Source organism: Sus scrofa, chromosome 8 (genome assembly GCF_000003025.6).
Source record: "Sus scrofa isolate TJ Tabasco breed Duroc chromosome 8, Sscrofa11.1, whole genome shotgun sequence".
In the NCBI taxonomy this organism is placed as follows: domain Eukaryota; kingdom Metazoa; phylum Chordata; class Mammalia; order Artiodactyla; family Suidae; genus Sus; species Sus scrofa.
Window position 1 is genome coordinate 87457317 of NC_010450.4, and position 262758 is coordinate 87720074.

Below are 262758 nucleotides of genomic sequence, written 5' to 3' on the forward strand. Positions count from 1 at the left end.
GCCCCAATTGTTTTTAATAAGACCTTTTTGCACCACCTGCAGCAAAACTGTCTGTAATGTCTAGGATACGAATGGCTCCCTTTCAGAGTTAAAAGCACAGGCCCTAAAACCAAACAATTTGGATTCAAACTCTAGCTCTGCCTCTTCCAGCAACTGCTAAACTTTTCTAGGGACCGAGTTTATAAAATGGGGATAGTATACTAACAATCAAGCGTGTTATGGGGATTAAATGAAATGAAATGATGTACATACAGCACTTAGTATGATGTTCATCCAATAATACGGTTTGTGCAAACAGGACAGGAACCCACATAATACCAGCATGCATTGTGTAAGTTAAAAATAGGATTTATGGGGGGGGATTTTCAAGCCTAGAAATAACAATTGTTCCTGAGGCTCTGGGTCCCCCAATGTCCCAGAGGTGAGGAGACAGCACAGGACACAGACACAGACACAGCATGGAAAGACCCCAGGAGAGGGGCTCTGTGCCCTCTGTGCTCTACACACATTTAGGAAAAGCAGCACAGGAAAGTCTCTATAAGTCTGTAGTCATGGAGCTTCCTAAGCCGTGAAACAGCCAGCCTGTTACAAAAGGGAGGCTCCCGGGCCCAGCCTCCAGCATCAGCCTCGTCCTCCTTAGCTAACTCTGACCAGCTGAGCTGGCTTCCTGCTACGAAAGGGGAGGAAATGAGCTGCCAGAGCCATGTGATTTTCTCTCCTCTGAGAGTGTCACACAAGAAAACATGTGAGGAAACAAGCATTTGCTGCCCACGGCAAGGGTTGAACTCAGCTTTTCCAGTTTCTAAGGCCAGGGATCTTTCCATTCAGCCATGTGGCTTCTGCTAACAAGTCAGCCAAGAAATCATTCGACCAGTTTAATTGAAACTAATTCCAAATCTCTTAGAGTCGTAAATTGAAAAGAACATGAGAGATAATGTAATTCAATCTGACATTTGCAGACAAAAGTGAGACTCGAAATGGGTAGTTGATTGAGTTACCAGTATGAAGTGGCAGAACCAGGCTTGAACCTTCATCTTCCAAATCCCATTTCTTCTTACACTGCAATGAAGTGCAATTTAACCTTGTTTAGCACACAAGTCACAGAGATCCTGTTAAAAAAGGGGCTTTATGGCTTTAATCTGCAAGGGTCTAAGGAAAAGCCAGCAGCTTTCAGAATATATAGAGAAAGCAAGGAGACGCAAATTGATTCATTTTGTTCAAATCCTTGGAATTTCTGTAAATAAGAAGGAAAAGATAGATAATTTAGCAAATAATGACCAAGAGAACACAGCTATGAGATGTAGTCAGAGGAAAAGTCACCATCTTAAAATCCTTTTAGCTTAAGAACAGATGTGAAGGAAGTGACTATTCAAGAAGATTTTTAAAAAGAATAATTGTTTTTGTTTTGTTTTTTTGTCTTTTGAGGGCCATACCTGCAGCGTATGGAGGTTCCCAGGCTAGGGGTCTAATCGGAGCTGTAGCCGCTGGCCTACGCCACAGCCATAGCAATGCGGACTCCAAGCCATGTCTGCGACCTACACCACAGCTCACGGCAACACCAGATCCTTAATCCCCTGAGTGAGGCCAGGGATCGAACCCACAACCTCATGGTTCCTAGTTGGATTTGTTTCCACTGGGCCACCATGGGAACGCCACGAATAATTTTTTAAATCTAAGGAAAATAGAATTTAAAAGGAAAGCAGAATGTATAAGGAAATTGAAACCAAAATCCATTTGGGGGAATTCTGGGGAGACAGTACGTTCTGGGTCTCTTGTGTCTCCGTGCATTTCAAGAGCACACGGACTGGCTTTGGCTCTAGACTATGTTTTCAAGGGGGTCTGAGTACGAAACGGCTTGAAAGCTAGAGCAAGGGCCTCTATCCAGAGCCAAGGGCAAGCATTCTTACTGGCCACTATAAAAGATTCAAGTTTGCTAAGCTTAGGATTCAGATTCCTCTCCTCCAACCCACCACGTGAGCAGGCATCACGCAGCCTCCATGGTGTGAACCTGTGGGAAGTGGCAGGACCTGGCAGGCTTGTGTGTCCTACCAGCAGACTAGCTAACGTGTTAGCTTGCATGTAGAATAAACTCCGAGACCTTCCACAAATCTTCATATTGATAAAGAAATCCAGAGCTGGTTCATTACCCCCCCCCAAAAAAGAAAACAGCTATAATAATAAATAATCCACTAAGTTAGCCTAAACAAGGAAAAAGAAGAAAAAGTACAAATCAAGTTAGGAATTAGAAAATGGATTAACACACATGTATGGGAAATTATAATTCTTTTTTTAGCTTTCTTTATTGAGATGTATTTGACATGTAACATCATATTGGTTTCAGGTATGCAACATATTGATTTGATATTTATATATAGGAAATTTAAATCTTATAAAATAATCGTTTGTACAAATATGTGTTCCTGTTTCCAAGGTTTGAGCGAAATGGATACTTTTTGAGGAAAACGTAAAATTTCAAAATTCATTCAAAAAGAAGCAGAAAACCTAAGCAGGCCCATCTCATACCAGAAATTGAGAGGCCAACGCCAAGGTCTTGGTCTACCCAGCAGATCAGCCACGTTCTGCTGGGGCCTGTCCTCTTGCTCTTCCTTGGCTCTCAATCAAAGGTGGATGCCTCAGCCAACAGGGCTGGTGTCTGGCTCTGCCTGGACTTAAAAGGGGAGGTGAAATCTGCCAGTCATGACTCCAAACATTATGATGCAATAAAATGACCTAATAAATGACATTTTTTCACTGGAGAAAGAGGAGAGAGAGGAGGAAAAAGAATTGTATTAAATAGTACACACACATACTTCTTATCAGCCCTGTTCTTTGTCTTATGCCATTTTCTTTATTTTTTATAAACTTTTATAAATTTTTATCAATATATATATATATTTTTCATGTATTTTAAATAACACCTTTGCCCTGGAAATGCCAACTCAGAAGTGACAGGGTTTTTTGTTTATTTGTTTTTTGTTTATTTGTATTTTTTTGTTTTTTGTCATTTTTAGGGCTGCACCCTTGGCATATGGAGGGTCCCAGGCTAGGGGTCTAATCAGAGCTGTAGCCGCTGGCCTGTGCCAGAGCCATAGCAACTCGGGATCCAAGCCGCGTTTGCAACCTACACCACAGCTCACAGCAATGCCGGACCCTTAACTCACTGAGCGAGGCCAGGGATCGAACCAGCACCTCATGGTTCCTAGTCGGATTCGTTTCCACTGCGCCACGATGGGAATTCCCCAGAAGTGACAGATTTTGATTGGACAAGGATAGTAAGATCACCTGAAAGTCATTTAGTGCATGTTTGTGCCTTTCCAGGGCTCAGTCTGCTGCCTTCTCCACCCCACCCATTACAACAAAGCAGTAGTTCTCCAGTCAGAGCATCAGCATTACCTGAGGAGAACATGTTAGAAATGCACTTTCTTGAGCCCCACCCTGGATCTCCTGATTCCAACACTCTGGAAAGGAGATGGGGCCTGGCAGGCAGATTTCCACGAGCCCCTCTGGGTGATTCTGATGCACAGTCAGGTTTGAGGAGTGCTGTAATAGACCTTATTCACGTCAGCAAATTTAGCATCTCTCCGAGCCCACTTCCTGTTGGTTGCATCAAAACTATGAAGAAGGAAAAAAAATTCCATTCCTTTGCAGCCCCCCTCTCGCTATAAATAGTGAACACTTGCTCACCAGCAGCTGGAGTTCCGGCCCATCCTTGTCAGAGAGCTCCATCTCCATCAGACAGCTGCTGCAGAATACCAATAGCTGGAGGAACGACGGAGTCAGCCCTGCTGGGGGAAAATTCAACCATCTTTTAGGTCTTGCCCAATAAAGTCACGAAGCATTTTTGCAGTAGAAAGTTAGGAAAGCAAGGGTTACCCCACTTTTTTTTTCTTTAATGAGGAAAGTTAAGACGCAACTAATAAACAGCTACCAACCCTAATCCTAACTAAATGTGGGATTTAAAGAGGCAGCAAGATCTAATGTTGAGGCAGCAAAACTGGAAGAGCCAGAAACCTGAATCCTTTCCCTGTCTTGGTTACTAATTCACCACATGACCTTGGGAACGTTACTTAAGCCTTTAAGTCTTTACTATTCCTGTGTGTGAAATACGAGATAATAATCCCTCCTTCCCTCATCACAGACCGGTGGGTAGATTCATTACAAGATCTGGAAAAGTGCTTTGGTTTTTTTGGTGGTGGTGTTTTTTTTTTTTTTTTTAAAGAGCCCTTAGGGCAGAGCTGGCCCTAAGGTAGCAAGGCCCCATGTTGCCCAAACTTAGCTCCCTGCACCTCTGACCCAGCAACCACACCCACGCTGAGGCAGGTTGGGCCACTTCTGCCCTTGGCTTGTCCCTCTGATGGGACAGGGGTGGGGAGAGGTGGAAGCGATTGTTCATGATTCTCTCATACCCCACAGCAGCCCTGATCAAATGTTTTGAGCCCAAAATAGGGGTTACCAGCCTAACAAACGAAGGGGCCCTATGGAGAAATGAGGTGGGATTTTCTCAATCAAAAGGGAAAGATTACATCCCCTGTCACCTCCTGAACAACCTCTCCCCCAGCAAAGCCCCTCCAAGAGGTCTGTGCTCCGCCCCCACCTCCTTCCAGTGGGAGCTCCCAGAGAACCATCTTTTCTTCTAGGCTCCTGAATGAATTCTGAGCACGCGCTACACGTGTATTGCCAGGGAGCTAAAAGAAGAGTAGATGGCTTAATTCTTCACCTTGGAGAGAGGGCTCGACACACATTTTATCCTACTTTCACCTGCTTGTTACTGCTTACAGCGTGCCCTGCATTATCCCTACCTTGGAATGCCTGGACCCATTGCCTCTGGAGATGTAGGATTTTATCACATAAGGAGCCTCCATTTCTGGTCAGATGACCTTCTTTTAACATAGTAAACCAAGGCTCAGAGAGAAGAAATGACCTAGATAGCTATTTTGTTGAGAAACTTAGTTGTTAATATATTGAGTGACTGAGTGATAGTCACTCTATCAAAGGGCTTAGAAAACTTCAGAAGCCAAGAATGGATCTGGGCTATAATTAACACCTGGGCATTGTCTTCAAGACATGAAGAGCAGACTCACACAGAATTCAGAATGACATGACTTTACTCCTTTTTATGGCTGAAGAGTATGCCATGGTATATATGCATCACATCTTCTTTATCCATTCATCCCGCAATGGACATTTAGGGTGCTTCCATGTCTTGGCTATTGTAAATAATGCTGCTATGAACATTGGGCTGCCTGTAACTTTTCAAACTATAGTTTTCTCCAGATATATGCCCAGGAGAGCTGGACAAGGTAGCTCTATTTTTTAATTTTTGGAGAAACCTCCACACTGTTCTCCATAGTGGCTACACCAATCGACATTCCCACCCACAGTGTAGGAGGGTTCCTTCAAGGTTCTCTTAACATATCCCTCAGGGAATATAATCAAGAATTTTTTTTTTTTCTTTTTAGGGCTGTACCCAAGGCATGTGGAAGTTCCCAGGCTAGGGGTCCAATCAGAGCTACAGCTGCCAGCCTACCCCACAGCCACAGCAACCAGATCCAAGCTGCATCTTCAACCTACACCACAGCTCACGGCAACGCCAGATCCTTAACTCACTGAGTGAGGCCGGGGATCGAATCCGTGTCCTCATGGATACTAGCAGTGTTGGTTACCACTGAGTCACAATAGGAACTCCGACAATCAAGACTTTTATAGCTGTTCTGCTCTTTATTTACTTGTCCTAATCAGTTTTACAAGGGAGGCCTTGGGCTTTGTCCGTCATAGCTGTGGTAAAGCTGGGGTTTGTGAGGGGACGCATCCTGCCCAGGTGAACCCGTCATAATTAGGTAAGCTGTTCAAAGCTTAAAATGAAGTCCATCCAGCAACGTGGGCCAGCATGGAATTTAGGATGCAAAAGGCTGTCCCTTCTTTGCCATCTTCCCTTCCTCTGCTCTTCCTGTCTTGCTTTCTTTGTAGACGTTGTCTCCTCAACCTCACACCTGCCCAGCACCCCAGTGTCTGGGGCTTACCCTCTCTGGCCTGGCCCCACATCCTCTCCAAGTGCCAAGTACACTTTTCTGCTCAAGGCCTCCGCCTTGACCTCCCCTCTCAAACATAACTTGCTCCTCCCACATGGACTCATTTTTGCAAAGGAAAAGATGGCTAGAGGCAGTGCCTCCTACCCATAATAGCAAAGTGGGGCCACATTCAAGTCAAACCTCCCACCAAAAAAGGAGTTCCCATTGTGGCAATGAACCTGACCAGTATCCATAAGGACACGGGTTTGATCCCTGGCCTCGTTCAGTGAGTTAAGGATCTAGTGCTGCCATGAGCTGTGGTGTAGGTGGCTCAGATCTGGTGTTGCTGTGGCCTTGCCATAGACCAGCAGCTGCAGCTCCAATTGGACCCCTAGCCTGGGAAACTCCATATGCCGTGGGTGCATGCCTAAAAAGCAAAAAAAAAAAAAAAAAAAAAAAAAAAAAAATCATACCATGTACTCTGCTAAAGCTGGATGCAGGCTGTTCTCCCTTGGAAGGGTGTATGCAGAAGGCCTAGAGTAAATGACAGAAAGAGGTTCCCACGAGTCCCCAAACATAACTCTTCCATAATAGCACTGCCACTTATACACTACCAGGTATCAGACACTCCAAGTCTCAACCCCACCCTCTGAGATGCCACAACCCCCATATTCCGGATGAGAAAATTGAGGCTCAGAGACATTAGCACGCGTCTCACTGGTGAGAGCTTGAATCTGAACCCAGATCTGCTTGACTTCAACACCAGGCTCCTAATTTCTACGTTCTTCCACATTCAGCTTAACTCTGAGGCAGCTGACTCATTCCAAGCTGCACTGAGAGCCAGATCATGCTCCTAGTCCTCCTCCCCTGCCTCCCAAACCCTCCCCTCTACAGGAAGTTGATTTCCTGCCGGTCTTTTTTCTCTCCGCCCTGCCCCCACTCCCTTCAACCTCTCTACCTTTCATGGATGCTTTCTGATGAAAGGTGTAAACAGCTCTTTATAACTCTCCTTTTTGTTCTCCATCTTAAAAAAAAAAAAAAAAAAAAGTTTATATTTTAAAACGTGGATGCATGGTTCAGCCAGCACAACCCATTGCAAAGGTATTTTCCCTGTTGAAGAAATCACATCTCCAACACCTGCTGCGCCCTTGAAAGGCTCTCTGGAGCAAATGGTGGTGAGGGAGTCTTTGTGCTTACCTTGCAAACATCACCAGGATGAAAGCCCTGGCACCACTGCAGGAGAAAGCTGGCGTATGAAACCGACCCTTAACTAGGAGTCGGTCAACTACTCAATCACTGACAACTCCGAGTCAGTCAACTACTTAACATGGAGCAAGCATGAGTGGTCAGTCACCTTCTCTGGGCCTCAGATTCCCCTGTGCAGTGATTTCCAAATGCTGGTGCCAGGTTGACCGTAACCAAATCATCCGCAGAGCTTTTTTAAGGCCCAGCTCTCCCCTGCCACCCTGATTGAATATCGCTCAGATGAAGCCTAGGGATGCTTACGTTTTGAACGTTCCCTGGGTGATCCCTACCCAAGGCTAGATTTGGGAATCACTGAACAAGATGATATCTAGATTCCTTCCAACTCTAAGAAATATGATAGTTTCCCCTTACTGCACTAAGGGAACTTGAGAGCACCCCTGTGTTCCTGGTATAGCCAAGTATATCCCAAATGTCACATAAAAAGGGACACTGGTCTCTATTGCAGACCAGACACTGTGTGGATGGATTTGAATGACCATTTGAAACCAAGACTCAGGCAGGGGCTTGGCTGCCACTCAAGAGAGAACGGGGTTTGGCTCTGGCCTGTCTGGCTGGAAGGCAGTGGATAGGGCACAGAGTACATGGCAGAATCCTGCTGGAGAGGATGTCTCCCTCTGTAAACAAAGCAAATCCCTTGCTTTCAAGTTTATTGACAAACAGAACAAACTTCAGAGTTTATGTTTTTATAACTAAAAATTCTTTTTTTTGTTTTCCTTTTAGGGCAGCACCCGTGGCATGAGGAAGCTTCTAGACTAGGGGTTGAATTGGAGCTGTAGCTGCCGGCCTATGCCACAGCCACAGCAATTCAGGGTCCAAGCCGTGTCTGCAAACTATCCCACAGCTTGCTGCAATGCCAGATCCTGAACCCACTGAGCAAGGCCGGGGATTGAACTCATGTCTTCATGGATACTACTCAGGTTCTTAACCCACTGAGCCACAATGGGAACTCCCTATATCTAAACACTCTTGATGAGCAAAATCTCAGGGACAGAAGAATCTGGTGAGGAAGAGATTTTAGACAGCAAAATATGAGACACTAGTTCTTATTCTGGAGAATTTTTTTTTAAACTTCTATTACTGTTATGAGTCGAATTGAGTCACCCCCCTCAAAAAAAAAAAAGATATGTTGCAGTCTGAATTCCAGGACCTCAGAAGGCAACATGTGAAATCTAGTTAAAATGAGGTCATGAAGTTCCCATTGTGGCTCAGCGGTTAACAAATCTGATTGGCATCCATGAGGACTAGGATTTGATCCCTGGCCTTGCTCAGTGGGTTAAGGATCCGGTGTTGTCATAAGCTGTGGTGTAGGTCACAGACAAGGCTTGCATCCTGCATTGCTGTGGCTGTGGCTGTGGCCGGCAGCTACAGCTCCCATTCGACTCCTAGCCTGGGAACTTCCATACGTCGCAGGTGCATCCCTACAAAGACGAAAGACAAAAGATAAAAAAAAAAAAAAAAAAAAAAAAAAAAAAAAAAGAGATCATGAGCATGGGCCCTAATTCAGTATAACTGGGTCCCTATGAAAGGAGGAGATTTATATACAGACAGACATGCACTGGGGGAAGATCATGTGAAGACACACATGGAGAAAATGCCATGTGCCTGAGTGATGCATCTACAAGCCAAAGATTCTTGGCAGACACCAGAAGCTAGGACAAGACAAAGAAGAATTCCCCTTCATGTTTCAGAGGGAGCATGGGCCATGCTGACTTCTCGATTTAAGACTTCTGGCCTCCACTGCTCTGAGACAATACATTTGTACTGTTTCAAGCTACTCAGTTTATGGTACTTTGTTACAGTGAACCAAGGAAAAGAATACAACTGCCAACCTAGATTTTAAAATAATTGTAACAACAATAGTTGTCACCCTCTGTTGCGTGATCTCATTTAATCCCCTCAAGAACCAGAGATCTCTTGTGGCACAACAAGTTAAGGCTCCAGCATCATCACTGCAGTGGCTTGGGTTGCTGCTGTGGCTCAGGTTCAATCCCTGGTCCAGGAACCTCCTCATGCCACGAAAGTGGCCAAAAAAAAAAAAGAACCAGTGAAGTGGGTTTATCATCTTCCCTTTTATTGTCATCCCCATTTAAGAAAAGAGGCAAGCATGACTAAGTCATATTAAGAAATTCACTGAAGGTCAGATGGCTCTAAAAGGAATAGGACTGAACTTGATCTCGGGCTATCTAACCCCCACATTACACCACTGACCTTAGAGTATCCCCTGTGGAAGAATTAAACCAAGAGAAGAAAACCTAAGCAATTCCTCAACTGTTGATGCCAACATTTATAGCCTAGTCTCATTATTTTGTTTAAAGGAAAATTGAGGGCCAGATACCTACAATTAAGTAAATACCAAAACACATGAAGTAAAATGTCAAATGCTTTTAAATTAGAGGTCTGAAATTTAAATCAAATAAGTAGGGATAAGACCCTGCTTCTATTATAAATTAATCAATGACTGAGTCTATATATTTCTAATAAGGGTCTTTTCCAAATGGATCACTCTCTTATGCAAAATAACACACAAAATTTTGGAACGCCCATCAAAACTCCCCCAGGAGTTCCCGCTGTGACACAGTGGGTTAGGAATCCAACTGCCCTGGCTCAGGTCTCTGCGGTATAGTTCTATCCCTGGCCAGCACAGCGCAGGCTGCAGGTATGGTTCAAATTCAATTCCTGGCCCCATGCCATGGGTTGCAGCCATTTAAAAAAAAAAAAAAAAGCTGCCTCTGCTTTTTGAAGACCTAACTTCCTAACTTTTAGGCAATAAAATCTTTGGCCTCAAAGTGGCAGCACAAAGATTAGATACAAGGAAGAGAGGCCTGAAATTACCCTGTAATTTTACTGATGATTTTCAACGACGAAAAATCAAACCTATTCTTTCTTACACTGTATTATCATGTCTATATTTAGATAACTCAAGCAGAAATTTCCTGAGAAATTCATGGGCCACCAGTGCTACATACTTGGACCTTGGCGTTATGGAAGAATTCTCACATGTTGGTTCTAGCCTCTAGAATTCAGCGGGTGGAAGAGCCAGTGACAGCAGGCCTGCCCTCTGTTGGCATGCAGATTGGCAGGAACGCTCCCTCAGACAGGCTCAGACCCGCCCGTGCCCATCAGAAGCTGGAGGGAGGCGTGACCACGACAGCTGGGCTTCCCCCCTGCTCTCTGATGCCACCCCATCCCTGGCCCTCTGCCCCATCCTCCTTTGTCAGAAGCTGCTTTTCCTCAAGCACCAGTATTCAAGAGAAACATTTAATTTGTATTTCTTATTCATTTTCCCTGTCTTGTTTCCTAGATTTTTAACTTTGTTATTTTTTTCCTACTGAGCATGGTAGGTGAAATAGGCTTTTGTGGACTAGCCTGGGAACATTGTTTCCAGGGCAAAATGCATTCTGTGTTGGAAACAAACAACATACACAAAGAAACTCAGGAACACGACCTCTTTGTGGAGTGGGGACTGTCTGTCCAGCCTCCTGTATCAGAGTAAAGCCTACAAGCCTTCTCTTTTCATATCTGGACAGCCCTTTTTCTTTTATAATGTTTCAAGCTAGGCTGGAAAGCTATGAATCTGGCCACATGTGGGAAAGCCTAAGAAATAAACCGTTTTGATGTTTGTATGATCCTTTTTCTCACGGGAGAAGGTTTAGAAAGAAAGTGTTATAACGGCTTCTTCCTCTTCAGGAAAGCACCAGTCCTCTGAGAAGAAGGTGGTGGGAGGTGATTAAACTGTTCATTCACTTGACAAAGATGATCTATTTAATTACATCATCCAACAACTATATACTGAGTGTTTACAACGTGCTGGACCCTGTTTTAGGTGTTCGAGTGGAAATTCTAACAAAACAAACAAGGTCTATTTGAGACTGGCCCTGAGTAAGGGAATAAGACAAATAAACAAGAGCATGTAGTGGCAAATGCTATGATGAAAAAGAAACAGAGGAAGAATTCTACAGGAGAGGAGTGTCCGGACAGTTCCTGTTGGTTGGATGGCCAGGAAGGCCTCCCTGAGGAGGGCCTTTTATGCTAAGACCAAAACCCGGCTATGAGACTCTACAGGGAGAAGAACTGCAGGTAAAAGGAAATGTGAATGCAAAGGCCCTGAGGTAGGAGAGAGCTTGATTTTAGCCCAGGAACAAAAGGGTCAGTGTGGCTGGAGTATAGCCACTGAGAAAGGGGAATATGAGAGTGACTTACAGAGCTGGGAAGGGACCAGATCCTGCAGGACCTGGGTAAGAGTCACGCCTAAGTACGCAGACAACACAGAAAGGCTTTAAGCAGGGCAATGACTTAGGTGAACTGATTTGAAAGGCCACCTTCCTACTCCATGAGAAGGCAAGCGTAGAGGCCGAAGTTTTAATTCATATTTTGACAGTCATATGTTGTGGCCGGCAGGTACTCTGTACTGGCCACGTGCCTGGGATTCTTTAAACAGCTTTACTTGCATTACTTTGATGAATCTTCACAACCATTCTATGGAGTAGAAGTCTTAGAATTTCCATATGACACAAAGAAAATAAAGCCTAGAAAAGTAAAGAAGCTTGCCTCCAGCTGGTAGACTTAAAAACAAAAAACAAAACAAAACAAAACACCACTTCTTTTATAATTGTATAAGTCCATTATTAAAGTCATTATAAGAAAACTTTTTTTTGGTTTTGTTTTTTAGGGCTGCACCAGTGGCATATGGAGGTTCCCAGGCTAGGTGCTGAATCAGAGCTGTAGCTGAGGGCCTACACCACAGCTACAGCAACACGGGATCTAAGCCACGTCTGCCACCTACAGAACACCTCACGGCAACACCAGATCCTTAACCCACTGAGCGAGGCCAGGGACCGAACTCATGTCTTCCTGGATGCTAGTCAGGTTCGTTAACCACTGGGCCACGATGGGAACTCCAAGAAAACTATTTTAAATGAGCAAAAAAAACCCCAAAGCACTTGTGATCACATCACCCTAAGATAACTACCGTTAGCTTTTTAGTTTAGGCTTTCCAGTTGTTGTGCTATGCAAATATATTGACTACTATTCTCAAAATTATAGGACTGCTTACTCCTATATATGACATAATTCCTAGATTTTTTTACATTTTCATTATTACTTTTAAGAATGCTGTCCAACAATCCATTTTGAATGGCAATATTAAAAAAGGTTAAATTGTAATACATAGAATGGAGTCTACTATTGGATAACTAATTAATATGGATATGGTGTAGGCCAGGGGCTATAGCTCCGATTTGACCCCTAACCTAGGAATGTCCATACGCCACCGGAGCAGCCCTAAAAGACAAAAAAAAAAAAAAAAAAAAAGACTGAATTGTTTTCAATTTAATGAAGTTCTCAAAGAAAAAAAAATTCTGTCCTCTTCCATGTCCTCAGCTCAAAAGTCATTTGTCAGATGTAAATTGCTCCCAAGATGGGCTGCTCTTGGGGGTTTGTGTGGATTGGTCCCTCAATAGCAGAGAACGCCTTCTTGCTACAAGCCTGCACGCATCTCCTAGACACTTCTGTGTCCAGACACTGCTAGGCACCACGAAGCCTAGGGCAAAAGCAGCAGCAGATATAATTCCTGCCATCCACCTCAGCCACCATCACCAGAAAAACAAACAGAGCCACTTGGACCCAAGGAGAATGTCATCTCAAATAAGTTAAGGCCATCAAAAGAAGGGATACCTGGAACACTTTCATAAAAGTATACCTCGAAAGTGGTCAAAATTACAAACTTCCATTTATACAGGAAATAAGTACTGAGGATGTAAAGTACACTGTGATGACTCAAGTAAGACTGCTGTAGGATATACAGGAACACGACTGAGAGTAAATCCTAAGAGTTCCCATCACAGGAAAAAAAATGTTTTGCTTTTTCTTTTTATTGTGTCTATATGAGATGAGGGAGGCTAACTAACCACATTGTGGTAATCATTTCACAGTATATGTAAGTCAAACTGATAGGGATGGAGCAGGATAGTTACACAGATAGTTGTAGAAGTCCCAATAAGGGACCATAGATAGAGAGGGAAACCTAGGGGACTGTAAGTTAGTAATTGCTCAAGAAAGCCACCAGAGCAAGGCAGGCTTGCTTGGCTAGAGGAGGCACGAGATATGCCTTAGGTCACTGGGCAAGGGATGGGGTGAGGCCCGCATTCAGGTTCGGACCAAGAGCTGGACCACCCTTCCACTGATTTGAAAAAGCACTCTGACAGTCCTAATTTGACCTTATAGGGTCAAATACTCTCTTACCAGATACAAAGGAGGAGTTGCTACCCGAGGAAAGAGGAAGAGGCAGTTTTTTCCCATTCCCACTCCCCTTGGATGATAAAACTGTAACCCACCCAATCCTCAGGGCAGAGCCTCCTTGCCTGCCCACTTGTATCTCTCACAAGTGCCTTACCTTCATAAATCTATTTCTTGCCTATCACTTTGTCTCTTGCTGAATTCCTTCTGTGCTGAGGCACAAAGAACCTGAAGCTCAGTAAGTCCAGACACTGGGTGAGTGCTTCTAACTTAAAAACCATGGGTTCAGGTCCCCACTTGGGTTCTGGGTAGGTTCCAGCCATAAATGCTGTCAGTTTCAAAACCCTACACTGTACACGTTAAACTTATACAGTGATGTATGGCAATTATAGCTCAATAAAATGGGAGGGAGCATACTTTCAGCAATAAAGGCAAAGCTATCTTCTGCCATGTATATATGCTCTGGTAGTTTCATCCACCGTAATTCCATCTTGCATGACACCATAGCAATTGAGGTAGGGCGTCCTCAAGAAGGGTTCTTTTTTTTTCTTTCTTTCTTTTTTTCTTTTTTCTTTCTTTTTTTTGTCTTTTTGCCTTTTCTAGGGCCACTCCTGCGACATATGGAGGTTCCCAGGCTAGGGGTCTAATTGGAGATGTAGCTGCTGACCTATGCCAGAGCCACAGCAACTTGGGATCCGAGCCGTGTCTGCGACCTACACCACAGCTCACGGCAATGCCAGATCCTTAACCCACTGAGCAAGGGCAGGAATCAAACCCGCAACCCCATGGTTTCTAGTCGGATTCGTTAACCACTGAGCCACAACAGGAACTCCCCAAGAATGGTTCTTTTAATCAGGCAGCTTCTAGAATTGTTTCTCCACCACTGTCTTGTCATTTCTCTTTCCTCTGTATGTGGTTGCTCATGGTTTGGACAGCTATGGCTCCAATCCCAATACCACCACTGATGTGACTTCAGGCAAGTTATTTAAACTTGGAGTGTGAGGTTTCCTCATCTATAAATGGAGATAATATTCCATAAAGTCATTTTCAGGATTAAGTGGGATCGCATGGACCAAGATTCTGGGATACAGTAGACTGTCTCTAAGGGCCATTCTCTTCTCACTTGTCTCCTGCCCTCTTTGCCCACTCTCTAAAAGAACTCATCATTCTGCATGAGATGTGTGGTATGGCTGCAGGCCCAGGGGCCCTTGATTTGAGCCCCATTCAGTCATGTTTTTGTTGTGGGATTCTGGCCAAGTCTCTTTAAACCATCCTGGGCTTTGAGGATTACTTTGAGATACTAATGAGATCATAGATACCAAATTGCTTTCTAGTCAAGACAGAGCTCTCCAAATACTAGAAGAGTATAGCAGCAAGAGAAATAGGTCTTTGGAGAAAAATGAATCTAAAAATGAGATACACCCACTGTATAATCCAAATTTTTTGATAACTATTTTCAGAGGGACTATTTTTTGAAATAGGAAATATAATTGCAAAACACAAAAATTTTACACAGGATTGGTGGGAAGGAAAAGAAAATTGACTTGCCCCTCTCTCTTCTCTCCCTTACAACTAAGAATGAACCTAGCCTGCTTCAAATCACAATCTTTTGTCACACCTGAATGGACAGAGAATCAAAAGGGGAGCCAGTCCAGAGAGGTGGCAAAATGGAGGAGGTACAGGGCCTCTCCTGTTGAGCAATAACTAGGCTTCCCACTTGATGCAGAATCTCAATTCAGGCTTGGGGCACTGCCCAGATGCCAGGTTGGAAGAAAAATGCTCAAGACTTATTGAAGACCTGCCCCCATAACAGGGCTGCTCAATTAGCATCATTCTCCAAGGAGACAGGGCAGGGCCTGCTTCTTTGTGTTCCTCTATTTGAGGACAAGAGCATTTCAGCTGGGCTCTTTATTATTTTTTTTATTGTTATTATTTATTTATTTATTTTTTGTCTTTTTGCCTTTTCTAGGGCAGCTCCTGCGGCATATGGAGGTTCCCAGGCTAGGGATCGAATCGGAGCTGTAGCCACTGGCCTAGGAGCCACAGCAATGTGGGATCCGAACTGCATCTGCAACCTATATCACAGCCCACGGCAATGCCAGATGCTTAACCCACTGAGCGAGGCCAGGGATCGAACCCGCTGCCTCATGGTTCCTAGTCGAATTCGTCAACCACTGAGCCACGACGGGAACTCTCCGCTGGGCTCTTTAAATTAGGCTGAAAGATATTCCAAAAGTTGGCCACAGTGTCTTTTCCTGGGTATTGATCTATAGACTCAGCAAGGAGGATCAACAGGACCCTAAATGACCGGAAAGACACTCTAGGTTCAAAAAGACTTCAAGGCAGGTCCCTGCAAAGTCCTTCCCCAGGAAGGAATGGCTTAACAGCACGTCCGTGTGGGAGAGGGTTGCCTATAGGTCAAAGGTCTCATTTCAATGACAGGGGTTCCAGAAACATGCTGTCAACCTGTCCTTGTTTTGTAACTTGAGTCAACAAGGCCGTAAGTATTTTCATTTCTGGATATTGCGTTCAAAATCAGTCAGTTTTGTTCTCCATCTATGTTAGACTAGATGCATCTGCACCCTCAACGTGAAATTTCACAGCCTAAGTCACATAGCAGAAGGCCAGCCTCTCTACTCTCACAGAGAAGAGGACAAGAGAACTGGGTGCCCAGGAAAAGATATACAGCTCTATTACATAACAGGACCTCTGACCTTAATAAGGCTGATCTCCTTACCCAAAGTTCATGAGAGCCTAAGGAAGATTAGGTCACTGTTGGTACCCCATGAAGCAGAAAAAACTTGGAAACCAGGTCATCCTCAGAAAGTGAGACTAGCAAAATCTGCCCATACAATGGATTTGATTAGAATTCAGGGTAGTAAATGAAGACAATGGCTGAATAATTTGGAAATACCCCAAATTCTCATCAAAGTAACTTTACTATCAGGAAGGTAGACATGGAATGTGATGATGACTGTAAAAGTGTAAATCTGCCTACTTGGCGATATAGACGCTGTGTGGAGAAACTGGCTTGAAGAGACTAGAGCATACAGGAAGGAAGCCCACACTCCCAGAAGCTGGCGGGACCATCCAAGGAAGGATAGGTGAGGGGAGTGGGCCGCCTCATTCTTTCAGAGCCTTGTGGCAGGTGTATGGCTCTTGGGGGTCACACAACTAATTTCACTTATTCTAACTCGTCTGGGTGGAATTTGTCTTCTCAAGTACACTATCTACAAAGAGAGACTATGCTGTCATGACAACATGAATATTCTGGTCCCTTGGCCATAATTCAGGTATGTACATCAGTCTCCTAAGTCTGGTTAATGTGAGTTTATTTGAGGAAGGCCAGGATCTGGACCTTGATGAATGTTGTGACATTTGTGATGAAAAGGTCAGCTGGAGATGCCCTTCCCTTGCCTCTGTGTACAGTAACACTCACAGTCGCACAAGGCACACATTCCCCACAGTGTTAGCATTTGTACATGACTGATTCCAGGACCCAATGAACTTGATTATAGCCCACTAAAATAATTTTTAAAGCAATCAAATATAACGATGCTTAATAAAACACATTGGTTTTCTTGGTAGTTTTATTTCTCAAATTCCTGCATCCCACTGATTTTTCTGAAGTACTTTCTAAAGCAGTCACTCCTTTGTTATCGTTTCCAAGTCTTTCTTTCTTTTTTTTTTTTTTTTTTTTCAAATTATGTTACTCAGCAACTTCACCAGGCCCAAGCCTGACAACTGTTTTCTTATCCCAGAATGCCAAGACCAAAAGGACCAGGCACACTTTGGAAGAAGAAGGTTTGCCCTGAGTGGACCCAAACAGGTAGACCTGAGCTGCATCTTCACTCCCTCCCTGACCCAAAAGGTCTAAATTTAGTTTACCGGATATACTGCAATGACATTAACATGTTGCAAGAACAAGAATCAAGCCAAAGAGAGAAAATGTAGCTGAATATGATGTGAGATATGTAAATGCCATGGCAACTGGGATGTCTTCTCTATTATTTAATTCACTTCCTCAGGTCAGGTTATCCTGCCCTCTCCCTGCACTTCCTGTTGCTGTAATCAAATCAGGTCACCCTCAATCCCTGTGACCTCCTCACGACTGCAGTCGTGTCTATTTCCAGCAGAATGAATTTCCTCCACCTCTTCTTTTGCTCCCAGACCTTTATTTGGTGCCCTTGATGTTCCTTGTTGCTCTTCGGCGCTCCACATGCTGTAAATGCTTCTCTTTCATCCCATCTCCTCCCCCACACCCTTCTCCTCCCTGCAGCTCTCCCGCCCCTCCCTCCAGCTTCCGCAGTTGTCACTAACACAGTTAGCCACTTGACTAGCAACTCAGTGATTCAGGATCCAAGCATGTTGGTACTCCTGAAAGGCCCATGCTTCCTTTTCTAGGGTAAGACACAGTCTTCCCCCCTCCCCTGCCACCCCCACCAGATCTCAGTGCTGTTAAGTTGAGCTGACTAGGGGGCTTGAATATTCCGTTTGCCAGGGTTGCCCCTGTTTCTTCCCCTTTTTCTGTGTGCATCCCTGGAGCTCTTCATGCTCTATTTAGCTTTTCCCCAGGAAAGGTGGATGGAGAAGGTTTGAGCTTAGCATTTTAGTAGCCCAACCTCCTCATTTACAGATAGGAAAACTAAGGTCCAGAGAGTTTAATTGACCAGTTGCATGGCTAGTCCTTGGGGGAATCAAAACAGATCAGGTGAAAACTCAATCAAATTGGCAGATTATGGTGAGGGAAAAAAAAAATCTCATTAAGGGGTGAGCAATGCCAAAGTGAGACTTGATTATTTAAGAGTTCTTTCATTTGCTTTCGTCTCCCTGCCAATGGTGTAAGCAAAAGATCAAAGCAGAGCTGGCACACCAGCCACAGACCCACCCACCCGGACACCTGGCAAGGCTCTGCCTAGCAGTAGCATGGAGACCCCAAAGGCGCCTGGACCCCTCCAGCCCCTACCAACAGGACAGGAGGAGGGCTCAGTGACAGCCAGACTAATGAATTCCACACGAGTTCCACATCCATGAGGTTTTTGCTGTTTGCCAGTATGTATCGTGGTGAACTGACAGATTTTTTTCCCTTCAATGTAGGAAGATGCCCAGGAAAGTATATTTATTGCAATAGTTATATCGGTTTTGCAAGTAAGCACCAGCCTTCACTGAGGAAAGACATGGGTGGTAAAATGAATAAAATAACTCAGTATTTTGACTGCTTGCTGCAGTGGAAGAGGGACTTAAGTTTCCCAAGCTGAGTGGGAAGAGATTTAACCTTGGATGTGAAGGAAGCAAGGCAGCTTAGAAAAGTCACTCCTTGGTGTGAGCAAGTCCCACCCCATGGCCTGGCTGTTGGATGTCCCGGGTGGGCCGTCCCTTTCCTCGCTGGTGGGGCTTGTTCTGGTGCATCAGGATCTGCTGAGTTAGGAGCTCAGCCATCGCCACCGCCACCCCACAGTATGATTAAGAGCTCGATTGATTTTCTAGCCCATGACCACATCGGTGGGGACAGAGTTCGACAGAGGAGACTGGCGGGAAGCCAAGTGGAAAGAAGGCTTTATGAAATGAGCTCTCAATGAAGAAAACTGTGGGAAAGAATGCGATGGAAGCAGATTTGGGGCCAGTAGATGTGGGAAAGTAGAACTCAAAAAACGCTCTTCAGTCTCGAATGAAAACAAAGCATTTTGCAAACACAGGAAGAGGATCCAGTGTGTGAGAGACTCAGCACTGTTTATATAAAACAGAATATTCCTCTCTACACCATTATCACTGACAAGGTTTAACCTTCCTTTTGCACCATGCACTGTGCTGGGTTCTGGGGCTCTTGAGAAAGATCAGTCAGTCCATCTAGAGAAAGGGATTGAAAACACACACAAAGTGATTTGTAAAAAATGCAAATGGATCTTACGGAAGTCATCAAAACATTTTGCCTAAACTTTGGACCCAGAGCCAGCAGCATGAGTGGTGGGGGAGGGGATTGGGACTGTGCCCTGCTGCTGCCTGTCTCATGTGCAAAACTGAAGAAGGTTCTGGCAGGAAGGCCCTGGTTGCTTTCCACTCCACCCCTTACTAGTCCAGAGGAGGCCTGATGCAGAGATGGGGGCTGTGTGCAGGGTTCCACGTGTTCTCTAGCAGCAAGTGGAAAGTGAGCACATGACAGTTTGGGTGGGCAGGAAAAACTTCATAGCACCAAGCTGGACATCCTCCTCTAAACTTAAAGTTAGGGTAGGACACCCCTGATGAGATCCCTCCCTCCTTCCCTCCACCCACATACCCAACCCACTGTGAACTTGCTGCGACTCTGTGACCCCACCTGTGTATTTCGAGGGGTGATTTCTTCCAAACTACCCTCCCTCTGCTTCAGCCCCTTTTGAGTAAATACATAAATAATGTGTGCTGCCTTTAGCTTTCAGTATCTTTTAAAAAGATAAACTGGAAACTGGAGAAGAAGATGATATCTGGTGTGCTGTGTGCACCAGTATAATATGAAAGAGAGGCGATGATATGCTTAAAAAGGGAAAATAAGAAAAAATGTCATGTAACTCAAAACCAGTGAGTGAGTAAGCTTGGTACATGGTGGGGGGAAAAGAAAGAAAGAAAGAAAGAAAAAGAAAGAAAGAAAGAAAATTCTGTTTCTATGGTTCATGTTTACAAATGATGTAAAATGAAGTGGTTCTTTCATCTTCCACTGCAGAAACCCCTTCTCTGTGTAGCTTTGGAGCCAAGTATCTGCACTGGAAACCTTTAATAAGAAGGTTAAATCTAAGCCAGAAGACTTTTGAAAGGTATTGACTAAGCTGGGGAACCTCTGAGCAGTCTAGCCTAAGCTGGGGGACCTCAGAGTGTTCTAGTCTAGACTGGAGGGTCCTTCTTCCAGTGTCGCAGCACCTCTTAGCTCCTAAGGGAGGAACTCAGGCCAGAAGAGGTGGCCTCCCAGGGTCCCTCTGCAGGTGAGCAATACCAAGACCCAAGTTTCCTAACTCCTGGCACAGGACCCTTCCCTCTCTTTCTGAAACAAAGGGGGTTGAAATTCCTGGCAGAGTATAGGACAAATGTTCCTAACATGATTCTCTTTTTCACAGAGGAAAACAAAACAAAACAAAACCAAAACCAAAACCAAAACAAAAACAAAAACTGAACTTAAGGAGAAACTCACAACACTGGATAAGAATACCTGGCATTTAAGCCCAAAGCCAAAACCAAGGCGTGGTCTCCCGGTACTGGAAGTACTTTGAAATCCCCCAAGTCTCTTTTGCTGTTCAGAAAACAAAATAAACAACTTTCTCTTGCTCCCTTCTATCCCCCCGCCCTCTCCGTGCAGTAGCTGTTCTTGGCGGATGCCCAGAGCGGCACCCGGTAATTCCACGGTACATTGTGTACATTTGCATCCATTTAGCCAGCTATTTACAGCCGCCCTTTATCGCCACCTGTAAGAGGCAACGCCATAATGACACTAAGTGGCGCGGCCGGGAAGCGGGCGCCCTGTGATGTTCTCCACTTCGAGAGCCCGAATCTGTGAAGGGGTTGGCACTCGGAGGAACAGGGAGACGGCTGGGGACATCCCACGTACAGGGCGAGAGGCGCGAGAAGGAGGCGCGCCAGACAGAGGGTCCTTCCCCGGTAGCTCCACTCGGTGGTTCCTTTTCCGTTACCACAACCGCGAGGAGGGACCTGCCGGGCCTTCCGCGCGGCTTGTTTCCTGCCTGGTAAAGAGACCGCTGCCATTTGGATCTGGTGAATTTCTGAATCACCCAGGACGCCTGACGGTCCCGAGGAGGGTGAGGACGCAGCGCACTAGGGTTGGAACCTCATCTGGGCTGGATGTCACCCCCACCCCGTGTCTGGGAAACCTGCTCGCGGATGTGATGCGGCAACGCGGGGGACACCTGCGCTCCCGTGCGTGCCGCACTCGTGCAGCTCCGGGTGGCAAACGAGGGTGAAGTGAGGGCGAGAGCAGAAGGAAGTTAAGGCGCTGGAGCGTCAGGAACGCTGCCTTAGCTTCCCTTGCCCTTTGGAGGCTGTCCAAGGGGCGGGGGATGGGAGTGGGGGTGGTGAGCACTGCCCGCGGACTTCCAAGTGGTCCCCCGCACAGGTGGAGGTCGGGAGTTCTGAGCCCCTGGAGGGCGGGTACCTGGAGGTCCCGAGCGCTCGCGAGGAGCCCACCGAGCCCAGGCCCGGCGTGGCGCGGTCGGAACGCACCAGGCAGCTCAGAAGCAAAAGATAAACCCTTCTGGGCCCGGGGGCTGATGGGCTGGGGCACGGAGTCAGCGCGGACTCGGAGCGCCTTTCGTTTTAAGAAGCCTTACTTCTGGGAAGGGACAGGGAACTGTCAATCAACGAGGGAGGGAGCGCACCGGCGCTGGGTGATGTCAGCGGATCAGCTGCTCGATAACAAAGAGGGGGTATTACAGGAGAAAGTTGCAGCGGCGGCGGCGGCCACGGCGGCACCCCGAGCCTCGGAGGCAAGGGGCAAGTGGGCGAAGGGAGGAGGGACGGCTGCTGCCGGAGCAGCTTAAGGCCAAGGAATTGAAAGGGCTGTAGGGGGAGGCAGTGCGAGCCAGCCCCGACTGCTCCTCCTCTTCCTCCTCCTCTAAACTCGCAGGGTTCAGCCCCAGCGCTCGCTCAGCCGCCGGGAGCACCCGGAGGGACGGGAGGCAGCGGCGCGGCCCCGAGCTGGGCAGGGTCCCCAGCCGCCATGGATAGCGACGACGAGATGGTGGAGGAGGCGGTGGAAGGTACAAGCGTTTCTCTGGGGCCGGGGGAGGAGGCGCCGAGGGCACGGAACGCGGAAGGAGTGGCGGGCTGCGACCCGCGCGGCGCAGGGCCCCGAGGCCGCCACTGTCCCCTCCGCGGGTGGCCCGCTGCCCGGCTCGAGCAGGGGCCGGACAGCCACGGCCACGCGGGCCGGAGCGCGCACTGCGCGGAGGGGCACAGGCCGGGAACGGGGCTCGGCTGGGCCGGGGTCCCCCGGCGGGCAGGGCTGTTCCATCCCGCCCGGCCACCGCCTGCATCCGCCCTCGGAGTTGCGAAACGTGCCCCGCGCTCCGGCCCTTCCCCCTTTGGGGGATGAAAGGTGGGGGTGCGTAGAAGGACAGCCCCCCTGCGGCCGGCGGTCTCCAGGGAGCAATCCCCCTGCCCGGTTTTGGCAAGCTCGAGCCCCTCTCCGGTCGCCAGCCCTCTCCTTTCGCTTGCCTCTGGGACCCGCGGTGACCGCGGCCGCGTCCGGGTCGGTTCCGCGACGCAGTGCACGGGGCCGAACGGGGCACGTGGCAGCCTCGGGCCCGGCGGTCGCTCCTCTGAAACAGTGAAATCATTGCAGGGCCGTAGGCGACGCTCCGGACCCGGGGCTTGAACGCACGCCGACCGGGAGGCGGTTGGCCCTGGCCTCTGCTGCCCCCGAGCGAACTCAGTCAAACCGCCCCTCCCCCTCCCTGCTTCCCAGGCGGGTGCCGCCGCCGCCACGCTGTGCAGGCGCGCCGCAAGCCCGGACCGAAATTGCTGGGTGACACTTAACTTTCTGAATTCCATGCAGTTGGCTGTGGGTGATATCACCGCCTGGGTGTCGTGTTTCTCCGCCCCTTCGCTTCTAGCGCCCCTCCCCCGACTTTTCTCGCCACTTTGTTTTGCTGACTTTCTCCACCTCTTTTTTTTTTCTTTCTGTCTTTCTTTCTTTCTTTCTTTCTTTTCGCTAGTTCCAAAAAACGAGGTGGGGACGTTATACAATCTAGTTGTTTGTGTCATGAGATGTTATGATTTTGTAACAGTGAATACTGGAAAATACTCTTTAGCGTATTTATTTGCTTCTACTCGACAGTACGTCGTGATGTTTTGCGATGTTGCGTGGTATTATTCCAAAATATTTTAACCAAGCATCTAAGTAAATATTTTTTAGCTTTTGTTTGAATCTGGTTTCTATCTGATTTGTATGAACAAGTTCACATAAATGGTAAAGAAAAAGTGGAAACCTTACAGAGGCGGATGCATAGTTATTGCTGCTTGGAGAAAAAAAATCAGTTTTTATGTCAACATAATTGACTCCGTTTGCAGTGCTCCGAGGTCTTAGAGAGAGATTAAGTAGAATCATATTTCTGAATTCTTTAAAAATGTAACTGTCCTAATGTAACGATTGAAACTTCTTGTTTCTTTATCCAGCTTCACGGAGTGGTGGTGGTGGTGTTTTAATTTCCCAATGTCCTGAACTCACAGAACTATTTATCTCTAATAAGTAAAGCCATGTTGGGACTTAGCAAGGCCCAGAGACATTGATTGGAAGCCTTCTTTAAATTTAATTTATTGACTGCTTGTGCCTTCATATTATGAAAGATAATTGAACAATGTTTTTCTCATATAGTTAGGGCTTGCTTTCATTCATCAAAGTTTACTTTTACTTGTAAACGTTTAATGCAAACCTTTGCTCACAGGCAGTGCTCACTAGCTTAAATCAATCACTCTCCCCTTTGAAGCTGTTTGGAGACATAAGGCCCAGTTATCTGTGGCCCTGGGCTCCTTGCAGAATGTGAACAAGCACTTCTGGGACTCTATGGATGTTGTTTTTGAGATTGCCCAATGGATGGAAGCAGAGACGTTCTTTAAATAAGAAAAGTTTTGCTATCTAGGGTGACCGCATACATTATTGTCCAAAATCAAAATATACTTGAGAATGAAAAGGGTGGCTATTTAATACCTATGCTGGGACAGCTGGCTTAACCTTGAATGTCTGAAACAATCTGGGACACATGGTTACTCAGTTGTACCTAACACTAAACAACCAGAGTAACACAGAACCTTTAAAAGTCCTTAGATGCATCCAAAGCTGAAACTCACAGTGTCTAGAGCATGCATGTGTAAAAGTGGGCTTTTCTCCAGCCATTCTTGGCCTTTTAAGTGCTGTCTATCATAGTGTTTACTTAACATCTAACCCATGGATGGGGCACTGGGAAAAGGCTAGTCTGAATTTCTTGGTGTTAAAGCACCAATTAACCTACCTCTCTTCATAAACAGAGCCTGTATTCTCAGTAATTTCATTATCTTACCTACAGTTAACATTGCTGTGGTTGTTCAGCTCTTAGAGTGTGCAGGCTCTGTGCTGTTCACACATACATTATCCATTCAGTTTTATGAGGTGCCTATTCATTTCATCTTCATTTTACAGAGGCAGGAATGGAGGCTTAGAGAAGTTAAGAACTAATGCAAGGACACTCAGTCAGGTAGGAGACAGGCTTGGCCCTCCAGAATCCCACTCTACTGTACCAAACTGTCTCCCTACATTTTTCTTATTTTTTTATTTTTAGTGAGTCAGTCAAATACATGAAATACTTGGTGACCGAGCCTGGAAGCTACAGCTGAAGGTTGTGTCTGTCTTTATGAGAGTCACTCTTCAGAGGCTGGCTCTGAGAGAGCTCACTGACTTTCAGACAAATGTATTTGGGCAAAGAGAATTTAACTTACAGCCTCTGCAAGAGATATCCTTTTTCTTCTTATTCTTCCTCCTTAGAAATTTACTCTGGGGAAGAAATGGGTGTCTTCAGGACTTGAGTTTTCATATCATTTGTCACATGATATTCATTTTGCTGCTCTGTTGGGGTGGAACTGTAGCTGGGGTCAAGTTCTAAGCTTGGGGTGGATGAGTCCCAAAGGGCAGGTGGGTAGTGGAGGGAGCGTCTGGTGTGGCGGTGGCTGTGCTCCCTTAGGAAGATAGCCCTGGGTCTCAGTGGGCCTGTGAATGTTACCCAAGCTCCTGCTGTGGTTTTTTTTAAAAAAAACTCTTTGAGGCTCATTGCTTCAGCAGGGAGTGATGTGTAACTTTGGGAATAGAAATCTTTATTACTATGTCTCTTTCTTTGCCTCCCCATAGACACAAAGATGGATACAATGTGGTCCCTCATCAAATTTCAAATAAATATATCATATCTAAACAGATGAGCGACGGTGGTTGAGAGGCAATAAAAATTGCTCCCAGCTTGGGAGAGCAGATGGGGAAGGACTTCCTGGAAGAGGTGACATGGACTTGAGTCCAGTTGAGAGGGGAACTTTGGGAAGAGGGAGAGGTGTGGAATATTACACAGGCATATTCAGAGGCGAGTCGCTCTGTTCTGCTGTTAGAGGGCCGACAAGGAGAAAAGTGGGGATGAGACAGAGGGAGGCTCGCAGAACCAGAGAACATGGACTGCATTTGGAGGCATGGGGCTCTTGAGAGCCGGGCATGGGAGGGTTCAGGCTCTCCTCTGAGGGATGAACAGGCAGTCCCAGTGGGCAGGGTGAGCCCCTAGAAGGTTCTGCAATAGCGGGTATGAAGGCAGGAAAAAAACAAAAACAAAAACAAAAACCCAGAAAGGCCTGCAAGCATAAAGGAGATAGCGAGTAGGAATAATCAAAGGAGGAAATAGAATCTCCAGAACTAAGGAGCCAGAATGAAAACATTTCTGTGTTTCATGGCCCCAACCTCCTCAAAATATTAAAGAATATTTTTAAAGGTCCCCCTAATATCTTATCCTGCCTGGCTCTAATAAGACTGCTCCTGCCCCAAACTTAGGGAAAATGCTGTGTTCCTATAGCACCCTCTATATGGGGGCCTCCTGTTAAAACTGTGACCCTCACAACTAATAATTGAACTCTTGCAAAGGATGACTCTCAAAAATCAAATTGTGGGGTTTTTTTTTTGAGGGGATTATAGCAGCTTTATGTGGGATCCCAGACCAAGGATTTGAATCCAGGCCACAGTAGTGAAAGTGCCAAATCCTGACCACTAGACCACCAGGGAACTCCCTCAAATTGTGTTTTTAACCACCAACATAAGTGCATCATCATAAAGGCACATTCTTTGCGCTAAATGGAATACATTTGCCTTTTTTTTTTTTTTTTTTTTTTTTTTGCCACACCAATGGCAATGAGGAAATTCCCATGCTAGGGATTGAACCCTCACCACAGCAGCGACCATAGCCAATGCAGTGACAATGCCAGATCTTTAACCTGCTGTGCCACAAGGGAACTACACATTTGCCTTGTATTATTATTACTTTTTTTAAAAGTAGTTCTTTTCTACAAAACCAACAATGCATGTAAGGGTCACACACACCACACACACTCACACACTCAGATCTCCTGTGAGTAAGCCTGAGGCAGTAAGCAGCTGGGTATCTAATCCAAAGGGAATTTCCTCTGCTGGGAAGTTGCATCCCTGCACAGAATACAGGCCTGGCTTTCATCAGGTTGAGGAAAAAGCTCTGAGGAGGAAAATAGAACTTTCTGCCTGTTCAGTAGATAATGATTTTGGAACAAAGTGGGAGAGTAGACATGTGAGATGGGTACATTTTTCCCCTTTCTCTAACTTCTGTAAATATTTAAAATTGTGCTGCAGACAGATGTAAGCCACCCGAGCTGGGACAGCCTTCTGAACATAGAGCAAGCCATTCAAGTGGCTTTTCCTTGTCATCTGGGCCTGGTGTTCAACCTCTGCTGAGTGGAAACTGGCCTGGAAGGCTCTGGGCTGACTTGGTGCATTTGACAGACGGACCTCTATCAGAGCAGAGGAGGCCTAGTGTTTCTCTTTGAGTTGGGTCACACTTGGAAAGGACAGCCCTTTGTGGCCAGGCGATGCCATTGAAAATCCTGATGGTTCTGTGAAAACTGTCTTACCTACAAAAGTGTCTCACCTCTCCTAGGTATGCCTGGAACCTGAGCATACCTACCTCCTTGGAGGGCACTTCTTCTACCATTACAGGGAAGAAAGGATGTTCTGTTTGTCCTTCCTTAGCTGGGGAGAAAAGGGATTGAAAGATTAGGGGAAGGGCCCTTCAGCATCCTTTAGCAGCTTGAGTAGGGGTTAGTGTGTTTCCAGGTAGCTTCCTGGTCTATAAGATTGGACTTGGGGGGATTGCTTTGAGGTATAATGTAGATGACAGGAACACACACACCCTGGGGCCAGGTGCATACACAGGTACACAGGCTTCTTTCTTCTCTGTATATCAGTCTTCCTCTCCATTAAATTGACTGTTACTGCCAAGGCAAATATTGCATGATCCTATTGTCCACATGGCATTTGAACAAGTGTTGTACCAGAAGCTGCTGCAGCGCTGATGTTGGTCGCAGAGGTGAGGTCACAGCAACCCTGTCTCTTCTCCTCCCACAGCTCTTTCTTTGGGAAGTCTCTAAGTTGTCCTTGTTGGGCTGTGGCTGTTGTTTTAGATGTAAAGCTCTGCTGCAAGGATCGCCGCTCCAGGCTAGTGAACATTCAGGGTGGAAGTCATGAATGATCGCAACCTTTAGCTTTTAGCTCCTTTTCATTGATCGTGAGAATTGATCATATCATCCTCCTTTTGGAAGGAGGAGAAGAAAACAGAACAAAGCAGCCAACCAGAGGATTCTGCGGTGATCTGACTGAGAAAAGACTGCAGCGCCTCCCCACAGCAAGGAAACTACCTTTAGAAAGGCAGGGAAGGAGTTCCCGACGTGGCTCAGCAGTTAGCGAACCCAACTAGCATCCATTGAGGACAAGGGTTTGATCCGGCGTTGCTGTAAGCTGTGGTGTAAGTCGCAGACACAGCTTGGATCCCAAGTTGCTGTGGTGTAGGCCAGTGGCAATGGCTCCGATTGGACCCCAGCCTGGAAACCTCCATATGCAAGTGCGGCCCTAAAAAGACAGGAAAAAAAAAAAAAAAAAAAGGCAGGAAAGTGTCATGCCTTCTTTCTAAACGCATCATGTCGGAGTTCCCGTCGTGGCTCAGTGGTTAACGAATCCAACTGGGAACCATGAGGTTGTGGGTTCGATCCCTGGCCTTGCTCAGTGGGTTAAGGATCCAGTGTTGCTGTGAGCTGTGGTGTAGGTTGCAGATGCGGCTAGGATCCTGAGTTGCTGTGGCTGTGGCGTAGGCCAGCGGCTACAGCTCCGATTGGACCCCTAGCCTAGGAACCTCCATATGCCTTGGGAGCGGCCCCCAAAATGGCAAAAAGACACAATGAATAAATAAATAAATAAACGCATCATGTCACCAGAGAAACGGCCATCATTCAGCAGCTCTTCTGTTCCCCTCTGTCCCTAAGAAGGCCATGGGACTCCTCTTCACTGGCCTTCACTGGAGGGCTGATGTTTTTGCTTTTATCTCCATTGGGTTCGGGACTGTCCCTCAGGTGCTTTTTGTGTGTTTTATGATGCTTCCAATTTTTGATATTATCTGACTTCCAGTGCTGAGGGTGCCCCTGCAATGTTTGATCCAGAAAGAGAAGAGAACTATTGCAACTGAGGAAAAGTGGAAATGAATTTACATTGGATCTTTTCCCCCTTAATGTTCCTCTTTATCATAATATTTCTCTTGATCTAAAGTAGAATAATTTTGATCAAACAGTAACTTTTTAAAGGCTAAATATGTGAATTGTTTTCTATGGGGGAAGCATTTTCCACAAAATAGTAAATACTTCAGTACAAAGCTGAAATGAATCTGATACTTATACCTAAAACAAAGGTGGCATGCTAAATTCGTGGGAATGCTAATAGCTGAATTTAATTTACTCTAAGCAACATTTCAGAAAAGAAAGCTTTTAGTGATACATGGAGTGTTTTCTTTTATGAAAAGAGAAAAAGCAGATTTAATTTCTTTCAATGAGAGAAATGTCATCAGTAGATATTTAGAAAATAATTGTCCAAATTATTTTCCATGACTCAAGTGTCATTAAATTATGTCAGTTTGGGGATTTTGAGCAAGAAGAAAGCAGTTGTGGCTTAGTTCTCTCCTAACCACTGATTTCCTGGCCTCTGGTAGAAAAAAATTTGTGTTAAGAGGAAAGGAACCTGGAGTTCCTGTTGTGGTTCATCAGTAAGGAACCCGACTATTATCTGTGAGGATGCAGGCTCGATCCCTGGCCTTACTCAGTGGGTTAAGGATCCAGCATAGGCCGTGATGTGGCTCAGATCTGGTGTTGCTGTGGCTGTGGTGTGGGCCAGCCGGCAGCTGCAGCTCTGATTTGGCCCCTAACCTGGGAACTTCCATATGCCACAGGCGCAGACTTAAAAAAAAAAGCAAAAAAAAAAAAAAAAAAAAAAAGAGAAAGAAACCTTATTAATTGTGATTTAAGTAGCCATGTTTTATTGTAATATATTCTAGGTAACTCATTCTATTCAGAGTCAGATGTAGCAATAAAACAGTGTATTTATTCATTGTTATTTTATGTTGAGGTAATCAATAATACAAATAAAGAGCTTTTTTGTTCCTTATACGCGTGCTTACTTACGATTCCCTTCTAAGGGATGATATTCTTTATCATTTTAGAAGAAATTATTTTAGGAGACTGAAGCATTCATTGTGGCGGTATGGTTGGTGTTTTCTTTTATGTCTGTGAGCCATCTGGAAGCCATATTTAAGTGTTTAATGTCCCTGCATTGCACACAGTATTTAATGCTTTTATACCTTTTTCATCCATGACTCAGGTCGTTAACCCAGGAAAAAGCCTGGAGATTAACTGCTGCCTTCATTTTTACCCACCTCTGCAAAATTAGCTCACCAGAATGGGGAGACACCAGTGAGGTGACTCCTGGGTTTTGTGAAATATGTGAATAGTAATTAAAAACCTAAATATTGACTGTAAACACCAGTATTAGAATATACCAATTGGTGACCCAAGAAGAACCAGCCATTTAAAGATCACAGTGTAGTAACTGCTGCTGATGTTTAAAATCTCTGCTTAAATAGCAGTGTGGATTCTTCTGGCTACATTTAAAGCACAAGCCCTCTCAGGAGTTCCTTTCGTGGCACAGTGGTTAATGAATCTGACTGGGAACCATGAGGTTGCGGGTTCAATCCCTGGCCTCACTCAGTGGGTTAAGGATCCAGTGTTGCCGTGAGCTGTGGTGTAGGTTGCAAATGAGGCTCGGATCCCGCGTTGCTGTGGCTCTGGCATAGGTTGGTGGCTACAGCTCAGATTCGACCCCTGGCCTGGGAACCTCCGTATGCCTCGGGAGTGGCCCTAGAAAAGGCAAAAAGACAAAAAAATAAAAAATAAATAAAGTACATCTCAACACAGTGGGTAGAGGGTATATGACAAGGTGATTACTGAAAATTCCAAGCTGAAAGATTTTGTAAAGGAAAGCTGTAAGTTTAAGGCTAAGCTTAAGTTTAAGCTTAGAAGGACTCTGAGTTCGTGTGTTAGATCAATGAGGTAGAGAAATATTAGGGCATTTTGAAAGGCATGGCTCTATCTCTTGTTGTTTGAGAGGGATTTTCAGAAGGCGCCTGGCTAGCAGAGCTACACATCCTACCACATAAGGATCTCAAAAGTCGTACTGTCTACCTAGTTCTAGAACCTGATAACTTACTGCCAATACAGTGTGCCATCTCAACCACATTTCGGTTAAGCATGAGTTTGGGGGCACTGATTCCAAGCTTGAATACCATGTGGGGAAGTCCTGGGTAAATTGAAGTGCATACTGCAGAGATCATTGCTGAGAAGAACTCTCAATCCCCAGTAAGATGCAGGCGTGTTTTCGGTTCACATTCTCACATGTGTCTAATGCCCTCAGTGGTGGCCCAGGGTGTACCTGGCAGGTGGTGCTGATGCAGGCAGAGAAACCTTGGCATTTGCTCTCTCCTCTGGTGGGGAGGGGCCCTGGGCTGTGCAGGGCACTCACGAGTAGCACCTGATCTTGTGCGATGGTCGGAGAGCTGGAGGATGTGAACGTTTGCCTGTGGTTCCCTTTCTCCAGGGCACCTGGATGACGACGGATTGCCACATGGCTTCTGCACGGTCACCTACTCCTCCACGGACAGATTTGAAGGCAACTTCGTTCATGGAGAAAAGAACGGCCGGGGCAAGTTCTTCTTCTTTGATGGCAGGTAGCACCCACTGTTTGGTTTTATTTGGGGTTTGGGGGAAGGCGGGGGTTGGGTAGGTACCAAATTACTTTATTTGGAGGAATAATATAAAGGAGAGGATTTAAGTGGATATTTTAGGACAATGTATAGAAAAGTCAAAGTAACCCCAATACACATGTACTGCTTTGGGGACCTGGGACATCACCCCCTGTTAGCAAACCTAACTTGGGTCCACTGGCTTATGTACAGTAAAGCCAATCTGCTGACACCGGGTTGTGGTGAAGGAAAGGGCAGCGTTTCTTGTAGGTGCCGAGCAAGGAGTTCAGGGCAGCTAGTGCTCAAAATCCCTGAGCTCCCAGCTGGGTTTCAGGAAAGTATTTTTAAAGGCCAGGTGAGGGAGGGGTGTCGAAGGTATGTGATCAGCTTGTGCACAATTCTGATGGTGAGGTAGCAGGGTGGTGTGACAGGGGTTAACATTATCCATCCTTAGGCACCAGTAGGTCTGGGGGCTCCCTGCTCATGGTCATCCAGTAAAGTCTTCCATCTGGTGGTGGTTTAGCATCTCTAAAACAACTCAGGAAATATGCATCAGGTGCCGTTATCTAGGTACTTCAGAGAGAAGCTAAAGCAGAAGACATGGTGGAGGGATCTATCCTGGGAAGGCCCCATAGGGTCCTGCTCGGTTACACTCCTCATGGCCATGGCCTAGGACTCAGCTCGGCCATCCCTGCCCCTGAGGTGTGCTCATCAAGAGGTCCTCTGCCAGGCCAGATTCAGGGCGCAGATCTTGCACAAGGTGGTTAGGTGGCAACGCAAGTCTTTGACGGATTTCACCTCCTCGTTCGGATAATGAGTCTTGTAAAATCATGTTTGTCAGGGCCCAGTGTGTGCACCCCAGTACTGGCTGAGTCATGCTCTTTTCCAAGCATAACTCGGGTTTGGATATTGTGTTGGCTACAGGATTGCTTCACAGACCTGTGACACAGTGAACTGGCGTGCCAAGAATGGGCCCCAGGCTGGCCAAGTGGGGCCTGAGGCTCCTAAGCGCCTCCCTCCCTGTGTCAAGCTAGTCCTATCTGGCTCTGGCCACTTTCATCCCATTGGCCTGGTGTGCCTTACACGTGCAATGAGTGCAAGGGGGTCATGACCAGGGAAAGCTAGGGCTCTAGGTGAGGCCAATAGCCATCTATAGACTAGAAAGAAACTCATTGCCTTTTTTTTTTCTTTTGGAGGCACTAATTCATTCATTTTTCACCTACCACTGAAATATCTGTAGAGACTTAGGTCGGATAGTAGACTCCAAGAGTGATGTTATTAGCAAGGACCTGAAGAGCTTGCCCTGCAGACAGATAGGGGCTAAGACCTCAAGGGGAGAAGGTTGTCAGAATCATTGCTTTTATAACATGGGATGAAGCAGTGGGGTGACAGGTTCTCAAAAGATCATCATCACCTTCTTTTTAAGCCCAATAATGATCATGGTATAAGACACCTGCTCAAAGGATTTGTGGAAAAGTTAATGAGTGAATCTTATGACTGAAATAAAGGCTGTGGAATCTATTAGGTCTTCCTAAGTGGGGTCAGGATGTGGTCACGGAGAAGTCAGTTGTTCTGACATGAAGCAGTACCTTAATTTACATTGTTCTACTAATTTTTCTCCATTACTGCTCCCAGCGTTTAGGATCTGATGTATCGGGTAAAGTAAAATGGGCACTCAGTGCTTTTACAGCCAGTCGGGAGGATTTAGTCTGGAAAAATGCCTCCAAAAAGGCTGAAGTCAAGAAACTAAGAAAGTTTCTCTTAGAGTTTTTAAAAGTTGTTCAGGAGTTCCCCGGTAGCCTAGCAGCCAAGGAGCTGGCATTGTCCCTGCTATGGCATGGATTTGATCCTTGGGAACTTCTGCAAAACAAAGGTGCGGCCTGAGGTTTTCACTGTGGCACAATGAGTTAAGAATCCAGCTGCAGGAATTCCCGTCGTGGCTCAGTGATTAACAAATCTGTCTAGGCGCCATGAGGTTGCGGGTTCAGTCCCTGGCCTCGCACAGTGGGTTGAAGATTCGATATTGCTGTGAGCTGTGGTGTAGGTCACAGATGTGGCTTGGATCCTGCATTGCTGTGGCTGTGGTGTAGGCCAGCAGCTACAGCTCCGATTAGACCCCTAGCCTGGGAACCTCCATGTGCCATGGGTGTGGCCCTAAAAGAACCAAAAAAAAAAAAAAAAAGTCCTGCTGCAGAGGCACATGTTGTATCCCTGGCCCAGCACAGTCCGTTAAAGGAGCCGGCATTGCTGCAGCTGTGGTGTAGGTCTAGTCTGTGGCTCAGATTCAGCCCGTGGCCTGGGAACCCCTATATGGTGCAAGCGCAGTCTTTAAAGAAAAAAAAAAAAGAAAGCAGCCTCCCCCCCTAATTTTTTTTAAAGAAGTTGTTCAATCCTGTAGTACTAGCTTATGTCCCCATCAGAGGGTTTGTTTGCAGGCACAGGAGCCTGTGTTTGCAAAATCCCAGTGTATGACAGAAGATTTGGCATGATGCCTTCTAATCTTATATAAAACCTGAACCTGGATGTGTGATTTTTTTTAACATACTTTATCGAGGTATGATTCACATACAAAAAAGCTGTACATATTTAACATATACAACTTCATGAATTTGGAGTTCAATATATGTTCCTGAAACTATTACCACAATCTATGCCATAGACTAGGTGTGTGTGGGGGGGGCTTTTTTGTGGGTTTTTTGTTTTTGTTTTTGTTTTTTGTCTTTTAGGGCCGCACCGTCAGCATATGGCGGCTCCCAGGCTAGGGGTCCAATTGGAACTGTAGCCATCGGCCTATGCTACAGTCGGGCAGGATCCGAACTGCTTCTGCGACCTACACTTCAGCTCACTGCAACACCGAATCCTTAAACCACTGAGCGAGGCCAGGGATCGAATCTGTGTCCTCATGGATCCTAGTCGGGTTCGTTAGCCACAGTGGGAACTCCATGGGTGTGTGTTTTGTGAGAAGCTTTCAAACAAATATAAATTTATATCAGGAAAATTCTGAAATCCATTTTTCCCTTTACACTGAATATTATAAATGAATAAGAATTTTAAATATTCAAATTTGAAATATTCAGATGTGGATCAGATTCAGAATTGTAAATATTCAGGAAAAGTGACCTGGAAAGATAGAAACAGAATATTTTAAGTTACATATATAGCAAATAATTGGTAGAAAAAAAGAACTTCAAGAAATACAGAAATGGGAGTTCCCATCGTGGCTCAGCAGAAACAAATCTGACTAACATCCATGAGGACGCAGGTTCAATCCCTGATCTCGTTCAGTGGGTTAAGGATCCAGCATTGCCATGAGCTGTGGTGTAGGTTTCAGAAACCAACAGTTGACTAATCTTAAGTTACAACCAGCTTGTTAAATTGGAAACCCAAAGTCAGGCCACTCGCCCTTCACCAGGTATTTTATCTTACAAATGAGGAATGAATGAGAAAATTGATTTTGTGTGTGTGTGTGTGTGTGTGTGTGTGTGTGTGTGTGTGTGTGTGTGTGTCTTTTTAGGGCCACACCTGCGGCATACAGAAGTTCCCAGGCTAGGGGTCAAATCAGAGCTGCACTTGCTGGCCTACACCACAGCTCACAGCAATGCCAGATCCTTAACCCACTGAGAAGGTCAGGGATCGAACCTGCGTCCTCATGGATACTAGTCGGGTTCGTTACTGCTGAGCCATGTCAGGAACTCCTGACCTGATTTTTAAAATTCTTTTCAAGCAGTTACGGTTTTCCATCTCCCCACCCCCATTCCTTTTTAAAGGAAAGAAGATTGTCCTAAGATTAGGTAATTAGAACTTCCTAAATCTGCTCTGGTCCTGAGATAAAACCCCTTTACATGGCGAAGAGAAAGGAAGCTGGAAGATTTGTTGGTGTGGTTCTGATGACCTCTGGCATCAGTGATTTGCTGGAGTATTTTGTGGTATTATAAAATTTTTAGCATGCAAAATACTTTGATATACACATCTCTAATTTTTATACTAGTCCCAGATTCATGGATGTTCATGTTAATGTATTTTTTCCTGAATTGTTCTCATTTCAACCAAGATCTGTGGATATAAAAACAATTGAGCAGGATTTCCCAACATCTTGAATGGTAACAAGAAAGCGCTATTTCAGTGCAGATCGACTTTGGATATTAGGACATCATGTGGTTTTAGCCTGATTATGAGAAAGAGATAAGTTACTTCATTCACTCCTTTTTTTAAAGTATTATTGATGCTTCCCTTTAACATGCCAGTTAGATTTCAAATATTATTTGCCTCTCCATGACTTCATCCTCTCTGTCCAAGTCATTTTCGGATGTTGATTTGCTTTGCTAATGAATCCAGCTAAGAGGACTCCTTGTCACTCATCAGATAACCTAAGAGAGGCTGTCCATCTGAGGAGCCACAGAGGAGGCTGCTATTTTCTTTTTTTTTTTTTTGTCTTTTTTGTCTTTTGTCTTTTGTTGTTGTTGTTGTTGTTGCTATTTCTTGGGCCGCTCCCTCGGCATATGGAGGCTAGGGGTTGAATCGGAGCTGTAGCCACCGGCCTACGCCAGAGCCACAGCAACACGGGATCCGAGCCGCGTCTGCAACCTACACCACAGCTCACGGCAACGCCGGATCGTTAACCCACTGAGCGAGGGCAGGGACCGAACCCGCAACCTCATGGTTCCTAGTTGGATTCGTTAACCACTGCGCCACAACGGGAACTCCCAGTGGCTGCTATTTTCCAGGTGACAGGTCCACGCAGGTGTTCTTGTGTTTGGTTTTTAGAACGTGCTTGATCACATTTCAGAGAAATTGGAGTTGGAACAGACTTCTGAAGTCCTGTATGCCAACCTCCCACATAAGGCAAAAGTCCCTTCTAGATTGCTTTTGTTGGAACCAGCCTCAACAAATAGATTCATCTGCAATCTAAGAAACAGTTCTGGTTGAGGCACAGGTTTTTGTGACGTATAAGAAGAAGAAAGGGAGTGGGAAAGAGATGGATAATTCTGAATGCCTGCCATTCGCTCAACACTGGACATGTAGCCTTCATAGCAATCCATGAAGTACATTTTATAATCCTTTTTTATTTATGAAGGAACTAAGGCACAGAGGGTTATCACTTGCCCCAGGTGACCTCCGTGGTAAGGGCTGGAGCCGAGATTCAAGCCAAGGTGAGTTCACTTCCAGAGCCACCCCACTTTGGGCTGCATCTGCCACCTTCCTCCAACAGGAAGCAAGGAAATAGCTCTGATCCTGATGGCCTTTCTTCTGTGCTTTCATTTTGCTTGAGGCCATTCATGAGCTACCCTTGTGCAGAGTTCAGAGGTGGCCTGGGGTGAATTCACTTCATTTTCTGTAGGAGCTTGACGTCTTGGTGGGAGCTTGGCAGATTGCTGGGAGCTTTTCCCGAGGAATCAAGCAGAAGAGCCCTGATCTAGTGAGCTGGTCTACCCGAATTTGTTTCCTCATTTGAAAAATGGGGATAATTATATCTACCTCTCCAAGTTGCGAAGATTGAATGAAAAAACTCGTAAGGACTTTACAGAGTGCAGGGTACTTAGTCGGCATTTGTGGGAAGGCCCCCTTTTTTTTGCTATTACTCTATGAAGGAAAAGCCAAAACTGGTTAGTCTTCTAAGAACACTTTTGTGTATTCAGATATTATTAAAAATGAAAATATTTGAGGAGAATGAAGATGTATTTAGGTAAATAATTAAAATTTTTTCATTTCGGGAGTTCCCGTTGTGGCTCAATGGTAACAAATCTGACTGTTGTCCATGAGGACGAAGGTTTGATCCCTGGCCTTGCTCAGTGGGTTAAGGATCTGGCATTGCCATGAGCTGTGGTGAGGGTCGCAGGTGTGACTCGAATCTGGCGTTGCTGTGGCTGTGGTGTAGGTCAGTGGCTGCAGCTCTAATGCCACCCCTAGCCTGGGAACCTCCATATGCTACAGGTGCAGCCCTAAAGGGACAAAAAAAAAAAAGATATGACCTGTCCTGTACTAGACTCCGGTGACTGTGGTTGCAGAGGTCAGGGTAGGCTCTGTGGGAGGTAGGGCTCCATGTGGGGGATGGGCAGGCTTTGGGGAGACCAGTGATGAGCATACTTCTTCCAAAACCCAACCCCAAATCCAATTTCAGCAAGAAAGATTAGAAAGCTGTTTCTACATAGCTACTCCTCATACATGACCAGATTATTAGCAACTGAGTGGCTACAAAAGTGTCGTTTTTTCAGTTGATTTCTTTTTTGAATAGAAAAAGTTCAGAGGTGGAAGAATGTTCATTATTTTCCCAAAGTTATTTTTGTTTGGGACGGGGAAAAAAAAAGTGTGACCCATACCTTTTTTTCCTGAAAGTGCCCTGAGGAATTTTAAAGTCTGGTTACATATGTTTTAGGGGAAGAATCAGGGGAAATGTAGTATGAAAAGCAAAGATACACAGGGGTGTACCTGGGGCCAGTGAATAAACTAATATGAGCAGGGAATTCTGGAGCAAAAAGTTAGCAAACTTTTTCTGCAGAGGGTGAGAGAGTAAATATTTTAGGCTTCCGGGGCCACATGCGGCCTCTGTTCTAACTATTCAGCTCTGCTGTTGTCATATGAAAGCAGCCACAGAGGATACGGAAAGGAATGTCCGTGGCTGTGTTCCAGCAAAACTGTATTTACAAAAACAGGCAGCAGGCCATGGTTTGCCAGCCTCCTCTGGAGGAAAAAGTTAGAAAGGTAACATCTTTAAACACCAGGCTAAGAAGCTTTTACTTTATTTCCTCAGTGACAGAGGATTTCAAAGCTGCATCGTGTTTATTGCCCTGGAGACCCCAGTTCATGTGAGAACATGGCCCTTTTTTGGTATGAGATTCCATCCAAGCTACCAAAAAAATTTACCAAAGGAGCGAAGCTGTTTGCTCAGGCAGGTGCTGGGAAATAGTGCAGTCAGCTGTGCTCTCCAGTGCCTTAAGAATTTGCGTTTGTGAATCTTGGGTCTGTTGAGCTACGGCAAATAGCAGTTTGTTCTCAGTACTGTGATACTAATAAGGATGGGCAGTGCTGCTGTGAGCAAGAGCGGAATAAGCCACTGGACATGGTTTAGAGGAAATAGGTGCAAATGCACATTATCCTCTGATTCGCAAGACCCATGCCTTGTAGGTTTGATCGTAAACCTGAGAAATATTGACAGACTAATCTGTCAGGGGATAATTCTGCCCAAACACACGCAGTAACATTTTCAACACTGCTGAGAATTCAAAGTCGATAGGGTCACAAGGTTTCGCAAATAAAAATCTAGGGCAAAATGCTTTCAGATAAGCAACAAAAAATGTTTTAGTATAACTACGGCTTCTTCAATGCTTGGGACATACTTATGCTAAAAAAAAGTTGTTTTTATCTGAAAATCAAACTGACCTGAGCATCCTATATTTGATCTGGAAATCCCCTCAATGGAGGTAGACTAGATTAAATAGCTTTTTGCACTGTTTATTGCATCATTATGTCGGTTGATTGGTTGTCCTTCACCAAGGTTGTTCTTTTTTTTTTCATTGCAGGAAGTCTAATGACAGTTGGATCTCATTAATTCTGACCTCACTGATTTAGAATTTTGATTATTGATGCAAGGGCTATGCTAAAGTGCATTTCTTTCTCTTCATGAATTTACTAGGCCTATTTATCACTAATAGTACAAACAAAGCTGAAAGAGAGCTATTTATCTCCTTGGGCGACTACAAAGAGTGTAATTACAATGTAATCAGAAACTATCACTATTTAGACTCTGCTTTTCATTTCATTATTATAGATCATCTTGCCATTCATTGCAGCAAGGCAAGGTTTTTCCAGGCTGAGGCAGGTGCAGCCACCTCAGCCCTCAAGTCCCCCTTGGGTCCCACCTGTCCCCAGTACCTGTCTTCTGTTTTTGTGTTTGTTTCATCCATCATGCTTTCTATATCCTCTCACAATGCTCCCACTTAAAGGCATCCTACAAATGTTAGTTGAGTTAATGAATGAGCGCTATCTGCACATGTTAAAATGATCAAACTTTTTTTGTTGCTAAGCATCTTAACATTTTAAACGTAAAAACGAACTTGAGCTGGTCCTTCTCTGTATTCCAAATTTCCGTTCATGATAAGAATTTTTTTGATAAAGTTAGTTTCATTGCATATGGCCTTTGCGAGGCTGACACTGAAAATGTTATTAAAATTCCAGAAGAGGGTTCCCGTTGTGGCACAGTGGGTTAAGAATCTGACTGCAAAGCCTCAGGTCACTATGAAGGTGTGGGCTCAATCCCTGGCTTGGTACAGTGGGTTAAGGATCCAGTGTTGCCACAGCTGAGGCATAGTTTGCAAGTGCAGCTCAGAGTCAGTCCCTGGCCCAGGAACTTCCATGTGCCAAGGGTGAGGCCATAAATTTTAAAAATTGAAAAAAAAAGGGAGTTCCCATCGTGGCGCAGCGGAAACGAATCTGACTAGGAACCATGAGGTTGCAGGTTCATTCCCTGGCCTCACTCAATGGGTTAAGGATCCTGTGTTGCCATGAGCTGTGGTGTAGGTCACAGACACGGCTTGGATCTGGCATTGTTGGGGCTGTGGTGTAGGCCGGCGGCAACAGCTGTGATTAGACCCCTAGCCTGGGAACCTCCATATACTTCGGGTGTGGCCCTTAAAAAAAAAAAAAGCAAATGAATAAATAAAATTCCAGAAATGCTTTATGAGGAGAGAAGAAATTTCTTGTAAAATCCTCATGAGCACCCCAGTGGGCTTTCTTCTGTTCTAGGACTATAGGTCTACAAATTTGATCAGGCTGCTAAGGATATTAGCAAGGTTTTAGCCTGCCATCTTCTTTACTTGCCGCCAAATCCCATGATCTCACACACACATATGTAGAAGATCCCCATGTATCGTCCAAAGAGATGGAAGGGGCTACTTTTGCTTGGATACCAATTATGGTTGTCACTGATAATGATGCATTAATGGCTTAAACCCAATATGTAGACATCTACACATTCTAAGCCACATTTGTAAAGATCTCTATATACAAGCCATCTGAAGGACCCTTGAGAACTCCCAAGGAATTCTGGACCATCCTTGAGGGACTTCAAGCATGAATAGTTTATATGTGGAAAGGGCAACACCATCAATTGCCTGGCATTGTTCCGCATCTAGCCTGAGAACATATCTAGATGAGGTTCCTTCTGTTTCCACCTGTGGGTTTTTTCTTCTCCATTTCCACCAGCTGAGAAACTAGATTACTAGGAACCAGGAGATTAGGAATTAAGTCTCCCTCTCTGTTTCTAATCCTACCCATATGTGGGACTATTTTTTCCTAGCAATCTCAGCTAACGCAAGAGGACGCAGCGCTTTCGGGTCAGCCCTGGGCCGGAGCTGGGCGTGCGACCCGTCGGACGCGATCCTTTCTCTTCCGAGGGTTGAGTCACAGTCTGACTATCCTCTTTTGTCCTCCCTTCTCTCACAGCACCTTGGAGGGATATTATGTGGACGATGCCCTGCAGGGCCAGGGAGTTTACACGTATGAGGACGGGGGCGTTCTCCAGGGCATGTATGTAGACGGCGAGCTGAATGGACCAGCCCAGGAGTACGACACGGATGGGAGACTGATCTTCAAAGGGCAGTACAAAGATAACATTCGGCATGGAGTGTGCTGGATATACTACCCAGTAAGCCTCGTGACTGTTTGCTGAGCTGAAAAGTAGCATGGTTTAAGACAATGCTTTGAGTCTTGGCAATAACGAGTAAGATGTATTCTCTGCGTTAGAAAATGTGAGGCTCTGCAACTTGAGAGTCAGTAGCTGAAGCCACCAGCTTGGGAGGGAGACTGTCTCACTGTTGCCGTAGACTGTTGTCCCTCCGTCTAGTAGGAATTCCTTCAGAGTGGCTTTGGAAAGGAAGTGATTAGTCATGATGAAAACAAACTGGGACAAATTGGTTTTACTGTACCAAGAAAATAAAGACAAAAATATATTGCTTTTTAAAAATACTCCTTTGGTATAGAGAAAGAGATGGTGAAATGTTTCATTGTTGCAATTAATTTTATTCTTTCTCATATGTAGGAATGAATCCAGACATTTCCCATCTTTGTGGACTTACTACACTATTGTTACTTGATTTTACAATCCTACTCCCTACTTTATAAGCTGCTTTATGGTTTATGTTGCTTAAATTAAGGTGATTCAAATGAACTTGCCTTTGAGCATTTGATAACATTTTATGATCTTTCTGGAGCTGACTAGAGCAAAAAGGTGTGGCAAAGCCATGATTGGGAATTAAGGCTGTCATTTTTGTTGGCATTTCAAATACCCCATCTGTTCTTTAGTGAATTCCAGAAAATATTTCAGAAAATAGACCTGGGAAAATATTTTATCTAACATTTTATTTTGTCCAGAGCTTAAGTCAAAATACGTTTTTTCCCCTTACTCTTAACCCTATTTTCTTATGATTTGAAAGTATTAATAAAAACAAAGCATCTAGGAGTTACCTTGTGGCTCAGCGGGTTAAGGATCTAGCATTGTCACTGCTGTGGCTCAGGTCGCTGGCCTGGGAACTTCCTCATGCCAAAGGTGCAGCCAAAATAACAAAGCTCCCGAAGTATCTACTCCATGTATAACAAGAAAAGTTGTCCCAGCTAAATCCACTTATACATTATTGTTCTTTAAAAAATAAATTATACTGTAGGCATAAAAGAATATTGTAAAACATTTTTTAAAATAATTACTAGGAAGTTCCCATTGTGGCTCAGTGGTAATGAACCCAACTAGTATCCATGAGGATACAGGTTCAATTCCTGACCTTGCTCAGTGGCTTAAGGATCCAGTGTAGCTGTGAGCTGTAGTGTAGGTTGCAGTCACAGCTCAGATCCAGCGTTGCTGTGGCTGTGGTATAGGCCAGCAGCTGCAGCTATGATTCGATCCCTAGCCTGGGAACTTCCATATGCTGTACGTGCAGCCCATAAACACACACAACACACACACACACAAACATAAAGCATTTACACATTCTTTTGGTGAAGTCTGCAGTAGCCCAGAAGTCCTTTCAGTTAGAGAGGGAGGAGAGGTGGAGGTACTTAGCAGTTTAGGAAGCCTTGAACTTTTGTTCCTGTGTGAGTAGGCAGGATAAGCATCTTGCTGCCCAGCGCTGGGGAGCTGCTTATATGACAGTGAATCTTGAAGTCAGGGAAGGTGGAACTCCTCATGAGGGTGGGTCTAGGAAAGACCCAGATTCTCCTACCACCTGTCATTTTACTTGGCACCGAGATCCATTTAAATCCCTAGAGGAGATTGAAAGATGCACTAAGGTAAATGGATCCGATTCACTCAGTGGGGTTGCATTTTGAAACTGAAAGTATGTGGCTACATTTTAGCCTTTAGCTTTAATTATTGTTTATTTAAACGCTAAGAGAAGACTCTGCCTTAGGAAGGGAGAAATGCTGGGGAGTCATAAGCTTTCAAAATTAACTTGGTGGATAACTTTTTATATAGTATCTGTTGGCCTTGGGGGGTGGGGGTGTCATCACCCACCTCTGATCTCCTCCCTGGAGTGGGAATTAATTAAGAAATGGAGGCGTCAAGGATTAAGATGTTGATTGCATTGTGGCAGTGTTGGATTGGAGATGTGGTTTGGGCTTTCTGCTCTTGCCCCTCTGAACTAAACGGATGGACCAGCTGCCCACAGAGCAGCCAGAAAGCTGCAGTTTCCCCTGGGGGAGTAGGGCTGCCTGAGGGAGCTTCCCCAAGGAGAGGACAGGAATGAAAAGGGGAGCAGGTGTGGCCTTCAGGTACCGCCACTTCCCAGGACAGGTGAGCGAAAATGCAGAACATATGAGAGCAGCAGGCGCTGTCTTGTTAACCCCACTGACGGTGTCAGTGGGTGTAGGACCCTGCCTTCTCACTAATCAGGTGAGCGATTCCTCCTCCCACAAGGGGGAGCCACTGAGCAGAGGCAGGAAAGGAGCAGCCTCTTCCCCAGCTCCCCCGACACAGCCCACAAGGAAGTGTGTGTGACCGTGAGGTCAAAGCAGGAACAAGGGGAAGCAAAAATAATGATCCTCCCTACAGGATTTGTAAGTTTATTTCTTCCAAAATTCTACCTTGGAACAGTGATGGAAAGTTTTTACATAAAAACTCAGAGTTCCCTGGTGGCTCAGTGGGTTAAGGAACCTGTGTGGTCACTGATGTGGCACAGGTTCAATCCCTGGCCCAGGAACTTCGTCATGCCTTGAGCACAGGAAAAAAAAAAAAAAAAAAAAAAAATTAAAAGCTCATAACTCCTTTTGGAAATAAAAGAAGAATCTTTGCTTTATCATTCTAGACAAATATATTCATTTGCCCCCAAAACTGGAAATTTTAAGGAGGAAAAAATGTGAGACCCTAGAAAGACAGAATCCTGTTATGCATAAATAGTAATGGTGGCGGCTTATATTAGTCACAGTGTCTAAGAAGCACAAATGCTCTCACACTATTCATCTCAGTAATCATCATGGGAAGCCTGAAGGCAGACTTCACAGAAAGTATCATCCCCATTCAGGCTGGGTCATGAAGAATTAACTAGAGGAGAAAGAGCAAAATACATCCCTAATGCACTTTCTATCCAGGAAAAATGCTTCCACGTATTTTTCTCTCCATGGAAGTGCTCCGATTCATTTTTTAATTTGTAGCCTTTTTCTCCAAAGAGCAATTAGACTATAGCAGAGCTCTTTTACCTGGTGGTATGTCTTCTGCTGTCTGTCACTAAACAGCATTTGGAATCCCTCTGAAGTCATCCCATGTCACCGATTTGAGTAGCCGCTTCTAGAACCTTTGAGTTGGGGAAATAACTAAGGAGAGGTCATGGCATTTCCCTGCTTGTCAAGCTCAGGGAGGTCTTAGATTTTCAGTTATACCATAAGGATTTTATGGATGGATTAAAAAAAGGAAACATCTCTTGGACCCTAGGTTAGATTTTAAAAATTATTTATTAGTCTCTTTTCTAGTATCCCAATTCAACTTTAAAAGTATTCATACCACCTACTGTGTCCCTAACACTGGTACCAGGATACAGAATTCTGTGACAGCCTCTGCCCTAAAGCACTTAGTGACCCCCAGGAATGAGGCGAACGACAGTAAAACAGGAAGCGCAGCTGGCCCGTCTCCTGGAAGGAGGCAGAGGGAGCAGTAAACGAAGAAGAGTGGGAAGAACGAAATGATGGGAAAGGGAGTAGAATTTAATTGATCTTTTTTCACTTTTCCTTCTAATTCCAAAAAGATTGATGGTATAGGATTTCTCAGAAAGACCGTGTGCAGAAGCCCTTTTGCTTATCCTGTAGAAAATGCGGAGAGCTCTGTTTACTCATGTACACTGATTAGTTGATAGGCACCTTTGAACTAAAGATTTTCTGAATAGACCAGAAATCTAGAATTCAGCATTTGAAAAGTGAGATCATAGGAAGGGTGAGTAAGACTCTCACTGTAGATCCTCAACCCATTTGATATTGGCCCAAAGTAACACTTAGTTATGTTTCCTTTAAATGTTCGTAACTAATATTACAAATATGTTTCTTAGATAACGAATGCAAGATAGAGTCTGAGTAACTTGTCCAGGATTATAAAGTACAGCTCCCTTTCTGATTCCTTTCTTTTTTTTTTTTTGGCCACCCCAAGGCATATGGAGTTCCCAGGCCAGGGATCAGATCCCAGCCACAGCCTCAAACCAAGCCAAGGCTGTGACAACACTGGATCCTTAGCCCACTCTGCCAGCCAGGGGCTCGAACCCAAGTCCCAGCAGTCCCAAGACACTGCCAATCCTGGTATGCCACAGCAGGAGCTTCCCATCTCTGGTTCTAAATAAGGTTTATATGCCCCCGTGCATGTAACTTCCAGTAGTTTATTTGTGTGGAGCTGGATGGAGAAGAGAAAATGCATCAGGTTGTTCGTGTTTGTGTAAAAGCTTTGAGTTCTTAAACTCTTATGACTCCTATTAGTGGTACTAACCTTGGGGGAGCACTAGAGAAATGTCTTGAACTCGTGCCATATAGATAAATACTATATATAATATTTTCTGGCTTTGGGTTTTTCCCATCAGGATGGAGGTAGCCTTGTAGGAGAAGTAAATGAAGATGGGGAGATGACAGGAGAGAAGATAGCCTATGTGTACCCGGATGAGAGGACTGCCCTGTATGGAAAGTTCATTGATGGAGAGATGATAGAAGGGAAACTGGCTACTCTCATGTCCATGGAAGAAGGAAAGCCTCACTTTGAACTGATGCCTGGAAGTAAGTTAAATCTGATTCATGCGGGTTGTGCTAATTCCAAAGCAGGCTGGAAAGCCTTCTTTGGAAGAAGTTAGCTTCTTTGTCTAGTCCATGTTCATGGTTTATTAGTCAGGGTTGCTGTGTAACAGACCCCTCAGCATCTCTGTTTTACAGTAGCAAACACAGATATGCTAAGTAGCTGTATTCAGCTGGTCCAGGCTGGGCATGGCCAGGCCAGATTGGACTTGAGGCTTCTAGTTAGGTTGGAATCTGCCCTGTGTCTTAATTCTGAGGCCCTGTCTGAAGGGACACTTGTGACCTGGTCAGGATTTTTCAGATGGTCCCAGGAAACCAGAGCCTGAGCAGACACCTGTGATACCTCTTAAAGCCTCAACATGGAATTGACACAATGTCCTTTCACCCACTTTTCATTGGCCAAAGCAAATCACATGACCAAGCTGAACATCCATGAGACAGGGAAATACACACCATGCCCTTTAGTGGCAGATGCTGAAAGGTCACCTGACAAGGGCATAGCCATGTAATTCTAATGCAGGAAAGGAGTGAAGAAATGACAGCTGTCATTCAGTCAATTTTAAATATTATATCTTAGGGGAAAAAAACTATAGTTTAATGATTTTAAAGAAGCAAATCAGGTAGATCTCCAAGTTGGTACAGACTGTAAAGCTGATTCAGCCTGAGCTGTGATGGCAAAGATAAATGCACACTGTCACCCCAGCCCTCTTCACAGCCTAGCATCTTCTTGGAGTACATGTCCCATCCGTGAGTGAGCCTATCAGAATCCACATCGTAAAAAAAATCCTCGGAGTTCCCATCGTGGCTCAGTGGTTAGCAAACCCGATTAGCATCCTTGAGGATGCAGGTTCAATCCCTGGCCTCGCTCAGTGGGCTAAGGATCTACAGCATTGCCGTGAGCTGTGGTGTAGGTCGCAGACATGGCTCGGATCCCAGGTTGCTGTGACTGTGGAGTAGGCCGATTCAGCTCCTAGCCTGGGAACCTCCATATACTGTGTGTGTGGCCCTAAAAAGACCAAAAAAAAAAAAAAAAAAAAAATTCTCTTTCCTTGTAGTGGTACAGGATGGCACACTAAACTTTTTTTCTGATTAAAAAATTATGTATTGTGGAAAATACACAAAGAAAAAAATGAAAGCTTTCTATAAAACTTTAAGAAAGAAATTAAGAAATTATAAGAAAGTTGTTTGAATTGGTCTTCTTCCTTGAAAACAATATAAACATGTATGTATTTCCAAGCCAAATTAAGGTATAAGGAGAAGAAAGTAGAAAAGAGAATATGTCCAGGCATTGCTAGGTCTATTTGGACTGAAAGGAGAGTCTCCAAAGGGATTGTTCAAAACCAGGAAACCTAGCACTTTACCTTTAGGTCCAGCTTGGGTTGTTTAAATGGCTCAGCTTTTGTGTGTTTTTTTTAAGTGAAAAATTGAGGTATTTTAAATGCCATGTGGGATTCTGGATTGGATCCTGGAACATAAAAGGGACATTTGTGGAAAAACTGGTGAAGTCTGAATAAAGTCTGGAGTTCCGTCAATAGTAACGCAGCTATGTTGGTTTCTTAATTTGGACAAGCGTACCATCTAACATAAGAAATTACCATTAGGAGAAACAGTGAGGGCTATTGGGAACTCTCTGTACTATCTTTGCAATGTTTCTGTAAACTTAAAATCATTCCAAAATGAAAAGGTGGTTGGTTTGTTTTTTTAAGTGAAACAGTCATCTTTGAACTTCAGATTCTAATTCTGAGCCTTTCACACATGTTCTCAAAGGAGACAGGGTCCTTATGTTCGCAAGGAGGAGACTCCAGCCAAGAGGAGATCCCACCTGGTGATGCAGGTTTGAAGACTTCAGAAGTGGCAGCATTTTTAATGGCAAGATCTTGAACTTAAGAGTCACCTCAGCTCCAACATTTACTGTATTATGATCTTGGGCAGGTTATTTATCCTTTCAGAACCTGTTTCTTCCTAGTAAAATACAGATCGTGGCACCAATGGTAAAACACTGTCTGGAAAGCTCCTGTGGTTATCACATTCTTCTTGGTATAAGTATGAAACACATTTCAGGGTGTGAGAGGGATCATTCTCAGGGGAATGATTCTTTTTCTTAGAATTCCTGCTTGCAAATAGCAAACACCCTCTTCATACTGACTTAAAGCCAAAAAAAAAAGAGGGGGTGGATTTATTGGCAAGATCCCAGCAGGCCTCAGTTACTTCAAGGAAAGGTTGGATGATTCGGGTGTCAGAGGGGTCAAGAATGCGGGGTGCTTTGGGGACCATGCACAGTCCTTACTCTGAGTCCTGCCCCTTTTGTTTCTTTCCCCTTCCTCTTCCAGTTACAGTTAGTGACTTGCTGACTAGCCGGCTTTCAGGGTCATGTGGCCTCTGGCCCAGGGGTCGGCGGCAGGAGGAGGAAGCAGAATGAAGTACCTCACCTGAAGTCCTCCTCGGGACCCTCTCCCTCCCACAACCTTTCTCTCTGGGCCTTTGGAACCGCAAACTGCTTCTCTCTCCTCATTTACTTCGTGCTGAGTTTCTCCTTGTGCCTCTGTCTGGAATGTCTTCTCTCCTCATCTCTTCGCCTCTCCACATAGGAATTCCATTCCCCGGCTAATGACTATCCCATCATTACAGCTTGGCTCCCCTCTTAAAATAAATGCTCGTCAAGTGAATGAGTAACAGTGTCAACTATAGCGGAGGAGTTTCCATTGTGGCTCAGTGGGTTAAGGACTTGACATAGTCTCTGGAGGATACAGGGTTGGTCCCTGACCTTGCTCAGTGGGTTAAGGATCCAGCATTGCATAGGTCACAGATGCCACTTGGATCCAGCGTTGCTGTGGCTGTGGCGTAGGCCTCACCTGCAGCTCCAATTTGACCTCTAGCCTTAGAACTTCCATATGCTGCAGGTGCAGCTATAAAAATAAATAAACTATAGGAGGAGTTCCCGTCGTGGCTCAGTGGTTAATGAATCTGACTAGGAACCATGAGGTTGCGGGTTTGATCCCTGGCCTTACTCAGTGGGTTAAGGATCTGGCATTGCCGTGAGCTGTGGTGTAGGTTGCAGACATGGCTCAGATCCTGCGTTGCTCTGGCTCTGGCATAGGCCGGCAGCTATATCTTCAATTGGACCCCTAGCCTGGGAACCTCCATATGCCACAGGAGCGGCCCTAGAAAAGGCAACAAAAAGACAAAAAGTAATAATAATAAAATTTTTTAAAATAATAAACTATAGGAGAAAGGAGGAAAAGTAAAAGGATGCCTTCAGTTTGCTGGAGGCATAGGCCTGTCTCCGGGTGTAGAGGGAGGGACAGTGTGTGTTGGAGAAGATGCATCAATCACCTCCTTGGGGGCAGAAAGAGACATGACTCCTGTTCGCATCTGCATAGCCCCTAACACCTTGCTTTATATCTGTCATGGGCATGTAGTACGTTTGTGAGCAGTTTTCATCTAAGGAAAGGAGATGGAAGTTCATAGGAGAAGTTCTGCACAATAGGACATGTTTTCCACAGAAATGTTTGGTTTAAAAGTATATTTTTTTTCCTTTTCTGAACTAAGTTCCTTTGATGGGTTGTGTGCTGGTCCTGATGCTTTCCTCAGCCTTTCCCTGCCCTGCTTTTACTGCAGGACTCCTGCTCCTTGTGGGCTACATTTTCCAGGCTCTCTTGCACCTGGCTTCTGTCTTGGTTTGCCACAGGGAGGCACTGGCGAGGGACACAGAGAGAGACAGGAGCAGGAAGAAGCTGTGTCCAGATGTGTCCATTTCCCAGCAGGATGGTCCCCACAGGTCCAGCTTCCCTGGGCTCCCCCAGTGTAGAGCTTCAGGAACAGCTCTGCCTCTGCTCCCGCCTCCATGGCTCGGGGTTTTGGCTTCGTGCTCTTGGCAGTTTCTGGGCTCCTCATTGCCCTGTTTGGTTTCTCGGCTCTTCCATCCTCTGTGTCACCAAGTCCCTGAATTAAATTCTCTGTCTTAAAATACTCAAATGGTCTGTTTCCTGGTTAGACACTGACTGATCTAGATTGTTCTGTGACTTTTAGTTTGAGACATTAATTTGGGTTTTGCTTGTACAAAAAAACAGAAAGAGGACCTGGTAACCATTGGTAACCGCTAAGGAATTGCTTAATGGAATAATTGGTGATGCCTTAGTGCCTAAAATAATTGACTTTGCAGGAGTAAGCCCTCCAGTTAGTTCCAAAAGTTGTCCCTTTACTGATTAGCCTTTGGAGCACTGCATGCTTCCTTGTGCCCTGGGAGGATTCTCCGAGGCAAATTCTTTGCAGAGAACTAATGTTAATTCTAGGACAGTTGTGTACCTTCATTTATGGAATAAATTACTAATTGGCTTCTGAACCACTTTAATAGAAATAAGATGACTTTGTTAATGCTTTTTCAAAAGCAGTCTGTTCTCGTTAATTCTGGAGAGGCTGAATGTTTATTTTTAGTGAAGGAGACAATTGCCAAGGGTGGGTGGTTGGATTCTACAGACTGTGTCTCGTATGAAGAAAACCACAAGAAAAATATAAAACTATTATCCCATCTGATCTGACTAGAGAGAGCTCAAATTTTCATGACAAAGCATTTTCTCGATTAAAAATTTTAATTACACAAGCAGCTTTTAAACCATTTGAATAAAGAAACTTCAAAAGCAAAAAAGGATTTTAAGAGATACTTCCGATGGCTAGTTATTAAGACCTGAAAATAAAACTTGGGAGCAAATCTAAAAACTATCCATTTACATTTTGCATAGCAATCTGTAATTACTTGTGTAAATCTGCCTATAGGAGGCATTTTATCTAGCCAGTCAGCAACTGCTCCATTCAATCATGTTTTTTATTTTTTTTTTTATTATTATTATTATTTTGTTTTTTTAGGTCCACACCTGTAGCACATGGAGGTTCCCAGGTTAGGGGTTGAATTGGAGCTGTAGCCACTGGCCTACACCACAGCCACAGCAATGCCAGATCGGAGCCGTGTCTGTGACCTACACCACAGCTCACGGCAACGCCGGATCCTTAACCCACCGAGCAAGGCCAGGGATGGAACCTGCATCCTCATGGATCCTAGTCAGATTCCTTTCTGCTGAGCCACGATGGGAACTTCTCAATCATGTTATAATTAGAGCGGGTAGTACCACCCAGTACAACCCCCTTCCCATCTACTAAGCACCCAATTGCTGTATTCAAAAATAACCTAAAAATATCTTTAAGCAACTCAACATTGCAAAGTTCAACAAAACAGCAGATTTTAATCCCCTCGTAAGACTATTTGATGTTATGGCAGTATTTGTTACATTTATGATTTTCAAATCATAAATGGTCTTAAAGGTATTAACATTAGTGCTACCAAATGGTGTGGACGATGCTTAGATTAGACCACTCATGGAATTCCAGACGCTTCTAGAATGAAAGAGCAAAAGTAAATTATGCTTTATAACATGGCATCCATCTTCATGTCTGTATTCTTGAATATAGTGAAAGCATTTCCAAAGTAATATAAAAATTTCCTTAGATTAACTTTTTTTCCTAAGTGTCTGTATTTTTTCCACTCAAGGAAAAGAAATAAAACCCATATGCATGTCTTTTACTAAGTAACAAAAATGAAGAGTTGAGGTGTGTGTATTCATAATCGTAAATTCTCCTAAAAATAGACCTGCATGTTATCGTAATCACTGAAAGATTCATGATGAATATGATGGAGGATGAAGTTAAGCATTTTATTCTGTTTGCACATTTCTCAGCCTAAGTAAACTTTATCATGAAAAGTTATTATTGTAAAAAAAAACAAAAGCACATCCATTTATATTGAAGAATTTCATTCTAGTTGGTATAACTTTAATGTTTTTCGTTATTTAGCTCTCTCTGGTCCCATGGATAGAGGGAAATGTTGGGAATGCTCTTCCCTAAGTCTGGGCCTGGACTGAGTTTTGTTTGCTTTTCAGGTGCAGTGTACCACTTTGATAAGTCCACTTCATCCTGCATTTCTACCAGTGCTCTCCTTCCTGATCCATATGAATCAGAGAGGTAATTTTTTTTCCTTGTGGTTTTAATAGCACTGTTTATGTGAGATTAAATCACCCTCATCGTGGGACTTATTGCTCCTTGGTGGCTCTCTGCTCTGGCTGAGTTCCTGAGCAGGAAGAAATATGCATATATTCTGAGGAAGAGTATTTTTATTCTCCTATAGAATCTGTCCCTGTGAGAAAGTTTCTCTGTCCATAGAGCATGGAACAGCCCGTCTGTCAGTCCCAGAGTGAAGCTTCTATGAAGAGCCAACTGCCAACTGCTGGCCAGGCAGCCAGCTATACCCTGCCCCCCATGTCCCTTTTCTTGGGGCTCTGCTGCCACCATTTGTGCCTCAGCCCCTGCTGTCCCCTAGGGACTATTCCACATTCCTGAAAGCTCTAGGTGAGCCACCAGATGCCTCTTCTTCTTAGGCCGGCTGAGGGGTCTGGAACGCAAGATAATTTCTTTATTCACTAAAGGAAGACAGGCGTGAAACTAACAAACAAAGCATAAGGAGCATAAAAATATTTCAGCTTATAAATTACAAGTTTCTGATTCTATAAGCTCCCTGGAAGAGTGTCAAGCCTTGTTCCATTTCAGGTCTTAGATGAACTCTAGCCCTTGCTTCCCAGTAGGGCTTTCTCCACTCCCTTCAGGGGAGTCTTCATCCCCAGTGACGGGTCTGTCTGTGAGTAGGAGCGCTATCTGAGGTGGCTTTCTCTTTGCCTCACTCTTCTTCTTTTTTTTTTTTTTTTGTCTTTTTGCCTTTTCCAGGGCCGCACCCGAGGCATATGGAGGTTCCCAGGCTAAGGGTCTAATCGGAGCTACAGCTGCTGGCCTACACCACAGCCACGGCATCCAAGCCGTGTCTGTGACCTACAGCACAGCTCACAGTAACGCCGGATCCTTAACCCACTGAGTGAGGCCAGGGATTGAACCTGCAACCTCATGGTCTCTCGTGGGACTCTTTTCTGCTGTGCCACAACAGGAACTCCCTTGCCTCACTCTTCTTAAGCGTGGCTTCCATTCAGTTTCTGTTCTGTCCCCATCTGAGGAGAGGCCTCTCCCCTGGTTTAACCGACAGGGCTGACACCACAGCGTCATAGCGAATGAATAGCCTCTTTCTTGACACAAGGCTCTGGCCCCTTTGCAGAGAAAAGGGTTTGGTCTCTGGTTAGCCCCCAGAACACAACAGGACTGTAACTGTGTCTTATCAGTCTTCTTCGTTACTGTTATTGCGATGATGATGTGTAGCAATACCCTCAGACTATCAGTGATTTATGAAAGCAAATTTTCTTTTTTGCTTTTTAGGGCCACACCTGCAGCAGATGGAAGTTCCCAGGCTAGGGGTTGAATCGGAGCTACAGCTGTGACCTACACCATAGCCACAGCAACGTGGGATCCAAGCTGTGTCTGTGACCTACACCACAGCTCACAGCAAGACTGGATCCTTAGCCCACTGAATGAGGCCAGGGATCGAACCCTCATCCTCATGGGTACTAGTCTGGTTCGTTTCTGAGGAGCCCCAGCGGGAACACCTGAGAGCAAACATTTCCCTTTATGCTTGTGGTTCTGTCAGTTGGCTAAGGTTCAGCCACCTTTGACTGGGCTCCACTCGGTCAGCTGGACTAGGCTGTACTCCAGGTTTCAAGTTGGGTTCCGGTCCGTCTCACATGCCTTCATTCCAAGACTCAGGCGAAGGGAGCAACAGCTCCCCCAGGGTACCTTCTTGTGGAGATTGAATGGAAACTCAAGGAAGCTGGCAGAAACTTGTCATGCTTCTTAATACCCGAGACCTGGCTGTGCTATCGCTTCTGCCCACATTCTAGAAAGAAAGCAGATCACGGGGCCAAGACCAAAGTCATGGTTGAGCTGAAGGGAGTGCCTGAAGGGCAGTTACACGGCCAAGGCGCAGGATGTATAATTCTGTCCTTGGAAGAGAGTCAAAAGGTAGAAGCACTAATTCAGGCTTCCAGTCAGTAAAATAAGCAGAAGATCTGTGTAACAAAAACCACAGATGACCAGTTCCACCAGAGTCATTACATGCCAGTGGCTGGAAAACCTGAAATAGTGTGAATGGGGCATGTCCTCTCTTACTAAATCCAGTTCCATAATCATGAGCGCTGTTTTCTTATAAAAGCAGCAGTTTGCAAACTTATTCTGTAAAAAGAGCCACATGGTCAATATTTTAGGCTTTGTGGGTCTGTATTGTAACTAACGACTCAAGTCTGTCTTTTTTTGGTTTTGTGTTTGTTTTATTTTTTTATTATAGTTGATTTACCATGTTCTGTCAATTTCTGCTTACAGCAAAGTGACCCAGTCATACATATATATATATATATATATATATATACACACATTCTTTTTCTCACATTATCTTGCATCACAGTCTATCAAGTGATTGGATATAGTTCCCTGTGCTGTACAGCAGGACCTCATTGTTTATTCACTCCAAATGCAATAGTTTGCATCTACTAACCCCAATCTCCCAGTCCATCCCACTCCTTCCCCTTCCCGCTTGGCAACCACAAGTCTGTTCTCTATGTCCATGAGTTTGTTTCTGTTCTGCAGATAGGTTTATTTGTGCCATGTTTTAGATTCCACATATAAGTGATTATCATATAGTGCACATACTATTTGTCTTCCTCTTTTTGTTCTCAAGTCTACCTTGGTAGCACTAAAGCCACCATAGAAAATATTAAACAAATAGGTGTGGCTGTGCCCCAATAAAACCTTAAACAAAAATGGACAACAGCCAGATTTGATCCTTGGGCCATAGTTAGCTGATCTGTTATAAACTCCTTTGTTGGGAAGTGCTTATTAGATATATTTAAATATTTGTCACTCTTTCATGTAAAAGACTCATCTTGGGGTTTCATTAAAATAGTCCTTCTCTGGAGTTCCCACTGTGGCACAGTGGGTTAAGAATCAGAATGCCGGAGTTCCCGTTGCGGCTCAGCAGGTTAGCAAACCCGACTAGCACCAATGAGGATGCAGGTTCGATTCCTGGCCTCTCTCAGTGGGTTAAGAATCCAGCCTTGTCTTGAGTTGTGGTGTAGGTCGCAGATGTGGCCCGGTTTCTACCCCTAGCCTGGGAACTTCCATATGCTGCAGACATGGCCCTAAAACGCAAAAAAAAAAAAAAAAAAAAAAAAAAAAAAAAAGAATCAGAATGCAGCAGCTCCGGTCACTGCAGAGGTGAGGATTCGGTCATGGACTGGATGCAGTGGGTTAAAGGATCTGGCATTGCCACAGGTGTGGTGTAGGTCATATCTGCAGCTTGGATTCAGTCCTGGCCCGGGAACATCCATATGCCATGAGTGCAGCCATTAAAATACAAACAAACAAACAAAACCCAGTCTTTCCCTCCTATTTGAACACTGACACATTTGCCTATTTGACACTGACAATTTTGAGTATAACTTTAATTAGCTTTGGGAAATGTTGGTGTTGCCCAGGAAGACAGTGGAAATTGTCATTAACTAAAAACAGACATTAAAAAAATCTTACATCAAGCACTGAGTTACTTTGTGAATGTATACTAACAATCCCCTTCCTGGAGAGCAGTGAAAGACCAGGTACCAGTTCTCCAAATCCCAATGCCAATACATGGTTTACCTTTTTCTTACTTTCTTGTTGGATTATTATGAGCTGACATTTTGGATTCTGTAGCTATAATGATATTTTGGTGGTTGCTGTAAGCAATGACATATCAAACTAAAAAAAAAAATCATTATTTTCCTGTTTTTCTTTTAGGGTTTATGTTGCTGAATCCCTCATTTCCAGTGCTGGAGAAGGACTGTTTTCCAAGGTAGCAGTGGGACCCAATACTGTTATGTCTTTTTATAATGGAGTCCGAATTACACACCAAGAGGTGAGTGGGTAGAAGTGGGAAATCAGTTTGATTGAAGAGCTTTGTTTCAAACACCCTAAATTTTCTCAAGCATCCCTTTGCTTTCGTATTCACTAGAAATATATAGGAACAGAAAACTTGGCTTTTTTGTAAAAATTGCTTGGAGATTGTCCTAAAGCAGGCTTAGGGCTGCTGTAGCAAAAACACTGTTGACTGGAATTTAGACAGAAAATGCTTTCTCATAGTTCTGGAGGCCAGGAGGTCCAAGATCAAGGTGGCAGCAAGCAGATTCTGTGTCTGGCACAAGCCTGCTTTCTGGTTCATAAACGTCTCTCTTTTTGCTCTAACTTCACACGACAGGAGGGATGAAGGTGCTCTCTGGGGTCTATTTTATAAGGACACTGTTCTCATTCATAGGGCTGTGCCTGCCCTCTTCTGACCTAAACCCCCCCTCAGAGACCCTACCTCCTAATACCATGATGTTAGGGATGAGATTGCAACATACGAATTTGGCGGTGGGGGGGACACACATTCTGTCTATACAGATATTTTCTCTTTATTTTGAGACTTAGTATGATTTTTTAAAGTTCCACACCTATTGGAGTTCCCGTCCTGGCTCAGCGGAAACAAATCTGACTAGTATCCATAAGGATGCAGGTTCGATCCCTGGCCTCGTTCAGTGGGTTAAGGATCCGGTGTTGCCGTGAGCTGCCGTGTAGGTCACAGATGTGGCTCGGATCTGGCATTGCTGTGGCTGTGGCATAGGCTGATGGCTATAGCTCAGATTTGACCCCAAGCCTGGGTACCTTCACATGCCGTGAGTGTAGCCCTAAAAAGCCAAAAAAAAAAAAAAAAAGAAAAGAAAAGAAAAAAAAATTCCACACCTATTTTATAGAAAGTGGAATGCTTTCTATAAAGTATAAAGAGTGACAGTAATTGCTTTGCATTGGACTACCCCCAGTGTCTGAAAAACTGAGATTCAACCAGACTCTGTCAGTAATTAATTTATGACCTGGGTGGGGTGCTTTACAGAAAGGCCCCCTGCTTTTGTTTGTGCAAAAGCCATATAGTAGTCTGCATCTTGCCTGGAGGAGTTCTATTGCCAAAACAATTAAAAGCTAAAGAGTTAAATCAGGAGTTCCCTGATGGCAGAGGGGGTTTAAAGATCACCACTGTCACTGTGGTGGCACTGACATTTGATTCCATAGCTGGGAACTTTCGCATGCTGAGGGTGTGACCAAAAAAAAAAAAAAGCAAAAAAAGTGAAGACATCAACTAAACTTAAAACCATAAAAAGAAGAAAAATGGAAGGAAGGAAGCTAGAAGAAAAAGAAAAGCAAAAAAAGGAATGAATCTATAAAACAAGAGAGAGTTAAATCACCTCTTGCCTTTAAGACACAATATTTGATGTAATTCTCAGATTTTTATATACTTTTTGATTTTGTCTCTTCACCTCACAACTCGCTTCCCTAAGTGTCTGCTTAAGGACAAAAAGCTTGAGCTTTGAGCACAGTGCTGCTGGCCCCATGCTGGTCTCACGCATGAGTGTCTGAGACTGAGCACATCGCCCACCTTCATGGCTTCACTTTTTCATTTGTTCCTACAGAAGGATGAAAGGGCGAAATGCTGGAGAAAATCAAATCGCTGCACATTCAAAGCAGCCGCACCGGCAGAGATGTCAGTGCACAGACTGAGCTGTGGTCTCTGCCCCAGTGTCCCCTTGTGACGTCAATCCATGAAAGTCCAAGAACGTCAGCCTGGGAAGGCGGCCCAGGATATTGATACATAATTTTTTTATTCAAGCATTGTACAGCTAAGGAAGCTGAAGCCCAGAGAGGTTAAGCAATTTGCCCCAAGTCACCAATGCAGTAAGCAGCAGAGTTCAATGAAGCAGGGCTTCAAACAGCAGAAATCTGGCTCTGTGGTGAAATTCCCTCCTTGCCCTGATGAAGTTTAGAGTCTGTTGAAGAGATGAGAAAAATACACTAGTGACAACATAAAGGAGATGGTACCGAGGGCCATGTATCACACAGGTCTGGAGTATGAAGCTCCACAGAGACTGTTTTCACTTGCATCACTGCTGTATCTCCTGCACCTGGAACAGTGCCTGGCCCGTGGTGGGCGCTCAGTCAATATCTGTTGAATGAATATCAGGTGCAAATAAAAGCATGATTGTAGTTGAGAGACGGGAGAGATGGTGAACCTCTGAGAGTCAACAGTTTTGAATGTGATTCTGTTGGTTCTATAGGCTGTTCCTGCTGGATCCACAGATACTGGGGTACTTTGGTGGGGATTGGTTGGGAGAAGGTGGTTGCACAGTGGATAGTGAGTCCTGTCGTAAGTGGGAAAGCACCCTGCTTGTCTGTGACTCTCTCTGCTGGTCACAAGGATTGCCCACCTGCAGCAAAGTTGTAGGACTTCTCCTGGCACTCAATTTTGCATTCCTTAGGTTTCTGGTTCCATTTGATGGTCTTTTATTTTTCTTTTGCCTCATCTTTCTCACTGTAGCGGTTCATGGGTTTTGAGGGGCTGATTGGAGAAAAAAAAAAAAACCCACAAGAGGCAGCAGCACAGGACAAGCTTTATAGGTCTTGGGTGGTGATTACAGGGTTATACGAGGTTACACAGAGGGGAGTGTCATCCCAGCAGGAGATGGTCAGAAGCTTATGGCACAGGGGCTGCTGTCCAGAGCAGAGGGGAGCAAGGGAACTCCCGGGAAAGGGATCAGAGAGGGAACTGACATGCCCAGGTACTGTGTAGAACAGGAGGATTCTCCGGGCCAAAGAGCTCCAGAGGACAGCCGCAGTCTGGTGTCTTTATGGTCCTGGGTTTATCTGTCTGCTCTTAGCAGATGTGCATCAACCATGCTTGGTGGGTAAAGCAGATTTAATGGCTAAAATCTGCTCTGTTTGGGCTACTTAAAAACAATGGGATGTGTAAACATTTGGGTTTGGTGCTGGTGGGCCTTTAAGGTAACAGGTCTCAGCTGGCAGTGAAGAAATACCCTCAAGGCCATCTTTGGCTCATTTACGTAACACTCACTGCTTTTAGTTCAGGACATGTGATATTTTTGTGTCTTTGTAAAGATCTTCAAATCCTTTACTGGCATAAGACAGGAGAAAATCTGTAGTGGGTTGAGCTGCCTACCTATGCCCTTCGCACCTTCAGCCTGCGGGGTCTACACCTCGGAGGTGCAAGGGGGCCCATAGGCTCTTTTCATGTACATGGCATTCAAACCCTGAAGTTCAAGGATAAATGAGTTAATATCTCAGCTCCTGGAAGGTCCTTTCTAAAGTTCACTTTCTTGTTCTTTTCAGGTTGACAGCAGGGACTGGGCTCTTAATGGGAACACCCTCTCCCTCGATGAAGAAACGGTCATTGACGTGCCTGAGCCCTACAACCATGTATCCAAGTACTGTGCCTCCTTGGGACACAAGGCAAATCACTCCTTCACTCCAAACTGCATCTATGACATGTGAGTAGGACACCAAGCTGCCAGCCACCGGGGCGGATCCGGCTCGAGGCCCCTAGAATGAGGAGGACATCTAAAAGGTGTTTTGCTGCCCCGAGCAAGGTGCTCCCTCAGGGTATCTTAGGGTCGTCTGCCAGGGCCTTGAGGTTGCCTTGAAACTCAGAATTGAAACAGCCCCACTCTTTGGCCTTGGCAGGCAGGCCAAGAAATGGAAAAAGTGCTTTGGAGAGTAGAAATGCTGTTGGAATGCTGGACTTAGCGGTTGCTGTTTTATTGTGGCTTTTTTGTCTCCAGTTGTCTCATTCTGGAAAATTAAGGATAGTGTTATTTGAAGTAATTGGACAAGTTGAAATGATGCTGCACAGTGGAGATTAGGGCATTCTTTTATGATCTGAAAGAAAGGAGGACAATAAAATCCTAAACCTGGGGCATGAGGTCACAGTGTCGGGGGGAAAAAACCTTTAAAATCAGAGAGTCTGTGTCATTTGAAAACCAAGAGGGGTGTAATACTGGCACGTGCTACAACATGGACGTGCCTCGAAATCATGCTAAGTGCAAGAAGCCCATCACCAGAGACCACGAAACGTGTGACTCCATTTATGTGAATAGTTCTCTATAGCCACAGAGACAGGGCATAGATCAGTGGTTGCCTAGGGCTGGGGGCAGGGAAGGCTAATGAGTAGAGATGTTCCTTTGGAGGGTGATGAAAGCTTCTCAACTTAGTAGTGATGGTTGCAAAACTGACAACTACTGAATTGTACACTTTCAATGGATGAATTTTACAAGATGTGAATTACATCTCAGCGAAGCTGTTATTTTTCATTTTCGGCCACCCTGCTGCATATGGAGTTCCTGGGCCAGGGATCAGATCCAAGCCCAAGTCACAACCACTGCCACAGGTGCAGCAATGCCAGATCCTTAACCCACTGTGCTGGCCAGGGGATCAAACCCATGCCTCAGTGCTCCCAAGCCACTGTCGATCCCACTGCACCACAGCAGGACCTGAAGCTGTTATTTTTTTAAAAAATCAAATAATCCTACCTCCCTCTTGGCCTGAGCACCCCCCGCCCCGCCATTGTGCATTGCACCCCTTATTGGAAAACCTCCAGAATGAGAACCTTGCCGTTATCCCTGGAGGCCGCTGTCTGGACAAACATATAGACACTCTGGAATTAGCTGTTGGGCTCTGATGAGTAGAAAGTTCTTTCTATTGAGCCCAAATGGGTTGCCCTGTAACATCCAGCCCTAATTCTTGGCCCTAATTCTCCCTCTTTCTCTCTTGTGTACAATGTACACAATCTCTTTTCCATGTAGTGGCCCTACAACTATCTTCATAGTTTTCCCGTGCTGCCTGAATGCTCTCTTCCAGAAGTCAAGTGTCTCTGATGCATCCTTAGAGGATACAGCTGAGAGTCTATGGCGTTGTTGACCCTGGCTCAGCCCAAGAGTGCCACTTCCTCCTAGGAGCCGGGCAGCTGTGTGCAGCTTTTCCTGCCCAGCTGTAGTTTGCTGTCCTCCAGTCCTCTGGCTTGTTAACATAAGCAGGATCAGATCATGTGCATTTAATCTGCAGGGAAATTGCCAGGGTTTGCGTGTTCCTTCTTGCACCCCTGAGATGGCTTTAAAGTTGTTCTGGCAGTGACTTGCTCTCCTTGGCAGCCAGTAACAAGTACTGAAGCTACAACTTCTGTTTAAAGGGCGGGTAGAAACAGAAAAGGACATGTGTCATGTGAAATGAAACTGACACTGTTATTAACTCTGAGGCTTTCACGGCTGATGTGAATTAGGCCAAAGCATCATTCCAGGCTGCACACAGCTCAGCGACAACCCTTTAAAGCAGTGGCAGCTAATGATAATAAATGCTACTTAGGATGCTCCTTAAAATAAGTTCTGGAATTTCACAATGACGACATGATTTTTCTTATCAAAAAGAAGAGCACAGGAGACAAGAGAGAGACCCACTGGTGCAAAATCAAGTCCATCTTCAGAGTTTTTTTTTTCAAGTCCAATGTGAACTATGAATTATTTGGGGTTATAGGGAGACTACCTGAGTAACAGTCAGAACATTCAGGAGGAGTTCCCATCATGGCACAGTGGAAAAGAATACGACTAGGAACTGTGAGGTTGCGGTTTCAATCCCTGGCCTTGCTCAGTGGGTTAAGGATCTGGCGTTGCCACGAGCTATGGTGTAGGTCGAAGATGCAGCTCGGATCTGGCATTGCTGTGGCTGTGGCATAGGCCAGCAGCTACAGCTCATTAGACCCCTAGCCTGGGAACCTCCATATGCCATGGGTGCAGGCCTCGAAAGACAAAAAGACCAAAAAAAAAAAAAAAAAAAAACCCACAAAAAAACATTCAGGACTTCCCATTGTGGCTCAGCAGAAACAAATCTTACTAGTATCCATGAGGACGCAGGTTCGATCCCTGGCCTCACTCAGTGGGATAAGGATCTGGCGTTGCCATGAGCTGTGGTATAGGTTGCAGACGTGGCTCCAACCTGGCATTGCTGTGGCTGTGGTGTAGGCCAGTGGCTACAGCTCGATTCGACCCCTAGCCTAGAAACCTCCAAAAAAAAGATATAACATTCAGATACCAATTCATGGCATTCATTTGTTTCTAAAATCATTGCTACCATTGGGCATACTTTAACGTAAACAGAACAACACTTCTGTAAGCTGTTTTAACCATAATCTGGTACAATGTGCCAGATGGACAGATAGATAGGAACTACTTGCCTTGCTGTAAGTATAGGTAACTTGTTGACAAGAGACCAAACTGCATGGCCCAGAGGTTTGGTCTGAGGGCTGATCATGTGGCCAGCGTTTCCTGAGTACTTCCTCCAGGTGGATGCTGAGCAAAGGCTTCTGTGCACGTGGCCATTCAATCCTCCCAGTAACTCTGTGGGGCAGCTCTTATTACTGCTGATCCCAGCTCACCCACAGGAAGTGCAGGGCTCTTGTCAGAGTCGCTAAGTGCTCTTAACCGTGGTGCCACTTTGAAGAATCAGCACCTGGGACTGAATTCATTTCCTACTCTTGGAAAATAATGGCAATGAGCAAGAAAATAAAAACACAAGAGGATGATAAGGAAAGTCTTAGGTTTCTCGTGGGATTTTTTCAGTGTGCTAGAAGGTTAACTAGAGCTCCATTATTGAAGTATAATTGGTTTTGTGTTGTGTTAGTTTCAGGTGTACAGCAGAGTGATTTAGTTTTATACATATATGTATGTGTGAACATATAAATATATTCTTTTTCAGATTCTTTTCCATTATAGGTTATTACAAGATCTTGAGTATAGTTCCCTGTGCTACACAGCAGGTCCTTGTTATTTATCTATTTTATATATAGTAGTATGTATCTGTGAATTCCAGATTCCTAATTTATCCCTCCCTGACACTTCCTCTTCGGTAACCATAAGTTCGTTTTCCATGTCTGTGAGTCTGTTTCTATTTTGCAAATAAGGTCATTTGCATTGTTTTTGGGATTCCACATATAAGTGCTATCATAGGACATTTTGTCTTTCCTTTTCTGACTTACTTCACATGATATGATCATCTCTAGGTCCACTCATGTTGCTGTAAATGGCATTACTGCATTCTTTTTCGTGGCTGAGTAATATTCTGCTGTGAGGAATATTATTTTTTTATGAAGTATTTTAATTTAGGGACATGGAGTTGTGGTTTTAATGAGTTCCCAAACCCTGGTCTGCGGATGTCCTGTGTGATGGGGTACACACAGTCTGAGGATTCTGTGCCCGTGCACTCCATGTGCTTGCTTACACACGCAGGAACTGAATGAGTGGCACCCTCACTTGGTGTCAGGGACTGGGGGCGGTGCTTTACTTACGGAGCCTGTTTCGTCGCCACGACCCTTGGAGGATAGGGATTCCTAGTGTTATCATGATGTTGCAGTTGAGGAAAGATGAGCTGCAGATGAGATTCAGAGACACAGGTGAGCTTTCCAGAGGGAGGCTCTAATAATGTGTGGATCCAGATCAAGGTGTGCTTTCCAAGAAATAGAACACCCAAGGAGGGTGGACATAGAGGCCCTCTTGGAGTGGGCGAGGGCGTGGCTGTTCCTTTTCCCCCCACACGAAAGATGCCCCTTGGAGTTCCCTTGTGGTGCAGCAATTAAGGATCCAGGGGTGTGGCCAAAACAAAAAAAAAAAGATGCCCCTACACCACGGACACATTCCTTTCACCATGTGCTGACCTTCTTGCCCCAGGTGCCATCTGACTTAGGGCCTAGGACCTTCTTAGGTGTTTCAGTGTCCTTTGTTCAAAGTGAGACTATAGATGAATGAGATTGATTTGACTGGATGCATGCAAAAATAAAGTTTCTTTCTGGCAGTGTCTTCCATATTAGGGGAGACGAGTCTATTAATACTTGTTTAGCTCCTGTTCTCTGCAGGGAGCTGTGCAGGTGAGCAGGGGTGGAGGAGGAACGTAATCACAGCCTTAGGCCAGACTCAGGGAGGTTCTAAGAGAACTGATGAGCCACTGCTGTCTTCACAGGACACGTCAGAGGGAAATGTGAAAGCAGCGGGATGGCAGGGAGAGCTAGGCTTCCCTCCTGGAAAGGAGTTGTCACCTACTTTTATGCTAGAAAACAACTCTTCCTTTATAGCTGCAGGATGGAATATAGTGTTTTTGTCTTTGAAAACCCACAAGCCTTTCTTAAAATTCCCAGAGTGCCCTGGCCAAGCCTTCCCTTTGGTATCCAATGCCACAGGCCAGCTGAGCCCAAATGCCAACAGGCTGCACAAGGTCTGATTTCTCATTATAGACAGACTTTTGTCATAGATCCTGAGTTGTTGATTTATAAACACAGAGTGGCAAATATGCCTCAAAAGGAAGATGGAGTCGTGCTTTTTTTTTTTTTTTTTTTTCTTTTTAGGGCCGAATCTATGGCGTATGGAAGTTCCCAGATTAGAGGTATAATCGGAGCTACAGCTGCTGGCCTACCCCACAGCTCACGGCAACGCCAGATCCTTAACCCACGGAGGATTGAACCCAAAACCTCATGGTTCCTAGTCGGATTCGTTTCTGCTGTGCCTGGAGTCAGGCTCTTTAAACTTGAATGTACATAGGAATCACCTGGGTTGGGGGAGGTTGGGGGCTGCTGGCGTTTAAAATGCAGATTCCAATTCAGCGGATCCATGAGCACTGCCCTGTGGGCTCTCAGGGGAAGCTGATGCTGGCTCCTGTGTGCCTCACAGGCTGAGGCCCTACCTGGTGACCAGGCCCGAGCCTGTGGGTGACTCCTGCCTCCGCCCTTCTAGCCCTTGCATCTGACAGCGCCGTCGGGCCCAGGAATGACTGTGTGCATCTTGCTGTCTAGGTTTGTCCATCCCCGTTTTGGACCCATCAAATGCATCCGCACACTCCGCGCTGTGGAGGCCGATGAGGAACTCACCGTTGCCTATGGCTATGACCACAGCCCCCCGGGGAAGAGCGGGCCGGAAGCCCCCGAGTGGTACCAGGTGGAGCTGAAGGCCTTCCAGGCCACCCAGCAGAAGTGAACAGCCTGGCTCTGGGCTTCAGAGACTTGGAATAGAAACCTGGATCTATGCACTACGTTTCTCCGACAACGGGACAACCAGGGACTGCTCATGCTGTGACATCACATCCTCTCACTCCGCGTTCGCAACGACTTTCTCGAATACTAACTAGGTTTGACTCTATTACTCATACCAGTTTAAAATTAGCTAGCCTCGCAACAACGCCCTACTGAGAGGTACTGTCGAGCACTTGACAGAAAACAGTGATGTTCTTGGGTGGGTCAAGTCTAAATCTGTACCACGTTCAGAGATGCCAAATGATTAGACTGAAAAAGGGAAAGGGGTTTTTCAGTCATTTTTAGTCAGTGGTTTTTCCATGAGGTTTATTTCTCTGGCCGATGCAAACTGTGTTATCACACTTGCATACACGCCGTATGGAGGGTAGAGAATTACTACATTTTTATTCTCTAAATGTAGTATAATTTGCCTTTTAACCTTTGATCTGTATCTTGCAATAGAATGGCTTCGTTTTTTGCCCTAGCGAACAGAACCCCACTTTTTGAGTCACTTTGCCCCCTAGTCCTCTTCTCTATCCTAGATGTCTTTTACAAGAGAACACTTCCAAATGGATTTCGTGTCCGTGCCATGTGTAGGTCTTTCTGGCTCTTTCTATATCATTGTTTCATGATTATGTCCTAATATAAAGACCTGGCTCATAGGGCCGGGCTCTTCTTATAGAATTATTATTCTCGCATGTAAACAAAGATATCTTTGCTTTAAGATGTGAGAAGAAATGAATTTACTTTGTTTGCATTAAGTTATGGAAGAGTTGTAATATATACTTAAAGAAAGAAGAGAGGGAAATTAGTATTTCTAAGCAGTAACTGTGGCAATTTTGCAATATCCTCAATAGTGCTAGTAATTTTTTTTCTCCTTGGGTACACATTAAATGTACATAACATAGAGCAGTCTGGCTTGCGGCACACAGTGCATTGAATTCAAAAATATAGCAAACTTGAATTCTAACACAGAATTCAAATGTTCTTTTTTTTTAATCGCTACTATTAAGAGAGATGTACTGATCACTAGGTACAAATCAAACCTTAACGCTAAAACTCTTCATCATTGTAATTTCAAAGCACTTACCTGCTTCGAAGCCTTGTGAATTAAGAATAACACCTGTATAGTTTAAACGCAATGATATCAATAGCATTTCAGCCGTTTTGCTAGCCATGTGTAATCACAACTGCAGAATTAAGGAGACAACCCCCAGTTTTTTAGTTTAGCTAGATTAGGTACGTAGTGTAACTGGGATTGCTCTGAATGAATTCTAAGAGTTGGGGTTTTGTAAGCACCCTCACCATACACCATCGCTATGTTTTAGATGAGGAGCTGGGAGGTCTGGAGGGCAATGCTTGCTCCAGGCTGCAACTGTCAACTGGGACTCCTGTCCCTGAGTCAGTTTGGTCTTGAAGCTGACACAGGTGGACAGTAGGGAAGGCTTGCAGGGAGGAGGAGAAGAGAAGAGAAACAGGCAAGAGGAAGTTTGTTATTTCATGTTAGTTACATGATGCTCTTAGGAAGAACCTAACCAAAGTGCTTGATCCAGGGCTGCTGACAACCTTCAGTTCTGGCAGCTCCTGGGCTTGGGATTCAGCCCTCAAGGCAGGAACAGAAGTGGCCCTTTCCCTCTGGAAGGCCAGGCCTCCTGGAGCTCCCCCAGCAATACTGCTTCGTGACGATGGTTTCAGGGAAGTAAGCTGCTGGTTCCCTCGTGAGAAGTTCTGCGGGCTGCCAGAAAGGTCTTCCATGAAGGGAACTGACTAGTTTTTAGATCAAGAGGCATCAGGATAGGATCGCTTCTATTCTGTAGAAAGAGACCATTCTGTAAACTGTGACAGACGGGCAGAGCCGTGGGACTTGTATACTGATAGGTGCTTTCATTCAAACGCCTCCTAAAGTGAGTGACTGTTGTCTGGAGCAAGTTGGCTGGCTTTGATTAATCACAGTCTGCAGTCCATTGCCTTGTGGAGCCAAGGCAGGGAATGAGGTCAGGGGAGCGTCTGAGGTCACGCCTCTGATGCTAGGACTTCATGCCTGAGGACAGTGTCATGCTCCTTGAGAGTGTCATTTCTGTCCCAAGGCGCTACCCCATTCACATGGAATGTTTTCTTTTCTTTTTGACAAAAGTGATTGAAAAATTGTAAATAGTGATTAACCAGCGGATCCACTTTCCAAATGAGATAGCGAGTGGTAACACTTGGCAGTCTGTCTGTCCATGACGTTTGGACCAGTCTGTCTGTGATGCTCAGACCAGTCAGAGGCAGCAGGACCCAAAAGCTGAGCCTCTCTGTCCTCCATCCTCACTCCCCAGTGCTTCCCCCACCCAGCCCTTGCCTCTCCTCCTTGTCTCTTGAAGTGCCCTGTTCATACAGAACCACGTGCCACCCTTCTCCCCCACCCCCCCTCCAGACAGTCTCTCTTGCTCTGTGTGCGCCCTTGGCACCCTCTATGTCTGTCCCTCCATGAGTACCTCTTTCCATCACTCTGCGTCCGTGTCTGGCTCTGCGGCTCCTACTGTCCCCCTGCCCCCTACACATTCCTAAACCTAAGGCTTTGTTGCTGGGTGGAGTCGGAGGGGGCCTTGAGATTCACTGTGTTCTGTAGGTCAGTGAAACTGTTGACGGGGTTGGGGTCCCGTAAGGAATGAACTGATGAGGAAATAAGGGTTTGTTCCCTGTGGGAGCCAGAGTCTGAAGGGGAAACCCTGTCTTTTGCTAGTGAATCTTGACATCCGCTGTGGAAGGAACTGTGTCCGGTCCCAAGTAGTTTCATCAGCCTCATGACAGGAATGTGGACGATTCCATGTGGTGGGGATTAAAAGAATAAGGTGACGCTCTGCTCCAGAGGGGCCATGTACCTAGGAAGGTGCACGACACCCTGGTCACGAGGTGATTCACTCAGAGCCATCTCAGTTCAACTCCTGCATGACTAGATCTTTCCTTAGCAGCTTCTCTATGACAAAATATTATCTTGTGTTAGAGTTAGGAATAGGAACTAACCTGTAGGAGTATGTCCCCAAATGGGCATTTGGATGGGACAAACAAAAAACAACCGTTAAGGACTGACTTTCCGACACAAAGGAACGTGATTAAAAAGCAACAGGCAAGGAAGATTTGAGTTTTGTGGAACCTATTCTTATTTTAACCTGCTTCCTCTCTGGTCTGCCTGAGAAACTGAGAAGGAAATTTGTTGTTCAAGACCGCTTTGAACCTGAGGAAGTGAACGTAACTTGCCTTCTGGGGGTTCCTCATACTTGAAAAGCAATTTCCTTGTCACCCACAACCTCAAAAGGCCAAAGCAGAGGTAACCATTGACCACATTTAATTGTAACGAGTCAAATTGTAGTAACTGTGAACAGTGAGTTCAAGGCGCGTCTTCTCAGTGAGTCAGTATGTGGTATTGAGTAGCCTTCCTTTGATATATGAAATTTTAAATCATTCACTGCAAAATGCATTTAAGATCTTCCAGGAAGGTATCATTTTCTGTTTTGCTTTGTTTGAAAACAGTTGCCTCAAGTTTCTGTCTTAAGAGTAGTGATTTAGAATCCAGACCTCTTTTGTTTTAGAAAAACAAGCAAAAACTACGTTGCAAGACTGGTAGCTGTAATGTTTATTTGCCGCAGATCAAAGGTTCACAAAAATATCCTAAATTTATATCTACTTGAGGTACCTTGATAGATTGTTTTTTTCTTCGGTCTTTCCCTTCAGGAATTTGGAGCCTCGGTGTCAACTTTTCTTTGAAACATACGAAATTGTACAAGTTTTATTTTGCCAGATGTGTGCAGACATATTCAAAGCAATGAAACTATTTCAAGCCATACAAACCACAGGGATGGAAACCCTTTTCACAAATTTTAATGTGTTTGTATGTAAATAGACGTTTGTATGAACTATTTTCATGGTAGAATGAATATATTTCAATGAAGTTGAATTATTCCAGTGCTATTTAAACAAATGACAAAAATTTTTGGTGAGAATTATCTGAGTCTATTGAGATACAATGCAGATCAATTTTGATTTTTACAAAATCCAAAGCCTACAAATAACTCTGACTCATGGCAACTTCCCCGTGTCGTTGCACCTGACGTGGAGACAGCTCGTAGGCTTCCCCAGTGCCTCAGCCGCTTCCTGGTGGAAGTTAGGTGCTCGTGGAGGTGTGTCCACCTTTTAGAGACATCGCTCCAGGCCCCTTTGGGGGCCTGAGAGTGAATCAGAGGCATTAGAGACACCGGTGCAGTTATCCAGAGCACAATTTCTTTGCAGGGCAGCAGAATCAGAAGCCAGACATGGCCGTGTGACCCTGGGAACTGGGTTTTCTGGCCGCCGTCTACCGCCACCCTTACTGCCTAGTCACACACGTCAGGGAGGCTGCCCTCTGTGGAGTTGGGGCTCACACCCCTGGGGTGGGACTTCACGGTTTTGCCAGTGGTCCCTGCCTCCTGGCCTCCACCTCACAGAGGATGGAGGAGGGTGCTGCTGGCAAGGGGCCCATTTCTCAGCACAGTACACTTCCTGTCTCAGCTCTGGGAGACTATGCACCCAAGCACCCAACTTCCAACCAGAGAGAGACGTCCTCGGATAACGAAGACCCTTGCTTCCTCTGTCTGTGACTTTACACACGTCGTTAGAAGTCGTTTTAGCATCAAGACCAATCCCATCCCTAGGACATACCTCCCAACTCCCCTGATTCTTATTAGAACGCTCCTTTATAATGATATTCAATTTGAGTGGGTTCCCCCCCCTTTGTTCCTGGATGTAATGAAATGATAAATATGATGACAGATTTTCACTGTGTATACTAGCAATATGTACACACATGCCAGTGTATCTTAACACACAACTTGGTTACATTTTGGATTATTGTCATTAATCTCGATTCATGTAATTGGGAAACTCCAGGGACCTCGTAATGTCTGCTTATCATAGAAGAAAGTTGGGTTCATGGTTCTGAGCTCCCTACTTCAAAAGTTTTTCCTCCTGGGTTTTCTGTGTTCTCTTTTTATTCTGAAATGTGTAAATTAGGTTGTGAGGTATGTTTAAGGATTGGAAGCTAGGGGAATGCTTTAGGCATTTCTTGCAACCAAAAGTTAACCTCATCACAGTTAACGAGCATCTTTGATTGGTCTTTTGTGGAATCTGAACTAAATCTATGAGCCTTATTCAATATCTATAATTCTATGATTTTTTTTAAATTATGGGAAATTAATGAAAGATGTTTACATGAATAACGTTTGCCCTTACTGTGTTATGAATGAGTTTTTTGTAGTGTGTCTGGGTGCATGTGCAAGAGAGTAGGAAAAATGTTTCTGAAACAAAACTTGACAAATATTTGTAATGAAAAGTAAATTTAAAGATTGCTATAATTGCGCTATAGAAACAATGCAAGTATTAAACAAAATATACAATCACTTGCCATTGTCTTTCTTTGGTCGTCTAGAGCAGAAAGGCAGTAACGTATTTCTCATGACACGTCTACCTGTATATTTAAATGACTGAGCAAACTTTACATTAAGAAGTTGATTTAATTTTTTAATGTATTATTTTTTACGTATCCTCACGCTCCTCTTTTCCTTTTAGGGCTGCGTCTGTGGCATATGGAAGTTCCCATGCTAGGGGTCAAATCAGAATTATAGCTGCCAGCCTACACTACAGCCACAGCAATGCGGGATCTGAGCCACATCTGCAACCTACACCATAGCTCACAGCAACGCTGGATCCTTAACCCACTGAGCAAGGCCAGGGATTGAACCCGCATCCTCATGGATGCTAGTCAGATTCGTTTCTGCTGAGCCACGACAGAAACTCCTGAAGTTGCTTTAAAATGTTATTAACCTTTTACTGTTTTCAAAGCGTTATAGCAAGACCTGCGGGAGGGGGATGGAGAGGTTCGGTGCTTTCTGTCTATTTGGCATGACACCCCATACATCCATGATTCCAAAAAAATTAGCAACAGCAGCCAGAAGTATCTGATTGACTGTATAAATGTTAAGGGTATGAACGTAAATGAGAGGATCGGGGAAAATGTTTGAAGAATGGGAAACTGCGACTTGTGGTCGAAGTTACAGGACCGTTGTTAGTTGTGGTAGATCTTGGAGGCCTTAGGAGGACAGCTTTGAGCCACAGAAACCAGGAACCCCTTATTTCTGCCCAGTCACAGTCAGCATTCCTGAACTCTCCCCTACAACATTCCCAAAGCACAAAGCCAATGACTATTTCGCAATTTGCTCCATGAAGATGTGGGTTTGGTCCCCAGCCTTGCTCAGTGGGTTAAGCTAGCTAGCGTTGCCGTGAGCTGTGGTGTATGTCGCAGACACGGCTTGGATCCCCCCAAAATTAGCTATCAGCTGGGCCCTCTGCCCAAGGTCCCAAAGCAGTGAATTCTAGCAAGTCAGACCAGGCTACGTGAGGCAGTTAGGCATCAAACTGAAACAGCCCAGGAGCTTCCTGCTTTATTTTAGCTCCCTCATTGGCCCATTTCTTGATCTTACACCCTTTCTTTCATTGAAGCAAGAAAGGTGACTCAACCCAAGCCACTGCTGGATCAGCTTCACCACCTGGAAAGAGACGCCTCCACGTGCTGGATCTTTAAGGCAGAGTTTCACCCACTGACACACAATATTGATATTCTTCTTCCTTGTGGGGAGAGGGGTGTGAAATTTAAAATTTAATAAAACTGGGGTGAGTTGAAGAAGCTAAACCAAAAAGTGAAGGAGAAGTTCCTGATGTGAAGGAATGGGATCTGTGGCATCTTGGGAGTACTGGGACACAGGGTCCGTCCCTGGCCAAGCCCAGCGGATTAAGGATCCCTTGTTGCCACAGCTGCAGTATAAGTTGCAACTGTGGCTTGGATCCGATCCCTGGGCCAGGAACTCCATATGCTGAGGGGTGGCCAAAAAAGAAAAAAAATAATAATAAAAATTTTTTAAAGGGAGGGATCAGGCAATTTCTTGTGGATTAAGGTGGGTGTGGGCTCAAGGGTAGTAGCAGTTACTGTAAGGAAGACTGAGACCAAATTATTTTAGTCTCAGTAATCATCCCCTATATACCTCTTACTAAATAGCTGCCTTTGGGTTTTAATGTTCCAGACCATTTAGCCTGCTAATTCATACCAGACTTGAAATTATTTCAGCAGTTATCTCTAGAATTAGAATTAGATAAAAATCATTCAGAAGGATTTTATGCATCTAACTGGTATGGGGTTATTCAAATAGAAAGCTCTGTCCCAAAAGTATTTTTTAGAACAGTGTTGCCTTTCATATAAAAATATGGTGCAAACTCCCCTGCAACATATTGGTGTGACTTCTTTGTGAAAACCAAAAGCCATGGTTTGGAATTTAGAGCTTCACTTTTTTTTTATAGCCACACTGGAGGCATTTGAAAATTCCTGGGTCAGGGATTGAGTCCAAACCACAGCTGTGACCTCCACTGCAGCTGCCACAAAGCCAGATCCCTATAACCCACTGCACTGGGCTGGGGATCGAACCGGCACCTCCACAACAACCCCAGCAGCTGCAGTCAGATTCGTAACCCACTGCATCATGGCAGGAACTTCTGAGCTTCACTTCTTATAATGTAGATAGAAAAAGATGAAAGATGAATGGCTCCATCTAGATTGCTACCAAATTTTTACTTTTGCAAGTATCAGAATGCTTCCAGCTTCAACAAACATAAACCCGCCTCGATATAGCTGAAGTGATAAAGATTTACTATCTCACATAACAAGAAGTGTTGAATGACCCTGGAGTTGGTTCATTCTAACCAACTTTCTATTGTTCTGCTCTGCAGTTCTCAGCAGGTCAGGTTTGCCCTCAGGGGCCAGCTCACCTCACAGTCCCAACATGGTTGTCACAGTTCCAGACATCACACAGCCTGATGTGGCAGCATCCAGTGGGTGAATAGGAAAGTTTCAGCAAGGCCCAGATGTCAAAGCATCAGAAGAGACACATTTAATTCATCGGGAAGTAAGGAATCAAGGACCATTCTGATTTGGGATCTGAACCACTAAACAGTGGACTAATCACTTCTGAAAATCACTCCTGTCGCCACTGTGGATGCTGAATGACCTGTGCTCTCCAGTTTTTGTTTCTATTTCCAAAACAATCCATTGATTTATTCATGGCCCAGCTCCCTCTTGTGGTGAGGATTTATTCTCACACTGTTTTTGACATGAAGCTGGAGAACAAAAAGAACTTTGGCAAAAGGATGATTTAATACGTTTTGAGAACAAAGGTGAAAACTGAGCTAATGTTTATTCCTGTCATCGGGTTGAACTTTGAATAGGCGAATGAAGACACAACTTCCAAGGCTTTTTTATTTTTAAAAGAAGCCCAAATTTCAAAAGGGTTAATAGCACATTTGGAGCCTGCAATAAACTAAATTAAGCAAAGCTCGGTTTTCTTTTAAAATAACAAAAAGTCATTTTTAGGTCATGTAGCTCTTTAAAAGCACCATTTTCTGCAAAACATGGTTTATGAGTTCATTAGTCTAAATTAATCTTATCCTTTTTTTATTTTTTTGGTGGAAGTTACTGGGCCAGGGATTGAACCTGAACCACTGAAGTGAAAACCCCTGGATCCTTAACCCACTGCACCACAAGGGAACTCCCATACTTCAATTTTTTAAAAATCAAACTTTAGCACTCTGCCTCTGTGTGTGTGTGTGTGTGTGTGTGTGTGTGTGTGTTGAGGAACTTACCACTTACCTAGGTAAGACTTATAGCACCTACAGCCATATGAGACACAGCCAGAAACCTAAAAGCACTAGACTTCTGAGCAATCAATAACTATTTCAAAGTTCTTGTACTTTGCTGGGCAGAACTACCTTGACACAGACACTGAGGAACACCTGAGCCTCAGCACCTCTGACCCAGTGAGGTGTGACAGCCATCGAGAGAGAGGGAAGGAGAAAGTATCAGAAAAATGTAGCTGGTTTTCTAAAAAATCTCTTTTCCAGTTTTCTAGCACCATGGCTTGAAACCAGGTACCCTAGCAATCTCTGACAATGTTCTAGGCCTGCACTTCTCCAACCTTAGGGGGCAGAACACCTGGGATTCTGCTACCTGTGCAGATTCCCAGACCCTGCCCCTGGAGACCCTGCCTGTGGATCAGGTCCCCTGGGCAGAACACAGAAACCTGGCATTGCTGCTCTGCAGTTGGGTTCAATAAGTGCTGCTCAGAGTGGTATTCCTGAGTAATTAAGAAAAGATAAAATTAAGTGAAATGTACCCTGCCTAATGATAACGGTAATGGTTCTGAGAACCACAGGCTTCCCTCAAGAACTCAAAATTCACTCTCTGGGAGCTCTTTTAAGATCAGAGCAGAGATAGCTCAAGTCACCAGAAAAAAAAAAAGAGAAAACCGGTTCTCAAACCAGCAGGACTTGATCTGCTAAAATATCTTTAAAAACAATGAGGATGTTTAGAATTTTCTTCAAATTCCAATACGGAAGGTGGGGGAAGTGGATGAGGACGTAAATAAAACCAGACTGACTGACCACGTGTGGATAGTGATTGAAGCGAAGCCATGAGGACCCGAGCATTCATTATCTTACACTGTGTATTTTTCTGTGTTTCAGAATCTCCGTAGTAAAAAGTTAAAGAAAAAAAAGAAATTAAAAAAGAACAAGTTATTAACCAAAAACATATTGTCAAGGAGGAAGAAATTTTTCTCTATCCTCCTAGGTTCTTCCAGCTGGTCTAAGTATTAAATTGACATGAAAGAGAGTAACAGGAGAGAATCAAGCAAGTTTTTTGTTTTTTTTTTTTGTTTTTGTTTTTCCTTCTTCTTAGGCCCACACCTGTGACATCTTGACATTCCCAGGGTAGGGGTTGAAATCAGAGCTACAGCTGCTGGCCTACACCACAGCCACAGCAATGTGGGATCCAAGCTGTGTCTGTGACCTACACCACAGCTCATGGGAATGCTGGATCCCTACCCACTGAGCGAGGCCAGGAATCAGACCCACATCCTCATGGATACTAGTTGGATTCCTTTCCGCTGAGCCACAATGGGAACTGCCAGAATCAAGCGAGTTTGATAACATGTGTACATGGGAGAGACCCAGGAGAACTGAGAAACTCACCAGAATGACTGAAGCGCTCACCTTAAACAGCATCCTTAGCTAAAGACAAAAGAGGATGTTGAGGGTGGGGAGAATTGGTTATGGAGAGTTAGCAGGAAAAGCTTGGCAAACAAGGGTAAGGTTCTTAGGCGGACTGAAGTCATTGCCTTCCCCGATCATGAGAGTTTCTAGAGATGTGGTCATCCTCCCCTTCCTGGTACAGCCAGGAAGACACCCTTACAAATGACCATTTCTCTTATAAATGTGAGTGGAGGGGGAACTTCTGCTTGGTTTTCAGAGCATTTCCCATGCCTGCTGCTCCTAACCAACTTAAAATAATGCCAAAGAGACATATTGAGGGGTGGCAAACTCTGCTCCCCTATACAAACATATAGCAAAATACCAAAGAACAAGTGTCACAGAGGCAAACACATTATCTGTCTTAATTCTGCCCAAGTAATTGCCTTCCTGGAATTTCCCAGGTGTGTTGGCAAACTAATCCCCCTGTGAAATGGATCTATCAGACACTATTAACAAGTACATGAATGTAAGTGCAAACTCCCCTTGTTCTGACTCTTTGCTCACCAAGCAAGCCTCTGATTATCAATCCGCCTTCAGGGAGAGGATACTCTTTTTGCTTTTTAGGGCCGCAGTACAGGATCCAAGCCACATCTTCGACCTATACCACAGCTCACCGAAAAACCGATCCTTAACCCACTGAGCAAGGCCAGGGATTGAACAAGCATCCTCACAGAGACAACATCGATTCTTAACCTCCTGAGCCACAATGGAAACCTCTAGGTATTCTGACTGTGCTAGCACAGCTCCTCAGTACATGTGACAGGCAGTCTTCACTGAGTGCCACTCAACTAGGATTCTGGTTTTGATCCTGGTCTTGTAAGTTTGGTTAATGAATCTGTCCTGGGAGGTGGAGCTATTCGTAATGTGCTGACAAAATATCCGAGTTCTGAGCCTATAAAGATGAGGGAAAGCCTTAAATCAAGGACAATTTCCCAAGGCAATGAAATGTCTCCTGGTGGAACTTCTTAGGAAGAAGCCAGCTGGGGAATAAACACCCCCCCCACCCCCGCCCCAGCTTGTGGCTGCTTTCCTTAATGAACTGAATGTTTACTACGATATAGGCAGTAAGGTTGTACTAGGTATTTCCATTAGTTATCTCACTTGATTTTCACAGTAGAAAACACTGTGGTATGTAATTACATACTTACTCTGGACAAAAAAAAAAAAAAAAAAAAAAAAAAAGTCACCTGCCATACTGGTAAACAAAGGATGTTGGGATGACCAAGTTATCAGCTACCAAAGCTGCCTGGACTGTGCACCCTGCAGGAATTCAGGATGAAGAAAAGCAGGCTATTGGCCCTAGATAGTTAAGGCGCAGATCAAAGGGATGATTTCAGTGAGCTCAGACTTTTGCATATTCCCATTCCCATGTGACTATCTATCTATTCACTAACGTGTGTGTGTGTGTGTGTGTGTGTGTGTGTGTACACATGAATGATTTTTTTTTTTTTGCTTTTTTTTTTAGGGCCGCACCTGCGGCACATGGAGGTTCCCAGGCTAGGGGTCTAATCAGAGCTACATGCCCGCCTGCACCACAGCCATAGTAATGACAGATCCGAGCCTCATATGTGACCTACACCACAGCTTACGGCAACACCGGATCCATAACCCACTGAGCAAGGCCAGGGATCGAACCCGCAACCTCATGGTTCCTAGTCAGATTCGTTTCTGCTGTGCTACCACGGGAACTCCCTGTAATGATTATTAAGCATTGTTCCTTGAAACAGAATTTCAGTGAAACTCTCCATCTCATTACAAAGAATTGTCAAGAGTTTACCATTTAAGATAGTGTTACTAGTAAATCCATTCAACCAGCCCTTGTAAACCCATTTGCTGACAATGAATGGACAGTGAGGGTGCTGCTGTTAACCTGTCCATGATGTAGACGGTAGCATCAGGATACTTGAATTCCGTATGTAGAAACTCCAAGGCATGTACCTGTCTGATACCCAGTGTCACTTCATGTATTAAACATTAGCAGCACTGAACTTCTATGTCTATATAGATATCATCTATATTCAAGCAAACATAATATTCTGAATGTCCTTCCCACACTCCAGTGTTTCCACACCCCCTGGGGTGTGTGCTCTATCCATCTTATTCTGTTTGATGGAACAATATATCCCAATATAACAGAGGGCATTACTTATCATTTTATTTTTTCTTTTAGAAGGCTTCTTTCTATTCCAAAGTCTGATCTGATAAGCTGCTCTCCCTCCCGCACCCATTGCATTGTGATAATTGCTCAGGTACAGTAGACACACCAGGACACAGGTGACTGGGTTCAGCCTTTTGCAGGCCCAGAATAATGAAGGGTAGTGAGAAGAACAGGCTCAATTTGAGGTCAAAAGATCTAGACTCAAGCCCTCTGAACTTTCTTCTCTCCCCTGCCCTTTAGGGCCGCCCCCAAGCCACATGGAAGTTCCCAGGCCAGGGGTCGAATCAGGGCTACAGCCACCGGCCAACACCACAGCCACAGCAATGCTACATTGAGCTGCATGGGTGACATACACCACAGCTCACGGCAACGCCAGATCCTTAACCCTCTGAGTAAGGCAGGGATCAAACCTGCACCCCCATGGACACTGGTCAGATTCATTTCCATTGAGCCACAACAGGAACTCCCCGAACTTTCTTCTCTTTAATGCTGTTTCCCTTTTATAAATGAGTCCAATAAAAATTGCTCCACCTGTTTCACAGGCTCGTTTTAGGAATAATGCAAATAACAGACACTGGATTGTCTACCCAAAAGCCATTCACAAGACATTTTCCTCCTTGCCTAAAATATTCCTCCGGTGCCTGAAATATTCACATTTCAAGAATCCTTTTGCACCCCAATGTTCATAGCAGCACTATTTATAATTGCCAAGATATGGAAGCAACCTAAGTGTCCATCACCAAATGATGGATAAAAAAGATGTGGCACACACACCACACACACACACACACACACACACACAGAGCGAAATACTACAAAGTCATAAAAAAGAATGACATTTTGCCACTTACAACAACATGGATAGACTTGGTGGGTATTATGGTAAGTGAAATAATTCAGATAGAGAAAGGCTATCTGATAGTGTATGTTTTTACTAATATGTGAAGTCTAAAAAATAAAACAAACAAATATAACATTACAGAAGCAGACCTACAGATATAGAGAACAAACTAACTAGTGGCTTCCAGAGGAAGCGGGGAGGGACAATACAAGTGTAGGGGATTCAGAGGTGCAAACTACTATGTATAAAATAAATAATCTACAAGGAGATATTGTACACCACACAGAATATAGCCAATACTTTATAATAACTATAAATGGAGTATAACCTTTAAAATTGTGAACTATTACATCGTACGCTTGAAACATATAATATTGTACGTCAGCTCTACTTCAATAAAACAAACAAAAATTAAAAGATTAAAATGTTCTAGGGGTTCTTGCTGTGGCACAGTGGATTAAGGATCCTGCGTGGTGCAGCTGTGGCATAGGTTGCAGCTATGGCTCAGATTTGATCCCTGGCCCCAGAACCTCCAAATGCCACTGGTGTGGCCAAAAAAAAAAAAAAAAAAAAAAAGTTGAAATGCTCTATTGTGGCAACTCCAAAAAAAGAAGAATCCCGTGCAGCTAAGCCTGGCCACCAGACGCAGTTCTGGCCAATGAGATGTTGGGGACGGGGGTGAGGTGCAGGTGGTAGTCACTGAGTGGAGCCTCCGGGAAAACTATGTCAAAGAAAGAGATTCCAGTAGGCATACTGCCTTCATCTCTTCTTCCCCATTCCACTTTTCACCCAGTAACCAAAGTGAGTTTTTATTTTTATTTTTTGGCTGTGCCCAGGGCATGTGGACGTTCCTGAGCCAGGGATCAAACCCACACCACAGCAGTGACCCAAGTTGCTGCAGTGATGACACTGGATCCTTAACCCTCTGAACCACCAGGGAACTCCCAGAGTGAACTTTAAAAAATAGTGAAGCAGATCATGCCATTGCCTTACTGAATCCCTTTCCACTGCAGTTAAAATTAAATCAAGCTGTGTACCCTGGCCTGGCTACCCTCCACCTCCCAGTATCATTCAGTCCTTTCTCCCCGACTCCCTGTACTCCAGCCAGACCTTCTGTTCCTCAAAGTTGCCAAGTGTTTTCCTGGCTCTAGGCCATCACACCTGCTGATTTCTCTGCCCTCAGCTCTTCTCCAGCTTTTGCACAGCTCGTCAACTGTCAGCTCTTCACTCATATGTTTGCATTAAAGATGCTTTGCTGACCACCCTTCACTCACCCTCTCTCTCTCATCACCCAGTTTGCCTTATTACTGTCTTTCATCTCAATCCCAGTTATTTTGTATACTTGTTTATTTGTTAATTGTGATCTATTGCTAGAATACAAGCATCCCCAGGGTACAGCCTTTGTCTCTCTTGTTTATTGCTATATCCTTAGCCACTTGCACAGTAGCTAAAACACAGCAGACACTTATTCAATATTTGCCGAATAAATGAAGGGCTTTCCCTATGGATCTGCATCTTCTATTCATTACTTATTTATTTATTTTGGCCTTACCCATGGCACGTGGAAGTTCCTTGGCCAGGGGATCGAACTTGCACCACAACAGTTACCTGAGCCATGGAAGTTTCAATACCAGATCCTTAACCCACTGAGCCACCAGGGAACTCCCATTCATTACTTATTCATCAAAGGAAATGAGAGGCTAAATAAGACTTTCTAGTGGGAATAACAAGTGCCTAACACAGGACATGCATAATGGCTACATGACTTTCATGAAGGGACAGTCAAGGAAGCTAACATGGTAGCAAAAAAAAAAGTTAAAGGAGCAATTGTGATTGGCCGAGAGTGGAATGTAGTGGAAAACACTTTATCACTCTAATTGCCAAATAACTGTTTGGGGTTTTTTGGTTTGCTTTTTTACTTTTTAAGAAAATTGAAGTGTAGTTGTTTGTTTCGTTTCTGTGTTTTTAGGGCTGCATCTGTGGCATATGTTAAGTTCCCAGGCTAGGGGGTCGTATTGGAGTTGAAGCTGCCAGCCTATACCACAGCCACGGCAACACCAGATCCTCCCTTAAGTTGGCTGATAAATTCAAAGCACTCCAGTCAAAATCCCAACATGGTTTCACATAGAATTTGACAAGATGAATCAAAACCTTAGGTAGGTTAGAACAAAGGCCCAAGAATAACCAAGATGCTGGATGAAGGTGAAGGACTTTCCCTACCAAATATCAAGATATAAAGCTCTAGCAATCAGGTAGTATCAGTCTAGTGACAGACAAGCAGACCAATGGAATAAAACAGCCCAGAAACAGCTCCATGGGTTAAGGATGTGGTATTGTCACTGTTGTGACATAGGTTTCCCTGACCCAGGAACGTCTGCATGTCCCAGGCATGGCCAAAAAAAAAAAGTTTTGTCGGACAGTATAAGGTGTTTTGAAGTCCTGCCTCAGGGCCTTTACATAGCCAAACATACTCTTCCTTCAAATCTTCATATGTCTTCTTCCTTCAGTTCATTCAGAGAGATTCAGATCTGACTATGCTATCCAAATAATTGGGAGTTCCTGTCATGGCTCATTGGAAACGAATCCGACTAGTATCCCTGAGGACACAGGTTCAATCCCTGGCCTTGCTCAGTGGGTTAAGAATCCAGCATTGCTGTGAGCTGTGGTGTAGGCCACAGACACGGCTTGGATCCTGAGTGGCTGTGGCTGTGGGATAGGCCAGCAGCTATAGCTCCTGTTCAACCTCCAGCCTGGGAACTTCCATATACTGAGGTTGTGGCCCTAAAAAGCAAAAAACAACCAAAAAACAAATAATGCCCCTGGGCTTCCATCATTCTTTATCCTCTAACCTGCCTTACTATGGTCTTCAAAGCACTTGTTAACATTTCACACTTTTATCCTCTCTCTCGGTATATGTGTGCATTTATTTATATACAGACACACGCTTGCTATTTTGTAGAACCTTTTGAAAGCAGGTGACATGCTGAGTAATTTTCAAATGGCAAGCACTCAAGAGGATGATTATGTAGGAAACAAATGACATTCAAATAAGAGATCCTGACCGCAAACATATGGAAATTATTACCCATAATCAAGGCTGCTATGAGCAGAAGAAATAGATTTAGTTCCTCCTTCTTTTCCACCATATAGTTATTATTTTGCAGAGTACTTTGAAAGCAAGTTGCTAACATCTAGGCACTTAACTCATAAATACTTCCATATGGAGGTCCTAAGATTCTCCCATTTGGAGTTCCCATCGTGGTGCAGTGGTTAACGAATCCGACTAGGAACCATGAGGTTTCGGGTTCGGTCCCTGCCCTTGCTCAGTGGGTTAACGATCCAGCATTGCTGTGAGCTGTGGTGTAGGATCCCGCGTTGCTGTGGCTCTGGCGTAGGCCGGTGGCTACAGCTCCGATTGGACCCCTAGCATGGGAACCTCCATAAGCTGTGGGAGCGGCCCAAGAAATAGCAAAAAGACAAAAAAAAAAAAAGATTCTCCCATTTAACCTCAATACCATTATCACAACTAAGAAAATTAACAATCATTCTCTAATACCATCTAGCCTACAGTCGTCATTCAAATTTCCAAGTCCTCTTACATATTAAAAGGCACCCACAGTACTGTTTTTCTGAAATAAAAAATTTTAATGATTTAGCTCAAGTAAACCATTTTATTTGTAATCAATTTCTCAGCAAGCATGGTACAGGGTCCTTTTGAAGGGAAATAATCTAATCTAATTGTTTTTAAAAATACTATCTTTATGAATATATAAAATATTTATCAACAAAATCAACATACTTATTAGTTTGTAGACATTCAATTAAATGATTCTTAATTTTCACATTTTGGGGTCAATCCTTTTTTTTTTTCTCTTTTTCAGGTCTTAAAAATTGTCATGGGTCTTCAGAAATTCCTTGGTCCTGGCTCTGTGCAGCAGCTGCCTAAAGGATAAATTGCTTGCTAGCAGCAGCAGACAGGAGAGGATGACTCAGCAAAGAGCCTTCAAAATAGAAACCAATTTGAGCCCCAAACCTCCCCCTCCTTGCGGATGCCCAAGTTGCAAAAACTGGGCCACAGTGAGAAGTCCTGAGGCTCCAAGGGGAAACAAGGGTGAGAGTTTTTTTCTGCCTGTACAGCCCAGAGTTAAAGGGTCACCTCCAAGGGAAACAGCCTTTAAGGCAGTAACATGATGTAATCTGAGCAAGGCTGTCTGCACTGGTCAGAACCCCCGGACTGGAGCAACCAGTTTGGAAGAGTCCAGTGGCTTTTTTGTTTGTTTTGTTTTGTTTCTGCAGTGGAGGATAACCAAAATCAGAAGTATCTGATCTGAATTCAATTCATAAGGCCAAAAAAAGATTCTGGCTGTAGGAAACGTGGGGATGAGGACAGCTCCCACAAAGACAAAATACAACAGAAAGCAGAGATGATTGCATTAGCAGCAACTTTGCCAATGGCAGAAGAAAGAAGTCCTACTTAGGTTTCTAAGAGGATTTCATTATAAATCAATTTAAGAATAACTGCGTTAACGCACTAAAGGGGGCAGGTATTATGATAAACCCATTATTGCCCCATTTTGCAGATGGGGAAACTGAGGCTGAGGGAAATGTAACATGGCTTATAGGGGTCTTGTCTGGGGTCAGCTGGCAAAACTGGCCTTTGCTTGCCATCATGATACCAGAGAAAATGATGAGGACCCAGAATTAAGAAATGCTGTGGTTTTTGTTTTTTGGTTTTTTTTTTTTTAAGCTTAGCAAAGGAGCTGAAAACAGAGTGACATCATTTTTACTTTCATGTAACAAAATTCCCGGAAGAGACATGTTCTCACCCAAGACAATGCAGTATTGCTCTAATACAGCACTGGGCAGGAATTGCTCATTTCACCAAGCATGACTCAACCATCATGTCAAGAATGTTTTTCCTCTTGAAAGCCCTTGCAGCCAAATCGTCAAAGAATCAAGAGGAATCACTTAAGGATATGAGTGATTTTCAAATGGTGAACACTTTGGAAAGAGGGCAACTGTGGAGGAAACAAATGACAAAGACTAGATCCTGACTGCAAAGATGTATTACTGTACATAATCAAGGCTACTGTCAGAGGAATTAATGACAGCAGTCCCTCTTCTGTCCCACTGTAATATTCTAGGGAAGGATGAGTTGAGGGAAGGATGCCAAGCATAAACCCTCAGGCAGTGGCTCCTGCCTCTACCTTTCCCCATATCATAAAGAGACACGTAGCCACAAAGCTACAAAGCTGGCCTGGCATAGGTTAAGGATCCAGTGGGTTAAGGATCCAGTGTTTCCACAGATGCAGCACAGGTTGCAACTGCAGTTCGTATCTGATCCTAGGCCCAAGAACTCTGTATGCCTTGGGGTGGCAATAAATAAATAAATAAATAAATAAATAAATAAATAAATAAATAAAAAGGTCCACAAGGGAGTTCCCTGGTGGCTCAGCTGGTCTGGCATTTTCACTGCTTGGTATGGGTTCCATCCTAGGCACAAGAACGTCTGCATGCCAAGGGCTCCACCAAAAAAAAAGAAAAAAAGAAAAAAAAGTCCTCAAGTGTTCTGACAGTTCTCCACACACAGTTGGAGTTTGTCTTCTTCCCTTCAACCCCAGTAGGTTTTTGTGATCACCATTCAAGAATAGAGACCTCGAAATTAAAAAAAAAAAAAAAAAAAAAAAAAATTGACTTTGGAGTTCCTGCTGTGGCTCAGTGGCAACATACCCAACCAGTATCAATGAGGACATGGATTCGATCCCTGGTCTTGCTCAGTGGGTTAAGGATCCGGTGTTGCTGTGGGCTGTGGTGTAAGTTGCAGACTCAGTTCAGATCTGGCATTGCTGTGGTTGTGGCATAGGCTGGCAGCTGCAGATCCGATTCAAACCCAGCCTGGGAACTTCCATGTGCTAAAAAAAAAAAAAGGAATAGACTTCTGTGAGAAAAGCCCTCGGGCTTCTGCCCCACTGTAATATTCTAGGCAAGGGGCACTTGCTCTGGGCATCTTCGGCCACCCTAGGAGAACTCTGGCTACCTTGAGTTTTGGAGAAATTAGTTATGCAACAATAGGTACTAACACTAGTAACTCCTTTAATTTTCAGTTATCATCAGTCCCCTTTCAAAAATTGAAAGGACACTGAAGCCTAGAGTTTTCACCCTTACAACTTCTGGGATTCAGTCCCCACAAAACTGGACCTCAAAGTCCACAGGTGGCATCCACAGCCTCTCAGAAAGAAGAGGACAAAGGCAGGGATCAAAGGCAGTGGAAGGAGTTCCCATTATGGCACATCAGAAATGAATCTGACTAGGAGCCATGAGGTTGCAGGTTCGATCCCTGGCCTTGCTCAGTGGGTTAAGGATCTGGCGTTGCCATGTGCTGTGGTGTAGGTCACAGACGCGGCTTGGATCTGGTGTTGCTGTGGCTCTGGCGAAGGCCCACAGCTGCTCTGATTAGACCTCTAGCCTGGGAGCCTCCATATGCCATGGGTTCGGCCCTAAAAAGACAAAAAACAAACAAAGGCAGTGGAAGTGATCCATCCCAGTCAGAGACTAGCTGTGGGAGGTGAAGGAAAGATAGAGCCTGGGGGCTTTGAGGAAACAATAAAACAGAGAAGTTTAGGGAGCAGGATTATGAATTTGGATTTTGACATGCTTAGTTGGGTGTGTCACTGGTACCTCAAAAGGAACATGGCCCACAGGTATACAGAAGCAAAGTCAAAGCCTTGGAATCAAGGGTTCTGAAATCAAGCTCCTTTTGAAGATGAGATCATAAAGGGAAAGGGTGTTTAGCCAGAAGAGAAGAAAAAGAAGGACAAAGGCTTAGGGAGTGCCTCCTTGACTAGTTTGATACACATGACCATTTGTGATTAAGCTCCTGTGTCTTCAGAATCTTAAAATGTGTGTTATACAGTCTGTGGCTGTACAATGGGATAATAGATTCCACAAAGCAGACAACATTTACTAATCTTACATTTGCATAAGAAGTTTATGAATTGCTGGCTTGAGAAACTGGATGTTCTCTGTCAATAAGCCAAACCTAGACCAGATGCAATGGCACAGAGACTGGCAGAAATAAATGCTAGGAATACTACTAATACACCACTTGAAGATCTTTTGTATCCCGCAGAATGAATATATTCTTTTCAGATGAATATCCAGGTTTGGGAGATGTGACATCTTTTTCACTTTGGCGGAACTTCTTTAAGAAAAATGATTACATGGAGTTCTCTGAGGCTCAGAGAACTCCATGTAATCATGGAGTGTGTGTGTGTGTGTGTTAAGGACCCAGCACTGTCACTGCAGTGACTCAGGTCACAGATGTGGCCTAAGTTTGATCGCTGGCCTGGGAATGTCTACATTCTGCAGGCATGTAGGTGCTCCCAAAAGAGAAAAAGAAAAAAAAAAAAAAAGATTACATGACAACAAAAGCAAATGCAACAAAAGCAAAAATAAACAAGTGGGACTAAATGAAACTAAGAAGCTTCTGCATGGCAAAGGAAACCATCAACAATTTAAAAGGCAACCTATGGAATGGCAGAAATTTTGCAAACCACCTACCAATAAGGGATTAATGCCCAAAATATACAAGGAATTCATGCAACTCAATAGCAAAACATAAATAAATAATTTAACAATATGAAGAGCCTGAATCAACATTTTTCCCAAAGACATACAAATGGCCAAGGGATTCTTGAGAAGGTGCTCAATATCTCTCATCATCAGGGAAATGCAAATTGAAATTGCAATGAGACATCATCTTACATCTCTTAGGATGGCTATCAGCAAAAAGGCAAGAAATAGCAAATGCTGGCAAGGATATGGAGAAAAGGGAACCCGGGTAACACTGTTACTGGGAATATAAACTGGTACAGCTACTACAGAAAACAGTATGGCAATACCTTAAGAAATTAAACACAGAACTACCATGTGATCCACAAATCTCACTTCTGGGCATACGAAGGAAACAAAAATCAAAGAGCTATGTGTACTCCCATATTCACTGCAGCCTTTATTCACAATAGATAAGGTATTCACAAGCTAAGTGCCCACTGACAAATTAATGGATAAAGTAAACGTGATAAACAGAGGAATATTACATCTTAAAAAGGAAATCTTGCCATTTGTGACATAGATGAAGCTGGAGGGCGTCATGCTAAATGAAATAAACCAGAGGGAGGAAGAGAAATGCGTATGGTATATTCTTCTGTCAACATCCCAGTGAAAGTTTCCTCTTCTAGGCCATTACAATAAACTGCCTGGCCACCATGGCTCCATCCCTACGCAGCCTTTCCCTTGCCACTGGAATTTTCAGCATAGATCTGATGGCCTCACTCACCACTTTGCTTAAACACTTTCATTAGTTACCCATTGCCTAAAGAGTAAAGCTCAAATGTTTTTGTATGGCTATACTTTTTCCTTCCATTCTCCCAAATGTGGAAATTCCCAATATGATCTTTTTTTGGCTACTGGTCCTGGGCTGGGCACCTGACTCTAGCCAGGCCATCATAGAAATTTTGACTTGGGACTGACAACTGGCCAATCTCTCTTTGGATGCCTGCAGCATGCAACAGTCCAGAAGTGGCCAGTGGCCATGTTTTCTGCCAAGTGAGCCAGTAAAATAGAGAAATCCAATTACAAAAAAGAGAGAACAAAGGTGTGCAGTGAAGCTGAGCCAGAGGTAGCAAACTAATGCTCAATCCAGCTCTTCTTCCCGTCCAGCTGCATCCTCGTCCTTGAGTCTTCACATCAGACAAGTCAGACTTCTGACAATAAATTCCCCCTTGTAGGCTGATTTGAACTGCACCCACATCAGACCTAATTCTAGCACATATGGCAACTTGCCAGTTCAACCACAACCTGCTTTGCTAGCTTCTTTTCCCAGTGCTCATTTCTTTGCATCAAAGCCTTAAGATCACACCATCTCTGTGTTGGTCTTTGTAAATTCCTTTTTAATGACATTTGCCATGTTATACTGTAGAACTCCCATGTGTTTATATAAGTTCTTCAAGGACAGAGTCTTACTCATCTATGTAGCCATCTAACACAACTGGAAAACACATGGCAGGTACTTGACAAATGTTTGATAAATCAGGTTATTCCAACAATTAGTATTTGCCACACAGGCTCTAGCAAGTTGCCCTCCTAAAAATTTGACCACTTTATCAATATCTGATTTAAAAAGCAGCATTTAAAATTCACTGAGTAATTTTAAAAAAAGCAGTTCTTTCAGGAGTTTCTGTTGTGGCTCAGCAGGTTAAGAACCCGAATAGTATCCATGAGGATATGGGTTCAATCCCTGGCCTTGCTCAGTGGGTTAAAGGATCTGGAGTTGCAGTGTGTTGCTGTGAGGTGGTGTAGGTCGCAGATGAGGCTCAGATTTGTAACTGCTGTGGCTGTGGCATAGGCTGGCTGGCAGCTGCAGCCCCGATTCGACCCCTAGCCTGGGAATTTCCATTTGCCGCAGTTGCAGCCATTTAAAAAAAAAAAAAAATTCAGTCTTTTATAAATAATTTTTTGTTTGAACAGAAGAGTAATTTATGTATGAAATAAACTGATCAGGGAAAGTGGTATGAACTTCAGAGGCCTCAAACCCCAATCCACATTCCCCTAAAGGGCCTGAGGAATCTGAATGTAAAAATTTAATCTTATACCTGCTACCTACTCCTTCTTTCTCATGTATTTTATAGTTACTCATTCTGCTCAATTCTTTTAACTCTAGAGATGTCAACTACTCTTGTATCTGACATTTGCTCTAAAGTATTCTTTTTTTTTCTTTTCTTTTTTCTTTTTGTCTTTTTAGGGCTGCATTCATGGCATATGGAGGTTCCCAGGCTTGGGGTTGAATTGGAGCTGGAGCTGTTGGCCTACACCACAGCCACAGCAATGTGGGATCCAAACCTCGTCTGTGACCTACACCACAGCTCATGGCAATGTTGGATTCTTTAACCCAATGAGCGAGGCCGGGATCGAACCTGCATTCTCATGGATCCTAGTTAGGTTCGTTAACCACTGAGCCACGAAGGGAACTCTCAGAAGTATTTCTAAATAAATGTCCAAGTGGGTTAGTTTTTGTATGCTTGATTCCAACATAATACATACTACCTGGAAGCCAGGGGAAAGAAGAGATTCTTTGTTTCATTTTATACTCAATCTAGTAACCAAACAAAGAAAATAAACTACAATTTCTTTATGCCAAAGTTGGTTTATTGAACTTCATGAGGCAAAGTTACAGTGACACTATTCCACAACAAAATTATTTAACTCTAGATTTCATGACGAAATGTATTAGCAATATACTGTCAATAAAGCATTGTCCTTAATAGCTAACTTCATTAGAGTCTGGATTAGCTTCCTTTGGTGTTCTCAAATTACAACTTTTCCAAAACATATCTGAGGTTTTCAACTAAAGGTCACAGTTAAACTAAATTCACCCAGGAGTTAAAAAATGTGTGATTTCTGCTTTAAAAACTAGTAACTAGTTGTTTGATAGCCACCATTTTGGAAGTGATTTCTCAATAGTTTGTGAAATATTTTATAAATATTTTGGAAAATATCTAAAAGCTTCATCCCTATTCAACTGATAAGTATGTTCTTTTTAAAAATAAAAACATGTAGAAAAAAATTAAAACAATGAATCACTGCAAATGGGATACAAATATTTTAAAAATAAATATTAAAGTGAAAAAATATGTCCTTTCACAGAACTTTAAAGGATACTTACTACTAACTTCTTTACAAAAAGAAATGAAGTTAAATTACTTGTTTAAAAAAATGATAATAGCACTGAAAAAAAACCACAAATGTGCTTAGAAAGTGTGTAAACTTTCTTCTCTCACTTTAGAAAATGTTTTGATAAGCAATAAACAGATTCCCTTCTTTAAAAAACTATTACATCCACCACAATTATAACAGCTGTCATTGTCTTACTATAAAAAGTTACAAATCAACATTAATTTAAATAGAGTCAAATCATTTTTAATTCTAGCAGGATAAGAAACATGGATTAATTTCCTTAAAAACAAAGCAAACCTGTTCTTCCATAAGCTAAGGAAAACAGAGTAATTATTTCCTATAATTATTACTTTCAGTTAGTTCATTTATTAGAATTATCTTGTTTTTATAACTGAATTATCCAGTCAGGACCACCATGATGATTAAACAAAAACTCCTAAACTAAATCAGATCACATGTTTAACTGGTTTCCCACATTCTGAAAAGATTTTAAGTATAATCACATTTTGGCTTAGTTTCTTCCAAAATTATTAAGTTCAGCAATCTTTCAGAATTAGTCAATGTGCACACCTCAGTTAAAGTTCATGACTTACATTCCAGTCATGTAATAGCTTTATATGCAAGCTTACTATTTTCTATGTGCAAAATCTTAAATTCAAAATAAAAGTATTTAGGGTAAAAACTTTTTTGAAATATTTTTTTCACCATTGAGGGAGGGATAGGCTAGATATTTTTCAGTATCTAATTTTTTCTTTATACTGAGGAGGAGTACTTTGTTGTGACCATAAAATTTAAAGATTTAAACAACAGGTATACTGTAACACAGTACTACTACAGAAATAAATGTAGACTCATAGCAATTAGGGGCATGCCCTCAGAGCTACAATCCAAAGGGAAGATGATTTGCTAATTCAGCCTTTAGGCATTAAACTGGACAGGGGTTGGGGAGAGCAAAATATACTATGTCAGATACACAGCCTGAAATTACTAAAAGCCAGGAATAGATAGATCTCTTGTGGTAGCCAGGAACCTTGTTCACCTATTTCCCCCAAATCACAACTCCTTAAATCTTTCAGTTTTTCGGTTTAAAGATATCAAAGTGAAGTATAAAGCACCTTATTATGTCATTTCATTTGCATTAAAATCTGATTTACTTTTGCATATTTTATAGAATTTAGTTAAGAAAACAATTCAAATTACCCTTTAAAAAAATAACAGTGATTTTTGTAGACCATCAGGATATTGATTAGAAATATGAGGCATCTAAAACTGCTGGAAAAGTCATTCTTTATGGACTGAGAACCAGAAAACATTCTAGGTCTTCTCCCACTGGAACTAAAGTCTTGGCTCTAAAATGCACCAATAACAGCACGATTAAATACATTAATTTTACAATACAAAGAAAGAACTCCAGGGAGACACAAATATCAGTTTTTATCCTATTGAGAACACTTCCCACTCAAAGGACATACCAGTGAGTGTACTAACCTTTAATATATTTTTTTCAATCCCCAAAACATAGGATTAAACAATCGCTGACTTAAAATTCCATCATGCTCTCACGTGAAGCCTCCTTCATTGGGATCTCAGTGGAAAGATGTTCTGATTCACCCTAACTTTGCTCCATTTCAACCTCACTTGAAAACTTTTTCCTTGTGTTGTCACAGTGACAAACTTGATTAAATACATACAAAATACAAAAATAAGCATACAATGATAAACAGTAAAGTGTCAGGACGATCCATTATATTTGAGATTAAATTCTATGACTTATCACTGTCATACTTCAAAAGTATTTCTTTAGTCAAAATTACCGAATATAATAAAGACTGTTATTTAGCACCAGCACGTCATTGCAGGCTTTGGTTCAGGCTTCAGGATAACTCCATCATCAGGGGGTTGACTAAGCATTAATGGTTTGTGGCTCTTGAGCTTATGAGCCAAGGTCATAAATATAGCTTCCACATGGTCATTATCATTGGGGTTTTTAGCAGAGGTTTCAAACAAAGGCATACTGTGTGTGTCAGCAAATTTTTGTGCCAAGTCTGTGGGTACCTGAATGGCACTTCTCAAGTCACATTTATTTCCAACAAGAATCCGAGGTATATCGTTGGCTAGCAAATGCTGTTTGCATTCTTCTATCCAAGATGGTAGGCTATGAAAACTCGCCATGTTGGTCATATCATACACGAAGACAACAGCATGTACATTTCTGTAGTAGTGCTGTACCATGCTCTTTCTGAATCGTTCTTGTCCTGCTGTGTCCCATAGCTGGATCTGAAAGTGAGGGAGGGGGGAAGAGGAAAACTGAAAATTTGATTTCAATTTCACATACAGAAAAATTTAACCATCTTTGCATGGTCTTTCGTACTTCTTCACTTATACTACTTTGCTCTGTTCCATGATGCCTTTTCAGTGTTGTTTACAGGAACCAGACTTCATGATACTAGTCTAGTTACCTCATAATTAATGCAAGTGTCAGAACAAATACTTCCATTTTGCACTTTAATTTCAGTAAACCAAGTTTGTTTGGAAAACACTATACCTTAAAAATTAATTTTAAAATGCTAAAAGAGGAGTTCCCATCGTGGCTTGGTGGTTAACGAATCTGACTAGGAACCATGAGGTTGAGGTTCAATCCCAGGCCTTGCTCAGTGGGTTAAGGATCCGGCGTTGCCGTGAGCTGTGGTGTAGGTCGCAGACTGGCTTGGATCCCGAGTTGCTGTGGCTGTGGTGTAGGCTGGTGGTTACAGCTCCAATTAGACTCCTAGCCTGGGAACCTCCACATGCCGTGGGAGCAGCCCAAGAAATGACAAAATAAATAAAATAAAATAAAATAAATAAAATAAAATAAAATGCTAAAAGAAATATACATCAGGTTTTAACAAACATATTAAGTTTCTAATTCCTATAAATTTGGTTACGATATGCCCTCCACTACCTTTACTTATCTTTCTCTTTCTTTTTTTGGCTTTTTAGGGCCACACCTGTGGTATATGAAAGTTCCCAGGCTAGGGATTGAATCGGGAGCTACAGCTGCCAGCCTACACCACAGCCAGAGCAATGCCAGATCTGAGCCACGTCTATGACCTACACCACGGCTCACAGCAAGGCTGGATCCCCAACCCACTGGGTGAAGCCAGGGATTGAACCCACTTCCTCATGGATATTAGTCAGGTTCGTTTCCGCTGCACCACAATGGGAACTCCCTTATCTAATTTAAAATGGTAGACTTAGGACAGATGTGAAAAGCCATCATATCTAGCCCCCAAATCAACATGTATGTATTGTGTATATATACAGTAACATGTATACCACACACATAAATCCTATGAAATCAAGGCCCCTTTGGGAAAAAAAATGTTTTTATGGCTGCACCCTCGGCATATGGAAGTTCCTGGGGCCAGGGACTGAATCTGAGCCTCAGCTGCGGCAATGCCAGATACTTTAACCCACTGCACCAGGCAGGTATAGAACCTGCACGTCTGCAGCGACCTGAGCTGCTGCAGTCGGATTCTTAACCCACTGTGACATAGCAGGAACTCCCCTTTAAAAAATTTTAATTGGCTAGAATATCACTTTTCTATCCTAAACATCTCTATCAATAAAAGTACTTCAATACTTCCCAGCGGAAATATGGGGGAATTAGGGAAAATGATATTTAAAGCTAAATACAAGTCATGTGCTATGATTCTTTTAAAACATTGACTTTGGAGTTCCCATCGTGGTGCAGTGGTTAACGAATCCGACTAGGAACCATGAGATTGCGGGTTCGATCCCTGGCCTTGTTCAGTGGGTTAAGGATCCGGCGTTGCCCTGAGCTGTGGTGTAGGTCGCAGATGTGGCTCAGATCCCACATTGCTGCGGCTCTGGTGTAGGCCAGCGGCTATAGCTCCGATTCGACCCCTAGCCTGGGAAAGTCCATATGCCGTGGAAGCAGCCCAAGAAATGGCAAAAATAAATAAATAAATAAATAAAATTAAAAAAAAAAATAAAACATTGACTTTATCCTGCTTTTGTTTAATTCTTTAAAAACAGTTAAATGATGAAGGTACTGGTAACAGTGGAGAAGACTAGAGGCAGATTTGCTTATATAACTACTACTTATAGACACTCAGAGTATGGAAGCCTAAACTGGTGATTTCTCTAAGTAATATCAACATAGAGGGAAACTGAGGGGATACTGAAGGTGACCCCCAAATAAGTAGGATATAAGAAAGGAAGTGCAGCATGTGGAAGTTCCCAGACCAAGGACAAAACATAAGTCACAGCAGCAACCTGAACCACTGCAGTGACAGCATTGGATCCTTAACCTGTTGCACCACAAGGGAACTCTAATGCTACCTTCTTTTTTTTTTTTTGTCTTTTGTCCTTTTAGGGCAGTACACACAGCATATGGAGGTTCCCAGGCTAGGGGTCTATTTGGAGCTGTTGCTGCTGGCCTACACCACAGCCACAGCAACGCCAGATCCGAGCCATGTCTGTGACCTACACCACAGCTCATGGCAACATCGGATCCCTAACCCACTGAGCGAAGCCAGGGATCCAACCCGAAACCTCAAGGCTCCTAGTCGGATTCGTCTCCGCTGCGCCACGACGGGAACTCCCTACCTTCATTTTTACAAGTGCTGATTTTCTCCATCTTTTTTATAGTTACTAATTTTAGTCCAAATTTCTCCATTCTAAAAAACTTTCTCCCTTTCTTCCTAATTAACATAAATCTAAATTTGCTCCAGGTAGAAATATAAAATACTACATGTACACTTATTCCAGAGATATTGCAGATTTGGTTCCAGACCATAGCAATGAAATAAGTACCACAATAAATTGAGTCACAAGAATTTTTTGGTTTCTTACTGCATACGAGTTATGTTTACACTATATTGTAGTTTATTAAGTATATAATAGTATTATATCTAAAAAAAACCCAAAGTACATACTTTAATTATCCATGAGGTTGTGGGTTCGATCCCTGGCCTTGCTCAGTGGGTTAAGGATCCGGTGTTCCCATGAACTGTGGTGCAGGTTGCAGACGTGACTTTGATCCTGCATTGCTGTGGCTGTGGCGTAGCCTGGCAGTTGCAGCTCCTATTCAATTCCTAGCCTGAGAACATCCATATGCCAAAGATGCAGCCCTGAAAAGCAAAAGAAAAAAAAACTTTATTGCTAAAGAATGCTCATTAACACCTGACAACAGAGAGTTACCACAAACCTTCAATTTGTAAATAACACAGTGTTTGTGGCACACAGTAAAACAAGATATGCCTGTATGAACTTGATTTGTCAGGCTTTCTTGGAACTAGGGGGGCCAAGTAACACAGTTCTGGCTAAAAATTTGTAAACAATTTTCCCAGTGGGTGTTTCTAGAAAAATTAATTGATTGCATGTACCTTTTACACTTCTCTTGCCATACCCCTTGTGCCTGGAATGGACTATAGTGCTAGGAAGTTCAGCAGCCATTTTATAAACAGGAAGAAGAAAACCATACACAAGAATAATAGAATAGAAGTCTAGCATAAACTTGGAGTCCTGCTGACAGAGTACCGTCATACAGACAGCTACCTCTGGTCTCCTTATTACACGAGAAAAATAAAATTTTACATGGTTAAATCACAGTTGAATTTCTCTTACATGTAGCTGAGTGCTCTCCTAAAATTATTTGCTATGTACACTGTTTAAAACCTTGAACACTTACACTCACATTTACTCAGGAAAGCACAAGGTTTCGCCCTGATTGCACTCCTAGAGGCCACATTACAAAGTGAATCATTATAAAATACCCACTCTGTGATGTAAGCAAAACAGTTGGCAGATGGACCATAAAGACTCAGTAGCATGTAAATCAGAGATAGAAGCAAACAACTATCAACAAACTAAAAGGTAACAGCATCCAAGATTATTTAAAATCAACAAGTATTTATTAAATACCTACTGTGTGCCAGCAGGTTACTCTTACACCACTAGGCAATGGTTTCTGAACCACAACGCCTAAAGCACAAGCAACCAAAGAAAAAAAAAACAGATCAACTAGACTTTATCAAAATTAAAAATGTTTGTGCTGGAATTCCGGTCGTGGTGCAGTGGTTAACGAATCCGACTAGGAACCATGAGGTTGCGGGTTCGATCCCTGGCCTTGCTCAGTGGGTTAAGGATCTGGCGTTGCTGTGAGCTGTGGTGTAGGTTGCAAATGAGGCTTGGATCCTGAGTTGCTGTGGCTGTGGCGTAGGCTGGCAGCTCCAGCTCCGATTCGAACCTCCATATGCTGCGGGAACAGCCCAAGAAATGGCAAAAAGACAAAAAAAAAAAAAAAAAAGTGTTTGTGCTTTGAAGGGCATTATCAAGAAAGTAAAAAGACAACTCAACTAGGAACCATGAGGTTGCGCATTCGGTTCCTGCCCTTGCTCAGTGGGTTAACGATCTGGCATTGCCGTGAGCTGTGGTGTAGGTTGCGGATGCGGCTCGGATCCCGCGCTGCTGTGGCTCTGGCGTAGGCCGGTGGCTACAGCTCTGATTCAACCCCTAGCCTGGGAACCTCCATATGCCGCGGGAGCGGCCCAAGAAATAGCAACAACAACAACAACAACAACAACAAAAGACAAAAGACAAAAAAAAAAAAAAAACTACAATGAAATACCACTTTACACCCACTAGGATAGCTGTAATCAAAATTTAAAAGATGGTTAACAAGTGTTTGCAGAGATGTGGATAACTGGAACTCTTATACATTGCTGGTGGGGATGTGAAGTAGTACAGCCACTCAAAAAGTTAAACAGAATTTTATTTAACCATAAAAAGAAATGAAGTACTGATACATGCTAGAACGTGGATGAACCTCCAAAATACAATAATCAAAAAGACCAGACACAAAAGGCGACATATTCTAAGGTTCTATTTACATGACGTATTCAAAATAGATAAATTCATAGAGACAGAAGACAGACTGGTAGTTGCCAGGGGTAGGGAATGGGGAGAAACATTATTGGGTGAGGGGTTTTACTTGGAGTAATGGAAATATTTTGAAACGAAACAGAGGTAGTGGTTGTACAACATTATGAATGATTTAACTTCACCTCAATAAAATATCAGGAAAAAAAAGAGAGAGACAGTTGCCACATGACTCAGCAATTCCACTCCTAGATGTCTATCCAGGAGTACTGAAAAGATCTGTTCATACAAAAAACTTGTACACAATGTTCACAGCAGCATTATCCCCAACAGCTATAAGGCAGAAACAACCCAATTATTCACAACTTATGGACAAACAAAATGTATGTCCATATAATGGAACATTATTCTGCCATAAAAAAGAATGGAGTACTGACACATGCTACAACATGGATGAATCCTGAAACATTATTATGCTAAACAAAATAAGCCAGACACAAAAGGCCATGTATTATAAGATTCCATGGATATGAAATGTCCACTATAAGGCAAGTCCCTAGAGACAGTAAGCAGATTACTGGTTGCCATGGTCTAAGGGAACAGGAGGAATAGGGAGTGATTGCTAATGGGTATGGGGTTTCTTTTTGGACTAGGAAATGTTCTGGAATTAGACAGTGATGATGGCTATACAGGCTTGTAAATATACTAAAAACCACTGAACTATATGTTTTCAAAGCATAAATCTCATGTATCTCAGGTTTTTTTTCATGGCCACCCACAGCCTAGGGAAGTTCCCAGGATAGGGATCGAATCCGAGCTGCATCTGTGGCAACGCCCGGATCCTTTAAACCACTGCACCAGGTCAGGGATTAAAACTGTATCTCTGCAGTGAGCCAAGCCACTGTAGTCAGGTTCTTAACCCAATGTACCATAGCGGGAACCCCTATCTCAGTTTTTATTGTTCTTTTTTTCTTTTGTCTTTTTAAGGCAGCACCCTCGGCATATGGAGGTTCCCAGGCAAGGGGTCTAATAGGAGCTGTAGCCACTGCCCTACACCACAGCTCACAGCAATGCCAGATCTTTAATCCACTGAGCAAGGCCAGGGATCGAACCCACAACCTCACAGTTCTCAGTCAAATTCATTAACCACTGGGCCACGATGGGAACTCCAATCTCAGTTTTTTAAAATGAAAACAAATCTCACTTCAAACGGTATCTTTAACATTAAAATATTGGGGGATTAATTTGGATGACCTATATAAAACCTGTCCAAAGAAACTGGAGCTGATCTTTCTCTTTCAGAAACATTCGTGTAGCTCAGGTATTCAAAAAGCATTTCATCAATGAACAATGACTCATAATGTTTTAAGGAGAGTACATTTTTAAGGTAGAAAGTAATAAAAAGCACACAAAAGGAAATACACCAAAATATTAATGACAGTTGTCTGTAAGGCAATTTCCCCCTTTATTTCTACTATTCTCTGTTTTCCATAGCAAACATACATTTGTTTCAATAAACTAAAATTTAAAAAAATTACACAGAATTTAGATGTGTCTAAAGAATTATGGAAGTGCTCAATAAACAGAAGTGATGAGAATGAGGATGTTTAATCCTAAGGAAATCACTTATTTACTAACTCAGGCTAAGACTGACTCAACAATACTCTTCTTCCCATCAATCCTGCTCAAAACATTCTAATTGGATCAAGAATTCCAGTAAACAGGTATGAAATAATAACTCTTTTACACATTATTGGAGAGCCATAAAAGTCAATGCTATGTTAGTAAAGCAAAGAAATATAGATATCTCTCAGTATCCATAGGGGAATGGTTCCAAGACACTCCCCCACAAAACACCAAAATCCATGGATGTTCAAGTCCTTTATATAAAAGGCATAACATTTGCATATAACCTACACATATCTGTATACTTCAAATCATCTCTACATTATTCATAATACTTAATGCAATGTAAATGATATGTAAATAATTGCCAGCATGGGGCAAATTCAAGTATTGCCTTTTGGAAGGTTCTCGAATTCTTTGTTCCTCAAATATTTTCCCACGGATATGGAGAGCTGACTATATTTAAAAGAAAGCTTCTTGATCACATCCTGGGCTACAAATCAAACCTCAGTAACTTTAATAAAATTGAAACCATATCAAGCATCTTTTCTGACCATAACACCATATGCCTGGAAAGCAACAACAAGAAAAAAACTGCAAAAAACACAAACACGTGGAGACTCAACAACATGCTACTAAACAACCAATGGATCACTGAAGAAATCAAAGAAGAAATTAAAAAATACCTAGAGGCAAATGACCACAAAGATACGACACTCCAAAACCTATGGGATGCAGCAAAAGCCCTTCTAAGAGGAAAGTTTACAGCCATACAAGCCCACCTCAGGAAACAAGAAAAAGCTCAAATAAACAAGCTAACGTTACATCTAAAGCAGCTCGAGAGAGAACAGACAAGACCTATAGTAGAAGGAAAGAAATCATGAAGATCAGAGCAGAAATCAATGAAATAGAATCGAAGAAAACCATAGAAAAGATCAATGAAATGAAAAGCTGGTTCCTTGAAAAGATCAACAAAATGATAAACCCTTAGCCAGACTTATCAAGAAAAAAAGAGAGAGGACTCAAATCAATAAAATTAGAAATGAAAAAGGAGAAGGGGAGTTCCCGTCATGACTCAGTGGTTAACAAATCCGACTAGGAACCATGGGGTTGCGGGTTCAATCCCTGGCCTTGCTCAGTGGGTTAAGGAACCGGCATTGCCGGGAGCTGTGGTGTAGGTCGCAGACGCAGCTCGGATCCCATGTTGCTGTGGCTCTGGCATAGGCCGGTGGCTACAGCTCCAATTCGACCCCCAGCCTGGGAACCTCCATATGCCACGGGAGCAGCACAAGAAATGGCAAAAAGACAAAAAAAAAAAAAAAAAAAAGAAAAAGAAGGAACAACGGACATCGCAGAAATACAAAGGATCATAAGAGACTACTACATGCAACTATACACCAATAAAACAGAAAACCTAGAAGAAATGGACAAATGCTTAGAAAAGTACAATCTTCCAAGACTAAACCAAGATGAAATAGAAAAGATGAACGGACCAATAACAACTACTGAAATGGAAACGGTGATTAAAAAGCTTCCAACAAACAAAAGTCCAGGACCAGATGGCTTCACAGGCAAATTCTAGCAAACATTTAGAGAAGAGCTAACACCTCTCCTTCTGAAACTACTCCAAAACACTGCAGAGGAAGGAACACGCTCAAACTCATTCTATGAGGACACCATCACCATCACCCTGGTACCAAAACCAGACAAAGATACCACACAAAAAAGAAAACTACAGGCCAATTTCACTGATGAACATCGATGCAAACATCCTCAACAAAATACTAGCAAACCACACCCAACAATACATTAAAAGGATTGTACATCATGATCAAGTGGGATTTATCCCAGGATGCAAGGATTCTCCAATATCCCCAAATCAATCAGTGTGATACACCACATCAACACACTGAAGAATAAAACCCACATGATCTGCTCAATACACGCAGAAAAAGCCTTTGACAAAATCCAACACCCATTTCTGATTAAAAAAAAAAAACCTTCAGAACGTGGGCACAGAGGGAACCTACCTCAACATGATAAAGGCCATATATGACCAACCCACAGCAAACATCATTCTCAATGGTGAAAAGCTGAAAGAATTCCTGCTGAGATCAGGAACAAGACAAGGATGTCCGCTCTCACCACTACTGTTCAACTTAGTTTTGGAAGTCCTAGCCACAGCAATCTGAAAGTGAAAGAAATAAAAGGAATCCAAATTGGAAAGGAAGAAGTAAAACCATCACTGTTTGCAGATGACATGATACTATACCTAGAGAATCCTAAAGACTCTACCAGAAAACTGTTAGAGCTCATCCACGAATTTGGCAAAGTCACAGGATACAAAACTAATACACAGAAATTGACGGCATTTCTATATACTAACAACGAAAGAGCAGAAAGAGAAATCAGGGAAGCAATCCCGTTTATCATCGCATCCAAAAGAATAAAATACCCAGAAGTAAACCTACCTAAACAGACAAAAGACCGGTACTCTGAAAACTCTAAGACACTGATGAAAGAAATCAAAGATGACACAAATAGATGGAAAGACATACCATGCTCTTGGATTGGAAGAGTCAATATCATCAAAAGGACTATACTACCCAAGGCAATCTACAGATTCAATGCAATCCCTATCAAATTACCAAGGACATTTTTCACAAAACTCAAACCAAATATTTTAAAGTCTGTTGGAAGCACAAAAGACCCGGAATAGCCAAAGTCATCCTGAAAAAGAAAAACGGAGCTGGAGGAATCAGGCTCCCAGGCTTCAGACTATACTACAAAGCAACAGTCATCAAAACCATATGGTGCTGGCACAAAGACAGAAATATAGATCAGTGGAACAGGACAGAAAGCCCAGAATCCCACCCACGCACCTACAGCCAACTAATCTGTGACAAAGGAGGCAAGAATATACAAGGGAGAAAGGACAGCTTGTTCAGTAAGTGGTGCTGGGAAAACTGGACAGTCACATGGAAAAGACTGAATTAGAACACTCCCTAACACCATACACAAAAACAAACTCCAAATGGATTAAAGACCTAGATATAAGACCAGACACTCTCAACTCTTAGAGGCAAACTCAGGCCAAACACTCTCTGACATAAATGACAGCAACATCCTCTCAGATCCACCTCTTAAGAGTACTGACAGTAAAAACAAAAATAAACAAATGGGACCTAATCAAACTGAAAAGTCTCTGCACAGCAAAGGAAGCCCTAAACAACACGAAAAGGCAACCCACAGAATGGGAGAAAATCTTTGCAAGTGAATCGACTGACAAGGGATTGATCTCCAAAATGTATAAGCACCTTCTGCAGCTCCATACCAAAAAAATAAACAACCCCATCAAGAAATGGGCAGAAGATCTAAACAGACAGTTCTCCAAAGAAGACATGCAGATGGCCGAAGAAACACATGAAAAGATGTTCGACATCACTCATCATTAGAGAAATGCAAATCAAAACCACTCTGAGGTACCACCTTACACCAGCCAGAATGGCCATCCTCAAAACGTCTACAAACAATAAGTGCTGGAGAGGGTGTGGAGAAAAAGGAACCCTACTACACTGTTGGTGGGATTGTAAATTGGTGCAACCACTGTGGAAAGCAGTATGGACATGCCTCAGAAAACTAAACATAGAACTACCATTTGATCCAGCCATCCCACTCCTGGGCATCTATCCAGAGAAAACCACGACTCGCAAAGACACATGTACTCCAATGTTCATTGCAGCACTATTTACAATAGCCAAGACATGGAAACAACCTAAATGTCCATCGACAGAGGAGTGGATCCAGAAGATGTGGTACATATACACAATGGAATATTACTCAGCCATTAAAAAGAACAAAATACCAGCATTCTTGGCAACATGGATGGACCTAGAAACTATCATGCTAAGTGAAGTCAGCCATATGATGAGACACCAACAGCAAATGCTTTCGCTGTCATGTGGAATCTGAAAAAAGGACAGACTGAACTTTGCCGAACAGATGCTGACGCACAGACATTGAAAAACTTATGGTCTCTGGAAGAGAGACAGTTTGGGGGGTGGGGGGATGTGCTTGGGTTGTGGGATGGAAATCCTGTGAAATCAGATTGTTATGATCATTATAAACTACAGATGTGATAAATTCATTTGAGTAATAAAGAAAATAAAATAACTACAGCATTATTACCCTTAAGGAAAAAAAAAAAAAAAGACACATGTACTCCAATGTTTATTGCAGCACTATTTACAATAGCCAAGACATGGAAACAACCTAAATGTCCATTGACACAGGAGTGGATCCAGAAGATGTGGTACATATACACAATGGAATATTACTCAGCCATTAAAAAGAACAAAATACCAGCATTCTTAGCAACATGGATGGACCTAGAAACTATCATGCTAAGTGAAGTCAGCCATATGATGAGATACCAACATCAAATGCTTTTGCTGACATGTGGAATCTGAAAAAAAGGACACAATGAACTTCTTGGCTGAACAGACAGTGAGTCACAGACATTGAAAAAACTTATGGTTTCCGAAGGAGACAGTTTGGGGGGTGGTGGTTGCGCTGGGGGTGTGGGATGGAAATCCAATAAAATTGGATTGTGGTGATCATTGTACAACTATAAATGTAATAAATTCATTGAGTAATAATAAAAAAATTTCAGTCATAGTTTAAAAAATAATAATAAATTTAAAAAAGAAAAAAAAAAAGCTTTAAAATTTTGCTCACAGAATTGCTTGAACAAGGGATGGCAATAGGACACAGACACACTGCCGTGCTGTCTGCTGCCTTTCAGGTTTACACAGGACACTGAGGTGAGGGCAAGGGGACCACAGAAGGAACAGTGGGGCACTCAGCAAAGAAAGGACAGGACGACTGATAAAAATCGGCAGCCATAAAAGGCTAGAAAAAACTCTTGACTAAAAGAGACACAGATAGATTCTCAGTGGGGAACAAACCTTATGATAACCTAGAAAAATCTTGAGGTTTAGCTATGAGTGGAGTGGTTCACAACACTTAAAAAGAGAGAGGAGTTCCCACTTTGGTGCAGCAGTTCAGGTCGCTGCTGAGGCATAGGTTTAATCCCCAGCCTGGTACAGTGGATTAATGATACCGGTAGTATTGCCACAGCTGTGGCACAGGTTGCAGCTGTGGCTCAGATTCAATCCCTAGCTTGGTGACTTCCATATGCCGCAGGTGTGGCTGGAAAAAAAGAGCAAGAGAATGACACTTTGGAACCTAAGGAAGTGACATGCTTTTGTGTTGCACATGTTCAGTGGGGAAGTATTTTCAGAGAAATTTTTCCCAATTTAATACTTAATATCTTAGGAAGGAAAACAGCTCATAGGTGTTTCTACACATTACTCCCATTTAAACATTATAAACACAACACAAAGTATACTTTAATAATATTTCATGAATCTCTACTTTAAAATCCCAACAGAAACGGCAACCTATTTGCTAAATACTAAGAGTGGATTCTTACTTTTCATGGAAGCTTTTTAAGTAGTTTTACCAAAATGAGAAATAACCTGGCTAAATTGACTTAATACTTTTTTTTGTTTGACTGAATAGGATAAAGGTATTATTAGCCCAAATGAAGTTCCCAGGCCAGGGATCAAAACCATGCCACAGTAGTGACCTGAGCCAGAGCAGTGGCAATGCTGGATCCTTAACTGCTAGGCCACCGGGAACTATCCCCTTTTCTTTCAAAAAACACATTTTTATTATTTTTGCTTCTAAGCAGCCTATACAAAAGATCATCTGATAATTACATGAAAGCTTCTATTATCAACTTGCTATGTAAAATCATAACTAGTATTAGTGACACTTCAAGAGAACTTTTTTTGCTTTTGGTATACAGAGTAGAAATATGTACATCTGATGTATAGATCCAAATGACAAGTTTTTAAAATAAATTTTACCTTCCCTAACAAGGAAGAAGTTACAAATTTTGTGTGACTATTTGAAATTAATATATTAAATGAAGGATTTAATTAAAGCATAATGAAAGGGATAGGAAGAGAGTAAGCAGGGAGAGAAAGGGAGCAAGAACTGGGAGACCTGGGATGTAAATTTTAGCACTGCCATGAACTTGTGTGAGCTTAATCCAGTCACTCAGCCTTTCAAAACAAAGTTTTAACCTTAAAACCAGCGATCCTCTCTCTCTACTACGCTTTCTCTGCTCATTTATTTTCCACTATTACCATCTCTTCTGAAGGTATTAGTATTTAAACTACTGACATATATTTGGAGGCTTAGCATAGCCCAGGCACATTCCAGGCACTATGTTAAGTCCTTTACATGCATTATCTTATTTAATATACACAATCCTATGTAATACCCAATCTTGCAGATGAGGAATTTGAGATCTACTAAGGTTAAGTAATTCACTTGAGGTCACAAACTACTATAAAGTCTTACTTGCAGCATGCAGAAGTTCCTGGGCCAAGGATCAAACCCAAGGCACAGCCGGGACAAAACCAAATCCTTAATTGGCTAGGCCACCAGGGAAGTCCTTTTTTTTTTTTAATTGAATTATAGTTGATTTACAATATTGTGTTAGTTTCAGATGTACAGCACAGTAGTTCAATTATGCTACAAAATCTTAAGGCCAGGATTTAAACCTGGGCTGACTGATTCTACAGTGGATGCACGTCAGTTTTCCCAGCCTACTGCCACTTCTCTTCCCAGCACCTCATTTTCCTTGGGGAACCATCCCTTCCCATCTTCAATTCATGTGAATACCTCATTCCCTGGCTAGGCATGTGACCTGTCCCCCCACAACCCCACCTCACAAGTTAGGAATGGGCATATGTCACAATCCTCAATCAGAATCACTGAGTCGCCATTTTAGAACTGGTGTCAAAACTGGCAGAAAAAGAACTTCTGGGTTTTCAGTTATGTGAAAGGAGAAATTTTCATTTGGCTTAAGCTAATGTGAGTACAAAGTACTGACACAGACTCCAAAACAAAAGATCTTGACTACTGATAAAGATTCCTGGGAAGTAAATAATTCTATCACATCTCACCATCTGAGTACATACACCAGTGCTGCCACTTGCAAAGAAGAGGTACAAGAATTTCAGGTTTCTGAAGGCAGGCTGGAAGAACAATGGGAGCTCTGACCTGATTCCAGGGATCCTTTAAATCCATACTTGGCTTCAGCAGTCATTGCAGATCACCTTCATCACACTATGAAACAAACTTCTACTCCACTCTCTATGCATGTTAACTACATTAAGAGTTTTGTTCTCATCTATCTATGCTTCCAAACTTCATCATATCTATGATTATTTCCTCCAATTCCCAGACTTCTGCATTTGAATATACCACCATTTCCACACACACATAAAAAAGACAACTTTTATGGGACCTCTCAAAATGTTCCATATGGTACTTCTTATCTTTACTAAAGGTACTATCTACCTCCAGCCAGCCAGACGCAACCTCAGCCTTCTGAATCCTCCTCCTTCTCATTACCAAAGACAGTTACCGAAGCCTTTTAGCTTTACCATCAAAATAGCTCTTTTATCACCTCCTTCTTTCCATTAACTTCCTTTATCACCTCAATTCTGGATTTCCAGAGCAGCTTACCAATTGACCTGCCTTCATACATTCAACACTTATCTGAGTACTACACAGTTTAGAAACCAAGCTAGACACTGGAAGATATCTATGGAATTACCAGACATAGGTCCTGTCCTTAGTAAGACTAAGACCTAATAAAGGAGGTAGACGCATATATAACACAATGAGAAAAGATGGAGTTTTCTTGTGGTGCAACAGATTAAGGATCTGGTGTTGTTACTGCAGTAGCTCAGCTTGGATTCAATCCCTGACTCAGGAACATTTGTATGCTGCAGGCAGAACAAAAACAAAAGCAAAAAAAGAAAAGAGACAGATAATTTAAAGGCTCAGGTAAGGTGCTAAAGAAGTTCATAGGTGGAAGAAACAGAATGGAAAATGAGAGGTAGGGAGATTCCTTACATAGGCACACTGAGTGATGAAATACGGGAAGGGGGGAGGGGGATGTTCCAGGCAAAGAGTGGGAAACGCAAGAGGAAAACAAAGGGATCAGCAAATGATTGTCTGGACAGTAGGATACTTGAAGGAAGTTAATGGAAAAAAAGTTAAGTAAGAAAAGCAGTCTGGAGCACGAGGAGGGAAAGCTTTATGTTAACTTTAAAAGTTGAAACTTTTATGATACAATGGAGAACTACTCAGGGTGTCTGAAGCAGGGGAGATTAAGGAGATTAATTCCCTAAAATGCAACACTAATCTGGCAATTCGGCAACAAGGTACAAAACAGATTGAGGACTGGGGTTGGGAGAGGAGTTAAGCTACTGCAGCAGGTCAAAGAGGGGTTAAAAAAAAAAAAAAAAGAACTAGGATTTTGAAGAAAGAATGAATGAGAAATCAAAACCAACTGGACTGAGGGAGCAAAGAGAAAGGCAAGGTCTCCAGAATGAGAAGGATGACCTAGGATAACCTAGGTCCTGTGAAGAAGAAACAGATCTTTCCACCCTGCTGCCAATTTAACTAAGTCCAATTGTCTTTCAGCCTGCTGATCATCCCTGAATGGGAGAGAAAAGCAAAAGAGGACACCAGTTCCTATCATGACAGACAAAATTTGATGTGACCTTGTCAAATTGTGAATAAGTTAGCCTTATACAGTACACATTGCTAAGACATTTGGCCATGCTAATCAGAGGGTCTATCAGGGAAGGTCTAACAGTGGTTTACAAACTGAGCTCTTCAGTTTAAACCTTAAGGGGCTGTTACAATGGAACTGGGAACTCTGGAATGGAGTTAGGTCAGATGAGTCCTGGACATCTCTGCATCATGGACAGCAGCTCCATCTTTATTCACTTTATTTGTTGATGCATAAAATATATTTGAAAAATGGTTCTGTGACCTCAGAGAAGTAATCACTTGTCTGGGGCAGGGACCCTGATTTTGGTAATCAAATATGTAAGTTCAACTCTTCTATGGCATGTCCTTGCTGTCTGACTTTGGAAACAACCTTTAACTTCTGTATCAAAAGAAGATGTTAACCTCCAGTAGCACATTCAAGTCTATCTAAGAAGACAAAAAATGAAATGTCTGATAAAACACCTTCATTATCTTGTGTCAGGTACAGGGGATTGAAAGGAAGACGTATAATAAAGGCTTAAAACTGATTTTCATACTTCAACTGGAAATTTCTTCTGTGGTTTCCCTGGCCTAAACCTGAAGAATAAGTTCTTGATCCGAGTCAAGGAATTTGTGTGATGGTAGCACAATTTTTTTTCTCGGACCGTAAACAAGTTACAGTATATTTAAGTGGTACATCTGCAATAAAGTAAGGGTTTTTTTGGTTGTTAAAAAAAGAAGAAGAAACAGGAGAGGCAGATCTGCCAGGGAAGATGAACTCACCACTGAATTTTGAGGCAAAGGAGGGATTATGCAAACAGCCATGACTAGACGACAACAGGAAATACAGAATGGCAAATGACAGGAGAGGTCTGGGCCAAAGATTTGGAAGTTATCTTCACAGAAGTGATAGCCTGAGTCAAGAGACTACTAAAGGAGAGAATGTAGATAAAAAAACAGGTCAAGGGGCAGATGAGTCTCAGGATTAATCCTCAATCACTGCCACATTCATCCTCCTAAAACACTTGGACTTTTTACCATGCATACTAACTGAAGTCTAAACACTATTGCTGTTTTTCACACTCTTTACAAAAGTTGCTAACAACACCTTCACATTCTTCTCACTTGCCACTTTTCCACAGGAACCTTTAATCTGCTGGGAGATCCTGCTGATGTCCCTCATCAAAACAGCCTTCTCAGCTCAGCACTTCCTCTGGGAAGCCTCACCCAGCCTTCCAAGTGAGAATGATTCCTCCACCAATATTCAAACCAGCAACTTGGCACTCACCTTGCAAGTCATCTTTTTAGGTATATAAATCTTGTCCCTATCTAGTAGAGCAAATCATCTCCACACTGTATCAGGGTCAGCAAACTATTGCTGTAAAGGGTCCGAAGAGTATGCATTTTACGCTTTGCAGGCCTAACAGTCTCAGTCCCAACTACTATTTAACTCTGCCACTTCTGTGCAAAAGCAAGCATAATGTGTGAACAAGTGAGCATAGCTGTGTTCAATACAACTTTATTTAGAGACATTGAAACTTAAATATCACATAATTATCACTTGTCATGAAAACTTATGCTTTTGATTTTTTTCCCCCAGTTTTTTAAAACGTTAAAATCGGAGTTCCCATTTGGCTCAGCAGTAACAAACTCAACTAGTATCCATGGGGACATGGGTTTGCTCCCTGGCCCTGCCCAGTGGGTTAAGGATCCAGCATTGCTGTGAGCTGTGGTATAGGTCGCAGATGAGGATAGGATTTGGTGTTGCTGTGGCTGTGGCAGGCAGCTACAGTTTCAATTCAACCCCTGGGCTAGAAACTTCTTTTTTTTTTTTTTTTTTTTTTTTTAGGGCTGCACCTGCAGTCCTAAAAAGACGAAAAAAAAAAAGGTTAAATTCTTAGCTTGCAGGCTGTGTGAAAATAGGAAGTGGGGCACAGATGGTTACTAGACTTATCATAGTGATCACTTCATAATGTATGCAAATATCAAATAGCTATATAGTACACTTGAAGCTAACATAATATTGTACATCAACTATATTTCAATTTAAAAAAAAAGGGGGGGAGTTCCTGCTGTGGCGCAGCACATTGTTTTTGTGGTAGCAAGGGATCAATCCCCAGTCTGGTACAGTGGGTTAAGGATCTGGCATTGCCTCAGCTTTAGCATCAGGCCTGAAGCCCAGATTCCATCCCTGGCCCAGAAACTTCCAAACGCCATGTGCAAACAAAAGAAAAAACAGGAGTTCCCGTCGTGGCGCAGTGGTTAACGAATCCGACTAGGAACCATGAGGTTGCGGGTTCGGTCCCTGCCCTTGCTCAGTGGGTTAACGATCCGGCGTTGCCGTGAGCTGTGGTGTAGGTTGCAGACGTGGCTCGGATCCAGCATGCTGTGGCTCTGGTGTAGGCTGGTGGCTGCAGCTCTGATTCGACCCCTAGCCTGGGAACCTCCATATGCGTGGAGGGTCCAAAAAAAAAAAAAAAAAAAAAAAAAAAAAAAAAAAAAAGAAAAAACAAAAAAACAAAAAACAGGCAGCATACCATATTTGGCCCTCAAGCATGGTTTGCTGACCCCTGTACTGTATCATAATTCTTTGTGTTAAATGTCTTCTTTCTGGCAATTACTCATTAAACATTTGATTTACCAATGGAAGGAGAGGTCCTTCAGTTAATACTAACATCTTGTATTTAACATGGCAAAATCTCATACCACTACAAACGATAAGTAAGCTATCCCAATGTTCAAACAGGAACTGTTGATCCCTAGCGAGAGGACAGATTGAGTCCAACACTAGGTTTAATGGTTCTATTGGTGTCCATCAATAGCATGTGCTGATATGAAAGGAAATATAGCTAGCTATGATTTTTCCTCATCATACGAGGAAGGAGCATAAGAATTAGTATCTCAATTTAAAAATCAACTATATATATTTTTTATGGTTGCACCTCCAGCATATGGAAGTTCCCAGGCCAGGGACTAAATCTGGGCCACAGCTACAGCCTGCGCCACAGGCTGTGGGATCTTCTAACCCATTGCGCTGAGCTGGGGATTGAACTTCCACCTCTCTAGGGACCCAAGTTGCTGCGGTCAGATTCTTAACCCACTACGCTCGCTATAGTAAGGGTTATAAAACTCATATAAAAAACAATCAGGAGTTCCCGTCGTGGCGCAGTGGTTAACGAATCCGACTAGGAACCACGAGGTTGCGGGTTCGGTCCCTGCCCTTGCTCAGTGTGTTAACGATCCGGCGTTGCCGCGAGCTGTGGTGTAGGTTGCAGACGCGGCTCGGATCCGCGTTGCTGAGGCTCTGGTGTAGGCTGGCGGCTACAGCTCCGATTCAACCCCTGGCCTGGGAACCTCCATATGCCGCGGGAGCGGCCCAAGAAATAGAAACAACAACAACAACAAAAGACCAAAAAAAACCAAAAACAATCAAATGTATTTGTATTTAAGGAATTAATTTTATAATTTCACTCAGCTTCCAAAATTCTACAAACCAGATTTTATTCTTTCAATTATACATATACAGAATTTAGGAACAGATTAGCAAATATAGACTTTATCACATTTTATAAAACATTTTAAATGATTCTGAAATAGCACTACTGTAAGACACGCTCTCTGAAAAATTTCCAGTCCATGAAACGTCTGACACAATATCTCACTTTTGTGTGTGTGTGTGTGCTTTTTAGGGCTGCACCCACCAGCATGTGGAGGTTCCCAGACTAGGGGTCTAATCAGAGCTACAGCTGCCAGCCTATGCCACAGCCACAATGCAGAATCTGTGCCTCGTCTGTGACCTACACAACAGCTCATGGCAATGTCAGATCCTGAACCCAAAACCTCATGGTTCCTAGTCGGATTTGTTTCTGCTGCGCCATGATGGGAACTCCAGAACATCTTACTTCTATCAAACAAATAAAAATAATGTCTAGAAAGTCATTTTATTGGTAAAGTAACAGAGCTTTCCAGCTTTCACATTTCTTAAAGCCAGAAATGTCATTTCAAGTTAGGCTTATAATTTTCCAAAGAGATAACATGAACATTTCAGCAGCACTTAAAACACATTATAGGTTAACAAAAAAGGAACAGAAATGTATGGAATAAAGCTCTTCTATATCACTTAAGTTTTTTTTTTTTTAGACACTGGAAAAAAAAAACACTTAAAAAATTTTCGAAAATAGCCACATCCTTTTCTACTACAGAAATCTCTGAACATTTCTATAGTCTTTTCAACCACAATAACAAATCTCTCTCGAGTTTTAGCCTAACCTGATATGTTGATAGGTACACTTGAGTTTCTTTTTCTTCTTTCTAAAGCTCAGGAAAAATCCCAGAGAAAAATGTTTTCTTCTTGCTCTTCTCATCCAAAAAGATCAACTCTGCGACCTCAGATTCATCACATCTGTGGTTCTGGTTTACTTATCACTGCCAGCTAATCCCAATAGCTAAGGCTTTGATGTTACACACTGGAGATTTTATATATATGCATGCCACAGCCATGGCATGTGGAAGTTCCCAGGCCAAGGATCAAATCTGTGCCACAGAAGTGACCTGGACCACAGCAGCGACAATGCTGGATCATTAACCCATTAAGCCACCAGGGAACTCCTTTTATTATACACACACACACACACACACACTTATTTTCTTTCTTCGCTTTTTAGGGCCACAGCATATGGAAGTTCCCAAGCTAGGAGTGGAATCAGAGCTGCAGCTGCCAGCCTACACCACAGCTCACGGCAATGCTGGATCCTTAACCCACTGAGCAAGGCCAGGGATTGAACTCGTGTCTTCATGGATACCAGTTAGGTTTGTTACCACTGAGCCTCAACAGGAACTCCCTATTTTATATATTCTTAATATTCTTTAAGTATCTTTTAAATTTGCAACTGATTCATCTGTGATCATAAAATATAAATGGCAACTGGGAGTCTGGTAAAGAGGATTGAGCCCCAACTTCTCTCCTGCCTCTATATCCTCTATTTTACTATCCTGCTTCCATTTGAGGGGAATTTCTCTTCCCTTCAGCTATCTGTCTATGCCCTACTCTATTTCTTTATCATTCTCTGGTAGTGAAGCCACAGAATTGATGATGCCAAAGAGAAATAATGATGTTAAACCACCAGGGAACAAGAATCTTAAGATAACCAACTGAGAAGCAGGTGCCTCATATATGTTCTCATTTAATCCTCACATTAGCCTGATACAGTATTATAACCCCAATTTTTCAGACAGGAAAATAGACTCTGAAAGATCAAAGAAACTGACTGAGGCCTAGAATAACCAACTACCCCAGTTTGCCTGAGACTGAGGGGTTCCTGGGATATGGGACTTCAGTTTTAAAACTGGGATAGTCTCAGATAAAGCTGATCACTCTACTTAAGGAGACACAGTCCTTTCAAAGGTTCAGGCCAGGCCAATTGGGCTCCAAAGCTCATGTCTTCCCTCTCAAACCTCAAAAGTCTCTTTATTCTCCTCCCCCACAGGTTCCTAAGCCTAACTTAATTCTGACGGAAAATACTCAGCCTCTTACTGCACCTTTTCCTTTGCAATGTATACAAATCTTTCTTAACTCCCTAATGTGGGGCATCCAAAGGACCATCACTCATAGATAGCTTGAATGGGACAATGACAAAGTGAAGATTAAAAAAAAAGAATGGCCTGCAGAAGATTGATGTGTTTTTAAACACTGTTTCTTCTGCTTTACTATCATTAGCAGTAAAGCTCCTTTGTGGGTGGAGAGGTGGCGCAGTGGTTAGGGAACTGAAAAATCAATTGTTTGTGCCTCAAGTAGGTGAGAGTGGGAACGAAGTGAGCCTTCCCCTCCACCAGGGAACTGAGGTAAAGAGGAACATTCTAACTGAAAGCAAAATAAACACAACATAAGGAAGGCAGAGCAGTTCCCCGGGTCCATAGGTTGTAAGGGATGGTATTAGCAGGTGACTGACGGGTTAGTAGTGGCTAGGAGTGAAGAAGTGTGTCTAGGGTTTTTACACCATCAGGAGGCATCAGCCCTGTCACTGATCCTCATTCTACAACACCCCCATTCCAACCCCTCAGAATTCCAGGCATGGCCTTGGGCTCACCACTTTCTCCACTGTTACTCTGTCTCCACTCTCAGGAGCCACCAATAAGACTTGAAAGAACTAAAAGAAGATAGCACCAAGAATGTGGTCTGGCAACCCAAGTAGGAACCAGTACCAATTTCAGAATATTTCTGCAGGAAAAGAGATTTTTCTAAACTACTCAATGTCATACCGAAACCACTGTAGCAAAACTCTAAGCAACAGAATATCTAAGTACTTCCTTAAAAGCAATGGGGCTTTACTTCCACAATACCTAGAGAAGTGCTCCAATGAAATGTTTAATAAGAGATATTTATCAAATGAAATCCCTATGCTGAGAAACTTCACTGTTTTTCCTTTCTCTTACTTCATAACTCCCAGCACGTGAGACACAGCCCACGAGTCCATGGGTACCCCCTACAGTCACAAACTGGCTGCACCTGCATCACCTGAGACCTGACCAAATCAGAACCTGTGTTTAAAGAACAAAAACGAACCAACAAAACACCCACAAGAACTCCCCAGGTGAATCGCATGCACATTAAAGTTTGAAAAGCACTGCCTTAGAAGTTTACTGTATACAAGACCTTCCAAGCCCAAACTCCAATCTCCACAACAGCGTTAGAATAGCATGCCCTGCACAGGGTCAACAATTAACCCATGGACCGGTTGGGACACTTGTCACCCCGAGGCAACCTTCCTCCCTGACAGTCTTCCATCCGCTCACCTTGATACGCTCCTCGTCAATCTCCACGGCTCGTTCTCGGAAATCCACCCCGATAGTAGCCTCCGTGCGATCGGGGAAGCGGCCGGCGCAGAAGCGGTAGGTCAGGCACGTCTTGCCCACATTGGAGTCGCCAATCACGATTATCTTGAAGATGCGGGAGCGAGCCGGAGGCAGAAACACTGAGGCCCCTGACACCGCCCCGCTGGACGAGAAGCTCGCCTCGAGCGACGACTCCATCTCCGAAGCCATTCTCCTGACCCGCCCCAAACTGAGGCGGTGGGAAGGAGACGCAGAAAGGCTGGGAAATTACGCCACCGGGAGCGAACGCCGAGCCCGCCGGCTGGGCTGCGCAACTTCCCAGGAGCCACCGCCCTCCAGCCCTGCAGCGCGCGTGCGCACCTTCCCGCCCCGCCCCCGGCCCGCGCAGGTGTGGCGCCCACCAGCCTAGACTCACGGACCCTCCCGCCTTGTCCCCGGCTCCACCCTAGCGTCACTCAGGCCGGGGCCCGTCTACCTGGGAAATCACGGGGCCTGTCAGGAGCCTGACGGTGGCGCGGAAGGCAAGCTGCCGAGAGGCCAAGCAGAGTGCCCAGGCCCAGCACCCAGGCAGGCCCGGCCCCGCCACGTCCAAGGCTCCCGCCCTCTGGAGTAAGCGGCGCGAGCGCTCTGGAGGCGGGGAGAGAGACAGCTGAAAGGAAGGAGGTACCGCCAGGCAGTCTCTCGCGAGAGGGCGGAAGAGCCGTTTCGACGGGGGCGTGTGCCCGCTGAGGCCGAGTAAGGTTTTCGGAGGGCTCGGGCGTCAGGCTCTTCGCTTTCTTCGATTTGCGGTTGGGGCGTCCCGGGCTTGGAGGTGGAGGCGGGTTCCCTTGGCTTGCAGCTGGGGTCCCCGGAGTCGGCTGCGCTCCCTGACTCCTCTGGGCTCTCGTGACCGCAGGAGTTGGGACAGCGACGGGGCTGGGAGGTGGGAGTGAGGGTGTGAGAAGCACTTAGAAGCGAGTTCCGGGTGGTCTTGACAGGAGCGTGGTTGTCAGTGAGCAGGCAAGAGTTCAATGCCGTCCGCCGCCTCCGCGCAGAAGATTTCATTAGACGCCCTGAGCGATGCTTCGGTGCCTGCAGAACTCTGGTGTCCGGGATTCGCGGCCCAAAAGAAGTAGAACAAATCACATGTGGACCACGTGGGGGCATGGAACCCAGAAGCTGTCACTCGACGGCCTCTGTGGTGAGAGTAAAACCGGCTGTGCCCTGGTTTTAGGTCTTCGTGAGCAGGCCTGGGTGACGATGTCGTAGCGGTTAAATATTACTGAGTGCTCGCAGAAGTTGTCTTTGTCCGTATACCTAAGGGAAATATTAATAGATGAGACCATTCAGTCTTAATTTTTTCTGATTACTGTGAATTCTTCCGAGGAAACCTACTATATACTAAGTCATAGAAAATGTCCCAAATGTGCAGACACACTGCTTTTTGTGAAAAGTTTTGTTTTGTTTTGCAGTAACGAGACTGGGGTTTTTTATTTTGTTTTGGTTTGTTCTAAGTACAGGGTTATGCCTGCTGCCTGGAAATACAAGGAGAATGGAGAGGAGTACATAGTATGCCTTAAATAGAAGGAGGGGAACAATAGAGCACTAACAGCCCTAAGAAAGGAGATAAACTGCTTATTTCGGCAGATAAAACGAAGGTGTGCTTAGAGCAAATTAGTGGTAGCACCTGAGCATGCCTAGTTGCCAGCAATTTGCAAAAGCCTTGATACACAATAATTTCTGTTATGGTGGAAAAACTAAAGTTACTAGCATACCAAGTTATGTTAAGGAAGGGAGGAGTTTACCTGGTTGAATGTGTATGCCAGTTACATTTCAGTTTACTGTTACAGAAACCAGAACATGCCCTGAAAATCCTAACTGTTTATCTGTGAGGTGGTTTCTATGAAGATTAATCATCCCAGAAACTATTAGAGGTCTACTCAACCTGTCCCATTTAAAAGATAGAATCTGAAGATTTAATGAGAAAAAGCACTTGAAGAATTCAAAACTGTGGCTAATCAGGTAATTTGAAAATATGGTTAAAAAGCATCAACGTCTCTGTATCCCAAGGCCCTTGCTCTTTTTTGTATTCTGACTTTTTTGGTTTAGCTCATGCTAAACTGCATTAGTAATTCATTTTCTTGTCTCTTTATCCAGATCCTATTCATATTTCACATACTAGCTCAAAAATCTTATCTCTGTGAAGCTTTGGTTGATTCCTTCAGCTCAGAATGTTTTGGATTTATTCTAAAAGTATTGTGTTTTGGGGGTATTGCTCACTGGGCTTTGGAATACTATCTCTGGCTGTTTATGTCATGTTTATGTGTTGTGCCCTCCAACTGGTTTGTCGGTTCTTGGCTACTGGCTGAAAATAGTAGTCATTGTTATTCAGTAAATGGTGGATAAATGAGTGAAAGGAGAGATTTCTTGTGTAAGGATTGTCAGTTTGAACCCTTTACCAATTAGTTGTGCACAGTTCTGCATAACTTAGATGGAAAAAGCATTGTAGATACTTGACCGTGTTATGAGGAGTTTTGTATTTTCAGTCTGCAGTTTGAGATATTCCTTATGTGATTAAAGTGTGTATCATTTGTATTAATCGAATAACCCCAGGTTTGATGCTTGAAAGAGATTCTACTGTTGGGAATAGTGGATGGGTGATACAGCTCTATTTTCTGAGAATTCATTTTGTCTTTGGTGTTTTTTACTACTTGCAGCCACTACCACTTGGCCTCAAAGTATAAGCATGTAGCCTTGCCTTTCTTTAATATTTTAACTGCAAAGCTGAGGAGAGACTAAATTTGGATCCTTTAATAGTAAAACTGGAACATTATACACAGTTTAGGGTAAGATGGGTGTTGAAAAGTAATTTTCTAATAGAAAAACCTGAGTGGATATTAAAAATATAAAATAAGGGTAATCTTATATATAAAATATAAGATTTTCAACTTTTTAAAAATTGTAGTTGATTTATAATGTGTTAATTTCTGCTGTACAGCAAAGTAATTCAGATATATATATACATTCTTTTCAGTATTTTGCACTGCGGTTTATCATAGGATATTGAATATAGTTCCCTGTGCTATACAATAGGACCTTGTTATTTATCCATTCTATATATAATAGCTTATATCTGCTAATCCCAACCTCCCACTCCAACCCTCCTTCAAACCCTTCCCTTTGGCAACCCATAAGTCTGTTCAATATGTCTGTGAGTCTTTTTCTGTTTTGTAGATAGGTTCATTTGTGCCATATTTTAGATACCACATATAAGTGATATCACATGGTATTTGTTTTTCTCTTTCTGACTTCACTTTGTGTGATAGTCTAGGTCCATCCATGTGGCTACAAATGGCATTATTTCATCCTTTTTTATGGCTGGGTAGTGTTCCATTGTATATATATTCTTTATCCATTCACCTATTAATGGGCATTTAAGTTGTTTCCATGTCTTGGCTATTGTGAATAGCGCTGCTATGAACATATGGGTGGAGGTATCTTTTTGAATTATAGTTTAGTCTGGGTATATGCCTAGGAGTAGGATTGCTGGATCATATGGTAATTCTATTTTTAGTTTTTTAAGGAACTTCTATACTGTTTTCCATAGTGGTTGTACCAGTTTACATTCCCACCAATAGTGAAGGAAGGTTCCTTTTCTCTACGCTCTCTCCAGCATTTGTTATTTGTAGACTTGTTAATGGTGGCCATTCTGTCTGGTGGGAGTTGGTGCCTCTTTGTAATTTTAATTGCTCAGTGTTGAGCATTTTTTTCTATGCCTTTTGGCCATATGCATATCTTCTTTAGAGAAATGTCTGTTTAGGTCTTCTGCCCATTTTTCTTTTCTCTCTCTCTCTCTCTTTTTTTTTTTTTTTTTTTTTTTAATTTTATGGCTGCATCTGCAGCATGTGGAAGTTCCTGGGTCAGTGATTGAATCTGAGCTGCACCTGCAGCAAAGCTGGATCCTGTAATCCACTGCAATGGACCAGGGATGGAATCTGTACCTCTGCAGCAACACAAACTGCTGCAGTCAGATTCTTAACCCACTGTGCCACAGCAGGAACTCCTAGGTCTCCTTCCCATTTTTTGATTGGATTGCTTTTTTGTTGTTGAGTTGTATGACCTGTTTTCATCACTTTAAACTTTCATTTACTGTAGCGATGCCACCTCCCTGTAGCAAAGGCCATTTTTAACTAGTCTTACCAAGGAATAGCTCCTAGACAATTTCACTCTTTAAGTTCAGGCCTGAGCACAGAGGACAAAAGAGAGTTCACGTACTTGCCTATATAAGGGTTTCTCAACTTTGGCACTATTGATGTTTTGAGCCAGATTAATTCTTTTTTTTCTTTTAATTGAAGTGTAGTTGATTTACAATATTGTTTCAGATGTATAGACAGCAATTCAGTATTTTTGCAGATTAAATTCTATTGTAGGTTATTACAAGATAGTGGCTATAATTGTGCTGTATACAGTATATCCTTGTTGCTTATCTATTTTATACATAGTAGTGTGTTAATCCCATACCTCTAATTTGTCCCGCCCCCCCTTCCCTCTCCCCTTTGGTAACCACAAGTTTGTTTTCTACATCTGTGAGTCTGTTTCTGTTTTGGATATACATTCATTTGTGTTATTTTTTTAGAGTCCACGTATAAGTGATGTCATACAGTATTTGTCTGTCTCTGTGAGCCAGAGTGTTCTTTGTTGTGGGCAGCTGTCCTGTGCATTGTAAGATGTTTAGTAGGATACTTGACTTTTCTCCACTACCTGCCAGTAATACTCCATTCCTAGTTATAACAACCCAAACCATCTCTAGACATTGCCAAATGCCCCTGGGGTGTAGAATTATGCCCGTAATCACTAGCCTGCATAAGTGCTTTTCTCACAATTCTGGTTTCCTGCTCACCCCATTTGATGGCAGGAATTACCTCTCCCTTAAAAACAGAGATAAGAGAGTCTAATTCTCCAAAAGAGTATAGCACTGGTCTTGTTGCCCTCCACCAAGAGGCCGTATCACTGGCAAATAGTAATCCCAAATATCTTATGATAGATATTACATTGTAAATAACAAGGACTTTAATTTTAGTACCTAAACAGTAAATTACCATCTACACTTTATAAGTAAGCTTGCCGGGTTTCAGAATTCAAGTCATAACCTCATAAGTCAGGTCACTGAGGACTTTTGAAATTTAACTATATTTTCTTTATGTAGCACTGGGCTAATGGGTGGGACAAGGGAGAAGATATAAAATATGATTTTATTTTGTTTGTTTTTTTTTCCTTTTTTGGCCTCACCTGCAGCATGCAGAAGTTCCTGGGCCAGGGATCAAACCTGAGCCACAGCAGTGACCCAAGCTGCTGCAGTGAGCCAGATGCACTTCACCACAAGGATTTTAGCCCATGTGGAGTTTATAATATAGTTGCAGAGCCAAGTTAACATGGAACCATTAATGAATAACATGGGGGCGTTCCCACTGTGGCTCAGTGGGTTAGAACCTGACTAGTATCCCTGAGGATTCATGTTCAATCCCTGGCCTTGCTCAATGGGTTAAGGATCCGTAAGCTGTGGTATAGGTCACAGATGCAGCTTGGATCTGGTGTTGCTGTAGCTGTGGTGAAGGCCGGCAGCTGCAGCTCTGATTGGACCTCTAGCCTGGGAACATCCATATGCCACACCTGCAGCCCTAAAAAATAATAATAACAACATGGGATAAAATAGAATGACAGATTTTACCATAGAGGTGCTTGGGCCTAGACTTCAGAAATTCTAAATGTGTTGAAATGTGGAGGCAGACTTCAAGCTAGAATGGAAAGCTTATTAGGGAGTTATAAGTTGAAAAATTCCCAGCACTCATACAGGATTGACGACTTCAGAATTACCAGTTGGAGTAAAGATCTCACTGAACAGCTGAGGAATTCACCAGAGACACCTGAAGGCTTTTGCCTTTGTAGTAGGGCTACCCTAGCCCTGGATTAAAGGCTACTCTAGATTTAACCTAACATTTAAAAACAAGCCTTGAAGGAGTTCCCGTTGTGGCGCAGTGGTTAGCAAATCCTATTAGGAACCGTGAGGTTGCGGGTTCGATCCCTGGCCTCACTCAGTGGGTTAAGGATAAGGTGTTGCTGTGAGCTGTGGTTTAGGTCGCAGACGCGGCTTGGATGCCGCATTGCTGTGGCTCTGGCATAGGCCGGTGGCTACAGCTCCAACTGGACCCCTGGCCTGGGGACCTCTATGTGCCGCGGGAAGAGGCCCCAGAAAAGGCAAAAAGACCAAAAAAATAAATAAAAGCCTTGAAAGGATCAAGCCGATCCACAAATAACTGCCTGCCAAAAAAAAAAAAACTCAATACTTTAAAACACACACATAAAATCAAGACAATAGCAATATATAATGTTCCCAATGACCAGTATATAATAAAAAATTGCTGTATATTTGAAGCTTAAGCAAAATTTGATCCATAACCCAGAGAAAAATCAGCTAACAGAAACAGAACCAAAGATGACAGAGATCATAGAAGTAGCAATAGGACATTTAAAAAGCCATATGCAGAATTCCTTAGTCCAGTGCAGTGGGTTAAAGGATCTGGTTTTGCTGCAGCTATGGCTCATGTTAAATCCCTGGCCTGGGTACTTCCATATGCTACAGGTGCAGGGGAAAAAAAAACAAAACAATGATTAGAGAAAATGTAGGTTGGACAAATAGAAAACAAATATCAACTATCCTCAATAATTAAATTAATTGTAAATAGTCTAAACCCTACAAGTAAGAAGACATACCTCTCTAAATAAAAAAAGCCAATTATGTACTGTGTACCAAAAGAACAAAAGGCATCATCAACATAAAGTCAGAGATAAGTGACTGTGTAAATAGAATAAAGCTGGAATACCTATATTAGTGTCAGACAAAGTATATTTCAGGACACGGAATTTGGCCTGTCTTCAAGACAAAAGGATAAAGAGAAATGTTCCATAATAAATAATAAAAGGGTCAGTTCATCAAGAAGATGCAGTAACAGAACTTCAAACTGCATGAATTAAAAATTGACAACAAGAATTCCTGCTTGTACAGTGGGTTAATGGTCCAGCATTGTCTCTGTGGTGGTGTGGGTTTTACCCCCAGCCCAGTGCAGTGGGTAAAGGGTCAGGCATAGGTCCCAGCTGTGGCTCTGATAAGATCCTGGCTTGAAACTTTCATATGCCAAGGGTACAGCCAAAAAAAGAAAAAAAGACAGTTTTTGTCAACCAATGTGGCCTAATTGATATGTATAGAACACTACATCAAACAGTGGCAGAGCATACATTTATTTCAAAACACAATATGGCACTGAGGTAGACCATAAACTGGGAGATTTTTAATTTTCAATAAATTTAGAACTGAAAATATCACTCAAGGTCCAATCAGGAAAAAGAAATCACAATAATTTGGCCATTCACAGTTAATTTTTTTATTTTTTATTTTTTTGGGTAAAGAAGAAAAAGATAGCTTTATTGCTTTGCCAGGGAAGGAGGCCACAGCAGGCTAATGCCTTAAAGACTATGCCACCCATTCACAGTTTAATATAGTGGATTATTAACTATGATGGGATTGAGTAACAAGGGATTAGCTAGTAGAAAGTAAAGAGAACTATAATATTATAGGAATATCAGGTATAAGAAGTAATTACTACCCCTAGGGCTGAGATAGACTCCCCAGTTACTCCCCCTGCCCTGCTCCCAGCTCTAGGCTGAGATCTAAACCTTGTTATAGAGGGCAAGGCCATGACTTATTGTCTGACAGCAAATTTGCTTTGGTTCTGTGCCAATGTACCATGCTGGAAATCCCCCTTCTGGTCTTTATTGATACCAGAGAAAGCTTTCCTGGGTAGGTGTCTTGTGGGAGCCACTCTGCTCCAAAGTAGTCTGAGGTTGGATCTGGGAAAGCTGCTGGGTACTGGTGAAATTGCTCAGACTGCAGGAGCCTGTTATTGGGGAAGCCGCCTGCACTGTAGAAACTAAGCACTAGGAAGTCACCTACACTTCAGGGCCAGGTAAAGGAAAAGCTATAGGCACTGTAGGATTGGGGGCGGAGGGTGGGGGGTGTGTATGCAGAAGAAACTATGTGTGTTACTAGTGCCAGCCAAGAAAGCAAGCAAGAACCAGGAAGGAAAGTTCTTCCCAGCACCCTCTACTGACATAGCTTAACATTGTGCCAACTGGCAAATGAAAAGTATTTAAAGAGCATAGTTCCAGTTTTAGAGTAGACACGTAGACACTGAATCTAGAAGATAAAACATTTCCTAATAAATTGCTTAAAGGATAGATATCTTTTCTTTCTTTTTTTTTTTTTTTTTTGGTCTTTTTAGGGCCGCTCCTGTGGCATATGGAAGTTCCCAGGCTAGGGGTTGAATCAGAGCTACAGCTGCCGGCCTATGGCACAGACACAGCCACAGTAACGCCAGATACGAGCCTCATCTTCGACCTATACCACAGCTCACAGCAATGCCACATCTTTAACCCAGTGAGTGAGGCCAGGGATTGAACCTGCATCCTCATGAATACTAGTCAGGTTCATTACCTCTGAGCTACAATGGGAACTCCAAGGATAGATATCTATGTCATCATCTCTTCAGATGCTGAAAAGGCATTTAATATAAAATTTAATAGCCTTTTTTTTTTTTTTGGCCGCACCTTCAGCCTGTGGAAGTTCCTAGGCCAGGGATTGAACTTGCACCACAGCATTGACCCTAGATACTGCAGTGACAACACCAGATCCTTAACTCACTGTGCCACAAGGAAATTTCCGAAATTTAATATCTTTTTTTTTTTTTTTTTTTTTAAATGGCCATACCCATGGGATATGGAAGTTCCCGAGCCAGGGACTGAATCTGAGCTGCAGCTGTGGCAATGCTAGATCCTTTTACCCACTGCACTGGGCCAGAGATTGAATCTGCGCCTGTGCAGGAACCTGAGCCACTGCAGTCAGCCATAGTGGGAACTCCTACTATCCATTTTTAATTTTAAAATCTATGGTAAATTAGGAATAGGATACTTCCTTTACTAATAGAGAATATCAAATATTCTCTTCTAGTAGCATGGCTAGTAAAGTTCTTTGAGGGGCCCTCCTCCTGCAGATTGGGTATAATCTGCATGAAACATGCTGTATAAGGCAACATTGATCCTCTGAGGTTGAGAAAGTTCCTAAGGAGCCCTCACCACCACCACCCACGAACCCCTAGTGCAGACTGATCAGCGAGTTGACAGGAGGACATATTGTCTATAGCAGCTGCAGTCCTGATCCACAGCCAGCCATGCATGGGACTCCCTCACTGAAACAAGATTCTCTATGGGAGCTGAATTAATTTTAAATCTATGTTGCTCTCTGGCAATGAGCAGAAACAGAAGCAAAACCTTTCTGGAAGAAAACATCCCTAATCTAGGTCAAGAGGACTCCCAAGGTTAAGGTCCAAGCAATGAGCTCACAATCAAAGAACCATAAGCACCAAGAAGTCAGACTTCTTGGTGAATATCTGCAGAAATAATATTCAACAGATAGATAACTCCAAGTGCCACTGTAGGAGCTGATAGGGTATAGAATAACTATGTTCCAAATGTTTAAAAAGTAAAGGCTGGGAGTTCCTATTGTGGCTCAGTGGTTAATGAATCTGACTAGCATCCATGAGGATGCAGGTTCTATCCCTGGCCTCACTCAGTGGATTAAGGATCTGGCGTTGCCATGAGCTGTGGTGTAGGTTGCAGACGTGGCTCGGATCCTGCATTGCTGTGACTGTGGTGTAGGCCAGCGGCTGTAGTACCAATTCCACCCCTAGCCTGGGAACCTCCATGCGCCATGGGTGCAGCCCTAAAAAGCAAAAAAATAAAAAATAGAAAAGTAAAGACTAAAATCACAAAGATGAGCAAGGTCTAATGAGAAGGCAGACTAGGAGGCAGGTGAAGGAGAGAATTTCTAGACATGAAAAGCAGAATTGTTGGAATGACAAAACTCAAATGCAGTGTGGCCATACAAATAAAAGTTAAAAATAGAACTAATACATTGAATAGCGTGTAGGTAATGTGTAGGTGTTAGGAGGAGAGGTCAGTGGGGTTAAAATGATTCTAAGATCATTATTTTATTTGGAAGAAGGGCTAGTAGACTGTTTACATTTTGTTAAGTTAGAGGTACAAGAAAACTTCTAGAAAAAACAAATATAGTGTATGAATTTCAAATAAAGGGAGAAAAGGGAATTTTAAAAGTTTGAACAAAAACTTATTTTTAAAAAAAATCCCAAAAAGGGTAAAGGAATAGATCAGAAAAAGCCAGGTAAACATAAAAAAGATGTAGAAATAAGTTGAAATACATCAAGAATCAAAATAATATATGTGTATTAAAATTACCTGTTAAAAGGTAGAAATTGAAATAAAAAGAAAAATCTACCTATATGCCATGTACAAAATACTCAGTTCCTTAGGAATTGGTTCCAGGACCCTTGAGGATAGTGAAATCCATAAATGCTCAGAGTCTGTATGTAAAATGGGTTATATTAGCATATAACCTACACACAAACTCCCATGTATTTTAAATCATCTCTCAATTGCTTGTCATACTTAATACAGTGTAAATGATATGTTAATAGTTGCTAGCACATGACAAATTCAAGTTTTTCTTTTTGGAAATTTCTGTAATTTTTCCCCCAAACATTTTTCAATCCAAGATTGGCTGAATCCATGGGTGTGGAATCCTTGAATAGGGAGAGCTGACAGTATATATGGGGAAATGGTTTTTCAGGCAAAGGGAAAAGCAATTGCAAAGTCCTTGAGGCAAAAACAAAGTTCAAGGAATGCAAATATTTAAAATTTTAAAATCTGCTTAGAATCAATATTTTTTCTATTTCAAACAAAATATAGAACACTTACCATCACATAGACCCATTTATCCTCTCCCCTTTATGTTATAGTTGTCATCAGTTACATCTACATATATCAAAAACCCCTTCAGGCAATGTTGTAGTTTTTGCTTTTAACGTCAAACATATTTTAATGAACTCAAGAGAACAGCCTACCATATTTATACAGATACTTTTCCTGGTGCTCTGTGTTCATTCCTAATGTTCCAGGTTTCCTTCTAGTACCATTTCTCTTCTGTCTGAAGAATTTCCCTTAGCAATTCTTTTAGTTTTTCTTCATCTGAGAATGCCTTAATTTCACCTTAACTTCCTCTTTTTTTTTTTTTTTTTGTCTTTTTACCTTTTCTGGGGCCGCTCCTGCAGCATATGGAGGGTCCCAGGCTAGGGGTTGAGGGGTTGAATCGGAGCTGCAGCCGTTGGCCGACACCAGAGCCATAGCAACTCGGGATCTGACCCTCGTCTGTGACCTACACCACAGCTCACGGCAACGCTGGATCCTTAACCCACTGAGCAAGGCCAGGGATTGAACCTGCAACCTCATGGTTCCTAGTCGGATTCGTTAACCACTGTGCCACAATGGGAACTTCTCACCTTAACTTCTGAAAGATATTTTTACTGTACCTACTATTATGTGTTGACCATTCTTTTCTTTATCACTTTAAAAACGTTGTGTCATTTCCTCCCAGATTTCATGGTCCCTTATGAGAAATCTACAGTAATTCAAATTGTTGTTACCCTGTAGGTAATAATTGCATTTCTGTGGCTGCTTTCAACATTTTTCTGTATTTCTCAGCATTTTGACGATGATATTTTTGGGCACAAATACCTTTATGTTCATTATATTTGGGCTTTGTTGAGGTTCTTGACTCTGTTGATTTATGTCTTTTGCCCAAATTTTCAACACTTTTTGTTATTATCCCACAGGTCCCTGAGATTCTATTAAGTGTTTATCCGATATTTTTTTTCTCTCTCTTTCAGGCTGAGTAATTTGTATTGATCTATCTTCAATTTCGCTGACATTTTGCTTTGTCATCTTTACTCTGGTACTGAATGAATATTTAATATTTAAATTTAAATATTTAAATTTTTGGCTACTACATTTTTCAGTTCTAAACTAAACATTTGTTTTTTTCTTTATATTTTCTGTTTCTTGCTGATAATTTGTATTTTTCCATTGGTTTCAAAAATGCTTTTGATTGCTTGCTAAGAGAATTTTTATAACGGAGTTGAAAACTTTGAAGGGCCTGAGATTTTACCTTACTTGCAAGCTAACAAGCTAGGCTGCCATAGTTTCAGGGATAGTAGCAGAAGACATGAGTCCCCAGGGTCAGAGACAAAGGACAATTTATTACCCACAGCAGGAGCAGGAAGCAGAATGTCGGCATTTATGCCAGTTTCCTGAGCCCCAGTTCCCACTGAGTAATGTCAGGGGGACCATGTGACATGGGAGCTTCATCACAGGAGAGGAACTCTATGCAAAACTCCAGTTTGTCATAAGGGGCCAGCAAACCTATCCAGCTGTGCCCTGGAGAGAGAAGTTATCTTTTTTATTCAGGTAGCACACAAATCTGTCCTTGGCCCTAGAAGAAGACGTTATCTCTGTCTTCCAAGGATGTTTGCTCTATAAACATCCCTGAAAAGATAGTCCAGGAAAAAAGCTATTAATGCCCTTGCCCAAAAGACATGCAGAAATACAACAGATCAGTGGAGAATTGTCTCCCAACAAATAGCTCCCTCAGAGCCTTTGTCAGATAACTCTGTCATCTGTATTCTCTCAACATTGACATCTTTCTTCCCCATGTGAATTGAGACTTTTCCTGGTTCTTTGTATGCTTAGTAAGTTTGGATTGCATCCTAGACATTTTGACTGCTGTGTTTTGAAACTGTATTGTGTAAATTCTATTGAGAATGTTGGTATTTTGTTTTAGCAGGCAGTCAACCTGGGTAGGTTCAGGCTATAATGTAATGGTATATACCTCGAGGGAACTAAGATTTTGGAAGGAAGGGGAAAGGTTTGGAATTGTCAGTGGGGAGCATGCGGGGCACCTACCTCATCACTAGGCATTTTGGTTAAGGTGGTAAAGGATTAAAATAACAACAAACAAACAGCTGCAACTTGAGAGCATTGCAAGGAACAATATTACTAGGAGATGGCTAGGTTTTTGGTTAGAGTAAGAAGATAAACACAATGTTTATAAAAGTTGTTTAAGGCTGATAGGGGATTTGACTGACAATAGCACACTGAAAGAATCAAAATAGATCAAGAGAAGTGGGAAATTATTCTAGAATAGAGCAAAGCATTATGGAATTAAGAATCTATATGATGTACTTGACCTGTTAAAAGAGGCAAATAGGCACATGAGATAAGATGGAGTTCTTTCTTTTCCTATTGGGATTGTTCTTTTAAGCAGTTTGTAGTCTCCAATTAGAGTGTCAGAATTGTCCCTAGGCAGTTTATTTTGGTGAGGCAGGCAGATACTGTGATTTGGGAGGGGAGGGGTAAGTCAGCTTACCAGGAGCACACTGAACTCTGTGAGCCTCTAAAATCCAGTTGGGGTTGTAGTTAGAAGGACCTATGGAGCCATAATTGAAATCTAGGGATACTGAGAACCCTGGAAACTTCCTTTATAGACTAAATCTTTGGTGTTGCTGCCACTGGACAGGCAGTTTTCCAGGAGCGTGGAAATCTTGCTGAGGGTGGAAAGTGTATAGTGATATAAATGTCTACAGGGAAAACCCAAAAAAAGCAACATCATTTTAAGTCTCTCCTCAAACTTCAACTTATCAGAGGTGGTTTTCGAACATGTTATCTGAAATAGTATTTTTCATGGTCATTTTCCATACTCTTTACTATGCTTGCCTAACCTTCTTAGCACTTAATCACTGCCTGTCATATATTTATTTATTTAGTATTTCCTCTCAGTAGACTGGAAAGTTTTTTTTTGTTTGTTTTGTTTTTGTTTTTTAATTTTATGGTCACACCTGCAGCCCATGGAAGTTCCTAGACCAGGAATTGAATCTGAGCCACAGCTACAACCTACACTGTAGCTTCGGCAACAGTAGATCCTTTAAGCCACTGAGCTGGTCCAGAGACTGAACCTGCACCTCCACAGTGACCCGAGCTGCTGTAGTCAGATTCTTAACCCACTGTGCCATGGCAGGAACTCCAGACTGTAAAGATCTTGAGGACAGTTTTGTTTTTGTCTTTGTTTTTTTTAACTGCTCATTTTCAGAACCCAGAATAGTGCCTGGCACATTGTAAGCATTCAGTGAATATTTACAGAATGAGTGAATGGATAGAGAAGAATATTAGACTCTTTAAGTTAGTCTTAATGAGTGAACAATTACCCAATCAATAATCATAAAATTAATAGTGTTTTCTATGTACTAGCAAAAGCCATTAGAAAAATGTTTTAAAAAGTAGTATTTATTAACAGTACCAAAAAGCTATAAAATATCCAGAATTAAACCAAATGGAAACTAAATAACATTCAAATTTTACTGATAGACAGAGTTGAATAGAGAAACATACCATATTGCTGGATGGAAAGACATAATATTGTAATGATGCAAATTCCCCCAAAATTAATCTATAAATTTAACACAGTATCAATCAAAATCTTAGTGACATATTTAGGGAAGACAGAAGGGCAACATTTTATTAAAAGATTTAAATTTTCAGGAGTTCCCGCTGTGGCACAGCAGAATTGAATTGAATCCATGAAGATGTGGGTTTGATCCCTGGCCTTGTTTAGTGGGTTAAGGATCCAGCATTGCTGTGAGCTGTGGTGTAGATCACAGACACAGCTTGGATCCCAGGTTACTGTGGCTGTGATGTAGGCCTGCACCTGCAGCTCCGATTTGACCCCTAGCCTGGAAACTTCCATATGCTGCAGGTATGGCCCTAAAAAGCAAAAAAAAAAAAAAAAAAAGATATACTTCCCCTCGGAGGACCATCAACCTCATCTTTCATACCACTTTATATCAAATCTGAGTAAAAGATTAGTGTAATGTTTTAATAAGATCAGAGTGTGTGAGTGTTTTAATTTCTGCACCAGATAAGATAATCATGTCAAAAAGTCAAAAGCACTTATATGATTAGGTATAAACTCTTATAGTTACTTAAGTACCTTGCATAAGGTGAAATGGTCTACAATATTTTATTTCTGTAGATTGAAATTGTTCAACTTTATTAGGGGATAAATACTAGGGAATATTTAAATTCAGAATATAAGTAGATAATGGAATCACCAGTCCTGTTACCACCTCATGCAATAATGTAAAAATAGACCATTCACTGACAGAAAATTTAATTTTAATCAGCTTCAGACATAAACTGTAGAGACAACACTGCCATCTAGCTGTTGAATACTGAGTATATTGCTGAAACATTCTTGACAATGCTGTTTCTTTTATGCAGCTACTCAACATTCAGAAGACCCCAACCAAGTAAATTTCCTTTTTGAGATTGTGACTGTGCCTGCCAGAGTGTGACTTATGCTGCCCCTGCTAAGAACAAGCCTCACCCAGGGAGGAGACTGTATCCTCTCACCGCCTCATGCTCAAGGCTCTCCTGTACTACACACACTGCAAGCAAGACAAACAGAAAACAACCAACCAACTTGATCCCTGCCCTAAGGAGATTAGAGAAATAAATAGCTAGGCATTTCAGTGCCTAGATTGGTGAATGAAATGTTTCAAAAGTGAGGAAAAAGAGGGTGCATCTGTGTAAAGCACAGATATTGATCCTTATGCGAAAGACGGTGCAGTCCTATAGAGGAAGTCCTTGGGTTCTGGCCTCTGGGATGTTGGCTGCATGTCTGCCAGAGTGTGGCAAGTCAGTGATTACTGTTTTAAACTGTCAGGAAGTCCAGCAGAGACTAGGCCAAATACTACCACTCTCGACATTCAGCATAGCAGCCCCCGCAAGGATCCAGCAGTTACCACCACACCCTGGACCTAGAAACACTCCTACAAAGATTAGGTCGAACACTGCCTAGGGCCCTCAGTTAACCCGTTGTACTCAAAACAACTGGGCAAGAAGCTGAGAAACTATATTTCTGTTCAAACTTTTCATTCCTGGTCACTGCTCAGAAGGCAGCCTCCTCACCCACCCATCAGCTTTCCATTTCTTGTTTGCAAACTGCTGTGTACCTGACAGCACACCCTCTAGACCTCTCATCCCCACCTTTCCCACAGAATCCTTCCTTAGCCCTTTTCAGCATGGACCTTGGCAACCTATGCCACTGTAAATAAACTCACCTTTACCTTTACAGCTTTTTTGATGAATATGTCTTCTATTTCCTCCACCTCTTTCTCAAAAATACTACTTCCTTTCAGTTTCCTCAAAGTGTATGTACTACAGACCTCAGAATTGCTATTGCCCTTTTTTGTCCCATAGGCTCTTATAAAGCACTTCACTGTCCTATAAAAAAAACTTTCATTCCTTTGAGTTTAGTCCATCCAGTTTTGCCACCCTTTGCTTTGTCCCTAACAACCATTAACCTCCAGATCTTTTTCCACAATAACATTATGCCTGCATCATGTTATTCCTTTAAACCTGTTTATTTCATCATTTCCTAGGAGATTTCATGGTTCATGTGGAGGGACTATTGAACACCCAAGCATCACAGTTCAGGGCCACTTCAACCTCATTCTCTGGGCCACACTATCTGCTTTGTTATGGGTTAGTTCTGAGTGATTTCAATACCCTTATCCTCCCATCCATGATACCCTCATCCATACTCTCATCAAGACTCATTCCTGTAATACTGCCTTTTCTTCCAGTTTATTCTTTTTTTTTTTTTTTTTGTCTTTTTGCCATTTCTTGGGCCGCTCTTGCGGCTTATGGAGGTTCCCAGGCTAGGGGTTGAATCAGAGCTGTAGCCGCCTGCCTATGCCAGAGCCACAGCAGTGCAGGGATCCGAGCCGTGTCTGCAACCTACACCACAGCTCACAGCAACGCTGGATCCTTAACCCACTGAGCAAGGGCAGGGATCGAACCCGCAACCTCATGGTTCCTAGTCGGATTCGTTAACCACTGAGCCACGACGGGAACTCCTTCCAGTTTATTCTTGGTCCCACTTCCTTCCATATCTGGCCTGGATCTCTTAAATGTTTATTTTATTAGTTCTCTCCTTGGGGCTTTCAATCCCCCTCTATATTTCTCCTTCCCTGGTATCTCTCACATATAGAACAGTGCTATATTCTGCCAGGCACCACTGCCCTCGGCCCTCTTTCCTTCATCCTTGTCTTTTTCCTCCATCCATCTTCCATCTCACAATTCTGGGTCAGTCCTATAATGTTTGGTTGTATAAGCCATTCATTCAGCTGAGATACTAGAAATAATCATAAAACAACTACACTTTCATGATTTCCAAACTCAGTCCCATGGTTAACACTATTCATTAATGCCTCTGTCTTTATTTTAGTCAGCTATCTATTCCTAACCATTCTCTTCAAACCATCTTCCCCCAGACTAATCTTTTACCCCCTCCTACTTCACAGATAATATCATCTATTATTTTCTACTTCACAAAAAAATACTGAGACCATCTAGTATAAATCTCTGCTCTCACAGCTATAAGTTTACTTATACCATTCTTTTACTTCCTTTTCACTTCTGAGAAAAGGTGTGTTTTTCAAGGCCCACCTTTCTTGTCTCCTTTGGGACCTGACTCCATCAATTTTCTCCCTCCTTCTCTACAAATTTCTTTCATTCTAATTAAAATCACACTGAAATAGGAGTTGCCTGGTGGGTCAGCAGGTTGTGGTTCTGGTGGTGTCACTGCTGTGGCTTGGGTTGCTGCTGTGGTGCAGGCTTGATCCCTGGGCTGGGAACTTCTGGTGTACTGTGGATGTGGCCAAAAAAAAAAAAGCATGCTCAAATCTCTCAATTATCATGACCCCTCTTTTTACCCTTTTAACTCTTTTTGGTTTCTGCCCTCCATCTTTCCTTTCCGTCTCATTTAAAGTTTTTTGAGGAGTTCCCGTCGTGGCGCAGTGGTTAACGAATCCGACTAGGAACCATGAGGTTGCGGGTTCGGTCCCTGCCTTGCTCAGTGGGTTAACGATCCGGCGTTGCCGTGAGCTGTGGTGTAGGTTGCAGACGCGGCTCGGATCCCGCGTTGCTGTGGCTCTGGCGTAGGCCGGTGGCTACAGCTCCGATTCAACCCCTAGCCTGGGAACCTCCATATGCCGCCAGAGCGGCCCAAGAAATAGCAACAACAAAAAGACAAAAAAAAAAAAAAAAAAAAGTTTTTTGAAAAAGCAGCATTCTCTTGAAGTCTCTGTGTCTTCACCTCCCATTCATTGCTCATTTCTCTGGCTTAAATTCACACTACTTTGTGGAAACTAATTTTGCTAAGTTTATAAAGGACTTCCTAATTGCAAAATCTAATAAACATTAGACTTTGTGAGTTTTGATAAAGTTTTCACTAATGGTAATGTTTTCCCCCATTTTACTAAGGAAGAATGTTATACTCTTTGGCCTAAAGTATAACACTGTAGTTGTAGTGAAAGCTAAGTACAGAATTGATCCTATTATCTTGGTTTCTAATTATAATACTTTAGCAAGACATCCTGGCAATCTCTAATAATATATCTTGGAGTTCCCATCGTGGCTCTGGTCAACAAATCCAGCTGGGAACCATGAAGTTGAGGGTTCGATCCCTGGCCTCGCTCAGTGGGTTAAGGATTTGGTGTTGCCTTGAGATGTGGTGTAGGTTACAGACACGGCTTGGACCTGGCATTGCTGTGGCTCTGGCATAGGCTGGTAGCTACAACTCCGATTAGACCTCTAGCCTGGGAACCTCTATATGCCTCAGGTGTGGCCCTAGAAAAGGCAAAAAAGACCAAATATATATATATGTGTGTGTGTGTGTATATGTATGTATATAGATGTACATCATGTAGCTCTTGGCCATGTTACTATGGGCATCTTAGCCGCTAGGGTGGTTTCTTTTGCAGGACACTACATTTCATTTAAAGGATAAAAGAGAGAATTGGTAAATGATCTTAGACCCCTATCTTCACCATGTTAAAAATCCAACTCCCCATTATAAAAGGAGATCCAAACACCAGCATAAAAGGGGGTTATGGGGAGAAAAAGGTAAGTTTGGAACATAAAGCAGTGTCACCATAAAGCATGCTGTATATATCAAAAGGATAAACAAATACTATGTAAAAATGCATAGTTTAGAAAATGGCTACTTTTAGGAATTCCCTCACACATTGGAAACAATCCGACTAGGAACCATGAGGTTGCAGTTCGATCCCACTGCCTCGCTCAGTGGGTTAAGGATCCGGCGTTGCCATGAGCTGTGGTATAAGTTGCAGATGCAGCTCAGATCTGGTGTTGCTGTGGCTTTGCCGTAAGCTGGCAGCTGTAGCTCTGATTGGACCCCTAGCTTGGGAACCTCCACATGCTGCAGGTGTGGCCTTAAAAGAACAAAAGACGACCAAAAAAAGAGGCTCTTTAAAAAAAAAAAATCAGGGAGTTCCCGTCGTGGCACAGTGGTTAACGAATCCGACTAGGAACCATGAGGTTGCGGGTTCGATCCCTGCCCTTGCTCAGTGGGTTAACGATCCGGCGTTGCCGTGAGCTGTGGTGTAGGTTGCAGACGCGGCTCGGATCCCCCGTTGCTATGGCTCTGGCGTAGGCCAGTGGCTACAGCTCCGATTCAACCCCTAGCCTGGAACCTCCATAAGCCGCAAGAGCGGCCCAAGAAATGGCAACAACAACAACAACAAGAGACAAGAGACAAAAAAGACAAAAAAAAAAAAAAAAAAAATCCTTTTCTAAAGCAGTTGTAAATAGCATGAGGCATTTAACTTCAGTAATAGCTCTTTAAGCAAAATAATGTGATCCAGGAATACAGCGTGGTTTAGTTTGCCTTTAAATGAAAACCTGGGTTCAAGTTCCTGCTCTTACATCTAGTTTTGTGAACCTGAACACCCAGCTGAGAATGGGAGAAGCAGCACGGGGGAGGACGTTCCGGGTACCCTGGCCAGCTCGCTGCTACTACTGGGTACCTTTAACAAGTCATGGAACGTCTCTGACATGCTTAGGTTCATCTGTAAAGGAGGGATGATAATGCCTACATATGAGCACCTTGGAAGTTACAAAAGGCAATAATGCTTTAGATATTATTTGAGCTTCCTTTCCTCCTGAAAAACTATGTTATACGTCCTGGTAACCAACCCTCCCTCCTACTTTTCTTTTTCTCATCACTCTTGATAAATCAGTAGAAGTACCCTTAACCTTCTGAGAGAGTACAGAAACCAAGGAAGCATTTATTTCAATTGTAGATTTTTTCCTTACTTTCTGAGTGAATTATTATCTTGGTATTAGTACATTTTTGTCCACCCACTTTATCAGTGAGGAAAAAAAATTGTTTCTTTTTTTTCCCCATTACCCCCCCCTTTCTTTTTGCCGCCCCTCTGCATGTGGAAGTTCCTCAGCCAGGGATGAGACCTGATCCACAGTTGCAACTGGATCCTTTAACCCACTGTGCCAGGCTCGGGATTGAACACACATCCTGGTGCTGCAGAGATGCTGCTGATTCCCTTGTGCTATAGCAGAAACTTCAGTTGTTTCATTTTTTAAAACTTTATAAAAAGTATCCCACATAGACCTAAAATCAACAAAAACACGTGATATTTGCATTTTGCCATATTTATCTCAAACATGTTTTTTAATAAAAATTAGTGACCACTTATATCCCTCTCCCACCTTTAAAAAGGACCACTGTCCTGAATTGTTTATCATTCCTAACCCTGTTTTTAAGCTTTTACTTTATGTGGCTACAATAAACTATAATCAGTATTACTTGATTTGAAAAAATTTCGCTCAGGAGTTCCCATTGTGGCACAGCAGAAAAGAATCAGACTAGTATACATGAGGATGCGGGTTTGACCCCTGGCTTCCGCTCAGTGGGTTAAGGATCCAGCGTTGCTCTGAGCTGTGATACAAGTCACAGACGCAGCTCGGCTCCCGAATTGCTGTGGCTGTGACATAGGCCGGCAACTGAAGCTCTGATTTGATTCCTAGCCCGGGAACTTCATAGGCCACAAGTGTGGCCCTAAAAAAAAAAAAAAAAAAAATCACATTTAAGAAATATGCCATTTATGGAGTTCCCTTTGTGGCACAGCAGAAACGAATCTGATTAGGAGCCATGAGGTTTCGGGTTTGATCCCTGGCCTTGTTCAGTGGGTTAAGGATCCATCGTCTCCATGAGCTGTGGTGAAGGTTGAAGATGGGGCTTGGATCTGGCATTGCTGTGGCTCTGGTGTAGGCTGGCAGCTGTAGCTCCGATGAGACCCCTTGTCTGGGAACCTTCATGTGCCAGGGGTGCGGCCCTAAAAAGAAGACAGAAAAAAAAAAAAAAGAAATATGCCATTTAACTTGCTTTGGAGAAGGGACAGGGGATCACCACTGTTTTGGAGCACAATTTTTTTTTTTTTTTTTTTTTTTTTTTGTCTTTTTGCCTTTTCTAGGGCGCTCCCGTGGCATATGGAGGTTCCCAGGCTAGGGGTCCAATCGGAGCTGGAGCTGCTGGCCTACACCAGAGCCACAGCAACTCGGGATCCGAACCACATCTGCAACCTACACCACAGCTCACAGCAATGCCAGATCGTTAACCCACTGAGCAAGGGCAGGGATCGAACCCACAACCTCATGGTTCCTAGTTGGATTCGTTAACCACTGCGCCACGACGGGAACTCCTGGAGCACGATCCTTGATGATTCCCTCAATGCTAGCTTATTTGTTTAAACTGTACAGCATTTCATTAAATGAATATAATACAACTTATTTATGTTACATTTTTTTGTTTTTGTTTTTTGTTTGTTTTTGTTTTGTTTGTATTTTTGCTATTTCTTTGGGCCACTCCCGAGGCATATGGAGGTTCCCAGGCTAGGGGTCTAATCGGAGCTGTAGCTGCCAGCCTACACCAGAGCCACAGCAATGTGGGATCCGAGCCGCGTCTGCAACCTACACCACAGCTCACGGCAACGCCGGATCATTAACCCACTGAGCAAGGGCAGGGATCGAACCCGCAACCACATGGTTCCTAGTCGGATTCGTTAACCACTGCACCACGACGGGAACTCCCTATGTTACATTTTATTTCCAAATTTCATTATTGCAAATAATACTGCAGTGAACATTCTTGCATGTCTCTCTAGCAAATATGTGGAAATATTTACATATATGTGTGTGTATGTGTGTATTCTAGAAGAATTGCTCATTTATACACATGTTTAATTTTAGTAAATGAGTATTGCCAGTTGCCCTCATACTGATTATAGTAATTTATACTCCAAAGACAGTACACCTGAGGGTTTCTATGCTGTTTTTCAACAACTTTGTCAATAGATATTCAGACTTCTAAAATGTTACCATCTTGATAGATAGGAATTATCACATCTTCATTTTGAACCTGTTGACCCCAATCCTTTAAAACCTTTGATTTCTCATCACTATTATCTTCTATTTCTCTTAGCTTTTGGACAACTATTTCTTGGTCTGTTTTGCTAGCTTTGCTTCCTCTACTTCCTTTTCTCTTAGTATGTGAGTCAACATCTTTTTTTTCATTCTCTTTGAGCAGTCTTGTCCAAGCCACACAACTCCCAGCTAACCATTCAAGTCACCTTTCTTCTAAGTTTCAGACCCATATATCTAATTGCTTATTACACAGCTTAAGGGACTTAATATGCCTAAAATTCCTGTCTGAAAGACCTCTTTCCCCCTCAATTTCTTCTTCCCAATTCTTAACTTTGTTTAATGATACAGTTAAAGACAGTGTTTGAAGTTCCCGTCGTGGCGCAGTGGTTAACGAATCCGACTAAGAACCATGAGTTGCGGGTTCGGTCCCTGCCCTTGCTCAGTGGGTTAACGATCCGGCGTTGCCGTGAGCTGTGGTGTAGGTTGCAGACGCGGCTCGGATCCCGCGTTGCTGTGGCTCTGGCGTAGGCTGGCAGCTACAGCTCCGATTAGACCCCTAGCCTGGGAACCTCCATATGCCGCAGGAGCGGCCCAAAGAAATAGCTGAAAAAAAAAAAAAAAAAAAAAAAAGACAAAAAAAGACAGTGTTTTATGCTAAAACCCTGGCCATCACTGCTAACTTTTACTTCTCCATGCACTGCTCTCTTCCCAGAGCCAAGTGACCTAGGTCCGACCTTCTTAACATCTCTAGTAGCCTTGGCTCTCCTCTCCATGCTTAACTGCTATTGTCCTTACCACTTCTTACCAGATGTTGCACTGATCAGAAGCAAGTATCGAATGAGATAACAGGTGCAGGATGTTTACTGTATTGCCTGGCACACAGTGAACAGTCAGTGATAGCTGCTATTCACCAGCTCAGCTTGAGTCTTTCCATCAGACTTGGTGCCTCCAATTTTGCTCTCCATTCCCACCATAACACTGCTAGCAGAATTCTCTCATACTTATTATTCTTCCCTATTTCTTCATTAGCTGACCTTTGCTTACACAAAGCCAAATCCAGTCCTTTAGCAAGTCCTCTAAGTCTCACTTTAATCAGAGCACCAGCTTCATTTCCCAGATTCCATTCACACTGCTTTACATACAGTTCCTGAATACACTGTCTTACTTCATGCTCTCTTTTGCTGTATAGGAAATTCATCTTTATCTTTCCAAACTCAAGGAACATTTGCCCTTAAGTTTTTCCTAGTCCATCCAAACAGAAATGAGTACTGATTCCTAAGTTTATATATTAACTGCTGCGGTCATTTCTTTTTATTCCCACAGGGATTTTTTAAATTACTCAATGAATTTATTACATTTATAGTTGTACAATGATCATCACAAAATTTTATTGGATTTCCATCCCACACCCCCAGTGCACCCACCACCCCCCAAACTGTCTCCTTCGAAACCATAAGTTTTTTCAATGTCTGTGAGTCACTGTTCAGCCAAGAAGTTCATTGTGTCCTTTTTTCAGATTCCACATGTCAGCAAAAGCATTTGCTGTTGGTATCTCATCATATGGCTGACTTCACTTAGCATGATAGTTTCTAGGTCCATCCATGTTGCTAAGAATGCTGGTATTTTGTTCTTTTTAATGGCTGAGTAATATTCCATTGTGTATATGTACCACATCTTCTGGATCCACTCCTCTGTCGATGGACATTTAGGTTGTTTCCATGTCTTGGCTATTGTAAATAGTGCTGCAATGAACATTGGAGTACATGTGTCTTTGCGAGTCGTGGTTTTCTCTGGATAGATGCCCAGGAGTGGGATGGCTGGATCAAATGGTAGTTCTGTGTTTAGTTTTCTGAGGCATGTCCATACTGCTTTCCACAGTGGTTGCACCAATTTACAATCCCACCAACAGTGTAGTAGGGTTCCTTTTTCTCCACACCCTCTCCAGCACTTATTGTTTGTAGACGTTTTGAGGATGGCCATTCTGGCTGGTGTAAGGTGGTACCTCAGAGTGGTTTTGATTTGCATTTCTCTAATGATGAGTGATGTCGAACATCTTTTCATGTGTTTCTTCGGCCATCTGCATGTCTTCTTTGGAGAACTGTCTGTTTAGATCTTCTGCCCATTTCTTGATGGGGTTGTTTATTTTTTTGGTATGGAGCTGCAGAAGGTGCTTATACATTTTGGAGATCAATCCCTTGTCAGTCGATTCACTTGCAAAGATTTTCTCGCATTCTGTGGGTTGCCTTTTCGTGTTGTTTAGGGCTTCCTTTGCTGTGCGGAGACTTTTAAGTTTCATTAGGTCCCATTTGTTTGTTTTTGTTTTTACTGTCAGTACTCTTAAGAGGTGGATCTGAGAGGATGTTGCTGTCATTTATGTCAAGAGTGTTTGGCCTGAGTTTTCCTCTAAGAGTTGAGAGTGTCTGGTCTTATATCTAGGTCTTTAATCCATTTGGAGTTTGTTTTTGTGTATGGTGTTAGGGAGTGTTCTAATTCAGTCTTTTCCATGTGACTGTCCAGTTTTCCCAGCACCACTTACTGAACAAGCTGTCCTTTCTCCCTTGTATATTCTTGCCTCCTTTGTCACAGATTAGTTGGCTGTAGGTGCATGGGTGGGATTCTGGGCTTTCTGTCCTGTTCCACTGATCTATATTTCTGTCTTTGTGCCAGCACCATATGGTTTTGATGACTGTTGCTTTGTAGTATAGTCTGAAGCCTGGGAGCCTGATTCCTCCAGCTCCGTTTTTCTTTTTCAGGATGACTTTGGCTATTCCGGGTCTTTTGTGCTTCCAGACAGACTTTAAAATATTTGGTTTGAGTTTTGTGAAAAATGTCCTTGGTAATTTGATAGGGATTGCATTGAATCTGTAGATTGCCTTGGGTAGTATAGTCCTTTTGATGATATTGACTCTTCCAATCCAAGAGCATGGTATGTCTTTCCATCTATTTGTGTCATCTTTGATTTCTTTCATCAGTGTCTTAGAGTTTTCAGAGTACCGGTCTTTTGTCTGTTTAGGTAGGTTTACTTCTGGGTATTTTATTCTTTTGGATGCGATGATAAACGGGATTGCTTCCCTGATTTCTCTTTCTGCTCTTTCGTTGTTAGTATATAGAAATGCCGTCAATTTCTGTGTATTAGTTTTGTATCCTGTGACTTTGCCAAATTCGTGGATGAGCTCTAACAGTTTTCTGGTAGAGTCTTTAGGATTCTCTAGGTATAGTATCATGTCATCTGCAAACAGTGATGGTTTTACTTCTTCCTTTCCAATTTGGATTCCTTTTATTTCTTTCACTTTCAGATTGCTGTGGCTAGGACTTCCAAAACTAAGTTGAACAGTAGTGGTGAGAGCGGACATCCTTGTCTTGTTCCTGATCTCAGCAGGAATTCTTTCAGCTTTTCACCATTGAGAATGATGTTTGCTGTGGGTTGGTCATATATGGCCTTTATCATGTTGAGGTAGGTTCCCTCTGTGCCCACGTTCTGAAGGTTTTTTTTTTTTTAATCAGAAATGGGTGTTGGATTTTGTCAAAGGCTTTTTCTGCGTGTATTGAGCAGATCATGTGGGTTTTATTCTTCAGTGTGTTGATGTGGTGTATCACACTGATTGATTTGGGGATATTGAAGAATCCTTGCATCCTGGGATAAATCCCACTTGATCATGATGTACAATCCTTTTAATGTATTGTTGGGTGTGGTTTGCTAGTATTTTGTTGAGGATGTTTGCATCGATGTTCATCAGTGAAATTGGCCTGTAGTTTTCTTTTTTGTGTGGTATCTTTGTCTGGTTTTGGTACCAGGGTGATGGTGATGGTGTCCTCATAGAATGAGTTTGAGCGTGTTCCTTCCTCTGCAGTGTTTTGGAGTAGTTTCAGAAGGAGAGGTGTTAGCTCTTCTCTAAATGTTTGCTAGAATTTGCCTGTGAAGCCATCTGGTCCTGGACTTTTGTTTGTTGGAAGCTTTTTAATCACCGTTTCCATTTCAGTAGTTGTTATTGGTCCGTTCATCTTTTCTATTTCATCTTGGTTTAGTCTTGGAAGATTGTACTTTTCTAAGCATTTGTCCATTTCTTCTAGGTTTTCTGTTTTATTGGTGTATAGTTGCATGTAGTAGTCTCTTATGATCCTTTGTATTTCTGCGATGTCCGTTGTTCCTTCTCCTTTTTCTTTTTTTTTTTTTTTTTTTTGTCTTTTTGCCATTTCTTGTGCTGCTCCCGTGGCATATGGAGGTTCCCAGGCTGGGGGTCGAATTGGAGCTGTAGCCACCGGCCTATGCCAGAGCCACAGCAACATGGGATCCGAGCTGCGTCTGCGACCTACACCACAGCTCCCGGCAACGCCGGATCCTTAACCCACTGAGCAAGGCCAGGGATTGAACCCGCAACCTCATGGTTCCTAGTCGGATTTGTTAACCACTGAGTCATGACGGGAACTCCCCTTCTCCTTTTTCATTTCTAATTTTATTGATTTGAGTCCTCTCTCTTTTTTACTTGATAGTCTGGCTAAGGGTTTATCCATTTTGTTGATCTTTTCAAGGAACCAGCTTTTCATTTCATTGATCTTTTCTATGGTTTTCTTCGATTCTATTTCATTGATTTCTGCTCTGATCTTCATGATTTCTTTCCTTCTACTATAGGTCTTGTCTGTTCTCTCTCGAGCTGCTTTAGATGTAACGTTAGCTTGTTTATTTGAGCTTTTTCTTGTTTCCTGAGGTGGGCTTGTATGGCTGTAAACTTTCCTCTTAGAAGGGCTTTTGCTGCATCCCATAGGTTTTGGAGTGTCGTATCTTTGTGGTCATTTGCCTCTAGGTATTTTTTAATTTCTTCTTTGATTTCTTCAGTGATCCATTGGTTGTTTAGTAGCATGTTGTTGAGTCTCCACGTGTTTGTGTTTTTTGCAGTTTTTTTCTTGTTGTTGCTTTCCAGGCATATGGTGTTATGGTCGGAAAAGATGCTTGATATGATTTCAATTTACTTAAAGTTGCTGAGGTTTGATTTGTAGTGCAAGATGTGATCAATCTTAGAGAATGTTCCACGTGCACTTGAGAAGAATATGTATTCTGTTGCTTTTGGGTGGAATGTCCTATAAATATCTATTAAGTCCATCTGGTCTCATGCTTCATTCATGGCCTGTGTTTCCTTATTGATTTTCTGTCTGGATGATCTTTTCATTGCTGTAAAGTCCCCCACTATTGTTGCGTTATTGTCGATTTGTCTTTTTAAGGTTGTTAGCCATTTCCATATATATTGTGATGAACCTGTGTTGGGTGCATGGATATTTAAAATTGTTATATCTTCTTCTTGGATTCATCCTTTGATCATTAGGTAGTGACTTTCCTTGTCCCTTAAAATATTTTTCATTTTAAAGTCTATTTTGTCTGATATGAGTATTGCTACTCCAGCTTTCTTTTGGTTCCCATTTGCATGGAATATTTTCCTCCATCCTCTCACTTTCAATTTGTATGTGTCCCTAGAAGTGAAATGGGTCTCTTGAAGACAGCATATGTATTGGTCTTGTTTTTGTATCCATTCAGCCAGTCTGTGTCTTTTGGTTGGGGCACTTTGTCCATTAACATTTAAGGTAATTATTGCTATGTATGTTCTTTTGCCATTTTATTAATTGCTTTGGATTTGTTTTTGTTGCTCTTTTTTCTTTCCTTCTTTTGTTCTCTCTTCTGGTTTGATGAGTGTCTTTAGTGTTGTATTTGAGTTGATTTTTCTTTGTTTGTGTATCAATTGTAGATTTTTGGTTTGCAGTTATTCTGAAGTTTTGATAAAAGAGTCTATATCTATATGAGATTGTTTTAAGTTGTTGCTCTCTCTTTTTTTTTTTTTTTTTTTTTTTTTTTTGTCTTTTTGCTATTTCTTGGGCCGCTCCCGAGACATATGGAGGTTCCCAGGCTAGGGGTCGAATCAGAGCTGCAGCCGCCGGCCTACGCCAGAGCCACAGCAACGCGGGATCCGAGCTGCGTCTGCAACCTACAACACAGCTCACGGCAACGCTGGATCGTTAACCCACTGAGCAAGGACAGGGACCGAACCCGCAACCTCATGGTTCCTAGTTGGATTCGTTAACCACTGCGCCACGACGGGAACTCCAGTTGTTGTTCTCTTAATTGCAAGTTCATCTCCAGTGTCCTGCATTTGTAGCCACCTCTTTTCATGATTTCTGATTTTGATGGTATAATTGTGCATGGATGATTTCATATCTTTACTGTATATGTACCTTTCCTGGTGAGCCTTGCCATTTGTGGTATTTTTGTTTCTGGTTGCTGTCTTTTCTTTTCTGCCTAGAGAAGTTCCTTTAGTATTTGTTATAAAGCTGGTTTAGTGTTGCTGAATTCTCTCAGCTTTTGCTTATCTGTAAAATTTTTGATTTTTCCTTCAAATCTGAATGAGAGTCTTGCTGGGTAAAGTAATCTTGGTTGGAGGTTTTTTCCTTTCATCATGTTAAATATATCATGGCACTCCCTTCTTGCCTGCAGAGTTTCTGCTGAAAAATCTGCTAATAACCTTATCGTAGTTCCCTTGTATGTTGTTTCTTTTCCCTAGCTGCTTTCAGTATTTTCATTTTTTGTTTAATTTTGGTCAGTTTGATTAATACATGTCTCATGGTATTCCTCCTTGGGTTCATTCGTAGCGCTTCCTGGATTTGAGTGAGTGGTACTTCCCCATGGTAGGGAAGTTTTTGGCTATTATCTCTTCAAATATTTTTTCTGTCCCTTTCTCTCTCTCTTCTCCTTCTGGCCACCCTATAATACGGATGTTGGTGTGTTTAACATTGTCCCAGAGTTCTCTGAGACTCTCTTCATTTGTTTTCAATCTTTTTTCTCTTTTCTGTTCTGCATCTGTGATTTCCACTAATCTGTCCTCCATGTCACTTATTTGTTTTTCTGCCTCCTGTATTCTGCTGTTGGCTGCTTCTAGTGAATTTTTTATTTCAGTTACTGTATTTTGCATCTTTTCTTACTTAAGTTTTATATCTAGTATCTCTTTGGTCAGTGTTTCCTGTAAATTATCCATCTTTGCCTCCAGTTTATTTCCAGTGTCTTGCATCATCTTCAGCATCAACAGTCTGAAGTCTTTTTCCTGGAGGCTGAGAATCTCCTGATCACTTAGCTGATTTTCTGGGTTTTTTTCTTTCTCCCTCATCTGAGTTATCATTCTCTGTCTTTTCATTTTTATAGGTTTTTGTTGTGGTCTCCTTTTTACAGATAATAGAGTCATAGCCTCTCTTACTTCTGGTTTCTGACCCACCTTGTGGCTGAAGTTGGTACGGGAGCTTGCTGTAGGCTTTCTGATGCCTGACTGGTGCCTGCCCAGTGGTTGGTGGAGCTCATTCCTATCCCTCTGGTGGGTGGGGCTTTGTCTCTGGTTGAGATTAGAGGTGGCTGTGTGCCTGGAGGGTCTTTAGGCAGCCTGTTTACTGATGGTGGGGCTGTGGTCCCACCTGGATTGTTGTTTGTCCTGGGACTTCTCAGCACTGATGGGTGGGGCCAGATTTTTCCCAAAATGTCCACCTGCAGAGAAAGGCACACTGATGAATATTCCCAAGAGCTTTGCTTCCAATGTCCTTCCCCCACAACAAGCCACAGTCACACCCTGTTTTCCCAGGAGGTCCTCCAAGAACTGCAGTCAGGTCTGATCCAGAGTCCTATGGAATCTTTGCTTTGCTCTGGGACCCAGTGCATGTGAAATCTGTGTGTGCCTTTCAAGAATGGGGTCTCTGTGTCCCCCAATCCTGTGGAGTTCCTGCACACAAGCCCCACTGGCCTTCAATGCCAGATGCTCCAGGGTCTCTTTCTCCCAATACCAGATCCCCATGCATGGGGATTTGACGTGGGGCTCAGAACTCTCACTCCTGTAGATGAGTCTCTCTGATAGTTACTTTCCAGTCAGTGAAGCTTCCCAGCCAGCAGGTATGGGTTTGTTTATATCACTTCATCACCCTCCTACCTCTTGATGTGGCCTCCTCTTTGTCTTCTGGAGTAGGATATCTTTTTGAAAGTTTCTAGTCCATCTGGTTGAAGGTTGCTCAGCATTTGGTTGTAATTTTGTTGTTTTTATGAGAGAAGTGAGCTCCAGTCCTTCTATTCTGCCATCTTAATCCTGTCTCAAAGTCTTCTACTATTATTGTATTCCCATCAGTTTCTCCTTTTCTTTCTGTTAGTATTTGTTTTATGTATCTGTGTGCTCCTATATTAAGGGCATATATTTTGACGATTATAATATCCTCTTCTTGAATGGATCCTTTTACCATTAAATAGTGTCCTTCTTTGTCTGTCTTTATGACCTGCATTTTAAAGTCTGTTTTGTCTGATATGAGTGTTACAACTCCTGCTTTCCTGCTGGTCCATTGGCATGAAATATCTTTTCCCATCCCCTCACTTTCAGGCTATGTGTGTCCTTTGCCCTAAGGTGAGTCTCTTGTAGACAGCAAATTGTAGGCTTTTGTATTTTTATCCCATCTGCCACTCTATTTCTTTTGATTGGAGCATTCAGCCCATTGACATTTAAGGTAATTATTGATAAATATGTATTTATTGCCATTTTAAACCTTGTTTTCCAGTTGATTCCATGTTTCTCCTTTGTTCCTTTCTTTTTTTGGTTGGATGATTTCCGTTTATTTTATGCTTGTGTACTTTTTCGTTTTTGTGAATGTAATGTTTGGTTTTGATTTGTGGTTGCCCTGTTTTTTAAGGATGTTAACCCCTTCCTGTATCTGCTTACTTTGGCTTGATAGTCATATAGGCTAAAACACATTATTAAAAAAAAAAAAAAGGCATCTATATTTTCTTACTTTCCTTCCCCACATTCTATGAAGTCCTTTTTTAACATCTTCATTTTTGTCCTTTTGCTCTTCCTTGCGTTTATCATCCGTTTTACAGTAGCCTTTTTTTCCCCCCTTTAGATCTGTATGCTGGCTTATTTAAGTGACTACTTTCCAATTGTAATTTCCTCCATACTATTTCTTCTTTTTTATTTAGAGAAGCCCTTTCAGTATTTCTTTTAGAATGGATTTAGTATTGTACTCTTAGCTTTTGTTTATTGGAGAAATTCTTTATTTCCCTTTCAATTTTAAATGATATTCTTGCTGGGTATTCTAGGCTGCAAATTTTTTCCTTTTAGAACTTTGAATATATCTTGCCACTCTTTTCTGGCCTGTAGTGTTTCTGTAGAGAAATCAGCTGAAAGCCTTATGAGTGTTCTCTTATAATTATCATTTTGTTTCCCTCTTTATATATTTAACTTTTGCCATTTTTATTATAATATGTTTTGGTGTGGGCCTATTTGGGTTCCTCTGTGCTTCCTGCATCTAGCTATCTGTTTCATTTAGATTTGGAAAGTTCTCAGACCTAGTTTCTTCAAATATATTTTCAGTCTCCTTTTCCTTTTCTTCTTCTGGATTTCCTTTTATGCGTAGATTGGCCCACTTTATATTATCCTATAGATATCATATGGCTTTTGTGTTTTTTCATTTGGTTTTCTGTCTGTGTTCCTGATTAGGTGATTTCCATTATTCTATCTTCCGAGTCACTAATTTGTTGCTCTGCATTATTCATTCTGCTCTTTAGTGCCTTTAGCTCAATTTGCATCTCTGCAAATGAATTTTATACTTTTTCTTGGTTCTTCCTTATATTTTCTAGTTCCTTTCTAAAGTAATCTGCCTTGGAGTTCCTGTCATGGCACAGTGGTTAACAGATCTGACTAGGAACCATGAGGTTGTGGGTTCGATCCCTGGCCTTGCTCAGTGGGTTAAGGATCCGGCATTGCCATGAGCTGTGGTATAGGTCGCAGATGCGGCTCTGATTCCATATTGCTGTGGCTCTGGTGTAGGCTGGCAGCTACAGCTCTGATTCGACCCCTAGCCTGGGAACCTCTATATGCCATGGGAGCAGCTCAAGAAAAGGCAAAAAAAGTGGAGTTCCCGTCGTGGCTCAGTGGTTAACGAATCCGACTAGGAACCATGAGGTTGCGGGTTCGGTCCCTGCCCTTGCTCAGTGGGTTGACGATCTGGCGTTGCCGTGAGCTGTGGTGTAGGTTGCAGACGTGGCTCGGATCCTGCGTTGCTGTGGTTCTGGCGTAGGCCGGTGGCTACAGCTCCGATTCAACCCCTAGCCTGGGAACCTCCATATGCCGCGGGAGCGGCCCAAGAAATAGCAACAATAACAACAACAACAACCAAAAAGACAAAAGACAAAAAAAAAAAAAAAAAGAAAAAAAGAAAAAAAGAAAAGGCAAAAAGAAAAAAAAAGAAAAAAAATAATCTGCATTACTGTTTATATCCACTCTTAATTCCTTGATATTCAGCCTTAATTCCTTAATTTTCACTATCTCCCTTTTGAATTCAGTGTCAGACTGCAGAGGTCTGTTTGATTTTTTGCTGTTTCAGGTGAATTCTTCTGTTCTTTTAACTGAGAATGGTTCCTGAGCTTCTTCATCTTGCTTATGTTTTTCTTTTTCTGTGAGTTTAGGGAAGCCAAACTATAGTCTTGGAGAGCTATTTCTATGCAAGAGCGCCCCTTTATATTTTGTGGGGGTTACTATTTGTTTTTGACATGAGTTTGGATATTTGCTGTCTCTTTCTTCAGTGTGAGCAGGCTGTTATCCCCAGAGTGGTGAGTGTGTTTCCAGGGAGAAGGAGGCAGTGGGTAGCACTAGTAGTCAGTGCCTGGTTGCTGAGTTCTTGATAGCAGCAAGGACCTGCAGGAAGGTGGCAGGTCCTAGTTGTAGGGTCCTAGGAAGGGGCAGTGATTGTGTGGGCACTGCCTGGAGTATATGGCAGTGGCAGCAGCAGGGCAGGTGTGTTTCCAGGGGAGTGAGAGCAGCAACGGGTGGTGCTCGGTTGCAGTGCCCTCTTTTTTTTGCCGACCTCTGAGGTGACGGGGGCCGCAGGTGGAGCCTATTCACAGACCCCTAGTGGTGGCATGCCACTCCTCCCTCTGGTGTCTGAGATGACTGCTGTGGTTTGTCCCTGCCACCTGTAGATCACGCAAGAGGTACCATGTCACACTGAGCCCTCCTGGTTCCCTTAGCCCACACAAGAGGTGCCCAGCCACCTGTAGCCCACACAAGTGCCTGGTCTCCCATAGCCCAAGCAAGTGTCCTCTTGCCACCTGTAGCTGGCACCAGAGGCGCCCTGCCCTCTGAGAGCCCATGCATGTGCAGGGAGGTTCCAATGGCGGTCCGCACCTCCTCCTCTCACCCTCCCCAACAACGGCTCCTTGCTTCTCCTATACGCCCAGACCTCCTCCTGGGTTTCCTCTGCCGTGGCGTTTCGCTCCCCAGCCTGTAGCACACAGCTCTCCAGCCTGTGGCACACTGCTCATTAGCCCCTCAGGCTGTCTCCACACAGCCAATCATAGTCCTCTCCCTGGAACTGACCTCTGGAGCCTGAGTCTCAGTGCCCAGCCCCCGCCTGAGCATCTCAGGCTGTGGTGTCCGGGCTGGTGGTGCAATCATTTCTTGATTTGCCTGTCTTCTTCACTAGCCTGTGAAAACTGTGAGAGCAAGGACTATGTGGAGTTCCCTGGTGGCTTAGCAGTTAGTGATCCAGCATTGTCACTGCTGTGTTGTGGGTTCATCTCTGGCCTGGGAACTTCCCTATGCCATAAGTGTACCCCCCTCAAAAGAAAAAAAAAGGACTGTCAATTATCCCCAACATGAAGTTCCTGGAGATGGTAGGCATTCAATAACTACTGTATGAATGGAAGGAAGTACACTGGGACTGGCCTTACTTTGTATCTTCTGAAGAATTTTATTTTTCCTTTTAGGGCCACACCTGTGGCATATGGAAGTTCCTGAGCTAGGGGCCAGCCTGTGCCACAGCCACATGGGATCCAAGAGGCATCTACGACCTACACCGAAGCTTGTGGAAGCACCAGAGCCTTAACCCACTGAGTGAGGCCAGGGATAGATCCAACATCCTCATGGATACTATTTGGGTTCTCAACCTGCTGAACCACAACGGGAACTCCTTCTAAAGGATTTTTAAACAGTAGCATCAAGAAATCTGCTAAGTTCACTAACACTGGTAAAAGTTTTCATCAATGTCAAAATGATGGAGGATGGTGGTATTGCAGTTGATTTTCTCCACTTTGTGAAAGGCAAAATAGTGTAAAGTGCTAACACATGTAAAGTAAAACATTAGGGGAAAAAAATCACAATTTGAGCTGTTACTATCTACAAAAAGATTATTAACTATTTCTTGAGCATACTGGTCCAGTGTACTATAGGAGACAGACAAAGATAATCAGTAGAATATTGGCAAGTAAACAGAAAAGAACATCCTTTTGCAAATACTAATATTTATAATGAATGCTTACTATGTGTCAGGCTTTCTGATGATCCTTTACATACAGAATGTTACTTAAGCCTTCCAACAACTATATGAACTATAAATCCTTAGTATCTTGCTAAGGTACCTGAACCAGGGTTTAAACTTAGTTCTGTCTTATCTAAAAGTTTGTTTTTACTACATCATACTATTATTGCTATATCAAGCCACAAGGTGTTTGTGCCAGAAATTTGGCAATTAGTTAGAAGGATCAGAGAAAGTAACTAAAGCATAAGGTAAGCCTTCCATGTAAAGAGATTAAAACAGTTTTGACTTCTAGTTTGCAAAAATGAAAGAAAATCATCCCTGTCTATAAACTTAAGAATGGCAATGAACAGTATCAACCAGACTCATTTATTAAAATCTTTAACCAGTCAAGACTTGAGGGTTGGTGTATAAAATAATTCCTGTTTTATTAAAGAAAATACTAGATTGGATAGATTTCGGAGATGTATCCAAAATGTTATTTCAACAGATCTCATAAACCAGGTTTTAATTTGATATGTGATTCTGTAGCAGGTAAATCACCTTTCCAGGTTCCATACAAACAAGCCAACATTTTATTTTGAATTCTGTCTCTTCTAGAATTAGGATTCCTTTCACATCTGAGGTCTCATTTGTAGAAAATGCAGTTCTTTAGGGAGAAAAATTATGTATTTGGCTGGATATTAGGTATGTATATTAGGAGTGTATGAGTTTTCAGAGAGTAATATCTACCACCTGTCTTGATTTAAAAACCTGCTGACTGTACTTTGCTTTGGTACTCATCTACTCAAAAACTCAACCATCTGTCTATGGCAACTACTGCTTTAAAGGAGCCAAGTTACCATGACATCTACCTAAGAAGAAAGAAAAGGAAGAAAGGAGGGAGGGAGGGAAGAAAGCAGGGAGAGAGGGAGGGAGGAAGGAAAAGAAAAAAGAAAAAGAAGACCAATGTCCAGGCCTGACTCCAGATAATCTAAATCAGAACTCTAGGAGTTCCCGTCGTGGTGCAGTGGTTAACGAATCCGACTAAGAACCATGAGGTTGCGGGTTCGGTCCCTGCCTTGCTCAGTGGGTTAACGATCCGGCGTTGCCGTGAGCTGTGGTGTAGGTTGCAGACGCGGCTCAGATCCGGTGTTGCTGTGGCCCTGGCGTAGGCCGGTGGCTACAGCTCCGATTTGACCCCTAGCCTGGGAACCTCCATATGCCGCGGGAGCGGCCCAAGAAATAGCAAAAAAAAAAAAAAAAAAACAAAAACTCTGCAGGTGGCCCTGGGCACTGAGGTTTGTGTTCCTTAAATAATCCCCCTGGGATTCTAATATACAACAGGGATTACATTTATGACTTAAAAAGATTGAACTTTAGTCCTAAGTAGAGAAGTTGTGGACCATGGTTTCAGCTGTGATGGACATTGGTTATACATGGTCAAGAGTCCAGAAACAACTACTGCAGATCCCCACCTAGTGTCTCCTTACTTGTAAGAATGGACAGTGGTGATACTAGGCTGAAGAAAACAGAGCCTTACGGATGAGAGGTTTGTCTCTTAACTCTTTATACTGCTTGAAAGGTGAAAAGACAAAACAGCTACTGAGTGACAGTCTTTCCAGTAACTGTTACCTGGGTGGTTGGTTGCTAAAGCCATGGAAGATGAGATTCAAACTAATGCCAGAATGAGCAGGCAACTGAGAAAGTGGAGGGCAGTCCTCCAGTCGTCTGCTTCCTACAAGGCCATGACTGTTCCTCTGACAAACTATAGGGAAAAAAACAAAGATTAGATATGACAAGTTCATTCATCATAAATAAAATATAGTGGATCTGTGGTATTTTGAGGAAATTTGTAAGATCAACAGAGAGGGACAAGGGAAAGATAATTGGGAGTACTCTAAAATCAACAGATAGGGATCAAAAAAATCTATAAGCCTTTGCAAGTGACCTGAAAGCCAACAGTACATTATTACTATTTCCTACAATCTGCAGGGCAGTATTTATATTCATAGAGAATTTGACAAGGATCTGAAAATCTGTACTGTTCTAGTCTTACCTTTATACCAAAATGTATCCAGTGTAAATCTTTAAGATTTCATATAGCACATTAGAAACAGATTTATGTGAGTCTGAACCAAAGCATTAATCATTTAACTTCATATTGTAATTAGTTATTTCTCTAAAATAAAAGCATCCTAGCAGGTCAGTGAAAAAATGCTATGTGAGTTCCTGCTGTGGTGCAGCAGGTTAAAGATCTGCTGTTGTCCGCAATGGCTAGGGTCACTGCCGAGGCTCTGGTGCAATCCCTAGCCTGATGCAGTGGGTTAAGGATTTGGCATCGCTGCTGCTGTGGCTCAGATTGAATCCCTGGCCCGGGAAATTCCATATATGTGCAGCCAAAAAAAACAAAAAAACAAAAAAATCCTATGTGAAGTGGAATGGTTGAAATAACAACTAGGCTCTTGAAATAAAATTTTAAGATATAAAAAAACTACAAGTGAAGCAGTTGGCTTAGTCTTAGGTCCCTTTCAAGGAACATCTGGCTAAATGTTAACAGTACAACAATGCTAGCTGAATACTTATATTACTGTTACTAATTTAGCAAAGTAAATTTTTTTTGTCTACACCCGTGGTATGTAGTTCCCTGGGGCGGGCATCACATTGGAGCCACATCTTCGGTAATGCCAGATCCTTAACCCACTGCACCACAGGATAAATCCTAGCATAGTAAAATTTTTCACTAAGTTAACAAAGGGAAGAATTAGAATTTAGTATTTCATAGTTTAGGCCTTAGAGAAAAGGGATGGACCTGGGAGACAGGTATATTTACTTCTTTAAATGGCCTTCGTTGCACTTTTAAAATTACCAACCAGCAATTAAGACTAATTTGAAGGCAAACAGTACTTAAAAGATGAGAGGTGGTAGCTAACTAATTCACTGTTAAGAAAGACCAGAGCTTTAGAACACTTTTTTTTTCTTTTTATTAGAACACTTTAGAAAACTATCTCGACCAGTTGTGCTAAGGAATCAAGCACTAGACAAAAGACTTGATAAATTTGCAGATGAAAGTAAACAAGCGGCAGCTCAGTTAGGGAAATATGGTAGATGAGAAAGACAGCCAGAGAGGAATGGAGACCGGCTTCTAGCTTGTTAGTGCACAGGTAACTAGATAAGAGAAGGCAAATGTAATCATTTTCTGAAAGCAAGCCCTGGGATCCAGAATATATTCCAAAAATCTCTTTACTTCTGTTTGTTTCTAAAAAATGTGTACTTAGGGAGTTCTCCTGTGGCAGAGTGAGTTAAGGATCTGGCATTGTCACTGCAGTGGCTCTGGTCACTCCTGTTGCAAGGGTTGAATCTGGAACTTCCACACACCATGGGGAGTGGCAACAAAAGAAAGAAAAAAGTGGGAGTTACCCTTGAGCAGGGTCTTGCAGTGCCAGGACAATCCCCCCACCTGGCTCAATGGGTTAGGCATCGGTGTTGTTACTACTGTGGTGCAGGTTAGATCCCTGGCATGGAAACTTCCACTTGCCACAGCCAAAAAAGGAAAAACAAAGTGTACTTATTGAGGCCAAGTTGAAGACTTAGCAACAGCAGAAATCTTTTATCATAGTAAACTTCCCATCATTCTTTCATCACTATCAATTTTTTAAAATTATACCACTTGTATAAAACAATAGAGCCTTAAAATAGACACGAAAGCCTCATATTTTTTTAAATCTAAGAACTATATTGTTGTTTTGTTAGATTGCCAAGCAGTCCTGAAACAAAGTCTGTATTCTGGTTTTGGCACACAATCCTACAAAGAGCACTGAGGATTACAACTGCAACAAGTTTATCTAGAGTTGACAAGTTAGTAAAGTCTAATTTAAGTAGTACCAACTTTTCTTTTTTCTGGCTACAATCCCAAGATGGCATCAACCTCAAAGACACCTGGATAACCCAAGAGGCTAGCTAGACCTTACAAGACACTGCTTCCCTTTCCTGCTGCCAGTTTTTGTGTCACCAGGGGGTATGCCCTGATGGAGGTAGTGGTATTAAATAGGCTGTGTAACCTGGAGTATGTAACATCGTTTGTTTTATCAAAATGAGAGCATTCTTTTCTCCAGAACCTCCTGCACACTACCAGCATCCTTCTTGTAAAATGCATACTGCAAGGTGAAAAGTACAATTCAAGGAAGAATAACCTTTTCCAAAAATGTTTTATTGCTGCAAGTTTTGAGATTTCCAACCATCAAAATTGGAACAAACGTAGATTTTAGCCCTCTGAGGGGCAGCATAGCCATTTCATGGGTCTGTTTTTAATTTAGGTTTGGCAGTGGATTTAGCAAAGTTTAGATGACAGCAGAATGGTATCAAGAAACCTTGCCTGTAACTTAAAAGAGGTGGAGCACAAACTAGAACAGGAAGACTACTCCCATCTGAAAGGTCAGTCTTTAAATTCTCTTAAGAGTTAATTTCAAAATTTAAGGCTGGTATGTATCTTGTAAGAAAACCCAACACTTCACTTGTAACTTTTTTTTAAACAGATGCTATACATGACAACTGAAATATTCCTAGAAATAATGCAGAAGAGACTTCCCTGAACTTGTCACAACCTACCGTAAGCTAGACCACACTTTTCCGGCCTCTTACAATCACAGCTTTCACTTCACAGCTCTTACAACAATAGACCAGAGTGCAAACAACGTTATGAAAAACGAGGGCTTGATAAAACCCACAGAAAAGCTATTTACTAATATTGGGACTACTTTTAGCCATGCTATTATAGTTCACGATTTATTCTTGTGCATAATAAATACAGAAAAATGTTGAAAATGTTATGACTCAATTGTCTGATTAAAGCTGAGGCAACTAACCTAGTCAGATTTTAGTTTTTAAATGAGAAATGACAAGAGTAGTAAATATAAAGAAAAAAAAAAACTTTACTTTCCTATGTTAATACAAGTCAAGGGACCCTTTCTTCTCAAAGGGTTGATAACACCAGTTCTTAGCAATAAACATAAGGCACTTGTTTAGATTACAACATCACTGCATTTTTTTCCCACTTGTTTTTTCTAACCCTGTTTTCCCCCACAGTATCATTTGGAATAAAGTGAATGAGGCAAATGTGAGATGATCCAGTTGATACTACTTGAGCAAGATAGTACAGTACAATATTGAGGGGTGATGTCTGGACATAAAATGAACCCTTGTCAATGTCCTCTGATACCAGACAATGTATCCACTATCAAGTAAACCTGAAAGAAAATAAAATATTTATTTAATAGTTCCAGTAAAATTGGGTTGGAGTACAATATACACGTTAGGAATTTAGCTCCTCATGGGTGGCATCTGCATCAAGAGTTCTTAGTACTTAGGAATATTCATTCTAAGACAATCTACATCATTTGAACAGTCAAGACAAATATATGAATTTTATTTCAATATACAGTAGAGCTTAAAACATAATTCACACATACACCCCCTATCATATGGCTGGTGCCTCCTCCAAATACCTCATTCGTGGCAGAGGTAGCACTAGTGTTCTTTACTAACAATAAGAACTTCAGTTGCCACTCACAGGAGAAAAAAGTGTTTTGTGGTTTTGTTTTGTTTTTGTTTTTTTTTTTTGCCATCTGTTAAGATGTTCCTGAGACAGGGCCAGTTAATAAAACATAACAAAGCACTGGAATTCAATTTGTACTTTTCTTTACATCACTACATTGTTAGACTGGGATGCGGAGTGCAGGTCATGTACTATGAAAGGTTGAGTTTAGCACATCTGTTCAGTCAGTAAAAGGATCAAGTCTCCTGAAAATTCCCTCTAGAATATACTTTCTATAAACTACAAGTACCACAAAAAGGTCAATTATATATACAATCGATTAATTTTACTTAATCTCCTTATTTGCTGAGATCTTGCAGAGGCAATGAGAAGACTGAGCCTTTGGCTAGTTCTCAGTGTATAGGATTAACATTTTAAGGCCCATTTTCCCAATCAGAGTAGCAGTTCTCAGTTTTCCTTTCAAATTATGAATTATATTCATAGTACCTGCTGCCATCCTAGCCTTCAGTGAAATCGTAATGCAGGAACAGTGCTATGCTTGCATTATGGAATTTCCCTGACACCAGCACTAAGCCCGTTCTGAAAAGCTCCCATCTGCACTGGCTTTACAGCACGTTACCTTGCCTCTGGCTTCCACCTCTGTTTCCACCTGTGTATTTTCAAAGAAGCCCAACACGTATTAGTTGAAATATTCACACAACTGTTTTTCAAAACAATTTATTGCATCATATTTGGTACCTTATGTTTGACAACAAAAAGGAAATTACATCTGTAACTGCAGGAAAAAGAAGCTGGTCTGTTATTGAAAAAAAAAAAAAAAATCTTGGGCCCTTTAAAAATTACAAAGTCTTGGGCTTGCCTGAAACAACTGAGCAAGAAATATATTCTTAGAAATGTAGGGCTTCAAGTATTACAAACCTGTGACACTGTGGAAAAATTCCAGAGGTATCTAAACTGCAGCACTTTTTTTTTCTGCATATCATGAACAAGGCCTGCTGAGGTTTTTAACTATTAGTCTCTTGATCAGTCATAGAATGGTAGTCAGGAGTTCTGCTCTTTAACTTCAAGCCATGGTAGATTTTCTTTTTTCACTCTTGGGTGAAAAAAATTCATGCTAATTAGTTGGTGCCACATCACAGTGCATTTGGTTCTTGCATTACAGTTTTAACAAGTTTGGCCAAAACAATGCCGAAAGGTTCGCATTGTTATTTTAGTTCTTCAAGTTTTAGTTAAAATTGAGATTGTTCCAACTGGTTCCTTCAGTTAAAAACTGTGGTACAAGAACACCAAACTGATCATGTACAGTGAATTTTGGAAACACAACAAGCGTATTGAACACCCTCTAGGTTTCTTGTAATTCTGCTTGGTATCTATGTCCCAGCATCTACAACATCAAGCATCTGTTGTAGGTTTCTCTGTAAATAGTGATTCACATTGCATACTTCCTATGGTCAGAATCAACCCCGTAACAAAATCAGTCAGATGCTAAAGCCCCAACAACTTTGTGCTCAGTGAAAGAATCCAGTGCTAAAACAGCATTTAGCTGTCTGAGATATAGTAAAATCTCACAAGACAAATTTAAAGTAATATTTCTGCCACACACCTGCTTTGTTAGCTGTAACAGCCTCCAGATTTTATATAAATTAGTTTAAAAACATTGGTGGGTAGGTAGGAATAGGATAAGGTATTTTTAACCCCTCAATTTTAGCAGCTTTTAATTTTTTAAGAAACTGAACCTATATCCTGTAATATGTTAGATATTTTATATATACTTTTTCAGCAGGATAAAAAACGTAAAACACTATTTGAAGGCAAGAACATTTACTCTTCTCATTCTGTGTAAGTTAGAGCAATGCAGCAGGTGCGTGACAAAAATATTATACACTAGATATGGTCCAAAGTCATTCCATTTGCTTGTTTAATGATGTTCAAATTTCATTGGCCAGTTCTTCAGTTTCTGCAGAACTATCTCCATTAACTGTGATCTTCATATCCTCTTCATATCCAGGAGGCATGAAAGCCAAAGCATAAGGGAAAAGCTTATGACAATTTGCTCTATAAACCTCAGCAGCTTCTTTACAGTCTCCCAGGCTACCATCACACAAGGCTTCTAATACCTCCATACATGTCTAAAGAAAGAAAAAAAGGTCATGTTATAACTTGTCAAAAAAAAGATTTTTACTGTGAATTAGACAATTATCAACAGACTTCCAAAATAAACAAATGTACATGACTGAGATATATAAAAGCATTTACTCCCACTACACATTCCATTAGTCTGTTTCTTCAGAACTGCAGGGTTTATACAAATAGATGGCCGTGTAAACAGGGCCAGGACTAAGATGAGGCAAGCAGGGTCTGTAGGGCACTATGTCTAAAGACACACTCTTGGCAAGTGCCTGCTGGCAACCCTGCCTCAGCCTTATTTGGCCATGTATATAAATTTGTATACCGCTGTCAATTACTAACGTAAGCTTTGTGTGTGTGTGTGTCTTTTTGCCTTTCCTAGAGCCGCTCCCGTGGCATATGGAGGTTCCCAGGCTAGGGGTCGAATTGGAGCTGCAGCTGCCAGCCTACACCACAGCCACAGCAACACAGGATCCGAGCCATGTCTGTGACCTACACCACAGCTCATGGCAACGCCAGATCCTTAACCACTGAGCAAGGCCAGGGATGGAATCTGCAACCTCATGGTTCCTAGTCGGATTTGTTAACCACTGCACCACGATGGAACTCCCTCAAACATTATTTCTGAACCTTGTATCCCAATGAAAGAGAACCTTAAGGTAGGTTCAATGACTAAGCAAGAAAGAGGTCTCAAACACAAAGGAAATATATACATGCAAGAAACATTTGCTCATGAAAACCACTAATCCTCTCAACTTAAGTAGGTCTGATTTTATCTTTAAATGATTCATATTTGACTTTGCACTTCTCATGTTTTCATTCTTCATCTTTTCACCTGGAAAATACTACAGTTTCCACATATAATACTCCACAAACTTTACCAATCTAGAAAGGTTCTAGTATAAACGATGCATGATCAGCACCTAAGAAGCAAAAATCTTCTTTCTTAAAGACACTTCGTTTCCTATTAAAGGAATATATCATTACACTGTTTTCAGCAAGTGTGTTTTTTTTTTTTTTTTTTTTTTGCTTTTTGTCTTGTTAGGGCTGTATCTGAGGCATACTGAGGTTCCTACGCTAGGGGTTGAATCTGATTCATAACCACCAGCCTATGCCACAGCCATAGCAACACCAGATCCAAGCTGCATCTTCAACCTATGCCACAGCTTGCAGCAATGCCAGATCCTTTAACGCACTAAGCAAGGCCAAAGATTGAACTTGCATCTTCATGGACACTAGGTTCTTAATTCGCTGAGCCACAATGGGAACTCCCAGCAAGTGTTTTTTAAATCTGGCCAATTATCCTTTATTTTTAGTCTAGATTATATTTTGCAACACACCCATATTATCTTTTACTAATGTTACCTATTATCGTTTACTAAATCACATTATATTACAAGCTATAAAATAAGCATTTCCATTTAACCTCTGGAAATACACCTTAACTATGTTAGAATTGTCACTGAAACCAATGCCTGCTCAAAAATGTAGGTATGAACAAAAATCCAAACAACTATGGAGGGTGTATAATTTTACTAAAGCATATTTCTTAAAAAAAAAAAAAATTATTCTAGGAGTTCCCATTGTGGGACAGTGGAAATGAATCAGATTAGTATCCATGAGGATGAAGGTTCGATCCCTGTGGGTTGGGGATATAGCATTGCTGTGACCTATGGTGTAGGTTGCAGATGCGACTCAGATCCCATGTTTCTGTGGCTCTGGCGTAGACGAGCAGCTGCAGCTCCGATTTGACCCCTAGCTTGGGAACGTCTAGATGCTGCGGGTGCAGCCCTAAAAGGAAAAAATATTATTCTAAATAATTAACCTCATTATTAAACTAGATGTGAAACTAGTTACTGAATGCCAAGTAGCCTGCTGTACATGTGTGCACACATGTTCAATCCTAAATAAATTTAAGATAAGCTAGGTAAGAATTCATAATGGTTTGGAAAATAGTATGCATAAATAAAAAAAAAAAAAAATCAGAAGTTCCCATCATGGCACAGCGGAAACAAATCAAACTAAGAACCATGAGGTTGCAGGTTTGATCCCTGGCCTCGATCAGTGGGTTGAGGATCCAGTGTTGCTGTGAGCTGTGGTGTAGGTTGCAGAGACAGCTTGGATCCGGCATTGCTGTGGTGTGAGCCGGTGGTTACAGCTCCTATTAGACCCCTAGCCTGGGAACTTCCGTATGCCTTGGATGCGGCCCTAAAAAGACAAAAACAAAAAAATAATAAAAAATAAGTCATTTGGTGAAAAAAGAAATCAGGTATTCTTACAGAGAGATTATGAAAAACTCTTTACCTGGAGGTTTCTGTTAGTGAGGGATTCATCAAGTGTTGTTGCCAACTCTATAGCTCGCTTCTGACTAGAAGAATCTAAATAATATACCATTTTGGCAGCTAAAAGAGAAGAAAAAAGGAAATTTGTTTTATTTCAAGATAAAACCATTATCTTCTATCTATGCAATATAAAATTCAAGGTGTATGTGCACAAAGTGTGGCACTTTATTAGAAAAATGGAATAGCTGTTTTTTGTTGGTGGTTGTGTGTATTTGTTGTTTTTCTGTGAGTTTTGTTGGCAGCACTCATGACATGCAGAAGTTCCTGGACCAGAGATCAAATCCACACCACGGCAGTGACAATGGTGCATATTTGACCCACTGAGCTACTAGGGAACTCCTGAAACACTGTTATTAAAAAATATTAATAATCCTGAGAAAGCAGACCAGAAATAGACTAACTGTACAAACTAGGAGAATGATTAAGGTAAAAGAGACTCTGAGGAAATACAAACATTCTAATATTTGTCTTTGTGTGGTGGGACCATAGATAGTTTTCTTCTTTCTAAAATGAACATAATTTGGGGTTGAGGGTAATATTTCACCATGTGTGCATGCGTGTATCTTTGTCTTGGGGGTTACAGGTGGGGGAGATACCCAACCTTGATGGTATGAGCCAAAAAACTGAATTCAGAATTTCCATAAAGGCATATATACAAAGCTGCTGGGCTTCTTAGCCAGGTATTTTAAAAACCACACTACTAAAGCACTACCCATGGGGTCCCATCATGTCCAGACTTTGGCTCACTAGCAGACCCTTGCCATATGATCCTTGCCTGTGAGGTTTCAGGTGTTTCAGAACTGTCAAGTTTGATTATCTTATATAAGCATAAGAAATCAAAGATGATAGTGAAATATAAGAGCATATTGATAAGAGAAGGAAAATAGAAAGTTCTTTCTCATTGCATGTAACAGACAGCTAAATTCAGTTATACTTGCTTCCTTGCAATGCCTATCTGGAACCAGGAGAAACTACTAGCCTTGATTCATAGTAATAATTTTATCTAAGAAATGTAAAAATTTATAGGAGGCGTATTTAAGCTACTGTTTTCATGAGATTATATAATAAAAAGTGAGGTTGTTTTAGAAGCTAAGGACCAAAGAAAAAGATTACCTGATAATCTATGTGGCAATGAATCAGAATTCCTTTTCAGAAAAGTTTCATTAAAATTCTTTGGATTCGTTGCTCCAAAAAGACGATTCATTTCTTGTTTTAATACTGTCCTAACTGTATCAGGTAAATCTTTACTTTCACACACTGCTGAACAAATTAAAAACAAACTATTAGCAGTCAGATACTGATAAAGTCTGTAAAAGTTAAAGAATCAGCTACCTGATGAGGCCAATGAAGCAAAGCAATTACAGACAAAGACTAGATAAATCTACTGATTGATAATTCAACACGTAAAGAGCTAACCTATACAAATTTCAAGAATGTTACCAGAATAATCTAATGATCTTCCAGAGGCTCTCAAAGACATTTCATTGACAGATGATTCATTTCCCCCCCAAAAAAATTGTGTATTGAAAATATAGATAATGAAACACACAGTTCCACAGCCTTCTAATCCCCTAGCAGTGGCCCCGTCAACTTTAAAGGGAGTCTGTAAGGCAAGGGCTTCATGTAACCTACCTGGTAAATATTGTCACAGCAAATAAGTAGTGCTGAAGTCAGAATTTTCCACACCCTCTCCCCATCTTCTATACTCAAGTAAGCCATTAAAAATTTATCTAATTAAAAAAAGATTCATTGACCTTTATTTTTAGCGGCTATGTGAATTGAGCTATCACTATATAATAAACTCCAAAGGATCACCAAAGTAGTCTGTAATGAAAAACTATAGTCATCATATTCCCAGGCTCTGGCATTTGGAGATGGAAAAACTGACCTCCAACCTCTCTGGTTTGAATCCGAGTTAAGCTTCGTTCCATTATTATTTTGGTACGGAAAGATAGTCTGGAGCTTTGAGCCAGACAGACCTGGGTATGAATTCAGGCTTGGACAAATCATAACCTCTCTGAACCTCTTTCCTTTTTTTTGGCAGCACCCACAGCATAAGGAAGTTCCCAGGCCAGAGACTGAATCCGAGCCACTGCCGTCAATGCCAGATCCTTAATCCACTGCACCAGGGGGAACTCCTGAAGCTATTTCTTGATCTATAAAATTGAAGTGATATCTAAACTACAAAGATTACAGTAAGGGAAGCTATGTATAAAAGAGCTAATTATATAATAATATACCATATTTGCTGAAGACTGAAAACAAATTTTGCTTATGGTTAGGAATTATGGTGACTTTCAAACTCTTAACCAAGTGTCTGTACACTGATGAACATGTAGCCTATATATATATAACTTATTACATGAACCAAGAATTTCCCAGAATACTGACCCTTACTATGCACAACACAACACATGCTGGTATTTTCTACTTTATTCTATTTCTGTTTCAGGTTTCCAGTGCTAGTAATGACCCACTAAACTGTTTTTACTGCCTCACTAATGGATCACTACTCTAAAAAATTCCTGAACAGTAAACATCCAAGTGAAATATTCTACACGTAATTAGTAACTACATAATTGATTGCTGCATGCCTTTTGTATATTGAACAGCATTTCTTCTATCATTCTGTAGAATTGGGTAGTTCAAATAAATGAGCTACCAATTAAAGAATATAGCTTAATGGCCATTATGGCTGAACTTTCAACTTGGATTTGGCAATTTATCAATATTGTCATCCAAGGGCAGGGAGGGGGAATACAAAGAGAACTGGAAGAAAAATTGTTAAAAAAAGGTTATAGCAAATTACAGCCAACATTATGTCAACAAACAGAGGTCCTCTATAAACCATGTTATTTCTGTTGGCCTTACTGGTTTGCCTGAAATGCTTTCAGGACACATTATATGCAGATAGGAAAGTATAGTTTATATTATAATTGGTTACAGTTGCAAACTACACTTTTCATGTTTTTTCATTACTTTCATTAACTTGTTTTCCTCAGATTAAACAATTTACCCAAAAAAATCAAAACTTTAAAAAAATAAAAAGCCCGTATAATTAAAAACAAATAAATATATATATATATCTCTTGTGTTTGGGATGTATAAAGAGGAAATATTTTTAAAAATCCAACATCAATTAATAGTTGTTTTCTTTTTTTGTGATAATAATTTAACAGATAAAAAAAAGACTGTTTCCAAAAACATCTCCCTACTAATTCACAAACTGTTTCTGGCTCAGGTTTCTCCCCTAAATCGTGTATATTGGAACTGTAATTTCCAGAAGGATATTAATTACAATCCATCAGAGTTCCCGTCGTGGCTCAGCAGTTAACAAAACCAACTAGCATTCATGAGGTCACCGATTTGATTCCCTGGCTTTGCTCAGTGGGTTAAGGATCCAGTGTTGCAGTGGGCAGTGGTTGTAGGTCACAGAGACGGCTCGGATTCTGTGTTGCTGTTGCTATGGCTGTGGCGTAGGCCAGTGGCTACAGCTCCTACTGGACCCCTAGCCTGAGAACCTCTGTGTGCCATGGGTGTGGCCCTAAAAAGAAAAAAAGACTATCCGTCCACCCATCAATTCTACTGCAGTAAAATTTAGACTGTCCTATGGAATTCTGTATAACAAAGTTTCACCTGTACCTTTAAGGAAAGGAGCAACTCCAAATGCCAAAGATTTATTAGATAACCTTTTATTGCTAAAGACTAATATGGGAGGTAAAGGTGGGAGGTACAAGGGAGAGTCAATCAAAAACTCCTTTGCAAGTAATAAAAACTAACCAAAAAATACTGTCTCAAGAAAGCAAAAAGGAAAAAACTCAGATTACATAATTATCTTATATGATACAATAAGTCCGAGTAATGAATCAAGAAAAATAGGAGTTCCCATCGTGGCACAGAGGAGATGAATCTGACTAGGAACCATGAGGTTGGGGGTTCGATCCCTGGCCTTGCTCAGTGGGTTAAGGATCCGGTGTTGCTGTGAGCTGTGGTGTGTGTCACAGATGCGGCTCAGATCTGGTGTTGCTGTGGCTCTGGTGCAGGCCAGCAGCAGCAGCACCGATTTTACTCCTAGCCTGAGAACTTACACATGCCACAGGTGCGGCCCTAAAAAAACAAAAACAAAAAAAGGAAGAAATGACTTTGTACCAGTAAGAGAAAAAAATGGTGCAAGATTCACTGTAGATCAAGGTGACCAAATAATACCAATTTTAAAAGCATATATGGGAATATACACATGTAAGTGAATAAGAAAGCAACTGAATACCTAAGCTCCTATCTTTACTTAGCACTGACCAAAAATATAATTTAAATTGCTTTAAGTCCTACATTTTTTTAAGTGAAAAACCGGAGTGCTAAAATCCATTCTGAGGGCAGGGCCCTGAGTCAGGCCAAAGCCAGATAAAGTAAGATAACTGGCCAGAGGAAGCCCGAAGGATTGCTCTCCTGCAAGTGATTTAAACAACCTCCAAAGCACATGTTGCTCTCTTCCTCTCTTCTCTTTCTCTCTACCTTTCCATCCCCACCCAACCCAGCCTGCCTGTGCCTATATTTTCTCTCTGCACCTACCTTCTCTCTCCTCTCTTTTTAAATAAACACTTACACTTAATTGCCTCACTAAACAAACAAACAAACAAAAACCCTGAAAGGTATAATGCCATGCTCCTAATTAAGCATGAAGCATCCTATATAGTAAACATCTTCATGGAACAACTATTATTTACATTGGTAGTATAAAAACATTCTGGAGATTTGGAAGAAACCCAAATCATCCTAAAATGAACATTCAAAACTGATAAAGTGTGGAGGTATTGTTTTTCCTCCAAACTGACCCAAAAGTGTTCCTTGTGAGGATTTCTTTATTTGCTTTTTAGGGCCAAACTTTTGATTTATGGAGGTTCCCAGGCTAGGGGTCAAATTGGAGCTGCAGCTGCCGGCCTACACCACAGCCACAGCAACGCAGGATCTGAGCCATGTCTGTGACCTACACCACAGCTCATGGCAACGCCACATCCTTAACCCACTGAGCTGAGGCCAGGGATGGAAGCTGTGTCCTCATGGATGCTAGTCAGATTTGTTTCCACTGAGCCAGATGGGAACTCCTGAAAGGATTTCTTTGTAAAGGAGTTACTACAACATAACAGCATGACCAATGTGTTCCTGAAAAGTTACTTCAAAGTCAAATCTTTTCTTAAAGTACTAAGTGCATTATTTATAGGAAACCTGTGGGGCATAGTAACAAAGGTGCCTAAATTTAGTCAAAATAAGGATCACTTTGTAAATCTTCCTGACAATGATGTCAGCTAAACACCTAGAGCTATGGCCATAGCTAACACTGTCTCCATTCAATAATTCTTTTTTTAATGTATTTTTTTCCTATGACTGAAACCAGAGCATATTTAAGTTCCCAAGCCAGAGACTGAATACAAGTCGCAGCTGTGACCTACACCACAACTAGATCCTTTAACCCACTGAGCCAGGCCAGGGATTGAACCCTCGCCTCCACATTGACCCGAACCATTGCAGTTGGATTTTTAACCTATTTCGCCACAGGGGGGTCGCCATCATTAAGTCTAACTTTTAATGTCGAGCATTTTGCCTTTATTTCTTTTTTCTTTTGTCTTTTTAGGGCCACACCCAAGGCACATGGAGGTTCCCAAGCTAGGGGTCCAATTGGAACTGCAGCTGCCGGCTGACACCACAGCCACAGAAACATCGGATCCGGAGGTGTGTCTGCGACCTACACCACAGCTCATGGCAACGCTGGATCCTTAACCCACTGAGTAAGGCCAGGGATCGAACCTGCAACCTCATGGTTCCTAATCGGATTCGTTTCTGCTGTGCCATGACGGGAACCCCTGCTTTTGTTTCTTTAAAGTCCATGAGCATTTTAATTTTCTGAAATAACTGTTGCAAGAAAATAGTCATACTTCATTAAACTATATACTCATTACAAGCAAATAAGCCCAAATATGTCAATTTATATTTCAAAGTAAAGTCTCTAACTCTATAAAATTTATATGTATTATTTTATTACCTTTCAGGAAAGAACTGATTATATAAAAACAAAGTATGTATATTGAAAATAGTTTAAAGGTACTCCATTCTAACTGAGAATGAATTAAAGACTTTTATTTCTAGCCATAATTTTCTGGCTCATAATTTCAAAGATTTTTTTTAATACAAAAAGAGACTAGAAACAAATGATTTTTTTTTTCTAAACACAGCAATTATTTCTTCTGTTTTCCATACTGTGGTTATATAATTACTTTCAGATTTTTTCCCCCTTTTTAGGGTCACACCCATAGCATATGGAAATTCCCAGACCGGGGTGGAATCAGAGCTGCAGCTGCCAGCCTACCCCAAGCCATAGCAACACCAGTTTCAGGCCACTGCAACCTACACTGCAGCCTGTGGCAACACCAGATCCTTAACCCACTTAGCAAAGCCGGGGAATGAACCTGCATCCTCATGGATACTAGTTGGGTTCTTAACCTGTTGAACCACAATAGGAACTCCTACTTTCAGAATTTTTTTTAAATTGAGGGAAAAAATTCTTTGATTTAGTTTTTGTAACAGGAATCATTTTTTGACGAGTGTAAATGTAATTTAAATAAGGCTTTACTTTTTCTTATCAGTTAAAACAATGTTCTTAATTGGGACAATTTAGCATTTTCCAAAAGAATAACTGGGATGCTGGGTTTAATCTCACATATAATGACAGGTTTATATAATGTACAGGTTCATATGGGGCTAAGTATTTAGCAATGAGATAGTTAATTTAATAGTACTTCCAAAGCCTGTAGATTATTCTATTAAAGATTCAAACTTTCCTTATCAGTCACTTAAAAATCAAAACAAAAACAACACTACTTTACTACAGGAGTATTTTATTCTAAATTTAAAGCTCTTGTAGTAGAACAATATGATGACCTGGGCTCTCATCTCTGCTTCACTATTAATTATTGATGTTATCTTGAATAAATAATTAAGTCTTTCAGGGTCCCAAATTTCTCAACTATAAAATGAGAAAATGAGTATGAAATTTCACTTTTCATTTTCTAAAATTCTAGTTTTACTGCTTATTAAAACTAGTATATGGATCTTACTGTCAAAATATATGAGAAGAATATTGTTTTAAAGTTCTTTTTAACCTATATTTACTAACAAAAATTTTATGACTGAAATAACTGTACTAAAGACAGATAAACAAGGGGATAACTCATCAATTTCAAAGAGACTCTTCGATTTTAGAACAAGTTACTAAGAAGTTTCACATAATGAGGAGTTCCTGTTGTGGCACAGTGGAAATGAATCAACTAGGAACCATGAGGTTTCAGGTTTGATCCCTGGCCTCACTCAGTGGGTGGCAGACGTGGCTCGGATCCTGCGTTGCTGTGGCTCTGGCGTAGGCCGGCAGCTATAGCTCTGATTAGACCCCTAGCCTGGGAACCTCCATATGCCGCAGGTGCAGCCCTAAAAAAGACAAAAGACAAAAAAAAAAAGGAGTTTCACATAATGAAATGTGATGCATTTTTTAGAAACAGAAACAAAGATAATTCTGAAATATTTGGACTGAATGATTCTATGTCAAAAATGAGGTAACATTTCTAGTCTTAAAGACTTTCATTACAAAGGAAAGAACCCTGCTTTTTCCCTCAGCTAATTTAATTTATGACAGCTTTAAAATGACTGAGTTTATGATAAACTTGTACAAATCACTTACACAGTTTACTATCACTACTGTAGTCAAATACTTAAGTAATGGAAAACAAAAACATACCAGTACTAAAGAGTCGAATCATACATTCATGAAGCCAGGGATGACTAGAATCAATAGCAAATGCCCTCTTTACTGATTGTAGCATCAAAAGAAACTTTTCTATAAAAAGAAAAAGCAAGATATATTTCGATCATTTTATAAAAAGAGATGCCCTCCTCTGGAGGACTAATTAATACCTTACAAATAGAAAAACTCATTTAGAGTCAATGACATCTAAACTCCAACATATGACTGAAGCAAATGATTTCCTCAGATTCGCAACATTAGCTAACATTTTCCACGTAACATTAAGAAAAAAGTTTTATTAAGCATGAAAAATTTAGACAGCATTCAACATTATTTGAACTAATGCCATATAAACAAAAAAACTTGGAAGCCATTTCCTTTCCTAACCTCCATTATTTAGTTAAATAAATAAATTTTTTCCATTACTCAGAAAACCTCATTGTTTATGCTTAAAACAATTGCCTTTCTTGTATGTTGTGACATGTGAAATGGTTTCCCTTCTACCTAACTGTACCTCTCCAGTAAATTCGTGACTCTTCTTCCCCCTCAAAAGGCAGAGTACTCACCAAGGTTATGTTTTTAGTCATTTTCTAACCTTTCTCTAAACTATCCTTTCACCCTCTCTCCCATGTTTCCCAGCCTTCAGTACTGTCTCCATCTGATGAATGGAAAATTGTACCCAATTACTCACCACATTTCCAAGTCTCATCCACCTCTTTAAGATTTCCCTAATTTGGCACAATTCTGCAAATATCAAAATTCAAACCCCTAAGCACCTCTGACAATCCTTTTCCCTTAACTCAGAAAGGTACAAATACTGCCATGTCCTTTGTTATTACCCATTTCATACTGAGGAAATGGAGCCCAAATGCTGGAGAGTGACTCAGAGGTTAGTACACAGCAAAGAAGCCAACTGAATGGAATTTAGATTGCCTCTCCCCACTTAAAGCAGAACGCCTTTGCATTTCATCCTGTGGAGTTCTAAGAATATCTGCTTAAAAGAGAGTTGTATTAACTGTTAAAAATTTTAAAACTACCGGACTGTTTCTTCTAATGTTCTAAATTGTAATATAATTGTTGTGGAAAATAAAAAATATGCATGAAAATATTTTAATCTCTCAAACTGATCTATTTTCTTCCTAGCTACTTTTCTATTTTAATACTCAATAAAACTATCTTAATAAGATGAAAATTTAACTATAGTTAGTTTTGAATTCCATTTTGAAACAATGTTATATATAGCAACCTTTCCTTGACATTTGATAAACATGATTTTTTAAATGAATACAGAGGCACCATTTTATTATCTTTTAGTTGGACAGTTAACACTATTTATAGTAGTAACTTTCTGTCAGATCTTACCAGTTTCCCTGTCCTTCAATATGTATTAACTCAGAGATAATACTTTCTTTTCAACAAACCACTTTTGGATTACATCGATTCAATACCATAAAATAGTCTTAGTATCTATTATACATAGTCTAAAAGAATTCTAAATCTGGCAACCAAGACCTTCATTTATCCTTTACCTGGCTCAGGCAATATAGACAATCTCAACATTATTTACACACACTTGTATTTTCTTAATAGATACTCTTCCCTTCTATGCATCTTTTCTTTTAGAAATATGGCCTTTTTTTCCTGATATACCTCAAACATCACATCTTCTATTTATAACAATGGCTAATAGCTGACATTTATTTAATGCTTACTATGTACTAGGAACTCTTCTAAGATCTCTATGTATTAACTAAATTTTATCCATACATGTATATAATCCTAGTTATATATATACATCTATTTTTGGTCCGAATGTCCTAGAAGAGAGAATCTTATCACTGTACTTCCCCACAACATGTGGTATATAGCAGGCATTTCTGTGTGGAAGCTGCATTGGCATTTGCCAAAATACCCTAGAGTGGTGAGGCTGTGAGAGTTGGCTGACTACATCTAAGAAATACAGTGATGAGTTTTAGCAGGGCCACTATACCCTAATTGCCTACCTTTCCTAAAGTAAATCTCAAAGGCAAAAAGATGAGTTTCTATCTTGTTCTTCACCAAGTTCTTCAACGGAGTTAAAAATTTAATAGCTTCTTCCAATGGAGTTTCAACCTAACAAAAATAAAAGACATTATACAAATGGAAGCAAGATTTTGGGGGGATGTGAATTTACTCTAATAACACTTTTTTGGGTAAAAATCACTTACCAGTTACCCAGAAATACACTGTCATGTTTTATACTCCTGTAATCTAAAGGAAAAGGATTTTGAACTCTTCACTGGTTTTTAACTGCAGAGATTATAGATTATTTCTGGACAGAAACTATTGAAGAAGTAAAGAAGACAAAGTAGAACCAGAGCCAGCAAAAGAAAGACGGTAAGATAACAGGTAAGATAGCCAAGGAGAAAAAAAGATGGAGAAGGGATATGAAATAAGACGAAGAGAGCTAAGAACAATAGACAATATTAAAGAATGAATGAATGTAGAGTATGACCAAAGTACCAAAAAATAGTACAAGAGTTCTCCTATGGCACAGTGGGTTAAGGATCTGGTGGTGTCACTGCAGCAGCTTGGGTCACTGCTGTGGCATAGGTTTGATCCCTGGCCCAGGAACTTCTACATGCCATGGGCAGTCAAAAATAAATGACTAATTAAAAAATTAAAAACAGTACAATATCCATTTTGATTGATTTTTTCCACTACAAATTCTATAGAAATCTGTATTTATTCAAATGCCATACTACTGATATCATCTGAAAAGTTTTAATTTATAGAATTCTGTCTCTACACACCCTTTATTAATTATATAAACATATTAATTACATACCTGTAATCACTACTGTGCAAGTGTAATGGTCACTGCATAATTGTGCTCTTGTTCTACTCCTTAGACTGAGTAGACAAGACTATTCTCTATAGACTGAGTTGGGGGTACAGCATACCACTATATTTGAAAGGCACTGAACATCTGGGTTCTTTATTCACCTTCTCTCATTATGGAGGCAATAACAATTTATCCCAATGGAATTCGAGTATGCCATATTTGTCCAACATGCCTGCCAGTTCAGTAATGGTGGTTTCACCAACAAAGATTCTGACCAGGAAATTATTTAACAGCATTAAAAACAAACAAACAAAACCAAGTTAAGCAAGAGGTGGTGTCTGCAAGACTTACTTTGTACTAGTATGTAAAGCAGCTAGTCATTTTTCTTAGGGATATATGCTCCAAACCAGAAATCAATATATGGCACTATCACTGACTCTAACAGTTATAGCTATCAAAAGATAAAGGAGAAAACAGTGGCCCTGTTTATCTCTTGTTATCAAAAGATAAAGGAGAAAACAGGGGTAGAGAACTGGAACCTAAAATTTGCCACACTTTCCATTTCTCCATAGTTCCCACTGTGGCTCAGCAGTAACTGAGCTGGTAATCCAACTGGTATCTATGAGGTTGTGGGTTCGATCCCTGGCCTCGTTCAGTGGGTTAAGGATCTGGTGTTGCCATGGCCTGTGCTGTAGATCGCAGACGCGGCTCAGATCCTACATTGCTGTGGCTGTCGCATAGGCCAGTGGCTACAGCTCTGATTTGACCCCTAGCCTGAGAACTTCCACATGCTGAGGGTTCAGTCCTAGAAAGGCAAACAAACACTTCTTCTTCTTCTTTTCTTCTTTTTTTTTTTTTTTTTTTTTGCTTTTTAGGGCTGCAACCGTGGCATATGGAAGTTCCCAGGCCAGAGAACTGAGCCAGTACAAGAACTCCCAAAAAAGTAATTCCTCAAGGGGTATACACTGAAATGATGTCCTGGTATTTACCAGGATAATTTACTACAGAGAGATACAGCTACTATTATTATAAAATGCAAACAAAAAAGGATACTGGGAAGTTGAATCATTACAAGTATATTTACCAAAATCAGGTATTTGAATTTGGAAAGAGAAAAGAAAAAAATTAATTCTGTCTGCAATTCTAATAAATGAAAACACATGCCCCCAAAGGAGATCTGGATTTCCCATCCCCATATGTTTCTGTGTGCCTCTAATAGGTAAGATTTTTGTCAAGCTAAATCTAAGTGTTTAAATATATGTACATAACCACAATAAAGCCAATTATATTATATACATAATATATATGACATAATATATAGTATATAATATATAAATATATATTTATATATACATAATGCAGTTGAGGATTATATAAAAAGCATATAATGTTCTATAATCAGTGCTTTAAGATAAAAAGTCAAAACTACCCTTGAAATCCCTAAAGTTATAAAGACAGACACATAAATATAGATATGAATATATAGTATCACTAGTTTTCATTATGTGTACAAAACCCATTCAAGTACCAAAATTGCAATCATTGTAGCATGACAGTCACACTGTGAGAGGCACACAAGAACTGAGATAGACTAAACAAATGGCAGTCATTCCTTCCCCCACCTCAAACTCAGGTGGGGTCCTATGTTCACTGAGAGGAATAATGAATGGAACTGCTAGCAGTACGTATCCCCCCACCAAAAAAAAAAATCTATCCAGTCAAGAAGATATGAATTTACCTAAGTTAAGAATGTAGGGGAGTTCTTGTCGTGGCTCAGCAGAAATGAATCTGACCAGCATCCATGAGGATGCAGGTTCAATCCCTGGCCTTGCTCAGCAGGTTAAGGATCCAGTGTTGCTGTGGCTGTGGTGTAGGCTGGCCGTTGTAGCTCTGATTTGACCCCTAGCCTCGGAACCTCCATATGCCATGGGTGCTGCCCTTACAAAAAAAAATGTAGAATGGGACTGCACTGTGTTGATGGGCAATTTAAAACATTTACAAGGGCATTTTTTTCATATGCAATTTTAAAATTTATCAACTGAACTTAAATCTAATTGGAGGGTTAACACATGTTGTATAGGAGTATAGCCTCCCTATACACCTAACACAGCAACAAAAAACTTAAAACTAATGAACACCATACAGACAGGATACTAAGCAGTTACTACCTTTGGTGAGGAACATGTGTGTGCATAATAGGAAAAAAAAAAATCCAGTCAAGATGAATGCCAATTAAAGGCAAGGAGGAACATAGGATGGATGGTGCATGAGAGAACTCATAAATATCAACTACCAACTGCTGTCTCATGATAAATTGGAGAAACAAGCAATACAGATTTCACCAAGCTTTTACACTTATATTCAGTTAACTCAATATTAAACTCACTAAACTTCCTCCAATTTCCCTTTTCTCCTTAATTTAACAATGCTTTTATTATTTAAATTATCCTGAACTAGTGAGCCAAATTTATCATTTACTAAGTGGAAGAATGATGAAATACAGGATCACAAAAAAGCAACTACGGATTATAGATCCAGAATTGGCAGGCACTTTTTTAAACAGACTACAACGCCACTCCTGATTATGTCAGCTTGGTGTAATGTGGCCTTGCCATCAGATTGGAATTTGGCTGAGTGTGTGTGCTATTAGATGGGGGCATCTTCCAGGCAGACATCCTAGGAAGAGAAAGGTGTTCTATGCCTAACAGATAAGGACAGCACATACTGAAGAGCAGTCCATGAAACTGGTGCTTTCCACTAGGATTCTTCCAAATAAAGCAGTCAGAAGCACTTTTCTTCTTTTTACCGCCACGCCCATGGCATATCCAAAAAAATATGGGCCAGGGACTGAATCCACGCCACAGCTGCAACCTAAGCCGCAATTGTGGTAATGCCAGATTCTTTAACCCACTGTGCCAGGCTAGGGATCAAACCCATAGCTTTACAGCAACCCAAACCACATGTCAAGATTTGTAACCCACTGTGCCACAGTGGGAACTCCCAGAAGCACTTTCTGTAGGCATTATTTTGTTCTGAGACTCTACAACCCTCTAGCTACAAATGATTAGACTACAACTTGACATCTGACCTAAAAGACAGGTTAAACACAAAGAAAGCACCAAAAGTGTCTAAGAAGCCCTGGGTACAAGAATTCTCTCCAGAGTCCTCCTTATTACACAGTAACTAAATCCAAAAAGATCCTCTCTTTAAGAATTATAATGCAAGACAGGAAGAATAACAAGAAAAAAGTCATTAAGTAAAGTCATGGGACAGAAAGCAAGCAAGTCGAAAGAATGATGATGGCAGACAGTCAGTGATAATGGTAAAAGTGGTAATAAGATAATAGCTGAGGTATAAAGATGGAAGGCCCCTTAAGTTGATATTTTCTCCAAGTAACTGTGCAATTCTCCATGAGGCCTGAAAGGTCAATTTTCTGTGCTTCTTCACACCCCTATATATTCTGCCAATAAACTCTCGACATCAATAATAAGGCATTATCTTTGTTCCTAAAAAGTATACAATTATTGGAGTTCCCATCGCGGCACAGTGGTTAACGAATCCGACTAGGAACCATGAGGTTGCGGGTTCGATCCCTGGCCTTGATCAGTGGGTTAAGGATCCTGTGTTGCTGTGAGCTGTGGTGTAGGCCTGGTGGCTACAGCTCCAATTAGACCCCTAGCCTGGGAATTCCATATGCCATGGGAGCGGCCCTAGAAAAGACAAAAAATAAATAAATAAAAATAAAATAAAATAAAGTATACAATTATTGTCAATATATCTTTGTGAAATTTCCAAGCTACATTTATCTACAGTTCTCAAATAGCAATATTGCCATGAGATATTCTTGTCTATCTGCACTGGTATAATTCTAAAAATATTTTCCAATTCTACTTGTTAGGTATCACATTGTTCCTTAGTTATACAGCAACCAATGATTTCGAATTTTGAATTACTAGTAAGCCTAAAACTGAACTCTAGAGCAGTATGCTTACTATATTGCTTTACCATAAAAAAATCATACAATTATTTGTACATGGAGTAGGAGGGTGTCAGGACCACAAGAAAAGTGCATAGGTTATGTTACTAATCAAAATGATTCACATGACAATGAATGCCTTAGTTTCAGCTTAATAGTTAAAAATGGCAGATAAGATTTTTTGGCTTAAGGGAAAAATTAGGGGACTTTTAAGGTATTCGGTTAAAATACTGAGTAAAACAAAGAAATACTATAAAAAGACAACATGAGTCAAGAGATATACATAGAGAACTCTCTTTTTTTTTTTTTTTTTTTTGGTCTTTTTTAGGGCCGCTCCCACGGCATATGGAGGTTCCCAGGCTAGGGGTCTAATCGGAGCTGCAGCTGCCGGCCTACACCACAGCCACAGCAATGAGGGATCCGAGCCGCACCTGCAACCTACAGCTCAAGGCAACGCTGGATCCTTAACCCACTGAGCAAGGCCCAGGATCGAACCCGAAAACTCGTGGTTCCTAGTCAGATTTGTTAACCACTGAGCCACGGCAAGAACTCCCAGAACTCACTTTTTACAAGCTCAATTTAGGCTAGATATAAAAAGTTGAATGTTGCCATTCATAACAGACACCACATTCTTTTTTTTTTCTTTTTAGGGCCAAACCTGGTGGCAGATGGCAGTTCCTGGGCTAGGGGTCGAATTGGAGCTGCACCTGAAGCCTACACAACAGCCACAGCAACGCAGGATCCGAGCCACTTCTGTAACCTACATTGCAGCTTGCAGCAACGCCGGATCCTTAACACTGAGCTGAAGCCAGGATTGAACTTGCATCCTCGTGGATACTAGCTGGGTTCTCAACTCACTGAGCCAGAATGGGAACGCCCATACTACATTCTTTATACATATATTTTCTCTAGTCCTAACATCTCTGCCTATAGGGATTTTTCCTGGTCCCATTTTATTGTTGAGAAAACCATCAGAGAGGTTAGACAAAGTGTCCAAGATACACAGTGAAGTGGAAAAGCTAATGTGTGGTCCCAGATCAGAATGACTCAAAGGCCAAAAATTTCCAATACATCATACTAGATTTCACTGGATCAGAATCATTATCTCAAGTTTTTTTTTTGTTACAGCCACCTGTGGCATTATTTTAAGTTTTAAACGTGAAATGCAATCAGAAAAAAAAAAAGAGAGAGGGAGAGAAGGAGAAAGGGAAAGAAAAAAAAGAAAGCTAAAAATTAAAACGATTTTATACTCTAAGATCTCTAATCAAACTGGCTAAGACTGTAAAAGATGACAATAGAATGGTCATGAAATTTTACTTAATTGTGCTAAACATTACTCAAGTACCTTGGCCAGTTTCTCAGGGATAAGTTCTTCTTTTGGACCTCCAATTTCCTCATCATCATCATCTTTCTTCTTTTTCTGATTTCTCTGCTGCTTTTCTTTTTCTGCATTTTTTTTCTCTTCCTCTATCTGGGCTTTCTTTTGAGCTCTTCTTTGTTTATTACGTAGCTTCTTTAGCTCTTTGTCAGACATGTTTGCTGTAAGCAATAAGTGTTAATAAAATTATCAACATGTTAACCCAATAAATGATAATCAATTACTACTATGTAATAGTCTCGTACAAACATCCATTAAAAAATTTCATGTTGCACATGTTCATATGCCTCTGTGTACCTTTTAATAGTGTCACATTTGATAAAAAACATTAACCTCTTCAAAAAAAAATTTTTTTTTGGTCTTTTTAGGGCCACCCCCATGGCATATTGAGTTCCCAGGCTAGGGGTCAAATTGGAGCTGTAGCCACCAGCCTACATCACAGCCACGCCAGATCTGAGCCACGTCTGGGACCCACATCATAGCTCAAAGCAATGCTGGATCCTTAACCCACTGAGCAAGGCCAAGGATTGAACCTGCATCCTCATGGATACTAGTCAGATTCACTTCTGCTGAACCATGATGGGAACTCCTCCCCACCCCCGGCCCCCGCCCGCCCCAAATTTCTGAAATCAAGTGAACTATTGTGGCAACCACAGCAAAGCACAAGAGCAGCAGTAAACTCCTTGCTTCCATTCTCAGCCCATAACATGCTGTTTCCTATCTCTACAGCACTGTACTATGCTTTCTCCTAGAGACACCTTCTCTCATCTTGTCAAACAGTACTGCCACTACGCCTCATATATTCTGCGTGCCACGATACTTTGTTTATACATACATCTGTTTCTCTTTTAGACTGCAGACACCTTGTTTCACTCTTAACCTTTGTATTGTCAGAGCCCAGCAACATACCAAAAGACAGAGAAGATACTCAAATATTCGTTTAAGGGATACTGTATAAAAACATACAATAAGTTAAAAATTTGACATAAAAATTAATATCCCTTGAGGTACAAACCATAGAATGTCTCAAAGAAAGACTAGAATCACTGATAAATATACCATAATAAAGTGAAAAGTCTGTAGTGTTTAAACTTAAGCAATAAATCTGAAAGCTATGTTCAATCAGTATTTATTTGGAAAACACTTAATAGTAAGAAATGAAAAAAGTCATGCTAAAATACACTAGCACTGTGATAACTTTAAGATATGTCCACAAATTCTTCCCTTAAAAAAGTACAGCCTATTTCGCTGCCCTTAACTGTGGGCTGGACTTACTTTTTTTGGTCTTTTTTGCTATTTCTTGGGCCGCTCCCGCGGCATATGGAGGTTCCCAGGCTAGGGGTCCAATCGGAGCTGTAGCCACCGGCCTACGCCAGAGCCACAGCAACACGGGATCCGAGCCGTGTCTGCAACCTACACCACCGCTCACGGCAACGCCGGATCATTAACCCACTGAGCAAGGCCAGGGACCGAACCCGCAACCTCATGGTTCCTAGTCGGATTCGTTAACCACTGCGCCACAACGGGAACTCCTGGACTTACTTTTAACTAAAAGAATGTCACTGCTGCAGCCTGGGTCACTGCTGTGGTATGGGTTCAATCCCTAGCCTAGAAACTTCTTCATGCCATGGGCACAGCCAAAACAAAATCTTTTCTTAAGGCTCAGAATTCAGAAAAATGGTGTTACTAATCAAACAAAAGGTTCTCTTAAAAATTTTAAGCATATGATTCATAGACCCGCTCAGCTACAAAACTGACCTTCTAAAAAACTTGGAAGAAAATTTTGTCCTCTCAGCAAAAGCACAAAAAAGATACTTGTGCATGTGGATTTCAATAAGATTCACAAAAGATCCATAAAGTTTTAAAGAAAATGATAATGGCTGAAACAGAGCAAACTTGGACTGAAAGGAACAGACAGAATAAAATGAAAAGAGGTCTTAACACTCCCCAAATTTTGGAAGTAGACTAAAAAACTACTCCGTTGCAACAAATGCTAAACTTTCAGAACCAAAAGAAAAAAAAAAAAAAAAAAAAAGGATTCAGACGGTAGATCAAAGAACCCAGAGGGCAGAGCCAGGAATTTCTCCTGGATCTTCAGTCATCAAAGGACTGCTAATCTGTACGCAAATGGACTTGAAAATTGATATAAACCAGTAGCTCCTGTTATGTCTCCCATTCCCCCTCACCAATCCTTTTTAAACAAAAATGGGTGGGTGCTCTATTCCTCTTCCACCACTTTATACTCGATATGTAGTTGGTAGATAATTTGTTTTAGTTCACAGGATTACATAAGAAAAAGAACACTACTTGAAGAGCTACACTAAAGAACCCTATTTAGGCATTCCCACTGTGGCTCAGCGGGTTAATGATCCAGCATCGTCTCTATGGAAGCGGAGGTTTGATCCCCAGACTGGTACAGTGGCTTAAGGATCCAGTGCTACTGCAGCCATGGCTCTGATTTGACCCCTGCCTTAGGAATCTTCCACATGCCTTGGCTGCAGCTAAGAAAAAAAAAAAAAAAAAAAAAAAAAGGAACCATATCAAAAAAAGTCTCAGAAATAAAAAAGATGGGGTGGGGGGATCCTTGGCCTGGTGGTTAGGAATCAATTATTTCACTGCTGTAACCTGGGTTCAATCCCTGGTCTCGGAACTGAGATTCCACATCAAGTTGAGGCACGCCACGGGGGGGGGGGGGGGCAACAATTCAAGAAATCTTGTTAGCATCTGCACCTCATTCACATTTGGATCTTGGACTAATGCTATAATGGGATGAAACTTTAGGAGGCTTTGTGAGGGGCAAGTATATTCTACATGTAAGAATAATATAGGGAGTTCCCGTCGTGGCGCAATGGAAGCAAATCCAACTAGGAACCATAAGTTGCCAGTTCAATCCCTGGCCTCACTCAGTGGGTTAAGGATCCGGCAATGCCGTGAGCTATGGTGTAGGTCACAGACGCGGCTCGGATCTGGCATTGCCGTGGCTCTGGTGTAGACTGGCAGCTGTAGCCCCGATTGGACCCCTGGCCTGGGAACCTCCATATGCTGCAAGCGCGGCTCTCAAAATACAAAAGACCAGGAGAAAAAAAAAGAATAATGTAGATACTTGATGTCCAGGAGTTCTCAATGTGGTACAGTGGGCTAAGAATCTCACCGAAGCAGCTTGGGTCACTGTGGAGGAGCTGGTTCGATCCCTGGCCCAGTGCAATGCATTAAAGCATTGGGTGTTGCCATAGCTGTGGCCTGGATTCAGTCCCCAGCCTGGGAACTTCCATATGCCATGGGTTTGGCCATAAACAAATAAATAAAACAAAATACTTTATGTCCAGAATGCAGAACATGGCATTTAAAAATATGTCCAATACATGGAGTTCCTGTCATGGCTCAGTGTTTAATGAATCCGACTGGGAACCATGAGGTTGCCAATTCAATCCCTGGCCTTGCTCAGTGGGTTAAGGATCCGGCATTGCAGTGAGCTATGGTGTAGGTCACAGATGTGGTTTGGATCCCACGTTGCTGTGGCTCTTGCCTGGGAACCTCCATATGCTGCTGGTGCAGCCCTAGAAAAGAGAGAGACAGAAAATAAAATAAAATAAAAAATATGTCCAACACAGATGGCCAAAAACACATGAAAAGATGTTCAACATCACTAATTATTAGAGAAATGCAAATCAAAACCACTATGAAATACCCTCACACCAGCCAGAATGGCTATCATCAAAAAGTCTACAAACATTAAATGCGGAGAGGGTGTGGAGAAAAGAGGACCTTCTTACACTGTTGGTGGGAATGTAAACTGGTACAACTACTATGGAAAACAGTATGGAGATTCCTCAAAAAACTAAAAACAGAATTATCATTTGATCCAGCAAACCCACTCCTTGTCATCTATCCAGAGAAAACCATGACTTGAAATGACCCATGTACTCCAATGTTCATTGCAACAATGCATACAATAGCCAAGACATGGAAGCAACCTAAATGTCCATTGACAGAGGAGTGGATATAGCAGATGCAGTACATACACATAATGGAATATTACTCAGCCATTAAAAGGAAAGAAATAATGGCATTTGCAGCAACATGGATGGACCCAGAAGTTATCGTGCTAAGTGAAGTTATTCAGTGAGACACCAACATCATATGCTATCACTTCTATGTGGAATCTTAAAAAAAGGATACAGTGAACTTCTTTGCAGAATAGAAACTGACTCACAGACTTTGAAAAATAAAAAATTTTTAAATGTCCAACAAGGAGTTTTGTTGTGGCTTATCAGTAATGAACTTGACTAGTAACAATGAGGATGTGGATTCAATTCCTGGCCTCCATCAGTGGTTTAAGGATCAGGCATTGCTACAAGCTGTGGTGTAGGTCACAGACATAGCTCAGATCTGGCCTTGCTGTGGGCATGGTATAGGCTGGCAACTGCAGCTTCAATTCAACCCCTAGCCTGGGAATTTCCATAAGCTACAGGTCCTGCCCTAAAAAGCAAAAAATAAATAAATAAAAATATGTCAAAAAATTCTTTGATTTTCTTCCCCACTCAAGTATATGTTGTATCTGGTGACCCACTTCTCCAATTAAAATGTGGAGAAAGTAAGACAGGATGTTATGTCTACAGAAGAGAACATTTGGGAGTTCCCTTGTGGTACAGCCGGTTAAGAAGCTGGCGTGGTCACTGCAGTGGCTCAGGTTTCTACACATCCCAGGCATGGCCAAAAACAAAAACAAAAAACACAGAGAGAGAGAGAACATTAATGGTGATGTGGCTTCCTCTGCTCTCTCGCTACCATGTCTTTAGGAACTCAAGAAATCCTCAGGAGAGACTGAAGAGCCGTGTGAGTGAGCCATCTGGGAATGGATACTCCATCCCAAGACAAGTCTTAAGATGACAGGAGCTCCAGCCAATATCTTAATTACAACCTAAGACACCCAGAGCCAGAAGCACCTAGATTCTTCTATGGAACCACCTATGTGAATGGTTGTTTTAAGCTGCTAAAATTGATTAGGCAGCAACAGATAACAACCAATAGATTAAAAACAAATATATACCTATTTATCTCTTTTTTTTTTTTTTTTTTACTTTTTAGGGCCGTACCTATGGCACATGGAAATTCCCAGGCTAGGGTCCTACACCACGGCCACAGCAACTCGGGATCCAAGCCATGTCTGTGACCCACACCACAGCTCATGGCAACGCTGGATCCTTAACGCACTGAGCGAGGCCAGGGATCAAACTTGCATCCTCATGGATACTAGTCAGATTTGCTTCCGCTGAGCCATGGCAGGAACTCCCATACCTGTTTCTCTTTTTGCTGGTAAAGAATTCCTTAAAAAGAATTTCAAACAAGAACTAAAAATTACATCTTAGAAACACAAAACTACGGCCTGAGTGGTCACATAAATTCTGACATTTTAATGATTTGTAAAATAACTGCTACCACTTGCATGCTTACTACAAGACTAGATACAACATATACATTATTTTATTTAACAATCTTGACAACCTCATAGATTAGAGTGTAATACTATTTTATATATTAGAAAACAGAGCTTTCAGAGGAAAAATAATGATCTGAGTAATAGTAAAAGGCACAGCAAGGATGTCAATACATTTCACTCTGACTCTGAAGTCTAGGCCAGGCTTTCTTTTCACCATGCTACACCAGGAGTCAGCAAAACTTTTTCCCCAACAGGTGAGATACAAAATATTTTTTGGCCTCGAAAGCCATAGGTCTCTGTTGTAACTAAGCTCAACTGCTGCAGCATGAAAACAGCAATAGATAACGTGTAAAGAATGGGCTGAGGTAGGTCCATAAAATTTCATTTACCAAAACAAACTACAGTATGGATTTGGCCCACGGGCTAGTTTGTGAGCCTATTCTATACCACATGCCACTGCCTTAAAAGAACTCAAGTCAGTTCATAATTATTACCATACAAAAATAGAGAAAGGAATAACCATATAGAAAATTAATACAGAAATTAAGAGTCCAAATCATATATCCCTTAATTTAACAATAATTATCTTGATAAGCACAGTTTCAACTTCACATAAATTAGCTAGTACTACTGAATATAATAGAGGCTCAGAATTTTAGCTTAGGAGGAGCGAAAGGAAAATTCTACTATGTTGCATTATCTTCTTTTTAGAAGTTGTGTGTATATATATGAATGTATATATGTGTATACACAAAAAATAACATCTTAATCTAGACTACTCTACCCAGTCAAACTAACATACACATAAGAAGGCAAAATAAAAGAAATCTGGAGTTCCTGTTGTGGCTCAGCGGTTAACAAATCCGACTAGCATCTATGAGGATACAGGTTAGATCCCCGGTCTTGCTCAGTGGGGTTAAGGACCCAGTGTTGCCCTAAGCTGTGGTGTAGGTCGCAGACATGGCTCAGATCCTTCGTTGCTATGGCTGTGATATAGGCTGGCAGCTACAGCTCCGATTGGACTCCTAGCCAAGGAATCTCCATATGCTGTGGGTGAGCCCCTGCTGCCAAAAAAGAAATCTAGCAGCGATATAAAGGCTTCTAAGTTTACTGAAAAGATAAAAACAAACTATTGTTCCTATTAATCAGCACTGTTTTAACAACCCTAACCTACACAATAAAGCATGGGGAGAAAATATTTAAAGAAACTGTTTACAAATTAATATAATGGCCTCCATAGAAACAAAAATTTTTTTTTTGTCTTTTGTCTTTTTAGGGCCACACCCTTGGCATATGGAGGTTCCCAGGCTAGGGGTCCAATCGGAGTTGTAGCTGCCAGCCTACACCACAGCCACAGCAACGCCAGATCCTTAACCCACTGAGCAAGGCAGGCCAGGGATCGAACCCACAACCTCATGGTTCCTAGTCGGATTTGCTTCTGCTGTGCCACAACAGGAATTCCCATAGAAAAAAAATTTTAAATGAACTGAAAAAACTACTAAACCTATTACAACATTCAACAAGTATACCAACTTGACATACAAAAACTACATTAATATTCACTTGGAATATTATAATGCAGAAAGGGGGCATGTAGGGATGATACTGACAATAAATTTGCTGAAGTTGTAAGACAACAATTACTCTAAAAAATAAATAGGCATTTCCATCATGGCTCAGCGGAAATAAGTATGCATTCACGAGGACGAAGGTTCGATCCCTGGTCTCATTCAGTGGGTTAAGGAGCTGGCATTGTGTGAGCTGTGTGTGATGTAAGTTGCAGACTTGGTTCGGATATGATGTTGCCATGGTTGTGTCATAGGCTAGCAGCTATAGCTCTGATTTGAAACCTAGCCTGGGAACCTCCATATGCCACAGGTGCAGCCCTTAAAAAAAAGACCATAAAATAAAATAAATAGGAGATACATGCATTTTAGTATGCAAAGGCTGAATACTATTTAAGATTTCCCAATCCCTAGATAACAATCTGTATGTTAAATGCAATTCATATTAGAACTCCAAAAGAAAACTTCTGGAAAACCAACTAATTCTACGGTTGCAAAAATTAACATGTAAATCAAAAAAAATTTAAAGACATAGTATTAGATTAAGAGAAAAATGGGTAAGAACAGAAATCTGTATACTGAGGTCAATACATAATAGTTTTAGTATATCTCTTTGTTTTAATATATATTAAGACAAGATAACATGCCCACAATCTACCACAATATTTTTTCAGAGTTTAGCTCATAATAAAAGCGAATTTTTAAATATGATGACATTTTAAAACATGAACGTGGACGATCCATTCAATAAGTACTATTTAGGGGTGAGCAGTCTATCTGGGGATAAAAAAGCCACCCTCCACCCTCACATGTAAAAATTATCTCTAGATGATTAAACAGTCAAAAGTAAAAATAACAAAACAAATATAAGAAAACATAAAAGACATCTGCAAATATATTTTATATTTTGAAGACATCTTTCTAAGCAAGACCCAAAAGCCATAAAAGACTAAAAAGTTTTTTATCTCATAAAAATTAAAACTTTCAGAAAACAAAAGATACCAACCATAAATAAAGTTAAGATCTAAGTGACAGGAAGACAATATCTGCAACACATAAATAAAGATTAAAGCCCTGAATATGTACAGAACCACAAACCAAGAAGTTTCAAAATAAAATAAGCAAGGAGTTCCTACTGTGGCACAGTGGGTTAAGGATCCAACATTGCCGCAACTGTGGTAGAGGTTGCATTTGTGGCTCAGATTCAATACCTGACCCAGGAACATCCATATGCTTCAGGTACAGCCCAAACACCCCCCCGTCCCCGCGCGCAAAAACCCCATAAAATAAAATGGGCAAAAGATATGAACACGCAACTCACAGAAGAAACCCAAAGTCCACATATACGGATGTTCCACTCTTAAACATCTAGTAATTATAGGAGTTTCCATTGTGGCTCAGGAGTAACGAACCTGACTAGTATCCATGAAGACGTAAGTTTGATCCCTGGCTCAGCTCAGTGGGTTAAGGACCCAGGGTTGCCATGACCTTCAGTGTAGGTCGCAGACATGGCTCAGATCCTGCACTGCTGTGGCTGTGGAGTAAGCCAAAAGAAGCTACAGCTCTGATTCAACCCCTAGCCTGGGAACTTTCATTTGCTGTGGGTGCAGCCCTAAAAAGCAAAAAAAGAGGAAAAAAAAATTTAGAAATTATAAATTAGATGTTTTGCTCTCTAAGTACCAAAGTGTAAAGGATGGGTAACATTCAGTGTTAGCAACAAAAGATAATCTCAATACAGTGAATACAGTGTCGGTGGCAATAAAAACTGGTAAATATTTTGGAGTTCCCCTCATGGCCCAGCGGTTAATGAACCTGACTAGCATCCACGAGGATGTGGGTTTGATCCCTGGCCTCACTCAGTGGGTTAAGGATCCCAAGTTGCCGTGAGCTGTGGTGTAGATCACAGACACGGCTCAGATCCTGTGTTGCTGTGGCTGTGGCATAGGCCAGCGGTTACAGCTCCTATTCAACCCCGTATCGTGGGAACCTCCATGTGGCGTGGGTGCAGCCCTAAAAAGAAAAAGAGACAAAAAAAAAAAAAAAACCTGACGAGCATTTTATGGAAAGCAATTTTACACAACTTTCATATTCTCTAACCCAGCAATCTCTACTTTTAATAATCCATGCAAATAAATATGTGCATAATGATGTACAGGACATTTACTGTAGCACTATAATAGTAAATAGGAAAAAACAAACCAACCCAAACATATTCCTCCTACAGAGCCATTACAATGATTAATGATGACATTCAGCTGCACCCAAACATGGAGCAATACTATAAAATGAAGGGGGAAAAGTGTAAATTTCAGTTATGGGCTAAAAAAGTAAAATGAAATGAAACAAAACAACCACAAAGAACCACCTTGAAATGTGTGCATAAAACACTGAGAATGGTAACTGCACAAAGGAAAGTGAACATTTCATAAGGATAGCTCTTTGAAAGGAGATAACCTTTGGGTAGGAGAAAAGTGAAATGGTATTTTCACATTTGTTAGGTATTTTTCTGAGTTGTTTCAACTTCATATAAGAGTTAATTGTGTACCATATGCATAATTTGAAGAAGAGGTGGAAGGCAAGAAGAATGAATAGGAAAGTAAACAAAAGAAGCCAGAAGATCACAGCTCTCAGCTTCGATTATAAATTGTCACCTAGATTCTCACTGGCATTTTCTCTGTACTTGAAGAAGCAGCAATAGGTAGAGTTTCCAATGAAATCTGTACAAGGGTTTCAATGTGTGACCTTAGAAAGTTCTAAATTGTTCTCAGGCAATAGGAAGTAAAATTTTTTTTTTTTTTTTGCTATTTCTTGGGCCGCTCCCGCGGCATATGGAGGTTCCCAGGCTAGGGGTCCAATCGGAGCTGTAGCCACTGGCCTACGCCAAAGCCACAGCAACGCGGGATCCGAGCCGCGTCTGCAACCTACACCACAGCTCACGGCAATGCCGGATCGTTAACCCACTGAGCAAGGGCAGGGACCGAACCCGCAACCTCATGGTTCCTAGTCGGATTCGTTAACCACTGCGCCACGACGGGAACTCCAGGAAGTAAAATTTAATAACAAATTATCAAAGATTCAAAGGTCTTCAGTAAGAGGAAGGATATAGAAACCTTCATAACCTCAGAAGAGAAACAAATCCAGGACTGAAGAAAAAATAAAAGTCTGACACATTTTAATGCTCTAACTCCTGTAACATTTTGCCATGAATAAGCCACAAAATATCTGGACAAACAGTATCTTTCTAGGAGTTCCCACTGTGGCTCAGCAGAAACAAATCTGACTAGTATCCATGAAGACACAGGTTCAATTCCTGGCCTCGCTCAGTGGATTAAGGATCCAATGTTGCTGCGAGCTGTGGTATAGGTCGCAGATGCGGCTTGGATGTGGCATGGCTGTGACATAGAACAGCAGCTATAGCTCCAATTCGATCCCTAGCCTGGGAACTCCATATACCCTGGGTGTGGCCCCAAAAAGACAAAATGTCAAAAAAAATAAAATATCTTTCTACATGCCTGGATCACTTTTATTATGAGATCCTTTCCCAAATAATTATCTAAGGAAGACTTCTCCCCACACATTCTGACATCCTGCTATAAAAAATGGCATGTTAAAATTGGTCAAATGATAAATCACTGGGCTAAATTTTACTGGCTTGATTCCAAACTGGGTTTTAATATTCAAATAATAATTATCTTCTAGTAAGTTGATTATATATTACTATTAAAGAGAGAAGTAACTAGATATACTGATGGCCAAGACTAATGTAGCATTCTAACACTAATATAAAATTAGTATAGTATAGTAGGAAACAATTTATACTATTGGGTAAACCAGATATTAAATGTAAAATTCATGAAATTCAACTCCTTAGAAGGTAATCATTACAAATTAAATTCTCACTTGACCTGTCAAAGACTAAACAGTATTTGCTGCTGAGAGAAATTCACAAAATGGTCGTCATTTTCTAAAGTATGTATAACAGTTTCCCATAAGATGCTTAACAAAAAGCTCAGGGAAAAATATATATTACACCAAAACATAAAAATACACATATACAGGGAGTTCCCATCACAGCTCAGCAGAAATGAATCTGATTAGTATCCATGAGGATGTGGATTTGATCTGTGGCCTCATTCAGTGAGTTAAGGAACCAGTGTCACCATGAACTGTGGTGTAGTCACAGATGCAGCTTGGATCTGGCATTGCTGTGTATATAGCTCTGATTAGACAACAAGCCTGGGAACTTCCACATACCACAGGTATGGCCCTTAAAAAAAAAAAAAAAAAAGCAAAGCAAAAAACCCCCAAAACCCCACATATATATATATATACACACACACCATAGCAAGCAATAAGAACTCTTTGAATGTTATACCTGTATCAGCTTCATGTTCTTTATTTTCATCTGTAAGGGGGTTGTCATGAAGCTTCAAATAGATCTCTATAGCAATTCTTGCTGCCTTGAAGTAAAATGGATGCTGTCGAAGTACATCTTCTAGTTTTAATAAGTCCACATATGATCTAAGGGTAATCTTCCTCATACAGTATGTATGAAAGTCAAACTGGTCATCAGTGATTTCTATAAAATGCTAACAAAATTATCTTTTTTATTAAAGTGAAGTATAGTAATAGCAGAGAGAGCTACAAAAGTCAAGCCATTGCAATTACTTGTTTCCTAGGCATTAAAGAATCAGTAAAATCTAAAAACATTAAAAATTACAATAATTCAACATAAACACTCTGCATATCAAGTAAGCAAATACATTAGCCATCACCTAGCATAGTATATGGCATACATTAGGCACTGAATTATTTGCTGAATGAAAGGAAACACAATGCTTTAAATATATATTTATTCCTTCCTTAGTCATACTTAAATAAAGCTATCACAACAAATCAAACAGAATTTATCAGTATACATAATGGTGTAATACAGTAGATTTATATATTAAACATTCAGTTTTTATATTTAAAACAATTTGCAAAAGATTGTAATATGGAGTATTTGGTAATTTTTCTAAGAATACAAACCTAAATCCTATGCAATATAACGCTGGTATGAAGGGAAATCAATTAGCAAAAGTCAGTCAAGTAACCAGAAAACAACATATTTCAACTAAGCTCTGGGGTTCTCAACGTGATAAAAGACCAGGCATGAAAATATAAAAATTATTTTTATATATGAAAAACAAAAAATGAACACCATTTCTAATGATAGAAATGAATCAGAAGTGAAGAGGACTAGGAGTAAATTTATCAGAAAAAGAGGAATTACATAGGTTACAGAAATACTGTGAAAAGGCTCTGAAGCATATATCTAATATTTATCAAATATTTATTTATTTAGCACCATCAATCAACCCCACAACATATAAGTTTCTAGATAACTTAATGAGCTTTGTATGTAGCTCATACAAAGAAGAGTAGCATCGATTAGAAAGAAGCATTAAAAAAAAAAAATCAATGAAAACGGAGCCAAGATATAAACATTCCATTAAGTTTTTTACACACATTCTGGCAGGAAGAGAAGACAAGTGGAAAGTCTGCTGAATAAACAGTCTATAATACTTTCAATATGAAATCTGAAAAACATGAATACTGATTTTTAGAATTTTTTTTTTTTTTTTTTTTGGTCTTTTTGCCATTTCTTGGGCCGTTCCTGCAGCATATGGAGGTTCCCAGGCTAGGGGTCAAATTGGAGCTGTAGCTGCCGGCCTATGCCAGAGCACAGCAACACGGGATCTGAGCCGCGTCTGCAACCTACACCACAGCTCACGACAACGCCAGATCGTTAACCCACTGAGCAAGGGCAGGGATCAAACCCGCAACCTCATGGTTCCCAGTCGGATTCATTAACCACTGCACCACGATGGGAACTCCTGATATTTAGAATTCTTACTGTGTATTATTAAAGTGAGAGAAAAGAAAAAAAACTACATAGGATTTGCCAAAAAACCTTCAATGTATAACAAAATAAAATGAGAAACTTACTCTTTCAATCTCATGACATTTCTTAAGTGCTTCACCAAATTTATTCATGGCCTTATAAGCTTGGGCACACTCTGTCTGGAACCACATGCACTGCATTTCATTCAAATTCTCCACTGCTGATGTTCCTTCCTATATGAAAAGCACACATATTCAAAGACAATTTCCTATCAAATACATTATTCCCCCATAGCATTTAAGAAGGAAAAATGGGAGTTGCCTTCGTGGCTCACCGGTTAACGAACCTGACTAGGATCCATGAGGACGTGGGTTCAATCCCTGGCCTCGCTCAGTGGGTTAAAGATCTGGCATTGCCATGAGCTGTGGTGTGGGTCACAGACATGGCTGGGGTTCCACATTGCTGTGGCTGTGGCGTAGGCAGGCAGCTGTAGCTCTGATTCAACCCCTAACCTGGGAAGCTCCATATGCCGTGGGTGCGGCCCTAAAGTAGCAAAAAAACCCCCCAAAAAAACAAAAAATAAAAAGGAAAAATGGTCAACTGATTTGAATTATTTCAAAATAAGTTTTTTTCTTTTACCATTCTCAGACTAGGAGGGAACAGTCAATACACGAAAGAAATTAAAATTATATATTATATCTCTAACCAATAAAAACAACAACAAAAAATCTTGTGAATGATTACTCAAAAGACCTACATAATTGCGGATGGAAGGTAAGGTAAGAAATAAACAGGAGCACAAAGAAGACACTCCATCAATATCATTAGTTCCCTCTGCCCCTAAAAATTTCAACTGAGCATTCATCAGTATAAATCAGAGTTTTAAAACTCATTGTACAACCATATAAAAAGAAAGCTGTTTTATAACAATATTTATTTCACATGTTTTTGATAAGGCAATTTAATTAAAGTTCTGTTTTGATATTAAAAATATTAGAAGTAAACTTTGAGGAGTTCCCACTGTGGCTCAGCAGATTAAGAACCCAACTAGTATCCATGAGGATGTGGATTCAATCCCCCGCCTTGCTCAGTGGGTTAAGGATCTGGCATTGCCTCAACCAGTGAGGCTCGGATCTGGCATTGCTGTTGGCTGTGGTGCAGGCCTGCAACTGCAGCTCCAATTTGACCCCTAGTCTGGGAACTTCCATATACAACAGGTGTGGCCCTAAGGAAAAAAAAAAAGTAAACTTTGAAAAATAAGGTATACAAGTGTGAACTGTTTATTTCTAAGTAAGAAAACTAGCTGTACAAACCCTTGTAAACTTTGAGCACATTTCTTCAGCCTCTTTTATGAGATTGGCTTTTAGCATGTACTTTGCACACTTGGAATTGATAAATCTGTCTGCTGTGTCCAAGGCCTGGGCCTCATCCATCCACCTTGCAGCTTCTTTAATATTCCCAGCATGCTAATGGTAGCAGGGTACAAAAGCAAAATAAACCTGTCAGTATGCTAATTTTACCATGGAGATAGTTTCCTGTTCATAAATAACTAAAATACAAATGAAGAAAAGGTAGTATTTCATCCCTTATGACCCTTATGTAGTAGACACATACATTCTCCTGTTAAGTTCAGATACCTTTCTGCTCATGTAGAATATAAGCTCTCTGACAGTAAAGACTTGTTTTAAAATTTCTGTCCACTCTTATAACCTCAATGACGGCACACTACAACAGTAACTGGCAACACAGTGAATACTCAAAAATAACGGTTTAAGAGTTCTGTCATGGCTCAGAGGTTAATGAACCTGACTAGTATCTATGAGGATGCGGGCTTGACCCCCAGCCTTAATCAGTGGGTTAAGGATCCAGCATTGCTGTGAGCTGTGGTGTATGCCACAGATGTGGCTTGGATCCTGCATTGCTGTGGCTGTGGCACAGGCTGGTGGCTCTGCTGATTCAACCCCTAGCCTGGGAACTTCCATTTGCCAGGGGTGCTACCCTAAAAAGACACACACACACAATAAAGGTTGAAACAAAGAAAAAAAACAATCAAAATCTTTAAGTCAGAACAACATAATTCAATGTAAAGGTCATAAAAGGAAAAAGGATGGCCAGATTTCTACTCTAAAGGAACCAAGAAACATGATTAAGATCACAATGATCCTCACTCTAATTAGTCTAATCCATTTGACAAAACCACAAAACTAATGAGCTTTCTGGCTTTGAAAAAGTGCTTTTAAAACATTACTTAATTTCATTATTTTTTGGTAAATAAATTACTGGTTTATGATTTCTTCCCCAACAGCTTATATTACTAAACTGTATCTGTATTAATACAGAAAAGAGCCAATTTTAAGCTGATGCTAAAACATACTAAAGAGTCTTAAGTAAGACCCAGGAGTTGAAGAGGCAAGAGATAATACGTAGAATTCATAGAAGAAACATTCAGTTTCACTTCACTAAGATTACTAGATACTGATATGATCATATTCAAATGTTAACAGAAAGAAACATTTCACAGCAAATGTAATTATTTTTGATTGCCTATAGTCTTGTAACTTAAAATCAAGAAAACACAGATATATGTGTATATGTGAATATATCAGAATATAAAAACCATACATAACCATATTAATGTATGTACACGTTTGTATATATGCAGATACAGATAAATAAGCAAATTTGCATAACCATGACAAGTCTAAAAAGTAATCAGACTGAGAAATGTACTATATTTGTCATTCCATGTTTTGTTAGCTATCAAACGTCATTTTATTTACAACACTGAGAATCTATAACATATTTTTTTTAAATGCCTTATTACCTCACAAGAAAAAAGGAGAAAATATTTTTACCTTATAGATTTTAGCTTTTACAAGAAAGAGTTCTATCAACGTGGGTGTACTTTCAATAGCAGTATTTATGTATTCCAGAGCAATAGATGGCTGACCAATTTTGTCATAATGTTGTGCCAAGTAGTACTGGACCCAAAGTAATGTGGTTGGTGGTTCCTCTTTTCCATCATCTTTTAAAAAAAAAAAGAGGGGGGAGGAGAGAAACAAAGATTAATCACTATATATTTTTTAATTTTTATGTATTTATTTTTTGTCTTTTTAGGGTAGCACCCACAGCATATGGAGGTTCCCAAGCTAGGAGTCAAACTGGCCTACACCACAACCACAGCAAGACCAGATCCAAGACGCATCTGCGACCTACATCACAGCTCATGGCAATGCCAGATCCTTAACCCACTGAGTGAGGCCAGGGATCGAACCTATGTCCTAATGGATACTAGTCAGATTCATTTCTGCTAAGCCATGATGGGAACTCCAATCACTCCAATCACTAATATATTAAGGGAGTAGCCACCTCAAAATAGCTCTATCTTTATTAATAAAGAAGGTAGTTCAATCCATGTTATATATGCATCTACTTATGAAACTACCTCTAAATTTATAAGATCTTTGGAAGGGACCACACTTTCTGCTCTGCATAATTACAGCTCCTAGCACAATGGCCTGAATAGTAAGAACTTCATATAATAAACATAGCAGATAAATGAGCTCAAAGTTATACTACCCAAAAAGAAAAATGGATGGGGCAGAGGGGCAGGCTGTACTAGAACCATGAGAGTGTACTGATCAAGGTGTTAAGTATGAGGGGAAAAAAATACACTCAAGAGAAAACTTCCATTAAAGTGAGGTTAAGAAAAAAGAAAGGTTTGATTGTTTAATTGGGTTTCTAGCTAATGTACCAAACTCAACATAAATACACCTGTGATGTGGTTATTTTGAATTTTGGTGATTTTAAGATTCTTAATATATTTTAATATTATTCTTAATATATTTTAAGATTATCCTGAATATGCAACAATGCAAAATTTAAACAAAAATTATACCAAAAAGAGAGGTAAGTATTTCAGTTCATAATTTAATTTGTATATACTCACAAAGATATGTGTAAGTTAAAGTATACAACCCACACATTTAAAAAATGCTTTTTTAATACAAATTTCTAAAATCTAACAACTGTTATTTGCTTTAAAAAAAAAGCAACAGATTGCTTATTTTTATCCTAGCAGTAGGATGCTCAGTGGACAAACAATAGGAGTGGAACTCACCAACTCCCGATCTGATAGATCTGCAACTAAAGTGCTGCATATTCTTGGGCATGTCATTGAACCTCTTCCACATTTGTAAAATATGTAGGAAAATGCTGATAATCAAAGGAACATTATGATGATTAACCAATGAAACCATGGTAACGCTTTCTAAAAAGTACTATTAAATTCATCTGAGACCTAGAAATAGTGATCAACTCGATAGCAATATATACTCCAGGTCCTACACTGGGCTTTCCCACCGCAGGAATCATGATCCTTGGGGAAAAACAACTGATTTCAGACCTGCTATGAGCAGTATACAAGATGAACTGGAATATTTTGTCATACCAAACTGCAAGGATACTATCAACTAATACCTTAGTATATGAAGGCTTAGAACCATGCGAAACTACAATGATTTAAAACATCAAATATATGTAAAGCCATGAATTCATAATAATACTTTTGAAATGTATATTGGCCATCTTTGAAGGATGCTACTACACCAATTCACTATTTTGAAAACAAAAAAGTAGGAGAGGTAGGGGAAAAAAAGGCAGCATTGTCTTGCTTCTTCTATACAAAGAGAAATACTGCATAAGCAGATAATAGATATTACCTCTTGTAAAATGATTTTAAAAAATGAACGATAGGGTATTGCTAGTTTGTAATTCTCTTTTTTTTTGCTTCGCCCATGGCATGTGGAAGTTCCTGGACCAGGGATCAAACCTGAGCCACCACAGTGACAATACTGGATCCTTAACCTAGTGGGCCACCAGGGAACTCCACTAGTTAATAATTCTTAATGGCTTCTAATATATGAAACAGACACTTCATCCCTCCTGATCAAAGAACACACCACCACCCATGAAATAATCTTGATCATTCCTCTTTGTCTTTAAAATTAAAAGGAGTTCCTGTCGTGGTTCAGCAGTTAGTGAACCCGACTAGCATCCGACCCGACTAGCATCCATCAGGATGCGGGTTCAATCCCTGTCCTCGATCAGTGGGTTAAGGATCCAGCGTTGCTGTTAGCTGTGGTGTAGGCCAGTGGCTACAACTCCAATTCAACCCCTAGCCCGGGAACTTCCAATATGCCATGGGTACAGCTCTAAAAAGACAAACAAACAAACAAACAAAAACCCGAAAAGAAAAAAAAAAAAAAAATTGAATCTTATCAAGCCTGTAGTCAAAATCTGTCCATTAGAAGTTTCTGTAGTGATGGAAATGTTCTAGATCTGTCCAGTACAGTAGACATCAGACTTACACAGATATTGAGCAGCACTTGAAATGTGGCTATTGCAATGGAGGAATTGGACTCTTGTTTAACTAAAAAATTTTAATAGCCACGTGTGGCTCCTGGCTACCTACCATACTAGACTGCACAGCTCTACATCCAACTACCAATCGATAAAAGAAATTCAGAGGACAGTGAAATAGCGTGTTAAGCAATACTATATGGGTATATTCTGCAAAATCAAGACTGTAGAAAAACTAATTTCTTTAATAAATAAATTGTGGGAAGAAGAGACGATGGAGGAAAAACCTATAGATTTATAAAAAAGAATTAAGAGACATCAACTGAACTCAAAGTGTAGAAACAGATTACATCTGGATCTTCATTCAAATCAACTTCAAAAACAAAGAGAAAAAAATGACATTTCTATGATAACTGGAAATGTAGGTATGGACTTTTTTCTTTGATAGTAAGAAGGTATTAATGTTGAAGTATGGTAAGGCTATTACTGTTAAAAATCTGTAGAATAGTAAAATATTCATGGATGAAATGATGTGATGTTTGGGATTTGCTTCATAATAACACAGGGGTAGAAGGAAGTAGGTAAGCATACAGATGAAGTAAATTTGGCTGTAAGTTAAAAATTACTGAAGTTGAGCTGTAGGTAAATGGAGAGCCTACTACATAAAGTTTCTAGTTCTGAAACTGTTTTAAATTCTACACAAAATTTTCTTCAATAAGCTATTTTCCTATCTTCTTATCAAATATTTTCATACAATGTGCATATTAATGCATTTTCATCCTAAGGTGGAAAAAATTTAAATATACTAATTAACTGACTAAATAATGAACAATACTGACCTTCTGAATAAGAATTTCATAACACATTAAGATTTTCAAGATGTTTTTAAAACATAAAACTTGAGCACTTACCATTGGGGTTAAATAACCGGCAGCTTTTTAGAGAGGTTTCATAGCCTACTACTAATTCTTCTATGATTGCCACCTAGAGTACAAACACACAAGTACACTTTAATAAAAATAAATAAATATAGTTACTATGCTTGTGCAAAATGTGTTATTTACTATAAGAGGGCTAAATAAACATTCTGACACTCACTCTGTCCTTATGTGTGTGTGTGTGTCTCTCACTCTCTCTCTCTCTCACACACACACCCTTTAATAAATCTCTTAACCTAGGGATAAAAATTTAAAAGCAAGTTAACTATATATTTCTAAAGGTGTGTTTTAAGACAAAACTTTTTTAAAAACTTACTGGCAACTCCTTTCCTGCTATAAAACAAAGTATCAAGCTGAACTAGAAATCATGAAAAGGTTGGACAAAAAAGAAATAATGTTAGGGATGATTTTTATCTTGGTTCATTTTTACCTCAAATCACATAAATAACACCCACAGTTAACATCTGCACTTCAGGAATCAAGAATTAAATAGACTATGAAAAGAGAAATTCCAAAGGTAGCTAACAGCATCTACTTTCAATTTCATAATCAAGGGAAACCATTAGTAAAACTGAAGCATGGAACAGTCGGTGGGTTTCTGAGATCCAGGAGAATGAGTGGCTGCCCAGGTTCTGGTTTCTCCTGACTTATGACTATACTACTTGTTCCTAACTTTGTAAGAGATCTGTGAATACTTTTAATTTATTAATTCTCTTCTTTCCTTAATCTCTCTATAATGATTTTGTTACCATTATAGAAGCTCTCTTAAATGACCTCAACTGACTCAACAGATTAACACTAGCTCTCTCCATTACCTCAGAAAACTGTCAGGACTGAGTGGTCACAGCCAGATTACTCTGGTGTGTCCATGCTCTTCTACTCCCACAAGATGAGCTACATGCTTACTAAGGGTTTTCTTTTCCCAAACCTGCTTGAATTAGTTGCATTCATTCCCATCACTGCAGACTTTAATTCAGTATCATGTAAACTTAAGAAATGAGCACAAAAAAAAAAAAAAAGAACTGTTTTTGTACGTTGAATACTGTGGAAAGATTCAAAGATAAATTAATTTTTTAAACCAACCAATTTCGGTTGAAATAAGATAATCATAAAAGGAAAAGTCATAACATATATGATTCTACAATCAAGATTGCTTCAAAAGTATCGAGTTTTCACTCTACCAAAACTAGAATTAACAGACCATATTTTAACAACATGATTTTTTAAAAGGTGAAAAAGTCATCAATAAAGACCATATCTTGGGCCTCTCAACAAAAGACTGAAAAATAAGTTCCCTTTATGTGCTTTAGGTTAAAATGTTTAGGATGTTTAATCTGCCCTATCTTTCTGATTTTTCACTGTAACTGAGCTATTTTTAATCCAAACATGTCCTGATGTCACTGTACCTGTTAACAAAATAATCTAAATTAAGATTAAAACACCTTTTAAAGAGCATTCTGAATATTGTAACACACAACTAAAAGAATAAACTAATTTACTAGGACAGCAAATTCTCTGACTCTTCTTTCTACCAAATAAAAAAGGAGTTGTTGGGGGGGGGGGAATCACTTCTGCTTCCACCATGAGCAAGGATTAGAGAAAACATTGAAGAAATCACTATCTTACCACCTTTTCATACATACGCTGACTCATTTAAAAGTACACATCAGAAACAAGACAGAAAATAAAAAAGCGGTAAGTTACTTAGCTAAAGAGATGAGGATGAAAAGGAAGTAAGAAGCACAGAAGCATTTAACTTGCAATCAAGGAAGACTATTGCTAGATTCACGAAGTGTGTACCATGTGCACAGGTAACCCGGAACCAAGTATTCCAAATACTGTGCAAAGAAATAATAGTCAAAAAACAGAACGACTATTGTATTCTGGCTTACCTTTTCTTTATCTTTATATAAAGACCTCAAAGTATTGAAGACTGGTGGACAACCCTTGCTGAAGTTCATCCTAAGGAATTTATCCAAACATTCTTTAAACTTCTCACCTTGGAAGAAAAAAAATCCTGTTGATTTACTGACTTACATTTAACAACTCTCACAATGCATACATTAAAACTTTAATATGCATACTCATATATTTAAAACTGAGGAGGAGCTCCCACTGTGGCGAAATGGATTAAGAACCTGACTGCAGCAGCTTTGGTCAATGAGAAGGTATGGGGTCAACCCCCAGCCTAGCATGGTGCATTAAAGGATCTGGTGTTGCTGCACTTGCAGTGAAGGTCACAGCTGTGGCTCAAATTCAGTCCCTTCCCTTGGAACTTCCATATGCCACAGGTGCAGCCTTAAAAAAAAAAATAATAAAACCAAGGAAAGATATTGTATATCATAACACCATTTTCACTGCTTTGCAATTATTCTCACTTACCAGATAAAAAGTTCAACGGCAGTCTTCTTGGCACCAATCCCCTGGGATATTTAGTCCAGGCTTCCTCATAAATTTTTAGTCGTTCTAACATATTAGCTGCAGACAAAAAAGCAAAACAAAATTTAAAACTTTTTCAAATGTAATTATAATATATATTTCTAGAATATTACAAATTTCTGAATACATAAAAATTACCATATTAAACACTGAACATTGGAAGAAAATTATTCATAATCTAACCACTTACATACATCAGCAATCATTTTGGAATATTTCCTTCTAACATTTTCTTATCTTAAATACATAATTTTCTTTACCCTGTTCTGCTTTAGGAAGCCTTTCAAAATCTTAGGACTCTTCTACTTTAGTTCTGAGAAAAGGCTTGTTTATTATGTTTCCATATATGGCTTCTCCACATTCTCTTCAAGCCCCTCCTTTAACTCCTCTCCTCTGATTTATTTTGGAGACTCTGGATCCATCCTCTATCTTCCATTTCTCCATATACCTTTTATATTTTCTTTTACTTTCATGGGTGCAATCCCTGACCCAGGAACTTCCACATGCCTTGGGCATGGACAAATTAAAAAAAAAAAAAAATTTTTTTTTACATCACATCATTAAGCAGATTTTTCATTTCTCAAAACTGTGTCCCTATCATCTTTACTCTCCCTTTTGTTGACACTGATGGTTATCATTCCTATACTGCTATTCCTATGGAGGATGACGTTCTTTGTTACAAGGTTTCTCTTGCATAAGTCAATGTACCAGGAATGGGTCTCTATCAGTCTTAAGGGAAACTTTGCTTCAAATTGATCATCCTGGCTAAGGACCCTGTCTCTGTACATGACATGTTTCAGGGCTTGTCCTCACAAGTGGGTACCATTCATAAGAGAAAACGGTTGGGGAGAAGAGTTTCTGAACCAAACTTATTTGAGTCCTCCTCCTCACACAGGGAACAGTGCTAATCTTTCAGCTTGGCTATGTTCACTTGCTCCAGTGGGCTACTCCGCTATGGCCATATATTACCACAGAAGCTACGCTTGCTTCTTTCCCTTAGGAAGACATTTTCATTTCTTTAAGTGAAAAATTTCCTTTCATGTCTTTGATGCTGCTATGCATTTGTGAATTTGTATGGGGAGGCACATACACAACATGTGGAAATTCCCAGGCCAGGGAATGAACCCCAGCCACAGCAGTAACAACATCAGATCCTTAACCAGCTGAACCAACAAATAGGGAACCCCTATTTGTGAATTTAAAAAAAATTATTTCTAAAATTTTTATCCTAGCTATTACTATGAATTTGTAGTAAAAGAGAGGTTTCAGAAAATGCCAGTCTATCATATTAAAATGGTAGTTCACAAAAGTACTTTTGTATTCAGATTTTGAACCAATTCTTTTTTTTTTCCTCTTTAGGGGCACACCTGCAGCATATGGAAGTTCCCAGGCTAGGGGTCTAACAGGAGCTGCAGCTGCCAGCTGGCGCCACATGCACAGCAATGCCAGATCCAAGCCATGTCTGTGACCTACACCACAGCTCACGGCAATGTCAGATCCTTAACCTCCTAAGGGAAGCCAGGGATCAAACCCGAATCCCAGTGAATACTAGTTGGGTCTGTAACCTGCTGAGCCACAACAGCAACTCCAGATTCTGAACCAATTCTTGTTTGTCTTTTTAGGGCCAGGGCATATGGAGGTTCCCAAGCTAAGTGTCAAATCAGAGTTGTAGTCGGCAGCCTATGCCACAGCCACAGCAACACTGGATGAGAGCCATGACTGCGACCTACACCACAGCTCACAGCAACGCCAGATTCTTAACCCAATGAGAGGCCAGGGATTGAACCTGAGTCCTCAATGGATACTAATTAGATTCGTTTCCGCTGAGCCACGACAGGAACTTCTTGAACCAATTCTTAACCTCTATTTTTCTAGTTATGTTTCTCAATGAGTTAATACATGTTAACGAAAGAAGCAGTTAAAACTTAGAAAGTTCCAATCAATAGGCAACTACCTGGCTTGAGCGCCTTTTCTAAGCCTTTGTAATAGGCCCAGTTTTCAGGATTTCTCTCTTGTAATCCTCTGTAAACATCAGCTGCATCTTCCAAACGACATAACTGCAACAGAAGTTCCCCTGACAAAAAAAACCAAATTAAATTAACAAGTATCTTCTGACCGTAACTAAGTTTTCCTCAAACTTTCTTAAAATGTCTTCAATACTGGGAAGTAGGTAGATCTGGTATCCTACTCGGTCCCCAGTTCCCTTCAGCACGACAAAATTTACCATGTTATTTTATTGCCTCTCCTTTTTTAAAGTTCATATTTAGAAATATCCTCTTCACATCCTCAATCTATTCAGGTATATTTGTCTAACTCCAGGCTACTTTCTCAAATTCACTGAATACAGTCACCAAGACATCTACTAGAATTATTTCTGACAATATATGGACAATTTCAAAACCCAAATTAGTGGATTAATAATCCCTAATCATATGATCCTTTAATCAATTACCAAACAATTCTGCTCTAGCAGCCCATGGCTACATTGTTTCTCTTCCAATTACTAGTTTTTCTCTCTTGCAACCACCAACTAGACATCTTGCTTTAAGCTTTACCTACCGTGACTTTCTTCTTCTCTCTAATCCCACCATCCAACTTTAGAGAAAAACCATTCCCTTTTCTTTAGACTTTTCAGCAACCTGTAGACCTTTGTTCTCTGGGCTGCATGATCAATTTCATTCCTGAATGACATTAGCAGCCCCAAATATAAAAATCAATCTACCTAGGATCCTTTGTTTACAAATTTTAAGGCCTGGATCATCCCAATTCTTTCCTTGCTGCACACCTTCTCACAAAAACAGTTGTCAGACAAATGGACTAAGACACTGATTTCACTAGAAATATATGAGCTGCAAACTCATACACACCTCAAACACTGCTCAGGAATCCTTTCCCATACATTAATGGCCTCCCATTCACCGAAGTATTACTTTCAAACCAGGACCTCACCCTTGTATATTTTATTATTATCAGATAATAAAAAAGAATGATTACTGAGAAGCAAAGTGACTTTTAGGTGTATCACATGCACTAATTACTTCAATTCTCGATGCTCTATGAGATAGGTTACTACTACTTTTGTCATTAAATCAGAGACTTAAGTAAACTTGCCAAGGGTCTCTCAAAGATAGTTAACTGTTAAGAGTCAGGATCTGAACCCAAACAATTTGGCTAAATGAGCACATACTCTTAATATCTATACCCTGAGTCATTCTCAACCAGGGGCATCCAAGGGAAATTTAGCAACACCTGGAGACATCTTCAGTTTCACAGTAAAGGAAGCGAGTGCTTTGGTATTTGACCAGTAGAAGCTACCGATGGATGAAACATTAGACAACATACACGAGACACTGTCCATCTCCAATATCCAGGTGTCAAAACGTCAACAGTACCAAAGCCCATTTCACCAAAAACATTTTAAAAATCCTGCAACTTTTCTCTCTTATGCTATTCTCATCCACATTTCTTTCCCTTAATATTTACCTACCTTTCCCTTGTAAAAGGAACTGGTGGTATAAGAACTAACAATGCAACTTTCCACCTAACTATGCCCACTCACCCACTCCAGGAAGTTCCTAAAATTATCCTGACCACCCACCACAAACATCAATGCCTTTATTACTGGAACATCCAACAAATGATGATTCTACTCTTAGTTCCCTTCTATTCTCTTTATATACCTTGTTTCCAATACCTGACTCACTTAAATATTCAGTACATATTTTGTGGAATGAACTGATAGCTATTTCCTATTTTACTGAGAAAATGGAAGCAACTAGATGAGAACTCCCAAACAGCCACTACATCTACACACCTACTTGTCCATATACTCTACTGTCTCTCATTACTGTGGATGAACTATTCATATTGTTATCCAAAGCTAATCTTTCAATTTTATCTTCTATCTAGATCAATATCCCCTGTACTATATCAAATATTCCATTTCATTATCTAGTGAGCACATGCTGTAAAAACCTACTGTTCCTATGATTATCACCACTACCCTGTATGTGCTTCCCATACAACAAAACTACTTGTGTGAGTCATATATGCATACTACCTTCAATTCCTCTACTTAAATCCCATTTAAATCTATTTGACCTGTTTGGGCTTTCACGTCCTTCCTTCCAAATGTTCTGAAAGTCCTTTTATTAAGGTCACCAGTGATTTCCAAATTGCTAAAATACATGAGTCAATTCTGAGTCCTCAGTTTGATCTGTCACTCTTCCTCAGTAGTAAAGTTTCAAAAATAAATAAATAAAACAATGTACTTAAGAGTATTCTGAATGTCACCTATTTCCATAAAGAAACTGAGGCCCAAATCTTGCCACTCATCATACATCTGATTAGTATCCAATGAAGGAACCCAAACTAGTATTTTCAATCTTGACATCTTTCCAATAAGTTAAAAACCTTTCTTTATAACTAATAGACTGCTAAGGGATGATCAACTCAAGTGAAAGAGGGCTGTTTGGATCTATAGCTCACAAATGAGCTCCAAGCACCTTAGACTACCATTTTTTTCTTGCCAGTAGCATTATCCTCTGCTGAAAAGTTCATCAGGCAAATTATAGCTATATCCACCATATACACAGAGAAAACATTTTTCTAGTATTCAGCTTCAAAGAGAGCCAAAGAAATCTGAAACCAGCAAACTTCATTCACCTGATCTAACAAAGGCAAACCAACATTTCAGATAACAGTTCTTAGACAGTACTTATATTTTCAATTACTTGTTATTTTGCTTTGGTAGTCCATAATTAGTTCCTCAACTTTTAAAACCACAAGATGACTCCATTTTCTTTAATAAATGGGTGCATTGGAGATCTTTATTTAAGGATCTATCTATCCTCCTATCATAATCCATACATATAAATCCAAAACTCTGGTTTCAATTCATGTTCTATGTTCAGAAAGATATTCAGATAAACTATAAGGAACCCAAGGAATGTCCCATATGAAACTTCAGTAAAGGCTGATTTATCAATGTATATTACTGGCAATAAAGAAATATGTCATATGCATTCAGTTTTGCTAATAAGCAGTTTGTAAGAAAACTTAATAATCTTACAGAACTAAGCACTTGCCTTCTGCGTTTTTGGATCAGGGATACTTTAAAGAAAAATATTGCACAGTCACTGCATTCAATGATTTATTGTTCACATTTCCCCCCATATCAAGATCCATTGTTTAAATACATATTTTCCTACATTATAAATTATTCAAAGCACATGAGTAAGAAATACTGTCATGAAAAATTGTGCAACTAGATTTTTCAGTCTTGCTCTTTGCATAACTGAATACCAGAATAAATTATTTTTTTTAAAAAAATGTACCTTTGGTTTCTTCTACAGCAAGTTTATCACAAATCTGCTTTTCATAGGTACAAAGGTGTTCCAGAGCTTCTCTATAGAGACCTGCTTCCCGAAGAACTTGATTCTGATATAAAAGGAGTTCACTATATTCATAATCCACTTTATCAGGGGATGTCTATATATGGATACAAGGAATACTAATAGTAAAGACTTTGTTTTTGTATTAGAAAAATTTTCACAAAAGCAAATACACATAAGAGGTCAAAGAATAACATACGATGGATAAAGCTCATTTTTAAAAAATCCCCAATATCTGCCTAGGGAGCAACTAAGTAAATAATGATAATATTAACTTATAACCCACTGAACAAAATAAGAATCCATAAGTCTTTACGTGTAATAAATAGAAGGAAAGCTCTTAAGAGGAGAATGTCAAATAATAAATCTAAAAGGAGTAAGACAGGAAATTACAATTTTGTGACTATCACAGGAACAGCTGATTCAGGAAAAATCATAATCAATGAATGCTAAAACTAGTGATAAAAGTCTGATAAGGAACAGACCATTCATAAAGTCTCAAACTGTTTATTAAACACAGAAAAAATAACAAGTTTACAGTGAAAAAACCTGGCAGATACCACCTTAACCAAGTAATCAAATGGAATAGACATCACATGGCTCTTAATGTGCTGAATTGAGAAGGGTTCATCATTTCTGTATTTTCTTGCCACAATGCCTAACAATATCTAATAAGGACGAAACATCAAATAAACCCAAATTGATGGACATTCTACAAAAGTACAGCCAGGAATCTTCAAAAATACCAATGTCATGAAACACAAAGAAAACCTTCAAAATTTCCAGATTGAGGAGTGCCCATTGTTGCTCAGTGGCAATGAACCTGAGTAGTATCCATGAGGACACGGGTTCAATCCCTGGACTAACTCAGTGGGTAAAGGATCTGCCGTTGCCATGAGCTGCAGTGTAGATCAGAGGCAGCTCAGATCTGGCACTGCTATGGATGTGGTATAGGCCAGTGGTTGCAGCTCCAATTTGACCCCCAGCCTGGGAAGTTTTTATACGCCATGGGTATGGCCCTAAAAAGACCAAAAAAAAAAAAAAATCCAGATTGAAAGGAACGGAAGAGAAATGATAACTAAATGGAAGTATGATTCTAAACTGGGTAATTTTTTTTAACAGTGCCCAACTACTGAGTTAATGAGATATATAGAAAACAAACCGGCAGATACTACGTGAGCAAAAAATAAAAAATAAAAAAGTTAAAAAAAAAAAGGAAAAAAGGAGTAAATATGATTTAATAGAAGGATTTAAGGGTTTAAATATAGCTACAGTTGTAATCATATTGTAATGTATAAAACTGAAAAAAAAATCCTACAAAGGATATAAATAGGAAGTTGGTAAATTTTGAATATGGACTGTGGATTAGATAATAACAGTCTATCAATGTTAAATTTCCTAATTTTTTGATAATCTATATAGCACTATCTATTGAGTTATTCTTAGGAAACATCACGCTCAAATATTCAGAAGTAAAAGAACAAGCTGCCTATAATTACTCTCAAATGTTTCAAGAAAAATTATGAATAGCTAAGCAGACATAGAGACTGAAAATTAAGTGTATCAAATATTAACAATTAATGTAAGTGAACTTCTATATGGAATTCTTTGCACTATTCTTGCAACATTTCTGTAAGTTTGAAGCTATTTCAAATAAAAAGTAAGACTATACACTTCTTTCTTTTAGCTATACTAAGAATCAGACCTAGTTTACTAGGTCTAATGTCTGGTTGTTACCTGTTGTGTTTTCCTAAATTCTTCTAAAATCTTTGCTGCCATTTCATAATCTTCTAATAAATGGTAAGCAATAGCATAACCAATCCATGATGCTCTTTGTGCAGGTCGAAGCTGAAGTAATTGATATCTCGTTTCCTAAAAGGAAAACAGTGAAAAATAAATGGTCCTCAAAAAGATCATACCGATTTACCCAATAACTGAGCAGGCAATCTGCAACACAATGATGAAATAATAAAAGACAGTTTCAAAAATCCGTATTATATAGCTTTATAGAAGCAAAGAAGATATTTGTTAAGAAGTATGATGAAACTTCCAAGATAATCTTATAATTTTTTTAAAGACCAGGTACCCTTGATATTACTAACTGATCTACTTACTCTAAGAAAAGAGGATGGAAAAGACAGTACAAAGGAAAAAAGTTTTTTGAACAGTGCCCAACTAGTGAGTTAATGAGATTTATAGAAAACAACCCATAAAAAAAAGAATGAAAAAAGAAAACCCAGCAGATACGTGAGCAAAAAAAAAAAAACAGGAAAAGAAGGAGTAAATGTGATTTAACAGAATGATTTAAGGGTTATTGCTGTAGCGGGGTTTGATCCCTGGCCTGAGAACTTATGCATGTCACAGACATGGCCAAAAAAAATCATGAGTGCTCAACACCATAAAATAATTTTTTTCTTTTTCTATTATTTTGTATCTAAATAAGATGACAGAGGAGTTCCTGTTGTGGTTCAGTGGAAATGAACCCAACTAGTATTTATGAGGATGCAGCTTTGATCCTTGGCCTCAATCATTGGGTTATGGATCTGGCGTTGCTATGAGCTGTGGTGTAGGTCACAGATGCAGCTCAGGTCTGGCATTGCTGTGGCTGTTGCTGTGGCTGTGGCACAGGCCTGGCAGCAGTAGCTCCAATTCGACCCCTAGCCTGGGAACCTCCATGTGCCACAGGTGTGGCCCTAAAAAAAAAGAATACCACTGAATTTTTATTCCAAAGTAACAATGGAATATTGCTGGAAGCTATAAAACAACTACACACACGGGGAGTTCCTGTTGTGGCGCAGCGGAAATGAATCCAACTAGGAACCAGGAGGTTGCAGGTTCAAGCCCTGGCCTTGCTCAGTGGGTTAAGGATCTGGCATTTCCGTGAGCTGTGGTGTAGGTCACAGACGAGGCTCAGATCCCTCATTGCTGTTGTGACTGAGGCATAAGCCAGTAGATGTAGCTCCAATTCGACCCCTAGCCTGGGAACTTTCCATATGCCACAGGTGTGGCTCCAAAAAGCAAAAAAAAAAGCAAAGTTTTGTTATCAGATGGTACTCAAAAAGTTTTAAATATTTTAACAATATTTCCTCCTTAGAATAAAAAAAATTCTCTGTTTTACTTACCCTGTAACCCTCAAGATCTCGCATTTGAATCTGTAGTAAAGAAAGGTCCCTTAAGATTTGAAGATTGTCTTTATCCCATTTTAGCGCATTTCTGTAACACTTAATGGCTTCATCGTATTTCTTGTCTGACCTCTGGAGAAGGCCATAAACATGCCAACCTAAAGGATTTAGTTAAGGATACAGCCTACAAGTCAAGAAATAATATTCCAATAATATTCCTCAGTAATCAGAAAACAATAGCTATTTATGAAATTACAGGCTTAAAAAAATAAGGGAGAGAGTATACAGAAGGTAGTTTCATACAGTGGAAAATAGCACAGCTTTTCAAGCCAGAGAAAACAGGTACAACCTGCCTTATTAACTGTGACCTTAAACAAATTAATTTAGTCTTGGTATGTTTCCTCAATTATAAAAAATAAAGAGAAAACCTATACAGCAAAGCACAGCAGTTTGGTGACAAAACTAGATAATATATATAAAGTGCTCACTGGCTGGCAAAATATAAAATGCTCAGTAAATATTAAGAATTACCTTTACTTTTAAAAGGAAAAAGATGGTATCGGGTATCTATGATATGTATTTACTTCAAATCAGGCATATTTTCTTTCTTTTTTTTATGATTATCATAGTCCACAGGATTTTAAAAAAATTTATTATAATTGATATACAATGTTCTGTATATTTTCTTTTCTTTAGCTAACAAGGTTCTTAGGATAATGCACCTACCCTTACTGCAGTATAAAGTTCTAAAAATCAACTACATAAAAATTTTTTCCCACTCATTTAAATAATACTTATTAAAACTTCTTACTAAATTAGGGGTAGGTGAACAAAATGAACAATCTCTTACAGTCAAAGAACCTTAAGTCTAGCAAGGGCTACAGATAAGTAAGTAAATTACAGTAGGTTGTAAAACTGTGCTATAAAGGGATAAAATATGTTAATAATCCCACTCCACTAACAGAGGTCTTTAGATCTTGATTATTCCAACAGTCACCCATCCTCCTGCATTCAATCTCTCTGTTTTTATTCTCACCTGCCAGAGTAACCTTTCTAAAACACAGAAAACTCGGTGTTCCCGTCGTGGCACAGCAGAAACGAATCAACTAGGAACCATGAGGTTGCAGGTTCAATCCCTGACCTCGCTCAGTGGGTTAAGGATCCAGTGTTGCCATGAGCTGTGGTGTAGGTCACAGACGTGGTTTGGATCACGTGTTGCTGTGGCTGTGATGTAGGCCAGCAGCTGTAGCTCCGATTAGACCCCTTAGCCTGGGGACCACCATATGCTGCAGAGACATGGCCCTGAAAAGAAAAAAAGAAAAGAAAAACAAAAACAAAAAAACCCAGAAAATTCTACTTCCTATTTTTAGAAACTTAACAATGTTCCTCTCTCAGATCAGACTCAAACTTTTCAATCTAACAACTTTTACACCAGGAATCCTCAAGAGTCAGAAAATACAGAATGTCTAGGGTGGCGTGTATAACTGAAAATCCACATGTTATAAATTTTACCTGAAAAATAATCTTTATCATGTAAGAGATAAAGGTGAAGGAAATCTCAGTTAGTTGGAACACAGGGATTCCGTCGTGACAGGGTAACGAATCGACTAGGAACCATGAGGTTCGGTTGTTGCTCATGGTTAACGATCCGCTTGCCGTACTGTTGTATCAGACCCTCGGATCCGCGTTGCTGTGGTTCTGGCGTAGGGGCTACAGCTCGATTCAACCCTACCTGAACCTCATATGCACAGCAAAAAAAAAAAAAAAAAAAAAAAAAAAAAAAAAAAAAAAAAAATCTGAGAACTACTCTTCATAATCTGCCCCCATTACCTATCCTCCCATGCCCTCACTCACATTTCAACCACCAATACCCTATTGTTTCAGGACGTGATCAATCTCTTGAGCACTGCAGCACCTTTTAGATGCCTCTAATCTCCGCCTCCTAAAAATCTATCCTCAAGGAGTTTAACGTTGCCAAAAATTTAAAGAAATTTACATTTAACAAGAGGAAGCTGGAGTTCCCATCATGGTGCAGTGGCTAACGAATCCGTCTAGGAACCATGAGGTTGTGGGTTCGATCCCTGGCCTTGCTCAGTGGGTTAAGGATCCGGCATTGATGTGGGCTGTGGTGTGGGTCACAGATGCAGCTTGGATCCCGTGTTGCTGTGGCTCTGGCATAGGCTGGTGGCTACAGCTCCAATTGGACTCCCAGCCTGGGAACCTCCATATGCCACGGGAGCAGCCCTAGAAAAGGCAAAAAGACAAACAAACAAACAAACAAAAAAAAAAAAAAAGAGAAAGCCAATTAAATACAGCATCACAAACACATACAGAACACTATGCCAACATTAAAAATGATGAAAAGATATCTACAAGTCTTAACTAATCTTTTGCTCACCTTTTTAGTTTCTTGTTACTCTCAACTCATTCACTTCTGCTTTACCTGATTAGTGATAATTTTTGAACAAGCTATAGCATTTTAAGTAATACTCAGAGGTGTTCAGTATAAGCTTCTAGCAAGTATCTCCCTTCACTACTGTAAGATCCTTGACAGCCAAATCCATTATCTTAGTCTGTATTATGCTGAGGGCCTTGTAAACACTTAAAAATTTGTTTAATGTTTCAGCACTTAAAACTGTGTTAGCCCAGAACAAAGGTAAAGAAATATTTGTTTAAAAACTATTTAAAAAATATCCCACAATTTTTTTTCTGTCTTTCCTTAGATATTTGTACTTGCTCCTATTTTCACACTTCCCTCAATAAAACTTACAGTACTTAGTATTTTCAGGGACTATGTTAAGCATCATTAAATCTTTACAACACAGTGAAATGGCAATAATTATCCTCCTACTATGCGTAAGGAAATTAAGCTGTAAGAGCACTTAGATAGAAGCTCAGCTGGGATTCGAACCTAAATGAAACATACTCCAAACCCTGTGCTCTTAATCAGTACCCTAAATTGCTTCTCTAATACTCATTTTTGTATAGCTTTCTGTAAATTTATGCTATGACGAAACCTGCAGGGTGCCTTTTTTTAAAGAGAGAAGAGATTTTGGAGATATTTTAAAAGACAAGTTCCATTATCTACTACAAGCAAGTAGATAATGTCAGAACATAGTAGGTATATAACAATGTTTCATGAATGAAGACAGCTATTGTATTCAACTGAAGAATCAATCATCTCCTCTGGATTTATATGGTAAGGAGGATCTAAAACTTCTAACTCCCAAATTACTGCCTTAGCTCAAGACACCCCAATCCAACCCTTAAAAAGGATACACACATGACTCTTCAAGTCATTTCTCAAACCTCTACGAACCAATTCATAAGCTTCTTCCTTTTTCCCCAAACAGTTCAATGTTAATCCTTTCATAGCCAGGGTTTCTATTTAAGAAAAAAGAAAGCAATTTAAAAATAACAAAAAAGTAACTATTATCTCAAAGACAAATGTTACATTATCCTAAGTATTTAAAACTTCAGGGAGATTATCGAGAAATTTCCCAGGTTTTTACAGAATTAAAACATTTTTAATATTCTATTATTTTGCTTTTTATGGCCACACCCACAGCATTCAGAGGTTCCCAGGCTAGGGATCAAAAAGGAGCTACAGCCCCTGGCCTATGCTATAGCCCCTGGCCTACGCCACAGCCACAGCAACTTGGAGTCCAAGCCATGTCTGTGATCTACACCACAGCTCATGGCAACAATGGATGCCTGACCCAAAGAGCAAGGCCAGGGATCCAACCTGTATCCTCATGGATACTAGACAGATTCATTTCCACCGCGCCACAAGAGGAACTCTAGAATTAAAATACTTTTAATTGACGAATGAAGTCAACACACATTTCTATACTAAAGGCCTCCCTAAAGGTTTTTCTTTTAGATAAAAAAGATATAGAAATGCATGAAAACCTGGTAATGCATATGCTAACAAGATAAAATAACTTTCCTACTGTTCTTCAGGGGAATTCCATGGGATGACCTTATTAAACCACTTCTTTAAAGTATAAAAAACTTCATCTTGAAATAAACTTTATGGTTACACCAAGTGTAGAGTAGTTACATTTACCTCCATGCTCAGCAAATTTGGGATTTGAGAGGATTTGTTTACAGAATTTCAACCCATTCCGGTACTGCTTATGTTCATAACATCTCTGTAAAGACAAAAAAAAGAAAAATATAAGTTCACGAAGAAATGCAATTTTAAATTCAGTACTAAATATTTTTTGTTAAATACAACAAAGTGATCAGATGTTATTTCCATATTCTCCTAAATCCCACTAAAATGCCAGTTTAAAAAAAAGAAAGAAATACAGAAGGTTCAAACATAAAAAGGAAGAGAAAGGCAAAGGGACAAAACATACACAAGAAAAATGTCATTAGATCACTCCAAAAGGTCCACCAAGTGTTAACGTGAAACTGAAAAAACAGTATAGAAAATATATTTTAAAATAACATCTTTTGAAGTTTCTGTTGTAATGCAGCAAAAACTAATCAGACTAGTATCCATGAGGATGCAGGCCTCGATCAGTGGGTCAGGGATCCAGCGTTGCCATGAGCTGTGGTGTAGGCTGCAGACAAAGCTCGGATCCTGCATTGCTGTGGCTGTGGTGTAGATCAGCAGCTGTAGCTCCAATTTGACCCCTAGCCTAGGAACTTCCATGTGCCTCGGGTGTGACCCTAAAAAAGCAAAATAAAGTAACATAAAATGACATTTTTTTACTAAAGGAAAGAAGTCTCTGAAGTCACAGGGGACAAACGAGTGCATGCAAATTAATGAAGGGCACGTCATTAACACAAGTTCAAAGCCTGGAAATAATGGACGGTCCTTAAGAACTTCAAGTCAGATCAGTAATTAGAATACCACTGGGGAGTTCCCACTGTGGCACAGTGGTTAAGGAATCTGACTAGGAACCATGAGGCTGGGCGTTTGGCCCCTGGCCTTGCTCAGTGGGTTAAGGGTCTGGTGTTGCCGTGAGCTGTGGTGTAGGTCACAGATGAGGCTCGGATGCCACGTTGCTGTGGCTCTGGTGTAGACTGGAGTCTACAGCTCCGATTAGACCCCTTGCCTGGGAACCTCCATATGCCATGGGAAGCAGCCCTAGAAAAGGCAAAAAGAACAAAAAAAAAAAAAAAAGGAAAAAAAAAGAATACCACTGGGAGTTCCCACTGTAGCCCAGCAGAAACAAATCCAAGAGGAACCAAGAGGTTGCGGGTTCGATCCCTGGCCTTGATCAGTGGGTTAAGGATCTAGCGTTGCCATGAGCTGTGGTATAGGTCGCAGACGCAGCTCAGATCTGGCATTGCTATGGCTGTGGCACAAGCCAGCAGCTGTAGCTCGGATTCAACCCCTAGCCTGGGGACCTCCAACTGCAAGTGTGGCCCTAAAAAAAAAAGAATACCACTAAATTTTTATTCCAAAGTAACAATGGAATATTGCTGAAAGCTATAAAACAACTACACACACAGGGAGTTCAAGTCATGGCACAGCAGAAACAAATCCGACTAGGAACCATGAGGTTTCGGGTTCGATCCCTGGCCTTGCACAGTGGATCAAGGATCCAGCGTTGCCCTGGGCTGTGGTGTAGGTTGCAGACGCAGCAGCTCAGATCCTGTGTTGCTATGGCTGTGGCGTATGTAGGCTGGCAGCTGTAGCTCTAATTAGACCCCTAGCCTGGGACCCTCCATGTGCCATGGGTATGGCACTAAAAAGCAAACAAAATAAAAAATAGAAAATAAAACCCCACTACACACAGCCTTCAAAATTCAGAATTCCTTAACCAGCAAAATCATCAATCAAGTATATGAGTAAAATGACATTTTAAGCCTTCTCAGAAAGTTAAAATATTAGCTCTTGTACTCTTCCTTGGGAAGCTATTAAAAGGAATCAAAGCAAACACAAAAAAACAATATGGGACTTAGTAAATAAGTAATCTAATGCAGGAGTTCCCATTAGGGCTCAGTGGAAACGAATCTGACTAGGATCCATGAGGAATCAGGTTTGATCCCTGGCCTCACCCAGTGAGTTAAGGATCTGGTGTTGCCATGAACTGTGGTGTAGGTTGCAGACATGGCTTGGATCCTGCGTTGCTGTGGTTCTGGTATAGGCCAGTGGCTACAGCTCCAATATGACCCCTAGCCTGGGAACCTCCATGTGCCACGGGAGCGGCCCAAGAAAAGGCAAAAAGACCAAAAAAAAAAAAAAAAAAAAAAAGTAATCTAGTACAAAAAAAGGACTAAAGAACAAACCACTCCAAAATCAAACAGGACTCCAAAGGCCACCATGGAAGAGGTTTCTAGCAAGGGCAAAAATAGATGTACTTCATAATATGGAAAATATTGTTTATAAGCACAAGACAGAAATACAGACACACTTGGGGGAAATGAGCAATAAGTCTGTAGAAAATGAGTAAGACAGGTATTAACCCCAGGAAAAATAAAGGCTTATATAGGAAAGTGTGGTATTAGTATACAATTGGCTCAGCAATAAATAATACATGTGTAATTATAAAAATGTAAACTAGGAGTTCTCTGGGGGCTCAGTGGGTTAAGGATCTGGCATCGTGACTGCTATGGCTCTGGTCACAGCTGTGGTGCAGGTTCAACTCCTGGCCTGGGAACTTCTGTATGCTGCAGGTGTGGCCAAACCACAACAACAACAAAATATTGTGATATAACTGTAACGAGAGAATGAGGAAAAGACAGGTGGGCAAATGTGTGAATGATGAAGTTTTAAGTCCTATTTTTCCATAAATGGCATCAATATGTGCTTTTATAACAGTAATAATTTTTAAAGCATGTATTCATTACAGAAAAGAAAACCCTCTGAATCTTAAAAGATATGATGTCAGAATTCAATATTATAAGTTTAAACAAATCTTATTCACAACTTCTGAAACAATCAATACATTAAGATCTGGGAGGGATAGTTAATGCAAATGACAACAAAATCATGGTAGAAAAATATGAAGAAACAACCAAAACTGTAAAATTTTACATTCAGCATCAAGACATCAATTGCTCAATGCTACAGTCAACTACAGAGCTGTTCTATAATCACCTATGTACTCACCTTCTCTACTTTGTTGTTCACACCTCAAGCCTGAGATACTATTCAAACACAACTGACTTTACTCCCCAAAATCTATTATTCACCAATTCAGCAGATGTCCTTCCATCAACTCCTCACTCAGATGATAAAGCAGAAAACCTAATTATCCTCCATGCTTACCTTCCCTCCCACTTCCATTCTCTAGCGGATGCATCAGTCCTAGTTTCTCTGCAATAGCTTCCTAACTCTCTACCCCTCTACAATCAACAGGCAAAGTGACCTGGGAGATAAGAAGGAGGGGCGAGTAGAAGCAGTAATTTACAAGCTCCATTAACCGTATACAACCAAAGATACTTAAGACTAAGCAACTTGGAGTTCCCATCGTGGCTCAGTGGTTAACAAATCCAACTAGGAACGGTGAGGTTTCAGATTCATTCCCTGGCCTTGCTCAGTGGGTTAACGATCCGGCGTTGCCATGAGCTGTGGTGTCGGTCACAGATGTGGCTCGAATCCCGCGTTGCTGTGGCTCTGGTGTAGGCCGGCAGCTGCAGTTCCAATTTGACCCCTAGCCTGGGAATCTCCATATGCCATGGGTGTGAACCTAGAAAAAAAGGCAAAAAAAAAAAAAAAAAAAAAAAAAAAAAAGGGACTAAGCAACTTAACTTTAGTGTTCCTATTTACTTAGCAGAAAGTCTAAAAATGTTTTTCTTATAATGATTATAATAATAGTAAGTAGCATTAAAGACAGCAATGCTCTAAAGACCAGGCTAATTAAAAGTAAACTCTTATGAGTTCCCTGATGGCCCAGTGGTTAGGTCTTGGCACGTGACACTGCAGCCGGGGTTCAATTCCTGATCTAGGAACTGAAAGCCCACATCACATCAAGCCACGGCAAACTTCAAAAAAAAGTGATACTCTTGACTTGTCACTTTTCCAAGGACTACACACATTCAAGCAACAGTTTAGTGCATTGTTTTTTTAAAACTCTTAATTAGCTTTGTAGAAATTTACTTCCAAAAAAATGTGGTAAGGGAAATCCCACTTTTGGCCATGACAGCCTGAACCTCCCCTTCCTACCATAAACAACAAAACTGTACAAAATGTATACAATAATTATTGTCAGTCATGGGACAACAGGCATTGTGAACCATGAGAAAGAGAAAACAAAATAAAACATGACACACTTGGAAATGTCACTGCACAGGGAGAAGGATCCCAAACAGAGTATCATGGTCCAGGGTTAAAAAGACAAAGGCTGAAGTTCAAGGAGGCTGAGGTACCTGCAAGGCAGAGTACTGAAAATGATAGAACTATTCAGAGAAAGAGATCCAAAAATCTGCACAAGGTCCCCATGCAATCGTGGCTGAAAATTATTGAGAATTAAGTCTTGCATATGTAAGGTGAAACTTCATGAAGCCAAACAAAGAATGACTAGGAAACAAAGTTCAATAATTCTTAGGGCTCCCCTGGTATTGAGAGTTCCAAGTAGCCAGAACGGAGTCTTCATTAAACAGCTGTGTAATCCAGAAAACACTGCAAGAAAGTCTATTCAGTAGCAGACAAAAACTAGCCCTAGAATAAGTATACCCTAGAAAGCCCTAGACTGATGGGCAAACCATTATCTTCGCTAACTGCTGTAACAAAATCTAACATGCTTAAAAAAAGACAATTAAATCCAATAAAACAGTATAAAATTCTTAGCGCTCAACATCCAATTAAAAGTTACTAGATAAGCTAAGAAGTAGGAAAATATGGCCCATAAAAGAGATGATGAATTATGACATAAGGATACCAAAATGACTATTATAAATATGCTCCAGAATTTAAAGAAAATGTAAACATAGCAAGAGAGAACTGGAACATAGGAAAAAGATATAGCACTTCTAGAGATTAAAACAAAAACAAAAAACCTATCTACAATGAAAACTTCATCAGCTAAGACTGAAGCAATTATGATACTGCAAAAGAAAAGATCAGTGAAACAGACACAACAATAGAAACTATCCAAACTGAGAAAACAGAAAAAACAGATTAGCAGAGCCAAAATGACCCTTCTTTACAATAGAAAAATAAATTCTAAGAGTTCCCTTGTGGTGCAGGATATGGTGCTGTCACTGTGGCAGCTTAGGTCACTGCTGAGACATGGGTTCATCCCTGCCTTGGGAATTTCCATATGCCAAAGGCACGGCCAAAAAAACCAAATAAATAAAAATAAATTCTAAAAGCATCACAGATCTAAATGTGAAATATATAACAATAAAGCTTCCAGAAGAAAAAAAAAATTTTAAGTATCTTCATTATACTGGAGTGAGCAAGACTCTTTAAGCAAGAAATTTTAAATGTTCAAGATAGTGTTTAAGGATTTCCCACTGTAGCACAGCAGGTTAAGGGTCTAGCATTGCAGCGCCTATGGCATAGATCATAGCTGTGGCTCAGATTCAATCCCTGGCCTGGGAACTTCCATATGCCACGGTGCAGCCAAAATTTTTAAAAATTTTTCCATGCTCAAGATTGTGTTTGAGGAGTTCCCTCGTGGCTCACTGGGTTAAGGACTTGGCATTGTCACTGCTGTGGGGCAGGTTCAATACCTGGCATGGGAACTTTCACCTGTCTTGGACATGGCCAAAAAAAAAGGGCAAGTCAGAGAAAACAATAAACATTTTTGACTAAGATCTTATATCACAATATAAAAGAACTTCTTTAAGTTGATAACAACAAAACAGCTCCTTAAAAAACTGGGCAAGTCTTGAAAAAAATAACACACAAAGAAGTTATCTAATGGCTAATAAACACATAAAAAGGTGCTTGATTAAACAAAAAACACAATGTCATTAAATTATTAAAATAATAAATTTGATATATCAACTGATAAAGTTATGGAACAATGGAACTCTCATACACTGCTTGCTGGTAGGAGATGAAATTAATTAATCAAATGGTGCGAGTATGTGGCAGAAGGAGTTTTATGGTATAAAAATTATATCTCGGAGTTCCCGTCGTGGCGCAGTGGTTAACGAATCCGACTTAGGAACCATGAGGTTGCGGGTTCGGTCCCTGCCCTTGCTCAGTGGGTTAACGATCCGGCGTTGCCGTGAGCTGTGGTGTAGGTTGCAGACGCGGCTCGGATCCCGCGTTGCTGTGGCTCTGGCGTAGGCCGGTGGCTACAGCTCCGATTCGACTCCTAGCCTGGGAACTCCATATGCCACGGGAGCAGCCCAAGAAATAGCAACAACAACAAAAAAGACAAAAGACAAAAAAAAAAAAAAATTATATCTCAATAAATCAGATTTTTAAAAAATATTATTTGGTATATCTAATAAAACTAACCATACACAGACACTGACCCACTAATTCCAATTTTAGGTATACACCCAAATTGGTTATATAAACCAAAGGTATATTCACCAAAAGACAGGAAAAAACGTGAACAGCATTTATTAATAGGTGAGATTACAAAAAAAAAAGTAAAAGAACACCTAAAATTAATGAAACACCAGCAGCAGTAGTAGTAAGTCATAATAATGTAAGCTTAATAATCTCACTTTTAATTTACTTGGCATTAAAAACTGCTTTTACACTTAAGGCTTTCTTAAATTTCTTAAATTGACCAAAGGCAATAAAGTAAACATGATATAAAAGTCTTCTCTGTTAAAGTATATATATCATTAAGTGTCACACTGTATCATAATCCTAGCATGACATTTCTAGGTCATTTTTACATATTAGAAACAATATAAATAAAATTTTTACTTCATGAAATTAGTAAAATAGTAAAAGCTGCCTTTGGAATCAAATAGCTATGGTTCCAAACACTGACTTCTGACACTAAAACTAATTAGGTAATCTTAAGTACTTGCTAGGTTATAAAAAGAATCCTTAAATCATAGAGACAAATCATCAAAAAAAGACATGTAAAACGGTCAATAATTAACAACTAATACTTACTGAGGAGCTACTGTGTGCCAGGCACTGTGCTAAAAGCTTTAGAGGTAAAACTCATTTAATTCTTATCAATACCTTGAAGAAGGTACTCTTTTTATCCACATTTTAAATGAGATAACTAAGGTACAGGGAAATTATTACATAATTTGGCCAAGGTCACACAGCTACGAAATGATGGCAAAAAAGATCTGAACCCAGATAATCAGGATTCAGAGCATTATACTTAACCGTTATAACTACCTGTATACTACAGTAGAGCAACCTAAGCCTAGCACAGTAAAAAAGAAAAATGTTTTAAAAAACCCACTAACAGGAGTTCCTGTTGTGGCGCAGCAGAAACGAATCCAACGAGGAACCATGAGGTTGCAGGTTTGATCCCTGGACTCGCTCAGTGAGTTAAGGATCCGGCGTTGCCGTGAGCAGTGGTGTAGGTTGCAGATGAGGCTCGGATTTGGTGTTGCTACGGCTGTGGCGTAGGCTGAGCAGCTACAGTTCCAATTGGATCCCTAGCCTGGGAACCTCCACATGCTGGGTTTGGACCTAGAGATACAAAAAAAAAAAAAAAGAAATCCACTAACACAAGTAATATAAAGCCACTGTAGAAAGCAGAGAGGAAAAAGAGGGAAAAATTAAGTCATATTCCAATCAGAGAGGCAACTGTTATTAATATGCTGACTTTTTTTAAACAAGAAAGCTTTATTTAATCCAGGAGTTCCCATCTCAGTGGAAACATCTGACTAGCATCCATGAGGACGCAGGTTTGATCCCTGGCCTCGCTCAGTGGGGTTAGGGATCCCGTGTTGCTGTGGCTGTGGTGTAGGCCAGTAGCTACAGCTCCCATTCAAATCCTAGCTCAGGAACCTCCACGTGCTGAGGGGGCAGCCCTAAAAAGACCATGGGGGGGGGGACCTTTAATTCAAAAATTATATAACAATCTATCCCACACAGAGTAAAAATATGGACCTGAATAAATATATTACTAGGATATAGAAATCACAGACATTGATATTCTTTTTTAAATTTATTTTTTGCTTTTTTTTGTAGGGCTGCACCGTAAAAAAATTCCCAACAGGTCCCCAGGCTAGTGGTCAAATTGGAGCTATAGCTGCCAGCCTACACCACAGTCACAGCAACTCAGGATCTGAGCCAAGTCTGTGACCTACAACAGCTCACAGCAATGCCAGATCCTTAACCCACTAAGCGAGGTCAGGGATCGAACCCGCATACTCATGGATCCTAGTCCGGTTCATTAACTGCTGAGCCAAAGGGAACTCCCACACTGACATTCTTGACATGCAAAAATGTGACTTTATTTTGTACAACTGAACTTAAAATACTCAAGACAGCAGTTGTTTTTTTCTTAGTCTTACTGGAAATACCTTATATTGTTTATAGCACTCTATTTCTCAAAGGCATTTCACACTAACATCTCATACAACCTTCATGATACTCCTGTAAACTGAGCACAAAAGGTTCAACCCTTACTATCAGGTAAAATTTAGAAAACAAGCAATCTGCCAAAGACTACAAACCTAGTTGTTGGCAAAATGCCTAGTTTTGGAGTCTTTAATCTAGGCCCCCTGAGTCCCAGTTGAGAGCTCTTTACACCACAAACAGAAATTCTATTAAATTTTATTAACATAACCAACTGGATAATTCCCCCAATAAGCGAGTTTACCAAATAAAAATTTAAAACCAAACTCAAAAAACTTTTTTTTTTTTGGCCACGCCCATGGCATGTGGAAGTTCCCAGGCCAGGGACTGAACCTGTGTCACAGCGGTAACCAGAGCCACAGCAGTGACAATGCTGGATCCTTAACCCATTGAGCCCACAAGGGAAATCCCACCAAACTCTACTTTCTTTGAATGAGATAATACTATAGCACTTATCTTTTTATTTTACCACACTTCAGGACAGTAATTAAATTTCAGTTCCTAATTATTATGTTCCATTTAATGAAATCTGGCAGTCTTCCGTATTAAAATTATACTAACCCAAATATCTTCTGTCAATGTGACCTGTAAAAATAATCCAGAATGGCATAACCTTCCAAATAATGGCTAAGAATTAATTTCTCCCCTATCAAGAATCAGTGTGCAGAGTTCCCGATGTGACTCAGCAGGTTAAGAACCTGACTACTATCTGTGAGGATGTAGATTCCATCCCTGGCCTCGCTCAGTGGGAAAAGAATCTGGCACTGCTTCAAAATATAATGGAGGTTACAGCTTAGAACCCACATTGCTATGGCTGTGGCCAGCAGCTGCAGCTTTCATTTGACCCCTAGCCTGGGAAATTCCATATGCCACAGGTTCAGCCCTAGAAAGAAAAAAAGCAAAAAAAAAAAAAAAAAAAAAAAAAAAAACAGATCAGTGCACATTTAAGGAAACAAATCTCAATCTCTTTCCTAAAAGCACTAAACCTACAACAGGTCACTCATTGCAAATGAAAACAGTATTCTCACAGTTTAATGGAAAAAGTAGCAGCAAATAATCAACTTACTTTATACTATAAAATTTCCTTAAAAATTCTGCTCTTGTCCAAGTAAAAACTCTAGTAGCATATAGGACTAACAAGAAAAATAGGAAATAGTGTATCATATCCATTCAACAATTTATTTCCCCAAAACATATAAGGCAAAATCTATGTATAATTCAGCTTTAACACAGGTTTTGTTCTAAATGAAATGTAATCTAATGGGAGCTCCTGTTGTGGTGCAATGGAAACCAATCCAACTGGGAACCATGAGGTTGTGGGTTCAATCCCTGGCCTCGCTCAGTGGGTTAAGGTTCCAGCACTGCGGTGAGCTGTGGTGTAGGCTGTGGATGTGGCTCGGACCCTGCGTTGCTATGGCTGTGGTGTAGGCTGGCAGCTGTAGCTCCAACTGAACCCCTGGCCTGGGAACCTCCATATGCTACAAGTGTAGCCCTAAAAAGCAAAAAAAAAAAAAAAAAAAAGGCAAAGCAAAAAAGAAATGCAATATTATAAATGAAATCTTAAAATATAATAGAAGATATAATCATAAGTAGCCCTTTGTGAACCATGCAAAAGGCATAAACATACAAAATAGGAAAAAAATAAGTTTATTTGCTTGTTTTCATTATCAGTAAAGTTCATGCTACAAAACTACATGGACCATAAAACTTCTAGAAGAGAACCTAAGTAAAACTTTCTCTGACATAAACCATATAAATGTTTTCTTGGGTCAGCCTCCCAAGGCAACAGAAATAAAAATAAAAGTAAACAAGTGGGACCCAATCGAACTTGCAAGCATTTGCACAGGAAAAGAAACCAAAAAAAAAGAGAAAAAACCTATGGGATCACGATGTAACAGACAAGGGCTTAATTTCCAAAATACACACATGCATAGAATTCAACAAAAAACAAAAACCCAACTGAAAAATGGGCAAAAGACCTAAATAGACACTTCTCCAAAGATATACGGATAGCCAGCAGGCACATGAAAAAATGTTCAGTATCACTAATTATTAGAGAAAGGCAAATCAACACTACAGTTAGATACCACCTAACATTGTTCAGAATGGCAATCATTAACAAGTCTACAAATAAATGCTGGAGAGGTGTAGAATTAAATACAAATGTATATAAAGAACCTGAGTAATCACTTAATAAAAATGTTTAAATAAAGCACTATGGGAGTTCTCTTGTAGTGCAATGGGTTAAGGATCCAGCGTTGTCAATGCATCAGCTCAGGCTGTTGCTGTGGCGCAAGTTCAATCCCTGGCTCAGGAACTTCCATGTGCCGCAGCCAAAAAAAAAAAGGACTGTGATATCAGCTATAACTTACAATATTTAGACCCAACACAGCTTAACTGATTTTAGAGAACACTAAAAGCAGAAACTGAATTAAATATCTACAATCAAGAGGAACAAGGGGTCTAAGATATAAATGTTCCACATCTTGAAAGGGGCATAAGCTGCACTGGTTTGTGCATTTGTCAAAACTTAACAATATGCTCAAGACAATAGGAGTTCCTGTTGTGGCTCAGTAGTAACAAACCCATGAGGACTCGGGTTTGATCCCTGGCCTCATGTAGTGGATTAAGGATCAGACACTGCCATGAGCTGCAGTGTAGGTTAGACATGGCTCAGATCTGGCATGCTGTGGCATGGGCTGGAAGCTGCAACTCCAATTCAACCACTAGACTGAAAACTTCCACATGCTGTGGGTGCATCCCTAAAAAAAAAGCCCCCCCCCCCAAAAAAAAAAAAAAGGCAACTAATAGAACAGTTTATACTTTAACTCAAAACCTGTGATTTTATACTTTAACTTTTTAATGTGTTTTTTGGAAAGAAAACACAGAATCTCTGAAAAACTACCTTTATCCTCCCTTTCCTTTAATTCTTTCAGTTGGTGCTTCCATTCACAGATAACTGTTATCCTTTTAATATCAAACAATTTCTGACAAACTATTACAACTGGGAAAACAAATCTTAAGGATGATTTTTCCCTTCTGATTTTACATTATTTTAAAAAATAAGTTCGTCTTACTTCTAAATAAGACCAAATAAGACCCACTGAGATATGACTTAACAAATCAAGTCTGTTTTATGGAATCTCTTAGTTGGAAGAGACCTTAAAAATCACCTGGTAGAAGTGGTCACACAGCTCTTGCCTGGTGCCAGCTCACTCTACTAAAATGCTTTTAGTTATACTGAGCAAACTCTATATCCCTCTAACACTTCTGTTTTTTATTCTTTTTTTTTTTTTTTCGGTCTTTTTGTCTTTTTAGGGCCACACCCACAGCATATGGAGGACGCCAGGCTAGGGGTCTAATCAGAGCTATAGCTGCCAGCCTATACCAGAGCCAGAGCAACACCAGTTCCAAGCCACGTCTGCAACATACACCACAGCTCACCACAAGGCCAGATCCTTAACCCACTGATCGAGGCCAGGGATCGAACCCACAACCTCATGGTTCCTAGTCGGATTCATTTCCATTGCACACAATGGGAACTTCTGTTTTTCATTCTTTTAGCTGTTCCTTATATAGGGATTTTAAGTCCTTTGATATTTTGAGGTTGATACAATACTGTTCCCATACCAACATATTTTATAAAACCAGTAAAATTTCAAAAAAACAATTAAAGAATTTAAATGGGAATGCAGGAATTCCCAATGTGGCTCAGCAGTAACAAACCTGACTAGTACCGTGAGGATACAGGTTTGATCCCTGGCCTCCCTCAGTGGCCTAAGGATTTGGTGTTGCCATGAGCTATGGTGTAGGTCACAGACGCAGCTCAGATCCCGAGGTGCTGTGGCTATAGCACAGGCTGGCAGCTGCAGCTCCAATTCAACCCCTAGCCTGGGAACTTCCACATGCTGCAAGTGCAGCCCTAAAAAAGAAAAAGCAAACAAACAAACAAACAAAAAATGGGGTTGCTAGGAGTTCCCTGGTGGCCTAGTGGTTAAGGACTCAGGAGTTGTCACTGCTGTGGCTCAGGTTCCACTGTTGGCCCAGGAACTGCTGCGTGCTGTGGGCACAGCCAAAAAATAAAAATAAAAAAAAGTAAATGGGGTTACTAAATTTTTTATTTTTCTAAATAAACAATTATTTAAAAATCTATCACTATTTCACAAAACAAAAGGCATTTCAAAATTTTAAAGTAACAAGCACAGAGTCTCAGGATGAAACAGGTAAGAAAGGTCTGTGGGGATTTTACACCAATATTTCTCCGATGTATCAGCATAAGGGAGTCATTGGTCTATTTCTCCCCAAAAGTTAAAATTACAAATAAGGGCTTACAACTAGCAAAACTGAATGTGATAATCATGACCAGCTTTCTGGATATTATTACCCTGTTAATGCATTGTAAAACATGCAAGATTTTCTTCCCTCCTACCCCCAGCATTAAATTATGCCACTTGAGAAAAGACAACTGAAGGAAAATTTAGGATTCTTGTTAAATGTAAATAGAACTCTGCTATAAACTCTGCTTAGAGACAGGACAAAATTCAGTAAAATTCAAGGTATATACATATGATTTGGAGTCAGCTATATAATAGAATCTCCGTTATTTCAATGATATTATTTTGATGATAAATAATCCCAAAGAGTTTAAGGAAAACAATATAGTTGTTATGTCAACACAGAAATATTAGCGTAATCGTATACTATACAATTATATAAAACCTGAATTGCAAATGATTTTAAAGCAAGCACTATTATTTTCAAGCATAGCACATAAAAACAGAAATGAATTCCTTATAGGATAATGGCTGTCCCCTAATTTCTAGTCTACACAAATCCTCATAAAACTATACAGGCCAAGAAAGAGAGCAAATAAAATCACCCACAGCATTATAAGGAGATGTGACAATTAAAAACTCTAATTTACATATAAGTACATAAACATTCAAAACCAGAAGTTCCCAAAAAAAGACAAAAAAAAAAAAGACCAGAAGTTCCAAGTTCCAATGGGAACTGTTCAAAAGAGCAATACAGGAGTTCCCACTGTGGTCCAATGGGAGCAGCAGCGTCTCTGTAGCACCAAGACACAGGTTCAATCCCCAGCCTGGCAGAGTGGGTTAAAGGATCCACCATTACCACAGATGCTGTGCAGGTCACAGCTGTGGTGTGGAAATGATCCCTGGCCTGGGGACTCCATATGCTATGGGGTGGCAGAAAAACAAAACAAAACAAAAAAAAAAAAACAGTAGAGCAGGGTCCTCGTGGTGACTGAATACATGTAATATTAACTAGGATGCACCCAAGTTTACCCAAGCAAGGGGTCAAAAGGAAGTACTGAGAGGCATGATGGGCGAGAAAAACAGCTACTGAGGAGTCAAATGTAGAGGTTATACACAGAAGCCAAATACAACTGGGATTTTGACTATACAAGAAAAAAGTGCAGAGGTTTAGAAAGTAAGGTCAAAGGTGGCAGTTTTAGTAACGTATGGCTTTGGAGAAGGAAACACCTTAGAAGGATGATAAAATGTCACATGAAGGCTTGACGGAGAGGGCAGCACTGAAGATATAAAGGCCCTACTAAAACAACACAGAACAATGGAGGAGCGGGGACTTCTTTTTAAAACTGTTTTTGATTGTAGCAACAAAGGTGCTCTTGGGAGTTTCCGTCGTGGTGCAGCAGAAACGAATTCAACTAGGAACCATGAGGTTGAGGGTTCAATCCCTGGCCTCGCTCAGTGGATTAAGGATCTGGCGTTGCCGTGAGCTGTAGTGTAGGTGACAGATGCAGCTCAGATCCTGCATTGCTATCGCTGCAGCTCCGATTAGACCTCTAGCCTGGGAATCTCCATATGCCACAGGTATGGCCATAAAAAGCAAAACAAAACAAAAAAACAAACAAAAAGCAACCTGAGGAGAAATAACCCAACATCAATATCAAGTTACTTATACAGAATTTTTAAAAGCAAAAAATTTTTGGGCAGATGAAAACACACCAAAAATCAGAATGATAAAACAAAGGAAAGATGTAACATTCCATCACAAATCAGAAACAATTAGATAACATATGCAGACATAAAAGAATACCTCAAATCAGAAAGTATTTTTAAAAAGAGTGAACAATAGTAAGTCTTAAAATAGGAACAAACTGAACTAAAGAAACAGAAAAAAACCACAAAATCATTTCAGAAATGATGACAAAATTGCAAGATGTATGCTCTAAAGAGATAGAAAATAAGACTTCTCAAGCAAAAGACTAATAGAGAAAAGAATAAGAAAAACATAAAAGAGATGCAAAGATCCAATAAACAAAAATCACTGAGGAATGTAACAAGAGAAAAATAAAATTTAAAACTACACTTCTTTCTATTTTTTAATGGCAGCACCTGCAACATATGGAAGTTCCCAGGGCCAGAGATCAAATCTAAGCCACAGCTATGACCTACACACAGCTGCAACAATGCCAGATCCCTTAACCCACGGCACTGGGCAGGGATTGAATCCGCACCTCTGCAGCCACCTAAGCCACTACAGTCGGATTCTTTTTTTTTTTTTTTGTCTTTTTGCCATTTCTTTGGGCCGCTTCCGCGGCATGTGGAGGTTCCCAGGCTAGGGGTCTAATCGGAGCTGTAGCCACCGGCCTACGCCAGAGCCACAGCAACGCGGGATCCGAGCCACGTCTGCAACCTACACCACAGCTCACGGCAACGCCGGATCGTCAACCCACTGAGCAAGGGCAGGGACCGAACCCTCAGCCTCATGGTTCCTAGTCGGATTCGTTAACCACTGCGCCACGGCGGGAACTCCCATACAGTCGCATTCTTAATCCACTGTGCCACAGTGGGAATTCCTAAAACTATAATTTTTGAATCAAAAGAAAACATAAATCTACAATCTGAAACCACAATCAGGAAAAATTTATCCAGAAGAGTTGACACAGAGACATATCCAAGTAAAACATTTTAATTACAGGCAAAGAAAAACTCAAATCTTCAAAACGAAAGACCAAGTCACCTACAAAGAAAAGAAAATCAGGTTGGCATCAGCAATATATAAGCAAAACAACAGGGCAATTTTGTTCAATAAACTTAAGAAGATAAGAATCAAGGATTTTATACCCAGCCAGGGTCCTTCAAACACCAAGACTGTAGGAAAACACTTTCAATATGTAAAATCTGAAGAGATTTCCACAAACATTGCTTGAGGAATCTCTACTAGACAACAAGCTTCATCCAACCAAGAGATATGGGAAAACTTCAGAAAAAGGTCTTCTGGTAAACATTAACTAAATCTAATACAAAAGCATTGACAAGAGTAGAATAGTATGTAAAATGACCCACTAAGAAAGTAAAAATAACTTTAAACAGTCAGAGGAAAGGAGTTCCTACTGTGGCTCAATGGAAACAAAGCTGAATAATATCCATGATGATGTGGGTTCAATCCCTGGCTTCACTCAGTGGGTAAAGGATCTGATGTTGCCTTGACCTGCAGTATAGGTTGCAGAGACGGCCTGGATCCTGGCTCAGATCCTGAGTTGCTGTGGCTGTGGAACAGGCAGGCAGCTGTAGGTCCGACTCAACCCCTAGCCTGGGAGCTTCCATGTGCCACGGGTGTAGCCCTAAAAAAAAGCAAAAAAAAAAAAAAAAAAAAAAGAAGGGGAAAAAAAAGTCAGAGGAAAAGAGACATCGAAAAAAACTAAAGTAGAATAAACTCATTTGCTGCATCACACATAAGAAAATGGGTTGAATTTAAAGCTGACAAATCAAATAGTAGCATATTTTACAATCACAGTATAAAATTCCCCTCTCCTCACCTTAAATAAGATAAAAAAGACTAAAGGACTGTTTAAAGGTATTAAATACAAAAATAACTAAAACAAAAAACCCTTCATAAATAGTAAAAAATATACAAAAATGGAAGTGCTAAAGAGAATACAAAACATATAAACATAAAAACAAGATGAGATCAATTCAATGAAAAAGCTAAATAACTTTCTTGACAGACTACACCTATAATACACATTTACCAATACATATGCTCTACTGTTGCCAGGGACTTTCATACATATCTCACTACGTGACCAGTGAGGTAGGTCAGCAAAGTAGTGTTTTTTCTTTTTTAACTCAAAAAAAAATTTTTTGGCTATGGAAGTTCCCGGGGCCAGGGATGGAACCCATGCCACCAGAAGTGAACCAGGCCACTACAGTGACGCCAGATCCTTAACCCCCTGTGTCACAAGAGAACTCCTTTTTTTACTCAAATTTACAAAGTAACTTTAAAAGTGCAAAAGACAGGAGTTCCCGTTGTGGCTCAGTGGTTAACGAATCCGACTAGGAACCATGAGGTTGTGGGTTCAATCCCTGGCCTTGCTCAGTGGGTTAAGGATCCAGTGTTGCCGTGAGCTGTGGTGTAGGTTGCAAATGAGGCTCGGATCTCAAGTTGCTGTGACTGTGGTGTAGGCCGGCAGCTACAGCTCCGATTCGACCCCTAGCCTGGGAACCTCCACATGCTGCAGGAGCAGCCCAAGAAATGGCAAAAGACAAAAATAAATAAATAAATAAGTAAAATAAAAGTGCAAAAGACAAAGTAAAGCAGAGCTAGGATTAAAACCCATCATCGATTTTTCTTCCACGCCAGGCTTCCCCCATTGAGCATCAAAACTGTTTCAAAACACAAATTGAAGAAACATATTTTATCTTCTTTAAAAATGTTACTTAGCCACCTCACAAAAATCTTTAAAATGAATTAACCTGAAACTTTTGATACTCTAGGTACAAAGCTTCTTCTAACAAAGAGAATGTTGGAAAAACTTTGTCTCCTTAATGGCAGTGGCAACTAAGGTGGCAAAAAATGTGACATCATCTCAGGTACTAGATGCAAGAAGTTCTGGCTTCAGTAAATAGACACACTTCAGAGTGAAGGAAGAGATACCCAGTCCCAGGCTGTGTGAACTCTACATCAGTAAGTTAGATAATGTACGGCCAGTTCTGCTACAATGATACTTTTGAAAACACATATTTGCTCCAATACCATTGATATTTAAGGAACATTTTGAACGTACTAATTTCAAACTTCACTTTTGCTTCTGTAGAATTTGTCAGCCAGAAAAACTATGTGAACACAGAAAACTGCAGCCAGCTGAAATAAGCCACACAGGCATGCACAGCACAGACACACACCCCAGACATCTCGGTTTCCCTCAGTTCACTTCGTGGGTTATGAGCCACATACAACCACCTTTGGCTTTACAACTTTCTCTCAGATTTAAGATAGCTTTCCTTCCATCACTTCATAAAATCTCACCAGCTGCTATCCTTCTAATACCTACTTCCACAGCAAACTTCAGGTCTTTCCCAAGGCAAAATGCAGTATTTACATTGCAGTATTTATATATCTGTTAGCCACTTTACATATGTAAAACTGCTAACATTTTTTATTAGACTCTTACTTTTGTTTCTAATTTGTCACTAATGAAGTTTTGAAGTGTTGTGACCAACCTCATTTTCCCAACAAACCCTGTGGTTTTTATCACCTGATTTTGAATAAATAGTACAGTGACTTTTAGGAATCCAGTATGTCCTGATATAGCACAAGCGACTATATATAAAGCAACTAGAAACATACTTTAGACAACGTAATTATAAGGATTGGCTATACTTACTACCATTTTCTCAAAGGAGTAATGCAAATTTTATTTTTTTAGGGCCACATTTGCCACATATGGATGTTTCCAGGCTAGGGGCTGAAGCTGCAACTGCCGGCCTACACCATAGCCACAGCAACTTGGGATCCAAACCACATCTTTGACTTACACTGCAGCTCAAGCCAATGCCAGATCCTTAACCCACTAAGCGAGGCCAGGGATCAAACCTGCATAGCGAGGCCAGGGATCAAACCTGCATCCTCATGGATACTAGTCAAGATTGTTACCATTGAGCTACAACAGAACTCCTCAATCATTATGACTATACTGCATGCAGTTTATATCTTACTTTTTAAAAAAAATTTTGGGGAGTTTCCACTGTGGCTCAGCAGAAATGAATTTGAATAGCATCCATGAGGACGCAAGTTCAATCCCTGGCCTTGCTCAGCAGGTTAAGGTTTCAGCGTTGCCATGAGCTGTGGTGTAGGTCCCAGACGAGGCTTGGATCCCGAGTTGTGGTGTAGGCTGGGAGCTACAGGTCCGATTGACCCCTAGCCTGGGAACCTCCACATGCCGCTGGTGCACCTGTGAAAAAAAAGAAAAAAGGACGAAAAAATTTTTTTTGGCTGCACCACAGCATATGGAAGTTCCTAGGCCAGGGATCAAACCCATGCCACGTCATCCGCCCGAGCCACAGCAGTAACAACACAGGATTCTTAACCCAGTGAACCACCAGGAAACTCCAATATACTGTCCTTTTAGATAGCCAAGAGGATGCTTTTATTAAATTAAATTTCTGTGGAATTTTCTGAATTTCAAATTAAGTAGTGAACAATACAATTCATATCTTACCCAAAGGGGAAAAAAACATATATAACAAGTTAAACTAGTTTTTTGGATTTTTTTTTAAGTTATAACTTCAATACAACTTGGTAGAGTATGTACCACAAAACAGTTTAGATGTAAACGTACAGCTGACATTCCGGGGAAATTCCCAAAAGTCAAGAACACATCACAGTGGAGTTCCCATCGTGGCGCAGTGGTTAATGAATCCGACTAGGAGCCATGAGGTTGTGGGTTCGGTCCCTGCCCTTGCTCAGTGGGTTAAGGATCTGGCGTTGCCGTGAGCTGTGGTGTAGGTCACAGACTCGGCTCAGATTTCTCGTTGCTGTTGCTCTGGGGTAGGCCGGTGGCTACAGCTCTGATTGGACCCCTAGCCTGGGAACCTCCGTATACTGCAGGAACAGCCCTAGAAATGGCAAAAAGACAAAAAAAAAAAAAAAAAAAGAAATCACAGTATAAAATTTCTTCCCCTCCACATTTTAATGTATATTCTAAGAACCATCATTCTTTTAAACCTCTTGAATTGCTCTTCTTACCACCAGCACTGGCAACTGACATTATTTCTAAAACCATTCTTCGCAAAAATCTTAGAGATTTTCTATCTTCATTAGGGCTGTTGCCTATAAATAGAAAACAAAGTTTTATCTAGATATGAATGCGGATGGCTGAGTAGTTAAGTGGCTTGTTTTGCCACACTAGCTTCCCAGCATACCTTTCCCATATTCCTAGAATCCAATTTGATTTTTAAATTTTCTGAAAAACACTCACAAATCAAGTCTAAATTACAAATGTTCTCCCCGCTAACATTTTATATTTCTGTCTCATAATACCATATACACTAGTTCTGATGGCTGACTTTGTATCAGAATCAGTTTTAGAGCTTCATGGAATTCCAAATGACTAAGCCTTACTATCCGATTGAACAGGCTCCTCATGACAAACATCTTCATTTAATCTAGATGCCATTTTTCCTTCAATATGAAAACAACCAAAAGAAACCATAAAAATTTCCTCTCATTATGCTTATGTGATGGGATAAAGGCCATGTAAACAAAACTAATACTATGATTCATTCATAAATGAAACTTCCAAGGTCTTACCAGGTAATACAGGTTCTACTTGATACTCTACAATTACCTCATATAATAATGTATTCTACAATGCCAAGGCCCATCCAACTTCCTTCTCCAAAAACCTTTACAGGCAAGCACAAAATCCAAAGAGTTCTCCCTCAATCTATAGTCAGTCTTAACATTCATTTCACGTAAAAATGTTAAATGCCTATTATGGTACATTATTTCAACCTATGTAAGTACAGCAATAACAAGGCCTCTATATTGATAAAACCTACATTTTAATTGTGGAAGACATTTTATTTTATTTTATTTTATTTTATTTTTGCTTTTTAGGGCTGCATCTGCGGCATATGTAAGTTTCCCAGCTAGGTCGAATTGGAGCTACAGGTGCCGGCCTACACCACAGCCACAGCAACACAGGATCTGAGCCTTATTTGCGACATACAACATACACCACAGTTCATGGCAATGCTGGATCCTTAAATCACTAAGTGAGGCCAGGGATCAAACATGCATCCTCATGGACACTAGTCAGGCTTGTTACCACTGAGCCACAACGGGAATTTCCATGGAAGACATTTTAATTGTGGAAGACCTACTTGTATATATATAACAGCTGATGGTAAGTAATAAGGAGAAAAATAAAACAAGGACGAAAATAAGAAGATTGAGTTGAAGAGGACTTCTGGTCAAGGAAGGCCACTGCATAACATTTAGAGGCTATCTGAGCAGAATTCTGAAAGACGTAAGAGAAGAAATGAGCCATGCAGGTTTCTGGGGAAGGAAATTCTGAACAGTCCTTAGTATGGGATGCCTTCTATGACCTAGCTTTTTACGTCCAAAAGGACTTTTACGAACAAAGAAAATGTATTTGAATCAATGCTACCTGAGAAATGTACTATCAGAAGCAGAAATAGGGATTCCCATTGTGGCTCGGCAGTAATAAACCCAACTAGGAACCATGAGGTTGCTGGTTCGATCCCTGGCCTTGCTCAGTGGGTTAAGGATCTGGCGTTGATGTGGCTGTGGTATAGGTCACAGAGGTGGATCGGATCCTGCATTGCTATGGCTGTGGCATAGGTTGGCAGGAAAAGCTCCGATTTGACCGATGGCCTGGGAACCTCCATATGCCATGGGTGCGGCCCTAAAAAATAAATAAATAAATAAATAAAGATTCTTTATAGACTTTTTTTTTTTTGTCTTTTTGCCTTTTCTAGGGTCACTTCCCGAGGCATATTCAGGTTCCCAGGCTAGGGGTCAAATCGGAGCTATAGCCGCCAGCCTATGACATAGCCACAGCAACGCAGGATCCAAGCCGAGTCTGTAACCTACACCACAGCTCACGGCAACGCCAGATCCTTAACCCACTGAGCAAGGCCAGGGACCAAACCCGCAACCTCATGGTTCCTAGTCGGATTCGTTAACCACTTCACCACAATGGGAACTCCATCTTTACACTTTTAAAAAAGTATTTTTTGAGGTTTAAAAGAATAGCGTATTTATACTATAGCAAAATTGAATTTCATTTTCAAATTCACTTTGAAACAAATTTATTCTAGTTCAAACATTTGATTACCTACTGTATACAGAAGGGGAATTTACAGCAGGTAAAACTTTGTTTCCATTTTTTGTTTTTTGTTGTATTCTAAACATATGCAGTACAGGGAAAAGTACACTAAAATCAATTTCAAGGTTACTGACCACATTCAGTTACAACACTATTATTGTCACATATAAATTTAAGTCAGCTGCCCTCCCCATGAGCATGTGGAAATTTACTTGTTAAGAATTCTTGGAGTTCCCACCGTGGCGCAGCCGACTACGAACCATGAGAATGTGGGTTCGATCCCTGGCCTTGATCAGTAAGTGAAGGTTCCGGCGTTGCCATGAGGTGTGGGGTAGGTTGAAGACACAGCTTGGATCTGGTGTGGCTGTGGCTGTGGCGCAGGCCAGCAGCTGTAGCTCCGAATACATCCCTAGCCTGGGAACCTCCACATACCACGGGTACAGCCCTAAAAAGAAGCAAAAAAAAAATTCTTAATTTTAATTTCATCTGCAACTAAATCCAACCTATCATTAACTGTAGAAGAAGCACCTTTCCCAAAAGCAATAAATAATATAAAATAATTTACCTAAATATTTGAAGGTACGTACAATGTTTGTATCTGCCTAACAATTACAACTCCCTTTACCTAACAAAGAATTGTGTAGTATATATAAGCGCCACCCCCCAAGTTTCATTCCTGACTCTTACAATAGCTCTTAACCTTAATCTGTGTGTTCCTTAATGAAAATGTTCCCATCTTGAGAAGATCTGAGACTAAAGGATTCTACAAGTGCACTGTCCAAAATGGTAATCATTTACCACACGGGGATGTTCGAATTTAATTAAAATTAAAAATTCCCTTTCTCAATCACACTAGCCACATTCCAGGTATAAACAGCCACAGGGAGTTAAGGGCTATGCTATCATAATGGATAGCACAGACATAGAACGTTTCCATCATCACCAAAAGTTCTATTGCGCAGTGCAAATGCCAAATTTTCAATAAATAACAAATATTATCACCACGATATGCTAACTTCTCTTACCACTTTTATAGGAAGGGAAAATTCTACCCTTCAGACTTTCAACTAACAGCATAAATCATTCAGGCAAAAGTCCAAAAATAGATTAATGATGTACAATATTTCAAGTATTCCCAGCTTAGATTTTTTTTCTTATAGCTCATATAACATCTGAAGAGAAAATAAAGTAGAAGCAACAACAATCACCAAAATAGCAACACTTCATTACAAGGTGTTAGTGTATGTCCAACTACTTTTCCAAGTGGGTTAAAATCCAAAAAGATGTGGATTTCATTTTACCCTGGTAACCTTATTGTTCCTACCCTGAACCTATATCCTAAGAAAGTGGTGTAAGATCTAATAACGACCCTCAAACTATTTAGATAAACAAATGGCATCATGAGTAGGCAAAGCCACAATTTTCTAATGACTTAGGTTTCCGAATTCTTAGAATAGTATGTAATTACAACAACGACAACAAAATGCTTCTGGCAAACACAATTCTTTTTTAAACTAAACTCCTACATAATATCACACTAAATTCATCATCTGCCCTTTCTATAGACAAATTATAGACATGACACACTATGTAGACATTCTGACCAACTTTAACATTGCAGAACACAGTAGAGTAATGCTGGGGGGAAAAAAGTTGGGCTAAATATGCAACAAAATTGAATTTTAGGTATCAACCAGACTAGAACGAGCCAGGCAAATCCATTACAGAAACTCTGAAATTTTCTGTGAACTGGTAAACCAGGTTTCCTTTGAAAAATTAGGACAAAAACAAACTTCATTATTTTGAAATGGAGGTTTCAAATTTTGAAAAAACACTAACTTCATTTCTCCACAAGTTTACTACAAACAAGTATGGAACAACTAACAAAGTAGTACCTCAAAAACTGAATGCTACTGGAATGATTTAACAGTTACCCCACCTAGTAACACTTGATTACAAGTCATTAGAGTAATCCCAACTTTCCCTGTGCTGGACTGGGCACTGGGAGTAAGGAAGGGGGGTTGGAAGGTTTAAAATCAAAGGTGCTTAATTACTACAAAAACTGAGGAAGCAGAAGCAATTTTGAAAAAGTAAACACTAACCATACTTTTGGTTAGTAATATTTTCTTCATTCTTAACACAAAAAAACAGTAAGGATATTGTATCTCCTATCATTTAGTGATTTTTCACATTTTTGCATACACCTCACAACAAGAAATCCTTTAGCACTTTGATTTTAGAAATCAACTTAAAGATTTTCCTCCACTATCACCACCAAAAAAAAGTTTAAGATGTTTAATCAAAAAATTGCTATTCTATGGTTAAACAAACTGTGGTACATCCACATCATAGAATAACACTCAGTAATTAAAAAGAACAAACTATTGATACACCCAACAATTTGCATGAATCTAAAGGGAAATTGGCTGCACAATAAAAGGCCAATTCTAAAAAGTTATATACTGTATGACTCTTTTTAGTAAACGTTCTTGAAATAAACAAATTATAAAAACAGAGAATAGATTAGTAGTGGGTGCCAGAGTCTGGGGTAGAGGAGATGGGAGGAACATGGGAGGGTGTGGTTCTAAAAGGGCAACAGAGGGATCCTTGTGTTCATGAAACTGTTCTATATATTGACTGTAATGATGGTTATATAATCTACACATGTGATAACATTGCAAGAACTAAATATACACACAAATTAATACAAGTAAAATGGAGAAATATAAGATTGACAGATTGTACCAATGTTATGTATGATATTGAACTATAGCTTGCAAAGCATGAGCAACAGGGAAACTGGGTAAAGGGTCCTAGGTAATCTCTCCACATTGTTTTTTAAAATTACGCTTGACTCTAGTTACCTAAAAATAAAAAGTTTGATTTTTTTTTAACAAAGCACTGTCATAACAGTTGGGAAAATACGAATATAAACTGGATAACAGACAATATTAGGGAATGATTGTTAATGGTATTGTGGTTACACAACATAATGTCCTTATTCTTAGAAGATGCTTGCTGAAGCATTTAGGGATGAAGTATCAGGCCTGCAACTTATTTTCAATGCTTGTATATATGAGTGAGAAGAAAGAGAAGGCAAATATGGCAAAATTTTAAATATTAAATTTACATAAAGGGTTCATGAGGGCTTCATGTACCTTGTCTCAACTTTTCAACTTTAGTTTTTCAAAATAAGCATTGGGGAAGGAATATTAAATACAAAAAACTGCTGGAGTTCCCGTCGTGGCACAGTGGTTAACGAATCCGACTAGGAACCATGAGGTTGCGGGTTTGGTCCCTGGTCTTGCTCAGTGGGTTAAGGATCCGGCGTTGCCGTGAGCTGTGGTGTAGGTTGCAAACACGGCTGGGATCCCGCGTTGCTGTCGCTCTGGCATAGGCCGGTGGCTACAGCTCCGATTCGACCCCTAGCCTGGGAACCTCCATGTGCAGTGGGAGCGGCCCTAGAAAAGGCAAAAAGACCAAAAAAAAACACACCCAAAAAACTGCTATCCTAAAACTATGTTACAGCCAAACCCACACACCAATTAGTTCTTTAAAAAGGTTCAAAAGTAAACAAACTGTTCTGATAAAACTGTGCTATAGTCCCACCTATACTCCCATTAGTCTCAAAACCAAAAACTCGCATTAAGGACTTCAAGGTAATTAAGAGTTACATGGTATTGGATTGACTTCCTCATGTTTTCCACACGAATTGACTAAATCTGTAAGCATGTGGATATTTTTGTAAAATCAAAGTTAGTTCAACATGGACTACCTTCCTAGGTCTAGCAAACGTGGATCCCCAGAGTTGTTATACTTTTCAAACAAATGTAATAAATTTAAATTACCAGAGGAAAAAACTAACACTTTCACACACACACTCCAAATCCTAAATCTTAAATTTGGCAAATGCAGTTTCCCTGAAAGCGGCAACCCACATGGTAAATGCCAAACAAAAAAAGTGCTACAATGTATTAACTATAGCATCAAAGTTGTAAGATAAATTTTACAACGTAAACAGTCCTCTAAACATGGCTGCATTTATGGTATTTAATAAATACAAACTACACACATTTGAAATGCAAGTAACTATCTAGCCTGAGCTAGTATCAGAAAGATCCATTCCAGAAGTTCTCTTTGCTGCCTATTTCTTGCATCAGTGTTAATACAGTTCAATCCACAAGAAAACCTGGGTCTAGAACTTCTCAACTAAAAGCTCTTAACTTTTCACTTCCTACTGGACCGCCCCCTCGCAACGCGCCCCACCTCCCTAGGAGGGTGATGGGGTGGGGCTGTTTCCCGCTCGGAAACTAAGAAATAAATGTCTCTTCCCTACTTCAGAAAAGAGGGAATGAGAGAGGCCGAGAAGCTGCAGACTCAAGCAAGCTACTGACTACAAGAAGATAGTCATTTAGAAAGCTCCTTTTCCTCTTCTTAACTCCTTTTTTCCTTCCCTCCTTCCAGGCCGTTCTGTGTCTCCAAGTCGGGCGGGGACAGGTGAATCCCAAGAGGAAAGGAAGAGGGAGGGACGGACGATGGAGGGAGAGTCGCGCTTGGGCAATGAATGAGCTGCGCTGCATCCGCACCACCTGTTCCTTCCAAGGGTGCCACTTCGGCCTGCCAGCATGGTTCCCGCACCACCCGAGCCACCACTCCTGCCTGTGCTGCCCACTTCCCTGCTAAAGACCAGGCCTCTCCTCTCTCCGTTCGGGGAGAATGAAAACCGGCAGTCTAGAAATTAGGAGAACGAGGCCTACTCCGGAACCACGGCCTCCGAAACGTGAGGACGAAAGGAGGAAGACTGTGGTCCCTGGCGCGCGAGCCCAAGTGGGAACCAAAAGAAGGGAACGAAGGAGTGCATTCGGCCTGACTAGGAGTACGAAGGCGGGGTCCCGGGCGGGGGTGGCCTGGTGCCCGGCGGGCCGAGGTTAGAGGTGACAGGCCCGTGTACCGGCTAAATCCTCCACACTGCTTGCCCAGAGCCTCACACTTACCAAGATCCGCTTGAAGAGCGCGTTCTCCTTGGGCGGGAGGCTCACGGCCGGCATCGTTCCGGCTCCTCCCGCTGCTCCCGCCACCGCCCGGCTCGGTCAGTCTGCTTGTCCGACCGCCGCCGCCGTCGTTCCCTGGCTGCTTCAGCCTTGACTGCCCCGATCCACCGCCGCCACCAGGCCTCGGGTCACCGCGTCGCCCAACCTCGACACCCCTTCCCCTCGTAGTCTTTTTTCCTTTCTCACTTAACGCTACCACCGCTTTCCCCCCCCCCTTACGGGTCTCCGTCGGCGGTTCACGTGGTAACTGAACAGACCGACAGAGGCAGCCAAAATGGCGGACGCGGAGGGCTTTCCCACCCGGGTCACACCTCCTAGTACGCAGGCGCGATGACCTCCTTTCCCCACCCCTTGGTCCTGAAGCTTGCTGGGAAACCTGGAGCTGGCGGCTGGCCGGGGCCGGGAGGGTAGCGGCAAGCCCCGCCCACCCTTTCAGGTCCCAGCGTAGGAGGCGCGGGGGAAGCGAGGGGAGAGTAGCCAGCTGCTGTTCCCATCGCCTCCTCATCAAAAATAGCCTTTCTACTCCTCCTTGCTAAATTGGCCTTTCATTCATTGCGTAGAGGCTCCCTGTGCGTATAATCATAGTTTGAGCCTAAAGTGCTAAAATGTCGGTGTCCAAGAAGCGCCGTGTTTCCGGATGAAGTGCCAATTAGGTACCAGAGGCGAAGGAGAAATGAAGGCTTCACCCCAGTGGGTATTTGTAAATAGATATAGAGAAGATGGAGCTTAATGGAGTCTGAAAAGCGTGAAAGAGTTAACCAATTAAATGGGCCTGGCTGGGTATCGGTGATTTACTTTTACTACTTTAAGAGGACCCTGAAAGATAGCCAGACCCTGAAGTGCCATATTTGCACTGCTAAAGAAACATTTGAAGGTTAGAGTGTGTGTTTTTATTTTATCATTGAGTTCATGCAATGCAGTGTTGAGGACTGTATGAGTCACCTTGGGATAGTGAAGCATTCAAGGTCACTGACGCCCTTAGAGCTGGTATCAAGCTAGTGCTTAGCATTGTGACTCCCCTTCATTAGAAATCCTGAAATCTTAGGAAGCTGAAGAGTATCTGGCAAAGATAATAGAGAACTGCTGCAGTAAGCAAGGTCAGACTAGATACCGAATAGAGCCTCTTACAATTTCACTCACAATCAAGGTAAAACTATTTTAAAAATGGCAGTCTATTAATGACTGCAAATCATCACATATGAGCTATTTTTTACCCTTGGTTGTTTGCGATTATCTCTTTCCAGATCATGAATTCTATCAGCCGTAGCATTCTTTGTGTCATGCATCATTAAATAATATACACAATAGTTTTGATCTTTTAATCATATTTACACAAATACTTTACCCTCCTCAGCTTGCTCTTTAATCCTCCGTGGAAGGTGTGAGTTGAGCAACACATTTACCCATGGAAAAATCTGAGACTATTGCTTGGATTTTTGAGTACCCTCTCCTTTTGCCTGGGTCATAAGTAAGGCTTTAGCAGTCAAATCTGGAATTTCCTCAAATTCTCTGATCTCTTTAAAAGTTTCATGAAACAACTGCCTCTGAGTTTTGAAGTATGGTTTTCAGGGTTTTTTTAAACTTTAGCTTTCTAAAAAAATAATAAGACCCAAAACAAATTTAGAATCCATAAAAACGGTTATTTAGTGATAACCTTCAAACTTCACTGCACCTCAACAGATCTTTCAATTATCTGAACTATTAAAATATAGAAATACCGTCTAACTTAAGATAATAATTTTAACTTAGCTACCAACTGGGGTTTCCAAATCTCTAGCTTTATACCCAAAAGCCCCTGTAGCAATATTATTTGCTATGGTTTCCGAAATTTCTCCTGTAAATAATACGCTATTTTCACCTTGGGGGAAGAAAATTTATGTTCTTGAAACAAACAGTAGTTTCCACCAGGAGCTGAGTAACTGAATAGATGAACCAGCAATATGGTTTGGCTACTATGTTCTTTTTGGCTGATAACAAATAAATAGCAGTATTTAACACTCAGTGAATACTAGTCTGATTCAACATTTACGTGAGTCTTGTCCCAGTTAAAGTGCACCTACAGATAGCTGTTGGACACACAGTCAATGATTTAATACTCTGAACTCAGCAATAAAATATCTAGGCTGATAGATCACCGCTATTTGACAAAGAGAGATCCATTTGATGGGTTATGCTTTGAATGAGGGCCATGCAGGGAGTTACATCCAAGGCTAAATGATGATGATGATGATGGTTAGTTCATTCATCCTAGCCCATGTATTTGCATGTTACTATTGTAACAAATTAAACATAAATTAACAAATAACTTTTCCGTAGTTTCCAATTGTGGCTTAGTGGGTTAGGAACCGGACATAGTGTCGGTGAATATGTGGGTTCAATCCGTGGCCTTGCTCAGTGGGTCAATAATCCAGCGTTGCCACCAGCTGCAGCATAGAGGGTGAAGCTCAATCCTCTGTTGCTGTGGCTGTGGTGTAGACCAGCAGCTGCAGCTCCGATTTGACCCCTCACCTGGGAACCTCCTATATGCTCCTTTGGCAGCCCTAAAATACAACAACAAAATAATAATAATAATAATAAAACCTTTGTACTGTTTTCAAGTTTTGCTCCTTTTAAACCCTCACTGGGAGGTGTGAGTTAAGTACAGTGTTTCCCAGTGGAACAATCTAGGACTAAAAATTTGGTTTTCTGGCTGCTAACTCAAATTCTTCCCCCTTTACCTGGGTCATAAAGTTTTGGCATCAAATTCTGGAGATGCTTAAATGAATGTCATGTAGCAACTTCCACCAAAATATCATAGCTATTACCTCCTGGCTGGAATTGCTTCATCAGGATTCTTTTCAAGATGGAGTTTCACCTACAGCTGCCTACTCCAAGTATAGGGTTCCGTCAGCTCTGACATGCTGAGAAAAATGTGCTTCTACTTCATCACTTTCCCAAAATATACACTAGTAAAAGGATACATGGAGCAAAAAGAGAAAATAGCCTTTCCAACAGCAGTCCTGAAATTAGTAATTTGCCTACTGGCTCTGTATGCTCTGACTAAATATGGCTTCTGTTCCAGCTTGTTGGATACTAGCAAAAGCTGTGTCTAGACAAACTTCCAAGGGATGGTGTAGAAAGGATATACAACTGACAGGTTGCTGAGTGGACGAGAAGCCGAGAAGTTGAGAACCAACAACTGACTCAGCATGTTAGTTGGGTGGTTTGCTTACTTGAACATGAGCCCAAGAGGCTCAAACTAGGTTGCAAACTATAAAGTGACTCACAGTTTAGCAATCTATGCAGCCATCAGTTGCATGTAAAAATGAACCAGAAAACAGAGAACACTTATTTTACTCTCTAGTCAATAATTTTTGGTTAAATTTTTTTTTCAATGACATTGCTAAAGAAAATACAGGCGGAAAAGGAGATTTGCTAACATTATTTTTCTCTTAAAATGAACTTAAATGACATTAAGTTCAAAAGATTAGAGTTAGAGCCTTAAAATTTATCTTTTACCTATACATATGGTCTTTAGACATCAGATTGAATTGAAAATGAGATACACAAAAAATCTGGTTTAAATGTGAAAGATAAAACCCATTGCTCAGTGCAACAGGTATCAAAGAGCTAGGCAAAAATAAGTTATTTACAACTACCAGACACCTCCTAAGGTTTTCTGTTACAGATGTAAAAGGGAGGCATAGAGAGGTTAAATACTTTGAACTTAAAAATCATATAGGAGGGAGTTCCCACTGTGGTTTAGTGTGTTAAAGGATCCAACAGCTGCGGGGCTGTGATTCAATTCCTGGCCCAGGAACTTCCTAATGATGCATGGGACGTTAAAAAACAACAAACAAATAAAACATATAGCTAAAAAGAGGTGAACAAGAATGGCGCTTTGAACTTGGCTCCGCAGCTCATGGCCTCAGAGGACTGTCTACACCTGTTAGGTGTTTTAAGATCATCATCTGGTGTCTGAAAAACCTCAGTCCGAGTCCAACTTGCTAGCTGTGTGATCTTGAGCCTTCTAAAATACGAGGATTCGCTTCTCCTCACAGGGTTGTGAGTCGGGGTTATGAAATAAACTCTCAGAGAAGTGGCTAAACAATTTTTTTTTTTTCCGTTTTAATCCGCTCCTACCTAACTCCATTTTACGGATTGAAGACTGAAACCAGCGGAACTAGAGTACCCGGCGGTAACTGCGATACTTGAGATTCACACCCCTACGCAGCGCAGCCACAGAGCCCGGAGTCCCTCGCCTCCGCCCGCCAGGGGGCGCTCGGCCCCGCGCCGACCCCGGAACCGCGCGACTTGGGGAGGCGGAGCCCAGTCCGGCAAGATGGCGGCGTCCGCGTTATTGCGCCCCTTCTCAAAGCTGCTTTCATCGGCCAGGCTCCCAAGTGGCTGTAAGTGTCTCTCCTCGAGCAGGCAGTCTACTCTTTTCGGCCTGCGGCTCCCAGGGCGAACCCCGCCCGCGGAGGCATAAGGTGGCTGTGCGGCGAGCTCGTCCTGCTGTGACCTTCGCCGGCCAGTCCCGGAGCCCACGCTTGCCTCCATCCCTGACTCTCGGCTCCCCATCACCCGAGGTCCACCCTCCTCCGAGAGGCCACTCGACCCCTTTGGTCTCTGCGAATAGACTTTGAGCCCCTCGTCCTGCTGCTCTGCAGATTTGGTACTGCAGATGCGGAGAGGGGGGACCTTCCCGGAGGCGCTTCTATCCGCCCACTCCTGGGTCGTGAGGGTCCTCAAAAGCCAGCGTAGTGCGAGGATTTGAAGAGGTCCTGGATGACAGGGGCCACCCACCTGGCCCTGTTGGTGGCCCAGGATGAATTACTTGACCACTCTACCTTTCTTTCCGTGGCTGTCTTAAGAGAGGAGGTAGAAGGGAGGGTTAAATGCAGTAGTAACACATGTAAATGTCAGATTTATTCCCACAGGACTGTAAATTATAGATTTACAGACTTTGCATCCCCTTTCAGCTTCAGCGCGGTCAAAGTTCTACATTCGGGAACCACCACATGGCAGCCCTGACTGGCTGAAAGTTGGACTGACCTTGGGCACGTCCGTTTTCTTGTGGATCTATGTAAGTATTTACTCCCTTTAATCATGGGACTCCAACACAGTGCAGAGGACGAATAGCAGTGCGACATTGAATGTTGCTGAGCAAATGTCTCATACAATAGGATATTTATATAATTGCTAATAATGTTTCTCCATGAGGGAAATCTTAGAGACTAAAAAATATTAAGGTTTTGGGGCACCAAGAAAATGGGAAGAGGCTGAAACCTGTCATTGAATGGCTTATTTGTGAATGGCAGTTTTACTGCATGATTAATTATACTTTATCTCTTAACGAAGATAGCAGATTTGAGTTTTATGAAGGTACTATTTTCAGATGCCACAGGGGTGGATCATAAATAAACAAGATATGCAAATTAAATCCTATTAGACTTACAAAACATAAGGTTTTTTTTTTGGTCTTTTCTAGGTCCGCACCTGTGGCATATGGAGGTTCCCAGGCTAGGGGTCTAATCAGAGCTGTAGCCACCAGCCTACGCCAGAGGCAGCAACTGCAGGATCTGAGCCGCATCTGTGACCTATGCCACAGCTAAATGGCAGTGCTGCATCCTTAACCCACTGAGCGAGGCCATGGATGGAACCCACAACCTCATCGTTCCTAGTCGGATTCGTTAACCACTGAGCCATGACAGGGAACTCCCAAAACATAAGATTTTAACAATGTTTATATAAATACATTGTTGGAAATTGTACTTAGTGTGCAGCAGCCTTTTTCTCTTTTTTTTGGTCTTTGTTTACAGTGTGCTTTTTATGTAAAACTCATTTAGTGGTAGTGTGGTAGTATTACTCTTGTTGACCTTTTACAAATGAAGAAAACACTTGGAGAAATTAATTTGCTGAACCCAGGTCTCCCTGGCAGAGCTACAAATACTGCCACACTGTAAGTATTTTTTTAAAGTTAACTCAAAAGTATTTGTGCTATATTAGATTTTAGTTTTGGAGCTAATAGGTTTGGCACTTCCTCCACTGTTGCCCACATCCAACTCTTAGATCTCTTAGTTTGGAGTTTTTATTTATTTAGTTATTTATTTTTCTCTTTTTGCCACTTCTAGGGCTGCTCCCGTGGCATATGGAGGTTCCCAAGCTAGGGGTCGAATCAGAGCTACAGCAGCCAACCTACGCCACAGCCATAGCAACGCCAGATTTGAGCCACATCCACAAGCTACACCACAGCTCACAGCAACACCGGATCCTTAACCCACTAAGCAGGGCCAGGGATGGAACCCATGTCCTCATGGATACTGATCAGGTTTGTTACCACTGAGCCACAACGGGAACTTCAAGGGTTGCCTTTTCAAATTGAGTGTGTCAGATTGTGGTGAGTAAGTATATATCATTCATAGTTTTTGGACTTTTGTATCCTTTAGCCTTTTATTTCTAGCTAGAATAGTTGTAATTCTTTTAATCTGTCCTTTTTCCTCTTGCAAAATATAAATATCACTAGTTGGTCTCTTCTTTCTCTTTAAGTTGCCAGGAACATTACATTCTAATTTTAACTATTACCTACTTCTAGCTCATCAAACAACATAAGGAAGATGTTTTAGAGTATAAAAGAAGAAATGGATTGGAATAAACTTTTGAAATACTGATACAGTAAGTATGCAGTTTTAAAGGATGAATAGATTATGCAAGTTAATTTACCTCCTTTTAAATCATGTATTTTGGGTTTTTTTAAATTAGGTTTATCCTTTTAGCATCCATATTCCTGTTTGTGCTAAACTTATCTCTTAGCATAATTACTTTTAATCATTATGCTTTGTGTTCAAAGAAAGTTGTGCTTAAGAATGAAACAAAAATCATATTATTTTTTTAACTCTAATAATGCTATAAATGGTGCCTTCCTAGCACTTAAGACAAATTATTGTTGTTTGTGTATTTATTTTTTTCTTTTCTTCCTTTTTTAAAAATTTTTTAAAATTCACTCATCCACAGCATATGGAAGTTCCCAGGGCCAGGGATTGAATCCAATCTACAACTACAGCAATGCCAGATCCTTTAACCTACTGCACCAAGCTGGGGATCAAACCTCCTCAATGACCCAAGCCACTGCAGTCAGATTCTTAATCCACTTTGCCATAGCAAGAGCTCCTATTTGTCTTTTTCTTTTTCTCTTTTGGCCACCCCATGGCATATGGAATTCCTGGGCCAGGGATCAGATCCAAGCCGAAGTTGCAACCTAAGCCACAGTTGGCAGCAATGCCAGATCCTTAACCCACTGTGCCAGACCAGGGATCAAATCTTCATCCCAGCGCTCCCAAGATACTGCCGATCCCATTGCACCACAGCAGGAACTTCCTATTTTTCTATTTCTTATTATCTGTTTGTCATATACCACACTTGAATTTAAATTCCATGAGAACGGGTATTCAGTTATTAAATTTTTTACTGCATGAACATTTCATTATGATGGTCACTGTAACTAACACCCAGTTGGACAATTCCTGATAAAACCTAGCTGTGAACAAGATAGTATACACTGCATGGTCTGTGATTTAAAAGAGAGAGTGAGAAGTTCCCTTGTGGTGCATTGGGTTAAGGATCGGGGTTGTTACTACAGTGGCCTAGGTCCCTGCTGTGGCATAGGTTCAATCCCTTGCCCAGGAACTTCTACATGCTGCAGGCACGACTGAAAAAAAAAGAGAGTGATTTTATTTTATATGTATATGTATACTATATTTCTGAAAACCATTTTAAAGAAATCCTGTATTAATCCTTTTGTAAAATGAAAAATCTCAGTTTTGGAATTTCCTTTGTGGCTCAGCAGGTTAAGAACCTGACTAGGATCTGTGAGGATGAAGATTCAATCCCTGGCCTTGTTCAGTGGTTAAATATCTGGTGTTGCTACAAGCTGTGGCATAGGTAGTAAATACAGCTGGCTCTGGTGTTGCTGTGGCTGTGGCATAGGCCTGCAGCTGTAGCTCCAATTCAACCCCTAGCCTGGGAACTTCCATGTGCCAGAGATGTGGCCCTAAAAAGACCAAAAAAAAAAAAAAAAAAAAAACCTCAGTTTTCATGTATTAGATTGATTAAAGTAGATAACTCATATTGGCTGTATAATAAAACAATAATCACGAATATATTTTTTTCTATTATTATCACTGTGCCCATTTCACTACTTCCTTCAGTCAATCAAGAGATAAAAATGAGGAGTTCATATTGTGGATCATGAGATTACAGACCCAACTAGTATCCATGAGGATGCAGTTTCGATCCCTGGCCTCGTTCACTGGGTTAAGGATCTGGCATTGCTGCAAACTGCAACATAGGTCACAGATACAGCTCAGATCTGGCATTGCTATGGCTGTGGAGTTGGCCAGCAGCTGCAGCTCCAATTTGACCCCTAGCCTGGGAACTTCCATAGGCAGCAGGTGTGGCCATAAAAAGAAAAAAAAGAAAAGATAAAAATGAGTATTAAATCAAAACTGGGTACTTTTGCTACCCCTGTAGTTCAGATTAAAAAAAAAATTTTTTTTTTTGCTAAAACGTAAATAAAATGAGGGGTTGATTTGTTTTCTAGACTTCCCCTGATGCTTCTAAGTTGAATTATTCAGCATGGTCTAATTTTATTTTTAATTCTTTTTATAGCCACACCCACAGAATATGGAGGGTCCCAGGCTAGGGGTCGAATCAGAGGTGTAGCTGCCAGCCTATACCACAGCCTCGACAACACTGGATCCTTAACCCACTCAGTGAGGCCAGGGATTAAACCCGTGTCCTCATGGATACTAGTTGGGTTTGTTAACTGCTGAGCCAGGACAGGAATTCCAGAATGGTCTAATTTTAATATTACATCTGCTGGTTAATGCTATAGTTTTTTGGTTTTTTTTTTTTTTTTTCTCTCTCTCCATTATAGGTATGTTCCATGTAGTGATTATAGGAGTTCCTTTGGATTCATCAATCTGTTGAGTTCTAAATGTGAGAGAAATATGTGAATATATGTCAAGTCAGCATTTATGTTTTGCATAATTAAAAAAAATAATGTCTATTCTTCAGATGATGTATATTGTGATAATGTGTAGACTGTCAATTCTAAGGTAGATTATTAGAAGTATTTTAATGTGGAAAGTACTATCAATAATAAGGTCAATGGTAATTGAGAACATCTTGGTAAGAAGACTTCTTAAGGATACAGGCTAAAAAATGACTGCTGAAATAAATCTTTCTCCTTATATCAACTTTTAATTTCTAATCACAACACTTGTGCTTCATTGTATCAGGGTGGTAGAACTACTCCTACTCTATTATTGAAAATACAAAAGAACCCAAATACTCTTTTATTCTAAAGGAGAAAGTAAAAATGAATCCTATTACCAGATTTTCTTCTGACTCCATTTTCTTGAGTTTGAATGATTTTCATTTGGGTGACTGTTTTTACCAGTTATGTTTTTACACCAGTTATGATTTCTTCTGACTCCATTTTCTTGAGTTTGAATGATTTTCATTTGGGTGACTGTTTTTACACCAGTTATGGCAACATGAAGTTTGTTGACTCTTTTTGCTAAATAAGACTTTCATCTAATGTATAGCAAACTCTGGGCTATCTAAAAAGGAGGTGAGGGGGGAGGCAGGGTTGGTGAGAGTTAATAGGCAAAAATTTAAAAACACTCCATCTATCCCTCATCAGTTAAAACTTACTTATATGCCACTTCATTAATTCATAATTTAAATACTAATGTACCATACATTTAAAAATTCATTATTTGTATTGCCATTCTGAGGTTAAGTAGAAAGTTTCATTGCCTTCTAAATGACTTTGTGTGTGTTTGGGGCTCTGGTCAACGGGTTTTTTTTGGGAGATTCATGGCCCTATATCTTTGGAAGTCACTTCTGAATATAAATTCATACTTTCATTATTTCAGAATAAGTATTGAATCCAAATTCAGTGAAAGACCAGATATAACAGTAGCTATTAACTTTTGTCAATTCAGAGTGCTCGCTGGTAGAACTGAAAAGGACCTTAAGGGTCATATAGACCAATTTCTTAATTTTACAAACACAAAAACCAGAGGTAGAATCATTTGTCCCATATCACTGTAAAGTAGAATAATAGACTCTTTTCTTTTTTTTTTTTTTTTTTTTTTTTTTGGCTTTTGAGGGCCACACACGCAGTATATGGAGGTTCCCAGGCTATGGGTAGAATCAGAGCTGTAGCCACTGGCCTATACCACAGCCACAGAAATGCGGGGTGTGAGCCGAGCCTGCAACCTATACCACAGCTCACAGCAATGCTGGATCATTACCCACTGAGCAAGGCCAAGGATCAAACCCCCATCCTCATAGATTCGTTTCTCTGAGCCACGACAGGAACTCCAGAATAATGGACTCTTAAAGATAACCATGTCCTAGTCCCTGGAATCTGTATACCTGTTAGGTTATATGGCAAAGGGGAATTAAGGTTGCAGATGGAATTAAATTTGCTAATTGCCTGACGTGGAGATGGAGAAATTATCCTGGATTATCTCATTGGGCCCAGTGTAATCACAAGGGTCCTTGTAAATGGAAGAGGAGGCGTCAGAGTGTGTCAGAGTGATGTGATATGAGAAAGATTCAGCTGGCCATTGCCAGCTTTGAAGATGGAAGAGGGCCAAGAACCAAGGAATGGAAAAGTCAAATTCTCCCCTGGAGCCTTAAGAAAGGAACACAGCTTTGCTGACACCTTGATTTTAAACCAGTGAGACCCATGTTGGATTTCTCACCTACAAACTGTAAGGTAACAAATTTGGGTTGTTTTAAACCACTAAGTTTGTTATAATAGCAGTAGGAAACTAATTTTGTCACATGGTAATAGACCAAGAAGTCAGATATCAGCTCCTAATTTGAGGAACTTTACACTAAAGGAAATACTAAAATTCACATCCCTACATGGAACAGAAAACTCTAAGATACTTGAGATTCTGGAAACTGATAGCCTTGGAAATAAAATACGCCTTTAATAAACAAGATCTCTGTGTCAGGCCTTGAAAATGTAGCTACCCCGTGTAGACTTCCATCTTGATTGTGCCTGTATAACTCCAAGGGGAAGTTATTCATGAAGACCAGGGCTGTTCAAAAGGACTTTCTGCAGTGATGGAAATGTGTCCATCCAGTTTGTTACTATCCAGCATAGTAGCCACTACTCCCATATGCCTACTGAGCATTTGTAATGTGATTAATATGACTTCATTTTTAATATTATTCATTTAATTTAAATAGCCACATGGAACTGGTGGCTACAGTATTGGATAGTACTGATGCAAATTATTCTTTAACACCTCCTAAAGTTGTGTCACATAGACGCACTGGTAAAAGAGGCTTTCTAAGGTAAATACTGAAACCTAACTCATATTAAACTAAAAAAAAAAGGTTATGAGGATGCAGAGTTGACTCATAGACCCCCATATCAGGAATGCACCTGGGCCCAGGAATAATTTGGGCTTGAAATTCAAATGTCATCAAGACTTACTCTTGGCTCTTCTCTGTGTATCTGCTTTATTTTCTTTGCACACAGACATTCTCTTCCTCAATCCACATTGTAAAGAGAAGGCCACAGTCAATAGTCCCTAGGTTTTTACATCTCAGTTTAAGATAGTGGCTGGACTGAGCAAGAATCATTCTGATAGTAAACTCCTAAGAGGAACTTGGTCAAATGATGATTCCTTTTGCAGTAATGTAAAAGAATTTCTATAAAAAAGAAGATGCATGGAGTTCCCGTCATGGCGCATCAGAAATGAATCCTAGGAACCATGAGATTGTGGGTCCAATCCCTGGCCTCGCTCAGTGGGTTAAGGATCTGGCGTTGCCATGAGCTGTGGTGTAGGTCACAAATGCAGCTCAGATCCCGAGTTGCTGTGGCTGTGGTGTAGGCCAGCAGCAACAGCCCCGATTAGACACCTAGCCTGGAAACAATAAGCCGCAGGTGCAGCCCTAAAAAGACAAAAGGCAAAAAAAAAAAAAAAAAAGGAAGAAGATGCAGACAAAATCATGTCATATGCAGTCAAGTTCTCTACTAGATTAAAATCAAATTTTTTCAGGTTTAGTATTTGTGATATAGTCATCTAAATTACTTTCCCTGTTGGTCTAGAGGTTAGAATTCAGCACCTTCACTGCTGCAGCCCGGGTTCCATCCTTGGTTTGGTCTGGGAACTGAGGTCCTACATCAAGCCATGCTGTGCAAAAAATAAAAATGAAAAGATAAATTAACTTTTAAGTTACCATAGAGAAAACGAGCTATAAAGAGCTCAGTTTTAAGTATAAGAAGTTATGGGTTAAATTTTGCCACTTCAAATATTTTGAAGTCCTACCCCCTAGTATCTCAGAATGTGATCTTCTTTGGAAGTAGGATATTTGCAGATGTAACTAGTTACAATGAGTATGGTGGAATAGGGTGGGCCCTTAATGCAGTGCGACTGCGGTATTTATAAGAAAAAAGAGACACACAGGAAGAAGACAGCTGTGTTATGACAGAGGCAGAGATCGGAGAGGTGCATCTGCAAGGCAAAGATTACCGGTAAACATCAGAAGCTGGAAGAGGCAAGGCACAATTCTTGCCTACAGGTTTCAGGGCAGGCGTGGCCCTGCCCACACCTTGATTTCAGACTTGTAACATCCAGAACTGAGAGAATAAACTTCATTTTAAACCATCCGAGTTTGCAGTAATTTGTTATGGTAGCCCTTGGAAAATAAGATGGAAGGGTTAGGAAATGTCATGTTCATTTTACTGTAGAAGAAAAAGTGAATAGATGGGGAAGGGTACAGAGGAAACCTCCAAGAACAGTTTCAGAATTTACCATCTTGATTACCCTTTTCCTTCATTTTATCTAAATATTTTCAGCCATCAAAAGGGTGATTATCAGGGTTAATAGGTGCAAACTGTTGCATTTGGAGTAGCTAAGCATAAGATCCTGCTGTATGGCACAGGGAACTATATCTAGTCACTTGTGAAGAAACATGATGGAGGATAATGTGAGAAAAAGAATGTATGTATATGTATGACTGGGTCACTTTGCTCTACAGCAAAATTTGACAGAACATTGTAAATCAACGATAATAAAAATGTGTGTGTGTGTATATATGTATACGGAAAAAAGGGTGTTATTGGAATTCTTTTGTGTCACAGTGAGTTAAGGATCTGGTGTTGTCACTGCAGCACTTGGGTTGCTGCTGTGGTGCAGGTTTGATCCCTGACCCAAGAACTTCCATGTGCCACAGATGCAGCCAAAAAAAGGGAGGGGTGCTTCTCAGAACTTTCTTAATTGCTTGCCAATTTTTCTTCCTAGATACTCTTCTAAATTGTTTCACTTTATATTGATCTGTTGAATGTACAGGTTATAGCCTAGGGACACAGTATTAAGAAAAACAAAGCTGTTTCTAGCTTTCTTTGGAGCCTAGGAAATCAGTCTTTGAAAATTGCTTTTAATTATATGAAACTTAAGCCTTGAATAAGTGTGATTAATATTGCCAGTAGAGGATCCTTACGCTATATTTTCAAAACTAATATCTTTGTCAACAATCACAAGTGGAGAACATCCTAGACAAGCCAAGTTATCTCTCACCCCAGATTCTTTGTTCCCAACAAGACCAAGAAGAATGTCAAGGATGTGCTCAAGGGCGGCATAAACAATGTGACTAATGGCTGGGAAACTTGTCTGAACCTTACAGAGTCTTCTATAGCAAAGACCTACTCTTAAAATTCTTTTGGGATTCTGGAGAAAAAGCTTGCCACAGAGTGTATTTGACAACCCACAGGCATGTTCTCTCTTGGGAAATGTTTCATCAAGATGTGAAAAGTGTTTGCCTTCAAACTGGAAAGCAACATATCCTACAGGAGCAGTAGCGAAGGTAGCAAATTCCCTTTGATCAAAGAGCCGTGAGCTTTTAGCTAAGACGAAAAGAGATCTGGAGAAGTGTCACTATTTATCTCACAGTTTTCCCCTCTCCCAGCTATGATGGTCACATCCACCCTAGGGGACACAATAAACTCCCACTGGGCTTATGATGAGATGGTGGAACATAATGGGTCCTGTCATGTGTGCACTGAGAGGCATCCAAACATCGTTAGGGAGCCTTGAGCGTTGACTGGAAGTCAGTATAACTCTCCTCCTCCAACTAGCTGAGCATGTTTTACACTTAAGGTGCTTTAGAGCTTACAACAACCCTATGAATAAAGAAATTACCCACATTTTACTCAGACCAGGTATCTGATTCCCAAACTCAGGTTGTTAACCACAATATTATACTATCCAGATTTTTTTCATGTGTAAAAAGAATAATCAATATTTTCCACCTACTCCTTAAGATAGTTTAGAGGATGAAGTACAAAGATAGATGTGGCAGTACTTTGGGAGGAGTTCCCGTCATGGTGCAGTGGAAACGAATCCAACTAGGAACCAGGAGGTTTCGGGTTCAATCCCTGGCCTCAATCAGTGGGTTAAGGATTCGGCGTTGCCCGTGAGCTGTGGTGTAGGTCCCAGACGCAGCTTGGATCTGGCGTTGCTGTGGCTCTGGTGTAGGGCAGGCAGCAACAGCTCTGATTAGACCCCTAGCCTGGGAACCCCCATGTGCCATGGGTGTGGCCCTAAACAGACAAAAAAAAAAAAAAAGATGTGATAATACTTTGGAAAAAGCTTTTACAGCCAGATATGCACGTGTGGTTTTTGTTGTTGTGGCCACAACCATGGCATGCCCACGGTATAGAAACTGCACCACAGCATGACAACGCCAGATTCTTAACCACAGGCCAACAGAACACTCTGCAAGTGTGTTATTTTTGCGTTGTTTGAATTAGTTTGTTTAGGGAGTTCCTGTTGTGGCTCAGCAGTAATGAACCTACTACTGTGAGGATGCAGGTTTGATCCCTGGCCTCCCTCAGTGGCCTAAGGATTTGGTGTTGCCATGAGCTATGGTGTAGGTCACAGACACAGCTCAGATCCCGAGTTGCTGTGGCTGTAGCATAGGCTTGCAGCTGCAGCCCCACTTTGGACCTCTAGCCCGGGAATTTACATATGCCACAATTGTGGCTGTAAAAAGAAAAAAAAAAAGTTGGTTTGCATTGTTTAAATCAGTTTGGTTTTAACCAAAGCCTTTAGATTACATTTATTATTGATACCTAGTCAGAGATTTCTTTGTGATCATTGACCCCATTGATGGTAGGCTTGACCATTACTCCTGAGAAAAGAGTGGTTCCACGTTTCTTTAACCTGAAACTATAACCTCTGAGTGATAGCAGAAATCATATCTTTTTCATTGATTTACATCCTGAAGCATAGTCTCTAGCATGTTATAGGCATTTTGGCAGATACTCACAGACGGTTTCACTGAAAGTAGATGGCTGCTACGGAACCTGGAGATGATCCAGAAAAGCTCAGAGTCTGCCCAGATCCTGAGTCTAAGTCAGAATTCTGAAGAGGAATTAGGATAGTGTCCTGGGAGCCATGGTTATTTACAAATGTTTACTCAGAAGGAGTACTTTTCAGGGGAAATGGCAACACATTATGTAACAGTATAATATATGCATTAATTCATTTAAATGTATTTGCTGCCTTTGAGTATTTCCTCTCTCTGACAACTAAGACAAAATTCAGCCCTGAGTACACCAAAGAATAAGCTGTAGTGGCAGGCTGGCTTCTTTTCTTTTTTTTTTTTGTTTGTTTTTAATTTTTTTTTCTTCTTTTTAGGGCTGCACCTGTGGCGTATGGACATTCCCAGGATAGGGGTCTAATTGGAGCTGCAACTGCTGGCCTATGCCACAGCTCATGACAACACCAGATCCTTAACCCACTGAGCGAGGCCAGGGGATGGAACCCGAAGCCTGTGGGTATTAGTTGGGTTCCTTACTGCTGAGCTGAGCCACAATGGGAACTCCTGTTTTTTAATTTTAAATTGGGCAGCACCAGATTGGAAATGATTAGGAGCTCTCCCACAGATGTGATTTGTCAGTCTGCCCTAGCTGCTAGCAGTTCATTCTAGGATGGGCACCCAATGCTGGTCAAAGGTAGCAAGTGTACTAATTGCATTTTGTTAGTTTCAGGACTACCTAACTTCTTAGGGAGAGTCTCAGTCTGGCTCCTTCTTTGGGATGTGGAAGTCTAAACTTCCAAGTAACTGCCTAATTACTCTTAAGGTTTAATCACTAAGAATGGTAATTACTCAGAGTATCAAAAAACCTTTCTGACCATTGGCTTGTACACCTTAAATGAGAATATGTAAAATATTATTAGAATTAGATTGAGAACTAGAACTTCTGAGGAATGTTTAGTTATTCACTTAGCAAATGAGCAAATATTTTTCCTGTAATATGCCAAGAGAAATTGGAACTAGAAGGATTATATTTGTGTCTTTAAAAAGAAATAATAATGGAGGAGTTCCTGTTCTGGCTCAGCGGGTTAAGAACCTGACAAATTGTCCATGAGGATTCGAGTTCCATCCCTGGCCTCACTTAGTGGGTTAAGGATCCAGTGTTGCCACAAGCTGTGAAGTAGGTCACAGATGCGGCTAGGATGATCCTTCCTTGCTATGGCTGTGGTGTAGGCCCTCAGCTGCAGCTCTGATTTGACCCCTAGCCCAGGACCTTCCATATGCCACAGGTGTGCCCCCAAAAAAGGGAGTTTCCTGGTGGCCTAGCAGTTAAGGATCCAGAGTTGTCACTGCTGTAGTGTGGGTTTGATCCCTGGCCCAGGAACTTTTGGGGGGCAGGCTCAACCAAAACCAAAAAATAAACAAAAAGATGACCATCAGTCCCTGAACATTCCTCCCCACCACCTGATCCTTTGCTAAATGGAATAATCGTCACCTCCCTCAGAAGGCTGAAAAAATTTCAAGTGCCAAACACACATAAGGATTTATTATAGTTGGAAACGATCCCTTCCAAAGATTAATCACTTAGAAAATGTTATGAGTTCCCTTCGTGGCGCAGTGGTTAACGAATCCGACTAGGAACCATGAGGTTGCGGGTTCAGTCCCTGCCCTTGCTCAGTGGGTTAACGATCAGGCGTTGCCCGTGAGCTGTGGTGTAGGTCACAGACATGGCTCGGATCCCGCGTTGCTGTGGCTCTGGCGTAGGCTGGCGGCTACAGCTCCGATTAGACCCCTAGCCTGGGAACCTCCATATGCCACAGGAGTGGCCCAAGAAATAACAAAAAAAAAAAAAAAAAAAAGAAAAAAAAAAGAAAATGTTATAAGCATAAATTATTGGTTTCCATATTCAAACCGTGATAGATTCTTGTAGCCACAGTGAGTCAAGTGATTGAAATCTAGAAGAAACTAATGATTTAACGTTTTTAGTTAATTTGGAAATACTGGTTTCATATCCCATAGAGAAATATACAGCATTTTTAGAGTTTATATTTAAAAGTCATTGTAGTAGTGAATTGTCTAGAGATTATTTCTTGGGGATTTTCTTAAGGATTCTGACCATCATCCAGAGCACTAATGGAGGCTACCCCTCTCCTCGTTTCATTTCCAGGGAACTTCCAGCTGCTCTTTCCAACCCTAGGAAAGCTAATTGAGTGCGTGAGACAAAGGGGGTTCAGATAGCAAACCGCATGATAAATCATGTCTGTCTCTTTTTATTTCGGATGCGAGTCCCGAAATATTTCCAGCCTTCTCTGTGGACTTTCACTCAGTGGAATAGAACGGGGCACGCAGGTGATGGCGATTTCTCGGTTCCCTATTCCTTTTCTGAGATGCTATTACACTCTCGAGCCCAGGAAAAAGCAACAGAACTTGGAGGTAGGGTTGAGAGAGGAGGGTGCGGACGACCAACCCTTATGCACGTCCCCAGACCCGCCCGAGAGGGGCTGGCAGGGGTCGGCGCCCCTCCCCCGGGCGGGGCTTACCAGGGCTGCTCTGGCTCCCCGCGCTCCGCGACAGACGCAGGGCTACAGCAGCTGCTGCGCTGGAGGCAACTGGCGCGATGTACCTCCGCAGGGCGGTCTCCAAGACCCTCGCGCTGCCTCTGAGGGCGCCCCCAGGACCCGCACCACTCCGGAAGGACGGTGAGTGCCAGACACTGGTTCGGGAGTCTCTCCTGGCGTCCACGACTGAGGACAGGTGCCCCGCACGCAGGTTGCGCTGGCCCGCCTGTCCTTGGTGGGCCAAACCCAACCCGCGGCGGCGGAAGCCTGAGATTAGGGATGTGGGGGAGAAATGGAGGATGGTGGCCGGAAAATCGCCCCGAATTCTTGGAGACTTCGGAAGTAGGGAACCTTTCCAACGCGACTTCTGTATCTAGACTAGACTTCTTGTGTTGGAATCTTGATCTTGGGCAAGTGATTTAACCTGTTTCCCCATCTGTAAAATGGGGACAATAATGGCTGTGAGTTTGAATGAGTTAATACGTAGTTAAGGAGTTCCCATTGTGGCGCAGTGGAAATGAATCCGACAAGTATCCATGAGGATGAGGGTTCCATCCCTGGTCTCGCTCAGTGGGGTAGGGATCTGGCAGTGCCCTGAGCTGTGATGTAGGTCGCAGATGCAGATCGGATCCAGCGTTGCTGTGGCTGTGGCGTTGGCAGGCAGCTGTAGCTTGGATTCAACCCGTAGCCTGGGAACTTCCGTATGCCCCAGGTGCAGCCCTAAAAAAATAAAATAAAAATAAAAATAAAAAGTTAAAAGCGCTTAGAAACGTGCCTGGGTAACGTAGGCATAGCTTACGCTTTTATTAATATAGGGACCAATGCACTCTCCAGCTTCATGTGGAAGCAAATGAATAGGTGGTAAGATGGACACTGCTCTGCGGGCCAGGAAGGATTGGGAAGGCAGTGCCCGCCCAGTAGAAATTGGGTAAATGTTCTTGAGTGAACTCTAGACTTGGCCAGAGCTCGGCAGCCGCGAGACTGGGTGATGGCATCGCCGGTGAGGAAGCGGCCTTCAAAGCACTTTCCTTAGGGGCTGCAGAGAGATCTGGAGAGAGCCAGCTGCTTGGCTGCTTGGCCCTTGTGTCCACGACCCTTCGTTTTCTAATGCATAGGCAAAGGGAAAGTATTTTCTAAAGGGGAAGTGGCAGTGCCGGCTGGGAGCTTATAAATAAAAATCGACAGGTACAGAAAGCGTCTAGCACAAGCCCTAGGATACAGGTGCGTGCCAGCAAGAGGGCATGTTTCCTGCCTGCGGCCAGTGGCCCAGGAGTGCGCGCCCCTGCAATTCTGCCCCAGCCCTCTCTTTCCTAGTCCTTATCCATCTCCCTTCTCATTTCCTTCCCTCATTGCAGCGGCGGCTCTTTGCCAACAGTATGGAAAGGTGTTGGCTCTTCCTTTTCTTCTCACTTCATAAGGCTTGTGAGGTAGCTTTAGCCTAGTTCGGGCACTGGAGCCGGGGTGAGGAAGGCTCCTGCGGAAAATTACATGGCCAAATTTTTTTGGCTTTTGATTAGCCTAATCAAATGGTGATGGTGGTGGTAGGAGAGAAGGAAAGTATGGCTAACCAGCTTTATTTTTCTCTTAAAATGCAACTGGGGAGAAGTTGCCTCCAGTAACAGAAATAAGGAGTCTTCTTCCTTGATCTTTATACGGAATAAGATAGAACAGATTTTTTGCTGGTGAAATAGGGGGAAGCCATTCATTTGAAACTTGTGTAGATAAAGGGGCTGTTGTGATTGAGGATGGGGTGGGGTGGGAAGAAAAATGAGCGCCATGACCATGGCCTTTCCACTTATCTGACCGCAAGCCTCACCCACTGTCCTCACTAACAAACACATCTCACCTTTCTTTGGTAGCTGCACACATTTCAAATAAATTCCTCTCAACTTGGGGCAAAAGAAAAGTAGTTTAAATATTCTAAATAGGGGGAGTTCCCCTCATGGCTCAGCGGTTAATGAACCCAACTAGGATCCATGAGGATTCGGCTTCCATCACTGGCCTCACTCAGTGGATTAAGGATCCCGAGTTGCCCTGAGCTGTGGTGTAGGTCTCAGACGCTGCTTGGATCCCACTGATGCTGGTGCTGGGATCCACGTGGCTGTGGTGTAGGCTGGGGGCTATAGCTCCAACTCGACCTCTAGCCTGGGAACCTCCATATGCCTCAGGTGTGGCCCTAAAAAGTAAAAAAAAAAAAAAAAAAATTCTACAGGTGGTCAGCAATACTGGTTGTGGCAGTGCTTTTTCTCATTTTCATCATTTTCATCTAATTACATTTTTGTAGTACTGATGTATTTATGTACTTTCAAAACTTTCAAAACTAGTATTGGCTTCAGTCATGGACATTAAACTTTTATTGCCACTTTCGACTTCAATGAAAAGTTAAATTGTTTCAGTTTTTTGTTTTTTTCCATGTACCTACAACATGTGGAAGTTCCCTGGGCCGGGGATGGAACCTGTGCCACAGCAGTGACAATTCCCGGATCCTTAACCTTCTGAGCCACCAGGGAACTCCACCTTGTTTTAGTTTTATTGAAGGATAAAATTTTAAGTGTGCTTCATCAAATTTTGTTCTCTGGTTTTTGCTTTAAAAATGTAATTTTTTTTTTTTTTTCTTTTTTGGCCGCCCTGTGGCATTTGGAGTTCCCGAGCCAGGGATCAGACCAGATCAGAGCCACAGTTGCAACCTATGCTGGAGATGTGGCAACCCACATCCGCAACCCACTGTGCCTGGTCTGGGATCAAACCTTTATCTCAGTGCTCCAGAGATGCTTCGAATCCCGTGGGCCACAGCAGGAGCTCCAAAAAAATTTTTAATAAGTAAGTAAATTAGCTTTATAATAGACCACTGGAAGAACTACAGGAAGTCAAGATAGAAGTCTCCTATGATCCTATCACTTAGTGAATATCACTATTTAGTTACATTTTGTTTGTTTGTTTATTTTTGTCTTTTTTTTAGGGCTGCACCCGAGGCATATGAAGGTTCCCCGGCTAGGGGTTGAAATGGATCCCCAGCTGTGGGCCTACACTGAAGCCCCAGCAATGCCAGATCCAAGCTGTGTCTGCAACCTATACCACAGCTTGTGGCAACACCAGATCCCCAATGCACTGAGTGAGGCGAGGGATCAAACCTGCATCCTCATGGATACTATTCAGATTTGTTTCTGCTGAGCCACAACAGGAACTCCTATTTACATTTTAATGTCCACAGTGTTCCAAACCTTTTTTACCCCTTCCTACCTTCTTTTTTCTTATGTACATTGCTTCTACAATTCTGGGGTAGTCCTGTAAAGATTATTTTGCTATAACTTTTCACCAAATATATTGTAAATATTTTCTCATGTAAGTAAACACTCTTTTGCAAAAAATTAAAATATTTATTTCACATTTATAAATATGCTAAAATTTGTCTAATTCTTACTTAATACTTATTTCCTATTTCATTGTTGTTTTAAATAACCTTGCCATAATTGTATTTATATTTGTCTTCACTTAAATCTAGTAGATTTCTCTATTTCTTCATATTTAAAAAACTTTTGGGGGATTTTCCGTTGTAGCTCAGCAGTAATGAACCTGCCTAGTATCCATGAGGATGCAGGTTCAACCCCTGGCCTTGCTCAGTGGGTTAAGGACCCAGCATTGCTGTGAGCTATGGTGTAGGCTACAGACAAGGTTTGGATCTGGTGTTGCTGTGGCTGTGGCATAGGCTGGCAGCTGCAGCTCTGATTCAACTCCTAGCTTGGGAACTTCTATATCTTATAGAAAAGGCAAAGAAAAAAAAAAAAAAACCAAACAAACAAAAAACCCCAAAACTTTTTGTTGTTTATGTCTGGTGGCCAACTATGAAAGCTACATATTCACTGTATAATAACATGTATTTTTTTGTCTTTTTTTAATTTTTTATTTTTATTTATTTATTTATTTTTTGCCTTTTAGGGCCACACCCGTGGCATATGGAGGTTCCCAGGCTAGGGGTCTAATTGGAGCTGTAGCCACTGGCCTACGCCACAGCCACAGCAATGCCAGATCCAAGCCAGGTCTGTGACCTAAACCACAGCTCAAGGCAACGCTGGATCCTTAACCCACTGAGTGAGGCCAGGGATCAAACCTGTAACCTCATGGTTCCTAGTTAGGTTCATTTCTGCTGTGCCACAACAGGAACTCCCCCAGATGTATTTTTAAACCAAAAAAAGCCCTACTACAAGTGAAAGCTGTAACCTCTTATGCCTCTCTGGGCACATTTGTATGGAAAAAAAATTATTATTTTTCCCAAGAGATGGTCATTTATCCAGACTAAGAACATATATATGAAATCTTTCCAATTTTGCTACTACAAAGATTTGTAGTCAGTGCAAATGTCTTAAGATTTGCCCTCTGAAAATCATAACTTCTTCCAGGTCCCCCACCCCTGTCCTCTATGTCAGGCCACATCAAAACACTTTATTTTCCTAGTCACACAAGTCCCATGCTTTTGCACATGCTGTACCTTCTGCCTCCAGTGCAGTTTTCCCTTCCTTTATTTAGCTGACAAACTCCTACTTTCCTTCAAAACTCAGGTCATGCCTTTTCAATTGTGACAGCTACCTTGAGCCAATTAACTGTGTTCTTTCATTGCATTTTCACGCTATCATGATTTCTTTTTTTTTCTTTTTTTCTTTTTTTCTTTTTTTTTTTTTTTTTTTTGTCTTTTTGCCATTTCTTGGGCCGCTCCTGCGGCATATGGAGGTTCCCAGGCTAGGGGTCGAATCGGAGCTGTAGCCACCGGCCTACGCCAGAGCCACAGCAACGCAGGATCCGAGCCGCGTCTGCAACCCACACCACAGCTCACGGCAACGCCAGATCGTTAACCTACTGGGCAAGGGCAGGGACTGAACCCGAAACCTCATGGTTCCTAGTCGGATTCGTTAACCACTGCGCCACGACGGGAACTCCATTATGATTTCTTTTTACATCTATTACATCATTTGACATACTGCATTGCAATTAATTCCTAGTCGGATTTGTTTCTGCTGTGCCACAACGGGAACTCCAGAATTGTACTTCTGTTTTAGATATGGCCTTATAGCAACCTTTATCTTAAAAAAACTTCTATCTGTGCATATTTAAAGGCTTTATATGAGAAAAATTAAAGTTTCTTCCTATATCTACATTTGTATTATAGATTTATAGAAATGTGTTGAAATTTTTTTTTTTTTTTCTTTTTAGGGCCACACCCGCAGCATATGCAGGTTCCCAAGCTAGAGGTCTAATCAGGGCTACAGCTGCTGGCCACAGCCACAGCCACAACAGATCCGAGCTGTGTCTGCGATCTACACCACAGCTCACAGCAATGCCGATCCTTAACCCACTGATTGAGGCCAGGGATCGAACCTGCAACCTCATGGTTCCTTAGTCGGATTCGTTTCTACTGTGCCACAACAGGAGCTCCAAAATGTGTTGAATTTTAACATAAATGTCTTATTTAATATATAAATTTTAAACACAAATGTACTCAAATCATTTTTGGGAAAGATAATCTTTTCCACTAAATCCTGTGGTGTAGTATATATAAATGGATTTCTTTTGCTAATATGCATCTCGTTTCACAGTTAAAATTGTTTAGTTCTTTTGTCATTTTTCCTTACCCAGCCTGCATTCCTTCCAAGAAAAGCATGATGCTAAGCATCAAGATGACAGGTTTCACAAGTACTTATCAAATCAGATTGAGAAAATGTCAAGTGGAATTATTACCCTTCCTTGTAATACTGTATTCCCTTAAGCTAAAATCAGTTCATGTTAATATATTCTAGGTTCACAGAGAGGAAAATTTTTTTCAGATGTAATCATTTAAAATAATTTTGCCTGTGGTGGAGCTAACTGTTTAAACTTGTTTTCCTAGCATCTCTTCGCTGGATGTCATCTAACAAATTCCCTGGAACATCTGGATCAAATATGATGTATTATCTGCTTGTAGGTGTCACAGTCAGTGCTGGTGGATATTATGTAAGTGTTTAAATAACTTTGGTGTTCAGGAATTCAAATATTTGCAACCTGTGGTAAAACACACAGCAGTGTCAAGGTCAGGCAGGACATGGGATTAATTAAATATATAAGATTATGAAAAAAAATTTGTTTAAAATACTTAATACCACTAAGTATGCATGACTTTCAGTAAAAACAGTGTTACTAATAGTACTAATAGCTTACATTTGAGTGTTTACCATATGACAGATTCATGGCCCATTTAATAATTACAATGATTCCTGGTTTTGAGAGATTAACTTTTTAAAAAATTAACAGACTTTATTTTATTTTTTTGCTTTTATAGGGCTGCACCCGAGGCATTTGGAAGTTCCCAGGCTAAGGGTCTAATGGGAGTTTTAGCCTACACCACAGCACAGCAACACAGGATCCGAGCCACATCTACGACCTACACCTCAGCTCGTGGCAACACTGGATCCTTAACTCACTGAGCGAGGCCAAGGATCAAACCCACATCCTCATGGATACGAGTCAGAGTCATTTCCGCTGTGCTACAACAGGAACTCCCCAGACTTTATTTTTTAGAGCAGTTTTAGGGTTACAGAAAAATAAACAAAGTACAGAGAATTCCTATGTATCTCCTCTTACTTCTGTGCCCCCCTTTACCATATCAGCATTCTTGCTTTAGTGAGGTACATTTGTTACAAGTAATGAGTCAATATTGATATGTTATTATTAACCAAGGTCTATAGTTATATGAGGGTTCATTCTTAGTGTTGTTCATTTTATGGGTTTTGACAAATATATGATGACATATACCTGCCATTAGAGTAGTTTACAGAAGAGTTTCACTGTCCTATCTCCTGTGCTCCAACTAGTCATTTATCTCTCTTCCCACATCTTTTTACTGTTTCCATTGTTTTTATTAGCTTTATAGCTTTATTTACTTTTTTTAAAATAAAATTCATCCATAATTTTTTTGAAAAATTCAAACCATACATATATAAAATTAAAAGAAAGTTTTCCTCCTTGGTTCTCCTTATTTATTCCCTCAAAATAACACTAAAACAGGAGTTCCTGTCGTGGCGCAGTGGTTAACGAATCCGACTAGGAACCATGATGTTGCGGGTTCGGTCCTTGCCCTTGCTCAGTGGGTTAACGATCCAGCGTTGCCGTGAGCTGTGGTGTGGGTTGCAGACGCGGCTCGGATCCTGCGTTGCTGTGGCTCTGGCGTAGGCCGGTGGCTACAGCTCCGATTCGACCCCTAGCCTGGGAACCTCCATATGCTGCGGGAGCGGCCCAAGAAATAGCAGCAACAACAACAAAAAGACAAAAGATAAAACAAACAAAAAAAAAAAAACCACTAAAACAAACTTTTTTTTTGGCCGTATCTGTGGCATATGGAAGTTCTGAGCTGCAGCTTGCAGCTGCCACCTATCCCACAGCTATGGCAATGCCAGATCCTTAACCCACTGCACTGGGCCAGGGATTGAACCCGAGCCTCAGCAGTGACTTGAGCCACTGTAGAGACAACATCGGATCCTTAGCCCACCTCACCACACTGGGATAAACAAAGCTTTTAATAGTATGATTTTGGAGCTAAAAAATGAAATATTTGTGATTTAATAAGATAACCTTATTGAATCATTCCTCATTGTGTCTTAAACTTTCTAAATTGAAATCTAATCTTTATTATGAATAAAAACATAAGTCTGTATTTTTCAGAAACCACAATCACTACATTTTGGTTTGACCCTACAGAAATATGCATAAAGGAATTTTTAGTCATACCTGGGAGCAATCTGTAGGGCTATGTAGATGATGAAACCAAAATATATTTTCTAATCTTCAGAAATTTGAAAGCCTCAAGAAGCTTCAAACATGTCACATATTACTGTCCTTCACTAATCTACCTGTCACTCACACCCAGATTCCTTTGCCTCTACCATCTTTCTACTGCTGCATATTGAATTCACTGCCCAGAGCTACTGGAGTTGGATGTAGGTCACTGGAAAAACAGATTAAACTAGGCCATGTGATTATGTGGGAAGCTTAAAGATTGAATTTCATCTGGACATCACTACATCCCTAATATGTTTACTAGTTACAGACATGAACCTCTCGTGTCTGATAAATCTTTCTTTTCAAAAACAGTCTGAAACTGGATGGTTAAAAACCAGCTACTCCCAGGAGAACCCCCCCCCCCGACTGGTTTCTAAAAGTTGTGGTAGGAATTCTCTTGTGGTGCAATGTGTTGAATATCTGGCATTGTCACTGCTCCTGTGGCACAGGTTTGATTCCTGGCTTGGAAACTTCCACATGCTGTGGGTGAGGCCAAAAAGATAACAATAAAAAATAATAAAAGTGGAGTTCCCATTGTGGCTTAGCAGGTTAAGAACCTGACCAGGATCCATGAAGATGTGGGTTTGATCCCTGGTCTTACTCAGTGGGTTAAGGATCCAGTGTTGCTGTGAGCTATAGTATAGGTTGCAGTCGAGCCTTGGATCTGGCATTGCTGTGGCTGGTATAGGCTGGCAGCTGCAGCTCCGATTTTACCCCAGCCCAGGAATTATGTTGCAAGTATGGCCGTAAAAAAAAAATAAAAAAAAAAAAAAAAAAAAAAAAAAAAAAAAAAAAAAAGAAAAATAATAATTATAAAAGTTGTGGAAGGCTTTGAATGCTTATATTTAATAAATAAGTAATATCACTTGGAAATAGCTTCCAAAGCTAAATTTGTGACCCTCTCTTCTAATAGACCTTTCTTTTGCTCTGTGCTTGACTATGTTCATTTTGAAAAAGTTAGATTCTCTAGGTTACACATGAGTGTGAATTATTCTTCTATCTCTTTGATTCTGCTTTAGCAGCTAACTTGTGTTTTAGCCCCTTGAACAATATGACTAATATCCTTGGGATGTTGCTGCCTAGATGATTATTTCAGGGATGTAAACTCAGGCACAGGTTCAGCTTTATTTACTGCCCTGAGAACTGAGGGTGCTGACTCAGCATATGGTCCTGTAAACTGGCAGGAGCTCTCACCCTGTTAGAAAATATTCCCTGCCTTTATATGAAAATGTTGACTGTCATGCCTGCTGATTGTGTTCGCTCTGTGCATTTCAAAGCCAGAGGATTCAAGTCTGAATTCGCCAAACCCTGGGGGTTTGTTCAAGGGTCACTTTTACATCATTTCCAACCACTGAGCTTATGGATTTCCCATTTTCACAGTCTAATTTTAACATGCTTATAAAATGGTTTGTAATTTGCATAAGACAATTTTTCATGAAGTGCTTCATTTTTGGAAAATTTAGAAAATATTGCATATAAATATACAAAGTTTTAAAATCTGTACTCCTACCACTAAGAGAGAAATCACTACCAAGCTTTTATTATTTAAAATTTTTTTTTTTTTTGCTTTTTAGGGCTGAACCCATGGCTTATGGAGGTTTCTGGGCTAGGGGTCAAATCAGAGATGTAGCTGCTGGCCTACGCCAGAGCCACAGCAACACCAGATCCGAGCCACAGCTCACAGCAATGCCGGATCCTTAACTCAATGAGCAAGGCCAGGGATCGAACCGGTATCCTCATGGATGCTTGTCAGATTCATTAACCACTGAGCCACGACGGGAACTCCAACCAATGTTTTTTTCAGCTGAGATAATACAAACAATATTATCTACAGCGAGATTTCTTTTTTTTTTTTTTGAGATTATCATTTTAAAAATAGCATTGTCTAATATGAATACAGGCCAGAGACAGCTACTTGAACTTGAAATGAAAGGATACCTGTACATTTTATCTAAGATTAAGATAGCTTTATTCCCAGTTCTGTTTCTTGCTTTTTTTTTTTTTTTTTTAAGTTGAGGCTGCTTATATATATACATACTTTTTTTTTTTTTTTTTGTCTCTTTAGGGCCACACCTGCAGCATATGGAGGTTCCCAGGCTAGAGGTCCAATTGGAGTTGTGGCCGCTGGCCTATGCCACGCCACAGCAATACTGGATCCAAGCCTTGTCTGCAACTTACACCACAGCTAACAGCCACACAGGATCCTTAACCCACTGAACGATGCCAGGGATTGAATTATGTCCTCAGGAATGCTAGTTGGGTTTGCTAACCACTGAGCCACGATGGGAATACCTCAATTCTGTTTCTTAACTAACCTGTGGGCAGGTAATATTTCAGGTTTTAATGACTAGCCCTTGCTTACTTCACTGGGGCAACAAATTTGTCACTTTGGAAGACTTTTTGAAAACTTTTTATTGTGAAAGAATTAAGTTTCACATGAAATTATAAGAACTAATTCAGAGAGAGTTCGTATACCTTTGACCTCGTTGTTTCCCCCAGTGATAACATCTTTCCTAACTATAATACAATATCCCAATCAGGAAATTGACATTGATATGATCCATAGACCTTATTGAGATTCTACCAGCTTTATATGCAGTGTGTGTGTGTGTGTGTGTGTGTGAATGCTCACATGCCTGTATTTCATCCTAAACAATTTTATCATGTGTGTAGATTTGTGTATTCACCACCATGGTCAAGAGACAGGACCACTCCATCACTGTAAAGATTCCTTGTGTTATTCTTTTGTAATTGTACTCACTTTCCTTCTGCCCTCCCCTCCCTTCCTCCCACTTCCTGACAATCACTAATCTGTTTCTCTCATTTCAAGAATGTTACCTGCCCCCAATAATGTTAGATAAAAGGAATAGTAAGGTGTGTAACCTTTTGAGATTGGCTTTTTTTCACTCAGCATAATTCACCTGGAGATTCATCCAAATTGTTTCCTGTATCTATAGTTCATCCTTTTTATGACTGAGTAGTTTTATGGATGCATAACAGTCTGTTAACCATTCACCTATGGTAGGACATCTGGACTGGTTTTAGTTTTTGTCGATTACAAATAAAGCTACCCTGAACATTTGTGTAGGTTTTTGAGTGCACATAAATTTCTGTTTCTCTGAGATAAATCCAGAGGATATTTGTAAATGCCTATCAGAATATTTTATTCTAGCATAATTTATTTTTTCTTTCTTTGTCATTATCTTGACCTCTGTTAAGTATTTCTTTATTTCTTTTTTAAGCATTCTACTCAGTGGCAAAGATCCAAAAGGGGAAATAAAAGAGTAGATGTGTGTACTGGTTTCTCGTCTTTGAACTTTATATACCTTTAAACTTGGCATGGTGAATCTTAAAGCTCAAGAAATAAACTTAAGCACATATTTACTTTCAGACTTACAAGACAGTCAAAAG

The 262758-nt window shown here is 41.2% G+C and overlaps 5 protein-coding genes and 2 long non-coding RNA genes across 22 annotated transcripts in view; 4 read left to right on the forward strand and 3 right to left on the reverse strand.

Annotated features, from left to right (window-relative positions):
- On the reverse strand, window positions 2282–7955 carry LOC100739463. Of its 10 annotated transcripts, XR_002346771.1 has the most exons (6): window positions 7206–7955; window positions 6967–7032; window positions 6482–6542; window positions 3685–3782; window positions 3394–3540; window positions 2282–2751 (listed from the first exon to the last, which is right to left on the reverse strand). It is a non-coding gene; the product is annotated as an uncharacterized LOC100739463 (long non-coding RNA). The 10 variants fall into 10 exon arrangements; XR_002346774.1 differs by lacking the exon at window positions 6482–6542 and having other exon boundaries at window positions 7206–7656; XR_002346770.1 differs by lacking the exon at window positions 7206–7955 and having other exon boundaries at window positions 6967–7152.
- On the forward strand, window positions 20950–69874 carry SETD7 (SET domain containing lysine methyltransferase 7). 4 transcript variants are annotated; one of them, XR_002346776.1, is made up of 9 exons: window positions 20950–21286; window positions 22111–22243; window positions 31201–31330; window positions 40784–40985; window positions 45368–45571; window positions 51517–51598; window positions 55337–55454; window positions 58751–58908; window positions 64245–69874. XR_002346776.1 is itself a non-coding variant. In XM_021101560.1 (9 exons), exons 1-9 carry the CDS (start codon window positions 20996–20998, stop codon window positions 64423–64425), a joined length of 1485 nt encoding a protein of 494 aa, XP_020957219.1. In that variant the 5' UTR covers window positions 20968–20995; the 3' UTR covers window positions 64426–69874. The 4 variants fall into 4 exon arrangements, 3 of the variants coding, with proteins under 3 accessions (XP_020957219.1, XP_005656590.2, XP_020957218.1); XM_021101560.1 differs by having other exon boundaries at window positions 20968–21286; window positions 45382–45571; XM_005656533.3 differs by lacking the exon at window positions 20950–21286 and adding an exon at window positions 21371–21404 and having other exon boundaries at window positions 45382–45571.
- On the reverse strand, window positions 87790–113229 carry RAB33B (RAB33B, member RAS oncogene family). 2 transcript variants are annotated; one of them, XM_005656532.3, is made up of 3 exons: window positions 112800–113229; window positions 112286–112553; window positions 87790–90616 (listed from the first exon to the last, which is right to left on the reverse strand). In XM_005656532.3, exons 2-3 carry the CDS (start codon window positions 112532–112534, stop codon window positions 90176–90178), a joined length of 690 nt encoding a protein of 229 aa, XP_005656589.1. In that variant the 5' UTR covers window positions 112535–112553; window positions 112800–113229; the 3' UTR covers window positions 87790–90175. The 2 variants fall into 2 exon arrangements, with proteins under 2 accessions (XP_005656589.1, XP_003357069.1); XM_003357021.4 differs by having other exon boundaries at window positions 112286–112912.
- Window positions 112697–151767, forward strand: LOC102162389. 2 transcript variants are annotated; one of them, XR_002346777.1, is made up of 5 exons: window positions 112697–113059; window positions 113302–113504; window positions 114154–114325; window positions 151234–151351; window positions 151453–151767. It is a non-coding gene; the product is annotated as an uncharacterized LOC102162389 (long non-coding RNA). The 2 variants fall into 2 exon arrangements; XR_002346778.1 differs by lacking the exon at window positions 113302–113504 and having other exon boundaries at window positions 112963–113059.
- On the reverse strand, window positions 151123–233997 carry NAA15 (N(alpha)-acetyltransferase 15, NatA auxiliary subunit). 2 transcript variants are annotated; one of them, XM_003129186.6, is made up of 20 exons: window positions 233597–233997; window positions 207122–207206; window positions 206332–206436; window positions 203053–203210; window positions 201668–201802; window positions 199874–200027; window positions 196492–196611; window positions 194481–194576; window positions 193991–194097; window positions 192072–192144; window positions 188655–188824; window positions 187113–187265; window positions 185904–186032; window positions 184288–184501; window positions 172875–173068; window positions 166733–166841; window positions 164724–164822; window positions 158054–158200; window positions 156903–157000; window positions 151123–154600 (listed from the first exon to the last, which is right to left on the reverse strand). In XM_003129186.6, the coding sequence occupies exons 1-20, from the start codon at window positions 233648–233650 to the stop codon at window positions 154400–154402; spliced, it is 2601 nt and encodes an 866-aa protein (XP_003129234.3). In that variant the 5' UTR covers window positions 233651–233997; the 3' UTR covers window positions 151123–154399. The 2 variants fall into 2 exon arrangements, with proteins under 2 accessions (XP_003129234.3, XP_005656593.2); XM_005656536.3 differs by having other exon boundaries at window positions 152035–154600; window positions 158054–158197; window positions 233597–233976.
- On the forward strand, window positions 237957–242708 carry NDUFC1 (NADH:ubiquinone oxidoreductase subunit C1). The gene is given in 4 exon segments (NM_001097470.2): window positions 237957–238041; window positions 238615–238718; window positions 240228–240307; window positions 242568–242708. Coding segments are annotated over 3 exon segments (231 nt in total). The 5' UTR covers window positions 237957–237974; the 3' UTR covers window positions 240288–240307; window positions 242568–242708.
- The window catches only part of MGARP (mitochondria localized glutamic acid rich protein), a 14240-nt gene continuing 3052 nt past the window's right edge, over window positions 251571–262758 (forward strand). The window contains 3 exon segments of the mRNA NM_001195363.2: window positions 251571–251685; window positions 257423–257526; window positions 262739–262758. The exon segment at window positions 262739–262758 is cut by the window's right edge and continues 71 nt beyond it. Coding sequence (NP_001182292.1) covers window positions 251604–251685; window positions 257423–257526; window positions 262739–262758 — 206 coding nt within the window. The 5' untranslated portion in view covers window positions 251571–251603.

Bases quoted from the DNA above. Each gene is read 5' to 3' on its own strand.
- SETD7 (XM_021101560.1), top strand. From the start codon at position 20,996: ATGTTCTCCACTTCGAGAGCCCGAATCTGTGAAGGGGTTGGCACTCGG. The intron at 21,287-22,110 runs GTGAGGACGCAG...CTAAACTCGCAG, and splicing joins GCCTGACGGTCCCGAGGAGG to GGTTCAGCCCCAGCGCTCGC. The intron at 40,986-45,381 runs GTAAGCCTCGTG...TTTTCCCATCAG, and splicing joins TGTGCTGGATATACTACCCA to GATGGAGGTAGCCTTGTAGG.
- RAB33B (XM_005656532.3), bottom strand. From the start codon at position 112,534: ATGGCTTCGGAGATGGAGTCGTCGCTCGAGGCGAGCTTCTCGTCCAGC. The intron at 90,617-112,285 runs GTGAGCGGATGG...CCTCACTTTCAG, and splicing joins TTGACGAGGAGCGTATCAAG to ATCCAGCTATGGGACACAGC.
- NAA15 (XM_003129186.6), bottom strand. From the start codon at position 233,650: ATGCCGGCCGTGAGCCTCCCGCCCAAGGAGAACGCGCTCTTCAAGCGG. The intron at 207,207-233,596 runs GTAAGTGTGAGG...TTGTCTTTACAG, and splicing joins CGCTCTTCAAGCGGATCTTG to AGATGTTATGAACATAAGCA. The intron at 188,825-192,071 runs GTAAGTGCTCAA...TTTTTTTAAAAG, and splicing joins CCGGTTATTTAACCCCAATG to ATGATGGAAAAGAGGAACCA.